At 39.2% G+C, this 288,358-nt stretch overlaps 1 protein-coding gene and 1 pseudogene across 4 annotated transcripts; both read right to left on the bottom strand.

Moving 5' to 3' along the window:
- Positions 1-57,982: 57,982 nt before the first annotated feature.
- LOC149207366 (uncharacterized) lies at positions 57,983-58,609 on the bottom strand (annotated as a pseudogene).
- Positions 58,610-81,616: 23,007 nt separating this feature from the next.
- LOC149207365 (bifunctional protein FolD 2-like) lies at positions 81,617-246,642 on the bottom strand. 4 transcript variants are annotated; one of them, XM_089395697.1, is made up of 7 exons: positions 246,318-246,640; positions 245,906-246,166; positions 138,577-138,896; positions 99,020-99,256; positions 98,698-98,865; positions 98,426-98,603; positions 97,752-97,886 (listed from the first exon to the last, which is right to left on the bottom strand). In XM_089395697.1, exons 1-6 carry the CDS (start codon positions 246,343-246,345, stop codon positions 98,433-98,435), a joined length of 1,185 nt encoding a protein of 394 aa, XP_089251823.1. In that variant the 5' UTR covers positions 246,346-246,640; the 3' UTR covers positions 97,752-97,886; positions 98,426-98,432. The 4 variants fall into 4 exon arrangements, with proteins under 4 accessions (XP_089251825.1, XP_089251824.1, XP_089251823.1 ...); XM_089395699.1 differs by lacking the exons at positions 97,752-97,886; positions 98,426-98,603 and adding an exon at positions 81,617-81,729; XM_089395698.1 differs by lacking the exon at positions 98,426-98,603 and having other exon boundaries at positions 97,449-97,886; positions 246,318-246,642.
- Between the last annotated feature and the right edge of the window lie 41,716 nt (positions 246,643-288,358).

Raw genomic sequence — 288,358 nt, 5'->3', positions numbered from 1 at the left:
CATCTTCTTGAACTAACACCATGCCAATGGTGGCATCAGACACAACTAGGTATAGAAAGTAATCCCGATGATAATCAGGTGGATGCAACAATGGTGCATTAGTCAACACGTGTTTTAATGCATCAAAATATTTTTGAGCAAGCTCATCCCAAATAAATGGAATGCCTTTTTTCAATAGTCAGGTAAAACCCTGGGTCAGTTCAGCATAGTTATGGATGAATCTACACAAAAGTTTGCTTTCCCTTGCAAACTCTGGAGTTGGCAAAGACTAGAAGGAGTAGGCAAGTTTAGAATTGCCTCTACCTTAAGGGGATCGACATGAATGCCTTCTTTCGAGACTATGAATCCTAGAAGTCGATCGGATTGTACGCAAAAAACGCATTTGTGCGGATTCAAACGAATATTGTAGTGCCTGCATCTAATGAAAATTGCTTTCAAATGCAATGAGTGATCCTTCCTTTTCATTGAATGAGCTGGTAGGTCATCTAAATAGGGATGAACAATATGTTTGATATCATGAAATGCGTAAGACATTTCTCGTTGAAAAGTTGCGCCAACATTTTTCAAGCCAAATGGGAGTTTGCGATAAGAAAAGGTTCCCCATGGACAAATAAATGCAGTTTTATGCTGATCAGTAGGGAGTATGTTTATTTGATTGTAACTGGAAAAACCATCCATGAAAGAGAAAATTTCATTTCCAGCACAATCATCAACAATTTGATCGATATATGGGGTTGGATAGTTGTCTTTGGGACATGATTTATTAATGTCCTTGTAATCGACACATACTCAAATAGTTCCTTGCTTTTTATTAACATGTACAATATTTGATACCCAATCAGTTAAAGGAATGAGGTAAATGAATCCTTCCTTTAATAGTTTCTCAACCTCAGTTTTTATAGCGACAACTTTTCATGGATGCACTGGACGCAGTCTTTGCCTGACAGGCTTGGTATCCGGGTAAGTCTTGATTTCATGTATTACAATACTAGGGTTGATCCCTAACATTTCTTCATAAGGCTAGGCAAAAATGTCGCGAAATTCCTGAAATAGGGCTTTATATGTCTGAATCTCTTCTAAAGAACAAGAAGCTCCTATATGAATATTTTCAGTAATTCCTGGTTTCACCGAGATGTCTATTGGTACCGTTGCCGATATGTTTCCTAAATTCTTCTCAGAATCAGAAGAAAGGATAGCTATGGGACATTGAGGATCAGTAATAATCTCTGATGAAAACATAGATGAGAAATTATTCTCAATTTTTTCAAGACAGGGTAAGAAAGATGAGCGATGATGATGATCGTCCCATGGCATTTCATCCAAAGTCATTACTTCCATAATACCTTCATCAGTTAAAAATTCTTTATCAAAAGGATCAGGCATTGAAATTGGTTCCAGACGTGACAAATGAGAATATTCATCGATGATCGTATTCATTCGATCATTTTCAGATGTTGATGGTGTTATGTTCCTATACCAATAGGTGTCATAATTTATGATCGACTTTGTTTATCTCTGTAATATGTACATACCTTTGCTTTCTGCAAATGTTTTCCATATTCAAAAACTCAAAAAAATTAAAAATGTAAAGAGGGTATGTCCCAAAAGAAAAATCAAGGGACAAAAAGATTAAAAAAGGTCAAAAAAAAGATAAAAAAATGAACCCCAAGAAAGAAAAAGACCATGAAAGTGTGCAAGCCCAAATGCCACTGCTATTTATTTTTCTGCATAATAATGATTGTGTGCAACTTGTTATTTATGCCACAATCCATGGTAACCAAACAGTTTAATCTTGGTTAGTCCATGTTTTGAATTTCATGCTTAGAGATAGAGAATAAAATCTGACCAAACTATTTAATCTTGGCAGATAAGTAGATAGGTAGAGTTAATAAAAGGAGCTCAACAGTTTAATCTGAGCCCTTGGATGTAATAAGGATAGACTTAGATAGATTTCCATTGTAAAAGAAAAGAAAAGTTTGATAAGGGTTTGCCAGTTCAAGTGCACCCTAATAAAAAGTAGAAAAAATGGTAGGATGTGTAGGTGGGTAAGTAGATGAATGGTTGCAGAATTATGTATGATGAATGTTTAGTTAAAACTTATATCATTTACTTTCATCATCATATTGATTTAAAAATATGGATAACAAGGAGACATTTACAAAGTTAGCTGATTAATTTCCTCATTCATTTTACCCTTATTTCACTAATTTCCCACAAATAACAATCAAAGTACCTAAAACCTTAAGTTAAAGGGGCTCAGAGCATTTCTCTGACTTCTGGAGGGACCGGACCCTCGGCCCAATAACTTATAAGGTCTAAGTGCTAAAGCCCCTTATCAACATTCACCCCCTCCATAATTCATTCATTTTCCCAAAAAACCCCCTTTTTCTAAGGTAAAATCATTATTGCCTAGGAAAAGTAATTACCCCCATATAAAAACCCACAAATGCACTTAAGCCTAAGTTATGATGTTCAAATGCGGAAATGTCAATATATTTCAAAATCATTTTACTTAGCGTGTTTTCCATTTCCATTTTCATATTAACATCTAATTTTATTTATGTATTTAAATCCCGAAAATACACCCCTTTCCCATATATATTATTAAAATTCCTTATGTTAATATCCCGCCCCGATGGTTTGAAATATAAACCATAATAAAATAATTAGATGGATTAATTAATCGATCTGCGATTAATTAAGAGCCATAACCCTCTGCCGTGTTAAAAGGGATTAATTAATCAAATTGTGATTAATTAATAACCGTCCTCCAATCAAATCATCCCTGACGTCATTAAATATCCCTAATCCATAATTATTATCCCGTCGGGCCCCTCCATTAACTCCCGATCAAATCATTTCCCTGACCACTGTACGATCTGACCCCTTCAGATCTAACGGCTGACGCTCATATCGGGCGGCCCCCGATGCCGACCTTTACCCACCCGATGTGAGCGGTTTTACTATTCATCCCGCCGCTACGTGTCGCCCGATGAATGGCATCGAGCGGACCTCTCCCAATACCGCCAAGCTCTCAAAAGTGGTGCGATGGATTCCACTTACCGCCTCCATTTATCACCTCCACTAAACGACAAAACGTCACCTCCACTAGTTGGCGCCAAATGTTGCTTGTCATTATACCTGCCAAAAACATTGATTTTGCAAATAAAACCAAAAATACTCATTATTTTTGTTTTTACTAAGAAAAGAGCCTTCTGTTCTCCATGCACACGCAGAGTACATTCAAACTGTCACCCTGCTTCCAACCGTCAACCTCCAGAAGCCACTGAACTCCAGGTTACCATTGCAGACCTGTGCGCTCCCTGCGAATAGTGCACCAGTGCCATTTGTCCCTTCATACAACCAAAACCAGGTATTTACCCCATTTTCAACTAAAAACCCTGTTTTCATATTGAACCTGAGCTAAATTGCTTTAAAAATTAAGTAATTTAGTGAAATTAAGCTGTTTGACAGTCTTGACACTCTCTGAGATGACCCAGTTTTCCATAGTTCCCTGAAATTCTCTGCCCTCGTCCTTGAATCCACAAGAACCAAGGATGGACACCCCAGTCTCCTTAAATGTCATGCCAGTTACCACTCCCCACAGAGATATAGACCATCTTCCCCTGGCTGACAAATATTTTCAGATAAAAGACCTCACCTTCGACGAAACCCCTCTGAAATTGTATTGCAGATACCGAGACAATTATTTGAACCATGCAGATAAGATAGGCCTCTGGGAATCAAACCTACCCAAATATCAATTCCCCAGTGTTCATGTCTTTCCTGAACTTATTCACTACTGTCATGCAAACTATGACCCTATCATGAGAGCTGTAATGTCCCCAGACCAGAAAGTCCTGTTCACTATCACTCCTGAATCCATAAATGAAATGTTACAATTACAACCTGGTCAGGATCTCACCCCCCTTACCATTACTGATTTGCTTGAAAGATTCTCTAAACTATCTAGTTCTATAAGTACCCAAATCCTCCAGACTTTCATTATTGAAGAAAAGTACATGCCAAAAGACCCCCCTCCTTATGTGTCAGTTGTCTTTTCTGAGCTGGGCAAAGATATCACAACAATGATATCATGCATTTTAGGTTTTACCACTAATGAGTATGTAGATGAGATTATTCTTGCCTACATGTCTATTTTTACTCCTGGTCAACCTGCTGCAGTCAAGTTTGATTATGCAAAATTCATCGCAGATAAAATGCATGATCAGTTTATGAGATTAGAAAATGAAAGAGTGTTCAAATATTCATCAGTCCTGTATCATTTGTTTCTCTACTACCAAACTGATAAGTTTCCCTTCTCTTTCCAAAAACTTGATACTAGAGTGAATCCTAGATCTGTCATTCTCTGGACCTCTCTATTCCACACGTCAAGTTCTTCTCCCTATCCATACATAGATTTTATTGACCTATTTGTACATCCAATGACTAAAATGTTATTGGGGAGTCCCCCTCCCAGAATCAGTGCAAACATTAAGAGGGTTCTCCAGCTGTCCAAACAATACAAAGTAGGGGATTGGTACTTGTACCAAAACCATACTGAAATCGAAATTTATGGGTGTGAGTTGCCTCCTTACAAATTACCTAGATATCCCCCCCTATGATTATTTGCTCTGGAGTACTACAGGCAAATGATCAATTCTGATGAGATTCACTTTGTCAAAACCAAGAAGGCGGCCCAGCTAAGAATAAAATATCATCTAGGCCCATTTATTTGCAATAATAGAGAAGCAGGAAAGGAGGCAAATGAAATCCTCCAAAGATTGAGATTAAAAAAGAGTTTCATATAGGCCTATGACCCCCACGGCTTCATTTGTAACAGAAGGCAGAAACATAAGCTATCTCCTTATATCCACCATAGGATCCCAGAAATTGAACAATATGCCAATCAATCTGAATGGGTGGAAGGCACTATGGTAGATCAAGATAGCACACAAGTTGCAGTTGACAATGTATTGGTGGATTTAGAAAGAAGGCTTGATGAAGATTTGGTTGTACAGGTGTATGGAGAAACTTCATCACAAAAGTAGTCACAGTAACATAACACTCAGCCATCAGAGCAACAAAAGTCATCAAAACAGGCAGAAGATTCAGAGCAACTAGAAATTTCGGAGGAGCTAGATCAAACAGAACCAAACATGAGCAATCCTCCCATTTTGCAGACTCCTCTAAATGAGGAGAAAAATCCAAAGAGAAGCCAAGAGAAGGCCACTCCTTCTACTATTCCCATTGACCAAACCTATGCAAAAAGGCAAAGGTTGAATCCCCTGTTTGAACAAGAATTTCTTGGAGAAACGAAAAGTGACACAGCAACCGAAAGAAGTGATAGTATGCAGACTATCCCAACAGGAGGGACACCATCTACTTCACAGATACAAGCATTGGAAAGACAACAGAGCACAAAGGTGTCTTCATTCAGAGCTCCTTCAGAACAAAGCCAGGACATAAAAGGAAAATATAAAGAAATTAAAGCAAGGAATGAGAAACTGAAAGCTCAAACCTATGCTCACTATCTCAGAATGGCTCCAACCAACCAGACAAGGCTGATGTCAGCCTTTGATATAAAGGAAGGAAAGATGCAGATGAGCTTCCTAAAACCAACTGTGCAACAGCCAAGATCCATGGCTGATTATTTAAAGACTGATTTTGAAGTTTTGGCAAAGGATATTCATCCTATTGACCAAATAGAACTGCACAAACAAACTGGTGAGATGGTATATTCTACATTGACTAATAAGGCCATCACAACACATCAATTGCAAAACTCATTAAACAATACCTCTGCACAGCTTCAACTGGAAAAGGCCTCCTCTCAGGCTAAAGACACCAGAATAAAAACTTTAGAAGACTTGGTGATAGAGTTGGGACATGATCCCAAGGATGTCAAAGCAGCGGAGCAGTTGATTAAAAATAAAAATGATGATATAGCTGCACTGAAGAAGTAACTCAAGATCCCTCCTCTCCACCATCCTCAAACTGCAGAAGTTATAGAGAAGCAAAAGGAGGAAGAACTTATGGACTTAGTCCTTAAGTTAAATGATCAGTTAAAAGAAACTGAGAAGGAATTGGAGAAAGCAATACAGTCTAAGCAGAGTGAGCTGGCCACCACTCCTCAGACTATCATACCTACAGTTTCTACAGCAGTACCCTCCACTCTGGCAACTTCCTTGGCACCAACACTTCCACCAGTGACAACATTGCCAGTAGCAGGGACTATTTCAACCACAGGTACATCAACCAGTGCAGGGACATCAATAGAAAAAACAAATGAATTGATTAAAGCCATGGAACAAATGAGTATCTAGGCCACAAAATTGAAAAAGCTCAGAGAACAAATGACAAGTTTGGAAACAAACTACGAGCTTGCACAAATTCAGAATAAAGAAGAAGAACAAAAAAACAAAAGGATGGAGGAAAGAATCAGAGTCCTGGAGAAGGATTTGACATTAGAAAAACCATTGGGAGACATGAAAAATATATTGTGGGCCAATATCATTGATTCCATCAATGATATTTGGCCTTCTATCTAGGTAATTTTTGAACAGACTGAATTGATTAAAGTAGCTATGGAAGCTATACAGAAGACTAAAGAAGAACTGGGAGATAAACCTGAAGAGGCAAATCAGTTGATTGATTTTTTGAACAGTAGGAACAGGCACCAGCTAGAGGAGTTAGAGATTGAGGATAGAACAACTACTATTATTGAAATAAAGAAAGTTCTTACTAAAAGGAACTTAATGCTTAATCTAGAGAAAAGGTGTCAGAGTATTTAGGCAAACATAGATAGCTTCATGTTGAAATATGGCATTTTGAAAGAGAAAGGCTTTCCTACCTCACTGGTTATACATGACAGGTTAATGACACAGGAAGACTATATCGAGAGATTAAATAAACAGGCCAATAGTTGAGCAAGTTCTTCAGGAGTAAAAGCATTACCTACAGGAAAGGTACTTTATGATGGTCTGGAGAATCTATTCTACATAGAGCATGAAGTAAAACATCTATTCACCAACAAACCCAATTTTGCTAAGTATACAGAAGCTGATGAAGTTTACAGGAAGATGATCAGGATGAAATTACCAGATAACAAATGGTGGACCAGTTTGACTAACTTACTATGAAGTTAATATGGTAAATCTATGGAGTAAAAAATGTTTATTATGGTAAAGTTTGGTAATACAGGATGAAAGGATGAAACAACACAGGTAAAGAGTACCAGCATAGGTAAAAGAGTATCAGTAGGTGAAGATAAGAGTGAAATCCAACACATAAATATCGAGGGAACTGTAAGAGCCAAATCCAAGTTCTAGTATCCAACACATTCATAAATAAAGGGACAACAAACAATCTGTTTTCCATCTGTCTCTATCTTCGTGTGGAAGATATTTTCCATCTGTCTCTATCTTCGTGTGGAAGATAATTTTTTTTGCCTATAATATATCTCATATAGTTATGAGATATTTTGCATTAATTTTTGTATAAATACTTCGCAAATTGAAGTAATTAGGGTGGATTAAAAGAGAATTTCTATAGACTTTTTGTTTTGAGCTAAAGGAGCGATTATAGTCAAGGTTGGATTGGTTTACTGGATTAAATAAAGCTGAGGACATTTCACTCGCTTCATGTGCACTGTGGGAAACAAATAAGTATCATTTCTTTGAGTTTGATTATTGTTTTCCTTTATGTCATGAAATATCATATGTGTTTCTTATAATTCTTAAAAGAAAACAAGGAGTAATATTATGAGAATTAGCTTAAGTGCTCTCTGTTTTAACTGTTTGCTTCTTTAATGTTTTCTACTAAATTGCTTAAGTCTGGGAATTCTTAATTGCTCCCTTACTTATGTAATTCATCCCCTCTATTGGCCCCTAGAATAGGATTCTTAATTGCCCTTACTATTTGCCAAACCTCCCTTCTTCATCTTAATCCCTGTCAAGGATTCTTCATTGCCCTTGGCCCTGGTTAAGATTTTCATCCATTGAGACCTTCAGATTTGTCTTTGCTATGCTATCTTGCCTTGTGAACTCTTACCTCGGTGATTAATCAAATCCTGTTAAACCTTTCCTACTTGACTCCATAGCCCAATGGCCTGAATACCTGCTCTGCCCATCTGTTTCCTTAATTCAACCAAACAAATCAAAACCAACATTGAACATTAAGAACTAGCCTGAAATCTTATTTAAACAAAGTTAAATCTTAAAGAGAGAGCCCTCTCTAGACTTAAGTAGGCTAGAACCTGAGTCTAAAATATTGGTTTGTGGTTACCTCGGGCCATTCCTTCTTTAATAACTTCTAAGGAAAAAACCTGAATGATAACAGATGGGTTGGAAAATGATTGAACTGCCTGATAAGCCAACTCAAAAGGACTAAGAGGCATCTCACAACTGTATAAGGTTAATTCTACTCTAAAGGCACTTTCCAAGGATCTGAAGATTCAAAAGTACTTGATGTAATCATATTAACCTGGGCAACATTATGAGGAGGATTTGGTGGAGGGAATGCAAAAGTTCCCATTAAATATGATTCTTTGAGAAGACCAACACCAACTTATTCATATAGAGTAGTCAATTTTCCAACAAAAGGAATATTACCAGTAGAATTAATGTCCGAAGTGTAACAGGAAAATTGGTCTACTTTCATAATTTTTCCTTTGTGAGGAAACATTATCATTCAAAAAAATGATGAGACCACTACTGACATGGCATAAGTCCAACTTTGGCCAAGTAAAAGGTTATAGTCAAGCTGAGCATCAACAACCTCAACTTCAACTGCAACTATTTTACCTTCTATTTCTATAAGTAAATCGTTTAAAATTCCAAAAGGGTGAAAACCTCTTCCATCAAAGGCTTTCAAAGTCGTGGGAGATTGATTGATTGTTGGAGAGCCTAAAGATTTCCAACAAGCAATAGACATAATACATGTAGACACTCCTTCGTCAATTACTGTTTGGAAAACCCATCTAGTTTTGACATGGACTGGTATCTGAAAGGCCAGTTGATGTGGGAGTCGTGGTACATGATTTTCGAGATAAAAAACAATTAAATTAGATTCCTACGGATCTATTGCTCCAATAGATGATAAAAGTAATTTCCTTTGTGCTGGACAAGTTTGCAGCACTTCAAGAGTCGACATTGCCGAAGGTGACATAGCCAAATATTTAACAATGTTGTAATTCTGAGCAACCCTAGCATGAGGGTTAAAGGTTGACTTTCGAAGAACACCCTTAGGGGGCGGTCGAATTACCATATAAGGGTTAGGTTTCTCAATGTGTAATGGTTCAAAAGTAGGAGGAGTAGATGTGGAAGTTTAACCAGGTGAACTGGAATCATCTCCACCTTCGATAGGATAGTTTGATCCATAGTCTTTAGATCTTATTGCTACCATAACTTGCGAAGACATCATCATGATATCTGTCGATGTGGAGGAGGAAGATTGGTTATGAGAAACCATTTTACTGTCTTGAGGAGGGAAAGGGTCCTTCAAAACAGTTGGGGTGGGTGAACCTTTAATGAATTTAGAAACTTCGGCACGATGAGGGCACTCCTTAGTGTAATGTTCTTCATAAAAAATGAGACAAGGATAACAAGTTTTCTTTTTTGCATCAGATGATTCTTTCTTGTTTGATTTCTATTTAGGAGAAGTGTCTTGTTTAGCTTTTCCTTTTCCACTTGAGGAGAAGAATCTTCTTCGGGTGAATCAGATAAAGTCAAAATCTGAGTTTTCTTAGAGTTCTTCTTTTTATTCTTAGATTTTTGGCTCACATAACCAATCATACCATCAACGACATGTGATCCTGTAAGGGCTGGGTTGGTTTGACCAGGACGAGGCAAATCTGGGATCTTCTCATACAAAGTTCCAAACTGAGTATAAACAAGATCCAAGTATTGGGCATGAGCAATAACTTTCTCCTTAGTTACAACGCCCCCTTTGGCAACATCTTCAGTAATTACCGGCAAAAGAGATTTTATGAACCATTCGGCCAAAATCTAGTCTAGGATATAAACTTTAACCAAACGACGTCTTCATCTCCATTCATGAATGTGATCTAAGATATAGGTGGACGTTGATTTTTTAAAGAGGTTAAAATTTCAATTCCATTATCGTATCGAATGGGTAACTGAAAATGTGTCAAAAAAGCAGTAGTAAGGGTGTTGAATGTACTGAAGGAAAATCATGACCATTTGACATACCATTTGGCTGCCGAACCAATTAAGGTTTGTTGAAAAATTCATAATCTAATAGAATCATCGATTAATGAGTTTGATGCGCACCAAAGATGATAAGTCATAACATGATTTGATGGGTCTTCTCCTGATTTACCTTCAAATTTAGGAATATCACTGGGCAACTTTGTAGGGATTGTCGGCCAATACGGTAAATAGTAAATAAGATCATTTGTTAACCGAGATAGGTCTGGTAAATCCAAAGTTGCAATAAATGGTAACTGACGGTTAGGATCCTGTTGCACGTATTGATAACCCTAAGGGACGAGTCCTGTTCCAGGAGGAGGATATCCAGGATATCCTGGAATAGCCTGAGTAGTTGGAATTTACATACCTCTTAGATATCTAGGATGAGCCATAACAGATTGTGGTTGAATAGGTACTTGAAAAGTATGACCGAGGTATGGTTGATTCTGGAAAAGAGGACCCTGACCCATTTGACCTTGGATAAATTGTCCTTGAAAGGGTTGATTCTGGTACGGTTGACCTTGAAAGAATTGATTTTGAAAAGGTTGGCCTTGAAAAAATTGACTCTGAGGTTGACCTTGCAGAATCTACCCTTGAAATGACGTTTGCACAGACGATATACTAGACTGCACCATAGGTATTTGGGGTATAGACTAAATCGTAGAAGCAGTTTGATAAGAAAATACCTGAGGAATAGTCTGAGTAATTGGTTGTACCGTTACTTGAGATGAAATAGGAACAGTTACTTGTGATACTCTTGGGATGGGAGTTTGTGGTGAACTCGTAATTGGAGTTTGAACTGATATTGGCACAACAGACTGAATCGGGTTTTTGTAGAGTACTCGAGACAGGTTGCTGCAATGGTTGCTGAAGAAAGTGTCGATGGATAACCCTGAAAAGGTTGTTGGAATTTAATAGGAATGCCTTGAACATGAATTGTATGAATAGGCTGTCTGACAAGCTGAACATGTTGATAATTGTGCACTTGAGGAGAAATTGGTGATGACTATTAGTTATATGGCGAATTCCAGATAATGTTCATTCCAGTGAACAAAGTACCAACAATGGGTTGAAATATAATAGGTTGTCCTAAACTGGTTTGAGGGGCCTAACCATAAAGTGGATAATTTCCGGTATGAGGTTGCCCTCGACTGGGAGGATATCTTCCAACAAAAGGTTGTTCTCCTAGAGGAGGATATGATGGTTTCCCCCCAGGTAGGTTATAATTGCATGTCGGGTTTGTTTGAGGATTACCTACATTACCAGAAATCATGTTTATATACTGATCAAATGTCAAACCCTGAAGTGTAGGATCAGTTAACCCAGTTGACATAGTTAAAGGTTGACTTGAGGGAGAAGCTCTTGAATATGTCCCAGAAAGAGATTGATATCCAAGAGGCACTGATGGGCCACCATATAAAGTTGACTCTGGAGAGGCGGAAAACATAGATGTACCTGATGACATACTTCCAGAAGCCATTCTAGACCAATCAAAGCCTGGTATGGTAGAGTAAGGAGTAGTGTATCATGGAATACCTTGACCTAAAAAGTTCAAGGGTGTGAAATACCAAGGGTCAGGGTGAAGAGATCTAAAGAGAAGTTCTGAAATGTTTGTTTGATCACTGGTAAAAACTGGTGTATGAGGTGATTCTTCCTCTTCGTCTGAGGCAAGTTCTTCAATGCTAATAAGACCAAGAGGAAGACTATCAGTAATAAGTAGTTTTACATGCGGTGAATATGGAGGACTCAGAGTAGGGGCTATAACAGCTGAAGGTGATTCGGGCTTAGAAATGTCAGAATCAGGTTCTTCGATATCTGGTTCAATTAATTGTGAATCTAAAACCTCTCCAGTATCTGATTATATTTGAATAAATTCAATAATTATTAAATAAGTTCCTTCTGAGTGTGATTCTAATTTTTGAGGTTGATCAAGTTCATATTTTGTCACTTCAGATCCTAGAATAGTAGATGTTTCTGGTTGATTTAATTCAATTCCTGTTACATCAGATTCTATAATAGTAGAAGTTTCAGGTTCTACTGTAGTCCTGGATCCTGATGATTTCGATTTTTCAGCTTTGATCTTTTCTAACTGACTCGGTGTATACTCAGGGGGTTTCCCTAGCATTCTACGTGATTGTCTCGGTAATTCAGCCATGATGAAATATTTAATTAATGATTTACACAATATTTAAATTACACCTAAAGTCTCTAAAAAGTAAAAACAAAAAACAAAGTAACACACACTAAAAATCTAGGAGTTCAAACCACACAAACTGACTTCTCACAAAGATCAATAATTAGTAGTTGGTGATGAAATCCAACGTCGCAAAGATCAAGGTGAAAAGATTTATAGATATGAGTGTTTGGAACTAGTTACCCTGACAACCTGCTTAATGAAACAGTCTGGGGCAAGTAACTTCACGCATATCACCTCGAGCAAATATTACCCTCTAAAAAGTCCAAGTGAGTCTAGTCAACATCTGTTCCACGAACAACAAGACCTTCCCTCTGTCGTCACCTTAGTTAGAGCCCTAGGATTATGGTCACTAAGTTTACCAAGTACAACAATTTTACCTGGGGGGAGAGTCGTAGATTGGACGTACACATAAGAGTAGAGTAACAAGATCAATCCCCTTGAAGGCTCCTCCACATGATCAATTGGAGGTTTACTTTCAAGTGACCCCAAGTACCTTTCGGTACCATTGTAATACATGCAAATCACTCTATCATAGCTAATGAAGTGGGTATGATCACTTCACCAGATCCGACATGATCTCGTGCTTAACTCATGTACAAGAAGAGCTTCCCAGAGAAAAACTGAAATAATTGGATTTTCTCTCCCTACCACAAGATTCTATTGTTTATCTGTAGCTTTGGAAAGTTTACTCACTTTCCTATTCCAAATCCCTACACTTAAGCTACTATAGGTGGTAAGAGCCCTAAAAATATAAAATTCTAGATAAATTTTAATTAACGCTGTGTTATTAAGCTGTTATTTACTCAGTAGGTGATGAAAGTGAAACTTATGATATTATGACACGACCCAAAATCCTAATGCAATCGAACATGAAATTTGCAATTTTTTAATTCAATGAAGTTCTAATTAAGAGAAGGCAAGAGTTTCTTTGATTTTTTACAATGAAATTCAAAACTCAAAACTTCACCAATCTTTTATAAGACAACCAATTTCATTTCCAATGCAATGAACATGCATAAATAAACTAAGATCCAAATTTTCCTAAAGATCAAACAAACCAAAAATACCCTTTATCATTTATCACTCAAAACTTTTAAACACACAGAAATCAATCAAGAGTTGGAGAAAAATGCATTTTCCCTATGAATGCTTTGATCTAATGATATCAAGAGTGTAATTGCGAAAAATTCCAAGTTTGAAAAGAAACAATTCCTTCAATCATTCAAAAATGACAACAATTCTTCACAAAAACATTAAATCTCGAGAAACCCTTAATTTGTAATTAAATAAGAATTTGATCACAAGCAAGATTAAGAAGTAAACTGGTGTGTTTGACAGAAAAAGACAAGGATACAGTAACCTTAAGGATAACCTATCTCTTTTTGATCAATGAGCAAACCAACCATACAAAACCCTAATCAGTTTTTGCAAAAGGGACTAATTCTCAAGAAAACTTAACAAAACACTCAAACAAGTTCAGAAGAGATGTTAAACAGTCTAAACAAACATAATGACACTTCCAGAAATCAAAATTCAGATCATGGTTGAGAGAAAAGCTAATTTTTCAAAAATTTCAAAGGATTGCACGGGTTAACAATGTAACACAATGCACATGTGCTTGGTTGCTAAGGGAACAATAATGCAGAAATGTGCTCTGTGGGTGAACAAAAACAACGTAGGGATCATAATCCCAAGAAAAAATAAAAATAAGACAATCAACCATACAAATCTGAAAAGGGATTATTTTATGAAGACTCGGGTCAAGCTAACAAAGAAGGATCAGAAAACAAAACTAAGGACAATAAAGAGAACTGTAACATTCCAAAATGGAGTTGCAAATTTGTTAGGCAGATAAATCCCTCTTGCGGACAAAAGTGATCTCCCTAGATCCTAGATAGAAACTAGAAACAAACAGACAATTGAAATGACTCTTTCCCTAAGTTTACCTTCTCTGAGTTCTGACTCCCCCAATCCCTCTACCCTCTAGTTATTTTATAGTCCAAGAGGAGGAAGTTTCAGATCCAAAAGAGGAGGGTGAGATCCTCTAATTGAGGGATTAGGGTTCCTTGAGGAAATGGATTAAGATCCATCATCTGAGGGTTATGGATCGAATAGGCATCACTTGGAAGATTTCAGTTGGGATATATTCAACCAACTATGTTTCTAGAATGTACTTTTTTATTTTTACTTTCTTTGATTCACTTGCACGGTCCACAGTGGTAGACAGAGTGTAGTTCTGTGCTGTTCTTAGGGATAAGTTCAACGAATGCACAAAAACTTCTAGGTAAAAGAGCGCATGACCTACTTAACAAAGTATACAAGCCATTTTCCCCAAAGTTCTCATCTTCTTCAAGGTATTTTTGGTTGTTTGACCTCTAAGGGAGTTCAATGAAACATGTTCACGGATGGCGAAAAATCTGTTTATATCGATCAAGTGTCTTGGTGAGAAAATGACGTGTAACAATATTGTTATTGATCACTACTACATGCCAAACATAATAGTTGGTGTTTTGGAGGGAATATGGGTTGACGACATCCATGGCTATGTTGAGTTGTAGACTTCATACTTCATCCTTGATTTTTTTAGGCCATGTATCCTCTATATGCTTCATGGCTATTGAATCTATTGGGATTCACATAACTCTTGAATCACTTCTGTGTGAGGCATGCCATCCCTACAACATAGCTAATTCTTTGCAACAAAAGAGTCTTTGAATCCTTGGGATTATAAGCATGTGCCTCAATATATTATGAGGAGGACCATGTGATTTACCCATTTTTTTTGAATTACGGTACCTGTCATGCCCACATTTCAGACATATCTCTTTGTCTGCATATTATCCTCTATATAGAATACAATCATTCAGACATGCATGATATGATATGTAATCAACACCCAACATTTTAAACAGCTGCTTTGCCTCTTCGCAACTACCCGACAAGAAATTATCACTCGGAAGAACCTTATCTTTGAATATCCCATAGTTAGTGGGGAATATAATTGTACAATGTCAATATTTAACATTCATAAAATCAACCATTTTAAATTTGATTGTGTGACAAAATATAAAGAACTTGATCGATCGTGCAAGTCAATTACCTTAATATTGACAAGAAACATGCATTGACTTGCCAAACTTTTCTTTCACATTGTACAACAACATCATTTCCCCATTTGAGTAGACTTTGACTTGCCGCCAAGTCCAAAGAGAGGGGTGGTGGAAGTAGATTTCATGCTTTCAAATAAGGTATCAATGATATGAGCATCATGCCCTAGCGCATCATTTTGGAATGCATTTAAAAACATTTCCTCCATGGAAGTCGTATCCGATAAGTAATCATCCATACCAACCTCCATTTGATTGCCTCCATTGCTAATTTGTGATGAAGAAGTACTATTGTTGTAGTCATTCCTGTAACACCCTCCTCCCACATCTACCCAAGTAACCGACCAACTGGGGTAAACATGTGATGAGAAGTTACTATGATATGATTTGACTCCGTATGTGTCAATTAAGGACGTGGAACCAACATAAACATACCATAGACCTTCCACATCAGTAACGAAACTCCCAGGAGCCATCCAAACCACTTAGGTAACCAGTCCCTGAGACCAATTGAGTTTTTAGATCGTTAAACCCCCGGACGTTCCCTTGACATGGACAAGAATGCGTCTAGGGGGCTCCAAAGGCTCCCAGATCATGGGTATGCATGCGTCTAGGTACTTTTCTACCCAATGTCGTGCCCGCGTCTTCGGGATTTGAGCCACTTTTTCAGGCCCAGAGCCTAGGTCACTGCCCAGAACTCCATGAAACTTTTAGGAATGAAATATAATAACATAAAAATGATACAAATGCAATTACTTGAACAAGGAGTTCACTAGACCCCTACTAGCCAAGACAGGCATTTCGTCAAACATGTCACAAATATGTACTCTACAAGTTTAAACAACAGATCTGAGCATAGGGGTCTCATACTCATCCGAAAATCACTAAGAAGCATTGATGCCTCAACACATTAGCTGCAGTTTCATCCATTAGGCCATTGATACATTTTCACTCATTTACAAGTAAAAACCCTGATGAGAGCCATACATAACCGTTGTAATAATACATGTGCTTAACCAACATAATAACAAAAAATTACCAAGGAAACAACAACCATATAATCCACATATAAAATAGTATAATACTCATGAAATAACAAGGATAAATAACCTCATATTAATGATGCAAAGGCCAACCAGTTGTGGGACTTCCATGAACCACCCGACCGTAGACATGGTTGAGCCAATTCTCTCTTCAAATAGTCACCCTCGTGCCATATTCCAAGCATGAATGTGGGATCTCATAAACCACAACAATCAAAACCATTCAAGGCTTTCAGAGGCCAAACCACATCAACCCATCAAATAGTGATTCCACCTCATAGGCATACATCACAAAACCATCACCATATTGGTCTCTACCCAAGCCTTCCAGGGCTCCAGAGCATTTGTCCCAACCAAGGCTTCCGGGACTAGTAACTCAACCCACATCTATCGCTAGGCTTATAGAGTGTTTGTCCAACCAGGGTTCCAGGAATAGTAACTCAACCCAACAAGGGCTTCCAGAGCGTTTGTCCAAGCAGGGTTTGAGGACTAGTAACTCAACCCACCAAGGGCTTCCAGAGCGTTTTTCCAACCAAGGCTTCTAGGACTAGTAACTCAACCCAAGCTATTACATGGCTTCTAGAGCGTTTGTCCAACCAGGGATTCCAGGAACTAGTAACTCAATCCAAGCTAAAGGAAACATGAGAACCAACTAGAAAAACAAAGAAATGAACCCATAACACCATGGCTATCTAGGAAAGGGAAAGGCTAGGAAAATTCACTATCAATCTAGGAAATTCTCCATGCCAATGACATATCATGACCAATAAACCACATGCATATGCCATGCATGCCAAAACTAGCGAGGAAAACATACATGCAACTCGGTACCTGCAAGCAAAACCCATTGTAGCTGCTAATCCTGATGTCCTCTTGCACTTTCCTACTCTTCCTTTTCCTTCTTGATCCAAAACTCCAAGTATGCCACACTCCTCCAAGAGTTCTCCAAGAAACTCTAAGTGTCAAAGAGTATGAGAGAGAGAGAATATAGAGAGAGCTCCAAAACTGAACTGACAAAGTTTGTGTACTATTCCTCATAAGACTTTTTATTAATGAGGCCTCTATTTTCGTCATTTTCCATTATTTTCCTTCATTTTCCTCCACACATGCAACCTATGACTTTTCATCTCCCTTTTCTCCTAATTTCCATTATTTTCATAAATAAATGTGCCAAAATGCCATTTTGCCTTTCCAAAGCCTTTGCCATTTCCTTTTCCAATTTCCTTAGCCATTAATAAATCACCAGTGATCCCCATCACTATGTTTTTTTCAAACATTCAACTTGGAATAAGTGTCCCATCAAACGTGGTTATTATTTTTCCTTTATTAACTTTTATTACATGGAATTTTCACTAGGGTTGTTACAGAACCCTCGCCCTTTGGGGAATACCATCCTTGGTGTTCAACAACACCTACAACCAATAAGACTGCTATAAGCAAAATATACTACCCATGGAGCTTTATAACTTAGCTCGTTGCAGTACTTACAATGATCATCCTGCTGAGAAGAAAACCAACATGACAACATAACAAGTATAACATCATAATGACATGACACTGTTGGGTCCCTATAATACTAGTGATTACCCCATTACTATTGTAATTGTACCCCTTATTAATATTGTTGTGCCCCAATTATCCCCATATTGTTATTACTGTGCCCCATAGAATCCCTCTATTGTTATTTTTGTGGCTTTATAGTATTATTGTTAGGTTCGGCTGGGTTATATTGTGACTTCGTAGACTCCTATATATAGAAAGGAGGTTTTGTCATTTGTATCATCGAAGAATTGTTCATTTATGTAATGTAAAGGAGGTTGCCCCCTCGAAGAGGCTGAATTTTAAGGCGTTGATCTATCCTTTCTATCTTTTTCTTGAGCTGGTTTCATAACATTTGGTATCAAAGCTTTGGATTCTAGGGTTTCGCTGCTCCAAACAAGTCATCGTGGCATTTTCGTTATAACTTTTTTCTGCGACATTTCAAAAGTTGAAAAAAAAATCCATTTGAGAAGAAATCACGCTGAACCTCGGGTCCGAATTTTAGAGCTTTTAGTGCTATATTTGCAGAGATATGATCTGAGGAAGTTGGTCTTTTTGCAGACTCCTGAATTACATTCCAAACAGGTGACCTGGGGAAAATCATCATAACTTTCTCTCTGGGGATCGGATTGAAATTTCGTAAGAAGGTACAGAAAGAGGACAGACTGTAGTTTCTTGTATGCATTTTTTAGATCCAAATGTCGAAACAGTGACTCGTGGCACGTCGTACAAGTTCGCTCTACTGAACTAGTCTATAATCAAGTCACTGTGGGAGATTTCACATAACTCTTCGTTGGAGAATCCAATTTGGGTCAGACTTGTGGCATTGGAAAGAGGACATAGAGGGGTACTGTAGGTCAAAAACTTAGAACTAGATGATCAGAAAGTACAGAGATACATCAGAGGCAATATCGAGCTCCTACAAAGTGAAAAAAGGTGTGTAGATTTTCTTAAATTTTTGCTTAAGCTTGGTTTGAAAATTTATTTTGAAGGAATTCAAAGGGCATAGTAGAGCATTATTATCGGTAACTGATGCCCCGAGGAAAGAAAATGCAAACATATAGTAAGGAACCTAAAAGCTCTAGCATGACTCATGAAGAAGAGGAAGAAATGCAACATGATATATCAAAATTATAAGACCAAGTGCAACAACTGTCCCTTGCACAAAAAGGAACAGAACCTAAGATGGATGGTTTAAAGAAAGATGTAGAAGCTAAGATGGATGGTTTAAAGAAAGGTGTAGAAGCTAAGATGGACTGTTTAAAGAAAGGCGTAGAAGCTAAGATGATTGACGTGGAAGCTAAGATGGATGATTTGAAGACAAACATGGAAGATTTGAAGACAGGTATGGAAGATTTGAAGACAGGTTTAACAAATTTTCTACAAGAAATGTTTACTAATGGTGAAAGGGTAGTAAAGGAAACTCATGATGAGAACAAAAGAAATGTTAATCATGATTTCATAGACTCTAATGTTGGATCAAAGACCCACCATATTCCAAAAATTGATATGAGGAAGTTTGATGGAAAGGATCCTGCAACATGGATATTACAGATGGAGCAATTTTTCGATCTCAATAATGTGCAAAACACACAAAAGGTACGTATTGCAACTTTATATTTGGAACCAAATCAGTTTGTATGGTATCAATGGCTTTGCTCTCGTAAACAATTTATCACTTGGGCAATTTTTACGGAAGAATTGATAGCACATTATGAGGATACAAAAAGCAACACTTTTTTTAGCCAATTGATAAGTCTCAAACAAAAGGGTTCAATAATGGAGCACATTGAGGAGTTCCAAAAATTGAACATAAGGGTAAAAAATATTCTAGAGGAGCATAGGATTGATGTTCGCCTTTGGGAACCTGATTCATTAGAGAAGGCATTCAGGTTAGCAAGAAAAATGGAAAGCAAAATTATGGCAACCAGGAAGCATACCACTCACAACTATAAAGACGAAAGTGTTGTTGCCCCTAGTCTTCCACAACCTATAAGGTTGACACCACAACAATTGGAAGAAAAAAGAGCAAAAGGGCTTTGTTACAGTTGTGATAGCAAATACACTAAAGGTCATAAGTGTGCTGAGAAGAAATTATTCTACATAGATTGTGAAGAGGAAGAAGAAAAGGAGCAAGAAAGGTCAAAAGAAGAGGATATACTCCAGGAACAAAGCCTAGATAAAGAAGAAATGAATCCAACCATATCTTGTAATGCATTGGCGGGAATTACCACTCCTCAAACCATCAAGATAGAAGGACAAATCAAGAAGAAAAGGGTAATAGTGTTGATTGATTCAGGAAGTACCCACAATTTTATTCATTGTAAGGTAGCAAAAGAATTGAATTGCTTCTTATATCCAACACCAGAGTGTCAAGTGATGGTTGCAAATGGAGGAACAATAAATTGCTTTGGAAAGTGCCATAATATCAAGCTATCCATGGGAGAATATGTATTGACTAGCCCAATGCTTTCCATTCCAATGGGAGGTGCTGATGTTGTACTAGGAGTCCAATGGCTACAATCCTTGGGTACAATAGCTTTTAATTTTCAAGAACTTTTCATCAAATTTTCTACGGAAGGAAAGGAAGTTGAATTAAGGGGTATTGCAGGGAAACCAGGAAAGATAATCAGCTCTAATGGTATGACAAAGCTTCTAAAAAAGGAACAAAGAGGTGTAATTGCACAATTATGTTCGCTAGATGTTTCCACATCGGAATCATCTATTTCTCCAGATCTCCAAAAAGTCCTGGACAATCATTCCAAGGTATTTGAGACTCCCAAAGGTCTCCCACCTATGCGTGATCATGATCATGCTATTCATCTGATTCCAGGAAGTGTTCCTCCAAACATCAGGCCGTACAGATATCCCTATGCCCAAAAGAGTGAAATTGAACGTATGGTTGCAGAAATGCTAGAGGCTGGTATAATTCAACCGAGTCAAAGTTCTTTCTCTGCTCCAGTAGTATTGGTGCACAAGAAGGATGGATCATGGCGCATGTGTCCGGATTATAGGGAGCTCAACAAGCTCACTATTAAAGATAAGTTTCCCATTCCTGTCATTGATGAATTACTGGATGAATTGCATGGATCAATTTACTTCACCAAGTTGGATCTTCGTTCAGGATATCATCAAATCAGAATGAAGATTGAAGACATTCCGAAAACAACATTTAGAACTCATGAGGGTCATTATGAATTTTTGGTCATGCCTTTTGGCCTTACCAATGCACCTTCAACATTTCAAGGTTTGATGAATTCAATTTTCAAACCATTCCTTAGAAAATTTGTGTTAGTATTTTTTGATGATATACTAATCTACAACAAGTCTTGGAAGGATCATGTTGAACATGTTGACAAGGTGCTACAACTATTGGAGGAAAAACAATTATATGCAAAAAGATCCAAATGTTTCTTTGGAGTCCAAGAGGTGGAATATCTGGGTCATATTGTATCTCATGAAGGAGTTAAGGTAGACCCTAGCAAAATTAAAGCCATTAAGGAATGGAAAATCCCCACATCCATAAAGCATCTGCGAGGATTTCTCGGGTTGACAGGGTATTATCGCAAGTTTGTTAAGAATTATGGGAGAATAGCAGCACCTCTAACAACATTATTGAAGAAAGATGCATTTTCATGGACTCTGGAAGCAACAAAGGCCTTCGAACATCTTAAAGAGGCAATGTGCCAAGCACCGGTCTTAGCTACACCGGACTTCACAAAAACCTTTATTGTGGAATGTGATGCTTCAGGAAATGGAATTGGTGCTGTTCTAATGCAAGATGAAAGACCCATTGCTTTTGAAAGTCGTCCAATCAAGGGAAAGTTTTTACACAAAGCTATTTATGAGAAGGAAATGTTGGCAATACTCCATGCACTTAAGAAATGGCGACCCTACCTAATGGGAAGACACTTCAAGGTAAAAACGGATCATGATAGCCTTAAATACTTTTTAGAACAAAGATTATCCTCTGAAGAGCAACAAAAGTGGGTCACAAAGATGTTGGGTTATGACTTTGAAATCATCTACAAAAAAGGGAAGCAAAATGTGGTGGCAGATGCACTCTCAAGAAAGGATGAGGATGTGGAAGCATTGTTGTGCGCCATTTCTATTATCCAACCAGATTGGATAAACGAAGCAAGGGAGGAATGGAAGAATGACGAAGAAGTGTGGGCACTTATTCGAAGTTACAACAAGATTCCAGTACGTCTGATACATTTAGCTGGCAAAATGATTCGTTATGGTACAAAGATCGCTTATACCTCTGTAAGAATTCCCAGCTAAAACAAAAGATTCTTATGGAATTGCACACTTCTCCCTTAGGAGGGCACTCAGGATTTTTAAAAACTTACCACAAGGTTAAAAAGGAATTTTTTTGGGATGGCCTTAAATCAGATATTCAAAAGTTTGTGGTGGAATGTTTGGTTTGCCAACAAAATAAAGTTGAAACAATTAAGACACTGGGTCTATTACAACCTTTATCCATTCCAAGCCAACGTTGGGAGGAGGTTTCAATGGATTTTATCACAGGTTTACCCAAGTCTGAGGGAAAGAGTGTCATCATGGTGGTAGTTGACAGACTTACCAAGTATGCACACTTTTGTGCATTATCACATCCATTTAAAGCCAGTACAGTTTCTACTGCATTTATGGAAACAATTCAAAAGCTACATGGAAACCCAAAGATTATTGTAAGTGACAGAGATCCCATTTTCACTGGAAATTTTTGGACATAATTATTTTCTTGTCTTGGTACTCAGTTAGCTCATAGCTCATCTTATCATCCTCAATCTGATGGGCAAACTGAGATAGTAAACAAATGTTTGGAAGGATATCTTCGTTGCTTTGTATCTGATAAACAGACACAATGGGTCAAATGGTTGCCTCTGGCTGAATGGTGGTATAACACTTCCTTCCATACAACAACAAAAATGACCCCATTTATGGCACTTTATGGGTATCAACCACCATCCATCACATCATATTTAAGAGAAAATTCTAAGGTTCAGGCAGTGGAACATCACATCGAACATCAACAACAAGTCCTCCAACTCTTAAAGGATAACCTCGTGTTGGCACATAATAGAATGAAACAACAGGCAGATCAACATCGCAGCGAAAGAAGTTTTGATGTAGGTGATTGGGTATTCCTACGGCTACAACCATATAAGCAAATGTCCCTCAAGCAAGCTAAGAAGGATAAAAAATTATCACCAAAGTATTATGGTCCATACAAGGTGTTGCAAAAGATTGGTACTATGGCATACAAATTGGAGCTTCCTGCAGCTTCTCGATTACACCCAGTTTTCCATGTTTCATGTTTAAAGAAGGTTATAGGCGACAAGCTCCCAGTTCAAACAATATTGCCAGAACTTGACGAGGAAGGAAAAATTATATTGGAACCGGAAGCAGTCACAGAAACAAGAACTCGACAGCTACGAAATCGATCAATTTCGGAGTATCTTATCAAGTGGAAGAACTTAACTGCTGAAGATTCCACATGGGAGGATGAGAATTTTATACAGAAGTATCCAGAACTACTCAAGCGTTGAGGAAAACACTTTTTTGAAGGAGAGGGGCATGTTGGGTCCCTATAATACTAGTGATTACCCCATTACTATTGTAATTGTACCCCTTATTAATATTGTTGTGCCCCTATTATCCCCATATTGTTATTACTATGCCCCATAGAATCCCTCTATTGTTATTTTTGTGGCTTTATAGTATTATTGTTAGGTCGGCTGGGTTATATTGTGACTCCGTAGACTCCTATATATAGAAAGGAGGTTTTGTCATTTGTATCATCGAAGAATTGTTCATTTATGTAATGTAAAGGAGGTTGTCCCCTCAAAGAGGCTGAATTCTAAGGCGTTGATCTATCCTTTCTATCTTTTTCTTGAGCTGGTTTCATAAGAGACACCCACACTATTTATTGGAGCTTTATAACATATATCATGGCGATATTTACAGATTCCATATACATATGTGCATATACCAAATGTCACCAAAACATGTACCAAAACATATACCAAACATCCGCTTAACCACCGAATAAATAAGGATACATAGCCCACATCTAATCTGCCATCTCCCATGTAGCTTCATTGGGCCCAAAGTGCTTCCATTGCACCTTAACCTACTTGATTGCTTGATTCCGGAGCATGAACATCTTTCTATGCAAAATACACTATGGTTCTGGTTGGAATTATCCTTCTGGCTCCACCTGCAATATAGACCAGTCAATCACATGATCAACATATTTAACATACTTCTTAAGCAATGACACATGGAAAACATCATGTACTTTCACTGTCGGAGGCAGTGTAAGTCGATAGGCTATTGGCCCAATCCTCTCAATAATCCTGAAAGGTCCACAAAACCAAGGTGCCATCTTGGCACATGATCCAATCCGTAAGGAGCTCTTCTTTGGTTTGATGCGCAAGTACACCTGTTCCCTAACCTGGAACTCCTTGAACAACCTATTATGATATGCATAGCTCTTATGCCTATCCTATGTTTCTTTCAAATTCTTCTTGATTACTTGCATTTCCTGCTCCATGTCTTCTAATATGTCTAGTCCAATGAATGCCCTATTAACTGGATCACTTTGACTGATGGGATTATTAAAACTCCGCCCATATAATGCCTCAAACGGAATCATCCTCAAGGATCCTTGATACCCATTGTTGTAAGCGAACTCTACCAGTGGAAGATACTCTTCCCACTTTCATTGTTGATGCATCACGTACATCCTCAACATGTCCTCCAATATCCTGTTGACCCTCTCAGTTTGTCCATCTGTCTGCGGATGATAAGTTGTACTGAAGGCCAACTCTGTGCCCAAACCTGCAAATAACTCCTTCCAAAACTTGGAAGTGAACTTTGCATCTCTGTCTGACACAATCTTCTTCGGAACACCATGCAATATGACCACATCCATGATGAAGACCTATGCTACATCACTTGCTGAGAATGTAGACTTCACTGGAATGAAGTGCACTACCTTTGTCAACCTGTCCACCACTACCATGATGGAATCATGCTCTCTCATTATCCTAGGAAAAACTGTCATAAAGTCCATGGTAATGGCCTCCTATTTCCACTTTGGAATCTAAATCGGCTGTAGCAGTCAACCTGGATGCTTACATTGTGCCTTCACCTGCTGATAATCCAAGCACCTAGCCACAAACTCTTCTATGTCTCTCTTCAACTTCGGCCAATAATAAATTTTTTTTCACTGCTGTTAGCATCTTCTGATAACTTGGGTGACCTGAATGTGGTTTCACATGAAGCTCCCTTAAATCATCTTCTTGATCTCACTACTATCTGGCACATATATCCTGTCCCTAAATCTAAGCAATCCATATGCCATGATACGATAGTCCACATCCCGTGCACCTGCATCTTTACCTGTACTTGTACTTGTACCACTACCTTTACCTGTACTTGTACCAATACTTGAAATCTGTTGCACCCTATGCACAATCTCCATATACCTGTCATCCTACTGACCTGCTTGCAAGATCCTATCCTATAAATTTGTCCTGTAGGATTTCATAATTGCTATGTGATTTACCTTTACCTGCTTGCTAAGCACATCTGCCACCTTATTCTCTCTACCTTTGATAGACCTGATCTCAAAGTCGAACTCAGTGATCGTGGACAACCATCGAGCCTGCTTCCCATTTAGATTCGATTGGTAAAATAGATATCGCAAACCACTGTGATCACTCATCAATACAAACCTCCTGCCAAGAAGATAGTCCCTCCACATATTCAATGCATGTATGATCACTGCCAACTCAAGATCATGTGTCAGATAGTTCTACTCATTCTCATTCAGTTTTCGTGACTCATAACATACCACCTATCCATCCTACATAAGGACTCCACCAAGTCCTCTCTTGCAAGCATTTGTACATACTACAAAATATTTGTCTGGATCTGTAGTCTTTAATGCTAGTGCATGTGTCAACAACTTCTTGAATTGCTCAAAACTAGCCGCACACTCCTCTGTCCATTCAAACTTCTTACCTTTCCTCTGCAATGATGTGATAGGATAAGCAATTTGCGAGAAGTTCCTGATGAACATCCTATAATAACCTGCTAACCCCATGAAATATCTCACCTCATCTACATTCCTAGGAGCTACCCACTCCATGACAACTCTTTCCTTTCCTGGATCCACTGCTATGCCCTCCTTGGAGACAACATGTCCCAAGTAATGTACCCAATTCTAAAAGAAACTGCACTTGCTGAGGCTAGCATACAACTGATTCATTTTTAGAATATACCAATATATCATCAATGAATACAATAACGAACTTATCCATATACAAGCGCAACACACTATTCATCAAGCACATAAAGGCAGCTAGAGCATTAATTAAAGCAAATGGAACTACAACAAACTCGTAATGCCCATACCTAGTCCAGAAAGATGTCTTGTAGATGTCCTCTTCTTTAATGCGTACCTAATGATATCCAGATCTCAGATCAATATTCGAGAACATTGTTTCTCCCTTCAACTGATTGAACAAGTAATCAATCATTGGTAGCAGATACATGTTCTTGATGGTCCGTTTGTCCAACTACCTCTAATCAATGCACAACTTGAGAGTACCATCCTTCTTCTTCACAAACAATATCACTGCGGCCCATGTTGATACACTTGGCCTAATGTATCACTTGTCCAACATTTCCTTCAAATGAAACTTCAACTCTACCAACTCCTGTAAGGTGCCTTTGATGCTAGAGCTGTGCCTGACACCAACTCAATAGAAAAGTATACTTCCCTATGAGGTGGAAACTCTGAAATGTCTGCAGGAAATACATCCTGAAATTGTTGTAGAATTGGGTACCTACTCAAAACATTTGCATCCTCAACTTCCTTACCTTTGTCACTAGAAATGTGCAATGCAAATAAAACACACCCTTTAGTGCGACTACGCTTGGCCTACATAGCTGTCACCATTTTAACTGATGATGATTTCTTCTTACCCTGCAAGAATCTTTGTTCTCCATTGTCATCCAAGCACTGAATAGCTTTGTCATAACAATCCACCTTAGTTCTATGAAGGTACAACCAATTCATGATCAACAACATCCTATATGATCCCAATGGTAATACATTTAAATGTGTTGACGTAGACATATCATTCAAATCAAATGTACAAGCTCTTATCCAATGATGAAATCGCTTCTTTGTGCCTGTAGCCAATTGCAGTAACCAAGACTCTGCATGCACTTCTTTATTCAAACCACACTTATTCACCAGGTCAGGATTAACATAACTATAATTAGATCCAAGGTCAATCAAAATAGAGACAACTTGATCACAAAGCTTACCGTCCATCTCAATGATAGATGCCTGATGATCTGCCTGTTCGTTATCTAGCACTACATACATCCTAGGAATACTCTGCCCAACATCTCCCATTGTTTGTGCCTCTTGAGCACTGTAGATCTGCTGTCTACCACCCTGATGATGTGGACAATTTCTCATATGATGATCTTTACCACAAGTCCAACACTCTATAGGCTTCCAACCTGCATCCTTGTTCTGCTCCTTAGATCGATTTTCATGTCCTTGGTCAGATGCATTGAACATATTAGATGGCGATGCATTCTCTGTTGGCATTATGATACATGTATTGTACTTGATGTCAACCCAATTGTAGCAAAACAACTCACTTGTATATGGTAACTAGATGAATCTACAAGAGAGATATCAAATGTGACAGAATGCATGGTAGTTGCATTTATAGATGTGACAAAATGCAGGGCAGTTCAAAGGAATTAGTTCAGAAGTAATGTACAATGGAAAATCACATTATAATAGGGCTATTCAGAGGGAAAAAAGTAATGGTACAAAAGAATAGGATGAAGGAACAAAGGACTACAAAACATAATCAAGAAGTTGAAGAAAAAGGACATTTTCAGGTATGTTAAGTTGTATATACGGGTTCACTGTAAAAAAAGAGCATGTACATGTGTGTTCACTGTACAAAAAGAGTGTATACGTATGCACGCACTTCATAGAATAAAAATCCCGTATCGGATGAAAAATTAAGGAAATTAAGAGGATACAATAACAGGGGTCAATACCATGGTATTAGCCCACAATATTGAGCAGAGTAACGCTATTTCATCCCGTCTAAGAATACCACAGGCTCTAAGTGTTGTTTTGGTCTCAGTTATTGAAAAAGGCTAAAACTATATAAGGAAGAGAAGATCAAAGGGCTAAGTGCACAATTAATGAATATCTGATGAAGTGTTAGATCAAAAGCAAATATGCATGTTATGGGTTTCTGATGCTTTGCTTGATCTGAACTAAGTATGCACCTGAGTGTTTGATGATGGACGAGATCTAATTATGGATCAGGATCATAATGACTTATCATTATGAGATTTGATAATGGATAGGCTAGATCTGATTCCTAACGCATGTTTTATCCTTTATATGTGATGATCTGGGTATGTCTAAAGTCGGGACTTGCAGCGAAGTTCTAAGTAAGCATTTGTAGATCTATACGCTGGTTCTATTTGGTGAAGGTGCATATACACGTTGGTGTGGCTCTTCCAAGTAGCATATGCAAAATAAAAGCTTGATGTTTAGGATGACTAACCTATCATATCAGTGCTGTTGTTTATCAATGATGTTTTCTTAGATCTGGAAGTAGAATTGAATGTATAAGGATATTGAGTCTGATTGATTGATTGATTAAGAAAGAAGGGTGATCCTTGTTGCTATATGTTTAGAACTTTGTAATATGACAATAGATCTTTAGCATGTCAATGATTGGTACAGTTTGTGGTTCGAAGGTTTTATGATTTAGTATCTTTAGAGGTATACGCAGGTTGGGCTAAAGGAATTAGTGTATACACACAGGTTGGCTTCATTGAAGAAGCGTATACATTCTGACACAACTTTTGAGGTTAGAGTTGGTTATGGTAGTTGATGCAGTGTTCTGGTTTCAGATTTGTGTACTGGTTACAATGATCTATCTGTTCTAGTTGATTGGTTGAATTTGATTAAGTTTGAATGATTGGTTGATTTAGTTGTGTCAGAAGTTCAATGATTGTTTGATTCAGTTGTTCAGTGATTGTTTTATGTCAGAGGTTTCAGTGATTGTTTTATGTCAGAGGTTTCAGTGATTGATTGATTCAATTATGGTTGATTTAGAGATTGATGATTTGGATTCAGTGATTGGTTGATGAAGATATATTTGAGGGTTGTATTACAGTGGTGATTGATTTTGAGCTTCAATGTTACTAATGGGTCCAGTGTGAAAATTTGATGAAACGTGGCCTACATATTGTGTTGTTATGTACCAGGAGTATCCAGTCTGAAAATTCATGAAACGTGGTCCCTAGAGGATATTGAGGGTTGGAGCCTTTAGTGAGGAAGTCGAAGCTTCCTGCCAGTAGTGGCTGGTGATTTGATTAAGGGGTTGGAGCTCCCTTCCAGTAGTAGCTGGAGAATGAGTGAAGGTTGTAGCCTTCTATAGGTTGGAGCCTACGTACTAGTAAACATATCATCTAGTACAAGAACTAGGGGGTTGTAGCTCCCTTCCAATAGAAGCTGGAGAACGAGAGAAGGTTGTAGCCTTCTGCAGGTGGGTGCCTGTGTACTAGTATGAGTTTGCACCAGTACAAGATTGTAAATAGATTTTCTTATTATTAAAAGAAGACAGAGACGACAACAGCAGGTGGTTTTCACCCACATTGGGTTTCCACCTTAAATCTTAGTGTTCATGTGTGTTGCTTATGTGTGATGGTTTATTCTGTTATTACTGCACATGGTTACTGCTTAATGTTTAATACAGTACTTATGTACCTATTAAAGATCAACATATGATGAATTAACTGAATTATAAGTTCACTAGATATACACTGGTTGCCTTAAGAATAGTTGCGTGCACATGCGAGTTCCCTTCATTGAAGTAGCATATATAAATCTGATTATGGAAATGAAAAAGTTATTGATTTGTAATACTGATTCACCCCCCCTCTCAGTATTATTCCAAAAAATTGGTATTGGAGCGGGTCCTTTGACAGAAGCTTGATCACTTGAAGGAGATCCGTAGTAACAATGGGAAATAAACTAAAGAAGAAAGCACCTCAAAAGAAGAAGACATGTCAAAGGAACTGTGACAGTGAGAGAGACGATTAGCCTTTATGTGGAAGCAACTCTTCAGATTCAGAATCACCTCAGAATGAAGATGAACAAGCAAAATAACTATCAGGTATGAATTTGTTGCCTTCTGGTGATACATGTCTCTGTTCATTTGAAGATAATGAAAGTGACAAGGAAACAACTGAATTTGATCTTCTGGGTGAAAGAGAAAGAAATCAAATAGAGGCAGAATTTAAAAAGCTCATAGACACAATTAGAGATCAAAAATATCTAATTGATAAAAGGGAATGTAACTACAAAGAAAAAGTTACCAGGTTAAAAGCCCAGTTGGAGGAAGGAAACAAAATAAATAAGCAGTACAGAGAAAAGGAAGATCAAAGTCAAAGGCTATAGGATGAAGTGACATCATTGAGAAATGAAGTGAATGAAAAGGACACAACAAACAAGGAACTTATAGAAAGAACCAGCTACTGTGAAGGTCTTGAAGCTATGGTCATTTCTTTAAAATAAGATCTCAAAATTCAAATAAGCAGAATGAAGAACTACTCCAAGCACTTGAAGAACGAGAAAATGAAGTTCTCGAATTAAGCCAACAAGTGGAAGAAGGAAGAAAAGATGAAGAAATCATGAAGAAGAAGTATCTTGAAAAGGAAGAGCAATATCAGGTTGAGGTAAAAATCCTAAAAGGTAAATTAGAAGAAAAGGATAAACTTTTACGATTTCAAGATAGTACTAAGATTTTGGATGATATTATTAGTAGTCAAAGGTTTCCTACCATCAAATCTGGTCTTGGTTTTCATGAAACTGTTAAAGGTGAATCTAGCTCACAAACTGAAGCAAGGAACTCTAATGCAAAATCTGAAATGCTCAACAAGGAGATAAGAGGTCAACCCCATCAATGACCGAGGGAAGAAATACTTCAAAGAAAATCATTTACTCCTAACTATGGAAGTGATAATCGGTTCTTTCCTCTAATGAACAATGTTGAATGTTTTATATGTCATAATTTTGGACATGTTGCAGCCAGATGCAGAAGTAGAATGATTCAAGCTAATAATTGTCACATAGAAAGATCATCAGCTTCTAGGTACTTTAAGGGATATTGTTTTTCCTACAATATGTTTGGTCACAAAGCCATTAACTGCTATAGAGGGAATATGAAACATATAAGATGTTGTGCTTGTAACAAGTTTGGGCATATAGCAAAAGAATGCAGAAGCAAAATTCGACCAACATGCCAAAAGGAGCAAACATCATCACACTCCAAGGCATGGAAGAAGAAGGAAGTACAACCAGAAATATGTGGCATAGCTCAGTATACAAATAGAACAAACTCAGGCGAAACTGAGAGTATGGAATTTCAGTGTTCTAATTCTCATACGCAATTATCATGAAGAAAAATTGCGTATATATGCGAGTTCGAAGCTGCGCAATTGCGTATATGTTGGTTTGATGAAGAAGCTGCGGGATCGACTCAAGAAAAGGGGTCTGATATGGTTCAATAAATTATCAATTATCTTTTCTGTTCTAATTGATGATGATGATATGTAGAAGTGATTTTTTGTCGGTGACTTGATGTATAACTAGTTGATGATGATGCCTTGATGATCCTTACTGATATATGCAATGATCAGATCTGTCAATAAACAGTTGGCACAGGTTCAGGGGGAGAATATGCTATGCTTCTAATAATGCATTGTTGGCATTATGTTCAGAAGTCTTTGGTACTTATGTTGTTGAAGTGTTTAAATGATACATCATGCTATGCTGCAGTTATGAGTTGCCTATGATAAAGTCTCAGATGATACTTGTATTGCTTGGGGTTACATAGTTGTTATTCAGATCAGATTTATGGACGATAGTGGATGACTTTTTGATGATGCATACAATACATATACATGGTGATCTTCATAAGGACAAGGAGAAGAACAAAGCTTGAGTACACAACTTCATGATGATAAGAGTCACTCATTTCTTTTATGTTGCTGTCATCATGCCTTCAAAGATGTATAAAGTTCATATGGTGCAGTTATGGTGCAAGATTCACATAGTTCTTGGCTCTCACATGATATATTGGTTGAGGATTGTTGATCTTGATGGTATCAAGAAAGTTTGACAAATGACTGTGAGCTCATGGTTTTCTTTTCACATTGATGAGAAGCTAGATACATATTGCTATCTCTTTGATGGATACACATTATGCATATTGATAAATATTGTTGGTTGGCCAAGAGAAGGTGATATTGTAGGTTTCATGAAGACATATCTATTTGGAGACATGGCTTACTTAGTCACATAATGATGATGACTTCTTACTTTATGATGATAGGTTTGATACTCACATATGTTGATTATCGTGGTTGATGCTTATCAGATGTGGGATGTTTCCTAGTGATGATACATGGTTGATATATTGAGGGTTCTTGTGGTTTTTGATGATGATGCTATGATCATAGATGATGACTATGGTGTTTTCACATACATACGATATGATGTGAATGATTGTGTGTTACTGTTTGGAGATATGACATATGCTTAGTTGATTCATGTAAGGTTATGATAAGGCTCTTTCTACTACGGAAATAGAGCAAGTTGATCTTGATGAGATCAAGAGGATGAGTTGATATCTATATGAAACATACTTTGTCACAGGTTGATGATAATTACATTGTCATATCTTGGGAACTAATGATGGACATATACAGGTTGCTGGTTTGGATGTTGTTGACAGATGCTTATGGTGCAGATCATACATGGTGTATGATAGTTGCTGATGACTATCAAGGTCTTGTTTAGATCAATGGTCTTTGTTATAAATTTCATGTATATCATTCAATGTCAAGGTCATATAAAGACCCATGATGTAATAATATGTTTGCATGTCATAATCTTTTAATGAGTCCTTTTTGGTCATATGATGTAATTTGTACCCCCACTATGCATGGGAAAGATGATGTAATAATTGCTATATTTCAGTCATGTACAAACAATTGGTATATCCCCACTTGGTTGGGTAGATGAGTCAAATTTGGCATATCCCCACTTGGTTGGGAGATTGATGTATGTATGAGTCATTGGTGATAGGAAGGTCACACTCACATAGTTGAGTTATAGGGTCATGTTATTCTTTTGAAAAATATTTTTGCAGACTCTGCATATGCTCAGGGGGAGCATGGACGATATATTGCATCTCAACATGCACAAAGGGGGAGTTTAATAAGAGAATTCAGCATGTGCCTAGGGGGAGCATGATCAATGTTCATATTATGTTCAGATATGAAAGCCTTCATTTTGGTCAGTCCTTTGCCCTTGATATCAAAGGGGGAGAATATCTTGGTCCGCCCTTTGCCCTTGATGTCAAAGGGGGAGAGTATTTTGGTGTTGCTTGTTATCTCTAACAGTTTCTACAACTTGTAGTAATCAACACCAACATGGTTGCCATCAAGTCCAAAGGGGGAGATTGTTGGCATTATGATACATGTGTTGTACTTGATGGAAACCCACTTGTAGCAGAACAACTCACTTGTATATGGTAACTAGATGAATCTACAAGAGAGATATCAGATGTGATAGAATGCATGGCAGTTGTGTTTACATATGTGACAAAATGCAGGGCAGTTCAAAGGAATCAGTTTAGAAGTAATGTACAATGGAAAATCACATTATAACAGGTCTATTCAGAGGGAACAAAGTAATGGTACAAAAGAATAGGATGAAGGAACAAAGGACTACAGATCATAATCAGCTAAGTTGTATACGTGGGGTCACTATACAAAAAGAAAGTGTACACGCAAGTTCACTGTACAAAAAGAGCGTATACGTATGCACACACTTTCATAGAAGAAAAAGTGCATACGGGACGAAAAATTAAGGAAATTAAGAGGATACAATACCAAGGGTCAATATCATGGTATTAGCCCATAATATTGAGCGGAGTAACGACTATTTGATCCCGTCTAAGAATACCACAGGCTCTAAGTGTTGTTTTGGTCCGAAGTATTGAGAAAGGCTAAAACTATATAAGGAGGGGAAGATTAAAGGGATAAGTGCACAAGTAATGAATATTTCATGAAGTGTTAGATCAAAAGCAAATATGCATGTTATGGGTTTCTGATGCTTTGCTTGATTTGAACTAAGCATGCACCTGAGTGTTTCATGATGAATGAGATCTAATGATGGATCAAGATCATAATGAATTATCATTATGAGATCTGATAATGGATAGGCTAGATCTGATTGCTAATGCATGTTTTATCCTTTATATGTGATGATATGGGTATGTATGAAGTTGGGAATTGCAACAAATTTATAAGTAAGTATTTGTAGATCTATCGCTGGTTCTCTTTGGTGAAGGTGCGTATTGATCCAGGTGGATGTTGGTGGCCACCCACCTATCCCATTTGGACCCCCACAACTGTCTCTTTCAACTTTTTCAGTTTCCTAAATTGTAGCACAATTTACTATTTTTAGCAGTTTTTTGGGTCCTAAACTTCCAGAGCCGTTTTGAGGCCCTAAACTACGTTTTTTTGGGAAATCTAGGGGCAACATTGGTCCTTCCCAGAGTGATAGTTCTCGAATAGATCTTTCTAACGAGCTATCATACGTGTCAAACAGAGATCGTATGCCAAAGTTACGACCCCGGGAAATTGATGTACCAATTTACCCAAACGGGGCCCATAGTTTGGCGTTTCATCTTCTAGGGTTAGGTTTTGGAATGTTAAGGGTTTTACATTGTTTCTCAACAATAAATAGGCCTTCAAGCCTCATTGTAACAGAGTTCAGAACAGTTCAGAGGCATGTAGCCGCCACATCTCTTCTCACAGATCAGCTACCATCGCCCTAGCTGGTTTATTTCCATTTCTGGTTGTAAGCATATTTCAGTATTTTACATTGATGAAATGAAGTATTATTTCCGCTTCAGGTCTTTGTTTATGGTTATCTCTGTAATTTGTTGCGTTCCTGTTTAAGTCAGGATCAGTGGTATCAGAGCAATCTTATTTTTTCTCTGTTTTTCTTTGCATGCCCCCAACGAGGTCGGGATATAAGGAGTTAGGGCTTGAACTGGTCAAACCTTTGCAAGACCAGCCTCGCAAAACCCGACGGCCTCCCATGGCGGATGGGAAGAAAGACGAGGGGGGCAGGAGATCCTATCAAAATCTTGCTCGAAGAAGCTCTCGAGCGATAAAGGAACGCGATGATGGACAACTTTGCGCAGATCCTTCAACGGCTACCCTAGAAGCGACGCATCGGCTTCCAACAACTGCCTTTTAAGGTACAAGTTAATTTTGAAATCCCCATATTCGAGGGTCAGATAGACGCAGATGTCGTAGATAAACGATTAAATCTGCTAGAAGGGTATTTTTCTGTTCACGAATTTTCGAGTCGGGCATAGATTGTTTTCGCTCTTCTCAAAGCAGCCCCCCACGTCAAGGACTGGTGGGAAACCTACTGTGAGTAGAAGGATGAATGCACAGGCTCAATATTTTCAGCCGCACCCACTTGGGATTCATTTCGGGATGCTATCAAGGAGCAGTACTACCCTATCAAGAGCTACGAGGACAAATACATCAAATGGACCACACTGCGGCAGGGACGAGACCAAGATGTGCTGGAGTTCACAAACATTTTTCATACCCTTCGCACACAGTTGGGTATCAAGGACTCTGAGCTGCATTTGGTACTCAAATATCGTGGCTGCCTACATAGATACATCCAAGAAGAGATGGAGTTCCTGAACATATCCTTGCTCGGCACGACGTACCGATACGCTGTCAAAATTGAGCAAAAGTTCAAACAGAAGAAGCGATACTTTGGATCTACAAATCCGAAGACCAAAGGACAAAGCCAAGGCGGGGTGACCCAAGATAACCCGTCGAAGCTGCAAGAAAAGAACAACACCATGAAGCCGAAGAAGGACATAGGAAAGTGGTGTGAGTTCCACAAGAGTCCCACTCATAACACAAGTGAGTGTCAGACCAAGCAGTCGTTGGTGGTCGAGTTGAAGGCTTTCGAATCAGATGCATGTTCTGACCCCAATCCAGAACCCGACAAGGGGAATGGAAAATGGAAGCAGATCATTGATGCGGATCCCAATGCCACTGTTGCCACCGCCAAGATCCAGAAGAATGAGCCTGAAGACCTAGAGGAGGGGGAGTGCCTTTTCCACTCACAAATGTGGGTGAAGGGTTCACCGCTGCAATTCATTGTTGACACTGGGAGCCTGAAGAACCTCGTTTCAGCAGAGGTTGTGAAGCGATTGGGCCTACCAACTACACCACACCTACAGCCGTACAATATTGGGTGGCTTCATGAAGGACGAGATCTCAAAATTCGCCAGCAGTGCTGCCTTCCCTATAGCATCAAGCCCTTCACAAAAGAGGTATTGTGTGATGTTACACCTTTGGATGTTTGTGATGTACTATTAGGCCAACCATACTTGTGGAGACGACATGCTATGTATGAGTCAAGGCCTCGTGCTATCATTATTTCTTTGGATAATTCATTATACAGGATACCAGAGGTAGCCCCATCTACCGCCACCTCTTTGATCACTGCCAAGAAAGGTAGCAAGCTCATCTCCCAAACTAGGAAATTCATTTTCTATCTGGTTCGCTCCCAAAGTAAGGGGAAGATCGTTGCTACATCCATGACCCCTGCAAAGGGTTCCTTCACGCAGCAGCAGCAGCAAAGGGATACGGTCATGACAGAACATAGGGACAACTTCTCCCCACCCACAGAGGTACCACACAAGTTTCAGGTGGGCGAAAAAGTTTGGTTACATCTGCAGAGAGAACGCCTTACCAGAAACCATCAGAAACTCAGACCACTCTGACATGGTCCTTACACCAGTACCAAGGCTACAAGCAACAATGCTTTGAAGCACAACATTCCTCCATTCCTTGGCTTGCACCGAGTGTTCAATGTGGACTGTCGTCAACCATGCTTCCCACCACTTTTGGACACATCGGAGATTGCAGAACAGCTCACCGGAAAGCCAGCTCAGCAGAAGCTTCCTCATCTCAGGGAGGAACTCAAGGCAATGGGGACCATTGCTTCCTAAGGGGGGAGGAATGATCCAGGTGGATGTTGGTGGCCACCAACCTATCCCATTTGGACCCCCACAACTGTCTCTTTCAACTTTTTCAGTTTCCTAAATTGTAGCACAATTTACTATTTTTAGTAGTTTTTCGGGTCCTAAACTTCCGGAGCCGTTTTGAGGCCCTAAATGACGTTTTTTGGGCAATATGGGGGCAACATGGGTTTATGGATCGATGTTGTCCTTCCCAACATGGTAGTTCTCAGAAGATCTTTCTAACGAGCTATCGTACGCGTCAAACAGAGATCGTATGCCAAAGTTACGACCCCGGGAAATTGATGTACCAATTTACCTAAATGGGGTCCATAGTTTGGCGTTTCATCTTCTAGGGTTAGATTTTGGAACGTTTAGGGTTTTACATTGTTTCTCAACAATAAATAGGCCTTCGAGCCTCATTGTAACACAGTTTAGAACAGTTCAGAGGCATGTAGCCGCCACATCTCTTCTCAGAGATCAGCTACCATCGCCCTAGCTGGTTTATTTCCATTTCTGGTTGTAATCATATTTCAGTATTTTACATTAATGAAATGAAGTATTATTTCTGCTGCATATCTGTGTTTATGGTTATCTCTGTAATTTGTTGCATTCCTGTTTAAGTCCGGATCAGTGGTATCAGAGCGGTCTGCTTTTTTCTCTGTTTTTCTTTGCATGTCCCCAACGAGGTTGGGATATAAGGAGTTAGGGCTTGAACTGGTCAAACCTTTGCAATACCAGCCTCGCAAAACCTGACAGCCTCCCATGGCGGATGAGAAGAAAGACGAGGGGGCAGGAGATCCTATCAAAATCTTGCTTGAAGAAGCCCTCGAGTGACAAAGGAACACAATGATGGACAACTTTGCGCAGATCCTTCAGTGGCTACCCAGAAGCGACGCATCGGCTTCCAGAAGCTACTCTGGAAACGCCACGCGTTTTAAGGTATAAGTTAATTTTGAAATCCCCATATTCGAGGGTCAGATAGACGCAGATGCTGTAGATAAATGGTTAAATCTGTTAGAATGGTATTTTTCTGTTCACGAATTTTCGAGTCGGGAAAATATTGTTTTCGCTCTTCTCAAAGTAGCCCCCCACGTAAAGGACCGGTGGGAAACCTACTACGAGCAGAGGGATGAAAGCACAAGCTCACTATTTTCAGCGACACCCACTTGGGATTCATTTCGGGATGCTATCAAGGAGCAGTACTACCCTGTCAAGAGCTACGAGGAAAAATACATCAAATGGACCACACTGCGGCAGGGACGAGACTAAGATGTGCTGGAGTTCACAAACATTTTTCATACCCTTCGCACACAGTTGGGTATTAAGGACTCTGAGCTGCATTTGGTACTCAAATATCATGGCTGCCTACATAGATACATCCAAGAAGAGATGGAGTTCCTGAACATCTCCTTGCTCGGCACGGCGTACCGATACACTGTCAAAATTGAGCAAAAGTTCAAACAGAAGAAGTGAGACTTTGGATCTACAAATCCGAAGACCAAAGGACAAAGCCAAGGCTGGGTGACCCAAGACAACCCGTCGAAGCTGCAAGAAAAGAATAACACCATGAAGCCGAAGAAGGACACAGGAAAGTGGTGTGAGTTCCATAAGAGTCCCACTCATAACACAAGTGAGTGTTGGACCAAGCAGTCGTTGGTGGCCAAGTTGAAGGCTTCCGAATCAGATGCATGTTCCGACCCTGAGCTAGAACCCGACAAGGGGAATGGCAAATGGAAGCAGATCATTGATGCGAATCCCAGTGCCACTATTGCCACTGCCAAGATTCAGAAGAATGAGCCTGAAGACCCAGAGGAGGGGGAGTGCCTTTTCCACTCACAAATGTGGGTGAAGGGTTCACCGCTGTAATTCTTTGTTGACAGTGGGAGCCAGAAGAACCTCGTTTCAGCAGAGGTTGTGAAGCGGTTGGGCCTACGAACTACACCACACCCACAATCGCACAATATTGGGTGGCTTCATGAAGGATGAGATCTCAAAGTTCGCCAGCAGTGCTGCCTTCCCTACAGCATCAAGCCCTTCACAGAAGAGGTATTGTGTGATGTTACACCTTTGGATGTTTGTGATGTACTATTAGGCCAGCCATACTTGTGGAGGCGACATGCTATGTATGAGTCAAGGCCAGCCATACTTGTGGAGGCGACATGCTATGTATGAGTCAAGGCCAGCCATACTTGTGGAGGCGACATGCTATGTATGAGTCAAGGCCTCGTGCTGTCATTATTTCTTTGGATAATTCATTATATAGGATACCAAAGGTAGCCCCACCTACCACCACCTCTTTGATCACTGCCAAGAAAGGCAGCAAGCTCATCTCCCAGACTAGGAAATCCATTTTCTATCTAGTTTGCTCCTAAAGTAAGGGGAAGATCGTTGCTACATCCATGACCCCTGCAAAGGGTTCCTCCACGCAGCAGCAGCAACAAAGGGATACGGTCATGACAGAACATAGGAAAAACTTCTCCTCACCCACAAAGGTACCACACAAGTTTCAGGTGGGCGACCAAGTTTGGTTACATCTGCAGAGAGAACGCCTTACCAGAAACCATCAGAAACTCAGACCACTCCAACATGGTCCTTACACCAGTACCAAGGCTACAAGCAACAATGCTTTGAAGCACAAAATTCCTCCATTCCTTGGCTTGCACCAAGTGTTCAATGTGGATTGTTGTCAACCATGCTTCCCACCACTTCTGGACACATCAGAGATTGCATAACAGCTCACCGGAAACCTAGCTCAGCAGAAGCTTCCTCATCTTAGGGAGGAACTCAACGCAATGGGGACCATTGCTTCCTAAGGGGGGAGGAATGATCCAGGTGGATGTTGGTGGCCACCCACCTATCCCATTTGGACCCCCACAACTATCTCTTTCAGCTTTTTCAGTTTCCTAAATTGTAGCACAATTTACTATTTTTAGCAGTTTTTCGGGTCCTAAACTTCCGGAGCCGTTTTGAGGCCCTAAACGACGTTTTTTGGGAAATTTGGGGGCAACATGGGTCCATGGACCGATGTTGCTCTTCTCAGAGTGGTAGTTCTCGGATAGATCTATCTAACGAGCTATCATACGCGTCAAACGAAGATCGTATGCGAAAGTTACGACCCCGGGAAATTGATGTACCAATTTACCCAAACGGGGCCCATAGTTTGGCGTTTCATCTTCTAGGGTTAGGTTTTGGAATGTTAAGGGTTTTACATTGTTTTTCAACAATAAATAGGCCTTCGAGCCTCATTGTAACACAGTTCAGAACAATTCAGAGGCATGTAGCCGCCACATCTCTTCTCAGAGATCAGCTACCATCGCCCTAGCTGGTTTATTTCCATTTCTGGTTGTAAGCATATTTCAATATTTTACATTAATGAAATGAAGTATTATTTCCGCTGCATATTTGTGTTTGTGGTTATCTCTGTAATTTGTTGCGTTCCTGTTTAAGTCCGGATCACGTATACACGCTAGTTCGGCTCTTCCAAGTAGCATATGTAAAAGAAAATCTTGATGTTTAGGGATGACTGACCTATCATATTAGTGCTGTTGTTTTACTACTGTTTGTTAATGATGTTTTCTTAGATATGGAAGTAGAACTGAATGTATAAGGAAATTGAGTCTGATTGATTAATTGATTAAGAAAGAAGGGTGATCCTTGTTTCTATCTGTTTAGAACTCTGTAATATGACAATAGATCTTCGGAATGTCACTGATTGGTACAGTTTGTGGTTATGAGGTTTTATGATTCAGTATCTTTAGAGGTATACATAGGTTGGGCTAAAGGAAGTAGTGTATACACTCAGGTTGGCTTCATTGAAGAAGCGTGTACATTCTGACACATGACTTTTGAGATTAGAGATGGTTCTGGTAGTTGATGCAGTGTTCTGGGTTCATATTTGTGTATTGGTTACAATGATCTGTCTGTTCCAGTTGATTGGTTGAATTTGATTAAGTTTGAATGAATGGTTGATTCAGTGGTGTCAGAATTTCAATGATTGTTTGATTCAGTTGTTCAGTGATTGTTTTATGTCAGAGGTTTCAATGATTGGTTGATTCAAAGATTGATGATTGGGTTTCAGGTATATAAGAGATTGATGATTGGATTTCAGTGATTGGTTGATGCAGATGTATTTGATGGTTGTATTACAGTGGTGATTGATTTTGAGCTTCAATGTTACTAATGGGTCCAGTGTGAAAATTTGATGAAACGTAGCCTGCATATAGTGTTGTTATGTACCAGGAGTATCCAGTTTGAAAATTCATGAAACGTGGTCCCTGGAGGATACTGAGGGTTGGAGCCTTCAATGAGGAAGTCAAAGCTTCTTGCCAGTAGTGGCTGGTGATTTGATCAGGGGTTGGAGCTCCCTTCCAGTAGTAGCTAGAGAACGAGTGAACGCTGTAGCCTTCTATAGGTCAAATCCTACGTACTGGTAAACATATCGACTAGTACGAGAACTAGGGGGGTTGTAGCTCCCTTCAAGTAGAAGCTAGAGAACGAGATAAGGTTGTTGCCTTCTGCAGGTGGGTGTCTGCGTACTGTTGGCATTATGATATAGGTGTTGTCCTTGATGGAAACTTACTAAGATGATAGATCACAGTTCAGTCACACAGAATGAAGAAAAAGAGATATACGCAATTTTCCCTTGATAAAGATACATATACACGCGGGTTAGCCGACCAAAAGTGCGTATACGTATACACGCACTTTCATGCAAGGAAAGGCGCGTACATTGGGTTTTGGTCAATGGTATTTAGTCCTTGGTATTTGGACCTATGGTTTTTTACCATGATATCTCGTTGGAAATATTGAACCCAGGTATTGGGTCCATGGTATTGATTCTCTATGGTTTTGGACCATGGTATTGAGTAAGGCCTAAGACTATAAAAGGGGAAAGAGATCATTAGGCAATGGCACTCAGAAAGTCTTGAATATCTGATGAAGTATGAGATCTAATATGTAGGTTATGGGTTCATAATGCTTTGCTTGATCTGAGCTAAGGAGGAATCTCAACGGTTGATGGAGAACAAGATCTAAGGATAGATCGAGATCTAAGGGCTTGGAATGAATCATCTCTATACGGTTTGATCATGCTTATTCTAGATTTGTATACTGACGCTCTGTAAATATTATGATCTGGGTATAACTCAAGTTTGGAATATTTGCAAATCTTGAATGAATATTTACTGATGTATACGCTGGTTGACTATGATAAAAGTGCGTACATATGCAGGTTAGATACATCTAAGTAGCATATACCATATGAATTTATGATGAGTTCTGGTGACTATTTATTGGTGTCAATATTCTGCATATTCAGATTGTTTGATTGTGTTTAGCTTCAGTGTTGGTGGATGAGATCAAACAATGAATCAGGATCATAATGACCTATCTTTATGTGATCTGATGGACTAAGATCTAGTTGCTAACACACATATTATCCTTGTATATGTAATGACTTGGGTATGTCTGAATTCAGGAAGTGCAACGAAGTTATAAGTAAGTAATTAATGACATATATGCTGGTTCACTTTGGTGAAGTTGCATATACACGCTGGTTCGGCTCTGCCAAGTAGCGTATGCACTCTGATGCATGATTTTTGATGATACAGTTAGATCTGAACATTGTTGCAGAGTTCTGTGTTCTGCTCTATGTTCTGGTGACTACAGTTTGTTGACAGGGTTTCGGTGATTCAGTATTGGGTGATTCAGAGATTGATGATGCTAGTGTTGATTGATTGTGTGCTTCAATGATATTGATGGGCCCAATATGAAAATTGGATGAAACGTGGCCTTCAGATTATGATGTTGTGTTCTATGAGTATCCAGTTTGAAAATTTATGAAACGTGGTACTTGGAGGAAGAAAGAGAAGGTTGTAGCCTTCTGTAGGTCGGCACCTACGTACTAGTACATCAGCTAATACAAGAGCTAAGGGGGTTGTAGCTCCCTTCCAGTAGTAGCTGGAAAAAGAGTGAAGATTAGAACCTTCAGTAGGTCGGTGCCTACGTACTAGAAAAAGGATCAGCTAGTACAAGAGCTAAGGGGGTTGTATCTCCCTTCCAGGAGAAGCTGGAGAATGAGAGGAGGTTGTAACCTTCTGTAGGTAGAAGCTTGCGTACTTGTATAAGGCTGCACTAGTACAAAAATATTGTAAAAAGAAGTTTCTTATTAAAAGGAGATAGAAACGAATTGCAGCAGGTGGTTTTCACCCACATTGGTTTTCCACTTTACATCATGGTGTTCATGTGTGCTTCTTGTGTGTGATGATCTGTTCTGTTTTACTGCACCTGTTTACTGTTCATATGGTTAATGAAGTTCTGATGCACTAACTAAAGATCAACATTTAATGGATTAACTGAATCATAAGTTTACTGGATATACGCTAGTTGCATTAGACATAGTTGCGTGTACACGCGGGTTCCTTTAACTGAAGTAGCGTATATGAATCTGAGTATGGAAATGAAAAAGTTATTGATTTAATAATACTAATTCACCCCCCCCTCAGTATTATTTCCAACAATTGGTATCAGAGCAGGTCCTTTGGTAGAAGCTTGATCACTTGAAGGAGATCCGTAGAACAATGGGAAGGAAGCTAAAGAAGAAAGCACCTAAGAAGAAGAAGACATCTCAAAGGAACTATGACAGTGGGAGAATCGATTGGGGAATATGTGGAATAAACACTTTAGATTCAGAATCACTTCATAATGAAGATGAACAAGCAAAAGAATTATCAGGTATGAATTTGTTATCCTCTAGTGATACATTTCTCCATCCATTTGAAGATGATGAAAGTAATAGCGAAACAACTGAATTTTCCCTTATGGGTAAGAAAGAAAGATATCAAATAGAGGTAGAATTTAAAAGGTTTATAGACAAAATTAGAGATCAACAAGATCTATTGCACAAAAGGGAATGTGTCTCCAAAGAAGAAGTTACCAAACTAAAAGCTCAACTAGAGGAAGGAAACAAGGTAAGGAAGCTATTCAAGGAAAAGGAAGATCAATGTCAAAAGTTGTAGGATGAAGTAACATCATTAAGAAATGAAGTAAATGAAGGGAGCACAACAATCAAGAAACTCAGAGAAAGATCCAGTTACTATGAAAGTCTTGAAGCTAAGATCCTCTCATTGAAAGAAGATCTTGAAGAATCAAATAAGCAGAATAAAGAACTACTCCAAGCTCTTGAAAAACAAGAAAATTAAGTTTTTGAATTAAGACATCAGTTGGAAGAAGGAAGAAAAGTTGAAGGAATCATGAAGAAGCAGTATCTTGAAAAGGAAGAGCAACATTAGATTGAGCTAAATATTCTAAATGATAAATTAGAAGAAAAGGATAAGCTCTTACGATTTCAAGATAGTACTAAGATCTTGGATGATATTCTTAGTAGTCAAAGGTCTCCTGCTATCAAAACGGGTCTTGGTTTTTATGAATCTGTTGAATCTATCTCACAAGGTGAGGCAAGGAACTCTAATGAGAAATCTGAAATGCTCAACAAAGAGATGAGAGGACAACCCCATCAACAACCAAGGAAAGAAATTCCTCAAAGACAAACTTTTGCTCCTAACTGTGGAAGTGATAGACGATTATTTCCTTCAATGAGTAATGTTGAACGTTATGTATGTCATAATCTTGGACATGTTGCAGCCAGATGCAGAAGTAGAATGGTTCAAGACCGTCACACAGAAAGATCATCACGTTCCAGGTACTTTAAGGGATATTGTTTTACTTGCAATATGTTTGGTCACAAAGCCATTGAATGCTATAGAAGGAATATGAAAAATATGAGATGTTATGCATGTAACAAGCTTGGACATATAGCAAAGGAATGCAGGAACAAAGTATGGGCACCATACCAAAAGGAGAAAACATCATCACACTTGAAGATATGGAAGAAGAAGGAAGTACAATCAGAAAGATGTGGCACAACACAATATACAGACATAACAGACTCAGAGGGAGCTGAAAGTGTAAAACTTCAGTGTCCTAAAGCTCATACGCAAGTTTCATGAAGGGAAGTCACGTATATATGTGAGTTAGACACTGCACAGTCGTGTATATGTTAGTTTGAGGAAAAACAGTGGGACAGGCTCAGGAAAAAGGGTTTGATATGATTCAGTCCATTATTTTCTCTGTTTGATAATGGTTACAATCTGCTGATGATGTGTGGAAATGTCTTGATACTCATAAGATGTTTAGAAGTGTTTTGATCCTAACTTGATGATGATAATGTCTTGATACTTCTTGCTGATATATGCATGATTAGATCAGACAGTAAACAAGATGGCACAGGTTCAGGGGGAGCATATGCTTTTAATAATGCATTGTTGGCATGATGGTTAATAATCCTTGGTGATGATACTTATATGGCTAAATAATACATCTTGCTATGATATGGTTATGAGTTGTCCATGACAAAATCTCATATGATTCTTGGGGTTACATAGTTGGTGTTCAGATCAAATTTGTGGTTGATTCTCTGATGATGCATATATGGTGCATACATGGTGATCTTCATAAGGATAAGGAGAAGTACAAAGCTTGAATACACAACTTCATTACTTGATGATGAGTCCCTCATATGCTGCTGTCGACATATAATACAATTATGATATAGGATTCCTGGAGCTCACATGGATGAGGATTGTTGCAGTTGATGATATCAAGAAGTCTTGACAAAAGATCTTGAGCTCAAGATACATGGTGCTGTATACAGTATGCTGGATATATGGATGATTACTCAAAGTTGCATTGTTGGAGACATGATGATGATGAGTTCTTACCTATATGATGATAGGTTGGTGCTTACATATGATTGATTGATGCAGATGAGGGATGTTCCCGAGTGATGATACATGGATGGTATATAAGATCATGCAGATCTTGATGATGATGAGATGACTATGGTGTTTTTCACATATGATATAATGTGAATGATTTTGTATATGCATAATTCATTCATGGAAGGCTATGATGAGTTGATATCTATATGCAGACATACCTTGTTACAGGTTGATGACTTCTACACTAATGGACATATACAGGTTGCTGATTTGGATGCTATTGATAAATGCCTATGGAGCAGATCATATAGTGCTGATGATACTTGCTAATAACTATCATAGTCTTGTCTTAGATATTTAGTCTCTATGTCATGTATTTCTTTTATTATCAAGGTCATGTAATGACCTATCTTGTTTCTCCACTATGCCTGATCCAAGTGGATATTGGTGGCCACCTGCCAAGTCCACCTGGACCCCCACCATTGTTTCTCTCAGCATTTTCAGTTTCCTTAATTGTAGCACAACTTACTATTTTTAGCAGTTTTTTGGGTCCTGAACTTCTGGAGCCGTTTTGAGGCCCTAAATGACGTTTTTTGGGAAATCTGGGGGCAACATGGGTCCATGGACCGATGTTACCCTTCTCAAAGTGGTAGTGCTCGGATAGATCTTTCTAACGAGCTATTGTACGCGTCAAACGGAGATCGTATGCCAAAGTTACGACCCCGGGAAGTTGATGTACCAATTTACCCAAACGGGGCCCACAGTTTGGCGTTTCATCTCCTAGGGTTAGGTTTTGGAATGTTAAGGGTTTTCCATTCTTTCTCAACAATAAATAGGCTTTCGAGCCTCATTCTAACACAGTTCAGAGGCATGTAGCCACCACATCTCTTCTCAGAGATAAGCTACCATCGCCCTAGCTAGTTTATTTCCATTTCTGGTTGTAAGCATATTTCAGTATTTTCCATTAATGAAATGAAGTATTATTTCCGCTGCATCTTTGTGTATATGGTTATCTCTGTAGTTTGTTGCGTTCTTGTTTAAATCCGGATCAGTGGTATCAGAGGGGTCTGCTTTTTCTCTGTTTTTCTTTGCATGTCCCCAAAAAGGTCGGGATATAAGGAGTTAGGGCTTGAACTGGTTGAACCTTTGCAAGACCAGCCTCGTAAATCCCGACGGCCTCCCATGGCGGATGAGAAGAAAGACGAGGGGGCAGGAGATCCCATCAAAATCTTGCTCGAAGAAGCTCTCGAGCGACAACGGAACGCGATGATGGACAACTTTGCCCAGATCCTTCAGCGGCTACCCAGAAGCGACGCATCGGCTTCCAGCAGCTACTCTGGAAACGCCACACCCTTTAAGGTACAAGTCAATTTTGAAATCCCCATATTCGAGGGTCAGATAGACGCAGATGCCGTAGATAAATGGTTAAATCTGCTAGAGGGTTATTTTTCTGTTCATGAATTTTCGAGTCGGGAAAAGATTGTTTTCGCTCTTCTCAAAGCAGCCCCCCACGTCAAGGACTGGTGGGAAACCTACTGCGAGCAGAAGGATGAAAGTACTGGCTCACTATTTTCAGCCGCACCCACCTGGAATTCATTCTGGGATGCCATCAAGGAGCAATACTACCCTGTCGGAAGCTATGAGGATGAATACATAAAGTGGACCATGCTGCGGCAGGGAAGGGACCAAGACGTGCCGGAGTTCACCAATCTTTTTCATACCCTTCGCACAAAGTTGGGTATCAAGGATTCGGAGCAACATTTGATACTCAAATACCGTGGCTGCATGCACAAGTACATCCAGGAAGAAATACAATTCTTGAACATCTCCTCGCTCGGCACAACATACCGATATGCCGTCAAGGTCGAGCAGAAGTTTAAACAAAAGAAGCGAGACTTTGGATCTGCGAATCCAAAGCAGGGGAAAGGTGCCCCTAAACCACAGAACAAAGGACAAAGCCAAGGCGGGACATCCCAAGACAAACCGCCGAAGCTGCAAGCAAAGAACAGCACCGCGAAGCCGAAAAAGGACACTGGAAAATGGTGTGAGTTCCATAAGAGCTCCACTCACAACACAAGTGAGTGTCGGGCCAAGCAGTCACTGGTGGTTGAGCTAAAGGTTTCAGAATCAGATGCATGTTCCGACTCTGAGTTAGAACCCGATAAGGGGAATGAAAAAGGAAAGCAAATCATTGATGCGGATCCCAACGCCACTGTTGCTACCGCCAAGATCCAGAAAAATGAACCCGAAGATCCAGAGGAGGAGGAGCGTCTCTTCCACTCCCAGATGTGGGTAAAGGGCTCCCCGATACAGTTCATTGTTGATAGCGGGAGTCAAAAGAACCTCATTTCGGCAGAGGTCGTGAAGCGGTTAGGCTTACCGACCACAGCACATCCACAACCATACACCATTGGGTGGCTTCACCAAGGACGAGATCTTCGCGTGAGCCAGCAGTGTCGCCTTCCATACAACATCAAGCCCTTCATGGATGAGGTATTGTGTGACATTGCTCCCCTTGAAGTTTGTGATGTATTATTAGGACAACCATACTTGTGGAAGCGACATGCTGTGTATGAATCAAGGCCCCGTGATGTTATTATTACATTGGGAAATAAGTTGTACAGGATACCAGAGGTAGCACCACCTACCGCCATCTCTTTGATTACTGCAAAACAATGCAGTAAGATCATTTCCAAAACCAGGAAATTTGTTTTCCTGATGATACGCCCTCAAGGAAAGAAGAAGACGGTGGCTGCGACCTCCAGACGGGGTCCCTCTGCACGACAACTACAGATGGACAAGGTTGTGGAGGAGTACGAGGACATCTTCACCTCCCCTGCAGGGGTTCCTCTGCACTGTCAGGTCAAGCACTCCATCGATCTGACCCCAGGTGCGCCGCTACCCAATGGACCAATTTATCGACGCTCCGTTCTGGAGAACAATGAAATCAAGAGGCAGATTCAGGAGCTCCTGCAGAAAGGTCACATCCGTCCGAGTTCATCGCCTTGTGGGAGCCCGATCGTGTTGGTACAGAAGAAGGATGGGACGTGGAGACTCTGTATTGACTATCGGGCATTGAACAAGATCACTGTCTGTAATAGGTACCCGATCCCGCGGATTGATGACCTCCTGGACCAACTAAAGGGGGCAAAATATTTCAGCAAGATCGATCTGAAGTCAGGATATCACCAGGTACCAATCAAACCCTATGATGTGTGGAAGACTGCCTTCAAATCCAAGGAGGGCCTTTTCGAATGGTTGGTTATGCCTTTCGGATTGACGAATGCTCCTGCAACCTTCATGAGGCTAATGGATGACATCTTGCGGCCATTCACCAACTCCTTTGTAGTAGTATACTTGGATGACATTCTGATCTTCAGCCAGAGTTGGGAAGAGCACCTCCACCACATCCGACAGGTTCTCCAAACACTGCGACAACACAAGCTATGTGCCAATTTGGAGAAACGCACTTTTGGCATGACCTAGGTTCAGTATCTGGGATACATCATTGATGAACAGGGGGTGCATGTCGATCCAGCCAAGATCCAAGTCATTCGGGATTGGCCCTCTCCAACCACTCTAACAGAGCTCCGCAGCTTTCTAGGTCTTGCCAACTTCTACCGCAGGTTCGTGTTGGGGTTTTCTCATATTACTTGGCCCTTGAGTCAAGTCACCAAGGGAGGGGCGAAAGCAAAATTCTTTTGGTCTGAATCTCAACAGAAGGCATTCATGGAGTTGAAGGATCGCCTCTGCACGACACCAGTGCTCGTGTTACCTGATTTACAACAACCATTTGAGGTCGAGACAGATGCCTCTGACTATGCTATTGGGGCAGTCCTTACTCAACATGGACATCCAGTGGCATATCACAGTGAAACACTTTCAGACACAGTCCGGAAGTACCCCACTTATGATAAAGAGATGTATTCCATTGTACAGGCCTGCCGACAATGGAAGCATTACATTTTGGGGAAGGAAACGGTCATCCACACAGACCACCGACCCCTGCAGTTCATACAGACCCAAGGGAAATTGCAGAATGATCGCCATCAGAAGTGGTCTACATACTTGCAACAGTTCCACTTGAATATCAAGTATAAGAAGGGCAACACCAATAATGTTGAAGATTGCCTCAGTCGACCACCGATCATGGCGTTAACCACTGTGCTCAACTCTTGTGGGCACGAGACTTCTGATTGGCCACTTCTCTACAAAAGCGACCCAGAATTCGGCCACACATACCAGACACTCTTGGAGGGTCGGCATGTTCCAGATTTTCACCTCCAGGATGCCCTGTTATGCCACCTGGGTCACCTTTGTGTTCCTTCAAGCGAGCGTGCCAAGATGATTTGGGAAGCACACTACAGTCGGGCTGCTGGGCATTTCGGGGTCGAGAAAACAGTGGCAGTACTGCAAAATTATTTCTATTGGCCGAATCTTCGACAGGATGTTGGGAAGTACATCAGATCATGTACTGCCTGTGCCATTGCCAAACCAACCATTAAGAAGCACGACCTCTATACCCCGTTGCCTACCCCTAGTCGACCTTGGGAATCCATCTCCATGGATTACATGTCAGGGCTTCCTTCCACTAAGCATGGAAATGACTGTGTTTTTGTGGTCGTCGACAGGTTCTCGAAGATGGCCATTATGGTGGCCTGCAAGAAGAATATCACAGCAAAAGCCACTGCTAAACTCTTCTTTGAACGAGTGTGGGTGCACTTTGGGATCCCACAGTCTATCATCTCAGATCGGGACAGTCGGTTTCTCAGCACATTTTGGTCCAGTCTCTGGTCAATGCTGGACACCAAACTCACGAAGTCCACAGCCTTCCATCCTCAAACTGATGGCCAGACAGAGGTTGTCAATAGGATGATTGTGCACATTCTGCGCATGTATAACTCAAAGCATCCACGCACATGGGACGAGAGCCTCCCCTATGTTCAGCACAACTACAATCGAGCTCTTCACAGCTCCACTGGCCATAACCCTTTTCAGGTGGGTTTGGGATTCCAGCCACTATGCCCCATTGATGTGGCCATGCCACTTGCAGCTACTCACATAAATTTAGCTCATGTCCAGTCCGAAACAGATAAGGCCACCAGCTTCATTGAGCGCATCCAACATATTCGCCAGCAGGTCCATGACATTCTTGAGAAATCAAATGCCAAGTACAAGCAGCGACATGATCAACATCGAGTGCCACACAAGTTTCAGGTGGGCGACAAAGTCTGGTTGCATTTGCAAAAGGAACGCCTTACTGGAGCCTATCGGAAATTGAGACCACTCCGATATGGTCCTTACACCATTACTAAGGCTATGGGAGACAATGCATTTGAGCTCAGCATTCCCCCATTCCTTGGCCTGCACCCAGTGTTCAATGTGGACCGCCTTCGGCCATACTTTCCAACATTGCTAGACACATCCGACATTGCAGAACAGCTCAAACCCACAGAATTAAATCCAGATTGCATGGAACAAGCTGCAACTGATCGGATCATGGACACATAGATCAAGAACACTCGCCAACAGAATATCAAACTGTATTGAGTTGTTAAAGCAGGCCAACTCCTTCAGCAGGGCAAGTGGCTCACCAGGGAACAAGTTCAGCAAAAGTTTCCTCATCTCATGGAGGAGCTCAACGCAATGGGGACCATTGCTCCCTAAGGGGGGAGGAATGATCCAGGTGGATATTGGTGGCCACCTGCCAAGTCCATCTGGATCCCCACCATTGTTTCTCTAAGCATTTTCAGTTTCCTTAATTGTAGCACAACTTACTATTTTTAGCAGTTTTTCGGGTCCTGAACTTCTGGAGCCGTTTGAGGCCCTAAACGACATTTTTTGGGAAATCTGGGGGCAACATGGGTCCATGGACCAATGTTGCCCTTCCCAAAGTGGTAGTGCTCGGATATATCTTTCTAACGAGCTATTGTACGCGTCAAACGGAGATCGTATGCCAACGTTATGACCCCGGGAAGTTGATGTACCAATTTACCCAAACGGGGCCCACAGTTTGGCGTTTCATCTCCTAGGGTTAGGTTTTGGAATGTTAAGGGTTTTCCATTCTTTCTCAACAATAAATAGGCCTTCGAGCCTCATTGTAACACAGTTCAGAGGCATGTAGCCACCACATCTCTTCTCAGAGATAGCTACCATTGCCCTAGCTAGTTTATTTCCATTTCTGGTTGTAAGCATATTTCAGTATTTTCCATTAATGAAATGAAGTATTATTTCCGTTGCATCTTTGTGTATATGTTTATCTCTGTAGTTTGTTGCGTTCCTGTTTAAATCCGGATCAATGCCTGGGATGGATGATGTAATGTTCTTGTTTTATCATGTATAAGCTTTTGGTGTATCCCCACTTGGTTGGGTGGATGTGTAAGGACCACATCTAGACTATATACATTTTTTTTTTGTGTTAACAACAAATACAACCAGAAAAGAAACGCATTGAAATTTCAAATTTATTTAGCACACACATTCCTGACACTCATTTCAGGAAACATATCATAACATTTACATACTTTTAACTAAGATCAATAGTAATGAAATACATATGTACCGTTCACCAGAAGGCGAGACTCCGCTTGCTCTGCTGTTACTGGTATTCCCTTGTAGCCGGTCACCTCTGCGAGTGAATGATGACGCACTTGATCCGAATGCGAAGACCCACCGGTTAACCTCCCAGCCTACTCCTTGGGTACTCTTCTTCCCCGCGGACCCCCGAGCTGCAATGGGGTTGTACAATGGAGGAAAGCACTAGCTGGTAGAGGAGAGCACCCTTGGCTCAAGAGTCCCCTCTCTAAAATCCTCTACCTCACCAAACTCACTATAGCTTCGTAATCACTGCTCTGACATCATCTCATCCATCCAACAATAAGGTTCCCAAAAGTCCCTTCTCCCATGGCTTGCCCCTTCTTTTATAAGAGTCCTCATAGATGACACTTGGCATGTCATGCATATATATATATATATATATATATATATATTTAATTCAATATCTTGATTATTCACCTACCCATGTGTCACTCTCTCATCAAGGGTCACCCAAAATTATTTACTTAACTTTTTATTTAAAACTAATATTTTCCTCACCTCACAAGATTCCTATTTCTTCTCCTAGTTGTCTCTTTATCCCCCCCCTTTTATTCCTTAAATTGTGTTCATTACTTGAAGTCAATTAATGAGTCAAGATTTTATCCCCAATCTACTCCCTAATTTAACTCAGGTTATCTCTTAGATGTATATCCTTATGTTGGTTGCTGCCACATGGAGCTTCTCTACATTTCTCTAAATTTAATTTATTATTCTTATTTTAATTCACCTTCCTCTTTTCTTAATTAGGTTTAATTAGTTTAGGATTAATCTTCATACTTACAATTATGTTTGTCTTTCCCCTTTTACCTAATTAAATCACATAATCTACCTAGTATTTTCCAACATGGGAAGGGTAGAGTTTTTAAGGTACTCTATCTTATTTTTTTTCCTGTGATCCTCCTTATTCCAAGTTTTATTTTTGATTTAATTACCTTGGTTTCTAATCATCATTTACCTTTGATGTGAATTTACCTAGTTTTCATTCCTTGCTTATATTTATTTATTATTATTTATTTTTAATGATTTCAAGGGTGCCAAGTTTGGTTGTGCCCTTCAAGAACTTCCCTAGAAGTTCCAAGGGTGCCACACCTAATAGTTTATTTGAGATGCCAAGGGTGCCCAGTTTGGTTGTGCCCTTCAAGAACTTCCCTAGAAGTTCCAAGGGTGCCACACCTAATAGTTTATTTGTGATGCCAAGGGTGCCAAGTTTGGTTGTAACCTTCAAGAACTTCCCTAGAAGTTCCAAGGGTGCCACACCTAATAGTTTATTTGTGATGCCAAGGGTGCCAAGTTTGGTTGTGTCCTTCAAGAACTTCCCTAGAAGTTCCAAGGGTGCCACACCACTTGCCCTTCAAGCATCCAGTGACTACGAGGGGAAATTATAGTGCAACGTCATAGACCACTGTCATCTCTTGTGTTGCCTGCTATAGTGAGACTAATGGTGTCGGGGATCAAGGAATCCGCCTTGATGCGCGCCCCCCGGTAAAATCCTCATGAGCGACCCAACTTTGGGACCTGCCCTCATGGCATCGTGATCTTCAAGGCGAAGGTGTTTTAACCTTTCCAGCCCAAGTCACGGCGGGAGTGCTAGTGGGTGAGATCAGGGACTCTGTCCCACCCCTCCCATGTAGTTCCATCCACTTGTACAACCCCATCACCCATATGTGAGTCATTCGGTCAAGCAACTAATCTGTGCCTGCAACCATTAACATATCATCAGAATATAGTTAAACATATATGGCAGATTTCAAGATCGACTTAGACTTTCAAAGATAAAAATAATATGAATTTTCATCAAACCAGGTGTCGTCAACTCGTCATGTGCGAGTTCCTCTGGTGGTTTCCTGCCACACTCTATAATAATCAGTAACCAGGTTTTTTAGTGTTAGTCATTATCATAATAGCATTATTACCATCACTTGGTCATTCACATCATTGTTCATTGTGCACCAGAACTAATGTAAGTAGCTAATATAGGGGATACCTCCATCATGGCTAGCATCATCATAACCTTAATGGGACCATACATATAGATCAAAGCTATCATCATTTATAACATAAATAGAAACATGTCTATCCTTTACTACTATCACCATCATGATATCAATAGAGTACACATAACCATTAATTATATCGTAATCATAATATTAATAGAGAACATACATAACCATCACATTCACTGATAATAGAGTCACGTTTCTGGATCCTCAGCCTGAGTTCCTCATAGACTAAAGTATGTAAGATATTGTCATATTAGAGTCAGGAAACTAGAGTGGGCACTACATACACCCCCTCTTAACAATGGACTTCGTCCCGAAGTCCTTAGAACATAAAGGAGAAACGAGAACACATAATCTTAGGAACCCTTCCTGAAACTCTTGCCAACCTTTTGGTGGGCAGGTTATAATTTTCCCAAGGTATCTATACCACGAATTCCGTTATAACTAAAGGACTATATCTGTGATCATTGCAACCCATAATTATTTATGTATTTAGCAACAACAAAACAAGAAGCAGGACAATCACAATCAATATTCATCTCATGGTACAAATTAATATATGATGCATTCAACCAAGTAAAGTCATTCACACACTGTACTCCTGTAGCTTCCAATTATAGTAGTTCATTTCAAACTACGTCTATACGACCCTATAAGTGACAATGTCGGGGATAATATGTAACAAAAAGTGATTTGTATGCTCATCATTGCATCTGTCAAAGTTCATTGTCATAAATGTTGCAATAATATTGTCGTATAAGAAAAGAGCATACAATTATTATTATTATTTAATGGTTGCGAATGAATTTCCAATCCTATTTCAAAATTGAAAAGAAAAGTCTCTTTTCAAGCTAAAATATGGTATTGATAATATATAGAGGTATTGCTTGAGTATCAAAACTCACTCGAGCAATGTATGAGACCCTTAAAACAAGCTTTTGCTTGGTTGTATATTTCGCCATTTTTATGCTTTCACCTAAATTTTCCAAAGTGGAGAACTTATGGGACACAGGTCTCAAGTTCAATTCTTACTGATGATAGAAGGTACTCTTACAGCAGTCTAGTCAACTGCGTGGAATAGTTGCTTAATTTAATTTATTTACTGGCGTATGACTTATTGATCACTATCTACTGAATATTTGGCCAAATTATTTTTTGAATACTTCAATAAAAGTAAGGGGAATTTGCAATAAGATATCTCTTCTCAGTAATAATATAATTCTAGAGCATACCGAGGCCTGAATATGAACTGAGCAACAAAACTTAACAATCATAATCTGAAGCTCCTGTACCAAATTATGCCGAGAGAATCCCTTCTTAGATGATTCACTCTTACAAATCCCGATGTCTGAATATTTGACCAAATTTATCCGCCAAAATGATTCTCCACATTTTCACATACACCTCATATTATCAAAGTACACAACCCTTCAGTTGTGAACTTAAAAAAAAATAAAAATTTCACTACTAATACTGTTTCAGAAAACCATGAGAAAAATGCTTTATACAAATCACAAATCATTGTACACATTGTACACTTATGAATAACTCATTCCGTGGAAACTATGTCCATAGTGAAAATATTCACACTGGAGCAAAATATTACATGAATCACACTACGCTTTCAAACTAAATGTCACGTTATTAATTACGGCTAAATGTTACTTCAATAGATATGTTGAAAAACTGTAAATAATATAACATTCCTCCAAAAAAAACAAACGCAAACTATATTTTGAACATGAGTCTACCGTCTTCTACTGCAGGGTTTGCGTTCTCTAGACTCTAGGATTTTAGAGGGGCGATTATACTTTCTCAAATAATAATATTTCTTACTAATCCCGGCATCGTTTTCAAGAAAAATAAAATAGAACAAAAGAAAACCTGCTCCGCCATCACTAAAACAGAGCAAGATGTTCCGGCGAGATACAGACTTGATTGCAGATATGATATGTTTCAGCTGTGTCAGCAAAGGACAACCATCGGTAAAAAGGTACACCACTAGTCACTTTCTTGTTCTTTGCATGCTTTAATTGATTATCTACTTGAAGCTTTTATATTTTTGCAGTGCTTTTCCCTCACTCCGCCTTGAGTTCGAGGCAATCTAGAGAGAGCGCTTGCCTGTCCGCACACAAGTTTTTCTCCATAGCAATGCCCAAAAATACTATTTACTTAATCTATTAATGTTTTGCGTAAGCCAAACAAAATGGAAAACCATGATCGCAATAAATTGACATAATATCTCATTCTACATCGAATATTAGAATATTTGACAAAGCTTTCAGAAATTACAAATACATACTAGAAGAGCGTCACATACAATGCATGAATATTTTTGCATCAAGGGACACATTTAAACTTCAATTATTATTTACAAGTTGTTTATGTGATATGCATTCACAACTATCTTCGGTAGTCAGAAGAAACTATGCTTCGCTGCTTGAAACTAGTATTAAGAAATATACAAGAGATTGATTTTTTTTTTTTTTAACAGTTTCTTCAAAACACACAAATACAAGAAGAGTGTCACATATAATACATTATTTATTTATTTATTTATTTTATTTATTTATTTTTTTCTCTTTTGCCTAAGGACAAACCTAAACTTGAATTATCATCCACAAGGTGTCTTCGTTTGGTATGTACTACACAGACAGTTACTCCCTATCAGCTAGAATAAATATGTTTGTTTATTCGCTATTCGCATTAGTTCTCAATTTTTGTGAAGTCATTTTGAGAAATACACTTCAAGGTTGGGCTGTACTATATGAGATGGATTATTTATTTATTTATTTATTTTTTTTGAACTTTGAGGTATTTATTTAAATTTCACCGAGACTTACATATTACCTGGTATATTTTAGAAAATGCCATTCAGATGAGGCAGACCGTAACAAGAATAGAACCCTTGTATACAGTTTTATATTTTGTCAATCTCACTACTCACAACTGAACAGTTGCCTTATTAGATGGTTCTCGATATTTACAGTTTGGGAAAAATGTGTTTAATTAAAAGGCACAACCATCAAGGTTGAATGTTCCATGTCTATGCCAAGATCGTATTATAGGTTTAGGCAACTTAAACTTGCTCAAATAACAACAGAGATAGCAACATTCAGAAAACAAAATACGAAGTTTAATAGATCTTGGTCCTTTATCAAAGTACTGCTATATGAAGAGAAGGCAAAAGCTTAAAAGATGCAAATCCTAAGAAGAAAAGTTATATGTTGTTTACTTAAAATCCATATTGGTCGCCAATAATACGCACGAACATAAAAGTCGAGGTGTAAATGCACTGAGTCAGCTCACTAGCACCTTTGAAGTCACTTTCCTGTATATTTTTTTCCTTTTTCTTTTTTTCATTTTCGTACATCCTCAATATATGCTTCCTTGCTAGTGTCTCTTTTAAGAAGGTTAACTTCAGCCACCTCCGATGGAAGTTCTTTTGTTGGTACTAGATAGGTGCCATATCCCACTAGGCATAGTATAGGACCAGCAAGTGCAGCAAATGTCAAGTCAGCTGTAAATTTGTTGCCACAAATGAAAGGCCGGCCATCAACAAGCACATTATCTACATCCATACGTTGCTACTGGAGAATTATTATTATTGTTTTTTTTTCTTTTTTTCTAGCACCTCTTGAAATATATGACGAATCTTATCAAGAGAATGATCTTTTGCTGCAGGCCTGCTGCAACCAACAAATCTATATATCGCCGGCTTTAACGATGGCATTAAACACCAAGTTAACAACCTTTCCCCAAAATGCAGCCCTTGACTTAAATCTTGAAACTGTGTCTGTCATAGAGCAGATAACAATATGCAAATCGCCTGACACGAGGACCCAATATCTCATTGAATTTTGTATCCCACTCTTGCACAGGCTGCTCAAGGTTCAACGGATACAACCGATCCGAAATATTTTCAAGAAGATTGAATAATCAATGCGATCCGAAATATGTTCAAGGTTAATTAATCTAGTTAAAAATCAATTTAAATAACACAAATCAAAATTTCCCAAAAACAACTCCGAAAATAACCAATAACCAATGGGCCACAAATACACGGTACACGGTGCTATATAGAATTGGATTTGAACAGACCAGGTTAAATTTGAGCAGACCATTAATCCAACAACCAGACATATACGGCTGGGTGCATTTATGCTCTATAAGCAAACTAGTTATTTGTTACCGTACTCTGGAAAGTGTTTTTAACGTTAATTTGCAGAAGAAGGATAGCAAACTAGTCATTTCGAATCCATACCAAGAATCAAGAAAAATCTTGTTTGCAATTAAATAATTAACTTATTATTTATTAAATAAATAAATAATTATCAATGACTTTAGGTTCATATGCCTCTTCGCAACCTGGAAAAGGTTGAAGTCTACCATATTTGGACGGCCATGCGAAGGTACTGCATATGATGATATCTACAGTTTAGATAAAATGAGATACCCTGGTTCTTATGAATTCTTTGAATTGATTTTTATTTTTATTTTTCTTCTTCACTAGCAAATACCCATCTAAACTTGAGTTTTGATCATTATGTGCACAAGTTCATATCTAACACGGGTTTAATGATGTATTTGTTAGTCCCTCAGTCAGTACATGCTGTAGAATTGTTAGATACTCGCACACACATAGAGTTATCAATAATTTTTACAATAACGGTTCGAAGTACAATTCTCAGCTCGGTTCTAGATCTGAGACGAGATCAAAACTGCTGTTACACAGTTTGTTGCATCCTAATCAAAATCTGCAACCACCGCCCATGCAGTTTAATACAAACTGTCCACGTTGCATTTTTAAAACGTAGAGTTGTGAAATTTATATAAAAGGATATGCCAGTCATTTTATTGTCATCTTGATTACACTTAATCGTACACTGTCCACATACCATTTTTAATCTCGGAACAGTTAGTCAACACGATCTCATCGCGTGGTTTCCGGAACACTTTAAAGCGATTTCGTGCTTTGATTTATCTGGAATTTCTGCATATCTTTTAAGCGGAAGGTTATATTTATTGACAATTTGTTTTTTTTTATACCGTCCTAGGAGTTTCCAGGTGTCTACCTTTGCTGCTTAAAATAGGTTTGATTTTGATTATAATCTTCATAATTACTTCATTTTCTCAAATTTGCGCTGACATCTCGGTAGATCTGTGCATTGAAGGTTGTCCGACAGCTCAGCTTCCATTGTAATAATTAAGATTTGGCTTGGGTTCTTCACCGCCATGGGAGAACGTTGAGGGCCAGGTGTTTAATGCTCAAACAGAACTAAAAGTCTTAGTTTTCATTAGGTGGCGCCGAATTATCCAGGTCAGAGAAATCCATTGAAACCATAACACAGAAGTCCAATTGTATGCCAACCTAAGGAATGGCACAAATGGCAAGGTATGAGTTCAAGTGTTTGATGCCATAAGTGTCAGAGCGTCGATTTCCAAACAAACACGCAGATCACCTTCAGCGAATATCAAAGCGGGGTTTTAAACAAAGAACATATGTTACCGGTTTCGTATCCAGATTTCATAGTAAGTGTTGCAAGATTCGTGTTAATATATGGACTGTGAAAGATATTTTTCAAAACATATGTGCCCAGGTGCCAGTTTACAAGCAATATCGAACGTCAGTTGTGCATTTGAAAGCCAAATGACATGTACGCATCTTTCTAAAGGGGTGTAGATTTACTACAATGCCCAGTGTTTGTAAATAATTATCAAATGCCCAATTATTGTGACCTTTGCAGCGATATCTACAGAGATCTTCCCACAAATGTTCTCTCATATGAGATGGTTCTACATCGGGAAGAAATTGTGACAGAAACGCACAGGATGTCAATTACGTTAAAGGGCATTTATGACAGATAAAGAGATGAAGGAAAACGCATAGTTTGCCAATCCCAACATCTCGACGCAGTGGATCCTGTCGTTATAGGAAAAACTAGGGCAGAGCCGTATTATTCTACCGACAAGGATCGGATAAAGAAATGGGGATTTTGATTCATGGAGACGGAATTTTTGCCGGACAAGGGTTGGTTTACGAGACTTTGCATCTCAGTGCTTTGCCGAACTACACTACTTGCGGGACTGTTCATATTGTGATTAATAATCAGGTTGCTTTCACTACTGATCCTGAATCTGGCAGATCCTCACAGTATTGTACTGATGCCGCAAAGGCTTTGAGTGTGCCCATTTTCCATGTGAATGGCGATGATGCTGAAGTTGTCGTGCTTGCATGTGAACTTGCTGCAGAATGGTGGCAGACCTTCCAGTCTGATGTCGTTGTTGATCTTGTTTGTTGTCGCAGGTTTGGGCATGAGAGATTGATGAACCATCTTTCACTCAACCGAAGATGTATCAAGTTATTAGAAGCCATCCACCATCACTAGATATGTATGAAAAGAAGCTCATAGAATCCGAGGAGTTGTCAAAAGAAGAAATTGACAAAATTCGTGTAAAGGTTTTGTAAATTTGAATGAAGAGTTTGTAAACAACAAAGGTTATGTTCCAAAAACACGCGATTGGCTTGGAGCCTTTCGGTCAGGCTTCAAGTCGCCAGAGCAAATATCTAGATTTCGTAATACAGGAGTCAAACTAGAGATATTCAAGCGTGTTGGAAAAAACCATAACCACTCTTTCAGAGACATTTAAGCCGCATAGAGCCATCAAGAGAATCTATGATCAACGAGCTCAAATGATTGAAACGGGACTGGGGCCAGCCCATGAGAAAATAACCTGAATTGCAATAGACCATCGGAATGAATAGGTTTTTTTTTTTTTAACCAAAAATAAATACTTATTAGAGAGAGCCTTGAAAGGTTACCATACACAATTTCTAGGTAGAGTGTAGTAGATATTTAACAACTAGTCATGCATGCATGGGCCCATAGGTCTCAAGGGTTCAACTGGCTCTGATACCAAGTGTAAGGACCAACATCTAGACTATATACATTTTTTTTTGTGTTAACAACAAATACAACTAGAAAAGAAACACATTGAAATTTCAAATTTATTTAGCACACACATTCCTGACACTCATTTCAGGAAACATATCATAACATTTACATACTTTTAACTAAGATCAATAGTAATGAAATACATATGTACCGTTCACCAGAAGGCGAGACTCCGCTTGCTCTTCTGTTACTGGTATTCCCTTGTAGCCGGTCACCTCTGCGAAATGATGATGCACTTGATCCGAATGCGAAGACCCACCGGTTAACCTCCCAACCTACTCCTTGGGTACTCTTCTTCCCTGCGGACCCCCGAGCTGCAATGGGGTTGTACAATGGAGGAAAAGCACTAGCTGGTAGAGGAGAGCACCCTTGGCTCAAGAGTCCCCTCTCTAAAATCCTCTACCTCACCAAACTCACTATAGCTTCGTAATCACCACTCTGACATCATCTCATCCATCAAACAATAGGGTTCCCAAAAGTCCCTTCTCCCATGGCTTGCCCCTTCTTTTATAAGAGTCCTCATAGATGACACTTGGCATGTCATGCATAATTATATATATATATATATATTTAATTCAATAGCTTGATTATTCACCTACCCATGTGTCACTCTCTCATCAAGGGTCACCCAAAATTATTTACTTAACTTTTTATTTAAAACTAATATTTTCCTCACCTCACAAGATTCCTATTTCTTTTCCTAGTTGTCTCTTTATCCCCCCCCTTTTATTCCTTAAATTTTGTTCATTACTTGAAGTCAATTAATGAGTCAAGATTTTATCCCCAATCTACTCCCTAATTTAACTCAGGTTATCTCTTAGATATATATCCTTATGTTGGTTGCTGCCACATGGAGCTTCCCTACATTTCTCTAAACTTAATTTATTGTTCTTATTTTAATTCACCTTCCTCTTTTCTTAATTAGGTTTAATTAGTTTAGGATTAATCTTCATACTTACAATTATGTTTGTCTTTCCCCTTTTACCTAATTAAACCACATAATCTACCTAGTATTTTCCAACATGGGAAGGGTAGAGTTTTTAAGGTACTCTATCTTATTTTTTTTCCTATGATCCTCCTTATTCCAAGTTTTATTTTTGATTTAATTACCTTGGTTTCTAATCATCATTTACCCTTGATGTGAATTTACCTAGTTTTCATTCCTTGCTTATATTTATTTATTATTATTTATTTTTAATGATTCCAAGGGTGCCAAGTTTGGTTGTGCCCTTCAAGAACTTCCCTAGAAGTTCCAAGGGTGCCACACCTAATAGTTTATTTGTGATGCCAAGGGTGCCAGTTTGGTTGTGCCCTTCAAGAACTTCCCTAGAAGTTCCAAGGGTGCCACACCTAATAGTTTATTTGTGATGCCAAGGGTGCCAAGTTTGGTTGTGCCCTTCAAGAACTTCCCTAGAAGTTCCAAGGGTGCCACACCTAATAGTTTATTTGTGATGCCAAGGGTGCCAAGTTTGGTTGTGCCCTTCAAGAACTTCCCTAGAAGTTCCAAGGGTGCCACACCACTTGCCCTTCAAGCATCCAGTGACTACGAGGGGAAATTATAGTGCAACGTCATAGACCACTATCATCTCTTGTGTTGCCTGCTATAGTGAGACTAATGGTGTCGGGGATCAAGGAATCCGCCTTGATGCGCGCCCCCGGGTAAAATCCTCATGAGCGACCCAACTTTGGGACCTGCCCTCATGGCATCGTGATCTTCAAGGCGAAAGTGTTTTAACCTTTCCAGCCCAAGTCACGACGAGAGTGCTAGTGGGTGAGATTAGGGACTCTGTCCCACCCCTCCCATGTAGTTCCATCCACTTGTACAACCCCATCACCCATATGTGAGTCATTCGGTCAAGCAACTAATCTGTGCTTGCAACCATTAACATATCATCAGAATATAGTTAAACATATATGGCAGATTTCAAGATCGACTTAGACTTTCAAAGATAAAAATAATATGAATTTTCATCAAACCAGGTGTCGTCAACTCGTCATGTGCGAGTGCCTCTGGTGGTTTCCTGCCACATTCAATAATAATCAGTAACCAGGTTTTTCAGTGTTAGTCATTGTCATAATAGCATTATTACCATCACTTGGTCATTCACATCATTGTTCATTATGCACCAGAACTAATGTAAGTAGCTAATATAGGCGATACCTCCATCATGGCTAGCATCATCATAACCTTAATGGGACCATACATATAGATCAAAGCTATCATCATTTATAACATAAATAGAAACATGTCTATCCTTTACTACTATCACCATCATGATATCAATAGAGTACACATAACCATTAATTATATCGTAATCATAATATTAATAAAGAACATACATAACCGTCACATTCACTGATAATAGAGTCACGTTTCTGGATCCTCAGCCTGAGTTCCTCATAGACTAAAGTATGTAAGATATTGTCATATTAGAGTCAGGAAACTAGAGTGGGCACTACAGGATGAGTCAATATTGGTATATCCCCACTTGGTTGGGTGGATGAGTCAATATTGGTATATCTCCACTTGGTTGGGAGATGGATGTATGTATGAGTCTTTGGTGATAGGAAGATCATTTATGATGTATAGAGTCATGTTCTTCTTGTAGAACATCGTTTTGCAAACCTTGCTTACAGTCAGGGGGAGCATGAACAACACACTTCAGCAGAGCAGAGATTTCAACATGTACTCAGAGGGGGCATGGACGGATTGGTACATCTTGGCATATACAAAGGGGGAGCTCAATCAGAGATTTCAACAGGTACTCAGGGGAGTATGGACAACAGAATGTATATCAAGGAAGAGAATGTCTTGGTTTGCCCTTTGCCCATGATGTCAAAGGGGGAGAGTAACTTGGTGTGGTTGTTGCCATCAAGTCCAAAGGAGGAGATTGTTGGCATCATGATGCATATGTTGTACTTGATGGAAACCCACTTGTAGCAGAACAACTCACTTATATATAACTATATGAATCTACAGAAGATATATCAGATGTGACAGAATACATCGCAGTTGATGGGATATATGGCAGTTCAAAGGAATCAATTCAGATGTAATGTACAATGACAACTCATTAAGATGATAGTTCTTAGTATGGCAAGTTAGCTTTGCCATCAAGTCCAAAGGGGGAGATTGTTGGCATTATGATACAGGTGTTGTCCTTGATGGCAACTTACTAAGATGACAGATCACAGTTCAGTCACAGAGAATGAAGAAAAAGAGATATACGTAGGTTGCCCTTGATAAAGATGCGTATACACGCAGGTTAGCCGACCAAAAAGTGCGTATACGTATACACACACTTTCATGCAAGGAAAGGTGCATACATTGGGTTTTGGTCCATGGTATTTAGTCCTTGGTATTTGGACCTATGGTTTTCGACCATGGTATCTCGTCGGAAGTATTGAACCCAGGTATTGGGTCCATGGTATTGATTCTCTATGGTTTTGGACCATGGTATTGAGTAATGCCTAAGACTATAAAAGGGGAAAGAGATCATTAGGCAATGACACTCAGAAAGTCTTGAATATCTGATGAAGTATGAGATCTAAAATGCAGGTTATGGGTTCATAATGCTTTGCTTGATCTAATCTAAGGAGGAATCTCAGTGGTTGATGGAGAACAAGATCTAAGGATAGATCAGGATCTAATGGCGTGGAATGAATCATATCTATATGGTTTGATCATGCTTATTCTAAATCTGTATACTGACGCTCTGTAAATATTATGGTCTGGGTATAACTCAAGTTTGGAATAGCTGCAAATCATGGATGAATATTTACAGATGTATACGCTGGTTGACTATGATAAAAGTGCGTACATACGCAGGTTAGATACATCTAAGTAGTGTATACCATATGAATTATGATGATGAGTTCTGGTGACTGTTTATTGGTGTCAATATTCTGCATATTCAGATTGTTTGATTGTGTTTAGCTTCAATGTTGATGGATGAGATCTAACAATGGATCAGGATCATAATGACCTATCTTTATGTGATCTGATGGACTAATATCTGGTTGCTAACACACGTATTATCCTTGTATATGTAATGATCTGGGTATGTCTAAAGTCAGGAAGTGCAACGAAGTTATAAGTAAGTAATTAATGACATATACGCTGGTTTGCTTTGGTGAAGTTGCGTATACACGCTGGTTCGGCTCTTCCAAGTAGCGTATGCACTCTGATGCATGATTTTTGATGATACAGTTAGATCTGAACATTGTTGCAGAGTTCTGTGTTCTGCTTTGTGTTCTGTTGACTGTAGTTTGTTGACAAGGTTTCGGTGATTCAGTATTGGGTGATTCAGAGATTGATGATGCTAGTGTTGATTGATTGTGTGCTTCAATGATATTGATGGGTCTAGTATGAAAATTGGATGAAACGTGGCCTTCAGATTATGATGTTGTGTTCCATGAGTATCCAGTCTGAAAATTTATGAAACATGGTACCTGGAGGAAGAAAGAGAAGGTTGTAGCCTTCTGTAGGTTGGCACCTACGTACTAGTACATCAACTAGTACAAGAGCTAAGGGGGTTGTAGCTCCTTTTCAGTAGCAACTGGAAAACGAGTGAAGATTGGAACCTTCAGTAGGTCGGTGCTTACGTACTAGAAAAAGGATCAGCTAGTACAAGAGCTAAGGGGGTTGTAGCTCCCTTCCAGGAGAAGCTGGAGAACGAGAGGAGGTTGTAACCTTCTGCAAGTAGAAGCTTGCGTACTGGTATAAGGCTGCACCAGTACAAAAATATTGTAAAAATAAGTTTCTTATTAAAAGGAGATAAAAACGAATTGCAGCAAGTGGTTTTCACCCACATTGGGTTTCCACCTTACATCATGGTGTTCATGTGTGCTTCTTGTGTGTGATGATTTGTTCTGTTTTACTACACTTGTTCACTGTTCATATGGTTAATGAATTTCTAATGCACTAATTAAAGATCAACATTTAATGGATTAATTGAATCATAAGTTTACTGGATATACGCTAGTTGCATTAGACACAATTGCGTGTACATGCGGGTTCCTTTAACTGAAGTAGCGTATATGAATTTGAGTATGGAAATGAAAAAGTTATTGATTTAATAATACTGATTCACCCCCCCCCTCTCAGTATTATTTCCAACGCGTACTGGTATGAGTATGCACCAATACAAGATTGTAAACTGATTTTCTTATTATTAAAAGAAGACAGAGACCACAACAACAAGTGGTTTTCACCCACATTGGGTTTCCACCTTAAATCTTGGTGTTCATGTGTGTTGCTTATGTGTGATGGTTTATTATGTTATTACTGCACATGGTTATTGCATAATGTTTAATAAAGCACTGATGCACTGATTAAAGATCAACATATGATGAATTAACTGAATTATAAGTTCACTGGATATATGCTGGTTGCCTTAAGAATAGTTGCATGCACATGTGAGTTCCCTTCACTGAAATAGCGTATATAAATATGATTATGGAAATGAAAAATTTATTCATTTGTAATACTGATTCACCCCCCCCAGTATTATTCCCAACGTTCTCTTTATTACCTGTACCTTGAGGTATTTCTTTCTTCTTGTCCCATTTTCCTTTGTTCCTTGCATTACCTTTCTAGTCCGGCTTAAACTCAGATATGTGCTTCGATTGTTCATAATAGTGCTTTAGCTTTCAGATGACCTCCTCCAAAGATCTAGGCTCATGGAACTCAATCTCGTCTTTGAATGCAATCAATAATCCACTGATGAATCTCTGAATCTTGGCCTTCTCCTCTTTGAGGTAAGGCACATACCTCAACAACTCCAAGAACCTGCTAGTGTACTCCTCATCTGTCATTGATCCCATCTTTAGCTCATAGAATTATTTTTCCCTGTCGTCAAAGTATCTCTCCGAGAGGTACTTCTTCTTGAATAGTTTCTCAAACTCACTCCAAGTCAAGTCTTCCTCATGAATACCTCTGACATTCTTTTCATCTTCCCACCAAATATCTGCTTTACCTTTAAGACCGAATGTAGCTATTTTGGCTTTCATGTTCTCTTAATAATCATGCAACCTGAAGAACTTCCTCATACCAAGAAACCATGCCTTTGCATCATGTGATTTCTTCAACTCTCCATCAAATTTAGGTGGCTTTTATTTCTTAAATTCATGCGGTAAACATCCCTTGTCACTCCTCTCGTAAGGGTGATCATCATGCCCGTCAGAGCCAAAACTAGAATAGTACCTGCGTCCATCACCTCTCCTATCTGGAGTATCCAAGGACCTTCTATCTATGATCGTGTCATCTCTATCCATCATGTTCTCACCATGAGACCTACTGCCATATGCTCCATTAGTTTTGTCATCCTGCTCATGGCTGATCCAAAGTGGTCCAGGTCGTGCAATTCTAATAAAATCTGAAGTATCACTACATTTACCTTTTCTTGTTTCTCCTGTGCCTGTATGACTCTCCTGTGCCTGTATGACTTTATCATTGTTTGCCTTACAACTCCTTATTTCTGCCTTTAAGCTTCTCAATGTGTCTGCCAAATCAGAAGAGTGCCCAACAACACGTTGCTCATCTGATCCATAAGGAGAGTCTCGGGAGCTGTAGTCTACCATATTGCTAGTCATTTTTGATATTATTCCTGCAAGGTATATCATGTTAGCTAAACCAAATCACAATAAACCAATGTACCTTAGCATAATTCAAGGAGGATACCTCATCTGCAAGATCAACAAATCATCGTAATACATGTATAACATAATCATGATAACATGTAGAAATATAACACATAAGCATATAACCATCATTCTAGCTAGAGTCCAGTGATCAATGCATGACCATATCAACTACAAGTACCGTGACCTCATGCATGACCATATCAACTACACATACCGTAACCTCATGCATGACAACAACCACCACATCACTTTACACTTGACCACATGTGAATACTAGCATGCATAAATAATGCATAATCAACCATACACTCATGACGACACACCCGACAACAACACCATCAACTTCCCATGGTGACCTCACTACAACCATGATCAACACCATGAAAATAAAACAAGCACATGTCCTTACAACACAAGAAACACACATGCAACCGACATTAATGCATGACCAACACACAACCCATCCAGTCCAAGGGGTGAACTATGCTCTGATACCACTTTGTAACACCCTCCTCCCACTTCTACCTAAGTAACTAGCCAATCGGGGTAAGCATGTGACGAGAAGTTACTATGATATGATTCAACTCCCTATGTGTCAGTTAAGGAATTGGAACCAACGGAAGCACACCATACAAACCTTCCACATCAACAACAGAACTCCCAGGAGCCATTCCAACCACTTAGGTAACCAACTCCTAAGACCAACTGAGTTTTTAGACCATTAAACCCCCATACTCTCCCTTGACATGGACATGCATGCGTCTAGGAGGCTATAAACTCTCCCACATCATGGGTATGCATGCGTCTAGGGACTTTTTCTGCCTAGTGTTGTGCCCACGTTTCTGGGATTTGAGCCACTTTTTCAGGCCTAGAGCCCAGATCACTGCCTAGAACTCCATGGCACCTTTAGGAATAAAACATAGCAACAGAACAATGATACAAATACAACTACTTGAATAAGGACTTGATTGGACCCTTACTAGCCATGACAATAATTTTGTCAAACATGTCACAAATATGTACTCTACAAGTTTAAACAACATATCTGAGCATAAGGGTCTCATACTCATCTGAGAATCGCTAAGAAGCATTGATGCCTCAACACATTAGCTGCAATTTCATCCATTAGGTCATTCATACATTGTTCATTCATTTACAAGTAAAAACATGATGAGAGCCATGCATAACAACTGTCATAATACATATGCATAACCAACATAATAACAACAAAAATACCAAGGAAACAACAACCATATAATCCACATATAAACCAATATAATACTCATGAATTAACAAGGAGAAATAACCTCATATCAATGATGCAAAGTCCAACTATTTATGGGACTTCAATGAACCACCCAATTGTAGACATGGTTGAGCCAATTCTCTCTTCAGACAGTCACCCCCGTGCCATATTCCAAGCATGAATGTGGGATCTCATAAAACACAACAATCAAAACCATTTAGGGCTTCCAGAGGCCAAACCACCTCAACACATCAAACAATGATTCCACCTCACAGTCAGACATCAAAAAACCATCACCAAATTGGTCTCTACCCAAGCCTTCCAGGGCTCCAGAGCATTTTCTCCAACCAAGTCTTCCAGGACTAGTAACTCAACCCACAACTATTATCAGGCTTCCAAAGTGTTTGTCCAACCAGGGCTTCCAGGACTAGTAACTCAACCTACCAAGGGATTCTAAAGCATTTGTCCAACCAAGGCTTCGAAGACTAGTAACTCAACCCAAGCTGTTACAGGGCTTCTAGAGCGTTTGTCCAACTAGGGCTTCCAGGGACTAGTAACTCAACCCAAGCTAAATGAAACATGAGAACAAACTAGAAAAAACAAAGAAATGAACCCACAACACCATGGCTATCCAGGAAATGGAAAGGCTAGACAAATCCACTATCAATCCAGGAAATCCTCCATGCCAATGACATATCATGACCAATAAACCACATGCATATGCAATTCATGCCAAAACTAGTGAGGAAAACATACATGCAAGTCAGTACCTGCAAGCAAAACCAATTGTAGTTGTTGATCCTGCTGTCCTATTGTGCTTTCTTTCTCTTCCTTTGCCTTCTTTCTCCAAAATTCCACACTCCTCTAAGAGTGCTCCAAGAAAATCTAAGTGTCCAAGAGTATGAGAGAGAGAGCTCCAAAACTGAACTGACAAAAATTTCTGTACTAATCTTCATCAACTTTTGTATTAATGAGGCCTCTATTTTCTTCATTTTCCATTATTTTCTTTCATTTTTCTCCTCACATGCAACCTGTGACCTTTCACCTCCCTTTTCTCATAATTTTCATTATTTTCATAATTAAATGTGCCAAAATGCCATTTTTCCTTTCCAAAGACTTTGTCATGGCCCTTGCCAATTTCCTTAGCCATTAATCAATCACCAATGATATTCATTGCTATGCTTTTTCCCAACATTTAACTTGGAATAAGTGTCCCATCAACTGTGGTTATTATTTCCCCTTTATTAACTTTTATTAAATGGAATTTTCACTAGTGCTGTTACAATTCCTAGTTGGTGAATCTGAATGTAGTGGGAATTAAATAGGTGGTTGATTCAACCATTCTTTGTATGCTTCCTCTCCGAGTCTTGCTAAACCTTCTCTTGATTTGATGTTATAGTGGGGTACACTGGAAGATAGTAGGTGGGTCACTAATCATCACTAGAATCCTAATTTCAAAAAATATTGAACGCCATTAGTAAAATATCAATGGTATTAGTAAGCACGTCAATGAATTGGTTTGTTGAAATTTCAGTATACCAAGTAATTATTACCATTGTTGATTCAGGATTGCGGCCATAAGATGCCATGTTCCAATTGACAGGGTGAAGAGGTTTCCCATTTTCATCTACTAATTGCTTGCGATATGTTGCTCCTAATAAGAGCTTCTGACGTTTTTGAAAATAATATGGAGTAATATTTTCTGCATCTGAACTTGATTTTGAATCTGGATCTTGCAATTAATTTGCATACATTTTTATTCAAATTGACATGGATTAAAAAAAATCAATTAGATAATCGAAATATAAATAAAATCTATACTTACTCGAGATGGAAAGGGAGAACTCCACAAAGGACTTTAATCAACAATATGGAATGAGCCGGAATTTGAAGAATTGGCCATTTCATATAATTGAGATTTTGTCCTCATATTTGAGAAAAAATAGAAATAAAATTTTGTGTGAATATCTAAAATTAATCTCGAGAACCATATAACCATAATATGAATTTCAATATAGTTTTGAAACTATTTTTCAATAACAAGGTGGATTTAATCAGAAAATGTATACTATGAACTATTGTAATTCATGTGGATGCATCCTAAAAGATAATTTGATATTAATATGCCATTTTATGTGAAAACAAAATTTTGGATAACTTTTAAACCCCACCGGTGCGCTAATCAGAATAAACCACACCGGTCTGTTTAAATAATAAGAGCATCAAGGCATTTAAATAATACCCGCACCAGTTTCCGACATTTTGAATAATTTATTTTATCATATTAGTGCTATTTTACATAAAAATGCATCGGTATATTTAAATAAAAAACAACACCGGTACGCAATTGTTTCCCGAATTTCGAAAATAAAAATGAATTCAACTGTCTTGGTGCTATTTTAAATATATATCGCACCGTTGGGTTAAAAATAATAATCACACCGTTTCATGATTTTGAAAATTAAAAGGAATTGAATCATGTTGGTTCATTGAAAAAATATGGCGCCCCAGAAATGTCAGTGCACTTTTTATATAAACACATCGATGTACTTGATTATCGAACGCACAGATGTGCAGAGAAATTGAATTAAAAAAGAAACTGCAATTTTGTTTCTTTGTTTAAATTTAAAAAATGAGCGGCAATTGATTTTACGAAATCTAATTTCATAAAGTCTTAAATAGTAAAAAATCTATTCACCGTTTCATATTTTTACCCAAAATTTGAAGGGAGTGATTTGTAAGAGAGATATACCAGGAGCACTGTGCATCAACAAATGATATTTTGGAGCAACAAAACTATTCAGAAGATCATAAACTAAAATGTATGGTGATTCACTCAAAAACCTGCATATTAGTAAGTTTTGAATTTTATTGTTGATTTTATTAATAAAAAATTTACAATTTCTATTAGGGTTTAATTAAAAGAGAGATCATTTGCAAGAGAATATCAAATCAGAGTTGCAAAATATTTTGGATCTGCTAAAAGATAAGAAGTTGAAATGTATGGTGATTCACTCAAAACTTTGGATAGAAAGAATCTTAAATTTTACTGTTACAATATTTTACAATTTCTGTCACATATAAAGTCACAATTCTAAAAAATAATAATTTAAAAACCCTATATAATAAAAAAATTATTATAGATTTTACTAGTAAATGTTTTTACAATCTTTGTTCCTAATTGTACGCATGGAGCGTCTTAACATCAAGGAGTGCCTTAACATAACACCCGATCACCATCTATCCAAAACCCCGTGGACATCTTTGTTCCTATTTAAATTTAATTAAAATTCAGAATTAGAATTTTGTAGGGACCTTTGTTACCTTTAATTAAATTTCAATACAAAACTATGAGGGATCTAGTGGAAAAAACGTATAGACATACTTTCCACCTACAATACAAAAATTAATCCAATGATTATAAGAACCAAATTATATCTAAATTACAAGAAATGTTTCCAGAGCAATGATTAATGAGACATGTCAGACTTGCAATAGCAAAAACAAACAACAACAACAACAAAAATTCATTCAAAAGGTAATATTCCTAGTTAAAATGTTTTTCTAGAATTATATGTATTAGATTACTACAAACCATTAATTTATTAATATTGATTTTGTTATATTTAGTTTTCATATATCATTATAGAAATAGTTTATTACATTTTTTTAGGAAGATTATGAACATACCAAATGATCAACCCACTTATATGCGAAAAATCCTAGTAGGAATGTCCAAAAAAGTGTATAAGGAGATGGTCAAAGAAATGGACAGAATTGCATCACAGGAGGAACCATCTCAATAACAACATGCTTCAAATGCAAGTAATCATGATTGACTTTGTACATATAAAAAATATTTAGCATTAAATATTAATTTTCAAGTATTTTCTTGCAGAAAAGAAAACAAGATGGAATTCATTCAACACATAAAATAGGACGACAAGGAAGAAAAGGGTTGATTTTAAAGTTTGTGAGTAATTGTTAATATTTCCTTATAACAACTCAAGGTTTCATTTTTGTATATTTTAAGTTTTTTACAACAACCAGCCTTGAATGTCTTCAAATAGGTGCTAACATACAAAGAAGAGCCATAGAAAGAATTGATTGACATTTGGTTAAATAAGGGTTGTGAGTATATGTTGGCATATGAAAAAGTAATTTTGGAATTTGTATGTATCTATGTTGTTTTACTTCTCTGAGTTTATAATTAATAGAACAAAAAAATCAGTTATATTAAATCTATGATTTCTAATGGGGTTTAAAACACACAAGAAACAAAGTATGGAACTATGCCAGCATAAGGCTTGTTGCAACAAGGCATGAGACTTGATTTTGACGACATGTGCACAATTTATGAGTCACTCCTTGATTTGGTACATTTCTATTCAATTTATATTGATGTATATTATTTATTTCAATTTTCATTATTCTCACCAATGTAGATACACTAATTACACTTTATTTTTATGTTTGTAGATGGAACAAGATCAAGAAGATGAAAATATTCGATGCAATCAACGAAAACCCCTCCAAATAACCCAAGTCATGGAAGTAGTTCGAGCACTAACAACCATTCCGGTGAAGAATAATGATCTATTTGGATATTAATGCAACATGTTGTATTTTTTGAAATAATTATCTGTGAAAACCATACATTTTGTTTTATGAAATCACGGACATAGTGTCCCAATTGAAAGACAAGGGTTACCAATAACAATCCCATTTTGTATGACAAAGAGCCTCTTATTGGTATATAATAAAATACATTTTAATTTATTCTATTGTGTTATCCAATGTCATTGTGAATGTTACACCACTAATTAAATATATGGATGATTAAATATTATAATGAAGAGGTGTGAAATCTGATAAAATAAAAAATTAATCCAAACATCATATACAAATACACTAATCAAATATTAATTTATATGAATATTATTATAAGAGATATGTCAATTTTTCAATTAATAACGAATTGAAAAAATTACAATAGTTGCACTGTCATAGGTTGATCTTTCCAAAAAAGAGAAAATCTCATATAAAAACACCGGTGCATCCATAACATAAAAACGCACCAATGCTTTACTTTAAATAAAATCACCATGACGTCACCTTTTAGCATAACCGGTGCCTTTTTGGAAAACGACAACACTAGGGCTTTCAGGTCTTCAAGCACCAATATTGTTTTTAATTAATGCCTCGGTGCATTGTAACTCTTAACACACCAGTGATTTCATAGAACTAACACCCCCGGTTCTACAAAATATTATTTCCATTCCCAGTGCACTATTAAAATTAACAACATCGGTACCTCTATATAACAAATGCACCAGTGTGTTTATACAAACAAGACGTGTTGGTGCTACATGTTTAAGAGAAAGAATCGATATTGCAATTATTTTTTGTGTGCCCCAGAGTCGTTCCTTCATCAAAGAACGACTGAGGCTTTTTTTATATAAGCAGCGGGGTGGTATACAGTTCAAGCTCCGGTGCTCTTTGAGTTGAATGCACAAGGGATTTTTTTTATTGTAAGCACTAGGGTGGTATACATTTTAGGTGCCGGTGCTCTTTGAATTAAACACCTTGGTGCTTTTAATTATGTATGAACCCTACTGTGCTTCTATAAGTAGAGCGCTGGGGCTGCTTGTTCCATAAAGTGCACCGAAAAAAAATAAAAATAAATAAATAAATAAATCTGCTAAAACCTTTGACAACCCATATTTTTTCATTTGTGATGAATTTTCGTTATAAGCGCTGCTAAAACATCCATTCCCACAAAGAAATGTTTTAGCGGATGTTTTTTTGACAAATTTTTCCAATTTTATAACATTATAACCTCCACTAGAATGTCTTTTCCTTGTAGTGCAATGGTGTATAGTTCCATGCAAATATCTCAAGGTGTGTTTGGATGCTATCCAATGGTCATGCTTTGGCTCCATCTAAAATTGACTAAAGAAATTTACTGCAAAACAAATGTCAAGTCTTGTATTTAACAAATACATTAAGGAGCCAATCAACTATCTGTAGCAAGTAGGATCTACTAGACTAGAATATGAACTCCTCAACTTCTTTAGATTGGTAATCATAGGAGTCATCATAGGCTTGTTGTTCGTCATGCAAAATTTATGAAGAATCTTGATCTCATATTTTCCTTAACCAAGATATATTTTACTTCAATTCTTTCAATCTTATAGTCCTAAGTAATAATGCATAATCCCAAGATCCTTCATTTCAAACTCGACTGCTAACTACTTCTTGCATTCTTGAATTCGATGTTCTACACCTGTAATAAGTATATCATCCGCATACAATAGTATCATGACTGTTTCACCCTGGACCACCCTGATGTATAGGTTAGGATCTGCAAAACTCTTGGTAAAACCAAGTCTCAATAGGTATGCATCCATTCTTGCATACCAAGCTATAAGTGCTTGATTTGAGTGATATAGAGCTTTCTTTAGTCTGCGGACATGAGTTCCCCTCTGATTTATTTCAAATCCTTGAGGCCGCTCAATGTAAACCTCTTCATCAATAGTCCCATTCAGAAAAGTTGTCTTTGAATCCATTTGATGGATGTTCCATCCCATAGTAGCAACCAAAGAAACAAGTGATCTAATTGTTTTATATCTAGCTGTAGGAACAAAGGTTTCTTCGTAATCAATACCTTCTTTACGTGTGAAGCCTCTTACTACAAACCTATATTTGTATTTATCAATGCTCCCATCTGCAACATGCTTTATCTAGGAATGATTTCCTAGAAATCATTTTCCATAACTGACTGGTATTCTTCTTGCATCACATTACTCCACTCTTGATGTTTAGGTGCATCTTCATAGGAGGAAGGTACAAATTCAATGAGATTCATCATTTATGTTGCATATCCAAAATATTTTTTTTCGGTCTTTTACTTTCTCTAAAGGTCCCCTATGTTGTGTGTCTTTCTCCTTCTTGTAGAGTAGTTCTCAACCAATCAAGTCTCTTTTGATTTTCAAGAACAATTACTTGTTGCACAGGTTCACTAGGACCTTCAATATCTTCTTGAGTTGATGTTGGATCTTGACCATCATTGTCTCCCGAGATATCATCAAAAATAGGCATCTCTTCTTCATCAAAATCAACTGGAACATCTTTTGATTTATTGTAAGCTATACTTTCATCAAAGATGACATCCTTGCTTACTTCGATCTGATGATCGACCTCCTTAATAGAGATGTTGTAAGCTTTTGATGTTGCATTAAACCCAACTGTTATTCCCTTCATATTGGTAGGATCCAACTTCTTCCTTTTGTCCTTTGGTATATGTATATAAACAGGACACCCAAATATTCGAAGATGATCCACACTTGGCTTCTTTCCTGTAAATGCTTCTTTCAGAGTCATGTTGTTGAGAATCTTGTGAGGGATTCAGTTATGAAAGTAGAAAGAAGTTACACATGCTTCTCCCCATAGGAATTAAGGGAGATCTTGATCATGAAGTGTGAATCTTACAAATTCTTCAATTATTCTGTTTTTCCTTTCAGCGACGCCATTTTCTTCAAGATTATAAGGAACAATTAGCTCTATCTTAATCGCTACTTCCTTGAAAAAAAATATAAGTTCTTTGGAGGTGTATTATTCACCATTGTCAGACCTTAGAGTCTTCATATTTACTTCAGTTAGATTCTCCGCTTCATTCCTGAATTCTTGAAACTTCTTGAATACCTCATCTTTGTTCTTGAGGAGGTATAACCAAGTTTTCCTTGAGAAATCATCAATGAAGGTTACATAATATTGATGTCCACCAAGAGATTTTACTGCCATAAGACCACACACATCAGAGTGTATGAGATCTAAAACTTCCCTAGATCTGGTATCACATATTGCAAATGGTTTCTTCATGTTCTTGCCTAGATCACAACCTTTACAAATCCCTTCATGTTTTTCCTTCAATTCAGATATGCCATTGACAATTCGATTTAGAGATGGAAAAATCTTGTAATGAAGGTGTCCATACCTTCTATGCCATATTTCAAAGGGGTTCACATCTAAGTGAACTAGGGCTTGAGTGAGACATGTAAAAAGTCTATATGATGTCCCCTTACTAATCCCAATTACCCTATCATGATCAATACTAGAGTCCTTACCCCAAACCAAACATTGCCATCAACACAAGTAATTATATCACCCTTATCTTCTAGACAAGAAATAGAAAGCAAGTTTTTCTTCAAACCTGGAACGTATAGAATGTTTTTGAGGTGAATACTTTCACCAAAATCGACCTCAAATGAAGTATATCCAATCCCTTTCACTGGATATCTCTTGTCTCCAAGTGCGATCGAATGAGAGGAGGTTCCTTTTGACAAAGTCTGGAGTTGGTTGCATTCTCCTGCCATATGTCTAGATGCACCACAATCAATAACCCATACATTATTTTCCTTGAAAGTGTTAGATAAAATGGAGAATAGACTTCCATATATCACTTATTTTGCTATCTTGGAAATCATATTTAGGATGTAACCCTTGATGAATGTAATAAAGTTTACAACAAACTTGAAAGATTTCTTTATAACCCTTTCCATAATGCCAACTAGGATGTGATATTCAGTCTCCTTTTTGCACCTTAGCTTTAATACCATGTTGGAAAATCAAGAATCTTGTATATTATGTTTGACTTTCCTTACTTGATAATTACTTGTGACGTTAGTTGGATTTTTATTACTTCTTTAATTCTTGTTTATCAAGCACTTACCAAAACAATGAAGATCACAAAGAGACAAAGTACATAGGATATAGGCTCGAATCCAGGGAAAAACCGCTCCAAGGGGAAACCTACAAAGAAATCTTCTCTTCTTATAGAATATTCTTATGAGACTTCCAAGATGCAAAGGCCAAAGCCCAAAATCCTCCCAAGCACCACATTAGCCCCCTAGCAAGATTTCTTCAAGGAAACTTCAAGACTTCGACCTTCTGCAACTTCGCTCTAGAATTTTGGCCCTACAACTTCTCCTTAGAATTTCAACCCTACAATTTTCGGCTCGTGCAACTAGAAGCTACACAAAAACCCTAGCAGCTTCACATGTGGGGACAGAAAAAAGAGATAAACCCAAGAGACTTCGATTTCTTCTTCTTCTCTTCATCCTTCTAGTTGTTTATCTTCCTTTGATATTTCATATCGAACTTTTTATTGATTAGTGCTTCAAATGAGTTTATCACCTTGACAGGGGCCGAATTGGTCTTAGAGGAATAAATGGTTTTTTACTGACAAAATTAAATATTTTTCTTTGTTACAATGAGTCCAAATGGGAACATAATACATGACATATATTCTTCTTTGTCCTATAAATACATAGGAAGACCTATAAGCATGAAGAACATGCTTTTGACCTAGACTTTAGCACGAAACCCATGCTTTTGAATAATTTTTTTTTTTCTTTCTTTTTCTTTTTTAATACAAAATATAGAATGTAATGATTACAAAAGGTCATTATGAATATGAACCTAGTTACAATTTCCAACAACCCCAAAGTTTCAAATAACACAAAATTAAAGGGGAATTAGATCATGAATCTCTCCAAGGAAAAAGCAAGCTTGTAGAAGGGATTTCATTAGTTTGTCCCCAAGGATAGAAAATAATTTTATAGGGCAAGGGCCTACCTAAGAACTTTTAATACTAAAAAGGTCCTTGCTATCCCTAACTATATCCAAAATCATTCACCTCACCACTTTAATCCAGTCCTCCCTTCAAAAAATTTAGCACACTTCCAATAGCTTCATAGTTCTTCAATGATCTCTTTAATACTTTCCATCAAATGTTTTGAGAATACTCTTTCCCTTAAGTCTCCCTTTTTTACAATCAAGACTTGTGTTCTTGTTTCTAAGCATATATCCTCCATAAGGCTCTCTAATCATTTCAACATACCTATATCTTCTACATTCTATCTAATAACAAACCATGGACATTGGCCATAACCAAGAAAACAATCCCATGCTTAAGTGAACCATTAAATTCCTATCCATAATCATGAAAATCACATCATAAAAGAACACTAAATATTGAATAATAACCATATGACTACTATACATCCCTTACACCCATATCCACTGATTCACATCATAAATAGTCATAAGATAGATCATAATGTTCATTCATTAGAAAAGCACATAAATATATGCATTTCATCAATCATGATTTCTTTCTCATTAACATGGTTTTAATTAAAAATATGAAGTGCACAAGGGTGCTTATTTAATCCGTTTAATTGGTTATCTTCAACTAATTAAAAGTGAGCCACATTTCACTCCACCATAGGCTCAACTTCACTGTAGTATTTCTTGCAAATGACCACCTCGAATTGAACCATGAAGCCATGCAGGATGTTATCACTTGGCATTACAGAGTGGAGCCATGAAGGCCATTTTCCTTCATCAAATCAAGCTCGTTAGTTCTCTTAAGATCACAATAATTGCATAGTTTACTCGATTATTTTAGGTTTATTCTTAGCTACTTTGCATAAGCAACACCCAAAAGGGAAAAACTATCCCAGGCTACCATTGGTGTAAAGATGAAGCCCACTCCCCTTCATACAAATAGAAGTCAATATGAGGTCCTTCAACCAATTGAGATAGGACTTGTTCTTATTCACAATGGTCATAATGGGCCTGCATAACAAAAAGATAACTCTTCTCCTTGGTTATTCCATTTTGTGCATTAGTGCATGGTTTTCAAAAATCTTTCTCAATAATTGGCCACATTGAGCATGCACAACATATAGGGAGCCCTTCATTAAGTCAATAGTCCCTTGGTACTTTGATTTTTTGATTTTATGCATCACTCACACAAATTACTTAATAATCCCAGTTGGCCCTTTGGCTTAGGCTAAAGACTCTAACACTAACCTTGCCTACAAAACTAGGAAGAATAAATCATGCACATGGTTTTTCTTTAGTTAACATGAGAGCCTCTTCTCATCTCCCTATATGTATCTCTACTTTGCTCTTCACTCTGCTCCACCCTGCTCTTCTATCATCCCTCACAGGTTCTTCCCCTTCCTTCTTTCTTCTTCCTTAGGTTTCTTTCCTTGATGGGTTACATGGGTAATAATTATCTACAAAGGAGGGTATGTAGCCATACCTCTGAGTAGTTTGGTACCACATCCCCACTCCCCTTATAAGTATGGGAGTTATTACTCACCTCCCCATTAGATATTTTCTCAGGGAAAGTAGACAAATATTAGAATATTTCTTTAGCCAAATAGTTCATTTGTAAGTATTATTCCATAAATCCCTTTTGTTAGCTTCCCTCCTCTCATGGCTCCGCATGGTCCATATCAAGGCTTCACCTCTTCATAAGTTGTTATTACAATATAATTAAGATTGTTCGAGGTTTTTTAACCCATTTACATATACGTGCCCATAAAGGCATCATTAACATAATTAATTACAATTACAATATTAATGGGGGATTAAAGGTTGGGATGTTACACCCACCTTTCAAAATTGGGGGCATGAACAAAATCCTTGTCAAAATTTAAATTGGATGATGCAAACCCTTATTCAAAAGACAAAACTTCTCATTCCATTATGAAGCACTTGCATTGGGTAAATTATTTATTAGACATAATCTTGGTAATGAAGAGCACCCTTGGTGTTATTTCAACTACATACCAAATCCAATTCCTCACATATATTGAAAATATAGTAAGTGACGAGCCTCCAAAATAGGTAAATTATAAGGTCCATCAATACATTCCTAGGCACATAGAATGATACTTGACCCCATATTTTGAGATCAATGGTATATTTTCCTATCTTTATGAGTTTTTTTTCCCTTGGAAAAATCACAATTTTCATTAATAATTGAAAATTACATGCCGAAGGTGTTGATAGCATATGATGTATCAGTGGTCAAAGCCACTATCTGTACTGTACTGTCTCCAAAATAAGTCAATACCATATAAGGGAGACTACTATGATAATTACATATGATAAGTTCAGTAATATATAAACAAAAATATATGCTATAATTCAAATAATTACATCAAAATTGTACAAAAAAACCTTGAAACCAGGGCTTGTAGGCCCTATCAATAATGGTCATCCATGAAAGGCTTGTGGTAGTAATTGTAAATCTCTAGGTCCTATTGTTCTCTGATCAACCAGACCCCCTTGGCTGGTGCATGGCTTCTTTGGAAAGCAAGTCAGAAATATTGTTGCGCTCCCTGTAGATGTGATGACAAGAAATAGTGTCAAATTGTGTTCTCAATCTCAATGCATCATCCAAAATATGACGGAGTGTGTGTGTGACAAACAAATTGTTGATTAAACCATTTAATTATGATCTGTGAGTCACCAAAAATATGCAATCGATGACATCCTTTAACAAGTGCAAAGTATAATAAATGACGAAGGGATATAAGTTCAGCAAAGTTATTCGTCCCTCCCCCAGTCCCATCTGAATCTTGTAGAAATGGGAGTTGGTGATATGAAAAAGTATGCCTCCTCCACAACCATGATGTTGTGTCGAGCCATCAAAATATGCCCATGGGATGTCATGATCTATAATTTCAGCAGATATGTTGTGTGCAGATGGTTCTCGGGCATCCTCCGGTATATTGTGAAATGTTGTGATGAGGTGTGCTGTGGCAAGTGCCCATCGAGGAGCAGTATTTGTAAATATAATTTTATTCCTCTAAAGCTAGATGTACCAACAGATCATTACAGGTAGATTCTGAATACTATGAGAATGAGCATTTGTCCACCATCGGTGCCATGCCTCCCTGACCTCTGAACCATGCCAAAAATTCTAAATATGAAGTTGAGTTGTAACATCCATCCAAATGGAGGTAGAGGTAGGGAAGTTTAGGAATAAGTGATCAAGTGTTTCCATTTCCTGTTTGCATAGTATGCACCAAGATGGGCCATGAAAGGTGTGTTTTTATAGGTTGTCCACTTTAGCGATCTTATTCTGGAGAATGCACCACATGAACAGTTTAGCCCGAGGTGCTGCCTTCAACTTCCATAGGACAGTCCACCACCAGTCCGTTGCAAATGGCTTATGATCTGCATAAATATTTAGGTATCCATATTTAAGGGAGTGTTTCCTATTTAAAGAGAAAGACCAATTTAGTTCATCATCCCCATCAGTTACCCTAACATGAGATTCCATCAATGCACTAATGTAAGATTGCCAATTAGCCTACCAGATGGGGGGAATGCCCAGAGTGTCAGATGCTTTCCATGCCTGCTTGAAGATATCAGTGTGCTCCTGAATTGTGATGTGGGCCAAGGTAGTGTAGCCAGTGGTTGAGAGGTGATGAATTAGCGCTTGAGGCAGTAGATTAGCATTCCCACAACCAATCCATGGGTCCAATCCAATATGAACCAATCTGCCATTGCCAATATTCCAAGTCAGTCCATCCCTAACAAATGCCAGAGTTTTGAGGGCCGCCTGCCATACCATTGATATATTAGTCCTGTCCCATGTAGGGAGCCTAAGCCAGTCAAGAATATGGAGGGGGAAGATATATTTATGATAGACAACTTCGACCCATATATTTCTCGAAGAGAGTACGTTCCATCCCAATTTGGCAGCCAGAGCACAAGAAAATGTTTCTAGTCTTTTCAGTCCCCAGCGCCCCCATTTTTTAGGAAGTGCAATCTTTTCCCAGATTTCCCAAGCAAATATGTGCCCTTCTTTCTTTCCCCTCCAGAGGAATCTACAACACAACTGTTGTATCCTACTGATGATTCCCTTTGGAATCCAAGCAAGTGACATCCAGTATACTGGGGTGGCTTCCAGGACTGATTTTATAAGTATAAGTCACCCTGCCCTGGACAACCATTTATGGTGCCATATATTTAGTCTTCTTTCAATTTTGGCCACCAACCAAACCTAGTCTACAATCCGGTAATTTGCAGGTTTTAACCGAAAACCCAGATATTTAAGGCCCTCATTAAACTGCAGAGTGGTGAATGGGAATTGTTGCATTGCTGAATGTATCTAATTAGGAGTGCAACCAATGGATGATAAAGTGGATTTATGATTGTTGCACTCCATTCCAACGACAAAAAAAAATGATCGAAAGGCAACTGCAAATGCAGTGGAGTCCCCTAGTGATCCATTTAGAAAGATGAGAATATCATCAACAAATAGCAAATGGGTGAGGGTGCAGTTGTTGATAATCTTGATGTCAGCCTGTCTGCCTTGTCTTTGGTCCGCAATAATGAGTCTGCTTAGACCTTCCATGATTAATAAGAAGAGAAGAGGTGAGAGGGGGCATCCTTTTCTAAGGCCCCTTTCCACATGGAAGAAAGTGGATGCCAAACTATTGATCAGTACACTGTATGAAACATTGGATATGCAACACATAATCCATTGAATAAATGATAGTGGAAAGCCAAGATGTGCCAACAACATCCCAATATAGAGCCAGCTGGTACGGTCAAAGGCTTTAGCCAAATCAATATTGAGAATCATCCGTTTGAGTTTCTTGGATTTAATGGAGTGAAGGGCCTCATGTGCAGTGCCCATAGCTTCATGAATGTGACGATGATCAATAAATGCAAATTGCTCCAGAGAAATGTGTTCAGGTAATATGGGCTTGAGGAGATTTGTAGTAATCTTGTAGATACAATTACAGAGCGATATAGGCCCAAAGTCACTGAAAGTTCGAGGGTCACTAGTCTTGGGGATAATGGCAATAAATGTAGAGTTAAATGTGTCATACATTTGCCCACTCGATCAGAACTATTCAATGATCTAAAGGAGCTCGTTCCCAAGTATATCGAAATATGCAAGATAAAATTCTATTGACTAGCCATCGAGACTAGAGCTCTTGTCCTTCTTGAACCACTTAATAGTAGCCTCTAACTCCCCCATGGTAACCAACGCAAGTAATCCCTCTCTTGTTTCATGATCCACAAATCTGGGAAAGTGGCCTGCCACCCTGATGATCTCTGCAAGGTTAGCCACCAAAGGTGCTCTGAATAATCTACCAAAATGGGAAGTACCAAGGGTTGCCAATTGATGGAAAGTCTTTGCTTGTGTGCCATCATCATTCGCCAGATGCCAAATAGTGTTGATAACCCATCACCCATTTGCTACATGATGGTAGAACTTGGTATTTTCATCGCCCTCCAGTAACCAGATGGCCCAACTACGAAGTCACCATGTTTCCTCTCGGTCCTTCAAGATTCTATTCCGGTCCATTTCAAGTTTGACGAGTCTTTCTTTTGCCACAGGGGAAACAAACCCTCGACTTTCCTCATCCCCCAGATGTTCAATCTCCAGTTTTGTGTCCCTCAAGATCTTCTCATCCTTAATCATTTTTCCCTTGCCCATACAATAGTTTTCTATTTCAGGGTTAGCATTTTATTGGAAAATACTTCAGAGGCCGATTGTCCCAGTGGGGGAATGCAAGTCTTCCAATGCTTAGTGACCATCTGGATCAAACTATCATCTTTGAGCCAGGTCGAATTGAATTTATAGGGTGCCTTAGGTTTTTGGTCTCCACAAGAAATTTCAAGATAGATGGGCTTGTGATCCGACAAACCCCCAAAACCCACCCATTGATGATATCCGACAAATCTGGCACATATATTTGCAATATTTCATCAGCACCCATCTTATACCCTTCCGGTGCCATCCCCTTACTCAAGAAGTGAATAATATCAACAAAATGATTATCCGCTATGTGCATCGTAAAGAGCTGCGCATCTGGAAACCCTTCCTCCAGATTATTGGGCTCCTCTCTTGTTTCGATCTGTGAGTGATGATCAGGTCCCGTATTTAACCTCTCTGGCTTCACAATTACTTCAAAGTCATACTCTTGGAATAGTAGCAACCATCTGCAGATCTTCCCCCCCAACACAGGCTTATTGACCAGGTATTTCAAAGCAGAATGATCCGTGTACATCTTAAAATGCCCTTCTAACAGATAATGCCTGAACTTTTGCAATGCGTACACCATGACCAATCCTTCACACTTAATCGTTGAATAATTCTTCTCAGCCTTTGATAATTTCCTACTGCCGAAAGCTATAGGATGGTCCATTTCTCCTTCACCATCTTGTGTTAACACTGCACCCAACGCAATGCAAGAGGCATCCACATGTACGTGAAATTCCTTTTTCCAAACAGGAAATACTAATATTGACGCAATGACCATTTTTCTTTTCTTTTAATACATCTAAGTTTCACTTACATTCTTCATCCCAACAGAATGTTGCGTCCTTCTTCAACAATTTCTCCATGGGTGCGGTAATTTGGGCATATGCTTTGATAAATTTTCTGTAATATCCTGTATGTCCCAGTGTCGTGTGAAACTACTTAACGTTCCATGGGGCCTCAAAATTCACAATTACTGCAATCTTTGTAGGGTCCACCATCAGCCCTTGCTTGCACGCCACATGACCCAGCAAGATTTCAAAGGGAACACAAAGGATGCATTTCTTCAAATTCAACGCGATTTGGTATCTGCGACATGTATTCAACATCAGGCGCAAACTTTCTACATGGCACTTTACTAATCCGAACATTGTCCAGTCATCAAAGTATACTTCCAGGAACTTATGAATGAACTTCTTGAATGCTGTGATGACTACGTGAGAAAATATCGCATGCACATTCTTGAGTCCAAACGACATCACAATGTATTGAAAACAACCCCATTCTATTGCGAAGGTCGTTTTGCTCCTATCCTCAGGTGTGATCTTAATCTGATGATACCCTAAAAACCCATTAGTGAACGAGTAGGCATCCTTCCCTCCAACATTGTCTAATACTTCATCAGTAAACGACGTCAGGAATTGATCATGGACACATGCATCATTAAGCTTCTGCAGATCTATGCAAATCCTTATCTCGCCCTTCTGCTTCTTCTCTTAAACCACCATCGGGCTCACCCAATCATATTCTTCAACCAGTTCTATGATGCTTGCTTCCAACATCTTATCCAGCTCTAGGCGAACCTTTTCCTTGTATTTAGGATTAAGGCAATACGACCTCTGTTTAATAGGCTTCGCGTCTGGCTTCAAAGTGATATTCATAACACCCAAATCACTAATTATGCCCTTCAAATTTGAAAACTTGGTAGGGAATAGATCTTGGTATTTGTGGAGTAACTCAACAACTTTATCCATAGTAGCATCGTCCCAATAATCTTCAATCTTTGCAAACTTCAGTTCTGCTTCAGTACCAATGTTTACTTTCTTTGTCTTCAATGGCGCGGTGATGTCCAGGTTGTCTATTTGTGGGTTCTCAACTTCACGATGCCCTTTTGCCTCTGGAATATTAATTTTTCTCAAATCTTCATCCTTCTCTTCAGTGGTCACATTATAGCATTCCAGCGCATGGGGCAGCTAGGTGCTCCAGTGTGGTTGGATCCATTCCACAGGTTCTTGCGGTGTTCTGAATATAACTACCTTAATCTCCTCTAAAACTTCATCGATGTCGGTGAAGATATCTTCAAAGCTGAAGGTCAATAAAAACCCTTCCCTCAATATATCCCACTCTGTAGTGCCATGGCAGAGCTTTTTTTCCAGATAACAATTCATGGGAATTGTATCCAAAGTATGGCAAAATTTGTGTATCCATTCTGGCTGCGGTTCTATCCCCCATGCTTTAGTCCATTTTGCTAGGTGATCACGTGGATCATCCTTCATGTTATATTTCTCAGTCAATCGAGTGTTAGGACGCCCAAACCGTAATCTCATCATTCTTCTGTAATCTCACCATCCATCAAAAATATCTTTATGCGTACCCCACCATTGTGTAGTCGTAGTGCGCAGGGCCAAGTCTAATGCTTGGAAGCAGTGATCCTAAGGGACTTCACAATAAAATGCATGCAAAAACTTATCTCCGTCAGTTAAACCATCATAATAGGGTAGTTTCCTTACCTCCGACGAGAGGCAACGCAATGACTTTGTCATCATATTGCATCACAGTGTAGATACTTCATGCAAATGATTATGCCAATGCTCCAACTCTTCATCCGAATCAGAGGTGCAGGAACTCTCCTGATCCCATGCAATCACTCCATCTACTATTGGATTGATCCAGTCCTAATCTCGCACTGTTATTTTGTAGATTTGATCTAGTTCATCCTCACTTTCTTCATAATCACAGATTGGTTCAGTATAGCACGCCCCTTCTGCAGGGTCCAACGGTACTACAACCCGAAGCGATTTCCTTTCAAATGACATTGTCCTCTTCTTCAAATTGATGACCCCATTCATATCAATGGCCTAGTCAATTCCCAGGAGCACAGGGTATGGATTACTGTCATCAACGATCTCTATAACCTCAAAGTCAGCCATCGCACTTGCACCTTCTATATCAATGGTTACCCCATATAATCATCCCATAGGGATGATTTTCTGCTAGTTCGCCATTCTGAGTTGAATAGGAGAACACTACAGTGCAAGTCTCCCCATCCTTTCCCATGTTTGTTCCGAAAAAAAGTTCGCATCAGATCCTAGATCTAAGATGACCTGATCCATCTCATAATCACCTATCTGCACGGTTAACCTCATCTTGCGCCCGGTTCTTGCCTTATGTTTGCCAATTTTTCTGACCACTCAGTGTCCATCAGGGATATTCTCTTTACCGACGCATTTGTTTATTAATTCTTGCAGACCTTCCACAACTTTTCTATCGTGCAAAAGATTTATGCAGGTCTCAAAACACGTAGTAAGCACAGAGGGATCAACCTCTACAGGCGCGCTGGTTTCTTGCACCTTGTCCTGAGTTCCTGGGGTGGATGCCCCAATGAAGCTTTTCCTAGCCTCCATAAATGTTTCCTTCATGCAATTCAGATCAAAACTCACTTCCTTCTCTGGGGCCTTGCGGACCCATCCATCCTCTTCAGGTTTTTTTACCTTTATCATCGGCAATCGTTATTCCACTTCTAAGAACTATATTCACATTTTGATCTTCCTCATGGGGCTCAACTCTCATCATTTGTAGGTTCTGCGTAGGTTGCTGAGGCTACATTTTCTTCTCTTGCATTTTAGCTATCATCACCGGGATTCTTCTATGGTATGGTCAAACTGGCTGCAGTATTGACACGATGGGCATGTCTGATTCTAACACTCCCGCACGTAGTGCCGTGGCTGTCCACAGTTGTAGTAGATGACCCGACCACAGCCTCTACCAGGTCCTCCTCCTCCTCGACCTTGTCCTCATCCCTGATAACCTCCGTGCACCCCCCCGACGCCCTAATCTAGAGGCCAAGTTTCTACTTGCATCTGGTATGTAGGTGTTCTTTCCATCATCAGCTCATAGCTCCGATAGTGGTTCTCAACATTTCCCACAGATTTGCAGAAGTTACAGAACAATTGTTGACGTGTCTAGATGAACTTTTGAAGAAAATGGAAATTGTCCATCACATGTTGTCCAATAACCTGAAAAATAGAGCACCATGGCGCAACCCCCATGCTCGGCCCTACTGGGGCTTCCGACTTTAGGAGAATTGGTCCCCCTCCTGTAATGTATTCATGAATATGGGACAATGTTCCTTATCGTGCCCCTGGCTCTTGCACTTTAGACTCTAGACTTCCGTGCGCACCTTTGGTTTAGTCTCCTTGTCTTTCTTCAAGCTCTGCAATTCTAAGCAGAGGCTCTATAACTAAGAGTGGATCTGCTGTACCCCAAGGTCACATCCTGAATAGGCGTTGCATGCAACCTAATCACGATTTCCAAGGCCTTCGCCTATGTCCCTATCTTCTATTGCGACAGAGAAATCCTCAGGTGGGGCAAAAGCGAAGCTATAAACCATTCACGATGCTGACCATTTGTGAGCTGCATGTTAGCTTCTCGAATCTGACACTTCAAACTTTGATCTAATTCCCACGGTGTCTCATCGACCCTCATCATGATTTCTTTAAATCCAACCACTAACTTTGAATCAGACTTCAGCTTACTAAACTCCTTGTTTAGGGCTGCCCTAGTTTTTGTCAGCGATGCTAGAGGATTATCAAAAAGATACTTAATATACCAAGTTAGCACGCGATCCTTTAGAGAAGTAACCAAATGTGCCTTCTTTATATTATCATTAATAATCTATTGCGCTATCCAAACAACATTCACAACAAACCAAAGCTTCTCTGTATCTTCACTCCCGATGCCCTTGAAAATCAATAGCTTCATTGTGTTCACCATGTTGAATGGTGGTGGTGGAGGTGGAAGTGGAGGTGTGGGCAAAGGTGTATGCGGTGGAGGTGTAGGTGGAGTGGATGAATGATGTGTTCACGGAAAACCCTGTGTTATTAGCAAGACAACACTCCGCGGTGAAGTCTGCACCGCTCCTTCGTCGTCGCTTGAAGGAGGTCCAATCAACAGACTATATTCTAGACCTGATCTCTCTTGATCTCTAAAGAGTCTTCCACTTCACGTATCTCCAAACATAAAGGCAATGGCATAATCTGTTTTTCACATAACAACATTTTAATCTAGGTATTCAAAGATATTAAATACTTACCTCACAGTCCTTTAAAAGATCGTCGCTCCTCTTCGTTGTAGCTGACTGATGTATCAACTGTAAATTCTGTGACAAACCCTCCCAGAATCTGATTGAGCCAATGATCAACAACCCACACGATCTTGTTTTCAGAGGCTTCTAATCATCGTACTAATTCAGGAGTCCACACTATAGGATTATCAAGCTTCCACCTTCCTTGGATGTCTGTCAATTTAGCCAACCATTCATACAACTCAATGGGGAAGGTGCAGAAGAATATCTCGTGTATTTATGTATATAGATACTTGTTCAACCATTCTTCTTTTGAAAGGTGCGGGTTCCTGTTTTCTTGCACCACGAATTCGTGAATATTCCTATCCAACCACTTTTAAATTTCTTTCTTGATCTTGTGTTGTTATATGATAGCAAGTTCACCAAATTTCCAGGTAAATTCCAAATGCATTGGTCATGACGTATATTGTCAAGGAAATTACAAAGGGTGGCACAGTTCAACTTGTGACGCTGAATGGTGAACCTTTTCCGGGAAAAGTGAATGGGAGCGGGTTCAAGCTGTATACGGGGGATCCTGCCCCTGCGTAATGACTACATGAATGCATGACAATCTTAGTGCTACAAGAAGTTGTTGGGTCAACAAAAAGGTATATTTTCTCCTCAGTAATTGCTTTATTTCGTATTTATCTTTACACGATTATCTCTGTTTATGACCAGAAATAAAGGAAATTACAATTAAAGTTGGATGAAAGAACTTGGTAACAATTTAGATAAATTTGGCACTAGAAACTGACTTTTTACTATCCTTGTGTGCAGAAGACGCAAATTGGTCAATTGCTGTTCAATTGACAGAGTAGCACCAAGCCGTAAAAGGGAAAGACAACGTTCGACGCAGGCAAGGCAACGAGAGACTAGGTAGACCAATACTATTTCATAACGGAATCAGATTATGTATTGCGAAATCCTCAAGATCTCCTGATCCTGAGGATTCACTTTTATCTAGTTTCCTCTCTTAGTGTTATAGAAGGCCGAAAGACAAATGAAGTTCAGCGAGACTTATGTAATGTATAATCATTTTTTTTGAGACATATTCGACTGTTACTTCAGTGATGTTGTAATCTGGTTACTCATATTAATAAAAGACTGTGTTTGATCTTCACTTATATTATGAGTATCCTTTAAAGGAGGCTTCTAGCGACTTTGGGCCCAGTCAAGAGAAGTTATACTGCTTATTTGTGTTATAATCTTTCCATTTGAATGTTTATTGATTGTTAATATTCAGTTAATATTATTTTGCTTATTGTGAGGATTGACGATTCCCATTTATATTTCTGTTCATCTTGATTTATATTTAGCGGTGTGACGTATCTGAATAATGCTTTGATTCGATTGGTTACATTAGTTTCAGAATAGATTGTTGTTCTTTCTGAATTACAATACCATAGATCTTAAAGGTAGTGTTAATCCATTTCCATGATTGACTGATGGAAGCAATTGGTTCGAAGTCATTTATCGTATTTAATTGATTGTTGTTCAATTGAGAATTTCCATTCAATCGAGATTGCTGTTCAATTGAGAATTGTCGTTCAATTGAGATTGCTATTCACTTAGGATTTGCTGTTCAATTTTGATTTGCGATAGATTACATTGTTGCTTAGTTGTTACAGTTCTCTGTCTTAATCGAAGAAGTTATCTTTAATTCCATTTGAAGATTGCCAAGCGTGATTCTTTGTATTCGCATTGAGATTCATTTAGTTTTGGAATAAGTATACGAGATTATAGAGTGTGTTAAGAGTTCTTTCAAAGCTATTTTCCCCTCAGTTATTTCTTTAAGAGTTGTGTGGCTTAAGTTGAAAAGATAGTTACGAGTGATTGCAACGATTTACCTTTAGCTAACCTCTGAATTCACTGCATAGATTGTGCTGACACTCTTGAGATAAAAAGACATACCTCGGGTAGACAATTAATGTAGGAATTAAGATTGCTTAAAAAAGAGACATCTTAATGAGCCAACATTTTGGCGCCGTTGCCGGGGAGAGTGTTTCAAGTGATTTCCTTTTATTTTGCTATGAAAGAATTGGGTTTTAAAAATGGAAGGTAAGAACCTGCGTACCTAGCAAGTAAAGTGCTTGCTTACCAACCTGCTTTCCAGTGAAGGCTTAGAGGTTAAATAAGAATTGGTTTTTATGAATGACTAGGAATAAAAAAATAGAAAAAGAGCAAAATCCCCCACCAAAACCCACAAAACCCAAAGGATTGGTGAACCTTGGGAGAACGACCTTTATAGACGAAATTGTAAGAAAAGCAGAGTCTCAAGCGTCAATAGGATTCCAGGCAATACCTGGAAAAAGTTCTATTGTTATCCCTCAAGCAGTAAGCTCACCATCTACAGCTTACGTTGAAGATTCAAAGCCAAGTTGGAGGATCATAACAGAGTCTTCAAGCTACAATAAGTTTACATTCTGATCCTCTATAAGAAGGAAAATCTTGTAACTTAAGAGAAGGAAAAGGAGAAACCAGTGGGACTGCTAAGGCAGAACCACAGATGTCTGAACAAGGATCTCCTGAGATCCCAGATCTAAGTAGCGCTGCAAAGCCAGCTCGGGTTGTTGTGATAAATGCCCATCCCGATAACATTTTATTCAGAGCTACTTTAACGTCATCTCCAACTCCCCATGTTTCTTGGAGCATAATAACATCAGAACAGTAATTAAGGAACAAAGTTTTAAGTGTAAATTTTTTAGAGGTACTGGCAAACCTCGGCAATTGAAGGACAACACAATCATTTAGTCACTATGGTTGGGGCTTTCACTTCTCTAAGCGCCCCTTGTAAAGATAATTGTTTCCCATCAGCTATGTTAATTTTTGCTCTTTGTTGATCCTTTGAGAGGTTCGACTTTCTTCCTTTGGTCTTTCATTATACAGTCGAAGTTTGAGGGTTTCCCAACCCACCCACAACTCCTTGGGGAATATCCTTCTTGTCTTGTGGACAAAGGTTATAGAAGGATTTCTCAACAATTTTCTCAATAGATGACACAATCGCATGGTCAACAAGTTGGGTTTGGACCAAATGAATAGTCGGGATTGATGTAATGATACTATCCAGGGCAGCAGAGACATAATCAACAGGCAAATTTTCCAGAGTAATAGGCCTGGAAGGACTAGGCCTCGGGAGCGAATTGAGCAAAGATTGAAAGGATTCCTGAATAGAGGTAAGGGGAGTAGAGACAGTACCCTCCAGCTGCGATGCAGGGACGGTAGCACCCCTCACCTCTAGGTCTTTGCGAATTATCTCCTGAGGTTGATCCTGCTCCTGCACGCAGGGACAGTAGCACCCCTCACCTCCAGGTCTTCGCGAATTATCTCCTGAGGTTGATCCTGCTCCTGCATGACCACATTATCCATCTGCATGTCCTGGTCTTCCTGGATTTCCATCGGCTCTTGTTCACCTTCTTGTTGATTCCCCAGTTCCTCTGCTTGTGCCAATTCCTCCTCTTCAGCCTGAGGATGTTCTACATTTCCTACTCCTCTGTGTCATCTTCTCCTTCTGATCCCTAGAGGGAAGTCCCATGCTAGATGGCCATATTTATGGCACCTGTGACAGCGAAAAGGGAGTTGTTCGTAATCGATGATCTGGGTGTGGGAATAATCTTGGAATTGTAGATGAATTTCCTCAGCCAATCCCTCCCGTGGATCCAACCTTACCAAGATGCGAGCTAAACTCTTGTCCCTTATTTCCATTAAAAGACATGTCTGCCTCTAGGAAAATTCCCAAAGTATTTCCAATAGCTCTAAACACCTCCTCCGTCCAAAAATGCAGAGGGAGTCCCGGAAGACGAACCCAAACCGAAATCTTAGCCACCTTTTCTCTCTGAGCATTGAAGAGAGGATTCCACCTTTTGAACAAGATTGGCGCTCTCCCAAAGCGCCAACTTTGCCTCATTACCCATTCTAGGGTTTCTCCTTTGTTGAATTTGATCATAAACCAGCCCCTGGCCAGTGTGGTCATTTTGACTTGTTGGTCTGAGGCCTCCCTCCATGCTTTTGATATCCACCATGATATGTAGTTTGCAGAGTATTTCTTCCCCTTTGCTCTCCCAACTAGAGTTACTTCTGCAGCTTCCATGACCCTATCGATCTGAATGTCGACTCCAAGAACCAAATTTGGACATACCGCCTTTCTCTTGATTAACTTCCCTTTCTTCCTCTTTGCCCCTAAATTCCTATTTCTCCCTGCTTCCCCTGCCTCCGGCTGATCCTCCCTCTCATTGATTCCTTCTTCGGAGAGCGGCCCTAACCACGTCTACACTACATAGTTCCAATTATTGATACCTCTAACTTCTATGCGCTGCCCCCACTCTCCAGAGTTAAGGGTTTGATCCCTCGCTTCCTGGAGCATTGAACCCTGGAACCCTTCTTCTACAGGCACAAGACTACCTCATTTGTTTTGTCCTTTGAATTCCATCGACACTTCGACTATGTCTTCAAAATATGCCCTGAAACCCTGGAGCGAGACTTCACCTGTCACTTCCTCTGGGATGGAGTTTTCAAGGAAGTTAAAGGACTCTCCAGCCTTCTAGTTTAAAGGGCACTTGCATGCAAGGGTATTGTCTAACCTTTTCCCCTTAACAGCTTCCGATTGTCCCAAGTCCACTACCAAGCATGATTTTAACCCCTCATTTCCCCTAAAGCTACTACTAATGACAATATCTCCCAACCCTCTAGAGAACAGACCCGATGCATGAAAATAACCAGGGTTTTTTAAGCTTACACGGTTTTCTGTCATCGCATCCACTACACATCCCGCCATAAGCGTCGTTGTCTCCCGACTCTCATGGAATTCCTTGTCTGAACCCCAGACCCCCGCCTTTGAATCACTATGCATACCATCTTCCAAAACCCCTAAATTGCCATCCTGGCTCCAATCAACCATTGTGCCTCTCTATTTCCTTGTTGACAACCTACTTGGACGAATGACCTTCGGTAAATTTTGTTGAGTAAGTTCCAACCCCCAAACCGACAAAATATCCTCCGGTTTGGGCTCCAACTCGACACAATCCTGATGGTTGACCATTCCTCCTATCCCTGTCTGTAGGATAAAAACTCCACCGTAAAAAAATTGTTGTTTACCTCCTTCGACAGGAATGTGCAGCTGCGGGAGGAACATGAGAGAAAAAAGTAACAAAAAGTGTAAACCCCTCCCTTGCAACCACCCTACCCTGTAACATTGATCCCTATCTGCATCATTCCCTAGGCCAACTATGTTGACAAGTACAGCCCATGCGTTGGCTGGGTACTGCCGCCTACCGCAAAGTGTACAACCCTCCCTGCAGCACATCTTCCTTCCCGCTGACACCCTCCCGGTTTGGTTTTTCCACCATCGCTCTCCATAATCTCCACCTAATACTTCAGATTGATAAGGCCATTAAATTTCTCTATAAATTTCAAAGTTTGATAAGGCCATTCAATTCCTCTCTAAATTTAAAGTTTGATAAGAACACAAAATTCCTCCCTCTCTAAATTTCAAAGTTTGTCATTTGTTTTATGATTCAATATAAATATGAAATTATATTGCAGAAACCTTAGTCCTTATAGGTGTTTATTCTTACACCATTACATATACCTAGGTTAAAGCAATCCTCAAGATTCTATTTTATACATCTCTAATGAAATGAATGAATTGAAAGACCCCCCTTTTACAACATGAACCAATGCATAGACTGCATTTTGTATTATTACATTATTGTCTTTTGGAATTGGATTTTGCCTTCACGGCAATGCATATTTTGGCATTCTAATCGTAGGTTGCATGTGAACACCCTTCTAAGAAATTTCTTTAGGACCACTTTGGTGATTTTTCCAGTTATGCATATTTAAATTTTTCCCCTTTATGTATATTTACTTAGTTCAAACATAAGTTGACATACTTTGAATTCTCACATAAAATAAAACAACGAGTATAAAGATGGCATACCGTATTGGAAAATAGTAAGAGGAATGGTGGAACATTACATAACCTATAACATAGGTATTATTATTTTCAGTTTAACATGGAAGTGTGCTAGAAAACAACCAAAGGAAAGAGAGGAAATTACAACCTAGACAAGTCATGCTCTTCTAACTCACGCATAGCGAGTGAACTAGAACATAGTGAACAGGTGAACAGAACATTATAAAACTAAACTACAGGACAAGGTGTCATCTCCTTAAAATATTCTCACATAGAGGGTTCAAACTATTGTTCCTTCCAATGGAATCTGAACATCTAAAAAGTCAATAAATAATATCAATTATGGGTTTGAAATTTCACAAAATAAAAAGTCCAAAAAACAAGCACATAATATTGATGTAAGTATTCTGCAAAAAAAAAATCTGAGAAGTAAGAAGGAAATAAGTAGATTGACACCTTCACAATTTCTATTAAGTATGCAAATAATAATCCCCTATTGTTACCCAAAAAAAACTCGTTATAATTACCAAAAGCCCTATCACATTGTTAGAATCAATGTGAATATAGTAAGTTTATTGATTTCTTATACTTCAACAATTTTAATAAAACATTTCATATAATATTGAAGTTGCTTGCGATTATATTATTACTTAGAAATCAAATAATTAGATAATATTTTACAAAACTGAAATTATGATCCCACCCTCTTCTAAAAATAGTTAGAACATGGTATCCAAACATTAATAAAACATAGACTGGCTCCCAAAAAAAAATCCCAAAAAGATGTTCTAACGTGGAATAATCAACATTTCATATTTCATAGGCCACTGTTTCATTATGTGTGGCACATTCCACGTTAGGTTGACAACTATAAACGGAGGTTTTGCATCAAAGACACAACACAAACATCAATTAGACAGCGAACGAACATGGATTTAATTTTTTTCTACCATGGAAGAGTGGTTAATTTTTTTCTACCATGGAATTCCACACTTCGTCGATGTTGTTAACATCAACTTGGTGTCAATTGTATGTCAGTAATCGACCATTAATGAGTGTATAATGGAAATTTGTCCATGTACTCACAGTGGGGTTTTCAACATTTAAGCCATGTTTAAATGTCAAATATCCGAAATAACTACTTTGACATACAAACGACGTTAAAGAGATTCATAAACAACATTTATCAGCCATTTTTATGTTGATTTTGCGTCTGGTTTTAAGTTTTAACCCCAAATTGGTAGTATCTAGCTCCTGAGCATAATATTAAACTCCAATCATCTGTTACAAATTACAACATATTAATTACAAACGTTGGCAACCTCGATCAAACTGGTACAAATTACAACAAATTAATCGGAAATGTTGGGAACCTTGGGCAGACCAAAACTGGTACATAACTTATGTATAGAGACAGACGGCTAACTCTTGTGTCTGCCATCAATATTAAATCTGCTACCATCAAGTCGTACTGATAACACTGATAACACAAATTGTTGTGAATAAATTAAAACTAGAGTAAGGAGTATGGGAACGTTGGCCTGATGAAAAATGGCATATAACTTATAAATAGACAGCTCAGTGATAATAGAGACAGATGGCTATTCCTAGTGCCCCATCCATTTGTATGTACCAACATGAAGATCTGCTACAACCATGTCATACTGATAACATATTGTTGGTGCGAATAAGTTATACAACTATAGTAAGTAGTATAGCTGTATAAACCACCAGATTAATTAACAAATTGCAGATAGACTGTTTTCCTCACTTGTCAATTGGGTTATCTTGGGTGGTCGGGCAGAATGGCTGTTATTTTCTCCACCCAGGTTCAAATCTTCGCTAGTGACATGATGAGCTTTAATGCCTTGATAGATATTGTTGTAATGGCTTCGTGTCTATTAATATTGTTGTATTGGCTCCATGCCTGCACTCTTGAGTATACCTGTGGGCTGACCTGGTACGAGCAAACTGACTTTAGCCTTAGGGCTGAGGGAGAGGCTGATTTCTTTCCTCAGAAAAAAACAAAACAAACAAATTGTTTTCCTCACACTTAATCAGATACAGATTAACAAACCGTTGTCTTAATATTGACTGCCTGTTAACTCCATTAAGTACAATATAATAATGCAACGGTTCTAGTAAACATCACTAACTATAACACGTCCGTTCAACCATATTGATGACGGAAAGTCACATCTTCACCAAATTCCCCATGAGCACCCATAGAAAATAGCAAGACAAAATGCGATTTAACTTTTTTTCCATTGAAATCAGAGGAGCAGTAACATAATACACGCACTTCCACTACATAGACAAAGGTATGTAAGCTTAAGTGACCCTATGGGAAAGTTGACCTCAAACTGCAAAAATATATCTCCCGAAAAATATTTACCCTGTAATTCTACTGAACCACAGCTCAACATCATTCCTGAAACTTTAAAAATTTTGAATTAATTTAAATTGTAACTCCCTTATTAAAGGATTAGATCGAACCTAAAACTTAAGGGAGGCCATACGCTCGTTTTGCTGAATCTAGAGTATTGGACAGAAGCATTGCAATTGTCATTGGACCAACTCCACCAGGTACAGGAGTTATTGCTGAGACTATTCTTGAGGCCTCCTCATAGCAAACATCACCAACTAATCGGTAACCTCTTTTGCTATTGTGATCCTACAAAGAAACAGCTAACTCTAATTTGAGCTCTTCACTGAAAACCATCTTATAAAGTCACGGTTAAGAAGAGATTAGAAAAAATTTGCCATACCTCCACTGAATTTATGCCAACATCAATCACCACAGCTCCAGGCTTCAGCCAGTCACCACGAACCAAATTTGCCACGCCTGCGGCAGAAACAACAATATCTGCCTCCCGAGTAATATCTGCAGCATTTTTGGTGTAAGAATGCACAATAGTAACAGTTGCATTGTGTCTCTGCCAAACCAAAGATGATTAGAATAAGAAACCTGAAAGTAGGATTATTCAGAAGAAAGAGAAGATTCATAGAAACAGTAACCGTGTCTATAAAAATACCATAGCTATTGTGATGAAAAATATGACTATCACTGTCGCACGAAAAAGGACTTACCTGCAAAAGCATAGCAACTGGTCTTCCAACAATATTGCTACGGCCTATCACAACTGCTCTCTTTCCCATCATATCTATATCAGATCGAAGCAACAGCTCTATACATCCCTTCGGTGTACAAGGGACAAATAGAGGCTCTCTCCCTCGCATAGCAAGACGTCCTATGTTCAAAGGATGGAAGCCATCAACATCCTTCTCTATGCTTACAGCATTTAAAATCTTCTCCTCAGAAATATGCTGTCCAATAGGCATAAGTGTCAGAACTCCAGAAAAATAAAGTAAATTAAAAGACTAAAGTTAGCAATTGAACATTATATTAAGATATGGTAAAGTAGTGTCCATCACAAAAATTACAGCATCCAAGAGTAGAAGACAATCTAAGTCACATGACACGAGGACACGAGACACGGAGGACACGTAAATACGAGTATTCAATACGAAACGCAGCGACCTGGAAACAGGACACGGCAGACACGTTTTATATATATTTAATAAAATATATATATATATATATATATATATATATATATATATACTGAAATATAGTTTTTAATCCATATTAAATTGCAAGTTGCAGCTTATCTAATCAAATTAAAATATAATTACTTCTCAAAGTTCATAGTTCACTTTAAAAAAAAAAAAATAGAATCAAAATTTACTATTTAGAAATTAGAATGTGATATGCTTGGTCCTAATTCTTGAATATTCAATGTTCATTGTTCATGTACAACTTACAAGCACATAAGAAAATAACTAAAGTCTAATCCTATTGATTTCCTCTGCCCTTCTTGCGAGAAAATGCCACAACTTTCCCTTTCCCTCTAGATGTAGATGCTGGTGCTGGTGGAGTTGGCAGTGGAGTTTTCTATGCTCTAGAGGCTGAAGAACTAGAAGTAGGAGCTATAGGAGGTAGACCACGTCCTCTACTGGTGGCAGGGGTAGCTCATGCAGGTGGTGTCACCTGGAAACATTACAATCTCCCAACCCTGAAATCCTGAAACACTGATGAGTCTGCTGCATTTTGAATGAAATCTAAAATTCTACTTTCTCCATATGAAATCCAATGAGGCCGGAACCACTCTCAAACATCCTGAGTCATTTCATGGTAATGTTAAAAATTTAAGTAAAAAGATGAAAATGAAGATTAAGGAGAATGTCACTTTTACTTTAAGAATTTAACATTACCATGAATAGCATATCAATACTAGGGCCTAGACTTGATCATTAAGCTGCCCCACTCAAAAATTATTTGTTTCTTTCAAAAAAAATTGCAGCTTATGTAGGCAATGTTTTCTATCAACGGAATACGCGTTTTCCAGATGTAGGACACAACGAAAAACGGCGAATACGTTTTACATTTTACAGGACACGATGAAAAACGTTTTCGACACGTTTTAGGGCCATTTTCGTGTCCGACACGTAAAATACGGGACACGGCACCTTGGAGGACATGTCCTGTGACTTAGAAGACAATGTTGCACGGGGACACATCCCTCAGTGTGGCGGGTGCGCTTCCCACATTTTCCATGATCTTGGGATGGGGGACACCCGGGGAAATGTTTCCCCACATCGGGAAAACTTGGGGAAATGCAAGGGAAAATGTGTCCCCAGTGTGGGGGATATGTTTCCCCAAAAGGCATGCTTGTGGGCATCCCCCTCAAAAAGAGTTGGGCACCCCCCTCTAAAGGGGGATGTCTGGGCATCCACCCTGAATTTTGCCTAAAACCAATAATTTATGATTGGGGAAGCCTAATATTCAACCTATTGAGAAACCAATAGGCTAGCAATTAGGATTGATTTCTCTTACTTTATTATTGTTTGTGAATGTTTGTTGGCTTCTTATTTCTTTTATTATGTTCTCTTCATCAAACAATTACCAAAACATAAAACATGAAGATCACAAAAGACAATGAACACAAGATATAGGCTCAATCCAGGGCAAAACCCCACAAGGGGAAAAACCCAACCAACTTCTCTTCTTATAGAATCAAATCAAAGTGAGAAATCCAAGACCCAAAAACCAAGACCAAGACCTCCCACAAGACCCAAGTTAGCCCTCCTTCAAACCTTCCTCAACCAAGTCAACAATGGTCAATGCTCTTCAAATCTGGTCAAACTTTGATTTTCAGCCCCTGCAACTGATCTGAAATTTTCGGCCCCTGTCACTGTCTGAAATTTCACAGATGTGGCAGAAATAGGGCACAAGATCACAAAAAATTTCCTCCTTGGACCTTTGCTCTCTCTCCTTTGACTTTTGCTCTTCCTTCCTTGCTTTTTTTTCACTAGTTTTTCTTTCTTCCTTGGCACAGAAATTGATGAGATGAATTGGTGTTACAATGAGTTCAAACTTCTCTCTATATATAACATCTAGGAGGTCAAATTTGTCCCTTCGAGGGCCAATTTGTCTTGTGGGTGACAAAATGACTCTTTTGACTCAAATAAAATTCTTTATCCTTTTTCTTTCAAAAGTCCAAATGGGACTTGACTCAAGTACAGTAGATTGACTCGTGACAAATTTTCATTTGACTAAATAAATCCTAGAGGCATGAAGAACATGCTTAACTAGTGAAATAATAATAATAACAAAATTTATTTTTCTTCTTTTGTTTTTTACATGAGATACATATTGTTACAAGTACAATGATAATTATGAAGACCAAACCTAGTTACATTTTTCAACACAACCCTAGGCCCTTACTAATGCTAATAATTAATGGTAATATTAAATTCTTAAAGTCATTTTTATTTAAATTTTTAACATTTCCATTAATTGTTTCAGGATGTTTGAGAGTGGTTCCAGCCTCATTGGATTTCATATGGAGAAAAGTAAAATTTTAGATCCCACTCAAAATCCAACAAACTTAACAGTTTTCATCATTTCAATATTGGAGGGACTGCAACATTTCCATTGGATTCTATCATGTATGAGGGTATGGAACTCGCATTTAATCAAAAGCACCAAACCCTCTATATACCTCGATGTTGGTGGCTTTTATTACTGAACTCCTTTGTCATGACCCTAATAAAAATGTACCCATCGCTCAAACAAAATCTTAATTTGACATGTTAAGCTTTTTAATCTTATTTTAATGCTTAGAGGGTGATACTGATGATGATTCCAATATAGGCAATGATTTTGATGATAAGTAGGTATTTCTTGTAGCATGATTTCTTTTGGACTATAGAGGCCATCTGAAGTCTCTTTGCTGATGTAATTTTTATACAAAGGTGAATTGCACTAAGTGTTATTTTGTTTATATGGACCCTTGCGATATATATGAGAAACTTTGCATATTTGTGCATAATGGTTTTGATTCATATGGATGCACATAAATATTTATGTATTTTTTTCAAAATTTGAATATTTATGTATTTTTTGGTCGATTGGTTTTTTGGTCCGGTTTTATCTCGATTCACAGTTTTGAGATCGACTGGTTCAATGACTGGTCTACTTCTAATAACATTGGTTAATTGTCCATTGTCATTTCAGTTTTAACTTTTTAGTGTTGACTCTAGATACTGATGACCTCAAACTGAGTCTTTGACTTGTCACTCTTTACTACTTTTGAGTTTGAGTAATTTCAATTTATTATTCCAGTCTTCAAACTTTAGTATCTGCTTTTCTTTTCTTTTTTTTGAGGAAAGAAACCAGCCTCCCTCTTAACCTGAAGGCCAGAGTGAGGTTGTTGGTACAAGGCCCACCCACAAGTATACTCACTTAAGATTTCACAAGGCACGAAGCCATTACAAAAATGTTCATCATGTCACTAGTGGGGATTTGAACCTGGGTGGAGAAGATAATAGCCATTCCGTCCAACCACTCGAGATAACCCCGATTGACTAAAATTTTGGTTATTGGGTATTGCCCGAGGAAGAAATTCAACCTCCCTCTTAGCCCGAAGGCAAGAGAGAGGTTGTTGGTACTAGTTCAGTCCTCGGCATAGACTCACTTAAGAGTGCAACATAGTTACTCTATGCCAGAGTGTAAACATGTCAACCTATGAGACTTGAACCTAGGTGGGAAGGATAACAACTATTCCACCCAACTACCCAGGCTAAACTCAATTGACAGGTCTCACGGTCGTGGCCTAACGGTTAGGTGGGGAGGTTTGGTCCCCACAGGTCTCATGGTCCAATCTCGGAATAGACTATGTACACCTGAGAGTTGCTCCAGGCACGATTTCTTCAATTAAAAAAAAAAAAAATCAATTGATAGACTTTAGTATCTACTATTTTGTTTAGTACTAATCAGATTCTAGAATAATGAATGATAAATTTAAATCAATGCAGATTCTAGAATGATGAATAATGAATTTAAATCGATGTATTTCATTATTGAATTTAAGTTTGAAAATTATATCCACACCCTAACGTACCCCCATCCTCCATAAATTTCCCTAAATTTTGGGGATGCTCCAACACATCCCCCCTATGCGTCTCCCCATTCCCACATTCCCCCCATCCTGGAAACTTGGTAGAACATTGGTAGAAGAATGAACCTACTATTTATGTAATACCCTTAAATATCCTGCAATATCCTAAACTTTCTTGCATCCCCATTGCCTGAAAGTTTAAAACCACTCAAACAAACAGCATTTCCCCATCCCTTTTACAAGTAAAGATGATTTCTAAGACACAAATCAAATATATACCATTCAAAAATAACAGGAGAAAAACACAAAGTAGCAAACATTAGTAAAAATCATTGTTGCAAAATCGCGATTTTTTTGCTAAGCTGATTTAATTGCCCGATTAAATCGGTGATTTTTTCAATTTGAAAAAATCGCGATTATTATGAAAATATCACGATCCGATAAGTAAATATCATCGACCATGGAAACAGAAACTTTTTAAGGGTGAAATTGAGTTTTTTTGTTTCATTTTGCAATTAGAGGGCATGGGTGACAACTAAGGAGGAGGAGAACTAATCTACAAGGGCGAGAAAGGAGAAAGCTGAAGGAATTTAAAGAATTTTGACCAAGTTTCTTCAACAGGGCATGGATTTCAAGTATGGGCATCAAATTTGGCCCTATTTTTTTGTTTTCTCCTTGTTTTTCCTTGGGTTTCAGTCACCCATAAATTTTCCATGATTTTTGCTTGGGTTTGAGTGTTTTTTTTTTTACCATTTTTGTTGCATTTAGTGCAAAGGGTTTTTAGGGTCAAAAATTCAAAAAGTTGATTGTTAATTTTATTTGTTTAAATTCTTTTTGTGCCCTAGTTTTTTCCATGATTTTTGCTTGGGTTTGAATGTGTTCCTTTCGCCATTATTGTTGCATTAAGTGGAGGGTTTTTTGGGTCAAAAATTCAAATTGTTGATTGTTAATTTCATTTATTTAACTTTAAATTCTTCATGCGCCCTAAGTTCAAACTTCAATCTTACATTAAGACTCAAGAGTTCAACAAAGTTACAAACATGCCAAGAAAATTGGACCCTTGGTGAACCCAATGGGCAGTTTGACAGATCAAATTTGACTTGCAAGTTATGTGAGCAGCATATGACAAGGGAAGTATACTGATCGAAATTCCACCTTGTACAAATTCCTAGACATGAAGTAGGGCTTTGCACAAAAAAATATCCAGAAATCATTCGTAGAGCCCTCAAATCATTGGAAGATATAGAGACAACCACATTGGAATCATTGTTTGCAATATTAAAAGTAATTTCTTTTCATTAAAAAAATAATTATTTTATGTATTTTTTTTTCAAATTCGATTTGATCTAGTTCAATCTGCTTCTGGTTCGAAACCTGGTTAGATAGGTGGGTCGGTTCAAAACCCAGTTTCAGGTTTTAAAACTATGGGGATTAGCCCTTCAATTTATGCAACTTCTATTTCAGATTGTTGTACATTCACATTTCACTGCATACATCTGTTGCTGAGCTGTTATTGCATTCATATTTCACTGCATGCATTTGTCGCTGAGCTGTTATTTCATTCGTTTTTCACTGCACACATCTGTTGCATACTTTATTCTAGTGTGTTTCCACACTTCCAGGTTGCTTGGAAGGTACTTCAAATTCGTGTTTTCTGCAAACTTTTATCATTTACAGGTGTTGAAAGTGTAGGATAACACAAAGTTTGTCCTCTTTTTGGTCATACAATCAAAAGGAATTCAAGGATAAAACATTTCACTTGATGTATGAACCCTTACCTCAACTTGTGAATTAAAGATAGTACCTATTTGAGGTATTTTATTCTTTCTCAAGTGTTGGTTTGTATTTTCTGCATTGTTCATTTGTACATCAGATTTAACACTTGTCTTTAATCAACTCCTAACCTTCATCATACATAGGGTTTCTAGGCAATGCTCTACTAACTTGTTGGTGAAGCAATCTAGGTATTGGGATACCCCCTTGTGGCATTGTAGAATTTGACCTAAAGCGAGGAGAGATTGCCGAGGCTGCTAATTCAAACAGTAATGGGGCGCAAACATAACTCCACACTTATTATCTGTTCATGTTGCCTATGAGGCTTTGGAGATCCAAATCAAACATAGATTGTATAAAGCCCCGTCCTAGCAACGGAGGGCATGTTCAAAAACACCTACTCTAAAAGCAAATTGTAAAAGCCAAATAGTTCACCTTTTCATACCCTAAAGATAGGGTAGGCTCTACCCATATGCACAGTAACTTATCTATCAACCATGCTCATATGAGGTTGAGATTAAGGAGCCTTTTATCTTCCTATGGATAGCTTAATGCAAGGTTAGAAGTTGTTATCATTGCCCATTAAAGCAACAAAAGAATTTCACTAAGATTTTGTTTCATTAAGGCCAACAATACATAAGACCACATCCTTCAAGAGATTTCATTCTTACAAAGGAAAGTCGCCAAAAGTGTGGGAAAGGGAACAAATTAGGTGTGGGTTGGCACATTTTCAGATTATAGGATACAGTGATTGAGCAAAAGACAGGTTTTGTTAAATACATAAACCTACATGATCCAAAAGAATTTATAAATTATAAAATATCATTTTTTAATTGGAATTGATAATTTATAAAAATTGCTCTCTAAATCATCTAGAAAGTTTGTTTTGGGTTTATCCCCTATGTTTCCATCTTATTTTTGTTCACTTTTTTTACCTTTAATCATATTTTGTTTTCTGGTTGAATCTATCTCAAATCAACAATATAACCAATATTTCGTAAACCTCAAGAAATCCAGCAATCCGTAGATCCAGAAAGAATCAAGTGCAGGTGAGGCTAGCTTGTCAAGCAGATTTCATTCTTCTAATGGTAAAAACTTGTTGAACATAAAATAAAGACAAAATGCATCATAGAAGACAAACTGTAAAAATTCCCAAAATAGGAAAATTAATGCAGATTCAGAAAATTCACCTCTTTACTAGAGGTTTCCCAGATCTAGTCCCCTGTGAATTATCAGCACTAGGGTTGAACTGGTATATAATTTACAACAGCAAATAGAACAATATTTCAATGTTGCAAACATCAGCATCAGGATGAAGTTGACAAGGGTCGAGAAAACCAGTAAATAGTAAAAGACTAGAAAATATTGGTAAAAATTGGCAAACACCGGAAAAATTAAGATACCACCAAAATATTGGTAAAATTCGGAAAACATCAGCTAGGCCAAAAATCACGATTTCACGATTTTTTTCGTGATAAAATCAAAATGTTTGCAACATTGCAATATTTCAGTTCTTAACAACCCCAATACACTAGGCAACTCAAGAAAGAAATTCCCAGACTTGTGCCTACAAGTTTCAGCGGTAAAAATGGGCAAACATCGGCAAAATTAAGATACCAACAAAATATCAGTAAAATTCGGAAAACATCGACCAGGCCAAAAAATTGTGATTTCATGATTTTTTCGTGATAAAATCGGGATGTTTGCAACATTACAATATTTCACTTCTTAACAACCCCAATAAACTAGGCAACTCAAGAAAGAAATTCCCAGACATGTGCCTACAAGTTTCAGCTCTTAAAAGCAATCTTTTCAAGCATGAACCAAATCTAAAAATCAATTTATGGCAACAGAAATTACAGCACTAAATCTGCCTTATTATCCTCAAGATTAATATCAAAACAATTAACAATTTCAACCTTAACTTGTGTCAAATCAGCAAGAGATACAAGTGCTCAAAATTACCAAATCATGAAGCCAATGATAGTTGAAAATCAAATCTGCAATAAGACAAATTTTGGACAGTTGTAAACTTCATGTATATAAACAAGAAATGACGTCAATGTACATTCTTACAGCTTATCACAAGCTAGTACAATACTCTGAGCTCCCCACAATCCTAGCTAGGGAAAACCAAGAAAATCTCTGGCTCCACCAACGATACTCCAACAAGCTAGAATCACCACTAGCAAGTCCTCCTTTAGGGTCATGCAAGGCATCTCCCCTTCTCTTCTTCCTCAATAAGTACAACCTACAATTAATTCACAAACCTAACTCCAATTCCTCCATATGGAACAAAACACTAACACTAGAATTCAAGAATTCTCCATGAAACCCTCACACCTTAACGGAAAAGAGAAATAAAGTGCAAAGCAAAATGGCTGAGAGATAGAAATAGAGACAGAGCGAGATTAGCACTCCTCTTCTCCCATCTCTAAACATGTGTGATAATGAAGAAGCTCTCCAAGCATGATGATGAGAATGACTTTCTCCTTCCTTTATTTATATGAGAGGATTATAATGATAATGAACTTAGTCCACTACAAGCAACGTACAAGCTATGCACAAAATTCCAAAACATTTCGGAGTTTCAGAAACAGGTTCGTTTAGAAACCTCACTCCCAAAAATGGAAATGTCGGCCGCATATATGTGTGTGTGTGTGTGTGTGTGTGAATAACACATTATTGATGATTTTCTAGTTGCAAGACTCGAACAATTTTCTTCCAAATAACTACTTCCAATAATACAAGTTAACTTCTTAGAGCATTCAAATCATCAAGCAGTTACACTTAAGAAAATTTCAACCATTTAAATTCAGTAGAGCAGCAGAGATCACAATGAAACAATGATATAGGAGACACCAAAATTTTCTTGGGACAAAACCCCACAAGGGGGAAACCCCGGTAATCTTTCCTTATGAGAAATTGTTCAATTCAATCAATTTGTACATCTTATTCTTCTAGTCAAAATGTCAAACCATTGACCACATTCAATGCCCAATCAAATCAAGTCAAAGGAGAGAGAGAGAGAGAGAGTCAACATTTAGATCACTAGTCAATTGGCCAAATTTCGACCTGCAATAGCTAGACAAGGGGCTGAAATTCGGTCCTATAATTCCATATAAGAAACTTGTTCAAACCACAGAGTTTGACCTGTGGTTAAACCTCAATCAACGCCCAGAACAACTTCATAAATTTGGTCAACAGATGGTCAACAATTCCAGAATAATTCGGCTTCCAACCTCGATTAAGAATTCAGTTAAACAGTAGCAAAAAGATCAAGTCAACATTGGTCAACACAAAGAATAGAGAACTCAACTAACTGGGCAAACAAATCTTCTTCTTCGCACATGTGAATAGATATCTTTTGTGGAACAGGTCCGAATTGATGTTGTATTGACGCCTGTTGTCGCTTAAATTGTATAGGTGAATGTGACAACAACTCAGGGCAGGGGTTGTCACTCTGATCCTTGCCCTCTCTATTCTAGTTGTCTCCCAATAGCAGGCTATGGGGGGTAGTCCCTATGAAATGTGTAGATAAAAGACTTGTCGGGATTGACTAGTCTGGGAGACACAACTGAATGGCCTAGCAACCTGGTTAATGATGATTCACAAGTTTAATTATAGCACAATTTAATTAGATTATTTAAGAGAACAATGCCTTGTGGAGTCAAATTACTTGCAAAATACAAATTAGCTACCAAGTTTCCATATGAATAGTTGTTGCTTAGGATGCACGCTATCCTATATGGAGATGTGACACTTGGAAACTTAGTGAAATGCAAACTCTTGGTTAATTTTAAATTAGATGCCTATCTAAATGAATACTTCCTCTCAGTTGTTTAGAAGCTAGTCTCAAGCGTAGGTTGTGGAGAGAAACCCGGGGAGAGATAGAAAAGGCTATATTAACGATACCTCCCCTGGAGTTCTAAGGACCCAATGTCTCCGACGCTGCAGAGACTGGCTTTGACAACTGCAAGGTCACCATGTTAACCACAAGTGAGGGTCTAAACTTCGCAAGCTGGGTGAGAGAGGTGGTCCTATCATCTTTCAACCAAGCTTATGCTCGGAGGTGAATTAATTGATGCAATGCTATTCCTAAAATGTAACTACAAAATGAGTGATTAGCCTTATAGTTGAAATTGTTAAGTGTTTTAAGTACTTAGAAACAAATTATAATGATATTCAATTTAGAACAATGAAAGAAAGTACTTAACAATTTGCAAAGACAATCTTCACCAAAGCAGTGCTCAATGAACAAATCCAATTATCCAATGTTAAGAAGAGAGCAAAGTAATTCAAGATTAACAATATCACAATGGACAATTTCTCATGAAATGACATTAAAGTGCACAAGTCCAATTCCTCTCTTAACAATGTTGACGTACCAATATTTCAACAAGATATCACAATTAGCAATTCTTTAGATCATTTAGATTTTTCAAGATTACCCTTACCACAATGTGCTGATTAGACAAGTGCTTTAAGAGTGAGTTTGATTGCAAGATTATGATCTTAGATGTGAAGCTCACTTGCGAAAAACAAGTTAGTACATTTATTACCAAAGTAGATTCAATGAAAAGCAATGTAACCACTTATCCAATAACCAATTTCTTTAACAATGACAAGCAAGAGTATTCTTTTAGAATCAATGTCACAAAAGATGCTAGCAGTCCTTCTAGGCAACACAATGTATGAATTTTTTCAATGTAAATGAAAGAGATATAGCAAAAAATGATAACCAATAACTAGTAACTACTCAACAATGTTACTCTTTAGATTGATGTTAACAGTTAATGACATTAAAAGAGAGAGCGGACTTATTAGAGGAGCAAGTTAATCTTATGAAAGAATCCAAGTAAACCAATTTTTAGAGCCTTTATCTTCTTATTGAGAATATTGACTTAATCAGAGCACATGTATCTTATCACTTAGTTGAGATTGCTAACAGTGAATGCTTATGCATGAAAGAGTGCAATGAATGAGATGCAACAGTGACATAAGGCATCAAAGAGACCAATGATCACAGCAGTAGGAGAAGCAACCCAATCAACAAGAAAACACTTACCCAATATGCAAAGTGTTAATTTTAGTTAACAATGGTATGTTCTATGCTTAGCACAATTACTTCAATGTTCCTTTAGCAGCCCAATGACAATTTCAATTTAGTTTTCCAATAGCAATAACATTAACCATTAATCACATTGACAGTAAAAGTAGATAGAACATGAAACAAAATGCAGAAGAGAAGCCAAGACAAGAGGACACCAGATTTAAGAGGTGCCAAGTAAAAGCTCCAATGTGGGGAAAACCCTTTGATCAAATCTTCTTATTACTATATCAAATGTTCAGCAGAGAGAGAGAGAGTACATAAGTAAAATTGACTTCCAAATCACAGTCAAAACAGCCCTGTCAATTCTGCAGTCAAACTTAGCCCTAACCAGAAAGTCAAAGGCGGTCAACGCATCCTTGAGCTCGGTCAAACTCAGTGAAATTTAGCCTTCCTTTTTGGTCAAATTCAGCCCAAAATAGTCAACAAAACTGCAGTCAAATTTGTTCAACCTGAAGTCAGCCCTGCAGTCAAACAGGCCCGCAGTCAACATAGGTCAAAGTCCTCCTTCTGCCTCGGTTCTTGTGCCCCAAAATGTGGCCTGCTGAGACAGAAAATCACCCTGAAAATCAAAGTCAAAGGATGCCCAGAAAGTCAAAGTCAACACTGGTCAAACTGCAGAAAAGTCTGAAATTTTCAGCCCTGTAATTATGTCCAGAAATTCGTCCTCCTTGTGCCACATGCGTGAGAGAGAGAGAATGCCCAATGTTGTACTAACCAATGAGAGAAGGAGAGAGAAGAATGCGTGAGTGATGATGATGCCAAATGAGGTGAGAGGGCACTTATATTAGTCGTTGAGGGTGAAGAGTCATGTCCATTGGGCTTCATGAGCCTACATGATGATGTGGCCGACCTGAACAATTTGCATGTGTGGGCATAAATTCAAAAACACACTTTTGCTTGTCCAAATTGGATGATCTTTATATCAATTTTGGTCCTCTCGAAAAGAGGAATTTAATGCAATCATCATCTCCATCAAATGAGCTGTCCCAAGGTGGAATTTGGCCCTCGATGCCAATTTTAACACAAAGAATGAATGCCCAGTGAGATGAGATGACTGTCAACTACTTTTATACCACTGTTATGTTTATGATCAGACCTTAGAGTGCTTATATCAGACCTCTAATTAGTATAACAGTCCTCCAAAAATCACAAGGGATGCCAAGCAATGAATGAGCCCAACAATGCAAATGATTTTCCAATGAAACTAGATGACTGTTAATTAGTTTTTATGCAATTGTGATGAGTGTTATGAGGTTGTTATAAATGCATAGATGGCTGTAGCAAACCAGTGATGAGAATGAGGGATAGAGAGGGAAACCAAATGGCTAAATGGCCTTGTATATGAGTATCTAGGCTTCCAATGAAAGTGCCTTCATGCAAACACAAAGTTAACTCCCCAAAAACACTTGAGACACCAGTAAAACCAAATGTTAGTGCCAACAAACCAATGTAAACTGAAGATATGACAATGATGGTTAGAAGAGGGCTAAATAGGAGAGCAATGAGGGTTAGGAGCTAGGAGAGGGAAAGTGAAGAGGCTAGAAGGCAAACGATAGGGCTAGGAGAGCTAGATAGGGTCACGGTTAGGGCTTCAAGGCCTAAAGAGGCCACGGATTAGAGGAAGGCCTTAAAGGCATGTGGTAGGGTAGATGGAGGCCCAATAAGGGTTGTTGTAAGGGATTAGAGGTCATAAGGGCTTGCGATTCAAGGGTTAAGGCCCTTCTAGGGCTACGTCACCCTTAAAGGAGAAAGGGAAGGGCATGGAAAAAACCCTAATGGCCTGTGGCTCAAGAACAAGAGACCTAACGGCCCGTGTCTCACTTAAATGAGGCAAAAGGAGGCCATGACTAAGAAAAGGATCTCAGCTAGGCCTTAGAGGGCTAAAAAATTATTCGGACCCCTGTAAACACCACGAAAATTAACCAAAACACAAAAGTTTATCACAAATACCTCCAAAAATCACCTTGCGGGGCCAGTGGCTCTCTTTCTTTCTTGAGTGTTGAGGTTAGAGGAGAGCTAGAGGCTAGATCAGTGTTGACAATATCGCCGATATTCGCAAATATCGCAATCTTTTTGGGGAGACGAGATATTGCCGAGGAAATATCGCGATATTTTGTCTATATCGGCAATATCTCGGGAAAATATCGCACTACGATGCAAAATATTGCCCAAACATAGCAAAAAAATTGTCGTCGCGGCTAGAAAAGGCCGATTTGGTTTTTATTCATTCATTTTCATTTTTGATTGTTGGAGAAGGAAGGGGAGAGCTATGTACTTGTTGTCAAGGAGGATTTGAGTGTTGAATAGCCATTATCGCCACCAACAACGAATATTTTGTTGATCTAAGATTGAAGAACAGTGAGACAATTTCATTTCTTCCATTAACAGGTATGTTCAAATAAACCCCTATGTTAATGAATTTTTTGATAGTTTTAGGATTATTCTTGCTTGCCTATTTCCCTACAAACATTTTGCTCAAGGTTGCACGAAACGGGGAAACGGGTACGAGTTTCCGAAACGAGAAGCGATACGAAACGCGACCTCTCCAAATTTTGAAAACGGGGAAACGCGAATATATATATATATATATCTTAGGACATTTAAGAAATATGTGCAATCATAAAGCATATATGATACATTCTAATTTATTACATTATGATAAAACTGTCAATTGTCAATGCTTAAACTATAAGTATCTAAATTTGCATCACATTTACTCATGAATAATCACATAATGAAAATAGAAATATCCAAAATCAGCCATGAGAAATTTCTAATTTCTTGTCTTGTGCTTGATTGGGAGTCTCCTCCTACATAGTCGAACAACCTTAATGCTCTTGATTAAATACAAGTTTCATACCCTAGTACCCTACATTCTCTTGATTATTGGGAGTCTCCCCTGCATAGAGGGCTTGGTTCTCTTGATTAAATACAAGTTCCACACCCTAGTACATGATAAAATCCAATGGAAACATTGCAATCCCCCAATCTTGAAATCCTGAAAAACAGATAAGTCTGCTGGATTTTGAGTGAGATCTAAAATTCTACTTTCTCCATATGAAATCCAATGAGGGCGAAACCACTCTCAAACATCCTGAGTCATTTCATGGTAATGTTAAAAATTTAAGTAAAAGGATGAAAATGAAAAATAAAGGAGAATATCACTTTTACTTTAAGAATTTAACATTACCATGAACTGCATGTCAACACTAGAGCAAAAGTTCACTTTTATAACTTTAGACAGGCATCTGGAAGCAACTAGAAGTCACTAGGCTAATGTAAGAATAGATTAGAAAACAAATAAAATAAAAAATAAATAAATAAAAACAAGTAAATGCTGAAACGTGGGTTGTACGGCCCTGAAACGCGTTTTAGGCCGTACTGGCCACGTTTCAATTTTGTGAAACGTGGCAGTACGACCTGAAACACGTTTCAGGGCCGTACCAAACGCGTTTTAGCGTTTCGTACCCGTTTCCGTACGGAAACGCCCTCCTGCCCCAAGTTTCCTGCAACATAGATTTTGCTTGTTTTTTTTTCCATTTGCTATGATTTTCATGCCCATGAGCAAATGCAAGGGTTTTCTCCATATTTGGACAGCAAACTCCATTTTTTTTTAACTTTTAAATGCACCCTCTTATTGTCATTTATGGTTTTTCATTGAATTCACATTGCAAATAATGTAGCAAAAAAATTATTTTGTAAAATGAGGTGGTTATTACTTATTAATTCCAAATTTTTTTTTTGGTGCCCTAGGTTTGAGTTAGCTCACTACAAAATTCAAATATGCCAAAAGCCTTGGACCCATTTTGGGAGTATGGGGAGCCTAATGGTGGGACAAATCGGGCATATCTTACATGCAAATTATGTGGGACCAGGATGACAGGAGGGGTTACACGATTGAAATACCATTTGGCTAGACTCACTAGACATGATGTTGGGATTTGTACAGTTTCTAGTCCGAAGCTTATACAAAAAGCTCTTGAGGCAATTGATGAAAAAGACAGAAAGAAGGAAGAGACAGAAAGAAACAAGGTTGAACGTGCAGGTAGATCTTTCGGGATATCTTCTCCTGATTTTGATGTTGAGGGTAGTGGGAGGGGCTCCACAGCATCACCTGCTACTACTAGTGCGAGGTCATCATTTTTTGTTCCACGAACAGGACATGGATCACAACCTGGCATAAAATCACTTGTTAAAAAAAAAGGAGAAGCAAGAAGCAGATAGAGTCATGGGGAGGTGTCTTTTCTGGAGCGACTTACCTCTCAGCATCACCAAAACCAATCCATTTTGGCAACCAATGTGTGATGCTATTGTTGTTGTGGGCCCAGGGTACAAAAGTGCTACATATGAGGAGTTGCGGGGGCCAATTCTTCAAGCAAAAAAGCAAGACATCAACTCTAGATTGGCGGAGTTGAAAAAAATATGGGAATTTATTGGATGCACAGTGATGTCTGATTGTTGGACAGATAGGAAGGGTAGGACCCTTCTAAATGTGTTGGTACATTTTCCTAAAGGTACCATGTTTATTAAATCAGTGGATGCATCAAAACATATCAAAGATGCAGCAACGATATGTGAGTTGTTAGATGGGTTCATTCGAGTGATTGGTGTGCAGAATGTGGTGCAAGTCATAACAGACAATGCAGCTAATTATGTGTCTGCCAGCAAGATGCTTATGGAGAGTCATCGCACAATGTTTTGGACTTCGTGTGCAGTACATTGTCTCGATTTGCTGCTTGAGGATATGGGGAAACTCTCCTTCATCAAGGAGGCAGTTGATATGGCTAGGAGCGTCCCCAAGTTTATTTATAACCATGATTTTGTTCTTAGCCTCATGAGGAAGTTCATTAGAAACAAGGAGTTGCGGCGTCCTATGATCACATGTTTTGCCACAAACTTTATTACTCTTCAGTCTTTGCTTCGATGTCAGTTCGAGTTGAAGCAAATGTTTGTGTCCGATGACTGGCATAATTGTAGATATAGCATGAGACAGGACGGGAAAGCCATTGCAAAAATGGTGTACTCTGAGATGTTTTGGCGTGGAGTAGAAGAAGCATGCTCAGTTAGTGAACCTATAGTAAAGGTTCTCAGATTGGTAGATGGGGAGAAGCCTGCAATGGCTTATTTGTATAAGGCCATGGATAGGGCTAAGGAGGCCATTCGTTCTTATTATGCAGACAAGGGTTCTACGAGCCTTGATAGGCATATGATGTTATGGGATGTGATTGATAGTCGGTGGGCAGGGATGCTTCATCGGCCCATTCATGCAGCAGCAGTCTTCCCCAACCTTGCATTTTCATACAAATGCGGCTTTGATTTTGATGGCGAGGTGATGGAAATGATCCATTCTGTATTCATAGGATGGTACCTGATCCTGAGTTTCGTAGCAAAATCAATCGCGAGATACAGTTTTATTGGGATTGTGTTGGCCTATTTGGTTTTGATGATGCTATTAGGGAAAGGACCCTCTTCATGCCACGTAAGTGACAAGTCATCACTCATTAGAAATTAGAATTTTCAATTTAGAATTTCCTTACTTATAATTCTATTTTTTTTAAATTCAATTATATAACTTTTATTTGAAAGTTTAATTATGTTTTGTGTTTTTGAATTTTTTATTTCTTTATTTTGTTGTAGATATTTGGTGGCGAAGCTATGGTGCAAGGACACCAAATTTGCAGAAATTGGCCATAAGAATCTTGAGTCAAACATGTAGCTCTTCAGGGTGTGAGTGCAATTGGAGTGTATTTGAGAAAATACACGCAAAAAAGAGCAATAGGTATAACTTTGAGCTCCAGCCTTCAGTTGAGCAATTACACTTATTGTAATTTTTAATTTTTAATTTATGACCTTCAAGTGTCAAGATTCAAGAGTCAAGACTCATTAGTTTTTTTTACACTCTTACAAGTTGGAGTTCGCACGCCTCAATGATTTAGTGTATGTGCATTACAACATCCGACTTCGAGTGAGGTAAATAGAAGCACCAATGGATCCAGATGCTATTTCTTTAGACAATATGGATGTATTGTCTCAGTGGAGGGTGGAGTCGAGGAGCCCATCTTGGAGGAGTCACCTTCATGGTTAGAGCCAGATGATCCATTAGAACAGGGGCAGCAAGAGGAGGAGGACTCGAAGGAGCAGCAGCACTCGGAGGAGAAGCAGGAGGAGAAGAAGGAGGAGGACACTGTGGGAGCATCAACATCAACACCATCTGCTATAGATATAGGAGAGCACACTCCAATACCTAGCACTCATTATTTGACATTAGGTGCAGAGGCAGGGCCAGGGCCTTCTACTACCAAGGGCAGGCCTGGCAAACATCCCATCATGTTTTCCCGTAAAAGGGGGAGAGGGCAGTGATTTCAGATAGATAGCTGCTAGTTTTATTTGTTTTGCTACATATAACTCATGATGATCAGATACTTTTATATATGTGACGTTATTTTGTATTGGTTCTCCACATTTGAGTCCTTGAATGGACAATTATCAGGGATCAGCAGGATTTGGTATCGCCTTTGATGTATCATTTCTATTTGACATCATATATATCAGTGCTTTCTTCATATTTATCTGCCAATGTGTTTATTTCATGCTGTTATTTCTTTATATGTTTAAAAATCTGAAGAAAAAAATGAATATATTATGCTTTTTTATGCTTGCCGATATTTGCCGATATTGCCAGTAAGATGTTTTCTGGACCCTTGCCGATATTTTGCCGATACCGATACTTTCAACACTAGGCTAGACCTTGCCTTCCAAGGCCTAGATCTACGTCAAAAAATCCAACGATTTTGCTCAATAGGCTAGATGTCTTGCTTGGAAGAAAAAAAACCTTGAAACCCTAGCCCTAGGGCTAGTTCCTCCAAAAAAAAAATTTACTTTGGTAGTTTGAGGATTCACCTACACAAATGAGAAGAAAAATTCCCAAAACCCCAATATATACAAAAAAAAATAAAATAAACAATAAACAAAAAAACCCAAAACCCTTTAGCTATACAAAATCAAAAATTAAAATTTTAAAATGCAAGGGTTTTAAAGAAAAAAAAAACATTTACAAATATCTACAATATTTACAAAATAAAATTATAGCTCTCATTAGCAAATTAAATCTTTGTAGCCCAAGATCAAATAGAAATTTTGAGAATTTTAAAATAGATATTATGGATGAATAATTTCAAAAAATTAACTGGCCAAAACCCTCTTGCAAAATAATTTGTCACAATGAAAGCCTAGAGCTCAAACAAGGTCAGTCCTTCCCCACAGTTTGTGAACTTGGAGCCCAAGGGCTAGAGTACCTGTAAATCTCTATTCAATCTTAAAAATAATTGTTAGATCATATAGTGAATCAAATCACCTAAGATAACTCATACCAATAGAATGTTCTTATCACCGACAAATGAAATAACAACTGCAATATTTAGCACAATATAGAGCATAAACAAATAAACTAGCACATACCACAGATCAGCAGATAAAAGAACACCATGAACTAAAACCCCAAAGTCTTTCTATTATGAGAAAAATAATTCCAACAAAGCAAAAGCTCAATACATCAATAGAAAATTACTTCACCCAAAGATGGGAAATAGAAGCTTGATAGCTTCTTTATATAGAGAAAACCCCTCCAAGTGGAAAATAACGGCTAGTTGGCTTGATCCTCGTCAAAATAATCTTGTTTGTCGAAAATAACTTGATCTTCTTTTAATCTCCACCGCCAATTTTTATTTTTGAGGAAAATTCGAATTTCTCTTGAAAACCATTTTTTATTAATCCAAAAATTAATATTTTGGATTAATTTCCTCAAAATTTTGACTTTGACTTAACCACCAAGGTCCAAGGAGTTGAATTTTCTTAAAATATCCATTTTTCCCTTGGTAGAGGACCTCCAAAATTTTATTTATTTTTGACCCACAAATTTTTATTACTTTTCACTTGGAGAGAATTTAATTTCTCTAAATTAATTTTTGACTCAAAATTAATTAATTTTTTGGCTTAGGATTTTTATTTAATTTTGCCAAAAAAAATTAATTAATTGACTCTGGAGGGGATTCATACTTTTTTTGTTGAAGAATGCAACTAGGTTCAGTCTTCATATTTATATTTGAGTCAAAGAATGAAAAAGAAACTATTATTATTATTATTATTATTATTATTATTATTATGACTTATTAAAGCATGGGTTTCATGCTTGGGTCATCATGTTTTAGGTCAAAGTCCCCATTGAGGACTTCTAGGATTTATTTTGAGTCATTAGAGTCATTGTCCATTTAAAGAGACCCTTCTTGGGCTTTTGAATCATGTAAAAAGGTTTATTATTGAGTCAAATAAGGTATTTGTCACCTCCACACCAAGTCAGCCTCAAATTGGGTAATTCGACCTCACCTAAAGCCTATATATACAAGCAACTCGAATTCATTTGGAGACATCAACTCAAGAAGTCCGATCTACATCAAGGAAGTGCAGAAAAGTGTGAAGTTCAAGGTGAAGAAGTTCAAGGTGAAGAAGGAAGAATTACAAGTCGAAGATTTTGGGCAATCTCTTTCTCTCTCTTATGGGAAGTTACTGGGCTAGTTGTTGGATCGAAGTTCTATTGCTGGGAGGGTCAAAGTTCTAAAAGTGCTGGGTCGAAGATTCTGCTGCTAGAAGGTCGTAATTTTGAATTTGCTAGGTCGAAGTGTTGCTGCTACAAGGTCAAAGATTTAGGTCGAAGTTGCTGGAAGGAGAGGCTGACTTGGTGGTTGGAGGAGGTTTGTGTCTAGGTTGAAGAGTCTTGGATTATCCTTAATTACTAAAGGAAGAAGTTTGACTAGGTTTTCCCCTAGATAAAGGTTTTGCCCTGGCAAAGTGCCTACATCTTGTGTCTCTTGTTCTTGTGATCTTCATACACATAATTTGGTAATTGCTTGATGAAAGATAATATAACAAAGATATAAAAGAAGCCAATACAGTTCACTAGTAATTATCAAGAAAGAGAAATATAACCCTAATTCTACTAGCATTGATTTCTCAACATTTTCCACCCTCAAATATTTTAGCCATGGTATCTAATGATGAGTAAACATATGATCTAGAATGAAACCAAGTGTGTTTATAATAAAATAATTTAGCCATGGTGTCTAACTATGAGGGACCACGTACTATAATTATTCCTAAACACACTTTTACAAAGAATCGATAAACACTAGGACTCACCTAAGACCTTGTCAACAAATTCAACCCTAGCTTTGGGGTTATAGCTAGAAGAAAAACTTTGCCGATTATGAGTGTTTACTAACACACATAGATTGGAGAGGTTAAAAAACTTCCTACGATGAAATCCTTTGCCAAAATCATAGGCTTACCTAGGTGTTGTTACATAATTAAATAGTCATACTAGCATCCTCTACATAAACTTTACAAAAATTGAGTTTACAATGATGAATTTCATGATGACAGATGACTTTGATCTTTAGAAAAAATTTCTCCACTTCTTTGTACTCCGCTTTCTCAGACTGTTGAAAAAGTGTGGTCAACAATGCCCAAAGAGGTGAAACAAAATGCCAATATATAGTATTCCAAAATAGAGGGGTTTTGACCAAGGGTCAAACCCCTTCATGAGGTGGGGCCAACCTAACAAACTGGACCGACTTGGACAGCTAGAAACCAATACAATTCTCCATTGAATTTGATGATGAAAATATCGACCACAGCGACAATTTCTCAACAATTATCTTGCAAGAAAAAAAGGAATAAGACCCATAGATGACAATTTAGAAGGAAATCAGGTTTATATTAACTATCATAAATAATTACATGAGGTCCACGTTTCAGTCATGTTTCGGCATTTTGGGTATCGATACGGCCCAAAACGTTGGGTTCCTAGACATTTTGTGCAATATAGCCTACAAGATACAAGTAGGTCCAAAAGAGAAGCATTCCCTCTACAAGTGGCACATGTCAAGCTACAAGGTGATGATGATCCACAGGAAAGGCTCCAAGGAAAGAGTGCTCCTCATCCAAGGTCCAACGCTCCTCCAAGTGCTCCAAGGCTCCAATACACATACTAGGCCATGTGCCTCCTTCAGGTCCAACCGTCCAACCCACATACATGTCAACTCCCTCAACCCAAGCATTCTCAAGTTAAGTGCAAGCCTTCATGCAAACAACCAAGCATCTCCATGATGTCTAGGATTTGACGCCCTACTCCAAAATGCCCAACACTCCACCAACGCAAGGCATCCTCCAAGCAAGAAACCACCTCTCATGTGTGCACTACATGAAGAATGTCACCAAGCCCCATAGCCTCCAATTCTCCAACGAATAATGTCATCAAAACATCCATACAAGATATAGCACTTAATGTGTAAGCTACTCCAATGTGCATGTCCATCACAGAAAAACCAAGGGTTAACCATACACCATCCACCCCACATCACATAAAGCAACCCCAGACATGGTGTAAACACTTTCAAAGTAGCCATGAAAGCTAACACAAACAAGCCTCCACCATTGCATCATTCTTCTAGCCAACAACTTTATCATTATATCAATAATATCCTTCAATAGCAATTAGTGATTAGACATTCCCAAAACACTTGTAATTGTTAATCAAAGTTGTCATTGATGTCAATATGGCATTTGCCGAGATGGCAAATATTCTTGAGATGCTTGGTACCAGATGATCATGTCATGACTCTTGTTTGACAAGGATGCCATCAATTAATATGTCAAGCCACTAATGAAGAAGTCTTAAGAAGTTCCAAGTGACAAATGCTAATCATGTGCCTTATTTGATGATCTAGACCTTAACCCTTGATGACATATGGAGGACTACACTTGATGATGGCACTTGATGAGGTCTTGATAACATGGTTGGAAGACTAGATGATGACGTGGAAGATCTCATTTGATGGATGGAAGACTACCTTGGAACTTTCCTAATGATGTTGCCTATTATATATCATTGTACCATTATATGATGACACAGGATGATACACTCATTGTTGGATACTATCATGATGACATGGATGTCCTACATGATCTTATGATGATGGAGAAGCCATACTATCCCAAACATTCCTCATGCTGTCCCAAACTTTTTATGCATAAAATTTAAGGATAGTCACAAAGAAAAATTATCTTTTCCACCTTAGAGGCATCTTTTCTCAATGGCACCTAGACCATCTTAAAGAGGATTTTTTCCTCTTTCTATGAGCCCTTACTTGCCTTGAAACTCCCAGTGGTTGATGAGAAAATGAATTTTTAAGTTGAGAAATATATGTTTTAATGCAAGCCGACATGAGTCGACTCATGCAACTTGGCCTCTCATTCAAGTGACGTGTCTCCTCACCTTAACAAAAAGCTAGTATAAATATAAGTTTGTCTCCTCATTCTAGCCATCATATTTCGAAGATCTTTTTTGAGATTGAGCACAAAATTCAGACAAGAATTACAGGAGCAAATAAGAGGCCGAGGAGGACATTGAAGTTTACTGTTTGGGCAACTTTTTAAGGAAGTCATGGTCGAAGTTGTCGTAGTTGTCGTGGTCGAAGCTGCCATATTTGAAGTTGTCGTAGTTGTCGTGGTTGAAGTTGTCGTAGTTGTTGTGGTCGAAGTTGTCACAGTTGTCGTAGTTGTCATGGTTGAGGCTACCGTGGTCGAAGTTGTCATAGTTGTCGTGGTCGAAGTTGTCGTAGTTGTCATGGTCGAAGATGTCGTGGTTGAAGTTGTCGTAGTTTCCATGGTTGAAGTTGTCGTTGTCGAAGTGCCATAGTCGTCGTGGTCAAAGTGTTGATTTATTGCAATTGGACAAATAGAGCTTGTTGAATTCTTCTCTTGAGAACGGAATAGGGCAGAGTTGGAGAAATTTGTGAAGCAGCATATTGAAGATTTGTGGAGATCATTGAAGACCATGATGCATTGAAGCCATCATGAGGTGACCTTGAAGTAGGTTTGTTTGTGTAACATGAAGAGCTGTGGTAACACCTTCATGTGAAGAACAAGGTTGTCATTGATGATGTGACGTGGAGACTAAGTAAAGGCATAGTTGAAGATTGACAAGGCTTGTTGAAGAATACATTGGGAGCTATGAAGTATAACCAAATACATCTTGACGAAGTAAAGTAAGGGTTGGAGCCCAAGAGGTTGGAGCCTCGAAAAGACAAGGTTGGTGCCTTGGAGGATAGGGTTGGAGCCCTAGAGGATTGGAGTCCTCAAGAAACCAGGTCGAAGCCTGAACCAGATATAGGGTTGGAGCCCTTGAAATTGGTGCCTCAAAACTGACAAGGTTGGAGCCTTGGAAGTCCAAGTTAGTGCTTGGCAATTATAGGTTGGAGCCTTGGAAGTCCAAGTCAGTGCTTGGCAATTATAGGTTGGAGCCTGGGAGATTGAAGATTTGTGTCTTCATCTAGGGTTGGAGCCCTACATATATTGTACTTGATTTATTGTAAAGAAAAAAATTAATAAAAGCATTTATTCTTATTATTCATTTTGTGTTTTAAATATAAGTGATCTAACTGGTAAAAATAACAATTGAAAAGAAATATTAATTCACCCCCCCTCCCAATATTTCCAACAATTGGTATCAGAGGCAGTACCTTCACACAAAGCCTAACAGCTTGAAGGTTGATCCTTAGAACACAAATGGCAAAGCCAAGGAAGAAAGCCTCCAATCCTCCTAAAGATGTCTCTTCCTCAATCGTGAGAACTGAAGACAATCAAATCGGGTAAGTTCCATTGTTCAATGGAATTTTGTTGTATGGAAGGTAAGAATGAGAAATTTCTTAATGGCTCAAGGTGTTGGAGTATGGGAATCAGTGATTACTGATAGCACGATGGACGATGAATCCAAGGAGTACAATACAAGAGAAATGAAGACAATTTTGAATGGGCTACCAAATTCTATAAAGGCCAATTTGGAAAAATGTTTGTCAGCAAAAGATATATGGGACAAACTTCATGACCTTCACTCAAAAGGAGCATTGACCATGACCTCTAGTCAAGAAGATGATGGAAAGCAAGAAGGAAATCTAGAACCCATCAAGGAAGTTGAAAATAAGAGTGATGACATCAAGGCCATAGAAGACCTAGAAGAAGAAAGTAAAGAAGACTTTGAAGAAGATCTCCTGACTAAACTTATAGCTGCCATGGAAGAGATTAACAATTTGAAAAAGGAAAATGAGGAACTTAAGAAGAAAGCGCAAGATGGTGACCAGGACAAGACAAGGAAGGAAGTTGATCTTTTCAAGCTTCAAGTACAAGAAAGAGATGAGGATCTCACCAAAATTAAGGAGGAATTTCATCAAAACAAAAGAAAGCATCATGAAGAAGTCATATCCATGACAAATCAATTGGATAAGGCAAAGAAAAGGGAAGAAACTTTGTCAAGCCACCTTGAACAAAGACTCAAGAGCTTGAACAAACTTGAAGCAGAGATTGGTCAATACAAGGAAGAGGTCTCCTCCCTTAGATCTCAACTAGAAGAAGCAAGGAAACAAGCACAAGGAGCTGAGAAGGTGATGGAAGCTTTGGCATTCATAGAAGGACAAGTTGATGAAGCAGAAAAGGAGAGAAACACCATGATATGCCAACTAGAAGAAAAGGATGATGACATCACCAAGTTAAGCAACCAAGATGAAGGAAGAAATGGAGATCATTCTATCAAAGAAGGATGAAGAATGCAAGAAAATGAAGGAAGAAATTGTCTTTCTTAAAAAGGAAGTTGACTTGCTGAATAAGAACTTGAAAAGTTCTCAAACCCTAGATGACATCCTAAGTCATCAAAGGTCTCCCCTCGATAAATCAAGTCTTGGCTATGCAAGTGAATCCTCAAGCAAGAATGATAATGCTTCAAACAACAAGGATGTGAGGAAGCCAGGAAGAAATGTTGATGCTCCCAGTTCCAGCAAAGGCAAGGAGAAGGGTCAAGACAACAATGGAAGAAATCCTATTCCAAGGAGACTTGTAGATGGTGTCAAGAATACAAAAGGTAATGAATATCATCAAAGAATCCCAAGGAAAAAAGACTTCAAAAGTACATCAAGGAAATCTTCATCTCCCAAGTATCAAAGTATATTTCTTGGTTATTGCTATTCTTGTACAAACTTTGGGCACATGGCAAAAGATTGTAGGGCATATCACAAAGACAAATATAATGGTCCCTGTCAATCTCCTAGAAGCAATTTTGCAAGAAGAAGTCATGATTTCTTATTCATGAACAAGATGGAGTGCTTCAATTGCCATAACATTGGACATATGGCACGTGACTGTAACTTGACTTGGGTCCCTCAACAAGCTAAAACTATGTCAACCAAGCCAGAGAAGAAAGTTACACAAGTATGGAGAAGGAAGCAAATTGGATCCAAAAGTCTCTTGATCACTCCAACCAACAATACATGTTGTTGATTTGATGAAGTCATCCTTGATATTCCAAATATTTGATGGTGAGACTCTGCCAAAAAGGAGACCATGCATACAGTTAGGGGGAGTTTGTGATTCTTGAGCATTCTTGGAGAAGTTATCCATAAATGGGCCCTATGAAATCCTTGATGAGTCATACATGGACAATCATCCTTTGATAGATCTTCTCTTGGGAGAAACTCCATTGAAGAATATGATCCCTTTCTCATCCAGTGGACTATTGTTGAGGATCTCTTCTTTTTTATCACTAAGCAAGTAATATTTCTTGAGGTAGAGGAGTTTATGCAGATAGGGGGAGTTGGTTCATCCATGAAGAAATGCAACTTGGACCATATTGCCAGATGAAAGAGCACCATGACAAGGGGAGTAACATACCTATGAAGAACTACTATTGATGAAGAAAATATGATGAAAAGAAGTAGCTTGACAGGGGAGTACTTGGGCACCCCGTTTGCCATTGATTTCAAAGGGGGAGAGAATGTTGGAAGGGCAAGAATATTGCCATCAATGACAAAGGGGGAGATTGTTAATCAAGGTTGTCATTGATGTCAATATGGCATTGGTCAAGATGGCAAATATTCTTGAGATGCTTGGTTCCAGATGATGATGTCATGACTCTTGTTTGACACGGATGCCATCAATTACTATGTCGGTTGGAATTTCTAAGTCTAACTGTTAGAAATCCTTCTTGTACTTTCTCATTTATTTCTTCCTACTTGTTTTGTTAATTAACAAGTTATTTACCATGTAAATACTGAAAATAAATACAAGTACAGCCTCAACTCATACAGATCGTCAACTGAAGAAAAAAAAGCACACAAGTGACACCGTTATTTTTGGACTAATGTCCCCGGAAAAACCCAATGCGGGAAAACTGGTGCAACTATCTGAGGGTTTTATTATTAAACAGTTTCAGAATACAATCTGGGTGCCAGAAATGGCTCACCCAACAGAGAATGCCCTCAGCACTAGTACCTCTCAGTCGAAGACAGATATCACCCCCAATCTGCCCCACGAAATCTCCCAGTGTTAATCTCTAGGGTCTGTGTCAGCCTCTGGAGCCTCTCTGTCTCCCACGCTGGGCCTCCTCAGGCTTTCCGCAGCTCCTCGCTGCCTCGACGTGGCCTCTGGCCGGCTCTCTGTCAACCCTCTCCTGGCTTCTGCGTTGATGCTCCTGGTACTATCTCTACCTCTTTGCTACTGCATTCACTGCCCCTCAGCTGCAACTCTGATCACTCCTTCGATTTCCTCAGCAAGCCCTGCCCCAGAAAATCGAATTCTTGATCAACTCGGTGTGTTCTCCAAGTGACCCTCAAGCCTCCTCTTATACTTTTCTCGTTGACAATTCAACGGCCGAGATTAAGTTCCTAATCAACAGCTAAGATTATATCTAGCTTGATCCATGACTTTTGGACCATTCTAACTCAGTGTTATATTAATTCACATTAATATTTTATTTTCCCTAAGTTTAGACTTAGGGACTTCATTAAAAATATTAATTATTTTAATATCTCCCAAACTGGTTAAATTCTGCCCAAACCATTTATGGGTATTGGAGATCTTATGTGCTTTAGCCTCTCCACCAATTTTCGTGGCTAGAGCACATCCAATGCTACCCCAAATTAACACTCCCTCTTAGCGAGGACTGTGCTCTAGTAATACTCCTTATTGAGCATCACCTTGACCATCTGGCATCGGTCCTTGTGTTGATGCTAGGTCTGCTGCCCAACATCCTCTAAACTGTTGCATCATGTACTGCTACCCATGGCCCTGCCCCTGCCACTGCCACTGCTACATCATGTACTGCTACCCATGGTCTTGCCACTACCACTGCTGCATCTACACTGCAACCTCTCTCATCATGTTGCATCGTGTTGCCCATAGCACTACCATTGTTAACTGTTGCACTGCAACTCAGTTACTGAGAAGTAAGTAACTGATCTCCCAACTCTGACATCTCTATCAGGCTAGAAACACTCCTGATGTTGAAGATCCCTTTGTCACTGACAAGTGCTCCCTCTCTGACCTCTACGTTGTTGCAACAACTCGGTGCATCTCACATTGCTGCCTCACGTTGTCCTGGGACTCCTACACTGTAGCTCCCTCTGTTGCTCCATCTGCATCCGTCTCTAGTGACATCCCCCAGTCCTGTTACTAATCTTCGGGGCTCTCGTAGCAAGGTATAATCCAAGAGGTTGGGTACCTCGAGCATCCTGCTCCTCATCGCCTGTAGTCCGTCCAGCTACAGCTCGATGTCTCCCCACTTCTTCTAAAGTGGCGCATGAGCACTCATGGCACAGTCATCATCTTTCTCCGCCCTTGCTGGCGTAGCCTTGGTCTCAGAAGCCTATCCCTTATTCTTCTTCCTCGAACACTGGCTCGCATAGTGACCCAATTCCCCATAGTGGAAGCATTTGACCTTGGAGAGGTCCTTCTTCTTCCATTTCTCCTGCTTTCCCTCAGATGCTAGGGCAGCATCCTCCTCTTCCTCCTTGATTCTGACCCCCTTGCCGCTGCTTCCCGCCTTGGTTAGCCTTCTGATCTCTTCTTGATGAAGAGTCGCCCACAGTTCCTCCCAATCTGGAAGGGTCGACCTACCCAGTATGCTCTGGAAAAATACCTCCCAATCCTCTAAGACTGCGTTCAATGCGGTCCTCACCATCATCTCCTCATCCAGCGTGGCCCCTATGGAAGTCAGCTGATCCCGGATCTCCTTCAATCGACCAAGGAAGGTGTCTATCTGTTCTCCCTTCTGCATCTGGTATGACCGCAGTTGATTTTCTAGTAGCATCTTCCTCTGCACGGAAGTATGCTGATACAATTTCGTCAAGGCCTCCCACATCGCATTTGTTGTGTCCTTTTCGGCAATATGTGGTACTACATGGTCCTTGACCCTATCAAGGATGATGCTCTTGGCCCTCGCCATTGCCTCCTCGTACTTTTCGTTCTCAGCCAGGTCAACTGGGATCGCTATCGTGTTCAAGGTGAAGTGCTTGAGACGATTCCTGTCTAGAACGAACAAGATCCTGGCCTTCCAGACTACGAAGTTTGAGGCTCCGTCCAGTCTGTCCTGATCTCTTACCCCATTCACTGCCATTTCGTTGCTCCTCTTTCAACTCTTCCGAGTCTCTCTACTTCCCTCCTGGAAGTTCTCGGTGTGACTCCCTCTGAGCCTCGATTTCCCTCCTGGAAACCCCTCTATCAATGTTGAGATGCCCCTACTCTGATTGTTAGTGCAACTGCACCACTGATCCGGATTTCTTGGCTAGAAATCCTCGACAAAAACTCCCTCCTCCTTGGTCTTACCCTGTTAGGTATTGTTCTGACCACAGTACCCCACCTGCTTCACTCTGCAACTTACCCACAGCCTCCTCTGCCCCTGCAAACTGAAGGTTAGAGCCTCTAGGCTCTACGCAATCCTGGCACCAACAAAATCTGCACCTCCTGGCCATGGGCGTCAGTCCTTCCTCACTGAGAAATATGATCGAGCACTGCGTAGGTCAGGTCTGCTCCTCTTCCCGACTCGAGTTGATGATGCCTGCGTCACCCCTTCCTTGTTGCTTTTCCTCTAGGAACAACTTCTGTCACTCGAGACAGCTGTTTCTGCTGCTGCTGCTCTTCTCAGCTGATGCCTTTAGTTATCCTGTGATCTACAACCATGCTCTGATACCATGTTGGAATTTCTAAGTCTAACTGTTAGAAGTCCTTCATGTACTTTCTCATTTATTTCTTCCTACTTGTTCTGTTAATTAACAAGTTATTTACCATGTAAATACTGAAAATCAATACAAGTACAGTCTCAACTCATACAGATCAACAACTTAAGAAAAAAGAGCACACAAGTGACACCGTTATTTTTGGACTAATGTCCCCGGAAAAACCCAATGCGGGAAAACCGGTGCAGCTATCTAAGGGTTTTATTATTAAGCAGTTTCAGAATACAATCTGGGTGCCAGAAATGGCTCACCCAACAGAGAATGTCCTCGACAATAGTACCTCTCAGTCGGAGACAGATATTAGCCCCAATCTGCCCCACGAAATCTCCTAGCGTCAACCTCTAGGGTCTGCATCAGCCTCTCTGGCCCTGCGTCAGCCTCTCTGGGCTCTGTGTCAACGTCTGGAGCCTCTGCGTCTCCCACGTTGGCCCTCCTCAGGCTCTGCGCAACTCCTGGCTGCCTCTACATGACCTATGGCTAGCTCTATGTCAACCCTCTCCCGGATTTTGCGCTAATGCTCCCGGTACTATCTCTACCTCTTTGCTACTGCATTCACTGCCCCTCAGCTGCAACTCTGATCACTCCTTCGATTTCCTCAGCAAGCCCTGCCCCAGAAAATCGAATTCTTGATCAACTCGGTGTGTTCTCCAAGTGACCCTCAAGCCTCCTCTTATACTTTTCTCGTTGACAATTCAACGGTCGAGATTAGGTCCCTAATCAACAGCTAAGATTAGATCTAGCTTGATCCATGACTTTTGGACCATTCTAACTCAGTTTTATATTAATTCACATTAGTATTTTATTTTCCCTAAGTTTAGACTTAGGGACTTCATTAAAAATATTAATTATTTTAACATCTCCCAAACTGGTTAGATTTGCCCAAACCATTTATGGGTATTAGAGATCTCATGTCCTTTAGCCTCTCCACCAATTTTCGTGGCTAGAGCACATCCGATGCTACCCCAAATCAACAATTTCAAGCCACTAATGAAGAAGTCTTAAGAAGTGCCAAGTGCCAAATGCCAATCACGTGCCTTATTTAATGATCTAGACCTTAACCCTTGATGACATATGGAGGACTACACTTGATGAATGACCACACTTGATGATGACACTTGATGAGGTCTTGATAACATGGTTGGAAGACTAGATGACGTCGAAGATCTCATTTGATGGTTGGAAGACTACCTTGGAACTTTCCTAATGATGTTGCCTATGACATATCACTGTGCCATTATATGATGACACAAGATGATGCACTCATCGTTGGATACTATCATGATGACAAGTATGTCCTACATGATCTTATGATGATGAAGAAGCCAAAAAATGGAGAAGTCATACTGTCCCAAACATTATTTATGTTGTCCCAAACTTTTTATGCATAGAATTTAAGACAGTCATAAAAAAACAAATTATTTTTTTCCACCTTAGAGGCATCTTTTCTCAATGGTGCCTAGACCATCTTAAAGATGATTTTTTCCTCTTTCGAATGAGCCCTTAGTTGCCCTGAAACTCCCAGTGGTTGACGAGAAAATGAACTTTTATGTTGAGAAATATATATTTTAATGCAAGCCGACATGAGCCAACTCATGCAACTTGGCCTTTCATTCAAGTGACGTGTCTCCTCACCTTAACAAAAAACCAGTATAAATATAAGTTTGTCTCCTCATTCTAGCCATCAGATTTCGGTGATCTTTTCTAAGATTGAGCACAAAATTCAAACAAGAATTACAGGAGCAAATAAGAGGCCGAGGAGGACATTGAAGTTTACTGTTTGGGCAACTTTTTAAGGAAGTCGTGGTCGAAGTTGTCGTAGTTGTCGTGGTCGAAGTTGTCGTAATTGTTGTGGTCGAAGTTGTCACAACTGCCGTAGTTGAAGTTGTCGTAGTTGTCATGGTCGAAGTTGTCGTGGTCGAAGCTATCGTAGTTGTCATGGTCGAAGCTGTTGTAGTTGTCGTGGTTGAAGTTGTCGTAGTTGCCATGGTTGAAGTTGTCGTTGTCGAAGTGTCATAGTTGTCGTCGTCGAAGTGTTGATTTATTGGGATTGGACAAATAGAGCTTGTTGAAGTCTTCTCTTGAGAACAGAATAGGGCAGAGTTGGAGAACTTTGTGAAGCAGCATATTGAAGATTTGTGGAGATCATTGAAGACCATGATGCATTGAAGCCATCATGAGGTGACCTTGAAGAAGGTTTGTTTAGGTAACATGAAGAGCAGTGGTGACACCTTCATGTGAAGAACAAGGTTTTGATTGATGATGTGACGTGGAGACTAAGTAAAGGCATAGTTGACAATTGACAAGGCTTGTTGAAGAAGACATTGGGAGTCGTGAAGTATAACAAATACATCTTGACAAAGTAAAGTAAGGGTTGGAGCCCAAGACGTTGGAGCCTCGAAAAGACAAGGTTGGTGCCTTGGAGGATAGGGTTGGAACCCTAGAGGATTGGAGTCCTCAAGAAACCAGGTCGGAGCCTGAACCAGATATAGGGTTGGTGCCTCAAAATTGACAAGGTTGCAACCTTGTAAGTCCAAGTCAGTGCTTGGCAATTACAGGATGGAGCCTCGGAGAATGAAGATTGGTGTCTTCATCTAGGGTTGAAGCCCTACATATATTGTACTTGATTTATTGTAAAGAAGAAATTAATAAAAGCATTTATTCTTATTGTTCATTTTTTTTTCTAAATATAATTGATCTAATTGGTAAAAATAACAATTGAAAACAAATATTGATTCACACCCCCTCTCAGTATTTCCAACAGTAACAGGTAGACACTGAATGCACAACCTTCAAGTGTGAAAATTCCAAATATAACTCTAACCTAGACTTATTGCAGTTATTTGGTAATTATTCACCTATCTTTTAATAAAGATTATTTGTCTCGGCAAAATTATTTACTACAAATACTGAAGAAAAAACACTACTGCAATATTCACAAATTAAAAATTCACAGGAACTGAGAAAACCATACACAAAAATGGACACCACTATTTTTGGACAAATGTCTTTGGAAAAGCCCCAATGTGGGGAAAACCAGTTCTGCAGATGAGGGTTTTATTATTTCTTCAGCAAATTTGTAATCGAAAGATTAATAAACTGCTTGTTGTAAAATAGCAAAGCTCCAGCAAAAAATGATCTTCACATCTGCAAGTTAATTCGGCCCTTTGGAAGCAACTCAACTCTCTTATACTACACAAACTTGGCCCACACGTGCAGCCTGGAGGAATTCAGCCTCCATTGGCAACTCGCACTCCTAGAGAAATAATCTTGACCTCCACTGCCAAATCGGCCTCCTTTAGCAATTTGGCCTTCCTACAAATCGACTAGTCTAGCAAATTGGCCTTTGTCTGGTAATTTGCACTTCCCCTGGCAAATCGACCTCCCTCTGGGAATTCGCACAGCTAGAGAAAATCGGTCCTCTGCAAAATAATGCGGCCTTTGCAAAATCTCCCTCTGAAGCTCAAAAGCTAGAAGACTCTTAGATGAAGAATATGCTCCAGAAAATTTCTTCTCGCTCAATCACTGTTGAAACCCTCGCTGGTGTCAAATCCCACACTATCATTGCGCCTCAACTCAATGTACCTCCAAGATGCCCATTCATTTCCTCTTATAATCTCTCGTTGAGAATTCAATGGCCAAGATCTAATCTCAATCGATGACGAAGATCATCTTGACTCTATGAAGTACCTTTTCTAGAAGTCATTAGAGAGAAATCAACTTGTCTCAATTAATATTGATTAATTAACATGTTTTCCTAAGTTAGGAAAATAATTAAAAATTGGTTAATAATCTAATTAAGACATTTTCCCTTAGAAAAAATTGTTAGGCTTGAAGATATTTTGTTCTCTTGTGCTCTTAACCTCATTGACACCTCCTAAGACTATGACACATGTCCGAGCTACAAAATCTAGCACTCCCTCTTAGCGAGGAAGGTGTTCTACATAACACCCAACTTATCTCTAAAAAAGATGAATCTTGCCTTCCCTAAGGCCTTCATCAAGATGTCTGCTACCTGTTGATCTATAGGCACATATCGTAGCTAAATTGCCTTGCACCTTACACAATCCCTAACGAAATGATAGTTGATGTCTATATGTTTCAACCTATCAAGTAACACAGGATTCTCAGAGAGCTTGATGCAACTCTAATTGTCGCAGTGTATCACAGCCGTCTCCACCTTCTTACCAAACAAAGCTACTAACAACTTTCGAATCCAAATGGACTAGCATGTCACCATGCTTGCTTGCTATATACTTTGCTTCTGCAAAACTCAATGCCACAGACTTCTACTTCTTGCTATACCAAGAGACAACACCCGACCCCATGTTGAAGCAACACCCTGAGGTGCTCTTTTTGTCCATTGTACTGCCAGTCCATTCTGCATCAGTATAGTCCATCAACCTGACACCATCCCCTCAAGTATATCTGATCCCATACTTGATTGTACCTCGCAAATAACGTAGCACATGCTTCGTTGTTGTCCAGTGCACCCTCTTCAGTTCAACCATGAACTGACTCAGAGAGTTTACCGCAAAGGATATATTTGGCCTGGTGTTGACCAAATACATAAGAGAGCCAATCAATTGCCTGTATAATGTGGGGTCCACATCCTTCTCCTTAGATGTATCTACCTTCCTCCAATTGGTTATCATGGGTGTAGACATGGCTCTGCAATCTTCCATCTCGAATCTCCTCAAGATCTCGATGCAGTATTTCCCTTGTCCAAGGAAAATCTCCCCATCGGTTTGCACACCACCCTGTCTAGAAAGTAGTGCATTAACCCCAAATATTTCATCTCAAACTCTGTTGCAAGGTCCCTCTTGCATTCTTCTATGAGCCCCAATGAACCTATCAAGAACAAGTCATCCACATATAGAATAAGAATGAGTACCTCACCCCCAACCATCAAATAGTATAGGTTCACATATGTGTCACTCTTCACAAAGCCCACCCCTACAAGTATTTGTCGATGCGCTCATACCACACCCTAGGAGCCTGCTTGAGCTCGTACAAAGCTCTCTTCAATTTGCACACGTGGGTCTCACTGCTGTGTTCTACAAAGCCGTTTGGTTGTTCAATGTACACTTCTTCTTCTAATTCTCCATTAAGGAACGTCATCCTGACATCCATCTGATGGATCCGCCATCCCACCTGTGTTGTTATACTGCATGTATTTGCCCATAAGTATCTTGGCATATCTTGGTCATACAACATGGCCCTCGCTACCTCTAATATGGCATGGTTCTTTCTCTCAGCAACCCCATTATGTTGCGAGTTGTAAGGAACTATCCATTCCTTCTTAATGCCCTCCCTAGTGCAAAACTCCTAGAAGGATTTCCCTGTGTACTCACCTCCATTATCTAACCAAAGAACCTTTATCTTCCTACTTGTCGAATTCTCTACAAGAGCTTTGAACTCATGGAAGCAACTAAAGACCTCATCTTGGTCTTCAAGAAGAAAATCCAGGTATTCCTGGAGTGATCATCAATAAAGGTAACAAATTATTTGTGCTCTCTGAGAGATTAAGTCGATATCAAACCACATATATCAGAATGAATTAAATCAAGTACACCCTTGGATCTGGTGTCACTCCTTGGAAAAGTTTCCTTAGCAAACTTCCCCAACACACATCTCTTACATACATCGTTGTGCTCTATGATCACCTCTGGAACCCCTGTCACTATCTCCCTCAGCAACTTAAGTACCCCACGATGGATATGGCCCATCCTCCTATGCCAAAGCTCTCCCTGATCTCTCGAATCATTGTTGCTTACTAGTGCCTTTGGAGTATCCATCTACACATTGTTAAATTTGCCACTCTTGACTCCACTTACTATGGGTGACTTCCACTCCCCGTGCTTAGTCAACATATTTTGCCCTCTAAAGAGTACATTGTACCCTTTATCCTAGAAAATAGATATGGAAATCAAGTTCATTCACATTCCTGGCACATGCAACACATCGTGGATTGGAATTGGCTTGCCAGACTCCATCTGAAATAAGACTTTCCCCTCCCAACTAGATTACACTTAGACTTATTACCCATCTTGATCTGGAATCTTATTTCCCCCTCGTAGTTGGAGAAGTACTCTCTAACTCTTGTCATATGGAATGACACCCCGCTATCTGTGTACCAAACACCATGTGAGGTTGACTAGACAAGCTATGAGAGTGGACTCATGTTACAACCGGTTGGGAAGCTCATCTGCATTCATTGAAGTTGTCATTTGCTTCTTGCCCTTCATGTCACCTTTCTTCCTTTGTGGGAAATTGTTGACATAGTGGCCAAATTTGTGACATCCATAGCACTTGACCTTCAATAAGTCCTTCTTCTTATCCCCCTTGGAGTTGGACCCTTTGTTGGATCCCTTCTTTGCTTTGTTCTTCCCTGCAAGAGTCACGTTTTCTTGTTCTCCCTCAGCTTTCTAGTGACTATTGTTGGTGCCACTGACGATATTCCTCGTAAGTTTTTCCTGTGTAATATCTGACCATAGTCCTTCCCAATCTGCAAGACCTTTCCTTCCTGAAATAACCTGTACGAAGACATCCCACTCTTTAGTAAATGCATTGAGGGTTGTCCTGACGAGCTCATCGTCCTCAATTTTCTCACCAACACCTGCCAATTCTTCCTTGACACGTTTCACCCTAGTAAGGTAAGATACAATGGTTTCACCCTTGTTTCGTTTCATGCTTTAAAGTTTCTCCCTCAGGATCAACTTCATGTTTACACTAGAATCTTGATAGACTTTACAAACTGCATCCCACATCTTTTTCCCAGTATCTTCTTCTGCTATATGAGGTACGATGTGATCCTTGACCCCATCCAGAATAATGTGCTTGGTTTTGGCATCTTCCTTATTGTAGGCAAGGAGCTGAGTTGCATCTGCCGGTATGGCTACAACACTGGTTGCATACTACTTTAGGCCATTCTCCTCCAAGATTAACTGGATTATGGATTTCCATATGCCAAAGTTAGATGCTCCCTCTAATCTATTGTAATCCCGTAATCCAATTGAATCCATTTTTCTAAAACCATCGGAATAAAATAAGCAAACTTCAAGTAAATCTGGAACAAATCGATTTGGATTTTACAAACCCTCAGTTTCCTCTCTTGTACCCTGCGTTGAGCTTCTTAAATAATCTTCTGCTCTTCAGATCTACCATGAAACCATGTGAAAATTCCAGATCTAACTCTTATCTAGACTTATTGCAGTTATTTGGTAATTATTCACCTATCTTTTAATAAAGATTATTTGTCTCGACAAAGTTATTTACTGCAAATAATGCATAAAAATCACTACTACAATATTCACAAATTAAAAATTCACATGCACTTAGAAAACCAAACACATAAAAATGGACACCAATTTTTTTGGGCAAATGTCCCTGGAAAACCCCCAATGTGGGGAAAACTAGTTCTGCAGATGACGGTTTTATTATTTCTTCAACAAATCTGTAATTGATGGATTACATTGTTGAAGAATCTAGGGCATTGATGTATAGTAGGATTCTTCTAGACTTGATAACAATTTGTGAAGCACTTTTACAATTTATCTTGTTAGCTTAATCTTCTTCTCTTCTTATTAATGCATGTGTGTTTACTTCATCAAACTGCTACCAAAATACAAGAAACAAGAACACAGAATATTGGCTCTCTACCAGGGCAAAACCTCTCTCTTAGAGAGGAAAACCCTTTCGTAAATTTCTCTTATTGAAGCTTCTATTGATCAATGCCAAACCCTAGACCCTTGACAAGAATATCCTCCAAGCACAAGTCAAATCCTTCCTCCTTCCTGCACTTTGTTTTCCGGCACTTTGTTCTCCTTCTTCCAGCACTTCGTCCTCCTCCTTCCTTCTTCGACTGGAGATAGACCTTGTTTATGTGAGCTCTAGAAAAGATACTTCTCTTTTATATCCTTCACCTATGGAGACACCTTCGTTTTCTTGACTAGCCGAGTTTCTTCTTGATGTGTAGTTGTAGGCCTGATGTCACAACACAGCGGTCCTAGTTTCTCGCACATGTGGGTGGTTTCCTTGAATATTTGACTTCTTCTATCTTCGCTTGGTAGAGCCTCTTCTTCGCTCTAGTGGGAGGCCTTATAGGCCTAAGTTACTAGCCCAAACAACGAGAGATATGGGATTGATATGCTGTTGTTGTTATGGCCACAAAGAGGCCTCCTTTTCTCGCACGTGTGACTGTGTTTGACCCTTAGAACAGCCCCTTAAACTTCGGTCTTGTCTTCTCCTTCTTCGCTGCACTAGAGGCTCCTTATACTTGGCTTCTTTCACTCTTTTCTCAAATTCTATTGCTCGCTGATTTCAGAGGTGAGTTGCTTGTCATTGGAGGAGTGGACAACCTCTATATATAGAGGTTTTTCCCTCCTTTAGGCCGACTTGACTTTTCCACTTCAGATTTGCTTCTTTGGTGATGTCGTTGCTAGGAGAGGACTTGTGACTTTGCTTGGAGGAATATCTTTGACTCTAATACATAAATATACATGATGTAACATGCCCTTAAGGTCTTCAACATTTTATTTTGACTCTTTGACTCACCTATAGCACTTTAACATGTGCTAGACCTATTTCAGTGAGTAAGAAATGCATTGATAAACATAACAAAAATAATATTTCTTTTCTTGAATAAAGACAAATATCAGAAGTACATTTATGAAGACCGAACCTAGTTACACTTTCTTCAACATACATAAATTGCTTGTCGTAAAATAGCAAAGCTCCAACAAAACTCAATCTTCACTTTTGCAAGTTAATTCAGCCCTTTAGAAACAACTCATCCCTCTTGTACGGAACAAGCTCGGCCCACATGTCCGACCTGGAGGAATTCGGCTTCCATTGGCAACTCGCACTCTTGGAGAAATAATCTCGGCCTGCTCTAGCAATTTGGCCTTCCTACAAATCAACTTCTCTAGCAAATTGGCCTTTCTTTGGCAATTCACATTTCTCCTAGCAAATCGACCTCCCTTTGGTAATTTACCCAGCTAGAGAAAATCGGCCCTTTACAAAATAATTTGGCCCTTGCGAAATCTCCCTCTGAAACTCTGAAGCTGGAAGACTCTCAAATGAAGAATATGCTCCAAAAAAATTCTTCTCGCTCAATCATTGTTGAAACCGTCACTAGTGTCAAATCCCACGCTATCACTACGCCTCAACTCAATGTATCTCGAAGATGACCATCAACTTCCTCTTATAATCTCTCGTTGAGAATTCAGCAGCCAAGATCTAATCCCGATCGATGGCTAAGATCATCTTGACTCTATCAACTACCTTTTCTAGAAGTCACTAGAGAAAAATAAACTTATCTCAATTAAAATTGATTAAACTATTTTCCTAAGTTAGACTTGGGAAAATAACTAAAAACTGGTTAAGAATCTAATTAAGACATTTGATGGGCTTGGAGATATTTTATCCTCTTGTGCTCTTAGCCTCATTGACACCTTTTGAGACTAGAACACTTGTTCGAGCTACAAAATCTACCATGAACGCATACAAAAAAACCACTTTATTCATTGCACAACCTATCCCATCAAGCAATGGTTCTTACAAAATGTGATCAACCAAAAATTGTTATAAACGATGCTACAAAAACAATAATGGTCATCGCTCAGTTATAAGGCAACCAAGCTCCAATATTCCCTTCTATTAGCCATTCTGCAATGGTAGATGTAATCCACAAAACCCTGGGTGCTTGTAAAGAAGTAGATAACACATATGAGGATTATCCTTCATGTAACTCAAACTTGCAAACCGCTGAATGTTTAGTGAGTAAATATCTCTGCAATCATTGTGGTGCTACTTATCAAGAATTACTATATATTTTGAATTTCCAAATAGTTATAACTTAAACTCTCATTGACGACTTATAGTCATCCCCATATATTGAGAAGATATAATACTTTAGAGGAAACATTTGGGCAATCACAGTCCACATGCAAACATTTTAATTAAAAATGACTATATGTAGGGAAGCAAGAAATACAGCATTCCTTTCCTGCAATATTAGTATCCAAAAAGAACATTAAAATTTTACGAGCCTATAACTGGAACTCTAATGCAAGGCTCAAATTTCAAGGCCAACATTCACACTTAAGTAGTTTTATGCAACAGATGATCGTCTGTCTGTTCATGATCTCAACAGAATATAAATCTGAAACCCATAAAAGATCTCACCTGTGGAAGAGGAAGTTGTACAAGAACACCATTAACAGAGGGATCATCATTAAAAGTCATAACAGCCCTTAAAACGTCATCTTCACTTGCTTCTTCAGGCAAGTCACTCCCAAGGGACATAATTCCCACTTCTTCACAAGCTTTTTTCTTGTTACGAACATAGGTCTCAGAATCCTTTCTTGCTCCAACAAGTACCACAGCTAAACCGGGAACCTTGCCCACAGCATCCCTCATCCTGGATACTTCACCTGCAACTTCACTTCTTATTTCCTTTGCAATTGCTTTTCCATCGATAATTGTTGCTATGGGCTCCACAGCCACTGAAAAATCCACATTTACACATATTAAACCAAGAATAAATGAATAGAAAAATTATAAAATTGTAGCAAATGATGGAAATGAAAATTTCAAGAAAGATCTATTTTCATGCAACAATTGAAAAAACGAAGCAGGTGCAGTAATCAATCAACTTACTAACTCTTAACACAAACACATAATAGAGTTCATTAAGGCAGGTTTTAAGCAGGTACATAAAATAGCACATCAACTCATCATGTAACTTATCAACTTCAAAACAAACCACCAAAAATGTTTATCAAGACATGGCTTTCAGACTAAGAACATAGACTTAAGTACTACATTATTTAATTGAGGGACGCAACCACTGAAAAAGTTCCTCAAGACATGGATGTCAGTCTAAATGGTGAAAACGTTGCTTACTATATTCTATATTAAAGACAATACATAGTGAAAGTCAATGGCTAACTTCCACATGAAAACAATGTATCTTGTCTGCTAAAATATTCTTTATAAATTCTTAGAATTATAATAATCAATTGAATTCTATTTAGGAACCTCCAATGTCCAGATATGTTTTTCTCTAGACTTCTGTATATACCTACGCAAAGGATTCTCCATGAGTAGTTGAAGCACTCATTCTCATCTCCCCAGTCAAGTCCGGTAAATTCCTCTAACAATCGATAATGTTAAGCCATAGTCTAACGAAGCCACAATTTTTCCCAAAAAACCATGGAAATTCCGGTAGGATTTTCAAAATATCCAGCAGAATTTTTTGGAAATCCGGGTTACAGTTGTCAAACTTCAGGATTTTGGGCACCCCAGGGGTTCTTGATGGTGCTGAATCCATTTCCATCATCAAAAAAACAATTCAAACACTCCCAGTATTGGATTTTTTGAAAAAAAATCACTGGATTCTAGCGAGAATTTCACCGTCTGGGCAAAATTGTAGCCTTGGTAGACAATGCCTAACGTTAATTGACAACAAACGTTCCACCATTGACAACAAAAGTTCCACCATTGCTTATATTGGGATCCTCATCATTAGTATCACCCTTTGCCTCTATCTCAACCCTCTAGGGATATCAGTCAACAACACCCAATTTTGATGAAACTTCCTAATCTAAGTTCTAAAATATGGTAGAAAAAACTTAACATGCCTAATCAATAGTTTTGGTTTGGGTGAAGGGTTAATTTTTGCTAAGGGCACTACCAAGGAGTCCAACAATCAATATCACCAACATCAAGGTACATAAAGGGACTGGTGTTCTTGATTAAATGTCAATCCCGTGCCCTCATATGGGATAGAGTATAATTAAAATGCTGCAATCCCACCAATCTCGAAATCCTGAAAATTGTTAAGCTTGTTGAATTTTGAGTAGGACATGAAATTCTACTTTCTCCATAAGATGTAAGATGAGGTTGGAAGTTGGAACCACTCTCAAACATCTTGAAACAATCCATTGTAATGTTAAAAATTTAAGTAAAAGTTGAAACTCAGCATTTTTGGTGCAAATTGAGAGTGAAACCTTCTTTTTCTAGTGTTAAAGACTTCTAGAAGTCTCATTAATTCATAATTAACCTCTAATGAGGCATTAAAACCAAAAAATTGGGCCCCAACAACCAATTAAGGCAAAATCAAATATTTTTTTAGAAACATGTTGTACGAACACCAAAACAAATTTCAGTCCATAGAAAACGTGTTTCCCACATGTGAAACGTGTTTCATATGAAGCGCATTTTAGTCATGTTTCAACGTTTCAATATGGAAACATAGTTGATACGAGGGGGTCGCATTTACCACAACAAAGGATTATATTATTATGAAATCCTCTTCCCATGAGAGGCATAATTATAAAATGCGTTTTCTAGGTGCTTTTGAATACAAGCTTGTAGATAAACAACACATTTATTTTCATCCAATACATTCTATAATGCAAGATAGTTTACCCTCTCAAAATGAGTTGAACCACAATCCAACTTAAAAATTCATGGATTAAGGAACAAGCATAATGAAAAAAGCCAAATTGTGAACTATAATTCAATGCAAGCCATAGAAGTACAACAGAATACAATGGGGGTGACCTGTTGCTGCAACATCTAGCAGGCCTTGGAAAGCAGTACCCTACAAGGCTAATACTAGACCAAGAGACAACAATGGAGTAGTGACCCACTGTCACCACAACCAAAACCCCCTGCTCTTTGTGGATTTTCACCAATGGGAGGAGTCTCGATATGTGAATAGGTCACCTACTAGGTATTATAGGTATATGGTATAGGTTGACCGAGAGGCTTCCAAGGGAAAGGCTCAACTTAAGCACAAGGTCTTAATCAATAGTAAGGGAAATTCACATTCCTTGGAGATGACTAAGAAAGGGAATCTATGACCTAGGGTTTTGTTCAAAATTGGCACCTCAACGATGAATTTCTAAAAAATAGAAAGTCTAAAAATAGAATTTCTAAACAAAAAAATCGAAAGATAAAATTACTTAAAAAAGGCTAAAAATAAAGTCTCAAGTATGACTTTCCAAAAATAGTAAATCACCTTGCATCAATTGGTAATCAAGTATTGTTGATGGAAAATCTCTTTTGATCATCAATCAATCCTAATAGTTCAATTTCAACTTAAGCATCATCATTATTATTATTATTATTATGATATTACTATATTATTATTAAAAAGAAATTCAAGTCTCTCAATCATGAGACTCAATCATGTCATATGTAACTCCCCTTAATTAATGCATATGTTACTCTCTCTCTTAATGGATTCATTCTTCTCTCTTTAATGCTCTTACACACCTCTTACACTCTCTTACACACTTTAATGACTCGTCATAAAAGTTTCCTCTTACACCTCTTTAATGCATAAGTTACACTTCTCTCCTAAATGCATAAGTTACACTCCTCTCCTTTATGGCATAAGTTACACTCATATTTTGGCATATGTAACTCCTCCTCAAGGCATAGGAGTTACTCCCTCATGAATTCGACCTCCTTGCTCTTCTTATATTTGTGCCTCTCATCCTCACTTGATACACACGTGTGCTTGTGAAAGGAGAATTCGAACTTGAGAACGAGAGAGATGAAGAGTCTAGAGGTAGATTGAGAGAGAGAGAGAGAGAGTCTTAAAGAGCAAGGGCAGATCTTGGAGAGCCAAAGTGATTCAGTGTTTGCATCAGCGACTGCTATTAGAGATATTCTTCAGATTTGGGTGAACTTCTTCATTCTCAAATTATACTTTGTATCTCGGCTGAACAATTGATTTCTAATAGAAGAAGAATCTAGTTGGGTTTCCCCTTGTGGGTTTTGCCTTGGTCATTGACCTAACTTTTTTGTGTCTCATTGAGTTCTTGGTTGCCTTCCATTATGCATATGGTTTCTATGGTTTATGTTCTATCTACAATTACTTAACTTATTTGCAGCATAAAGAAGTTTTGGATTTAAGTGATTGTAACAAAATAGAACATCAGTTGTTGCGCGTTCATGGTTGTTTGCTTCACACTCTTGGCCTCTTGTTGAGGGCCCTCTCTCCTCCCCTTCCCCCCCTTTTCTTGTTTTCCCTTTTGTTCCTGCTCCCCTACAAGCTTGATGTTTTAGTTGTTGTTGGCCGGACAGCGATGATGGCTGCGCCGGCCCAGGATGGCTCTCTGGCAGTTGAAATCAATGCCTTCAACTCCATGGTCGCTGCGGCGCCTAAGTTTCAGAAGCAAGGCCCGACTCGCTTTGTTAAAGAGGCGGACGAGATTCTAAAGATCAAGATTAGTGCCCCTGAAGCTCGCTCTCGTGCTTTGCAGCTTGTGGACCGGGGCCTTATTGGGCAGTTCATGGGCCTCTGGCCCTCTTCGCGCAGAGTTGAGTCTTGGATAGAGAAGAACCGGAAGCCTGTCATGTCCCTTCCTAAATTAATTTGGAACAAGATTAATTACTATATTTTGGGGCCAATTTTGGAGATAGTGGGGCCCATTCGATTTTATTAGGAGATTAAACTTAGGAAAAGTTATTTTGTTGAGGTTAAGTTCCACGTGGGGGCCACCCACACTAGGGAAATACGCACTCCCTAGTTCGAATTGTATGGAGGGGAAAATTCAATGGTGAAGCAAGGGCCCACAATGGAGGGAAAATTGGAGGGAAAAAGTGCTCCACGAAATCTATATAAAAAAGGCAGCGCTCCTCATTTCATCATCTTTTGGCATATCGATTTATCTTTGGTTGCTCGAACTGCTTAGCCGAGTCACTTGATGTTCAGCACGAGTTCTTAAAGCAAAAAACTCACCCTTTTTTCGGGGGACTTCGAGTGTTATGAAACCAGCTCAAGAAAAGATAGATCAACGCCTTAGAATTCAGCCTCTTCGAGGGGCAACCTCCTTTACATTACATAAATGAACAATTCTTGGATGATACAAATGACAAAACCTCCTTTCTATATATAGGAGTCTAAGGAGTCACAATATAATCCAGCCGACCTAACAATAATAATATAAAGCCACAAAAATAACAATAGAGGGATTCTATGGGGCACAGAAATAACAATATGGGGGTAATAGGGGCACAACAATATAAATAAGGGGTATAACTACAATAGTAATGGGGTAATCACTAGTATTATAGGGACCCAACATGCCCCTCTCCTTCAAAAAAGTGTTGTCCTCAACGCTTGAGTAGTTCTGGATACTTCTGCATAAAATTCTCATCCTCCCATGTGGAATCTTCAGCGGATAAGTTCTTCCACTTGATAAGATACTCTGAAATTGATCGATTTCGTAGCTGTCGAGTTCTTGTTTCTGTGACTGCTTCCGGTTCCAATATAATTTTTCCTTCCTCGTCAAGTTCTGGCAATATTGTTTGAATTGGGAGCTTGTCACCTATAACCTTCTTTAAACATGAAACATGGAAAACTGGGTGCAATCGAGAAGCTGCAGGAAGCTCCAATTTGTATGCCATAGTACCAATCTTTTGCAACACCTTGTACGGACCATAATACTTTGGTGATAATTTATTATCCTTCTTAGCTTGCTTTAGGGACATTTGCTTATATGGTTGTAGCCGTAGGAATACCCAATCACCTACATCAAAACTTCTTTCACTGCGATGTTGATCTGCCTGTTGTTTCATTCTATTTTGTGCCAACACGAGGTTATCCTTTAAGAGTTGGAGGACTTGTTGTTGATGTTCGATGTGATGTTCCACTGCCTGAACCTTAGAATTTTCTCTTAAATATGATGTGATGGATGGTGGTTGATACCCATAAAGTGCCATAAATGGGGTCATTTTTGTTGCTGTATGGAAGGAAGTGTTATACCACCATTCAGCCAGAGGCAACCATTTGACCCATTGTGTCTGTTTATCAGATACAAAGCAACGAAGATATCCTTCCAAACATTTGTTTACTATCTCAGTTTGCCCATCAGATTGAGGATGATAAGATGAGCTATGAGCTAACTGAGTACCAAGACAAGAAAATAATTCTGTCCAAAAATTTCCAGTGAAAATGGGATCTCTGTCACTTACAATAATCTTTGGGTTTCCATGTAGCTTTTGAATTGTTTCCATAAATGCAGTAGAAACTGTACTGGCTTTAAATGGATGTGATAATGCACAAAAGTGTGCATACTTGGTAAGTCTGTCAACTACCACCATGATGACACTCTTTCCCTCAGACTTGGGTAAACCTGTGATAAAATCCATTGAAACCTCCTCCCAACGTTGGCTTGGAATGGATAAAGGTTGTAATAGACCCGGTGTCTTAATTGTTTCAACTTTATTTTGTTGGCAAACCAAACATTCCGCCACAAACTTTTGAATATCTGATTTAAGGCCATCCCAAAAAAATTCCTTCTTAACCCTGTGGTAAGTTTTTAAAAATCCTGAGTGCCCTCCTAAGGGAGAAGTGTGCAATTCCATAAGAATCTTTTGTTTTAGCTGGGAATTCTTACAGAGGTATAAGCGATCTTTGTACCATAACGAATCATTTTGCCAGCTAAATGTATCAGAAGTACTGGAATCTTGTTGTAGCTTTCGAATAAGTGCCCACACTTCTTCGTCATTCTTCCATTCCTCCCTTGCTTCGTTTATCCAATCTGGTTGGATAATAGAAATGGCACACAACAATGCTTCCACATCCTCATCCTTTCTTGAGAGTGCATCTGCCACCACATTTTGCTTCCCTTTTTTGTAGATGATTTCAAAGTCATAACCCAACATCTTTGTGACCCACTTTTGTTGCTCTTCAGAGGATAATCTTTGTTCTAAAAAGTATTTAAGGCTATCATGATCCGTTTTTACCTTGAAGTGTCTTCCCATTAGGTAGGGTCGCCATTTCTTAAGTGCATGGAGTATTGCCAACATTTCCTTCTCATAAATAGCTTTGCTTAAAAACTTTCCCTTGATTGGACGACTTTCAAAAGCAATGGGTCTTTCATCTTGCATTAGAACAACACCAATTCCATTTCCTGAAGCATCACATTCCACAATAAAGGTTTTTGTGAAGTCCGGTGTAGCTAAGACCGGTGCTTGGCACATTGCCTCTTTAAGATGTTCAAAGGCCTTTGTTGCTTCCGGAGTCCATGAAAATGAATCTTTCTTCAATAATGTTGTTAGAGGTGCTGCTATTCTCCCATAATTCTTAACAAACTTGCGATAATACCCTGTCAACCCAAGAAATCCTCGCAGATGCTTTATGGATGTGGGGATTTTCCATTCCTTAATGGCTTTAATTTTGCTAGGGTCTACCTTAACTCCTTCATGAGATACAATATGACCCAAATATTCCACCTCCTGGACTCCAAAGAAACATTTGGATCTTTTTGCATATAATTGTTTCTCCTCCAATAGTTGTAGCACCCTGTCAACATGTTCAACATGATCCTTCCAAGACTTGCTGTAGATTAGTATATCATCAAAAAATACTAACACAAATTTTCTAAGGAATGGTTTGAAAATTGAATTCATCAAACCTTGAAATGTTGAAGGTGCATTGGTAAGGCCAAAAGGCATGACCAAAAATTCATAATGACCCTCATGAGTTCTAAATGCCGTTTTCGGAATGTCTTCAATCTTCATTCTGATTTGATGATATCCCGAACGAAGATCCAACTTGGTGAAGTAAATTGATCCATGCAATTCATCCAGTAATTCATCAATGACAGGAATGGGGAACTTATCTTTAATAGTGAGCTTGTTGAGCTCCCTATAATCCGGACACATGCGCCATGATCCATCCTTCTTGTGCACCAATACTACTGGAGCTGAGAAAGAACTTTGACTCGGTTGAATTATACCAGCCTCTAGCATTTCTGCAACCATACGTTCAATTTCACTTTTTTGGACATAGGGATATCTGTACGGCCTGATGTTTGGAGGAACACTTCCTGGAATCAGATGAATAGCATGATCATGATCACGCATAGGTGGGAGACCTTTGGGAGTCTCAAATACCTTGGAATGATTGTCCAGGACTTTTTGGAGATCTGGAGAAATAGATGATTCCAATGTGGAAACATCTAGCGAACATAATTGTGCAATTACACCTCTTTGCTCCTTTTTTAGAAGCTTTGTCATGCCATTAGAGCTGATTATCTTTCCTGGTTTCCCTGCAATACCCCTTAATTCAACTTCCTTTCCTTCCGTAGAAAATTTGATGAAAAGTTCTTGAAAATTAAAAGCTATTGTACCCAAGGATTGTAGCCATTGGACTCCTAGTACAACATCAGCACCTCCCATTGGAATGGAAAGCATTGGGCTAGTCAATACATATTCTCCCATGGATAGCTTGATATTATGGCACTTTCCAGAGCAATTTATTGTTCCTCCATTTGCAATCATCACTTGACACTCTGGTGCTGGATATAGGAAGCAATTCAATTCTTTTGCTACCCTACAATGAATAAAATTGTGGGTGCTTCCTGAATCAATCAACACTATTACCTTTTTCTTCTTGATTTGTCCTTCTATCTTGATGGTTTGAGGAGTGGTAATTCCCGCCAATGCATTACAAGATATGGTCGGATTTATTTGTTCTTCATCTAGGCTTTGTTCCTGGAGTATATCTTCTTCTTTTGACCTTTCTTGCTCCTTTTCTTCTTCCTCTTCACAATCTATGTAGAATAATTTCTTCTCAGCACACTTATGACCTTTAGTGTATTTGCTATCACAACTGTAACAAAGCCCTTTTGCTCTTTTTTCTTCCAATTGTTGTGGTGTCAACCTTATAGGTTGTGGAAGACTAGGGGCAACAACACTTCCGTCTTTATAGTTGTGAGTGGTATGCTTCCTGGTTGCCATAATTTTGCTTTCCATTTTTCTTGCTAACCTGAATGCCTTCTCTAATGAATCAGGTTCCCAAAGGCGAACATCATGTTGGATATTATCCTTTAAAGACCCTATGAACACATCAATCCTATGCTCCTCTGGAATATCTTTTACCCTTATGTTCAATTTTTGGAACTCCTCAATGTGCTCCATTATTGAACCCTTTTGTTTGAGACTTATCAATTGGCTAAAAAAAGTGTTGCTTTTTGTATCCTCATAATGTGCTATCAATTCTTCCGTAAAAATTGCCCAAGTGATAAATTGTTTACGAGAGCAAAGCCATTGATACCATACAAACTGATTTGGTTCCAAATATACAGTTGCCATACGTACCTTTTGTGTGTTTTGCACATTATTGAGATCGAAGAATTGCTCCATCTGTAATATCCATGTGGCGGGATCCTTGCCATCAAACTTCCTCATATCGATTTTTGGAATATGGTGATTCTTCGATCCAACATTAGATCTATGGAATCATGATTAACATTTCTTTTGTTCTCATCATGAGTTTCCTTTACTACCTTTTCACCATTAGTGACCCTTTCTTGTAGCAACTTCTTCAATTCTTCCATGTCTGTCTTCAAATCTATCTTCAAATCTACCATCGAATCCTCCATCTTAGCTTCCATGCCCTTTATCTTAGATTCCACGCCATTTATCTTAGATTCCACGCCACTTATCTTAGCTTCTGTTAGCTTTTGTGAGCGTGACATTTGTTGCACTTGTTCTTGTAATTTTGATATATCATGTAGCATTTCTTCCTCTTCTTCATGAGTCATGCTAGAGCTTTCAGGTTCCTTACTAGGTGTTTGCATTTTCTTTCCTCGGGGCATCAGTTACCGATAATAATGCTTTACTATGCCCTTTGAATTCCGTTAAACCAAGCTTACACAAAAATTAAAAAAAAACTACACACCTTTTTTCACTTTATAGAAGCCTGATATTGAATCTGATGTATCTCTGTAATTTCGGATCATCCAGTTCTGAAATTGCTACCTGTAGTAGCCTTCTGTGTCCTCTTTCCAATGCCACAAGTCTGAGCCAAATTGGATTCTCCAAGGAAGAGTTATGTGAAATCTCCCACAGTGACTTGCTTTTAGACTGGTTCAGTAGAGCGAACTTGTACGACGTGCCACGAGTCACTGTTTCAACCTTTGAATCTGAAACACACACCAAAGAAACTACAGTCCGTCCTCTTTCTGTACCTTCTTACGAAATTTCAATCCGATCCCCAGAGAGAAAGTTATGACGATTTTCCCCAGGTCACCTGTTTTGAATGTAATTCAGGAGTCTGCAAAAAGACCAACTTCCTCAGATCATATCTCCGCAAATATCGCGCGAAAAGCTCTGAAATTCGGACCCAAGGTTCAGCGCGATTTCTTCTCAAATGGGTTTTTTTTGCGACTTCTGAAACGTCACAGAAAAAAAGTTATAGCGAAAATGCCACGATGACCTGTTTGGAGCAGCGAAACCCTAGAATCCAAAGCTCTGATACCAAATGTTATGAAACCAGCTCAAGAAAAGATAGAAAAGATAGATCAACGCCTTAGAATTCAGCCTCTTCGAGGGGCAACCTCCTTTACATTACATAAATGAACAATTCTTGGATGATACAAATGACAAAACCTCCTTTCTATATATAGGAGTCTAAGGAGACAATATAATCCAGCCGACCTAACAATAATAATATAAAGCCACAAAAATAACAATAGAGGGATTCTATGGGGCACAGAAATAACAATATGGGGGTAATAGGGGCACAACAATATAAATAAGGGGTATAACTACAATAGTAATGGGGTAATCACTAGTATTATAGGGACCCAACATCGAGTGCCACCCTAGGAAGGTTTTTCTTCATTCTTCCTGAGGAGGATTTCGTTGTGGTTTCCAGCAATTGCATTCATCTCCAGGTGGTGTGTATTACTGGAGGACGCAGTGAAGAGGAGGTCGAGTTTTCTTGTGGTGTCCTGCAATGGAGTTTGGTTGGGAGATTTTCCGAAGAGGAGGCATAGGAGGTTTGTTGTCATTTAAGAGTTTGAAAGCTGAAGGAGAGTGTTTCTTTGCAGTGTGACTTTCGCACTCCCTGGGCCAGCGCAAAGGCAACACTTGGTGCACATGTGGGAGGTAGAGTATCAGTCTTTGAGTCTAAACTTTGCCGAGGAAGCTAAGGGAAGCATTTGTGGAGCAGATTGCTTCATTTTTAGAGCTTAGGAGGAGGGTTTCACTGGTGTTTCTTGCAGGTCGGCTTCTTGAGTAGTTTGGAGGGTGTAGGGCATATTGGAGGCCGAATTTGGGACGTTGGATTCAAACCAAACCCTTTCTGGGTTTGGATCAAGAAGCTTAGGACTAAAGTTTCAGCATTTTTTGAGCACCAAAGACGGGCAGCGCAGAACATTAGAGGAGCAGTCATTTCCAACATTTGAGATTATTGTTTTATCACCTAGGTTCTGTCACGCTTGCCCTTGAGGCAAGCCTAGGTGCATTTCTCCATACTATTGTACTTGCTCCATTCATTAATAAAATGGCTCAGCTAGTTCTCACTTCCGAAGTTTTATGAGCATTTGCTAATTGTTTTAATTTTATGTGTTACAAATCAATTTTGCTTTGCATATCACTGTTTATTTAAGTTTGGAACATTACAAAGTTGCTCATGAAAGGAGAGGTTATTTCGTTGTTCTGTGGTAAGGACTTCTACACCTTCTACTTTGAAAATGGACTGGACAGAGATTTAGTTTTCAAGAGGGGCCCATACTTCATGGGAGCACAGGGGCTCTATTTGGATAGGTGGAGTCCTAACTTCAACCTAGAAAGTCATGTTCCTTCTTCAATCCCGGTCTCGGTGAAGTTACCCTACCTCCCCCTCCACTCCTAGAATGATGCAACCTTTAGATTGATTGGTAACTCTCTAGGAAAGTACATAGACTATTCGGAGCCAAAGGATGGTCTATTTTCCTATGCAAGGATCTGTGAGGAAGTCGACCTAGAAAAACATCTCCCAGCGGCAGTCAAACTCTGTATGGATAGTTGGGCACATGTTTAGGAAGACTATGACTAGCTTCCATTCAAATGTAAACTTTGTCATGAATACGAGCACTTTGCCAAAAGTTGCCCAAAGCAACAGGACATACCGAAAAAGCAACAAGGAGAAGCAAACGAGCAATGGAAGCAAGTAAAAGAAAAAAAGGGAACTCAAAACAGAATAATGGGCCAGTAACAAATTCAAAGCCTACCCCCCAAAAAGTGGGTCCAAGCCAAAGCACGCCCACCCCTCCCATGGGGGCCCCCATTTTGGAGGGTGGAGACGGCAAAGAAGAAAATAGGTATGCAGCTTTGGCTTCTGTTCACGAGGATGGAGGCTCTTCGCCTCCTGCCCCCCTAAATGATGCAGCCCTCAATGGCCTTGAGGTTGTCATTCTCTCCAAGGCCTCAAAAAAGCAAAAAGAAATTCCTTCAAGTCCATAAACATCCAGTAACACAGAAGACAACATGGATGAAGAGGAAGAAGAAGAAGGGTTCTTATCCTCCAAGGAAATAACAGGAATAGCAATACCAGCGAGCTCAACGGATGAGAAATTAGAAGGCGCAAGAGTCAAGAATATGGAGGGAAAAAATGAAAAAAGACAAAGAGTTGGGCTTCCAACACACCATCCCACGCCAGTTAACTAACTTGGGGGGCAAAGGAGGAAAAAAAGGAAGTATAGCAGTGATGCAGGTGCATCTTACCTAGGGTTGAATGTTTACTAAAGGAGTTAGTTTCCTAAGTTAGGATTTAATTAATTATTGTATTTTTCCTATAGTTTTAGAAGAGAGTGAGAATTATTGTAAATAGGAGAGAGTTCGAGAATATTTGGGAAGAGTAGAGAGATTTGAGGGTTAGTTAGATCTCATCTAGAGATAAGGGATTAGGTGAGAGTTTTTATGGATCACGAGAGATATTGTGGAAGTTTGTTTAGAGAATCTAGAACCTACTTTGGGTTTAGATCCACTTGTATAAATCTACGTAAGCCTATGAGACATGTAAGTGAAGGAGAGTGAAGAATGAGAGGCCAATAGTTCTTATTGTAAATATTTTGATTTTTAATAAATTGTTTTGAGTTTGGATTGTATTTGTTGTGTGAATCTTATGTATGTGCTGATATTTTACTCAGACTTCATCGTTTGGCATCAAGCAGGCCCTACGAAAGGGATGACATCCATAAAGAATAAATAATGAATATTATCTCTTGGAATTGTAGGTGTCCAGGATCTAGGAAAAGAATAATGGAAGTGAAATCACTAATACAAAAGGAAATATCAGTAATCACTCTCCTCCAGGAGACGAAGTTGGGAGAGACAAAAATCTCCTCATTCCACTCCAAATTTTGGGGTTGTAGCAATATGGTAGCGGAAAGCTCGAGAGGTGCGTCAGGAAGCCTCTGCATGATGTGGAATCTAGCAAAATTGCAACTGGTAAGCTCTATAAAAACCACCGACTGGACTACAACTACCTTTAAAATTTTAGAGTTGTATCAAAACTTCGTTGTGATAAATGTATATATGCTTGTTCACTTTAGAGAGAAACAAGAATGCTGAAAGTCCTTGATAGAGTTGAAAAACATTGATTATGGATGTAACTGTCTACTAGGAGGTAATTTGAATACCTTTATGGGTAAAAATGAGAAAAGGGGAGGCTAAATCATCAGGCATACCTCTCAAGAGAATATGGAGGCTTAATTCTCAACCTCAACCTATTCGATGTCAAACCTCCTACATTCCTTTATACTTGGAATAATAAACCCACTGACCTGGCCCATATTGCTACAAGGCTTGATTGTTTCCTTGCTTCTAATAGCCTCCTTATCTTAAACCTTTTCCTGAAATCCTTTATTCTTTTGTGGACTGGTTCGGACCATCGCCCCATTAGCCTCCTTATCTTGCCTTCCCTCAATCTTAGGCCTATGCCCTTTTGGTTCTCGCTTATATGGTTAGACTCTTTAGGGTTCTCCAATTTGGTCCTCTATCTTGGTCAATGTGGGTAGAGGGCAACCCAATCTTTATCTAGGAATCCAAAACCAAAAGGCTAAAATGTGATATTAAGAAGCGGCTAAAAAAAAAAACCTAAAAGGCAATATGCAATAAGGGACACAGAGGAACACCTAGCTTCGATACAGGGACAAATTGAGACTACGCCGGTGAATCTGACCGACTTCCAAAAAGAAGTTGAAACCTTCAAGGCTCTTCATGCCACCTTAGAAGAGAAGAAGAGTATTGGAGATTAAAATCTAGAAACAACTAGCTCTTGGTTGGGGATAGAAACACAAATTTCTTTCATAAGCAGGAAAAATTTAGGGAAAGCAAAAACAACATATCTTAGATCCAACATGGGGGGCAGACAATAACTAATTTTGAGGAAATTAAGAAAGTTGTCGTGGATCATTTCAAGAACCTTTATCAGGAAGACCCCCAGAGAGATCACGAAAGTGAGGAATTCTTACTAGAGAATGTCCCTGCTCTGGTCACTGCAGAGATGAATATTGCCTTGACCTCCCCTCCGACGTTAGATGAGATTAAATCAATATTATTTTCTTTATCGCCTGATAAAGCACCTGGTCCGGATGGTTTCTCAGCCAACGTCTATCAAAATTTCTAGGAGGTGATAAGGAAAGACTTGTGTCATATGGTAGGATACTCTTTCAAGAGATTTATCATGGGGGGAGGAATCAACACTTCCTTCTTAGCTTTAATCCCTAAGGAGTCCAACACCCCCTCTCTAGATTCCGCCTAATCTCTCTCTACAATGTCTCGTATAAGATCATCTCGAAGTTGCTTGCCTCCAAGCTCAAAACTCTTCTGCCTCTTTTGATCTCGGCCAACCAAGGGGGATTTGTGCTGGGGAGGCAAATTTTTTATAATATAATTTTGCTTCAAGAGGCTATAGATTCGAGTTGGAAAAGAGGGGATCAAGGAATGATAATAAAACTGGATATGGCAAATGCCTTTGACAGGGTCAGACATAGTTTCCTGATGAAAGTGCTGCAAAAGTTGGGGTTTGATGAAACCTTTATAAAGTGGATTGCTCTTTGCATCTCTTCTCCTTGGATCGCCCCTCTGGTCAATGGTCGGGTGGCGGGTTTCTTTAAAGCCTCTAGGGGGTTGCGTCAAGGTTGCCCTCTCTCCCATTTTCTCTACATAATTATGGCCGACTCGCTGAGTAGAAGATTGGAGAATATCGTGACTCCACCTCCTTCCTAGGATCAGATATAAAGAGGAGAACAGAAGTATCAATCACATGCAGTTTGTTGATGACACCATTTTGTTAGGTGGTGCCTCAGCTATGATCACCAGGCACTTCAAAGGGAATCTAGATAAGTTCTTCAGAGCCTTGGGAGGAGCCACAAACGACAGCAAAAGTCATATATATACTTGGAATATCTCCCCCAAAAGGCAAAAAAGATAGAAGAACTTATGGGATTCAAAACTGTCCGGGATTGGAAAGATTTCAACTACTTAGGAGTCCCAATCTTCCTAAGAAGAGCGGCTCCCTATGCTTGGCAAAGGGTCCTTGACAAAATCAAATCCAAAATTGTGAATTGGGGAGGAATTTGGCTAAATAATGCAGGGAGGACTATCCTTGTGAAATTGGTGCTATCAACCATCCCTCTGTACCAATTCTCAACTCTTCAGGCTCCTAAGTATGTTTTGCATCAGCTTGGAATTTATATTAGGAAATTTCTATGGGAGGGAGGAAAGCAAGATAATAATAAATTTCACCTGGTTAACTGGAAAACTATCAGAGCACCAAAACAGCATGGGGGGCTTTGTTGAGAAATCAATGCAAGTGGATTAGGGTTTGATTCCTCTTACTTGATAACTACTTGTGATTTATGTTGGCTTCTTTTACTTCTTTATTATCTTATCTTTCATCAGGCAATTACCATATTATGTGTGTATGAAGACCACAAAACAAGAGACACAAGATGTAGGCACTATGCCAGGCCAAAACCCCCCTCGAGGGCAAAATCCAGTCAAAAATTCTCTTCCTTTCAATAGTATTCTTTGAGACTCTTCACCCTAGAAAAAGACCAAACCTTCCCTCCACACCAAGTCAACCTCCCAGAACTTCGACCCCTTTCCAATAACACTTCCTTCCCAACAACTTCGACTATGCAGCAGCTTTCGCATCAGGCAGCAACAAAACTTGGAAGACTTCGATCTCCCAAACTAGGGCACGAAACAAAGAGAGAGAGGCTCCAAAATTTCAATTTTCTTCTTCTCCTTAGACTTGACCCAACTCGCACTTCCTTTTGCTTCCTTTTACCCACTTCGCACTTCTCCAACTTCCTTAGAGATATCGAACTAGCTTGAGATGAGATGCTCCAAATGAATTCGACTTCCTTCTATTTATAGGCTCCAAGTGAGGTTGAATTGGTGTCCTTAGGCCGACTTGATCTCTTCTAGGCTGACTTGGTGTGGAGGTTACATAAATTATATTTGACTCAATAGTAAACCTTTTACATGATTCAAAAGCCCAAGAAGGGTCTCTTTGAATGTACAATGACTCTATAAACTCAATATTAATCCTAGGAGTCCACAATGGGGACTTTGACTAATATAATGATGACCCAAGCATGAAACCCATGCTTTAATAAGTCATTGATACAATAATAAAAATTATTTTCTTTATTTTTTTGACAAGTACATTTCATGATGACTCAAATACATTAATGAAGACCGAAACTACTTACATTTTCCAATAGGCTTGGCATCAGAGACCCCACTATGGTCAATATGGTCATGGGGGCAAAGTTCTATTGGATCCTGAAGATGAAGCTTGATTTATGATGGGTGCAAGTAATGAGAGAAAAGTATTTACATCAGCACAACAATAGGGAAGAGCACATGGAAGCAACTTAGGGTTCTCCTATCTGGAAACTAATGTGATCATCTTCAGATCTCATTTTGAATAATCTTTGTAAAATTCTAAGTAAGGGTGCTTCGATTAATATTTGGTCGGACTCGATCCTGAGGCTCCCTCCTTTGGGTTTGGATCCCTCTCTCTTCTCCCTCAGGGATCATATGATGCAGAGCGGGGTGGTCCATTTAGACCAAATTTCCAATTGGGACCGACAAGGTCTTTGGAGGGGGTGGAAAATGGAAAATATCCCGGCAAACTTGATCCCATCAAGAGATAATCTAATTAAGAAACTAATTGGATGTGCCCCCCTTGCGCAATCAATGGAGGACAGGTGGGGGTGGAAGAATTCCTCATTCTCAGTCAAGGAAGGCTACTCCCATCTGCTTTTCAATGCCCAAATTCCCCCCAAGTCCTCAATTTGGAATAAAATTTGGAAAACCAATGTTATCCCCAAAGTAAATTTCTTTTGTTGGTTGTTAGCTCATAAAAGAATCCTCATTGCGGAGAATCTCCAGAAAAGAGGTTTCATTGGTCCCTCCTGATGTCCTCTCTATGAGAACTCAGAGGAAAGCATCCCTCATCTCTTCCTTCGTTGCCATTTTTCAAGATCGGTTTGGTCGGTGACCCTTGGCCCGCTTTTCCTCAGAACAAGGTGGCATGTTGATCTCCTTCATTTCTTTGACTCCTGGCCCAAATTTTATGTGGGCTCCCTTCAAGCCAAAAGCACCTTCAAAGAGCTCTAGATCGCTCTCCCCAAGTACGTATGCTGGCACATATGGTTATCAAGAAATAAGGCGATCTTCAGCTCTGCTTGCCCTCCAGCCAGGATCACCGCACTTAAAGCTCTCTCGTCTTGTTTTGAATTTCACAGACCTACTATAGAACCCTCTCTTGATCCTGATGAATCGGCATGGCTCTCTCCTTGGGCTTGGCCCCCTCCCTCCTTGTCCCCAATGAAATTACCTCCTTCTCAACCCCCTTGGATCCTTAGATTGACCCATGAAGGGCTTGTTGAATGGATGCAAAATTCAAATTCATGGACTCTACAATTTGATGGTGCCTCAAAAGAAATCCTGGGGTGGCAGGAGGGGGAGGGATTCTCATTAATCCCGAAGGAATAATTGAAGATAGGTATGCCTGGGGTTTGGGCAAGAAGACAAATAACCAAGTGGAGGCCTATGGATTGTATCTTGGTCTTACCTTAGCTCAACAAAAAGGAATCAAGGAAATGAATATCCTAGGGGATTCTCTCTTGGTCATAAAACACATGAATTGTAACTCTGCAACACAGAACAACAAATTGAATCAGATACTCAAGAGAGCCCTTGGCATGCTCCCTCTCTTTGGGAATCTAAATTTTTTTCACATCCTAAGAGGCCTAAACAAGGATGTGGATATGCAAGCCAACATGGCCTGCCAAATGAAAGAAGGGTGCAACAAGGTCAATGAAATAGACAGTTATTTTCCCATTCCCTAATTCTTTTCATGAAAGTCCTAAAGTTGATGATAATTCTCTCCTCCTACACCAAAAATCGGGCACAAAAGTCAAAAATCATGGATTTAAGGATTCTACTAATCTTTATTGTCCCTCCCCTCCCCTTGTGGGAATTCATCCTTCCTTCCATGGTTCGCTCCTCCCGTCTCCCTCTCCCCCGCCTCATCCTCTACATCAGCCCCTCTCCAACCCCCCTCTCTCCAACCACCTCTCCCTCCACCGCATGTTCCCCTCCCTCACCCCTCCTCTCAATCTCCCTGCCCCCATCACATCCTTCCCCTCTATATGTGCCCCCTCTCCCTTCCCATTTGGCGTCACCTGAGCATATTTGTTCTTTCTCACTCGACCCGTGGTTGCAAACCTCAGCACGTCAATAACTTGGCGTTGAGGAGAGGATAAGTGTGGGAACTCTACAACTCGCACCTCATATCCAGATCCGTAGCAGGAACAATCAAGCCATCACCATGTGAAATCCCTCAGAGCGAGAGCTACATTTACTCCCCCTAGTTTGGAACAGATTTCGCGCACGTGAAGGGAATTTGCTCAAGGCTAAAGTCGTTTTAGACATCAGGGAAATCATGGTGGAGCATTGGGATCCCAGAGGTAAGTCTGCAGTCTTTCAATTCCACATGAGGTTTCGGCTCGGAAAATTCTATAAATTGTGTCATAACAGTCTTAACCTCTGCAATAGGAAAGTGTCTGACTCTGCCCAGAAGGTCGTTGGAGCATGGACTCTTTGGTAGAGCAAGGGTAGTCAGGGGATAATTCTGGTTGTGGAAGGTAGGCCCTTCACACAGTCTGGAGAGTGTCAATTACTGGTGAGAGTGTCAATTACTTGTGAGGGTGTCAATTTCAGTTTAGTTGAGCAAGGAGAGAAAATTGTTGGCGAGTGGGATCAATTTTGCTATTGTGTGATCATTCTGGATGTTGTTGGGTTCTTTGTTCCTCCTAGTCAATTGGGTCACTGTGATAGATCCCAAAGAATCTTTGTGAACCGTCCCTCTAAGTTAATTCCCACAATGAATCATATTCTCCTAGACAATTCGGACACTGGCTCTTGGGGTCGCCGACGCCCGCGCTCGGGTAGGATGGCAGGCCATTCTGAAAGGAAGTGGGAGAAGTGCCCACCTTTGGCCGCATACTCCCCACCTTCCTGTGGGTCTTGTGATAGAGAGCACTCTGAACTGCAGGTGGGCTTGGCTAATCTTCAGAGGTGTCTTAAGCAGCAGCGTGAGGAAGCGTATGAAATGCAAGAGAGGCAAATTGAGAAGAACCAAAAGATTTAATCGTTGGAAGATGAGATAGAGGCTTTGCGTAATCAAATTGAGGATCTCCAAATTAAATTGGTAATGCAGAACTCTCCTACTATTAAAGAAACAACTGGAATCAACCTCAACCAACCAGCTGCCCTGGATGACTAGTCTGCTTATTATCCCTGTTTTTTTATGATGAATTTTAAATGGATTTTGCTACTATGGAAATTCTGTAAGGTCTATCCCAATAATCATGTAATAGCTCAGCCATATTTTGTAATTCTGAAAGGAAATTGGGCTTGGACAGTCAATCTGCAAACAATGATGCCCATGGATGGCAATGTACATGCAATGTAAATCTCCTGTTATTTTTGCTGCGAACGGGCACAGATTAATACCAATATAATACTCTTTACTGTTAAAAAAAACAACATAGAACATCAAAATTTCAACATGGCATCAGAGCATTTGTGAAGACAAGCTCAAGACAAACTCCATTTCCAACTCTCTTTCTGCTGAAATATCTTTTGTTGTCTGTTCCATTTGCAGGTCTCTTTTTGCTGAAATATCTCTTGTTATCTGCTCCATTTGCAACTCTCTTTCTGCTGGAATATCTCTTGTTGTCCACTCCACTTCCAGCTCTCTTTCTGCTGAAAGATATCTTGTTGTCCACTCCATTTGCTACTCTCTTTCTGATGAAATATCTCTTGTTGTTCATTTTCTGTTGGAAAATCCCTTCTCATTTGCTATTGAAATATCACTTGTTGCCCCTTATTTCTTACTGCTGAAATCTTATTTGTTGCTCCTTCTTTGTTGCTGAAATCTTATTTGTTTCTCCTTACTTGTTGCTGAAATAAGATCTTATTTGTTGTCCTATTTGCTACTGAAAGCAAAACCAAAATCAGAGTACTTTCTTATTTCTGCTCTTTCTAGTACCAGACCTGCAGATTCTTGTGACAACTGGGTGGTTGATAGTGGGAACTTTACTAGTTATAAAGAAGTTCTCTCAAATCTGGTTGAGAGGGAGACAAATCTGAAAATTATACTACATATCCTATAAAGGGATCTGGTTTTGTTTCTTTTTATTTGGATCAAGAAGTTTTGTATGTACCTGGTTTAAAATTAAGGTGTTGCATGTGTTTGATAATTATGGTTTTGGTATTTGTTGATACATGTAAAAGTAAAGAATAGTTTTACTTTTGTTTATGCATGTGCAAGAAAGTGTTGCCTTGAAAAGAAGTATAATGCATAGAAGGTTATGAAAAAATAATTGATAGAAATTGAATGTTTAAGATAGATTGATTCTCTCACATTATATGAGAAAGGACATAATCTTATGGGTTTTGGTAATTTTGATATTAGAGTTTACTGACAATAGTGGTTGCAAGTAAGGATCATGACTTTTGCAAAAGATAGAATGATAGTTTTTTTAAACTAATCTCTTTTGCAGCGATCAAAGATGGATTATATCTAATATCATTGCAGACAATGAAGTCAATATGTATAATTATTATTACATGTCTTCACTATGGGATCAAGATTTGAAGATCTTTATAAAATTAATGGAAGACCTATCCATGCATTGATTCATGATAAGTAATCATCAATATAAATTGTGGCACCAAAAGTTTACTCATCTTCAATATAAAACATTACCTCATATGAAAAACATGGTTTATGAAATGCTTGAGATTAGAGTGGATTATGATGGAGTTTTCCAAACGATTTTCAAGAAGATACATTACTACTACCAATGACAAATGACTGATGGATAGTGATAACTTATAGAGGTTGAATCATGAGGGAGCTAACATTAAAAAATAAGTATTTTCAAGTCTTATATTGTTTTTGTGTCACTAGGTTCTGATATCTATTCTACTCTTTACTGACGACGTGGTCCTCCTCTCCTCATCCCCAAAAGGATTACAGAGGCAACTGGATGCCTTAGCTCTGTTTTGTGACCATCAACAGTTGACGGTCAACCTGGGTAAAACCAAGGTTATGATCTTCAATGGGGTGAAGAAAACCTTAGACCTTCACTTTCTATTCAGAAGGGAGGAGATTGAGATCATCAGCATGTATACTTACTTGGGGGTGCAATTTTCAAGTCCCCGCTTCAGTTTGCGACCAGCGCTTCAGCCTCGGATCAACAAAGGATATGGATCCTTAGCCCTTCTCGAGAGACAGTGCTTTCGACATCACTTCCAGGACATCTCGTCCAAGATGAGCCTCATGGACACCTTGATTCGTCCCACTGTTCTATATGGCTCAGAGATTTGGGGACCGTCTTTACTTGAGTTAGACTAGGCTTCAGCTGAGAGAGTCTAGATTCTTCTTCTCCGCCGCATCATTAGGTGCAAACTGACAGTGCCACAGCACATCATCCTTGCAGAGTTTGGAGCTCAACCCTTTCGGCTTGAGACGGTCTTCAAATTGGTTTCATTCTTGCATCATGTCCAGGGCTTGGCAGACTCGATAAAGAGTAGGGACCGTTATCCTTACTTGGCATATTGCTCTTCTGAGACTATTGCCCGTTCTACTCCCTCAGGCCGAGCCAGATGTTGGTTTACATGAGTTTCAAACCTCTTAGAGTCAATGGGAATTCAGTTGGATCGTCTCCCTCCTTTTCGATATTCCTTAGATGCTCCTGGTCACTTTTTACCTACTAGACAGGAGCTAAACAAGATCATCAGGGAGGACATCTACAGGCAGTTCGTCTAGGTCACCTGGGTCAATCCTCCAGGAGGGTTGCGCCAAAGATGGCCTTCTATGTTGAGCACTTCTTGGAGTTGAGAGACGGGCTCATTGTTCGACCCCAGTATACGTTTCACCACTGGATGCATGCTCTTCGTATTCCTCTAGGCCAGTTCAGAGTAGGTTCTCATAGACTTCGGGTAGAGACAGACCACCAAGTGGATAGACTAGACAGACTCTGCCAGGTATGTCATTTACAGGAAGTGGAGACTGAGGTGCACTTCATCCTTGGATGCCCTGTCTACTACGAGATCAGAGGAAGGTTTCATTGCTTGTTCAGAGATTCTCGGACCCTCGCCGACTTTTTCAAGTACCCTAATCAGAGATGTTTGGCCCTATATATGCAGGAGGCTCTTAGGTTCCGAGCACATATTCTTCAACCTCCCATCAGACCAAACCCCACACAGAGAATCATGACATTTTTCAGAGTACTATCTTCAGACAGAGGCACCAAGAGATCGATTGATACCAGTACGTATCCAGACTCCAGATCAGTGAGGATCTGTGGGACCTCACCCTGCCACACGAGATCTCAGCAGCAATTCCGTCTCAGATCCGTTCCTGGGAGACAGACTAGGTCCTCCAACATTCAGCAGCGTGTGAACCCCCCCAGGACACGATTTAGTGGACAGTCTGCACTTGCCATCGGCTCTTCATCGGGCCAACAGAGATTGTTGAGTTTCTTCAACGTTATTCATTCAACCTCAAATGTTAGGAGAGATGGGTCTGATCCTCAGACCTATTAGGTCCTGGATCTTCTCCGCTAGGGCCAGATGTTGATTTACTTCATGCATTGTATTTTTTATAGGAGACCATTTGGTTCTCTTGCTTTGTATATACATCAGTGTACTCAACAGTCCCTTTGACCTACTTTGTGGTCATTAGTTGGACATAAATATAATTATCTTATCTTATCTTGTTTATATTTATCTTTATCGATCATTGATTATTCTTCCTACATGAGTATTTGAATGATTCTTTCACTAACTTCTTGATGAGTATGCGATCAAGAAAAACATATCCTGAAGATCATCAGGGTGCAGAATAGTGCAGGAAGAGTAAACTCCAAGAGGAAGTTGGTGCAAGGATATGAAAGAGCCACTCTCACATTTCGAACACAAAAAAAAAAATTACCTACCTCATCAACAGGTATGATTTCATTATGTTTATTTACTTTGTCACTATTGTTCTTGCTCTTGTTCTGGGATCAACAGATACATTTGATGAATGTGAGAACCAAGTCCTTTGTATCGAGATTGAGCAAGGTGTTGAGCCATCCCATGACTTGAGTGGACATGAAGTGGACAAGAGCTCAAGATTTCTACAAAGGAGTTGGAATTAGAAAAGGTACCACCGTACGATATAACCCAAAACAAAATGGGTACTTAAGGATCTTTGACTGCCCTGTCTACTTTCATGTGCAAAAGGAAAAGAGTACCACGCTGGAAGGCTCAAGTAAGAAAGGTATGATTGTTGGTTATTGTGAAAATTCTAAAGCTTAAGAATATATGTACCCGGACAAAGAAATATAGTGTTTAGAAAAGATATAAAATTTGATGAAGATGCATCTCTTTGAAAAGCCATAGACACTCCTCCTCCTGCTAATGTTGAAAGACAGGATGATGCCTTGGATGCACAAGAAGATCTCAAGCGTGAGTCTGATCTTGTTGATGAACACATGGATCCCATGGACTCCTTAGATCCTTCTCCATGTGTCAGAAAAAGATGATTATGGTTTCGTGACACCTTACAAGATGTGGATAGACATGTTGCTCCCCGAGGAACCTTCAGAGAAAGCAAGAAACCATGTCGGTTCCAAGAATGCGTGGTAGCCATGAGCAACAATAATCAAATTTCAGGCTAAACCATGCACTTTTGAAGAAGCAGTGAAAGATCAAGTGTGAAAAGATGCAGTGGCTGAATAATACGAGTCCATCATTCATAATGATGTATGGGAAGTGGTTCCAAGACCACAAGGTAAATTTGTTGTGTCTTCTAAATGGTTGTATAAAATTAAACATGGTGTTGATGGCAATATTGAAAAATATAAAGCTATATTTGTGGCCAAAGGTTTCTCTCAGAAAGAGGGAGTAGACTATGATGAAATCTTTGCACCCGTTGTCCATTATACAACCATCTGATCTATTGTGGCTCTAGTTGCTAGCCAAGGATGGTCCCTTCACCAAATGAATGAGAATATTGCTTTTTTGCATGGCTTCCTCAAGGAAGAATTATTTGTGGAGCAACCACAAGGCTTTGCAGTACATGACTGGAAAACATATGGGTGCAAACTGAAGAAAGCCCTCTATGGTTTGAAGCAAGCTCCAAGAGCTTGGTATGCTTGCATTGGTAGCTTCTTGATGAAGCTTGGTTTTACTAGAAGTAATGTTGATCCAAATATTTACTTCAAAACAATGCAAATTATGCCTTTTGATTTTGATATTATACGTTTATGATTTATTTTTGACCGGTGGTGAACCTCTTATTCTCCAATGTAAGAGGGAGTTAGCTTATGAATTTGAAATGAAAGATCTTCATTTGATGCACTACTTTCTGGGTCTTGAAGTATGGCAGTGACTTGGTGAGATTTTTTGTTCTCAAGGAAAACATGTTGTCAAGCTACTGGAAAGATTTAGTATGACATAATGCAAGTTCATGAATTCTCCAATGGAAATGAAGCTATGTGGTGAAGTTGTAGGTCCTAATTTGGCAAATTTTTCTGAGTATCGTCAACTGATTGGGGCACTGATGTTCTTAGTGAACACTAGACCGGACATATGTTTTGTGATCAATACTTTGAGCCAATATATGATTAAGCCATCACGTGCACACTGGATTGCTACAAAGCATGTGATGATATACTTGCATGGGACCATCAATCTTGGATTGAGATATACGACTAAAAATGTAAGACTTCATGGATATACTGATGTTGATTGGGTTGGTAACTTTCTTAATAGAAAGAGCACTTCTAGGTGTTGCTTTAGCTTGGGATCTACCATGATCTCTTGGAAGAGCACAAAGCAGAAGTCTGTTGCATTGAGTACATTGTTGCTAGCATGGCTAGCTGCGAGGTGATGTGGCTGAAGAAGCTCTTTGGAGAGCTATTTGAGCAAGTTCCAAACACAACAATTATATATTGTGACAATAAGAGTGGGATTCGTCTTGCAAAAAATCCTATGTTCCATGACAAGTCCAAGCACATTGAGATCAAATATCACTATATTTGGGATATGGTGCAAAGAGGAGTAGTGAGGCTCCATCATATTGTGACTGATGATCAGATAGCTGACATTCTTACCAAGCCTTTACCAAAAGGAAAGTTCTTGGTTTTTAGAGAGCAGCTTGGACTTATGGATGTGACCCTTCCGGGAAGCGGTCACAGCTGATCAAGAACACATAGTTGCATTTCCCCCCTGTCAAAGCTCACAGGATTGGGAATGATGCCAAAAATCTCTTGAGGCCGAGAGACCTCTTGTGTAGTGTGTGCCACAAGAGTAGGCCTCAGTATGCATCTGACCCACAGTCTGGGACATGGGAAGAGCCACCTATCTGGCCAATAGGTGTAGTGAGACTTGTCTGTGTGACTTGTCTAGGATGCAGGTGTTCCACCACTTGACATTTAATGAGACTTGGATGTGCGAGATCCTTGTCATGTGTTGACAAGTGGATCCCCCCAAGCAGTGATGAGCCTTGGATGTGTGAGATCCTTGTCATGTGTTGACAAGTGGACCCCCCCAAGCAGTGATGAGCCTTGGATGTGCGATATCCTTGTCATGTGTTGACAAGTGGATCCCCCCAAGCAGAGATGAGACTTGGATGTGCGAGATCCTTGTCATGTGTTGACAAGTGGATCCCCCCAAGCAGTGATGTGACTTGGATGTGCGAGATCCTTGTCATGTGTTGACAAGTGGATACCCCTAAGCAGTGATGAGCCTTAGATGTGTGAAATCATTGTCATGCGTTGACAAGTGGATCTCCCCAAGTAGTGATGAGCCTTGGATGTGCGAGATACTTGTCATGTGTTGACAAGTGGACCCCTCCAAGCAGTGATGAGACTTGGTTGTGCGAGATCCCTGTCATATGATGGCAAGTGGCATTCCCCCTAAGTGAATATAGGGTGATGGATAAATCTCCCCTATGATGATTCTTCCTCATTAGAGTGAGACATCATTGTTCCAAATGATACAGAGCAGAGATGAACAAAGATGAGCAAAGAAAGTAGAGATCTTTATTACAGAAAGAAATTCCTCCCTAACTGAAAGAGAGTGTTTAAAATTGGCAGCTCAGTGAAGAATTTCTAAAAATAGAAAGTCTAAAAATAGAATTTCTAAAAATAAAGTTTAAAAAATAGAATTACTAAAAATAGAAAGTCTAAAAATAAAGTCTCAGGTATGACTTTCCAAAAATAGTAAATCACCTTGCATCAATTGGTAATGAAGTATTGTTGATGGAAAATCTTATGTGATCATCAATCAATCCTAATAGTTCAATTTCGACTTAATCATCATCATCATTATTATTATTATTATTATATTACTATATTATTATTAGAAAGAAATTCAAGTCTCTCAATCATGTCATATGTAACTCCCCTTAATTAATGCATATGTTATTCTCTCTCTCTTATTGGATTCATTCCTCTCTCTCTTTAATGCTCTTACGCACCTCTTACACTCTCTTACACACTTCAATGACTCATCATAAAAGTTTCCTCTTACACCTCTTTAATGCATAAGTTACACTTCTCTCCTAAATGCATAAGTTACACTCCTCTCCTTTATGGCATAAGTTACACTCCTATTTTCGCATATGTAACTCCTTGTCAAGGCATAGGAGTTACTCCCTCATGAATTCAACCTCCTTGCTCTTCCTATATATTTGTGCCTTTCATCCTCACTTGATACACACTTGTGCTTGTGAAAGTAGAATTTGAACTTGAGAAAGAGAGAGTTGGAGAGTCTAGAGGAAGATTGAGAGAGAGACTCTTGAAGAGCAAGAGCAGATCTTGGAGAGCCAAAGTGATTCAGTGTTTGCATCAGCTACTACTATTAGAGATATTCTTCAGATTTGGGTGAACTTCTTCATTCTCTCATTGTACTTTGTATCTTTGTTGAACAATTGATTTCTAATAGAAGAAGAATCTAGTTGGGTTTTCCCCTTGTGGGTTTTTCCCAGTGAAACAGGAATCGCCGATTCCTGCGATTAATCGCGACTTTGGATCGGCTCGGTGGCAGAAAGACTCGATTCGAAACTTTACGTGTCAACTCGCGTTGACCGAGTTTCACTCGTGGTCAACGCGAGTTTGACTTGCGATTCCTCCAATTTTCCCGACTCTGCGATTTGTTAGCGAGTCCCGCCAATTTCAAATAGGGTTTTCGCCCCTCGGTTCCAGTTTTGCGTTTATAAAATCCGTCGATTGTTTAACGGTGACCGTGATACATTGGTTGATAGCGCGTTGGTGATACATTGGTTTGGATAGCGCAGACTCCAGAGGCAGAGCCGCAGAGTGAGCACAATAAGCACAGCATTCGACCGCAGCACGGGCACCACAGAGCAGCATCCACCGCAGCACGGGCACCACAGAGCAGGCTGCAGCATTCGAACTTGGAAGCCGCAGAGCCTGCGTCACGCGTGAGCCTTCAGCGGCCAGGCTTGACGGTCACGTAACAAAGACTCAAGAGGTAGCTCGGGTTCCCGGTTTTCTGAGTTCTCAAATGATAAATCATATTGATATTTGATATTCGACGTAAATTTTAAAGGCAGAGGCAAGATATGTGAAAGATTAATGTTCACGCCGCACGGTATCACTCGAGCTATGGCTTCCCTCCATGCACTGACAACACTACATAGCACTTAGATCATCTCTTGTTGACATGAAACATCTGTTTGAAATAGGAGTCTTGTAAGTTTCAGGTCTTTACAATTGGAGTTTTCCAGTCAAAAAGGTAAATAGAGCACTTATATATGGTATCACAGTCATATTTTGCTGCTCAAGAGTCAAGATCATCGTATGCTTTAAAAACTGATACATGGAACTCCAGAGTCCAGACTTAAGCTTGCATGGCATAACCAATGTGGTTACGATTTCTAACCACTTGATTAAATTGTGAAATTGAACTTTATCATGCCTTGCTCAGTTTTGAAACTGATGAACACCCAATCTTATCAATTCCATGTGTATTAAATTTTAATTGGGGCCAAGCCATGAAGTCATGTCTAAAAGCAAAATCCACTTCTTTGAAATGGCTAAAGCCTCAAACTCCCGAAACATCTTTGAGATGGAGTTTTTATAAATTGCAGGTCTTTGCAATTGGAGTTGTTCAGTCAAAGGGGTAGTTAAAAGTTGTTGTTCACTCATTTTATATATAAATTTGCAGATAATAGATATATCTGTTTATTTGTAACAGCACTCAAAGTGCTTCTAAGTTCTTATAGATTTGCTTATTAAGTTATTTCCACAATCTTGATTCTTGACAGACTTTGTTCAGTTTGTTGCTGTTGATGTCTTGACTCTTGAGTCTTGACAGCATTGATGTCTTGAATCTTGATGTCTTGATCTGCTTAAGCCTTCTTTAGCTAATCAAAACAGTTCATATCCTCTTCATGAATGTGCCCTGTGTATAAGGTTTAAGCAACTTTTCGCTGCTTGTTTCAATGGTCTCCCTAGTTCCTGCAAGACAACATGTTAATGGGCCTCCCTAACACCAGATCCATACACTGCTGATTCAACAGAGACCATATTTCTACCAGCAAAACCTGAAATTTGAATACTGTACAAGCCTACAAGGCTTCTTTCATGACTTTCTTTGGACGTTACCTGATGGCAGGAACTGGCAGCATAAATCCCTGTGTTTTCTTTTGGGGGCAGACCAAATTGATGGCATTGGTCCAGCAGAAAGGAAAAAGAGGGGTTCTGTCTTCATTTAATTTTTTAAATTTCTAGCATATTTTAAATTTTTGGATAATTTTTAAATTTGATTTTTTGTTGTCTTTCACAGGAGCCACAAATAAAATAGAAGCCAGACTCCAGAGTCCAAATCTTAACAGAAGCCACAAATTAAACACAAGTTCAAAGCAACAACAATGCCGAGAGAGAAGGACTTTGCTTGGGCTTATTGTGACAGGATTCCCGGAGACCCCAGGCTCCTTTGTAAATTTTGCAAAACAAAATGTAGTGGAGGCATTTATAGATTCAAGTTCCACCTTGCACAAATACCTGGCCATGATATAGGTATTTGCGGCAAGGTTGACGACAATGTCAAACACCAAGCAGCCTTGGCCCTTGAGATGTTAGAGCAGCATAATGCCAAGAAAGCAAAGCAAAATGCTGAAATAGGAACTGTTGGAGTTGATACTTTTTCTGCCACTAGCCCCATGTCACCTCAATCTGTTGAATCCTCAATGCCATTTCCAAGTTTTCCACACATGCCAAGTCAAACTCAAAGCCATGCGAGTCCTTCAACTCCTTCCTTCAACACTGGAGGTGGAAACATAAACACCTTTTTTGCTCCCCGCACAAAACCCGGTTCCCAACCTACCTTGGATGGCACTGGTTGGAAAAAAAATATCTATAGTCAGGCAAGGAAGGCCATTGCTAACTTTTGGTACTATTCTGACATACCTTTCCATTGTGCCAGAAGTCCTTATTGGCAAGCTATGATTGATGCAATTGCTGCTGCAGGTCCAGGGTTCAAAGCCCCCACATCAGAGAGCCTTAGGACAGATATGTTGTTAGAGAGTGTTGAAGATGTCATGCTTGTGCTAGCTGAGTTTCGTTCATCATGGGTAGAAACAGGGTGCACGATCATGAGTGATGGATGGACAGATCAGAGGAATAGAACTTTAATAAATTTCCTTGTATCTTGTCCCGCAGGCACAATGTTTCTCAAATCAGTGGATGCTTCAGACAAGGTTAAAACTGCCCAACTTATCTGTGAAATGATGGAGGAAGTCGTTCAAGAAGTGGGAGAAGAACATGTTGTACAAATTGTCACCGATAATGCAGCGAATTATATGGCTGCTGGTAGACTTTTTGAGATGAGGCACCCCACTATTTTTTGGACCTCTTGTGCTGCCCATTGCATAGATTTAATGCTTGAGGACATTGGTAAGCTTCATTGGATACATGAGGTTGTGGAGAAGGCAAAATCCATAACCAAATACCTATACAACCACACTATTGTCCTAAACGCTATGAGAATATACACTGAAGGTAAAGAAATTGTTCGTCCTGCAGTGACTAGATTTGCAACAAATTTCATATCTTTGCAATCTGTGGTTGAGCAAAAGATAAATCTGAAGAGGATGTTCTTGGGACCTGAGTGGATGGGATCTAAACATTCCAAGACCACTGAAGGCATCGAAATTGCTGCACTTGTGTTTAATGATGGCTTCTGGAAAGATGCTGAAGAGATTATTGTTGTGACGGAGTCCCTTGTTAGAGTTCTCAGGTACTTTTAGTCTTTTAAATTTTTCATTTTTTAAATTTCATTTCAAGCTTCTTTTTATTTACAATGTTTCATATTTCTTTAAATTTGAATGCTTGAACTTTCAGGATGGTTGATGGTGACAAACCCGCTATGGGTTACATTTATGAGGCGATGGATCTCGCAAAGGAGGCCATCAAAAGAAGATATGGGGATGATGAGACAAAGTATATGCCTCTTTGGGACATTATAGATGCACGTTGGGATAGGCAATTGCATTCCCCCTTACATGCTGCTGGGTACTTCTTAAACCCACAATATTTTTATGATAAGAGCAAAATTAATGAGGATGGGGAGGTTGGCAGAGGACTTATGACATGCTTGGAAAGGTGCTTCCCTGATCCAGAACAACAAAGTCGTGTCTTTTCCCACCTACAAGATTATAGGACACCATCTAAATTGTTTGCCTATACCAGTGCTATAAGACAAAGGTCAAAGATGTTGCCAGGTACCCAGCTTGAAGGCTTCAGCAATTCATTAAATTTGTTTAAACTTTATTTTGTATGTTAAATGTTTTATTAAATTTTCTTTTCTTTTTAAGTTTTTACTATTTACTAATTTGGTACTTCTAGTCTTCTACTCACAAACCCTTACCACTTGCTAGGTCTTTGGTGGCAAAACTTTGGTAGTGATACGCCAGATTTGAAGAGATTTGCCATTCGAATCTTAAACCAAGCATGCAGTGCTTCAGGTTGTGAACGCAACTGGAGCATGTTTGAGAAAATACATTCTAAGAAGCGCAACCGATTGACACAAAAGCGCTTGAATGACCTTGTATTTGTCCATTACAATCTACGACTTCGCAACAAACAAATACAAGGTGAGATTCGAGAGCTTGAATTTGAAGGTTTCATAATCTAGTTCGTACTTTAAAAGTTTAAAGTTCAAACTTCAAAGTGAAATTTTAATTCACATTTCAATGTCTCATGATAATGACAGGTATTGATCATTCACCAATCGACCTTGAAGAGTTAGATTTGCAAGCTACAAATGCGGCAGAATGGGTTCAATTAGATGAGCCTCCTCTTTTCAGCCTTCATGACTTGGAGAACTTTGAGAGTCAAGCAAGCGAAGGAGTGGGAGGAATCGCTTCTAGTTCTCACTCTTAAGAGTCTTAGACTCTTAGTTGCTGATTTTTTTCTGATTAGTATGCAGTTTTTAACTTTTAGTTTTTTGTAAACTTTTAGAAGCATATGCTTCTAAGGACTCAAGACTCAGTGCTTTGGATCATGTGTGGACTCATAACATATATGAGATACTTATTTATTCATGATATTTTGGACATCTATTGATATTATGCATTGTTTGGACATACCTTTACCCAATATTAATGAAAAATGGTTTTTTTAATTCAATATATGTGTATATTTTTATTTAATGAATTTGCCGATTTTTTCCCGATTTTTTCCCGATCCGATTAAAACTCTTCGCTCTTTTGCCTCGCCGATTTATTGCCGATTCCGAGTCTGGTAACATTGGTTTTTCCTTAGTCATTGACCTAACTTCTCTGTGTCTCATTGAGTTCTTGGTTGTTTTCCATTGTGCATATGATTTATATGGTTTATGTTCTATCTACAATTAATTAACTTATTTTGCAGCATAAAGAAGTTATGGATTTAAGTCATTGTAACAACATAGAACATCATAATTTCAACAGGTTTGATTGATTAGTTAAGAGTTGGGAAGTCTCAAATTCAAGACGATAAGAAAAGGTTTCCCACAATACCTTTCAACAAGACAACATGAAACCCTTAAACAAGCCCCTAAGTTGAAGCAACACCAAGCTAGGGTTTACCCTAGGGCAAACAACTATGGCAAGAAAGTTTGTGGCCAAAATTGAAATGAATGCCTACCAAGAGGGTTGATTTTGAGGAAACCATTTATACCCTTGGCATTTAGACTCTCCAATCCCAGAATCCTCCCTTTCCTAGAGATTATCACTAAGCCCTAGTTTGAGAGCTTGGCCTTAAAGGGCCCGAATTAGGTTAAGGGAGAGGAAGGAAAAATTTTATGGATGAAAAGTAAGTTTGATCACCAACAAAATAGGCCAATGCCTTGTTCCTTGGGAGTATGGAGTCTATGAGTTGATAGGATAGCCAAAAGTCACTGAGGAGGAAGGATAATTGATGCCCTAGAATCAACAACCCTTGCAATTACCTATGCAATGAATCAAGGAATTTTATGGGAGAGCTAATCAAAGTTCACCACTAGGATATCATTCACATGTTATTCATGAGTAAAGTATGCAACCATGAGATCTAGATTTCATTAGACAAATTTTCAATAATTTAGGGCACAATAGAAAACCTAGATTCAAAACATTCCATACATTAGACATAAAGAAAACATGTATCCAACAAAATGTTCACTTACAAGATAACGTGCATCAAAAATCCATCCATTGGTCTAAGACAATAGCTCCAATGACAAACGAATCAATTCCAAATGTCAAAATGCATTCATGAATCCGAATTCTCCACCAAATAAGTGTTGAAAAATGTGTAACTAGGTTTGGTCTTCATAAATATGAAATGTGATTTGGTTCTTGTATATTGTAAAATGTAAGAAAAATTATTATTATTGTTTTTGGAGCATGGGTTTCATGCTCAAGGTCTTTTAGTTTAGAGATCAAGCACCCATTGAGTGCTTCTAGGATTTGTCCTAGGTTAAGATGTCAAAAGAGTCATTGTCATTGGCTGAAGACCCCATCGGGCACATTGTAACTGTAAAGAAAATTATTTTTGCCATTAAAATTGTCAAAATACCCTTCAAGACCAAGTCGACCTAGCAGCTGGAAAGTTGGCCTATTTTGAGGAGCCATGTCCACCTTTAGAAGCCTATATAAAGGAGGGAACTTGACCTCCCTGGAAGACATTCACTCACTCACTCATACAAGTGAAGAAGAAGAGCAAGAAGGCAGCGAAGAAGGAAGAGGATGAAGAAGACTTGTTTTTGTGTTATTTCTCTCTCACACGTGCGAAGGGACGCTAGGGTTTCTGTTGTTGGACCGGGGTTTTTCTACTGTTGGTTCGATCTTGAAGAAAGAAGAGAAAGAAGGTCAGTGAAGGTCACATAGGGCATCCTCAAGCACCAGAAGAAGGAGAAAGCCAAGCAAAGGTCTGAAGAAGCCTTGGGAGGCCAGAATAAGCTCACATGTGTGGCAGCAGTTGCTGTTGGGAGGGCCAAAAATTTCAGACTTGCAGTAGAGCCCGAAATTTTGACGTCGGGGGTCGAAGTTGTGCTGCTGGAAGAGATTTGACTGGGTTTGACTTGGACAAAGGAAGCACATCATCCGGAAACGTTGGACTTGGTCATGAAGGGTATTGGTCTTGGTCTAGAGTTCTTGGAATTCATCAATTGAAGAATCTATAAGAAGAGAAGAGATTTGCAGTTTTCCTCTCAAGTGCATGTTAAAATTTTCTTAACTCAAGATGACTGTTGTCCTATGTTTCTTTATCAAATAACCCAAATCTTGAATTACTTCAATAATAGAATTAAAATTCTGAATTTGTAGCAGTTACATATATAGCTGAAAATATAAACAACAGAAACTACTTCTCAAGTACACTTGAAATTATGTTCTTCAAATCAGCTTATTGTAAATGATCAAAAACTTATAAGGACACCTCAAAACTGAGGTTTCCAACCTTCTAGACACTCAGATTTGCTAGATCTGCGTGTTGTTCACTTAGATCTACACTCAGATTTGCTAGATCTGCACTCAAATTTGCAAGATCTGCTTGCTATTCACTTTGATCTGCACTCAAATTTGCTAGATTTGTTTGTTGTTCACTTAGATCTGCTAGATCTAACTGCTGGATATGAATGTGAGTACTTTAAATTCTTTAGATCTGAATATCAACATGCATAAGTAATTGAAATAAACTGTTAAAATACTCAAACACATCAATAACATTACATTATAAAATCTCAACTAGTCACTAGAACTAGGAGTTTACATGACAAACACTTTTACATGACTCAAGGATTTTACATAGACATTTTATATAGACATTTTGTCACTCTCTCAACCAACATGGTCCATTCACCTGCAATTACATTTAAGTACTTATGTTCAAGATAACAATAAGAAGGTGGTATTTTCCATGTGATCATTTAGTACTACAACTTGGACACTTGTTGGAGTAAGCCTAGGAGGGGCCAGGTCCTAGGTAGTCACATCACAACAAACCAAGGAATCCATCATACCAGTTCTAGCTCACAAAACTTTTCCATTTGTCCTTACTCTTGCTAGAGTGAGTCTTGACAGTTGCTCAAAGAGCTCACAAGACATTGCCTTGGATTTTGCACATGGCTCACCAGACATCCACTAGCAGCTCCTTCATCCTGACTCTTGTCAAAGCTCACAAGGCTTCTACCTTCGCCTTGACTTTTGCAGTGACTCACAGGATTTATTCATTCTCCAAATCTTCCCTAGCTAGCCTCAGGGTGGCCATTTAAGGTCTCTCATTGGAGAATGATTTCCGGTGTTACTATTTTCAACAGTGGAGAGGTTTTTGCCTTGGCTTGCAACCTACATCCTATGTTCTACTGTACTATTGTTCTTCTTGTTTTGGTAGTTGTTTGTTGATACACAAACATAATAATAAGTGAAGAAGCTAATAAGTAAGAAAAAGTAAAAATACATCACAAGCAGTTATCAAGAAAAGAGAAATCATCCTAACTATTGCCATATAGATTTCTCAACATGGTATCATAGCTAAGGTTGGCTAAGGCATAATGAAGATCTCTACTACACTAAAGAAGTTCCCGAAAGAAGTGCTCAAAGGTGGCAAGCCAACTCAAGAAGGGCATCAAAGAAGTATGGGGTCTTCTATTTTTCTCTAAGAAAAAATTGACCAAGACATCTATAAAGGATGTAGGATTATTCTCAGCACTCACTGGCACATTTCAAGAAGAAATTATTTGGGTGATCAACAGTGGACTGAGTGGAGCATCAAGCAATATGACTGGTCAACATAAGCAATTGAAGACATTATCAAAAGGGAAGTCCTCTTACTCTGTAGAACTTGGTGATAGTAAAAGATACCCTATGAGAGGAATTGGATCAACTTCGATTGAGCTAGAAAATGGAGGAAACATTCATCTCAACAATATCTTATTTGTTCCAGGTTTGCACAAAATTTTACTTTCCATTTCATGCTTAGAAGACAAGGGTGATCGAGTTGCATTCATTGGAAAGGTTGTAGTATGGGGTAAAAACTCAAGCATAGAAGATGCTACAATGATTGGGATTTGTGAAGGAAGACTCTATAGATTGATAACTCCCCTTGCTCAAGCTTTGGTTCACATTGAAGTTAGCCCATGTGAACTTTGGCATAGAAGATTTGGTCATCTCCACTACAAAATCTTACCAACCCTAAATACCATAGTAAATGGCATCCCCGAATTGAAAGAAGATCATGAAGGAGTTTGCAAGGGATGTGCATTGGGTAAGAACACCAAGAGACCATTTAGAAGCAGTGCTTCAAAGTCAAAAGAAATATGGATCTTATCAATTCCGATGTTTGTGGTCCTATGACTCCAAAACCACTTGGAGGCCATCTATACTATGTCACATTCATAGATGACCATTCAAGGAAAACTTGGGTTTACTTAATGAAATCCAAGGATGAAGTCTTTACCAAATTTCAAGAATTCAAAGTTGAAGTAAAGAAACTTCCAAAAAGGAGAATCAAGATATCAAGATCTGATAATGGAGGATAAGATACTTTGAAATAACTTATAGCCTTCTGTAAGGAGTCTGGGATTAAGAGGGAGTTGATAGTCCCAAATAATCCCGAGCAAAATGGAGTTGTAGAATGAAAGAATCGGTCCATTGAAAAAAGTATGAAAGCAATGCTACATGATCAAGATTTGGTGAAATTTATGTGGGGTGAAGCAACAAAAACAGCGGTATACATACAAAATCGAAGTCCCCGCAGGTCACTAGATAACTTGACTCCTGAAGAAGTATTCACTGGGAAGAAACCAAGCATAGATCATCTCTGAATTTTTGGTTGTCCTGTTTATATTCATATACCAAAGGATAAGAGAAAGAAGTTGGATCCATCAGGCATGAAGGGAACTTTCGTTGGCTATAATAATTCTTCTAAGGCCTATAGGATCTACATAAAAGAAGGACACTAAATAGAAGTCAGTCGAGATGTAATATTTGATGAAAGTATTGCATTCAAGAAATCAAAGGATCTCCCTATGGACTCTGATGATGAAGAACTTCTGATATTTGAAGAAGAAGTCACTAGGGAGGAAGAAGAATCAAACCATGAAGATGAAGGTCCCAGTGAACCTATACAACCTATGGTAATCCCCGAGACTAGAAAGAGACCTAACTAGTTAAAATCTACTCTATTAGATGCAAAGGGACATGGAGCTGCTAAGGGCACATTCAGGAAAGCAAGAAACCAAAAAGGTATTCAGGGTATGTAGCATATATGTCAAAGTTAATAGAAGCAAAGCCATCCACTTTTGAAGAAGCTATCAATCATCAAGAATGGAAAGATGCTATGAACGAAGAATACCAATCAATAATGAAGAATGGGGTATGGGAGATCATACCTAGGCCTGAAGACAAGTTTGTGGTAACTTCCAAGTGGTTGTACACGATTAAACATGCGGCAGATGGAAGTATTGACATGTATAAGGCAAGATTTGTGGCTAGTGGATTCTCTCAACAAGAAGGCATCAATTATGAAGAGATATTTTCTCCAACAACAAGGTATACAATTGTTCGATCATTGGTCTCTTTGGCAGTTGTTAGGGTCCTACAAATATAGTAGTCAAGGTATGGTTATCTAGCCATTTATCCCACTGGGCTATTGTAAATTATTTTTCATTTTTAGTTTGTCTAGCCTATAAAAAGAAAAATAGAAAAGGAAAAAAAAAAATAGAAAGGAAAGAAAAAAATAGAAAAGAAAGAAAAAATGGATAAAAATAAATAAATAAATAGAAAAGAAAAGAATAAAGATTAGAGGGGAATAGAAAAATAAATAAACAAAAAATAATAAAACCCTAAAGGGCGCGCTAGTACAAATGCTGCCAAATTGGCCAAAATTATATTAAAGTTTGGAAATTATATTAAAGTTTGGAAATTATATTAAAGTTTGGAAATTATATTAAAATTATATTTTTCAAAGGCCAAGATCATCCTCGCCCAGATCAACAGCTAGGGGCTATGTTCGGGCCCCCCTCAACTTTTCGGGACTTAACGGGGGGGAGGTCTGAAATATGGTTTACGATAAAACTACCAAGATAACATGGCAGCTCCTAGTCCATTTCGAGGGGTCCCTTCCCTTTACCGCCTACCACTCCTAACCCCCTCCAAACACCACCTTTCGACACTCCTTCCAACCATTTGCTCCTGCTTCATCCTCGACACCTGCCAACCGTCGTTCCCTCCACATCACCCATTCGTCCACGTCACCATCCATCCACGTCACCCATTCGTCCATGTCACCCATTGTAACCGTTAACATTTAAATTTCCCACCAACAAAGATATAGTCGTTGGCCATTAAATAATCTACTGCCAACGTCTAAAAAATCCATAAATGTTATGCTCCAAAAAGGTAATAATCTTGTTGATCTCCCTTAATTCCCTTTATAAAACCCTGTATCGACCTGTATTATTCCCTTTTGCTTGTTTTTTCATCCACGCAAGTTCAGATTGAAAGATTTCCAAGCTCGCCAGCGCCTTCTGCAACCAATCCAATTTTGACCTGGTAAAATTGTTCTTTGAATTTCCTATTAAATTTAAGATGTCTTCACACAAAGGAAAGGGAAAGATGCCTGATGAGGATCCTACGGTACCTCCTATCCCTAATTTAGATAGGTCCCCTTTAATTGATACCCAGTACAAGATAGAAGAAATTCAATGCGAGTTTGCTCAGTATGAGCTCCATAATTGGGCAAAACAGAAGTATTTAGACCAGAGTGATGATTTAAATATACGAGAATCACTTCTACCTCAATTTACCTTTCCCCAGACTCATATTTTCCCAAAATTCGCTACCTAGTGTCATCTCAGGTACCTCCCCAGTCAGAAAGCAGTAATTGCTCAAAACAATGAAGTCCTGTTTTCAATTACCCCAGAAAGTATTTTTCAAGCTCTTCAGATAAAACCTCAGGCCTCTCTGCACCCATTTTCCACTGATGCACTCATGGAAATATATAAAAAGCTTACTTTCCCCCAACGAGCCCATATTTTTGAATGTTTTCTGCCTTAGAACTCTGAATTTCCTAGAACAAATCCCCATACTCGGCTTTTATTTTCCTTGAGATGCCAAGACAAGCCATTTCCGTGGTTACTTGCTTATTAGGTTATCATACAGACTTGTGGGTAGATGAGTTAGTGTTAGGGTTTCTATCAGTATTTTCAGTTGGTCAGAAGCCTTCAATTCTTTTCAATTACAATCAGTTCTTATCAGATGTTATACATGAGCAGTTTCTCAAGTTTAAAGTTGAAGGTGTGTTCAAACTTCAAACAACAATCAGTTTTAGTATATCTGATGCTATTCTATCAAGCAGAGAGGTTCAAGTTCCAGTTACAGAAGATGGATGATCAGGGAAGTCCATTATCAGTCATTCACTGGACTTCTTTAGTCAGAAGATTATTCATTCACCGATTTTGTGGATCAGTTTTTACACACATCCTTGTGTCTACTTAGCAATGATGCTATACCAAGGATTTCACCAGAGATCAAGAAAGTTTTGCATCTTTCAGAACAGTCAAAAGTTGGAGACTGGTACCTCTACCAGAACTATACAGAGATTCGGATCTATGGGTGTGAGCTTCCTCCCTATAGATTACTAGTTTTTGTACCAGTAAGGATTTTTGCTTTGGAATATGCTAGACAGATGTTAAACATGGATGAATTACATTTTGTATCAAATAAAAAGAAAGCACAGTTTAAATTGAAGGCACATGTTGGGCCTTATATTGTAAATACCAGAGCTGCAGCAAAGGAAGTGGAGGAAATATTAAAGCAGATGAAATTTAAACTAAGCTTCACATGGTCTGATGATCCATTAGGGATAATTTCAAAGCTGAGAGTTGAGCAGAAGACCACTCCATATGCACATCAATGTTTTAAAACTCCGACTCCGACTCCGACTCCGACTCGGTATCGACTCGGCCGGCTCGATTTCAATGACTCGATCCTTGTAAAAAATACATTAAATATTTATTTTTTATAAAAACACATAATTTTAAAGATTTTCATTCATGTTTCCAAACACACAGCATTAGAATATAGATAGAAGGCCACATATGATCAAAGTAGGCTCATGAATATATCCATTATATCAAAATGGCACCCAGTACATTGTCCAATACATACACGATGATGATATAGAGATCAAAACAAAAACACATAACCAAGGAGGCTATAAATGGCCTCTACAACAAAACTCTGTGACCAGTACTACTGGCTACTGCTAGAGTTGCCAACATCCTCTGGCTCAGTTTTACTTGGGAGCAGGAGCGAAAGTGGGGAGCGAGAACGAAAACGGGAGCGAGAGCGACATTTTGAGAAGCTCTTGGTTTGGGAGCGAATCCCCGAGGAGTTCGACAACCAATGTCACAAACTTCAAGGTACATAGAGGGATTGGTGCTCTTGATTAAATACGAGTTCCAGAATCCATACCTTAATACATGACAAAATTCAATGGAAACATTGCAATCCTCCAATCCTGAAACCCTGAAAAACTGATAAGTCTGCTGGATTTTGAATGAAATCTAAAATTCTACTTTCTCCATATGAAATCCAATGAGGCCGAAACCACTCTCAAACATCCTGAGTCATTTCATGGTAATGTTAAAAATTTAAGTAAAAGGATGAAAATGAAGATTAAGGAGAATGTCACTTTTACTTTAAGAATTTAACATTACCATGAAAATTTATAACTGCTTGGAGTCCAAACCAACCAAAAAAAAAAATTAAAAATCCATTAAAATTTTATTAAATCGTAGTTTGAAATGATGTTGGGCGTTTTTTTGTGACTCGGCCGAGTCATAACGGAAACGGCCGAGTTGGCCGAGTCAGCCATGACTCGGCCGAGTCATGGCTGACTCGGCCAGTCGAACCGTTCCAAAGGCCGGGTCATAGAAAAAGGTATTGGCTCGGATCAACCCGGCCGTTTCGGTTTCGAAACGGCCGTTTCTTAAAACAATGATGCACATACACCAAGGCCAGAGATACAGCAATATGCTAATCAGGAGCAGTGGACAAAGAACACATTACAGGAGGCTAAAGAACAGATAGTCAATCAATCATCTCTGCAAACTCCTATTCCAAAAGACAAAGAAATCAAGAGGCCGAGGGAAAGTATGTCCCCTACAGATTCAGAAGCACAAGCTGCAGACTTTCGTGTCTTCAAGAGGAGAAAGAAGGATCCAAAGACTAATACTAAGAGTGATCCTCAGGTAATAAATATTCAAGAAGAATCCTCAGAAGAAAAGGATTCACAAGAGAAAAGTACAATGGTTTTGACAGGTATTCCCACCACTTCATTCCCATATGTTGAGGAGACAACTGAGTCTCCTATCTCTTCTACATCTCAGATTCCAGCACAACAGAGTATTTTTGCAAGATACAGGGAGATCAAGTTGAAGAATAAATCTTTGAAGGCTTCAACATATTCAGAGTTTTGGAAGCAAACTGTCACCACTCAACATATGTTGTTGTCTACATTTGACACAAAAAAGGGGCAATTCTAAATGGCCTTTTTGGAACCTACAGTTCCAGCCCCCAGAAGTGCAAAAGAATACAAGACTTCAATATTTTTTGTTGATACTAAAAAGGCTCATGCAATCGATCAAATTGATTTGCATAAGCAGGCAAATATTCAAGCCCTCACGAAACAACTCAAGCTTCCAACTACAGAGCACCCTCAAGCCAAAGAAGTAACCAATCTAGAAATGGAGAAAGAAAAACTGTTCAAAATAATAGTTGAACAGAATGTTCAAATCCAAAAGATGGAACAAGACATGGAAGCACTATTGAAGGAAAAGGAACAATTGGAAGCAGCAGGTACATCAACACAATAGGAAGTACAACAAACAGCACAAGCATCAACTTCAACTTCTTCTGAGAAGCTAGTTCAAGCTTTAGGAGAATTGTCATTAACAAATAAGGAAAATGAGAAGCTAACATGTTGTGGGGAAAAATACCTATGCAGGACGATCCTATCCACCTAAGGTGTGACAGTGCCTTAGCAACAAACAGAGACAGCTATTCTAGTATTCTTCCTTTATGAATTAAGAATGAAGAGAGAGATGGATGGACTAACCGGTGTCTTCCGTTTGTCCCTCGATCCAGCTTCTCTTCTCTTGGAGAGTTCCTAGCTACTTGCCTTCTCGTTCGCCCAGCTTCAAGAGGTTTCTGCAAGATCACAAGAAGAGAACACTACACAAGACATGGATTCATATTCATAACTAGTTCAGGATTAGAAATAACCTAAACATACTAATGCAATCATACATCAAAAATACATCAGTATATAGGAGAAACCAAGATAGTTTTATTGATGAATAACAAGGTTCAAGAAGAGATACAACCCAGAGGGCTCCAATCCAGCATCTCCTTCCCAGCAAATGGAATTCCTATCTTCACCCCCTTCAAAGCATTAAGCACCCAATGATTCCAATCTCAAACCAACAGCAATTCTTTGCAATAACAAAATTCCAGCCTCTAGATCTCATGGAGGAGAGATCCATATATAGATGATTGGAGAGAGGATGAGTCAGCTTGAGATCTGACTAGTGTCCTCTCCCTCTGTCAGTTCTTGATTCCACTTGGAGGTTCTTGCTTCCACTTGGAGATTTGGAACCTCTTACTCATCACCAGTCGAATTCCCTGAGGCAAGTGTCATTTTGGAAGCTTCCTGGGTTTTGACACTTTGAGAAATGAACTTGCCACATGTCCACTCTTGCTCAGCGCAGGTAGCCAGTGTTGGCTTTGACATTCAGCGCAAGCAGCTAGTGTTGGCTTTGACATTCAGCGCAAACAGCGAGTGGAGCCACTGAATTGATCCTGAATTGACTTGTTTTTGAGCAGTTTCTGGTGGAGAACTTTTGTGAATTGCTGTGGTTTGTTAGCCTTGTTCCTCTAGGGGTAGGAAAAACATGTTTAGGGACTTTGGATCCCTTAGATTATGGACATTTCATGCTCAATGCTGTAAGGCACAAAAATGTCTATAACAGTTGCCCCCTAAAGTATGAGGTCGTTTATCGGGTGAAATGCTTTATCAGGGGGATCCGAAGTTCATCCAATGCTGGGAGGAGACCTGTAATAAGATACAATACAATACATTATATTTCAGACTGCTTTCACGATCTAGCTGAGGCGGGCATTCCCATGCTCAGCTTTATAAATTCATTTTTCTGTACATAGAACAGACAATCGTCTGATGGTAGACTGATAATTTTGATGAAATTATCATCCTTTGAGTAGGATGATTATCTACTGCAATGATGTACATGTCAATGTCTTTATCTTTCCTGAATATATATCGCAGCCCGGATGGATGAAACTAGATCCGGGGTCTTCAAACTCGTTCGATCTTCACTCTAAGTACAAGTCGATCCATGTGAGAAATGTTCTGAAGTCGAACACGGAAAGACATCGCTTGATTACTGGTCAATGATGTAAACCGTTAACAAGCGCGAGAGGAATCACCGATAATGATAATGACCCTCAAGGTACTGCAGTACAATTCACGTGGTGTGAATAAAGGACTTGGCGTCGAACACCACGCAAAATCTTTCGGTCGAAGGTCATTGATGTATACCTGTCACCGGAAGTGAGAAACTTGCCATTGAGGCATGCAAGCTTCAAAGTACTGAAGGGGTTGTTCCTAGATCAACTTCTTGGATAATGAGCTGATGTCGACAAGAAGCGATCCGTCAAAGGAGGGCCTTAATGAATCCCACATCAATGACACGGAACGGAGCTAATGATTTTGATGGAGGTGAAAACGATCTGTGACATATGATTCAGGGTGACGGTCATGAAAGGATGAAGGATAATGTATGGCAGTGGATGGGACACGGTTGACTTTTCTGAACGACTTCTCTTGAACATATGGTGACACTGATGCGATGGATCGGTAGCATTACCCCAAATATGGATGGTATGGCGAGACCATGGTGATGTGACCGGTGAATGAAACAACCCAACCCGATTGTGGTACGGAGGAAAAGTGTCATGTTCAAGAGCGACTTGCTACCATCAAAGTTTTCTTGAGTTTCTCCCAATTTTTCCCCAGTCATTGCTGACCAGTACCTCTTTATTTTTGTCAAGCTTGAGGAGGATAACATATGCTTGTTCTATAACCTGCCCTTTGGGCAAGCCCATCGCTATGTTTTAACGAGCCTAGCGATAGTGAAACTCGTTCTCGTCTAAAGACAAGTTTGTCGCTATTTAATGATTTTAACGAGTCTAACGACAAAGATAACTCGGTCCTTTTCATTTTTGGAGAGTCTGAAAAGGTACATAAAGTTAACTCCAAAAGTCATTTTTCGTCATCTAATCCCTTAGGTCCGAAAAAGTATAAAACAATACAGAAGGGATGAGTTTTCGATAGTTTTAACGAGCCGAATAAAACAAGCGCTCGATCTTTTTGTGCAATAATCCCTTAGGTCCAAAAAGATTAAAATCTAGAGGAGGGATAGCACTTCCTGTCCCTTTAACGAGCTGGAAGGCCAAGGACTCGGCAATCTTTTCATATTTTACGAGTCAGTTGAAAAGAGCTTAAAGAAGACTCGTCTTTTGAGGAACGAGTGATAAACAAGGTTAGCAGCTGATTCCAGGTACAGGTTGGAATTTTCCAATCACGGCAGTGTCACAAGGATGGCTAGGTGAAATCACTCTTCGCAGCTGTTCTTCAAAATGGGTAAACAATCATATGGAGGTGAACGATCGGCCAAATGAAAAGTGGAGGTGACGGTGCAAACACGACCAAGGCTTTAATGGCTGATAAGGTTACATTCACAGTGGTTATTTACCGGGTAGGTTCATTTTTTATTTTAAAATGAGCTTAAACGCTGGTGGAAACACTTGCTCATTGCTTATGTTTATTTTTTAACGAGCATGAAGTCCGCGTTAAAACTGCTCGGATCTTGCGTTTATTTTTTAACGAGCATGAACTGTGTGCTAAAACTACTCGATTACCCAGTCATATGATAAGAGTGTCTCATTGAGATTCTATTTTTTATGGAGCTTCATCTCACAAAGCTATGCCCCGCATCCTTTCTTTATGCAAGTTAGGAAACGGCTAACCCAAAAAACAGATAAATAACCGCTCTTTGCTTGCACTCCAAAAGGTTTGCATGCCCCCAGGTATAAAGTACGATTTCAAGGTTACCTCTACTTCTTTTCCGTCAAAACAATTGTTTTAACGAGAGAGGCTTACCTCTTTCAGGTTACCCAAAGATTGTCTCGTTAATCTTTCAAACAAAACACTTCCTCGGCAATGTCTACCGAAATAGACAAAGGTGAGCGACGATGCCCGCCAACTCACATAACTTTGACAAAAGAATCTTATTCCAGAACAACCCCACTTCCAACCACGGACGGGGTACGGACTAGTCATATTCTCCCGCAGAAACCTACCTTATACCCAAAGTTTTCCTGCCGAAGCAGACCAGGACGCATGCCCCCTGGGTTCCAGTCATATCCTCCCCGATTACTCGCGCTCATCAGGAGGACGGACCGTGGGTTGAGACACTTCTTGCGTGAATAGACCATTTAGGGATGGTATATGACTATTTGCGATGCGTGATCCAGGAAATGAAAGCTGGTCCACGAGCTTGACCACTCTTCCTTCGTGCGGAAAATACATTACTCTAAAGAGTGAGGAGACGATGGCTCCCATGCAATATATATAGTCTCGTCCAAGGAGTAGGTTATAATCCAAGGGTCCTTGAACGACCATCACGTTCATTTGAACGGTCTTCCCTTTCAATGTTATGGGCACATTGGGGAGGATCCCTAAAGGTCGACTGGTTCCTTTTATCAAAGCCTGATAGATTTCTCATTTCAGGCAAAAACGCTAGCGAACCAAGCGCTTTCCAAGCAATAGAGGAAAGGATACTCACAGATGCCCCCTCATCAATGATAGTGCCAGCCATTACCATTATGTATATTTGAACGATAATTCTGAATGGTATGCTTGCTGGCAACCGGGGTCTGCCTAGTTGGTTCCAGTCGAACGAGACAACTAGGTTGCTTGGTGGTGGGACCGAATAGACGGTCGGGTATGACTCTGACGAAGTTCCTTCCTGCGATAAAGGAATGGGCAAATTGCCCCCTTGTTCGTCGGAGTCTGTGTTGATGAAGAGAATTTGGACGGTGTTGTCTTTATTCTCCTCTGTGATGGTATCATTCGAAGATAGAGCCTCTGAAGGCAAAACCGGGTCAACTGCCGCCTCAACCTTTTGACTTTCGTCAGGTATGGATTCAGACGGTTCATCTTCAATGATAGGTGCTTCGGCTGACCACCTGGGCGGGCCAGCCAGGTTCTCAACTAGTGAAGGACTTGGCAGGAGTTTTTGATATCCAGGAGGAAGTTGCGCTCGTAAGATCGGGCGGTCTTCCAAAACTCTTTTAGCCTCGTCTAAGAAGGGACAACGGTGGATGGCGTGGTCGCCTTCACATAGTTTGCAAGGAAATCTAGCTTTCCCTCTCTGTCCTGGGACTTCACTTTCACTAGTCGACGGTGAGCTGTCAACATGGCTATCAGAGGTCGACGCTACCGAATTGTGCAAACGGGGAGACCAATCTCTTAGTATCCGAGGGATGCAGGGACAATCTCTGTGGAAATGGTCTCCCTTGCATATGACACATGGCGATTTAGGCCTGGTCAGTGCTGTGTGTGGATTTTTGTCAGACGACACTTGTTTGCCCCCAGTCGCTTTTGGCTCCTTCTTCTTCTTCTCTTTCTTCTTCTTTTCCTTCTTCTCCTTAGGAACTTGGTTTTTTGTTTTACCAGTTCCGTCAAGCGAAGAGAAAGGAGGAGAGGAAGAATTAGATGAAGTAGAAGGCTGGTGGGCAACTCTGGTCTGGTCTAACTGTTGACTCGACTGTTCAGGAATAGTGGTGGTTTGAACGACATTGGTTGAAAAGAGCCAGACCGGCAGGCCAATTGTCAGTCTTGGAAGCGACAATGTGGCCATATGGGGCGCACCAACATCTCCCCAAGAGGAGAAGGGACTAGGATTTCCACCAAGGGGAATTCCTTGGTTGGTGTGCTCCATTTTTTCAACCTAAAGATCAACGCAGGAATAAAGGGTGATTGTTCCGTTTAAAATAAATTTTAACGACGCTTTAGACACAACTTGCTTTTTCACTTTTAAAGAGTCGAGAAAAAGCTAAAGATGACTCTAGTCTCCTTCGATGTTTTAACGAGCCCAAAGTGACAAATGCTCGGATGGACTTTTTTCGTTATAGAGTCTGATAAAGACCAAAAGGAACTGCTCTGGAGTTCTAGGCAGAGGGTGTGCCAAACTTTTCGCAAAACCGCAGAATACTTTTTAGGGTACGGGCGGTCGATCTTCCCGAATGTTGTGTTCAGTGCATTGCGATCAGTAGGGCGGCCGACATGGCTTCCTAAGGATAAAGGTTTTATGCCTATAGGGGTCTCCCAATATATACGCGACGGTACGTGAGAGCACAATCCGTACTGGCGCTATCGTCCCTCAGGAGGAATCACCCACCATCCACGAGATCGACAGTCACCAGGCTTTACGACGTCGGAACACGTCTCTAGCCTAGACCTCTATGTTGTGCGTTATGTTGCAAAGCGTTTTTAAGTTCATTCAATTTATTTTAAGTTGATCTTTTTAGAAGTTTGCCTTTCAAGGTTCACCACGAGATGTATGATACAATTCCTAAATGCAGTCTAAAGATGATAAGCAAACTTTATATCTTTTCAACTTTGAAAATCCTAGCTACTAAGGGAAAAGAAAGACACCATCTTTTCTCAAAGAGCAATCAGCACACTCTAATGCACTTTTCAGACATGCAAACTATCAAGATGCAAATGCACAATGCAGGTGTTTGTTTTCCGCTTTCTTAGTATTGATGCCTACATAGAAATCTTTTGTACAACTTTGAATTTGCTTTTAAATGACAAATACAAACAAGTTTACTTTTTCGAAATCAGAGAGGGTAGAAGAGATTACAACACTTAACGATTTTCGAAATGAATACTTGTTTCGACACTTAAAAGAGACAAACTCAAACCAATAAGCAAAAGCAAATGTATAATCAAATGTAAACAGCCAATGAACTCTCTCCTAAGATCACAATCAACAGATCTGAATCAAGGGCTACAGGATTATTTCACTCTTGCAAAGGAAAACTGTAAATGACGCCACAAACACAAAAAAACACTCACAGTCTTTTTGTACAAAAGGAGGCGGAATTTAAGCAGAGAAAAGGAGTTATTAGACTGGTACCTATGCTGGTTACAGGCTGCAAAAATCAGAGATCAAAACAAGGTAAAACAGAGCAGAGAACCCCAGCTGCACAAGGGCAAACTGGTTCAGCGCAACCTCAACACAGGGGTTTTGATATTCAGCGCAGGTAGCCTTCACGGAACCTGCGTTGAAATGCAGAATCCCTTCACTGGGTCTGCGCTGAAGGAGAAACTCTCGTTTCTCACTGGGTTCTGGGTCACAGATTGCTATTTAATCCACTGTTTCAGGCCAAATCAAAGCAACAAGCAAGGTGCAATCAAAGGGGGTACTAAGATCTATCACAAAGGATTATCAAATCATTTGTGAGTTCATTGTTCAGATCATAGACAAGTCCAGTGATTGGATCAAAGCAGCAACTGTCTACTTTGCATCCGGGAATAGCAGATGCAGTTCGATTGTTGCTGTCGAGTCTATGAAACAAACAATGATGGAAACACAAATAAAATGACTAAACAGATTTCCCCAGCGGAGTCGCCAATTTGTTGTGGGGAAAAATGCCTATGCAGGACGATCCTATCCACCTAAGGTGTGACAGTGCCTTAGCAACAAACAGAGACAGCTATTCTAGTATTCTTCCTTTATGAATTAAGAATGAAGAGAGAGATGGATGGACTAACCGGTGTCTTTCGTTTGTCCCTCGATCCGACTTCTCTTCTCTTGGAGAGTTCCCAGCTACGTGCCTTCTCGCTCGCCCAGCTTCAAGAGGTTTCTGCAAGATCACAAGAAGAGAACACTACACAAGACATGGATTCATATTCATAACTAGTTCAGGATTAGAAATAAACTAAACATACTAATGCAATCATACATCAAAAATACATCAGTATATAGGAGAAACCAAGATAGCTTTATTGATGAATAACAAGGTTCAGGAAGAGATACAACCCAGAGGGCTCCAATCCAGCATCTCCTTCCCAGCAAATGGAATTCCTATCTTCACCCCCTTCAAAGCATTAAGCACCCAATGATTCCAATCTCAAACCAACAGCAATTCTTTGCAATAACAAAATTCCAGCCTCTAGATCTCATGGAGGAGAGATCCATATATAGATGATTGGAGAGAGGATGAGTCAACTTGAGATCTGACTAGTGTCCTCTCCCTCTGTCAGTTCTTGATTCCACTTGGAGGTTCTTGCTTCCACTTGGAGATTTGGAACCTCTTACTCATCACCAGTCGAATTCCCTGAGGCAAGTGTCATTTTGGAACCTTCCTGGGTTTTGACACCTTGAGAAATGAACTTGCCACATGTCCACTCTCGCTTAGCGCAGGTAGCCAGTGTTGGCTTTGACATTCAGCGCAGGTAGCCAGTGTTGGCTTTGACGTTCAGCGCAAACAGCTAGTGGAGCCACTGAATTGATCCTGAATTGACTTGTTTTTGAGCAGTTTCTGGTGGAGAACTTTTGTGAATTGTTGTGGTTTGTTAGCCTTGTTCCTCTAAGGGTAGGAACAACATGTTTAGGGACTTTGGATCCCTTAGATTATGGACATTTCATGCTCAATGCTGTAAGGCACAAAAATGTCTATAACATAACAGCAACACTCACAAAGATGGAGGAAAGCAAGATAAAGGTAGATAATGCATACCTAGCAGAGGTGCAAAAGAACTACAAATTGATACAGCAAATTCAAAAGTATGAGAATCAGTCTCTAACAGCTCAAATGTTGGCAGAGGCCAAAAAGAGTATATGGCATAACATAAATGCAAACATCACAGAATTATGGTCATCCATTCAAATCATATTTGAGCAGGAAGAGTTAGTGCAGAGTGTTAAGGCAGCAATTGAACAAACAAAGGTTGAAATAGAGCACAGGCCAGCAGAATCAAATAGAATTATTAAAATGTTGAATTCTAAAACTAAGGAAGAGCTTGAAGAACTCCAGATTCAAGACAGAACAGGCACAGTGATGGAAGTAAAAAGGGTATTAACAAAGAGGAATCTCATGATACAGTTGGAGAATAAGTGCAAAGAATTGGAGTTACAGGTAAAAAGATTTAACAGAAAATTTAATGTATTGCAAGAGAAAGGGCTCCTAGCCTTAAGAGCTTCTAATGGCAAATTGATTCCATTCTAAGTCACCTGACACGAGGATTCGGGACACGTAGGATTCGAGATTCGAGGTGTCGGATTCGGACACGCTGACCCCCCAGAACAAGACACGTTAGGACACATTATATATTATTTTATTAAATATATATATATATTTTTAAATATATATATATATTAAAAATTAGATATTATCATATTTCTTACACAAATTTTAATTAATGATACAAATTTATTGATTTCAAACATAGATCTTCATTTATAGCTATTAGCATGCATAGTACATACAAAATTCAAATACATGTCAATCTATTATCTATTTCTTATGCTTGGCCCCCTTGCCACCACGAGAAATGTCTAATTTTTTAGTCTTGTTGGAAAATTAGGATCTTTGTCATTAATACCACCCTCTAAGCATTAACATCCAGAGGTATCTTTGTCATTACCTTTGTATCTGTATAGGGATCTTTGTCATTAATATCACCCTTTAAGCATTAACATAAGATAGAACAAGCATAACACGTCAAGTCAAGATTTTGTTTGAGTGATGCGTACATTTTTAGGAGGGTCATGATACAGGAGTTCGACAACCAATGTCACTAACATCAAGGTACATAGAGGGATTGGTGCTCTTGATTAAATACGAGTTCCATACCCTAATACATGACAAAATTCAATGGAAACATTGCAATCCCCCAATCCTAAAATCCTGAAAAACTGATAAGTCTGCTGGATTGAATGAAATCTAAAATTCTACTTTCTCCATATGAAATCCAATGAGGCGGAACCACTCTCAAACATCCTGAGTCATTTCATGGTAATGTTAAAAATTTAAGTAAAAGCATCCTTTTACTTTAAGAATTTAACATTACCATGAACAGGACACGTTTCCCAAAGTCACGACACGCTTTTGAAAATCGTGACACGACCTTGGATTCGACGTGTCAGAAAAGGACACGACGTGTCATATGATTTGGACACGAATCCAGACCGAATCGTGTCGGATTCGCTGGATTCGAGATTCGTAGGGGGTTTAGGATGAATCCAGTGACTTAGATTCCATTAGAAAATTATCAAGATCGATTATGTAATATTGCTGCAGATGCATCTAATTTTGATAAAGTCAGAGGAACTATAAGTGGAGAAGCTTTCATGGAAGGCCTACAACATGATCTCTTCATTCAACATCAAATCCATCATTTATTTTTAAACAAACCAACTTTCCAGACATACACAAAATTAGATGAGAGATTTCGGAGCATGGTAAATTTTTCAATTCCTAGTGAAGAGTGATGGGATAAGTTGTTGGAGCTAGTTGAATAAAGACAAACATAAATCCTATAGTTTTGGGGAGCAAGCAAACAGAAGAAGCACAAAAGTAGCTACAGTCACCAACAGTTCACCTCAAAGTCTGAACAGAAAATCATAAATAGTCTAGATTTCCTATTACTTAGTTCTATTTTGGAAATATCTACATGTTTTTAGTAGATATTATTTTGTAATAAATTTTATTTGAAGTCCAATTCGAGACCAACTCTATAAATATTTTGTAAAAAGACTTAGTAAGGGTTGGATTATGCAAGAAGAAAAGATTTTTCTGTGATTGTAAGCAATGAAATATATTTTTGAAGTAATCAATTCAATAATACAGAGGCAATTTGGTTTTAGGATTCTTGTGTCAAGCAAATGGTGATGTTTCCCTCTTTGTAAATATGTTTTCCTTTCAAGTTTCACAGGAATGTTTTCCTTCTTAAATTGTTTACAAGAAGATTAAAAGCCGAATTTACTTTCAGTACTCTTCTCTGGCTTGTTAAGTAGTCTCAATATTTTCTTTCTGATATTAAGTATAGAATTCATTTGTGTATGCTCTATATTTAATTGATCTTAATTCTTATTCATCTCATCCACACCACAACAGCTCTACGAGATCCAGGAGTTTGCCTACCTCGCCCTGTTTTTTTCTCCTCTGTTTATTTTAATTGATTACTAAAGACCTTATGATTGCATGCCCAATGGACTTCTCTTCCATTTTACAACCAACTTTAAAAAAATCTATCTTGTCCTTTCATACCTAGCCTAAATCTAAACACTAAAATTAAAAATCATACAGAGAGAGCCCTCTATGAAGCTGGAAGGGCTAGATCCCAACTTTAAAATTGGTTTATGGTTACCTTTGCAGTTTCCTTTTCAGCCTAGGAAAACTACGAAGTGATAACAGCAGCATCATTAAGATGGAATATACATCAAATGAATGTTAAAACTGCATTTTGAATGGCGCAATTGATGAAGAAGTCTATATAGAGCAACCCTTGGGATTTGAAGTCAAAGATAGAGAAGCATATGTTTGCAGATTGAAGAAGGCATTATATGGCCTTAAGCATGCACCAAGGGCATGGTATGCAAGGATGGAAGCATACCTTCAAAGGTTAGGCTTCACAAAACGTTTTTTTGATCCAAATGTTTACTTCAAGGTTGTAAAGGTTGAGCCTACTATCATTCTTTTGTATGTGGATCAATGTTGCACGAAGCGGGGACGCGGAAGCGTCATTTTCCAAAAATCTAGGAAGCGAAGCATCTGCGGAAGCGTCTACTATATATATATATATATTATATTTTTTTGCATTTATACTCAAAACAAACATCCCAAATACCAAATTAGTTGTAGAAGACATGAAAACATGCATATTTTTGCATAAATCAAGATAGATATAACATCCATTGTACATTAATGATTAATTATTCGAGCATCAACCATTTAGATGCATCAACCATCTAGAATCTAGATTCTTCTCCTCTTGTCTAGCCTTTGCCTCTACCTCGATTGTCTAGGGATATTAGTCAACATTGCCCAATTTTGATCAAACTACCTAATTCAAGACTTAAAATATGGTAGAAAAAGCTTAACATGCTTGATCGATGATTTTGACTTGATTGAAAGGTAATTTTTTGCTAAGGGCGTGCCGCGTGACAAAGGAGTTCAACAATTAACACCACCAACACTGGGGTACATATAGGGATTGGTGCTCTTGATTAAATGCTAATCGCATACCTTCATACTTGATATAATCTAATGAAATGCCACAATCCCATTGACCCTGAATTCCTGAAAACTGTTAAGTCTGCTAAATTTTGAATAGGATATGAAATTATATTTTCTCCATATGAAGTCTAATGAGGCTGGAACCACTCTCAAACATCCCGAGTCATTTCATGGTAATGTTAAAAATTTAAGTAAAATGATGAAAATGAAAAATAAAGGAGAATGTCACTTTTACTTTAAGAATTTAACATTACCATGAGAGAGCATCTGCTATATTTATATTTTTTTGCCTTCATTCCTCACCCTAACCCAAGGTGGACCCACCCCCAACAAGCAAACTCACCTAAAAAAAACGATTTTCTAAACAGCACGAAGCTTTTCCGGAATCGTACGGAAGCGCCACGCTTCCGACTCCCAAAGCGTCGTACGAAGCGCACTTCGGAGGCCTGGAAGCGGCGCTTCCTTACCACGCTTCCGAATTTCTAGGAAGCGACAAAAATTTTGGAAGCGGCGCTTCCGAATTTTGGAAGCGCGCTTCCAGCGAAGCTTCCTAGGCGTTTCCGTACGGGATGCGCTTCGAGGCTTGGAACCGGGGGGGGCGCTTCGTGCAACATTGATGTGGATGATCTTCTCTTAACAGGTGTGGAAGGTGGAATTGAAGAATGCAAGAAGCAACTAGCAGCAGAATTCGATATGAAGGATCTTGGGCTAATGCACTATTATTTGCGACTAGAAGTCTGACAGATCTACCTAGGTCAAGGGAAGTATGTGATCGAGATGTTGAAGAGGTTTGACATGATGGATTGCAAACCAATGACAACCCCAATGATCACAAACTTGAAGAGACTAAGGAGTTCTGAATCTAGCCCAGTGGATCCTACCAGGTATAGACAATTGATTGGCTCACTAATGTACTTGGTGAATACTCGACCAAACATATGTTTTGCAGTGAATGTTCTCAGTTAGTTCCAAGTGGAGCCGAAGCATGATCATTGGATAGCAGCCAAGCACATACTAAGATATTTGCAAGGAACAATCCACTACTGCCTAAAATATGATAGGAGGAATGATGTCCACTTGATTGGATATACAAATTCCGACTGGGGAGGCAGTGAGCAGGATGGAAGGAGCACTATAGGAGGATGTTTTAGTTTGGGATCCTCCATGATCTCATGGATGAGCAGAAAGCAAGATACGGTTGCTTTGAGTAGTGTTGAGGCTGAATATATTGTAGCCTGTGAAGTAAGCAGAGAAGTTGTCTGGTTGAGGAAGTTGTTATCCAACTTATTTGAAGGACCAATGGACCCTACAGTGATACATTGTGATAACACCAGTTGTATAAGATTGTCTGAAGACCCAATGTTTCATGGAAAGACAAAGCATATAAACAACAAGTATCACTACATTCGGAAGCTAGTACAGGATGGTGTGTTGCAGCTACAGTATATCTCCACCAATGAGCAGGTAGCTGACATATTGACAAAATATCTTCCTAATAAGTAGCTTGTATATTTGAGAGACAAGCTTGCTTTGGTTGATATATCCTCCCTAGTTGAGAGGGAGAGATAGGCACATCATTCTTGTCTTCACTTGGGAAGACATAATGGAGGATTGTGTAAGCATCTGGTATCCGATACTCTTTGAGGATGAGGCAGGTCATCCAAGATAAGAGTAGTCGAGGACCAATATTCTTTGAGGACTAGCTATCCAAGATAAGAATAGTCCAAGGAATGACATACTCTATGAACACCCGGGTGGGGTATGTGCCTTGAGCGACAATGATGATGGTGTTTATAAATCATTGGTCTTGCCAGCATTGTGTTGTGATCTTGTGCAAAGATAGAGTAGTTAGTTAAGGCCTTGCTATATGACAATGTTGGTCATTATGACGCTTAACAGATGGGCTACCAATCCGACTCTTCTTACGAGATCTCTTCAGATTGAGAATGTCGATGTACCATTTATGAATACCTCCCTATTTAAGAGGGAGCGTTGAAAAATGTGTAACTAGGTTCGATCTTCATAAATATGAAATGTACTTTTAATTATTGTATATTGTAAAATGAAAGAAAAATTATTATTATTATTATTTTTGGAGCATGAGTTTCATGCTCAAGGTCTTTTATTTTAGAGGTCAAGCACCCATTAAATGCTTATAGGATTTGTCCTAGGTCAAGAAGTCAAAAGAGTCATTGTCATAACTTGAAGACCCCATCGAGCACATTGTAACTTGTAAAGAAAACTATTTTTGCCATTAAAAGTGTCAAAATACCCTTTGAGACCAAGTCAACCTATTTTGAGGAGCCACGTCCACCTTTAGAAGCCAATATAAAGGAGGGAACTCGACCTCCTTGGAAGACATTCACTCACTCACTCATACAAGTGAAGAAGAAGAGCAAGAAGGCAGGGAAGAAGAAAGGGGGCAAAGAAGACTTGTTTTTGGGCTATTTCTCTCTCACACATGGGAAGGAATGCTAGGATTTTTGTTGTTGGACTAGGGTTTTTTTGTTGTTGGTTCGATCTTGAAGAAACAAGAGAAAGGTCAACGAAGGTCACATTAGGTCATCCTCAAGCACCAGAAGAAGAAGAAAGTCAAGCGAAGGTCAGAAGAAGCCTTGGGAGGCCAAAATAAGCTCACACGTGTGGCAACAACTGCTGCTAGGAGCGTAGAAAATTTCGGACCTGCAGTAGAGGCCGAAATTCTGAAGTTGGGGGTCAAAGTTGTGTTGTTGGAAGAGATTTGACTAGGTTTGACTTGGACAAAGGAAGCACATCATCTAGAAGGGTTGGACTTGGCCTTGAAGGGTATTGGACTTGGCCTTGAAAGGTATTGGGCTTGGTCTAGAGGTCTTGGAATTCATCAATTGAAGAAACTATAAGAAGAGAAGAGATTTTCAAGTTTTCCTCTCAAGTAGAGAGGTTTTGGCCCTGGTTTGCTGCCTACATCATGTGTTCTTGTGTACTATTGGTCTTCTTGTTTTGATCGTCGTTCGATGATACACAAACATAATAATAAGTGAAGAAGCTAATAAGTAAGAAAAAGTAAAAAGACATCACAAGAAGTTATCAAGAAAAGAGAAATCATCCTAACTATTGTCGTATAGATTTCTCAACAATAAGGCCGAAATCACAAGAGGTTGAAATACTCAAGTGTGTGTGATGATGAATTACAAATAAATACTCTCCTCTACTTATATGAGGAGAACGAATGTTAATTTTAGCCTAAAGCCCCTAAAAAAATAAAATATGTCATGATGACAAGTTAGGTCACAAGTCGACCTACTAACTTGGACAAAACATAATAATTTACCCACAAGTGTGAGTCGTTGGGCAAAGTATGTTGACGTCATCCATGTGTAGGCCCTTCTCGGGCGTGCATTGAGGCTTCCTGGTGCCAAGTTGAGTATAGAAGCCTTCCAAAATCACCTTTTAAGGGTTGGCCCTTAGGTCTCTATCAATACTCCTCTGTGGACCCCAATTTTCATCTTTGGGCACAAAAGGTGGTCTCATGGGTCTCCAAATAGCCAAAATTCTTGTCTCTGCTCCAACATTGAGTGCTTCCAAGGTGGTGCAAGCCCTCCCATGTCTCACGGGGTGAGACAATCCTCATCCAAGCTCTGCATCAATCACCTTCCCTCAAAAAATGTCAAGGTCGGTTGGGGGCATGCTAGGTCTAAGTGCATCATCCTGAAAATCATCAAATGCAGGGCAAAGTGCCAAAACATTGTCGGTGTTGGAAGTGCCCAAGGTTGTATATGATGTTCTGTTACTACTTGGAGTCCCATGGCCCTGAACAGCTCACCTATGGGTGTCAATATGACTCTGGAATCCTAGTACTAGCTAAGGTGGCTACGTCCCCGTTGTGAAACCACCTAACGATCACATCACAAAGTCTAGTGAAAGCAACAAACCATTAGGTACAATAATCATTTTCGCATGTAAGTGGACCAAGCTTGAAAGTAATGGGCTATTTGATACTTCACACAAGGCTTCCCTTCCAAATTTGGGGCTTTGAACTCGCAATTGTGTTAGCTCTCTAGGTAGGAGTGGCTAAAGGAGAACCCAATTAGGTGTTTCCAGCCCACAAGAGAAAGTGACATTTCCTCAATCCACCCTTCAATCAATAGGTGTCGTGAACAATGATGGTAACGAAGGGGAGAAGACTTCATGGCCAAGTGCCATGGGGAAAGGGAACAACATGATGGGGGTCCACATCCTGAGTGTGGAGAGAGCAATCGTGGATGCATGAGTTACCAACCTAACTTTTGTTTTCCACTCCTCTTGTGCGCCTTTTACTTTTTCTTGATTTTTCTTTGTATTACTGCTTGTAGCTCAAAGGGTTAGAGCTTGCTTTGTATGATGTATAGCAGTTGTAACTTGTATTACCCCTTAATGATGAGGCAAATCATGGTCAGGACATGTAAGGGTTTATTTGATGATGTATAAGAGCAATATGGTGCTCAGGAACCGAGGGATGGCCACAAGGGGTGAGGTAGAGCTCATGCTAATCTTTTGCCCACATGCTAATGTGTATGTCCTGGCTATCTTTTGCATTTTGATATTCTTTCTTTTATTTTTCTTGTGGCCAATATATGTTTTTCCTTTTCTTTTAGCTACATTAATTTCCCAAGGCCAAGTTTCAGGCCCTACCCAAGTATGAAGATGTATGATGCCAAATCCCAAAGAACCAGTGGTCAGTTGAACCCGAAGAATGGAGGTGAAACATAGGGCTTGTAATGTAAAATGGAAAGCGATAAGTATGGAATAGGGATAGATGAAACATGCTATGACAATCAGGGCTTCCCAAGTAGTGTCCCTCCTATACCCATTGGGCTATTAGGAGAGGTCCCATTGAAATAGGATCGAAGATAACCCCCCATTTAAGGTGAGGGAACAAGATCATGGTCAAAGCCCCTCCTTCCAGGTCATCCCATAATCCATGCCCAAAGCCCAAATACAAACAAGCAGAAGCACCCGATTGCAAAATGAATAAAGTAACTTTTGATCAGAATCCCACCTTCGTTCATGTGCTCCTATGAGATGGGTGAGAAGTCATATGACTGATGCAGGTGGCAGAGATATGAATGGCACATCGTCTTCAGCCAGAGGTGGTTGCAGGGGTTGTTGGTTGGCCGACTGGAAGAGATGATGGGAGAAAAAATTTCTCCTATGGGTTCACCCACTTTTGGTGGGTAACATGACCCAAAACCTATAATGAGAATGGGATCAAAGTAAAACTCCCAAGATATAGTTGGAAGTATTCCCCAAGCAGCAAAACCACCTTCTATGAAGACACAGATATGAAGTCATTAGCAAAGAATCTAAAGCTCCACGTGAAAAGGAATTTGGTATAAAAAGATGATGAAACTACTTTGGTTAGACTTACATTGTTTATATCGATGTAATGGTGGTTAAGCTCAACTTGATGGCTCATTTAATGTTCATTGATATCCTTTATGTAAATCCCTAACATCCTATCAGTAATGTGGTGGTTAGACACTATCCTTAGTGGTCCCAAGTAACCACTAAAATGTGGGTAACCATAGGAGAAAATTTTTGTCCTCCTTGGACAGCCAGCTAACCAGCAGCCCTATATGAGCAATAGATAACATGCCAAAATCCCCTGCCCTCCACTTCTTGCTCTAGACATATTTCTCTCCCATTCAACATTCATTCTTGAAGGAAGATGGGTCTTCAATCAATAGGTAATTTAACCATTTTTGCAATCATGTGCTTTCAGTTAATGTTATGGACATACTATCATGGATTAAAGGGAAAACTAGATAATTGGCCAATCTCAACTATATTCTTGTTCCCTCACTTCACCTAGGAGGTTGGTCTTTGAATCCAGTTCAATAGGACCTCCTCTAAGGCCTTAGGGTTTTAGGGAGGGCAATATTGGGTAGGTACTAATTGAAGTAGCATGTCCAAGGTGATCCATACTTACCACTTCCCATCTTTCCCCATATCTACCTCCTCCATTCATTGGGCTGGCAGTCATTGGTCATTGGGATCAACACCCTTTATCCTCATCCTTCAGTCTAGACCTAGAAAACTTGGCCCCGGAGGTTGATGCAACTAAAAGAAAGGTAAAAGCATAAGAAAGCCACAATGAAAGAAAAATGAAAAAATCAAAAGATGGTTGGGACATTTATTTAGTGCATTGGAAAAAGCCTAGCAAAAGCTCTATCCCCCTTATTAGCCATCACCCAATTCCTCGATCATTTCATGCTTCACCCATAAAAAGGAACTCTTATATGTACCAACTCTAATGAGCGATAAATTGCTTCATCTTAAAAGGGGTAATGGAAAATCTTAAAAGCGAGCTTGGGCTCCTATACTATGCACCCAAATAAAGATAAATCATATAAAGTAAAAGGCACCCCAGAGTGGTGAAAAAGAAAGCCGAGGAAAGGGGTAACTCATGCCTTCACGATTGCTCCCTCCTTACATCTACACACTCAGGATGTTGGACCTCCATCAACGAGTCACTTGGTCATGGCACCTTGCCCTGAAGGCTTTCCCACTCCGCAATGATAATTTTTCACACACACCTACAGATTGATGGGCTAATGAAGCATAAAAACTATGGCTGAAGCAAGAAAACTGATAGCTTGGAAACTTGAATGTAAAAATACACACAGGTATTTAATAATAATAATAATTTATTAATATATAATAAGATGTATATGCAATGATTGTTTTACAATGACGACCCGCATTTATATACCTAAGCAGGTGTCCTTTCGTGAATAGGCATGTCTTTTAGACATGCCTTTTAACTTAATCTAATGACTATTTAACCTAATTAATATTTAGTTATTTAATATTTATATTTATTTTATTTCATTACTTGTTATGAATTATATACATAACATAGCCCCTTCCTTCAGAAGCTTTGTCTTCAAAGGTATATTGCTAGCAATTGTCTTTGCGATTGTCGTCTCGGCATATGGAAGGCGGAAAGTTGGCTCAGCGTCTATAATTCGTTAATAACTCTATTTTGAGTCCAAGGTTGTCATCTTCTTTTTTCTTTCTCTTTTTTTTTTAATAAAATGTTTAATAAGTCTAATTTTTTTTATTAATTATAAATCAATTAAACTAATTTTTATAAATTAATTAAATTAACTTATTTGTATTTATAAGTTTAATTAATTGATTCACCACCAAATGATTATGTTCCAACTAAGGGGACGGGATTTTTCGAGCGGTCACGATTTATGCTACGGAAATGGTCACATTGTTTGACCGAGGTCATACTGTTTGGGGGTGGAGGTGTTTACGTCGATATGTGCAGCGAGAGGGACAATCGACCATCAACCAGCGACAGACAGACAACGTACGAAGGAAAAAGCGGACAATCGAGAATCGACAGCAAATAGAACAAGTGATGACAGTGGACCGAACAGAATCGACGGCAGACAAACAGGTGATGACAGCAGATGGCTCAATGGGAGCAGCATCGATGGCGGATTAGATAGGTGACAATCTTGTTGAGTTTGCTATATTACTGGTTTGTGCAGGTATTGTTGAATTCGCTAAGTTTTCAGTCGTTGAAGGATCTCTTATGCACTTGTAAATTATTTCACACTCCCTCATCCCTACTAACCTCGGAGCATTCTGAGAGCGATCGGTGAAATCCTCCACATTCATACAGTTATTATTGAACATTTTGGAAATCCAAGATCCTTCATAAGTACTTGCACATAGCCCTTCTTTCCAAAGAGACTCGACAACTAATAGCTTGCACATGAGAGAGATGAACAGCTCAGGAACAGTTTCTCGATTACTATTACCAAACTGCTTGTAGCGCAACACTCTTTTCTCCACCTCTAGAAGGCCACATCCAGCTTCCAAAAATACAGAAAATGGTGGAAGAATTGGAGTAGCCCGAGTCTGCAAGTGAAAAGCAACTAAGAGAATTATTGGCAAAGAATTTAGTGTTCCATCCTTTGAGGTATTGATGTTATGTGCCTTTGCCCAAGCTTCCATCAGATAGCAAAGCTTTTGAATTCTCTTGTCAATTGAAGAAAAAAAGTGGATTAGCTCCGATTTATAGACTCCCTCTTTATTTTCAATAGAAATATCACATTCAATTCCACTTCTGCAATCCAAAAATTTCATAATAGGCCCTCAGTACTGGCTGAACAGCACGGATCTTGCCTCCACCTTGAAGACCATAAAGTCCCTTTACCAACTTCTTGAGAACTTGAATTTTATTTTCTCTCGGGAAGCATTCCCAATATGACCAAGACTTACAGATAAGTCCAAGTCACTTTCTACTATAAATAAATCCATTGTAAACGAACCAAATGCCCTTATAGAAGGTCCAGAACTACTAACACCGCTACCATGAATCTTTAGCTTTACAATTTTGTCAACAAAAGTAATCAATGCTTGTCGTGCTTCATAATCTTGTATACTTGGTTGAAGCATGGTATAGACTTCATCAAATAGATCCCCAAGAAAACTTAAAGACGATGGAACAAGCTGTAATTTTTTAGTTTCATCCATCTCTAGTTGTTCAGCGCTATGCCGAATAACATGAGGAGGAGAAAATGTGAACCCTTTCTGGGCACCAGTCATTGCCTGCATTGCATGAAACCTGTATGATTGTTGATAACAACAGCTCCAATAGAAGCTTTGAACAGCCCTGCAAAACTGTGTTCTTACACCTTCTCCTCCTGCTTCGTCGCAAGCCTTGTGTTGCGCACTTCGTTTTTTCCTCCTTTTTTATTGGTCTATCTGTGATCTCAGGGGACTCTGTAAGTTCATTCTAATTTGAATGAGAAACAAGATGAACTACTTCTTTTTTTCATATTCCCAATTGGATTCAGATTTTGAGTGGTCTTCTTCTCTAGTTTTCATATACCCACTTTGACTATCCTTCTCATCACGATCATTGTTGAGTTCATTTTCATCTTCATGTGGATCTTCTTCATCATCTTCCTCATTGTTATGATATTGTTCATCTTCTTGTTTGTCAATTCCCTTTCGACATGCTTTAATTTCTGCATATGATTTTTCTAAACGCTGAAATGCTTCTTGAATTTTACTAAACTTCTCAACACATTCAGGATTTGAACGTAATGGCACATTGTGCGGCGAACAATGTTCAAAGGTCCGCATGATTATATCGTGTGCCATGGCTCTGATACCACTGAAGCATAAAAACTATGGCTGAAGCAAGAAAACTGATAGCTTGGAAACTTGAATGTAAAAATACACACATGTATTTAATAATAATAATTTATTAATATATATAAGATGTATATGTGATGATTGTTTACAATGAGGACCCGCATTTATATACCTAAGCAGGTGTCCTTTCGTGAATGGGCATGTCTTTTAGACATGCCTTTTCACTTAACTTAATGACTATTTAACCTAATTAATATTTAATTATTTAATATTTATATTTATTTTATTTCATTACTTGTTATGAATTATATTCATAACAGCTAACCAAGGACATATCGCTTCCCCTTGGGGACTAAAAACACCTAATAGGGTTGTTGACCTAAATATCCCTAATATAAGGAAGTAACTTGCTTACATGATCTGATCTAGTTAGACATTTGAAAGTGAGTTGTGTGAAGTATTACTAGGCCCCAAACATTAGGTATGGTCCACTATGATGCATTTATGGTTATATTGTCCCTAATGATTGTTGATTTCACTTGATCTTAAGGGGGTTTTGGTCAAGTGGTGTTGTCACAGCAGCAAAGGCCTCTTGAGAGATGATTTTCATCCCATTCAACAGCATTCTAGAGGTTGTCTTACCCAGTCCAAAGAGCTTTTCTGACCTTGATGTTGCAACATTTCCCACCTAAAGGAGAGCGTTGGGCTATGAGATGGTTCCACATGGTACTTGACTCACTTGAGTACTCCTAGATGTTGAAACGCTGAGCCACTAAGGCTTGGTGTTCGATTTATTGATGATAATATCCCTCTTCTTGATCTTTGAGACTTTTGCCTAAATAGCATCTTTGTCAATCGCTTTCAATGTCAGCGTGTTGTTTTCCATCTATTATGTCATGTTTTAGAGATTATTCTTTGACAGCACTAAGGGATTTGATACTTTTCTTTGACCATTCATGCATATGCTCCATTAAATTTGTGTTTTCTTCATTGTTTCCCAAAATGATCAAATGGTGTTTAGGAGGGCCCACAATTTTGTAAACAGACTCTCAATTGACAGCTTGTTTGCACTTCGACATGATTGGGTGTTTGTTATCAACAATGGTCATTATTATATTCCTTGCCCAATTAAATATCAACAAGGCATACTGGGATATAATCTTTCCTTGATCAAAAACATCTTTGGTCCACCTTTGCATTCTTCATCCTGAGTCAAACTTGAGGGGGATGTTGGTGCAGTGATGGTTAAGCTCAACTTAGAGGCTCCTTAAGCCCCTAATGTTCTATCATTAATGTGGTGGTTAGGAGATGACCTTCAAGATCCCTTATTAATATGATGGTTAGAAGGTGACCAATGGTCCATAATTAATGTGACAACTGGCCTAAAGCTAATCAATACATAAAGGGGTTTTGTACCACATTGTAACTCATTGTGGAATCACGTAATGAATGTTGAAAATTGGCAGCTACGAAATGAATTTTCTTGAATACAATCTCATTTATGACTATTCGACAGTGACTTTCTAAAAATAGAAAGGCATGTCTATCATTTCAAGCATAACTTTTCAAAAATAGTAAATCACCTTGCTTCAATTGGTAATCAAGTATATATAATGGAAAATCACTTAACTTATTATTAATCAATCTTAATTGCTCAATTTTTACTTAATCATCAATATTATTATTATTATTATGATACTATAATATTATTATCAAAATAGAAATTCATGTCACCTTTCCTACTTGGCACTCAATCATGCCACTTCGCATGTCTCTCTCTTCCCTTCATGGCACTCGTACTCCTCTCTCTCTTTATGGATTCATTGCACTCCTCTTACACTCTCTTACACACATTAAAGACTCGTCATAGCACTCCTCTTACACGCATTAAAGACTCATCATAAAAGATTCCTCTTATGGACTCTTCAATGCATATGTTACACTCTCTCCTTCAAGGCATGCATGCTCCTTTATCGCATGAGTTACAAAGGCAAGCATACCTCCATAATGGCACGGGTTACAAAGGCATTCGTTCCTCCTTAAATGGCATATGTAGCTCTCCCTTAAGGCATGTGAGTTACTCGTCCTTCATGACTTGAACTCCTTGCTCTTATATATGTGTGTCTCTCATCTTCACTCTTACTCACTTATGCATTATGAAAGGAGACTTCGAACTTGTGAAAGAGAGAGTTGGAAAGACTAGAGAAAGATTGAGAGAGTGAGAGAGAGACTTGGAGAGTAAGAGCAAAACTTGGTGAGCCAAAGTGATTCAGTGTTTGCATCAACTGCTGCTATTAGAGACCACCTTCAGATTTGGGTGAACTTCTTCATTCTCTCACTGTATTATGTTTCTTTATTAAACAATTGATTTCTAATAAAAGAAGAATATGGTTTGGTTTGGTTTTCCCAGTTTGGGTTTTGCCCTAGTCATTGGACCTAAATTCTTTGTGTCTCATTGTGTCCTTGGTTCTCTTCTATTTTGCATATGGTTTATATGGTGTATGTTTTATCTACAATTGCTTAACTGATATTGCAGCTTGAAGGAGTTTCATTTTTTTCAAGTAATTGTTACATCATAGAACATCAAGTTTCAACACGGTATTAGAGCTTTGGTGAAGACAAGTCCAAGAAGTCAAGAGCTTCTTGTTGTAAAGTGTAACTAGGTTCGGTCTTCATAATGACATGTAATTATGATCTTTGGAAACGATAAAAAGAATAATAAAATTATTTTTGTAATGCCTTGCTTCATGGGTTTCATGAGCAAGAGTTTTAACGAGATGGCTCCCATTGTGAGCCTTAGGATTTATCATTAGAGTCAAAGAGTCAAATCATGCATGAAGAACCCTAACTTGGGGATATGTCAAATGTATTCTAGTCTATAGGACTGTAAAATAGCCCTCCAAAGACGATCACAGTTCTCCTCTTCATGTCGGCTTCAAGAAGGAATAACAAACTCGTGTCGGCTCACAATTAAGAGACACATCCCTTCGATAAGGTCATGTTGGCCTATATATATGGGCAACCCACTATATATTGGCGTGAAAGGTATCCACATTTCTACAGTTCAAAATTCGATTCCTCTGAAATTTTCAGATGGGTATTACAATCAAAATTTTGCATCTCTCTGTGGCTTCGGAAGGATCGCTACAAAATGAAGTTCCGATACATATCTCTAAGATTTTGGGTATCAGGTACGGTAAAGGCTACAATTTGGATCTCTGTCAAGAGGAGTTCAAACCTATCTGAATTCAGTGACAAAATTGCAAAGATCAGTTCGGATAGGTAATGAAGGAATAACGAAGAGGTTTAAGGGCCAATCAAAGGGACAGTAATTCGAAAGGAGAGTCTCGGTGCCACAATAGAAGATCACAGTTTGATCAAGGGTATAGATACCACAGTGATGATCTTGGTATAATCTTTGTCCTACAACGAAGAGGATTCGGTGCTAACTCAGGAAGATGATCACTAGTATGTGACAAGGTCTTCGTACTATCACATGTGGAAGGTCTAGATACGAAGAAGAAGGTTGACTGTGAAGAGAACTTGTGCCTTGGAGAAGCTACTAGGTCAAGGGTCTTGGTCTTGGTATTCGTCAATTGGAATCTCTATACGAAGAATTTGTGTGGGTTTCCCTCTAAAAAAGTGAGAGTTTTTGGCCCTGGCTCATAGCCTAAATTTTGTGTCTCTTGTCTATCTATGTTCATGCATTGGTAGTTGTTTGATGAAGAAGAACACTAATAACTTAAGCAAAGAGAAGATCCTAATCTAATGAAATAAAAGATACTCATAAGCAGTTATTAACCTAAGAGAAATCACCTAATGCTAATGCCCTAGATTTCTCAACATGCTATCAGAGCTAAGGTGTCAAAGTCAAGGAAGGGCATCTTATAAAGAGACACTCAAGGATCAAGTTTCAAGGAAGACATCAAAGCAAAGTTGAAGGATATCAAAGTGAAGTCGAGATCTACTTTGAAGAAGAAAGTCTACTTCAAAAAGGTCTTGGGATCATCAATCAAATAATCAAGGCCAAAGCCTTATTACTACTCAAGGCAAATAGATCTATAAATCAAGGCAACTAGAATTCTACACCAGCAAAAGTGTTGGATCTTCTAATCACCATCAAAAGACCACAAAGACCCTTATCAAGTTGAAGAGATCTACTAAGCAAGGTAGCGAAAAGCATAGACATTCAAGAGAAGCACTTCGAGGAAAAAGATGACATCACCTTGGAGTAAGTTGAAACTTTAGAAGAAGTTCTGATCTGCACTCATTCACCACCCAAGAAGTCGAAGTATCTTAAAGGCTAGACCAAAGGCATTGTCATCCTAAAAAGAACAATCTCCTTTCATGAAGAAGGGATTTCATTTGGAAGAAGATCATCCAAAAGGGCACTAATACATCTTCATCAACCACCATAATCAAAGGGATCAAGTTGAAGATTTGATCTTCACTTGTCATGTAAGTATCTTTGATTCTATAATCTAATATAGTAAAATGGCTTCGTTTTTGCAAGGAGATCTATAAGTTGGTTGGGTCATCGAATATCCTTGCATGAAAAAGGAGGATAGACATAGTCCTCGAAGAAAGTGAAGTCATTGATCATATTTATGAAAAGGTCTCCAAACCACCTGAAGGTCAAGTATGATCTGAATACATGGAAATGGATCAAGGGGCTCAAAGGATTCTTATGAAATCAATCAAAGGTCCTCTCATTCCCTATATAGCATGATTGGAGACATCAAAGAGATATATGATAAGTTGGTAAAACTATTCTCTGAAGATGCGATAAAGAAGGTCATATCACTTAGATCTGATCTACACAAATTGAAGGTATCAAAGGATAAAAGATTATCTTCATAAAATCTAAATTGCAAGATCTGGGATGAGATAATCTTCATTGTTCTAAATATACTAACTAATGAACAAGGTAACAAATATCTGTGAGGATAATAAAGTTATTGCACTCAACAACTTGTGATTTCTATGCAATATTGAAGAAGATAGGTTGAGGGCAAAAAGTATTCAAAGATTTGTCAAAAGGATAGAATATCATAGATGCTATGTGCATTACAGGAAAGATTGTCCTATGTTCAAAAGGGGCAATAACAAGGAAAATAGAAACGAAGTCCATTTCACCAAAGAAGTGGAGGAAGTTGTAAGAGGAAAAGCATTAGAAGCAAGAGCTTGTGATAGGACAATTGGAACAAAATCGTATGGATGTCAACTATGAAGAACATAGTTGTTGCTGACCTCACTTAAAGCTCAAGTAGAAAGGGAAGAAGTCATTCAGGACAAGGCTCATCATACCTCTGTTGGATAGGGATATGCAAGATCCTCAGGATTCTCTAATGGAATCCTCATCGAAGGGTTCACCAATCTAGAAAGGAAGCAAGTGCTTCATCAGGAACTCCAACTTGTGGAATTCATGGGATGATGGTATGTTACATGCAAGAAGCCTAGATGACCTAAAGGTAAATGAGGTATGTATGCTTGTATTCAATATTATAAAGTCATGTTGTATGGTTGCACGTAACATGGATCACTACTCGATTTGAGAAGCATGATCAAAGGAAAGGAATCTCCTCCTATGAAAGGTTGTTGGGAGGCATGGGTCGCACTAGATGAAATCAACATAGTATGTCATCATATGAAGTATGAGATGGCGAACTACAATTGAGGAACTCTGATTGAAAGCTCCTAGGAATGAAATGTGTGAAAGAAAGGAAGTGCTCGTGAATAGAAACATGGTAAAGGCAATCAACATCTAAAAGACCAAGAAGATTTGAATAGGAAATTTCCCGGAAATATATGAATACTGATGGAAGTCTAAAAAAGATGGAGACCCTTGACAATGGATATCTTTGGGAGATATGTCAACTTGTATGCAGGTTGTTGTTGCGCACTGGAAGATGTCATGATGAAAGACCATCACAAAGATAATTTTGATTTAAGTGTTCATTTTTTATTGAACAAATATTTGGATGGGTTTATGCAGGTCTGCCAAAGGAAGCAGCATGGCTTGAAGCAAGGCCATATGAAGACTAATGGATCACTTTTTGATGACATGACTGAACCATGGATGAAAGCGATAGATGGTCTATGCCCTATGAAAAAGTCCCCAAAGCAAGAAGACTCCTTGAACAAAGAAAAATACATGACATTTAAGGAAGGAGTTCTTCTAACAGTTGGTTGTCCCACCAGCTCCACCTGAGGAGTTGTTGTAGGTCCCTAATTAAGAGGGAGCCTGGAAATGAGTTTCTTACTTGAAAAAAACTTAGGTATGAGTAAATTTTTCCTCCCTAATTGAGAGGGAGAGAGATAGACACATTATTCTTGTCTTCACTTGGGAAGACAGAACAGAGGATTGGGTAATCATTTGGCATCCGATACTCTTTGATGATGTGATATGGCATCTAAAATAAGAGGAGTCATGGAGGATCGATATTCTTTGAGGGTTGGGGAGCCCAAGATAAGAATAGTCCTCATGGAACACACCCTGAGAACCCGGGTGGGGTATGTTCCGAGAGAGATAATGATGATGACGGTGTCTATAAATCATGGGTATCGCCAACATTGAGCTCAGATCTTGTGGAGAGATAGAGTTGTTAGTCAAGGCCTTGTTATATAACAATACTGGTTAATATGATGCTAAACAAATGGGTTACCAATCCGATTCTTCTTATGAGAAATTATTCAGATTAAGAATGACCAAGTACCATTATGAATACCTCCCTAGTTAAGAGGGAACGTTGTAAAGTGTAACTACGTTCGGTCTTCATAATGACATGTAATTATGATCTTTGTAAATGATGAAAAGAAGAGAATAAAATTATTTTTGTAATGCCTTGCTTCATGTGTTTCATGAGCAAGAGTTTTATCTAGATGGCTCCCATTGTGAGCCTTAGGATTTATCATTAGAGTCAAAGAGTCAATGTCATGTATGCACAACCCTAACTTGGGGATATGTCAAATATATTCTAGTCTATAGGACTGTAAAATAGCACTCCAAAGACAAGCACAGTTCTCCTCTTCATGTTGGCTTCTAGAAGGAATAACAAACTCATGTCGACTTACAGTTAAGAGACACATCCCTTCGATAAGGTCATGTCGGACTATATATATGGGCAGACCACTATATATAGGCGTGAAAGTTATTTGCATTTCGACAGTTCAGAATTCGATTCCTTCGAGATTTTCAGATGGGTATTACAGTCAAAATTTCGCATCTCTCTGTGGTTTCGAAAGGATAGCAACAGAATGAAGTTTGGATACATATCTCTGAGATTTCAGGTATCAAGTACAGTAAAGGCTACAATTCAGATCTCTATCAAGAGGAGTTCGGACCTATCTGAATTCAGTGACAAATGCAGAGATCAATTCAGATAGGTAATTAAGGAATAGCGAAGAGGTTTAAGGGCCAATCACAGGGACAGTAATTCGAAAGGAGAGTCTCCGTGCCACAATAGAAGATCACAGGTTGATCAAGGGTATAGATACCACAGTGATGATCTCGGTATAATCTCTGTCCTACAGCGAAGAGGATTCAGTGCTAATTCAAGGAGATGATCATTAGTATGTGGCAAGGTCTCGGTACTATCACGTGGAAGGTCTAGATACGAAGAAGATTGAAGAAGAAGAGAATCGAAGAAGAAGGTTGACTGTGAAGAGAACTTGTGTCTTGAAGAAGCTACTAGGTCAAGGGTCTTGGTCTTGGTATTCGTCAATTGGAATCTCTATAAGAAGAATTGGTGTGGGTTTTCCTCCCAAAGAGTGAGAAGTTTTGGCACTAGCTCATAGCCTACATTTTGTGTCTCTTGTCTATTTATGTTCATGCATTGGTAGTTGTCTGATGAAGAAGAACACTAATAACTTAAACAAAGAGAAGATCCTAATCTAATGAAGTAAAAGATAATCACAAGCAGTTACTAACCTAAGAGAAATCACCTAATGATAATGTCGTAGATTTCTCAACACTTCTCCCTTCTCATTTTTCTACTAAAATATCTCTTACTGCCCCAACTTATTTTCTGCTGAAATTTTTCTTATTGCCTATTCTATTTGCAGCTCACTTTTTGTTGAAATATCACTTATTGTCTCTTCTATTTGCAACTCATTTCCTACTAAAATATCACTTGTTGTCCCTTCTATTTGTAGCTCGTTTTCTGCGGAAATATCATTTGTTGTCCCCTCTATTTGTTACTGAAATATTAACTACTACTCCTTGCTGCTGAAATTTGTTTGAGTGAATCAAGATGTCTTCGTCTTACTTTAAGAATAAAGAGAATTCGGTTGATGCTTCGAATTTTTTCCCTTGGAAGGCCAAATTGGATATTACTCTTGAGGAACATGATGTATTGGAGTATGTTGAAGAAGAGGTAGTTGACCCAGCAGAAAACTCTAATGCTACCATCCAGATCAGATACAAGAAAGGAGAATTCAAGGCTAAAAATATTATCCTTAATTCTCTTGGAGACCATCTCATCACCTATGTCTCCAACTAGAAGAAATCCAAAGAAATGTATGATAAGTTGATTGGAACGTATCAAGTGAATAACTTAAGCCAAATTCTTGTTTTGAAGAATCGGCTCAAGAATATTAAGATGAACAGAGGAGAGACCATTCAAGCATACTTCATGAGGATCTCTAAAATTAAAGATCAACTGTCTACAGTTGGAGAAATTGTATCTGATAAGGAGATTGTGTTAATTACACTTGGAGGTCTTTCTCCATCTTGGGAAACTTTTATTACCACCATCAGCAACAATGACAAGTTTCCTACATTTGATGAGCTCTTGGGAAAGTGTAGTCAAAAAGAGGCCCAAATAATTTCTAGAGGAAGAATTCCCAAGCATGAGGGAGAACCTATTGCCTTTGTTGTCCAAGGCAAGAAGCAAAAAGGAAGAAGATGCCATCATTGTTCGAGAAAGCTTGCTCCCAAATCCAACAGTTCCTTCAAATGGAACAGAGACTTATCAAAAGTCCAACGTTACAATTGTCATAAGCATGGTCACTATGCTCATGATTGTCCAGAAAGCATAAGAGCACCGAAATCCAACTACAACAATCGTACCAACAAATCTGATTATAGAAGAAGGGAAGCTCCTTCTGCTCGTAAAGAAAACTATTGTTCTTCAAGGAACCCAAGGTATGACAACAATGCAGCTAAAACACAATCAAAATACTTTCTTGTTTCTGCTCTTTCTAGTTCCTCTCCTGCAAATTCTTGTGACAGTTGGTTGGTTGATAGTGGTGCCTCAAGGCACTTTACTGGTTATAAAGAAGTGCTCTCAAATCTAGTTGAGAGGGAGACAGATTTGAAAATCATTCTTGGAGACAACTCTACATATCCTATAAAGGGATCTGGTTCTGTTTCTTTCCATCTGGATCAAGGTAAAACTATTTCACTTCAAGAAGTTTTGTATGTACTTAGTTTGAAAAAGAATCTTGTATCCATATCTGCTTTAGAAGATAAGGGAATGAAAGTTGTTTTCATAAATGGTAAAGTTCTCACTTGGTCGATGAGATCTAGCATGAGAGATGCCTTCACTCTGGGATCAAGATGTGAAGGCCTATACAAAGTCAATGGAAGACCAATTCATGCATTATCCATGACAACAATCATCAAAGTGAACTTTGGCACCAAAGGTTCGTTCATCTGCACTATAAAGCATTACCTCATGTGAGAAAGATGGTTTCCAGAATGCTAGAGATTAGAGCAGATCATGATGGAGTTTGCCAAGGATGCGCTAGTGGAAAGCAAGTCAAAGGACCATTTCCTCTGAGCAAAAGCAAAACCAGTCAGGTACTTCATCTTGTACATTATGATTTATGTGGACCTATGCCTGTAACTTCTCTTGGTGGCTACTTGTATTATATAATCTTTGTGGATAATTTTTCTTGCAAGACATGGATTTATTTTTTGAAAAATAAAAGTCAAGCATTTAACATGTTTAAGGACTACAAAACTCTAGTAGAAAATCAAACTGGAAAGCTGATCAAAATCTTCAGACCTGACAATGGAGGAGAGTTCACTTCCAATGATTTCATTGACTTCTGCAAAGAAGTCGAAATCAGGAAAGAGACCATTGTACCATATAACCCAGAACAAAATGGTGTGGCCGAAAGAAAGAATAGAACTATCATGGAAGCAGTATGTTGCATGATCAGAAATTACCAAAGTTCCTTTGGGGAGAAGCTGCTAACACAGTCATATATGTCCAAAATAGATCCCCTCACCGTGCCCTAAACAACAAAAATTCTGAAGAAGTCTTCATTGGTGAAAAACTCGAGGTGGGGCACTTGAGGATCTTTGATTGTCCTATCTACTTCCATGTGCCAAAAGAAAAGAGGAACAAGCTGGAAGATTCATGTAAGAAAAGTACTTTTGTTGGTTATTGTGAGAATTCTAAAGGTCATAGAATATGCGTACATGGTCAAAGAAGTAGAAAGTTTAACAAGCATGTAACATTTGATGAAGATGCAGCTCTTGGAAAGGCAAGAGACAAGAAGATTGTAAGGCTAAAACTGATCTTGTTGATGAACCCAAGGAGCTCATGGACCCCTTGGATCCTCCTCCTTGTGAACCTCCTGCTAAAAAAAGACCATTATGGCTTCGTGACACTCTTGAAGGTGCTAATACACATTTTTCCCCAAGGAACCTTCAAAGAAAGCAAGAAACCATGTCGGTTCCAAGGATATGTTGTAGCCAAAAGCAACAATATTCAAGTTGAACCATGCACTTTTGAAGAAATTGTGAAAGATCAAGCATGGAAAGATACAATGGTTGAAGAATATGATTCCATCATTCATAATGATGTATGGGAAGTAGTTCCAAGACCCTAAGGTAAGTTTGTTGTGTCTTCTAAATGGTTGTATAAAATTAAGCATGGCGTTGATGGCTGTGTTGAAAAAATATAAAGCTAGATTTGTGGCCAGAGGTTTCTCTCAGAAAGAGGGAATAGACTCTGATGAGATTTTTGCACCTATTGCCCAATACACCACCATCTGATCTATTGTGGCTCTAGATGTTAGGCGGGGATGGACTCTTCACCAAATGGATGTGAAGACTGTTTTTTTGCATGGCTTCCCCAAGGAAGAAATATTTGTGGAGTAACCACAAGGTTTTGAAGTACATGACCGGAAAACTCATGTATGCAGACTAAAGAAATCCCTCTATGGTTTGAAGCAAGCTCCAAGAGCTTGATATGCTCACATTGATAGCTTCTTGATGAAGCTTGACTTTATTAAAAACAATGTTAATCCAAATCTTTACTTCAAAACAATCCAACGTATGTGTTTGATTTTGGTATTATATGTTGATGATTTATTTTTGACCGGCGGTGAGCCTCTTATCCTCCAGTGTAAGAGGGAGTTAGCTTCTGAATTTGAAATGAAAGATCTTCATTTGAAGTACTACTTTTTGGGTCTAGAAGTATGGCAGAGACCTGGTGATATTTTCCTTTATCAAGGAAAATATGTTGTCAAACTACTAGAAATATTTGCCATGACAGAATGTAAGTCCATGGATAATCCAAATTTCTAATGGAAATGAACTTCAAGAAGTTATGTGGTGACGTTGTAGGACCTTGTTGTCGCACAGAATGTCTAGGCACCGCGACAATGGCTCAGATCGGGGGCTGTCACCCTGATCCCCAATCTCTCCGTTTAAATTGTCTCCCTACAGCAGGCTAAGGGGGGTAGACCCTACGGAAATGGAATGAAGGAGAACTAATTGCGAACCAACCATTTCAGGAGACATAGTGAAGCGACCAAGTACTTGATTTAGATTTAGAAAGACTTATAAGATTCGATTAGATTTAAACGATTGATACCAGTGCCTTATGGAATCAACAATCTTGCTGGGAAATTTAATACCAAGTAATTGATTAGCAACTGCTACTTGTATGAATAACTATCTTATATGAAATGCAAATCCTAAAACTAATGTGAGATGCAGAAAACTTGGTTAATTTTAGTTAAATACCTATCTAAGTTTTAACCCTAGATCTTTTATATATTGAGCCTGATTTCGTAGTAATTGGCAGAGAGAAGATAGGTTAAGCACACTAAGGTGTGATTAACGATACCTCTCCTGAAAATCTAACATACCCAGTGCCTCCAATGCTGCAGAGAGTTGTGGCTCTGATGACTGCAAGGTCACTGTTTTAAGTACTATTAAAAGCAAGTTCTCAAGCAAATATGGATGGGTACCTATCTCTCTATCGACCAAGCTTATGCTTGGAAGTAAATTTTAATTATGCAGAACTAACTTAATATGCAAATGCATGAGATGATTAGAATATGAGATGAAGATAGATTTAAGGACTAGAAGCGCTTATGCTACGATCTGCTTCAGAGTTATATATCAAAGCTCTTAGTCGTCAAAATGAATGTTCACTTCACTAGACAAAGATTGAAAGATAAACTTCTAGCAATATCACAACTAAACCACAAGCTTACTTCAAATCTTTTTAATACAATTATAGCTCAAAAAGAACAAAAGCTTCTTCACAATTTAATATTAATGCCAATAGATGCTCAAAAAACTCAGTTCAGGAAACAAAAGATGTGCAATTTACCACAGTTCTATGAAAGAGTACTTTAATAATTACTCGAAATATTCGCAAACTATTTAACATGCAAAAAACATCAAATAATTTAAGTAATTAAATCACGCTTAGAGATATTTTAACGACGAGCAATCTCAATAGGTGTCAAGCATAAAAAATGCTCAAAAACTAAGCATGCAAAATACTCTATCAATTAAATTTCGAAAATTTAAATACCATGAAGAACCATGAAATTCAAATAATTCCAAAATAAAAATTATTTTTCTTAAGTGACCCAATCCAAAAAACCAACAAAAAAAAAAATCTTGCTTTCCTATCGTCAATCTTTAGAGACGAAAAAAAAATTATTTAAACGTGTTTGACTATAGAGAAATTCAAAATTTTAATACCACAAAATTTTCCCTTTAAATTTTAAAGTTCCAAAACCACTAACACAAAAAATACTTCAAGAAGGAACTTTAGATTAAAATTTTAATTATTCCTTAGGCAAAATTTAGTGTGCTAAGTTTGATGAAACAAATTTAATGTGGCAAATGATTAATTAAGTTTTTTAATGTGACAAATGTAAAAAACTCAAAAGACTTAATGATTTAAATTTTTAATGGGCCAAAAGCCACATAAAAATTTAAAGTTTTAATGTGAGAGCACAAAGTTCTCTTTTGATTTAATTCTTTAGAAATATCAGAAAGTCACATTAAAAAATGGAAATGGAAATGGAAATTTTTTAATTTTTATTTTTTGTTTCAAACAAAATCAAAATATCATAAAAAAAATCAAAACCAAAACCAAAAAGAAAAGCAAGCAAAAAAATTAAAATCAATGTCACAAAAAATTAAAATCAAAAGATTTTTTTAAGTTTTCAAAAATCAAAAGATTCTTTTAAGTTTTCAAAAATCAAAAATTAAAAAAGTGAAACAAGCAAACCCAAAAGAAAATATCGAATTATTGTTTAATAAAAAGTCTAACCCTAAACGAAACACCACAAAAGTATTAAAATAAAAAATAAAAAATAAAAAAAGAGGATCGAATGCTTTGCAGGTTTGATGGCGGCAGCAAGGGAAAGAGCTCGAAGGAGCTTGAGGAACGCAGGGACATCAGTGAGGATGAGGAGGAGAAAGTGCGATGGTATGTAGGTACGCAAGAGATGGCAGCAACGAGGAGGAGATGAAGCTCAAGGGATCCGTGGAATGAGAGATGCAATTGCAGAGAGGAGTATGGCAACAAGGGAATGATGGAGGATCAAAAGCGATGGCAGTGATGGAGGCAGTTGGACTCACAAGACTTAGCGGGCTTCGACGGAGATAGCATTTGCAGGTCTACGAGGAGGAAGAGGAGCGTTTTTATATGCCGATTGAGGAAAAAAAACAACAAAAACAACAAGCAGCAGAAAGGAAAGCGGAGGAGACACAAAATGAAAGAAGGAAAGCTTGGGGAGCAAAGGAAATGAAGGGTGCAGCAAGGGGAGGCTTCTGCGAGTAGAAGAAAGGAGAGTTGAGGTTGATGAAGGACAAAGCAACCAGCAGCGAAAAAGAAAAAATGCAGACAAAACAAAATAGGAAATTTGTTGAGGAGAGAAATCACAGCAGAAAAGAGGAGCGATTTCAGAGAAAATAAAGGAAAACGTAGACAGAGGGAGCAGCGAAATTTTAGAGGGCTTTAAGGCAACAGGCGATAGCCCAACAACCTTTAAAAATCTTTCCAAAAATTTAAATTTTAAAATGATATATTCCTACTTCAAATTTCCTCTCAGGAAAACTCATGAATTCCTCAGATCTAAATTTTGAAACCCTCGGACAGTAAATAACTTTAAATAATGTCCCTGTAAAAATGGTATTGAGTCCAGATCTTACCCTCAAAGGTCTAGATCTGACTTCAAATAAAAAATTCCCTTCAAATCTGCACCTACAAAACGAAAACAAAAATGCCCAAAACCTAGATAAATAAAACCCCAGAAGCCCAAATTAGAAAATTTCAAATTTACAGATCTATGCACAAAGTTTGTAGATCTATCAGATATGAGGGGTATGAGTCCAACTCCACTCCCAGATCCGATAGTCTAAGGCTCTCAATAGCTAGATCTATCAATTTTTCCACAAATATTTTAAAAAAATATGAAATTTTAAAAAAGTATTAGCCCAAAAACACCCTGCAGAAAAAGAATTTATCTTGAGATCTATGAGGTGGGTTCTTCAAAAAATATACATTGAGAGTTGGCTGGTCCAACCGAGGATTATCCCCAAACGCTCAACAGAAAACCTAAGAGATCTCCTACAAACACTAGATCAACCATCAAACCAAGTAGAGAAATAAAACAACAACGAAATTCTGAAGAAATAGAGATATCTGCTATTTCGATCAAAATTAAAAGTGTTACCCTAGATCCAACAAACTGAATAAGATACATGTATTCATATTATTCTAAGAGAGTTATTGATTGATAGTTTTCACATAATATTAAGCAAGAACTAAAACAATGTTACCATAAATTCATGAAGAGGAACACCACCACACATTGAAACCCCAAAGGCTTTTGCATTAATTCAAAAAAGTATACAAAAGAGCTTGAGAGCTTAGTACACGATTCAAAGATCAGATCAAAAGACAGACTCACACCGACCTCTAATTTATAGGTAAAATCTCCAACGGCTAGTTGGCTTGATCTCTGTCAAATTAATATCAATCGTTCATAAAGATTTAATTAATCTTTAATCATCATCGTCGAATTATTTAATTTTTGAGGAAAAATCGAATTTATCATTTAATTGATTTTTAATTAACTCAAAATTAATTATTTTGAGTTAATTTCAACAAAAATTTGACTTTGACTTAACCACCAAGGCCCAAGGGTCCAAAATTTCTTGATTTCCTCAATATTCCCTTGGTCGAGGACCTCCAAAAATTAACTTCTTTAAAACCCACGAATTTCACCATTGGAGAATTTAATTTTACCTAGAACACAAAATTAATTAAATTTCTGGCTTCAGATTTTAATTTAATTTTGCCAGAAAATTTAATTAATTGACTTATGAGGGGATTAATTATTTTTCCAAAACTCTAATACTTATCATGGTGTCTAATTATGAAGGACCATGCACTAAATATTTTTTACATGAAGATTTTACACTTTAATACATGAAAGGGGAACACCCATTCGTCATAGACCCTCAACATTTACCCATTTCTGCCACACAAAATATGATCTAGTAGACCAAGTAATCTATAATAAAATAATCTAGCCAATTAGCTAGGATTATTTCCAAATTACTTTTACAAATACTCGATAAAAAACACTAGGACTCACTTAATATCTTGATGACAAAATCCACCCTAGCTTTGGCGTGAGGTTGGAGAGAAAAACTTTGTCGATCATTTGTGTCTAGAGGCACAGATGAGTCAGTGAGACAAAGAACCTCCTAAGGTAGAAATTGTCATCAAAATACTATACTTACCTAGGTTGTTACATACATGATGGTCTTACTAAGATCATTTACATTATAACCATGCAGAATGGGTTTACATCTTTAACAAAATTGTCGGTTGATGATGAAATTTGAAAGGCGCAAACACTCGAACATGATAAACCACTTTTATGGGGTCATTGACATAGAGTGGTCAACAGACCTGATTTGGCTAATCCTTTAAGTATCAAGAACTGATTGGAGCACTGATGTTCTTAGTGAACATTAGACCGGACATTTGTTTTACGGTCAATACTTTAAGCCAATATATGATATCCATCACATGCACAGTGGATTGTTGCAAAGCATGTGTTGAGATATCTGCATGGGACCATTAATCATGGATTGAAATATATTGTCAAAGATGTAAGACTACATGAGTAATCTAATGTTGATTGGGTTGGTAACTCTATTGACGAAAAGATCACATCTGGATGTTGCTTTAGCCTAGGATCTGCCATGATATCTTGGATGAGCAGAAAACAAAATTTTGTAGCCCTTAGCATGGCTGAAGCTGGATACATTGCTGCTAGCATGGCTAGCCATGAGGCAGTATGGCTAAAGAAGCTATTTGGAGAGTTGTTTGAGCATGTATTGGATACAATAGTAATTTACTGTGACAATAAGAGTGGGACTCGACTTGCTGAAAATCTTGTGTTCCATGACAATTCCAAGCACTTTGAGATCAAGTATCACTATATCCAGGATATGGTGCAAAGCGGAGCAGTGAGACTCCATTATATTGCGGCTTATGATCAAATAGTTGACATACTTACCAAGCCTTTGTCGAAAGAGAATTTCTTGATTTTCAAAGAGCAACTTGGACTGACGAATGTGACCCTTCCTAGAGGGGGCGCTCATGGATGACAGAGATGAGACTTCGTTGTGTGTGATCCTTGTCAAGTGGTAATCCCCCCAAGCAAAGACTTGGTTGTGCATGATCCTTAATGTTAAAATTGGCAACTAGGGCCAAACTCCACGTGGGTCATCTTATTTATGGCAGCTGATATTTTTCTTGGATCCCTCTCATCGAGATGTGTAGGATTGATCTAAAGATCATCCGATTCCGATAAGTATTCATGGAGTTATGAATTTATTTGTGTTATAAAACAATTCGTCAAGGTCGGCCAGCAACCAAATAAACCCCTCATGTGCTCAACGTTTAGTATAAAAGGAGGTGACTTGAGAGTCATTTTACACACAACTTCTCTCTTGATTTCTCTCCACTTGTCTTGGGTTTTAATGTGAGAGAAATCTAGGAGGAAGTAGCCCTAAAGCAGTCCTAAGGAGGATGATCTAGCTCTCAACGCAGTTATGGAGGAGAGATCTAAACGCTGCCCTATGGAGAAGCCCTAACGTTGCCCTATGGAGAGGTATACGCAGTCAAGAAGGGCAGCAATGTAAGCCCTCAACGCAGATTAGAAAAAGGTCTCTACCCTAGATGGATGCCCTAGAACCTTAACGCAGTCTATGGAAGAATGAAAGCTCTAACCGCAGCAAGAGAGGAAGGATCTTAGACAGCGTGGAGGAGGCCCAAGTTCCTCAATGGAGGCCGAGTTAATTACTAGAGCAGTAGCCTGTTTTTGGGTCACTTTGGTGGAGGCCTAGAGGCGGTCTTGGATGCCACGGACTGCTCTTGAGGGCCGAAGGCATGAGGAACTGTTTCGTGGGGATAGAACCCTTGGAAAGGGCTACCACAACAAGGGATGGGCTTGTTGTAGCAAGCCGCAGTCCCTTATACACCTACAGGTCTATGTTAAGGCTAACAAGGAGGGCGTAAGGGCTAGTTGTGACTACTGGGGTATAACAAGCCAATGTGTGGTTTAGGAATGCTGGAGAAGGGTGATCATAACCTTGGAACAAATGTTGTGAAGGCTATCCAAATAGCTGTTAGGATACCCTTACCAGTTCAACAATGTGGCAATCAGAGAATCCCCTAACAGTGAACTGATGTAAGTGCAGTAGCATGATATAATAAGGTGTGTCAGCATTGTAATAAGGGTGCAGCACAGTGATGATGAATGCTGCAATAAAGGTGCAACACGTGGGACAACAACCATGCAAGGGACAGCAACCATGCAAGGTACAGCAAGCATGCAAGGGACAACAAGCAAGCAAGGGACAGCAACCATGCAAGGTACAACAAGCATGCAAGGGACAACAAGCAAGGTACAGCAAGCATGCAAGGTACAGCAAGCATGCAAGGGACAACAAGCAAGGTACAGCAAGCATGCAAGGTACAGCAAGCATGGACAACATGGTTCAACCATGGCACATGGGACAACACTACAGCATTAGGTGCAACAGTCATGAGGTCCAACGTTGTGATGATGGGTGCAACATGGTGCAGCACGGTGAGGCGCAGCATGATGACGAGATGCAGCACGATGATAGGTGAAGGAGTCACCTTGGAGAATCAGTTGAAGCAGCGTGTCTTCAACTGATCTCATGTATCATCTTCTTAGAGATGATCAATGCTCTTATCTAGATAAGTGAAAGTGTTGACTTCTGTTGAAAATGTACTATCTCTCTCTCTCTCTGTTGAACATTGAAGAACATATAAGAAGAATTAATCAAGGGTTTCCCCACATTGGGGTTTGTCCCTGGCTAGCGCCACATCTTGTGTCCTCTTGTCTTGGCTTGTCTTCTGCGATTTATGTTTATGTTCTATCTGCAATTTACTTTAATGCGGATGCGATTGCTAATCTGAAAAAGATATTGAGCTAACTGTGAAATTTGAAATAAATTGCTCTAAGCATAGAACATACCTAAAATTAACATGGTATCAGAGCCGAAGTGAAGACAAAGCCCAAGCAAGAGTGAAAGAGCAATCACCGAAGACAGTTGGGAAAGGACAAAAAGATCAATGGATTACTCATCCCTCTTCAAATTCACCGAGGGTGAAGTCAGAGCAGAGAATATTATCAAAGTGGCGCAGCAAAAGCTTCTGATGGCCTACCTAAATATCACTTCAATGGGAAGCTCGGATCTAAGGGTGAAAGTAAAGGCAGATGCCTTGGTTGCAATAAGTCTGGCCATTATGCGAAGGAGTGTCTAAATCGTAGGGACACATCACTTGATGATGATAACAATCATTCCAGGGACATCTTCAATGATCAGAGGAATGACAGGTAATGCAGGTCATCAAGGTAACGATCGAATCTTCAAAAAAAGCAAGGAACCCTAGGTATGAAGAATCAAATGTTGTTTCTAATAAGATAAAGAAGCGTTATCTTGTATTGGCTCTCTCCTTCAGATTCTTTGGGAATCTAGCTTATTGATTGTAGTGCTCCAAAGCACTTCAACAGATAGAATGGTGCTCTCTCTAATTTGGTAGAGATGGAAACAATCGTGGGATTATACTTGGAGCCGATGCCACCTATCCCGGGAAGGGAGTAGGAAATGTTACCCCTCAATTGAACGAGGGTAACTCAATTCATTTATAGAATCTCTTTTATGTCCCTGATCGCAAGAAGAACCTGGTGTCCATTTCGGCAATGGAAGTCAAAGGCTACAGGGTGACATTCATCGATGGAAAGGTATGTGTTTGAAAATGAAATTTTCAAAGATGCTTTTTCTCATGGGTTCAGGGTTGGCAATTTGTATCAAGTTGCAGGATGGTCCACTGGGGGTCATGTCAATTGACATATCTCATCTATATGACCGGAGGTCTACTTATTATGGGACCCTACCCGATGTGAGTCAAATGGTGACAGGGATGTCTGAATTCAAGAAGAGCATGAAGGTACATGTCCGAGATGTATCGAAGGAAAATCTTACAAGGGGACCATTCCCCTCATGTAGCAGGTCCATAGGTTTGGAACAACCCGAGGGGTTTGAGATTCATGATCGGGAATCTCATGTGTGCAGGTGGAAGAAAGCCCTCTATGGCTTGAAGCAAAACACCCCGGGCTTAGTATGAGAGGATTGATAGCTGTCTAATGAAGTTGAGATTCACTAGGAGTGAAGCCGATCCAAACCATTGCTTGAAGGTTGTGGATGATAGACCTCTCATAACGGCACCTTCTAAGGACGACCTCTTTCTGACAGGTGCAGACCCTCTCATTTGCAAAAGTAAGAGGGAGTTGGATTCCGGATTGGGAATGGTGAAATGCAAGCCCGCGACTACCTCGAGGATCTTAACTTTCAGAAGTTATATGGTAGTGATGCCAGACCAAATTTGGGAAATGCCTTTGAGTTTCATAACTCATTCGCTTTGATGTTCTTGATGAACTTCCGTCCAGACATATGTTTTGTAGTTAGTATGATGAGCTCATATATGGTTGAGCCTCACTGGATTGGTGCCAAGAATCTTCTGAGATATCTTCAGGGTACAATCTTTCATGAATTGAGATACCCTGCCGAAAATGTGAAGCTACGTGATTATTCGAATGCTGACTAGGCAGGCAGCGTGGAGGATCGCAAGAGCACTTCCGAGTGTTGATTCTTTTCGGGTTTTGTTCGATATCCTGGCTGAGTAGGAAGCAGAAGTCGATTGCTATAAGCACCGCTGAGACCAAATACATAGCTATGAGTATGATCTCATGTGAAGCTACCTGGTTGTGGAAGCTCTTCGGTGCGCTGTTTGTACACATGATGGATACCACCATGATCCTCTGTATCAACCAAGGGGGGATTCGATTGTTGAGGAATCTCGTATTCTATGATTGCTACAGTATATAGACATCAGATACTACCTTATCTGGGATATGGTACGTCGATGAGCAAGGAGGCTCTATCGCATTGAGATTGATGTACAGGTCGCAGACATTCTGTCAAAGCCCCGGGGAAAGGTCAAATTTCTGACTTTCCCGAACGACTTGGAGTCGTTGAGAGACCTTCTTATGAGGGTCCTGCATGTTGCATGCATTGAGCTTTGGGAGCTCCGGGGGGCTTGGGGTACTACTGGAGCAACACACAACCATAGGGCGACTCACCCTCCCCTAATGGTGCGTTGTGTACAGGATGAATGGCTCAACCTTCCCTTGTGATACCTCGAGGCGACTTAGGGACGGGATGAATGGTTCTCCTGTCGAGGCATCCTGCCCATACAGTCTGGGACTCATGGGAAGTACCTCTCATCTGGCCAATGAGCAGGGAAATGGGGTTAGGGACCATAGTAGTACTATCAATGGATGCATCGTTGTATCTACCATACTCCCTATGCTAGGATGACCTCCATTGATGTGGGATCAATGAAACTAATCTGGGATCAGTATGAGTGGTTTGAGACACTCTCTTGTGATACTGATCTGGGATCAATAAAACTGACGTCGGGTCAGTAAAGAATGGTATGAGACATTCTCGATCAATTCTTCTTTTTCAAGGTTCAGCAGAGCAGGGCACTAATGGCAAAGATAGTACAGTCGGACATATGGATCAACGGATGGAGTTCTCCCTAGTTGAGAGGGAGTGTTAAAATTGGAAACTAGGGCCAAACTCCATGTGGGTCATCTTATTTAAGGCAATTGATATTTTTCTTGGATCCCTCTCATCGAGAAGTGTAGGATTGATCTAAAGATCATCCGATTCCGATAAGTATTCATGGAGTTATGAAATTATTTGTGTTATAAGACAATTCGTCAAGGTCGGCCAGCAACCAAATAAACCCCTCATGTGCTCAACGTTTTAGTATAAAAGGAGATGACTTGAGAGTTATTTTACACAAGACTTCTCTCTTGACTTCTCTCCACTTGTCTTGGGTTTTAGTGTGAGAGAAATTGGTGGCCTATGTGCAGGCAATATGGACAAACGTTCAAACCCTGATACAATTTCCTCTAATTCTGGCTTAATCCCTTCTTCAATCCCAACTCGAGTATCAGTCATCTATTCTTAGACTAACTGTTTTATAAATTTTCCCCTTTTTAGCCACTATTACCAATCCTTTTCCCTTAATTGGCCCAACCTTTGTTATCAGGTGCAATTTCATAACAGAGGCCCTTTTTAGCACTATCGGCACTGTAATTCCATAGGAATTACTTAATACACTATCGGCGCCGTTGGAAATGGCAACAATGCAATTATGCGTAAAATACACTATCGGCGCTGTTTTCCCAATGGAAATGCGTTAACACGCAAAAAACACTACCGACGAGGTTTATTCCATAAGAAATGGAATAACACTATCGGCACTTCACTATCGGCGATTCCCTGATGATCCGAATCGGATCCATGGAACATTGTCAAAGAACTATGACTGTATCAAGTCGAAACAAATCTCTAAAGAATCCAAAACAGCGATCAAAAACACCCTAAACCAGTGGCAATGGCAGCCAGCGTGGAACGACGAGGACCTCGGTCAAAGCGTGCTGACCGAAGCCCATGGAGACTGTGCAAGAGGTCAAAGTAGCCCCTGGGAGCCCCGGATCGGGAAAAGGAGATCGTTGGGCGAACGGGGCCGTGAAGGAGGAAGCCCAAGCACACGGACGCATGGGAAGCCGGAGAACCACGGGCAGAGAGGAAAAAGCGTTGAAAGTACAAAGGCGGGACCCGCTCTTTGGAAACCGGCGGTTTTGATCGGGGTGCCCTCAAACGGTAAGAGGTTTTGGTTTTAGCGGAGCGATTGCATTCATCCATCGACGCGTGGCAAGCGGAGGTGAGAGAAAACTACCATTGATCGCGCGTTATCGGTCAAGCAAGTCAACCGCGCGAAACGTGCGTATGGTGTCGGATCTGGAGGCCCCAGATCGAACAACTGAGATCACGCCCGATGGAGGAAGCGGAATCGACGAAGGAATACGCCGCGTTTTAGAAGGATTTGGAATCCGTTTGACCGCCATGGTGGAGGAAAGATTCATCCACGACGTAACTGAAGAGATGAACCAACGAAGCAGGTTGGCGCCATTTAGAGGAGGACATGTGGCCACTCCCTGAGCACTGATGATGACGCCGAACGGGGAACTCCAAGCGCAGCGGTAGAAGGGGGATCGACGGAGGCGGAAGAGGAACCGAACGGTCTTGGAGACGAACGGCTAAAAGCCATGAACAGAGAGACAAAATACACAAGTCAGTCAGTCAGTCAGAGTACCCAGAGAGGAGGACTGAACACAGAGAGACAGAAACCAAAGAGAACAGTGAAGCAAAGAAGAAAGAGACAGAGGGCCGAGCTGACCAAAGGCAGCGTCGAGCACCAGAGAGCTTGAAGATTCAAGCCATCCCATAGAGGAATCTGTCCAGACTGAGCACCACATTTGGCTCTTTCCACTGTAGACCAAAAGGTCACAGAGCTGGTAGGAAGAAGAAGTCTGTGTACTCAAGTGGCTTGGGGAATCCAAGAACCACCCTGCCAAGCAAATCTGCTTCAGGAGAACTCATATTGAGTCCCTGTATTGTAATTCTCTGCTTAAAGGCACAATAAAACAAGGCCACCACTGAAAGCTGGACCGGAGATGTAGCCTTGGAGACTAGGGTGAACTCCTTATTAATTTCTTGTGTCTTTGTGTTTGCTTACTGTATTTCTCTGTTGTCTTTCCATTTGAATGTCTGTGTATTGGCAATCTGATCGATCCGTTGCTTAAATAACACAGAATACACACCAGCACATGAGTCTGTAATACCTTTATTCATAAATCTTTAACTGATGTCACTCATAGGGTGAATATCAGATCAAGTGGTATCAGAGCTTTAGGCTGTAAGGTTAGACAAGCTTGTGTTGGTTTAGCTGTTGAATGCTCACTAGATCAAAGCTCAAATTAGGAGAAGGAGAGTTGGTCGAAACTAATCCTGAAATTGGAAGAGTCTATCCTCGGAAGACAATGTCACAGGAAGGTTCTGTGGGGCCAGACCCTCAATTCATAGAGAGTTTCCTAGCTATAAAATCTATGGTAGAAGAAATGTATAGGGACTTTAGAAAGCATAAGGATGAAGATTCATCAGGTTCCAAACAAGATAAAGAAGAAGATGAGTCTCATTCCCATGACCACTCAAAAGGAAAAGGGAAAGAGGAAAACTTTCTCACCCCTCCTAATAGCCCTGTGCATAATAAGAAAGCATCTTTGATCAAGCTAGATGTTAAATTCGATTTGCCTATATACGATGAAGAGCTAAATGCTGAAAAGTTGGACAATTGGATTAGACAAATTGATGTGTATTGCAGAGTGCAGAACATCGACTCAGACAAGAGCAAAATTCAGCTGGCAAGCCTACGCCTAGGAGGCACTACCTTGGTTTGGTGGGAAGGAAGAACCCAAGCTGACATGAAAAGACATGGCAAGACTATCTTTGTCTAGAGTGAATTTGTTTCTGCTATCAAGAAGCAATTCTATCCATTGGCCTACATGCAACATGCCATGATGAGTTGGCAAACTCTTCGGCAATTGAAAGGGAAAAGTGTGCAAGGGTACACTCAAGAATTTAGAAAGAGAGCATTGATTCTAGGGATCTCATTAGATTCACCAGAGACTCTTTTGAAATACATTGGTGGTCTACACAGCTACATGAGGCATACCATCCTCATGTTCAATCCCACTAGTATAGATGAGGTATCTGTACAAGCTACTCATCTAGAGGCTAGAGGAAAGAATGGAAATCTAGAAGTTGGGGGACCATCCCAACCCACTGCAAGCAAGAGCAAGGAGAAAAGAAAGCAGAAGTGGAAAGCAAGGAAGGCTAACACTGCACAGAAAAGCAAAGTTTCATGCACTCACTATAAAAAGGATGGGCATGATGATAAGCATTGTTGGATTCTGCATCCAAAGCTGAGACCTAAGAAGTCCGAGGGCAAGAAGAAGAAGACTGCAGCAGCGATTCAGAAAGATTTGGGATCAGACTCGGGAGATGAAACAATCATTGCAGCCACAGGTATAAAAGGTAAGAATTCTGAAGCAGCTACTAGTAGTTCTGCTCAATTTGTTATTGATGAAGAACATGAGAGAAAAAGACATGAGCTTTTCCATATTCGAGTTGTTTCCAAATATCAAAAGATTGATACTTTATTTGATAGTGGCTCACAAGTAAATTTGATTTCTGAAGCAATTGTAAAGAAATTGGGATTAGCAACTACACCTCACAAGAAACCATACCCATTAGAATGGTTGAATGATAAAGCACAGCTACAAGTGACTAGACAGTGCAAACTCAAGTTTTCTTTTGGGTCAGCATTTGTAGATGAGGTTGAGTTAGACATAATTCCTTTGGATATATGAATTGTTTTAGGAAGTCCTTACTTGTATGATAGAAAAGTCATTTTCTATAGAGCTGAGAACAAGTATCTACTTGTTAAAGATGGAATCGAATACTTTGTAAGAGCTCATAAGCTCAAGAATAAGTATACTCTCATAAACTCAAGGCAGATGAAAAGAATGATAAATTCGTGCAAACAATTCTTACTAATGGTTGTAAAGGAAAAGAAACCTGATAAAACCAATGTATTTGAGGGCTGTAATGTTAAGCAGCACGCTGATATAGAAAAGATTGTTTCAAAGTATGATGTTCTGTTTCAAGAACCTAAAGGTCTGCCACCCAAAAAGGAAATAGTACATGATATTATTTTGCAACAAGATGTTCCATTGCCTAACATTGAAATGTACAAGTTGTCTGCTTTAAAGAATGTTGAAATCAAGAAGCAGGTGCAGGAGTTGCTCGAGAAGGGGTTCATCAAGCCTAGCACATCACTATGTGGGTCACCAATCATTTTGGTGAGAAAGAAAGATGGCTCGTGCAGAATGTGCATTGACTACCGAGCGCTGAATAAGATAACAATCAAAAATCGTTATCCCCTTCCTCGCATAGATGATCTTTTAGATCAGTTAAAGGAAGCTGTTTATTTCACCAAGCTGGATTTGCACAATGGATACCATCAGGTCAGGGTTGCAAAGCAAGATGCATGGAAGACTGCTTTCAAAACAAAGCAGAGATTGTATGAATGGTTGGTTATGCCTTTTGGCTTAACTAATGCTCCTGCTACTTTCATGAGATTAATGAATGATGTACTCACACCTTTTCTTGATGATTTTGTTATTGTGTATCTGGATGACATTCTGATTTTTAGTAAAACGTGGGAGGAACACTTAAAGCATGTTAAGCAGACATTAGATGTTTTGAAAAGCGAAAAACTTTATGTTAAACTCTCCAAATGTGAATTTGGCAAAACCTTTCTAAATTATTTGGGACATATAGTAGGGGGTGGTGAATTGAAAATAGATCCCTCTAAAGTGGCAGTCATTGTAAATTGGCCTAAACCCAAGTCTGCTACAGAAGTGAGAAGCTTCTTAGGAGCAGCACAATATTGGAGGAAATTCATCTCTAACTTTTCCTCAATTGCAGCTCCCTTACATGCTTTGACAAGATTGAACAAGGTGTTTCAGTGGGGAGGCAAACATCAAAAAGCCTTCGACACCTTAAAAAAAAGATTAGTACAGCACCTGTACTAGCACTGCCTAATCTACAAAGACCATTTGAAATCCAAACAGAGGCCAGTGACTATGCCATGGGAGCAGTGTTGACACAGCACGGTAAACCCATATGTTATTATTCTGAGACTTTTAATCCTGCAGTAGTTAACTATCCTACATATGATAAAGAATTGTATGCATTAGTTCAGAGTGTGAAAAACTGGAAACATTATTTAATGGCAAAGAGACAGTAATACATACTGATCATCAACCACTTCAATATCTACACTCCCAAATTAAGTTGCAGCAATCAAAACATTACAGATGGATGGGTTTTCTACAACAGTTTCATTTAGTCACCAGATATAAAAAGGGCATACATAACAAAGTTGCAAACATGTTATCTAGACCCATTATAAATGCATCTACTATACTTAAGCATAATTTTGTACTACATGAAAGCTACATTGAACAATACGCTCAAGATATAGACTTTAAAGATGTATATGCAACTTTGAGTCAAGGCAAAAAAGTAGAAGAATTGGATTATCATGTGAAGGACCGACTCTTGTATCATTGTGGGAAACTCTGCATTCCACAAACAGAGAGAGTAAAGATAATTACAGAGGCACACACTTCTCTAATATCATGTCACTTTGGGGTAAGTAAAACAGTTGCACAGCTGCAAAGATTTTGTTATTGGCCGAAAATGAATGAGACAATTTCTAGATATGTAAGAGGGTGTACTATGTGTGCTAAAAGCAAGCCCAGCAATAGAAAATTAGCCCTGTACACTCCATTACCAGTTCCTTCTCACCCTTGGGAAAGTGTTTCCATGGATTTTGTTGGAAGACTGCCTAAATCTAGGAAAGGTCATGATTATCTATATGTTGTTGTGGATAGGTTCAGCAAAATGTGTATTTTGATACCTTGTAATAAGCAGATTACAGCTAAACAAACTGCAACACTGTTCTTTGAGCATGTATGGGTTCATTTTGGATTACCCACTTCCATTGTATATGATCGAGACACCCGATTTGTGGGGAAGTTTTGGTCGAGTCTGTGGGAACTGATGGACACCAAACTGAAGAAAAGCACAGCTTTTCATCCTCAAACAGATGGCCAGGCAGAAGTAGTAAACAGGACAGTGATCCGGTTATTGAGAGGATATTGCAGCAAACATCCTAAACTTTGGGATGAACACTTGTGTTATGTGCAGCATGCTTACAACAGAGCAAAACACTCTTCTAGACAGATATCTCCTTTTGAAACCTGTTTTGGTTTCACACCAAGGTCTCTTTTGGATTTTGTCTTTGGTAAAGATACCACGGTTGATGGACACAGTGATGTGGACAAGGCAATTAGGTTCATTAAACAAATCCAGGAGATCCACCAGGCAGTACAGGAACAGCTGGAAAAGAGCCAAGCCAAATACAATGCTAGGCATGACAAGCATCGGATGGAACATAGTTTTCAAGTTGGAGACCAAGTCTGGTTGTATATCAGCAAGGACAGGAAGCAAAGTGAAGGTAAAAAGCTAAAGCCTATCAGATATGGACCTTTTAGGATACTTGAGAAGATTGGTGAAAATGTTTTTCGCCTTGATCTACCAGCTTACATGCACATCTACTCAATCGTAAATGCAGATTGCTTGAGATTGTTTGAACCTTCAATGATTGAGGACCCTAAAGAGCAGAGTCAATTGCCTTCTATTGACGACCTGCTACCTGAATATCTTAATGAGTTGCAAGAAGACACAGTGTTGGACAGGAAGGTGAGGACGACGCGCAGGGGAGATGTTGAGTACCTCAGGATTGGGCTCAAAGGTTCAAAGCCGAGCAGCGCAAAGTGGATTGAGATCGGACAAATGAGAAAGCAATACCCTCACTTAGTCGATGCTTGAAAACCAACTTTGGTGGTCCAAAAGCTTTTTCAATGGGAAGGCCGTGATCCAAATCGGATCCATGGAAGACTGTCAAAGAACCATGACTGTATCAGGTCGAAACAAATCTCTAAAGAATCCAAAACAGCGATCAAAAACACCTTGAACCAGTGGCAATGGCAGCCAGCGTGGAACGACGAGGACCTCGGTCAAAGCGCGCTGACCGAGGCCCATGGAGATTGCGCAGGAGGTCAAAGTAGCCCCTGGGAGCCCCGGATCGGGAAAAGGAGGTGGTTTTTGATCGCGCATCGCTGGGCGAACAGGGTCATGAAGGAGGAAGCCCGAGCACACGAACGCATGGGAAGCCGGAGAACCGCGGGCGGAAAGGAAAAAGCGCTGAAAGTACAAAGGCGGGACTCGCGCTCTGGAAACTGGCGGTTTTGATTGGGGTGCCCTCAAACGATAAGAGGTTTTGGACGAGAGCGGAGCGATTCCATTCATCAATGGACGCATGGCAAGCGGAGGTGAGAGAAAATCGTCGTTGATCGCGCGTTATCGGTCGAGCAAGTCAACCGCGCGAAACGTGCATATGGCGTCGAATCTGAAGGCCCCAGATCGGACGGCTGAGATCGCGCCCAATGGAGGAAGCGGAATCGACATAGGAATACGCCGCATTTTAGAGGGATTTGGAATCCGTTTGACCGCCACAGTGGAGGAAAGATTCATCCACGACGTAACTGAAGAGATGAACCGACGAAGTAGGCTAGCACCATTTAGAGGAGGACGTGTGGCCACTCCCTGAGCACTGATGATGACGCCGAACAGGGAACTCCAAGCGCCACTGCAGAAGGGGGATCGACGGAGGCAGAAGAGGAACCGAACGGTCTTGGAGACGAATGGCTAAAATCCATGAACAAAGAGACAAAATACACAAGGAAGTCAAACAGTCAGAGTACCCGGAGAGAAGGACTGAGCACAGAGAGACAGAAACCAGAGAGAACAGTGAAGCAAAGCAGAAAGAGACAGAGGACCGACCTGACCAAAGGCAGCGTCGAGCACCAAAGAGCTTGAAGATTCAAGCCATCCCATAGAGGAATCTGTCCGGATTGAGCACCACATTTTGGCTCTTTCCACTGTAGACCGGAAGGTCAAAAAGCTGGTAGGAAGAAGAAGTCTGTGTACTCAAGTGGCTTGGGGAATCCAAGGACCACCCTGCCAAGCATATCTGCTTCATGAGAACTCATATTGAGTCCCTGTATTGTAATTCTCTGCTTAAAGGCACAATAAAACAAGACCACCACCGAAAGCTGGACCGGAGATGTAGCCTTGGAGACTAGGGTGAACTCCTTATCAATTTCTTGTGTCTTTGTGTTTGCTTACTATGTTTCTCTGCTGTCTTTCCATTTGAATGTCTGTGTATTGGCAATCTGATCGATCTGTTGCTTAAATAACACAGAATACACACTAGCACGAGTCTGTAATACCTTTATTCATAAATCTTTAACTGATGTCACTCATAGGGTGAATATCAGATCACCTGATGCGATAATACTGTAGCATTATCGACAATCGCAATCAGCAGTTTCAACGCTCCCTTTACACATAACAATGCGATGCAATAACGCTTCGTGGACCCGATAGACTATAAGTTCTCCTCTATAACATTTCGGATCCGGTTGTATCGCAATATCAAATTTCGGCGGTTCAAAAGGCCAGTTCCTCTCCACTGAAGCGCTGCGATGCGATAGTGCTTACGGACCCGATATGGATATTAGCCACACTTAACAAGATTTCAATTCCGAATTCCAAATTCGGACTAAGTTTTTCGTTGTTTCTTAGTGTAAACCAAAATTTAGCTTGCGAGACTAAAACGACGCGTAAATTGGAAACAGAACATGCCGATATGAAGGAAACACACTCAAATAGACTTCAATTAAAGTATTAACTGGAAAACCCAATGTTGCAGTAATCGTTATCGGGATATTATTAGTGAGGGGAAAAGATCGGAAAAAATCGTATTAAAAAATAATAATAATAATCGGTAAAAATAGGGAAAAAATTGTAGCATACAAAAATATTCATTTTTTTTCAATTTTTTTAATATCTAAAGCATCTACAACATAAAATAAATACATTGACACATAAATATGATAAAAGAACTAATATATAAGATGTGTAATATCATTTCTACTGCTACATCACACATAATAGTGAATCATGTCCTGAATAGTCCTGACTCCCAAGTCCCAACTCAGCCTCAAAATATCAACAAAAAATATAATAATGTATCTCATATCATGAGTCATAATGTCATATACAATGAAATGAACCAAATAACTAAAGTCTAATACAACTGATTTCCTCTGCCCCTCTAGATGTAGATGACGGTGGAGTTGGCAGTGGACTCTGCTGTGCTCTAGAAGCTGAAGAACTAGGAGCTATAGGTGGTAGACCACGTCCTCTACTGGTGACAGGGGTAGTCTGGGTAGGTTGTGTCACCTCCTCCTCCTCATCAAAAACATCGTCGAAAAAAAAAAAAATAAATAAATAAATATATATATATATATAAGTAACCGGATTCGTCCATATAGCCTGGCGAACCGGAATCCTACATGTCCGGTTTGATTCGCCCAAAAATCGAATCCTAAACGAATCCCGATTTTTGCTAGTGTGTCACGATTCGAGGATTCATATCCCAAAAAAGCGACTGCCGCGGGTTAAAAAAGGCCACATTTCATTCACACTGTTTATCATTTGGGTCTGCATTGTTTGAGCTGTTTGCAAGGAGAGAAGGGTTTGGAGCAAGGAGCTAAGGGAGTAGAGCGTTCGGCAAGAAAATTCAAGCACCAGGTAAATGCATTTCAGCTCCATTTGTTTGCATTTCTTATTCTATTACAGCAGTTTGTATATGATTTTTTGTTTACAAATTTGTGCGTGTTTTGTTCATTTCTTTTATAGTATTCATGGCTCAATCAAAGGCAGCAGTTAGGGGGCAAAGGAAGGGCAAGAATGTCTCCATTGGAGATGCCCCTCCTCCCCCAATATCATCAGAGTCTGCTGCAAGTAATGTTGATGGAAGAGGAGGACCTAGAGACAACATTGATAAATATCCATTGTGGAAATATGTCACAAGAGAGGATGGGACAAGCACCAAGGGGAAGGGAGGAGGCAATGTGCAATGGAGATGCACCTTTTGTCACATTGCTTTCAAAAGCACATATTTCTGTGTGAAAGCACATTTGTTGGCTTTACCGGGTTGTGGGATTGGAGCTTGTAAAGCTGTTTCTTTACAAAAGAGAAAAGAATTGGAAAAGGAGTCCACTGTTGGTATGGAAAATGTGGCTTCAAAATCAAGAAAACCCAAGAATGAAGACCCCCTTCCATTTTTGAGGAAAGCCACCACCAAATTTCCATTTGAGAGTTCTACTTCTATTGGGGGACAAGCAGCAAAAAGAAGAGCAATTGCACTTGGTCCAATGGACAAGATTTTCCAAAAAGAGAGACGGGAAGAGCTTGATCTCACCATTGCCTTCTTCTTCTATCAAAACTTCATATCATTTAATGTTGCACACTCACCTCTATTTATTGAGATGTGCCGAGCTCTAACTCAAGGGGCTCTAGCAGGGTATGTACCTCCTGGGTCAGAGAAGCTGAGAACCACATTGTTGACGAAAGCAAAAAAAGAGGTGGCAAAAATGTTTGAGCCTATTGTAGCATCATGGCCAACATCTGGGGTTAGCATTGTTTCTGATGGATGGATAGATCCAGCACGACAACCAATCATCAACTTCATGGTGCCTTCCTTGACTGGTCCAGTTTTCATGAAAGCAGTGGATACACTTGGAGAATACAAAGATGCACAATTTATTGGTGAGTTATTTATTAAAGTTATTGAAGATGTAGGTGTTGATTCTTGTGTGCAAATCATTACAGATAATGCACCTGTTTGCAAGGCTGCTGGCATGATTGTGGAAGCTAAATATCCACAAGTGTTTTGGACACCTGGCATTGTCCATTCATTGAACTTAGCACTGAAATCCATTGCTTCTAATGTGCTTTGGATTGGAAGCATTATTGAGGATGCAAGACATATCCGTAACTTTGTGCAAAATCATACAAATGCCCTCACTATCTACAAGGAGTACGCCAATCTATCATTGTTGAATATTGCTGATACACGGTTTGCCTCTTCATTCATGATGTTGAAGAGGTTGAAGGAGGTCAAGACCGCTCTTGGGTCCATGGTTATTTCTGAGTTTTGGTCTTTTGGACAAAGACAGATCAGGTAGCCTCTAAAAGAGTGAAGGACACAGTGCTAGATGATGCTTGGTGGGAGAGGGTGGATCTAATTATTCGGATCATGGACCCTATCATTTCTTTGCTTCGATTTGCAGATACAGACAAACCCATCCTAGGAGAGGTTTATGAGGGATGGGATTCCATGATTGAGTTTGTGAGGAGCATTATTCGACAGAGTGAATGCCCCGAGTATGAGACATCACCAGAGGCCTTCTGTGATACTATACAGAATATTCTTGTCAGCAGATGGGACAAGAATTGTACACCTTTACATTGTTTGGCTCACTCATTGAACCCCAAATACTACAGCCATGAGTGGCTGAATGGTGGACCTTCCCGCAGATTCCCTCCTCACATGGATGGTGAAATCTCACAAGGGAGGAAAGAGGCATTCAGGCGGATTTTTCATGATAGTGCATTGCTTGATGAGGTGGAGGATGCCTTTGCAGAGTTTTCCATTGGCATTGGTCGATTTGGAGGTTATGATGTGATTAGAGATAGGGGGCTAAGAAGCCCTATTCTTGGTGGGCAAATCATGGGGCAACAAGCCCTCCTCTTCAGCAGTTAGCCATGAGGCTCCTCTCTCAGGCAACTTCATCCTCTTGTTGCGAGAGGAATTGGAGCACATATGGGAATTTGTATAGTGTGAAGAACAGTAGGCTTGAGCAGTCCAGGGCAGAGACAATGGTGTATGTGCACACCAACCTTCATCTTATTTACAGGCAGAGGGAAGAGTGGTTGAGGGGAAAGACAAAGATGTGGGATGTCTTTCTTGATGATATGGGTCTGGACACCAGTGTTGAGTTGGCATTGGCCAACATGGATCTCAATGATCTAGTGCTAGAGCTTGTTAGATGTGACGACTTAGAGGGGTCATCCTCCACAGCAGCAGATGCACAGGCGACTATGGATACAAGGGAGGAGGAGGATGTAGAGGAGAGCAGTGGGGACCATGACAATGAGGACATTGATGCTGATTCTGATGCTAATGATGAGGATTGATGCCTTGAGGCTTGTATACCTGTAGTTGTTTTATGTTTTCTATTTCTATTTGCCATTGGCATTGCACCAGCACTACCTATGTAACACATTTTGATTTGATGACTTAATGAGAAAACTACAGTTGTCAGTGTGTTTATCTTACTATTTTGTAGTTGTAAGTTGTCTTTCAGTTATGAATTATGAATCATGATTTATGTGACCAGTGACCACTAACATGTAATTGAATTTTGTATGTACTATGCATGCTATAGATGAAAATCTATGTTTGAAATCAATAAATTTGTATCATTAATTAAAATTTGTGTAAGAAATATCTAATTTTTAATATATATATATATTTTTAAATATATATCTATATATATATTTTTAAATATATATATATATATATATATATATATATATAACGAATCTTACGTGACCTGTTCAGGGGGGTCAACGTGTCCGAATCTGCTACTATGAATCCCGAATCCCCGTGTCAGGTGACTATATATATATATATATATTTCCAAAGAATTTTTCCCAAAAAATCGCGATTTTTTGTGAAAAAAATTAATGTAAAAATCGGGCGATAATATCGCCAAACTCAAAAAATCGCGATTTTCGCAACACTGGGAAAACCAGGCCGAACCACTGTTGTAAAGACTTAAAAGAAAGCGCTGCGTGAAAGCCAAAGATACACATAAATACTAGATTTAACAAACAAACAGGTGTTCAAATGCATAAAAGGGTTCAGAGGTCACAACGCCTCCAGGATCGACCAATACACAAAGATGTCCAGCTCTTTTCAGCTATACGAGATAAACACACTCGGTCAAAATCCCTTTACAATAGCATGAAAGTTACATAAATACTAGTTCGTTTTAACAACCAGATCCTAAAACAGAGGCTAAAATTTATTTGTCCTATCTGTTCTGTGAGGCATTCTCCTCGAGAATCTCCACTACGCTAACTAATCCTATCTGTTCTGCGAGGTATTCTCCTCGAGAATCTCCACTACAGCTAACTAATTTAACACTTATTACATCATGATTTAATCCTATATTCTAGTTCTATGCTTAACTAGAAAAACATGGAAATTGATGGCTAAAGGATCCCACTCCTTTGCTTGTAGATTTTTTTGTATTTTTGGAATAAGTTTGAAGTCTTTTCCCTCCAAGTCTCATGCTCCTGCATCAGACTCCTGAGGACAAAATTCTTCATGGGCTCTTGTCCATGAGCTCTTTTACAGAACTGCGCAATTTCCGTAGTATGCTTTCTGTTACCCAAGTAGCTTCATCGATTGGCTGATCCTTCCATTTGACCAAATACTGAAAGTACTCCTGTCCTCTGGTTTTCTTGAACACTTTCTTGTCCAGAATCCTTTATGGCTGTAATTCTTTTGTTGTAGGTAACTGTTTTACCCAGTCAATTTCCTGTGTCTCTTGGTCTTCTTCTGTATCATCTGCAATTTCACCTTCATACTTGTACAGATCAGCAACATTGAAAATTGGAGATATTCCAACATCAAGGGTAATTCAATTTCATATGCATTTGCAGAAAATTTGCTTAATACTTTGCATGGTCCAATTTTCTTGAACTTCAATTTGTTATACTCCTTCTTTGGAAATCTTTCCTTCCTTAAGTGTGCTAAAACCAAATTTTCAACTTCAAAGTTCACCTCTCTTTTTTTCATGTCTGCTCTGGTTTTGTACTTGATGTTGCTATCCTGTAGCTGTTCTTTCACTTGTTCATGCACTGCTTGCATTTCTGAAGCAAAATCTTCTCCCTCTGCACTTCTCATCTCATCTTTTCCCAAGTTTCTTAACTCAGATACTCCTTTTGGATGCATTCCATAAACTATATGGAATAGACTCTGTCCTGTACTCCTGTTAGGTGAGTCATTATATGCATATTCAGCCTGTGCCAACACTTGATCCCATTGCTTTGGATTTTCTGCAGTAAGACTCCTTAAAAGATTACCCAAACTCTTGTTCACAACTTCAGTCTGTGGATGATAGACAGAACTGAAACTCAGTTTAGTTCCCAACTTCTTCCATAATGTCCTCCAGAAATGTCGAACAAATTTGGAATCCCTGTCTGAAACAATACCCTTAGGCAACCCATGCAATCTTACAATCTCCTTGAAAAACAAATTAGCAATGTGAGTAGCATCACTAGTTTTATAACATAGAATAAAATGTGCCATTTTTGAAAATCTGTCCACTACAACAAAAATTGAATCATTTCCTCTTTGAATCTTTGGTAAGCCCAAAACAAAATCCATACTTACCATATCCCAAGGCCTATCTGGAATTGGTAATGGAACATACAAACCTGTGTTTTGGCTTCTTCCTTTTGCATATTGACAGACTTTGCAAGTTTTCACATACTTTTCCACTTCAGGTCTCATTTTCGGCCAAAAATAAAATCTACTCAACTATTCATAAGTCTTCTCTATACCAAAATGTCTTGCAAGTCCACCACTATGTTTCTCTTTGATTAAGTTCTCCCTCATAGAACAGTTTGGTATGCACAGCTGATTTCTTTTAAACAACAGTCCATCTTGTAAGAAATAATCCAACCATTTATTCCTATCCATTAAAACAGGATTCTTACAAGCTTCAAATGCCTCTTTAAAATCTGAATCTGTCTCATACAATTCTTTAAGAAAATCAAAACCCAACACTTGAATTTGACTCTCTTGAAGTAATACATTTCTCCTACTTAAGGCATCTGCAACTTTGTTTGATTGGCCATTTATGTGCTTCAAGACAAAATGGAAACCTTGAAGATACTCTACCCATTTAGCATGTTTCTGGTTAAGCTTTGGCTACTGCATAATATATTGCAATGCATGGTTATCTGAATAAAGTATGAACTCTTTTGACATTAGATAATGTCTCCACTTCTTCAATGACTACACAACTGCATAGAACTCTTTATCATAAGAAGAATACTTCTTCTTTGAATCATTCAGCTTTTCACTAAAATAAGCTATAGGTCTGTCTTCCTAACTTAAAACACCCCCAATAGCTTCTCCACTGGCATCACATTTCACTTGGAAAGGTTGACTAAAATCAGGGAGAACCAAAATAGGTTTTTCAATGATCTTCTTCTTCAACAGCTGAAAATTCTTTTCTGCTTCAGTAGTCCATCTAAATGGTTGCTTATCCTTCTTTATAGTCTCAACAATAGGGGCATTGATCTTACTAAAATTCCTTATGGATTTCCTATAAAAACTAGCAAGACCATGAAAACTTCTTACCTCAAAGACACTGTTAGGTGAAGGCCACTCCATGATTGCCTTGATCTTCTCTGGATCCATCTTCAATCCTTCAGCAGAAACAACAAAACCCAAATACACTAATTCCTCTTTCATGAATGAACATTTCTTCAAATTCAGCAATAATTTCTCTTGTTGTAACCTTTGTAAGACATAATTCAGATGTCTCATGTGCTCCTCCTTAGACCTGTTGTAAACTAATATATCATCCAGATATACTATTACAAATTTACCAATAAACTCTTTAAGAACTTCATTCATGAGTCTCATAAACGTACTTGGTGCATTTGACAACCCAAAAGGCATTACTCTCCACTCATACAATCCTTCATTTGTCTTAAAAGCAGTTTTCCACTCATCCCCTTCTCTTATCCTTATCTGATGATACCCACTCTTAAGATCTAGTTTTGTAAAATACTTTGCTCCACTCAAACAATCCATCAAATCTTCAATTCTAGGTAAAGGAAATTTGTACCTAATTGTGATTTTATTGATGGCTCTTGAATCAATACACATTCTCCAGCCTCCATCTTTCTTTGGACTCAACACTGTTGGTACTGCACAAGGACTCAAGCTTTCTCTGATCAGTCCTTTGTCAAGCAGTTCCTGAACTTGCTTCCTAACCTCTTCATTTTTTGTGGGAGTCATTCTGTAAGCTGCTTTGTTTGGTAGATTTGCTCCAGGAATCAAATCTATATGATGGCTAATTCTTCTAATGGGTGGTAACTCATTAGGCAAATCATCAACAATGATATCACAATAGTTGTCCAACATTTCTTGGATTTCAATGGGTAAATCAAAAACTTTAGTAGAAGTCATTATTACCTTGGGCTTGCAAATTACAGCAAAATTTACCTCATTCTCTTCAATCTGCTGTAAGTATTCCTTTCCTCCTAGTAATAGAGTTTTTGGATCAGTCTTCTTTCCTGATGCATCTTCTTCTCCCATAGGCAGCAATGTATGATTGACACCATCCTTACCAAACTTGTAGGTGTTTCTTTTCCCATCATGCATAGCTCCTCTGTCATATTGCCAAGGTCTTCCAAGCAATATGTGACACACATCCATGGGCATCACATCACATACAATTTTATCCTTATACTTGCCCAACTGCAACTCCATTTCACATTGTTCATTCACTAACAACTGATGTCCCTTTTGTAACCATGACACCATGTAAGGTGTTGGATGTCTCATTGTCTTCAGCTTCAATTTCTCCACCACTTCTGTAGAGACCAAATTATCAGTGTTGCCACTATCAATGATCATCTGACAACATTTCCCTTGAACCTTACACACTGTTCTGAACAAAGTCTTTCTTTGTGATGGTTCAACTATCTCCTTTGTTGGCTTGAGCAAAACTTTATTGACTACCAAAGATTCTCCTCTCTTTGGTACATTTTCTTCTTCTGTCACTATTGCTGCTTCTTCCTCAACTTGAGCAACAATTGCATTCCTCTGACTTGTTTCTGCGTTCTCTGGGCACTCAAAAGCTCTGTGTCTCAGTTTGTTACATCTATAACATCTTACTTCTCTTCCTCTTCCTCTGCCTCCTCTTCCTCTAGAAAAACTCCCTCTTCCATTTGCATCACCTCCTGTGGGTGCATGCTAGTTTGAGCTGTTGCTAGCTCCATATTTAGGTGTTGTAGATCTTCCTCTACCACCTTGACTTCCTTTTCCTCGGAAAGTACCTCTTCCTCTGGCAGACTGCTTCCTCATGAGTTTTTCTTCAGCTTTCAGTACCATCTGATAAGCTTCTTCTACTGTTTTAGGAGACAGTATACTTATCTCATCTTGAAGGTCCATCCTAAGACCATTCACATATCTAGCCACCTTCTCATCTGTATCCTGAGTTTGTCCAGCTCTTATGCTTACCTTATAGAATTCCTCTGTATATTCTCTCACTGTCATAGACCTTTGTCTAAGATTCTGCATCTGTCTGAACAAGGTTTGTTGATAATTACTTGGTAGAAACTTACCTCTTAGCTTTGCTACCATCCTATTCCAATTTCTGATTGGTTGCTTGCCAAGGCTCTTTCTTTCTACCTGCACTCCATCCCACCAAAGTGTTGCATGTCCTTTTAGCTTGGTGACAACAAACTTTACTTTCTTCTCATCTTCTGTTTCTTCATAATCAAAGAATTTCTCCATGCCATTAATCCAGTCTATCAATTCTTCTGGATTCAATCCTCCTTCATATATTGAAACCTCAATCTTTGGCCTAGCTGTGGATCTCAACACTGACTAGAAGAATCTCATCTCAAGAGTAACTGCTATAGCTTCCTCCTCTCCTTCAACTTCAACCTCAGGCTCACTAACATCCCCATCATCTATATTTCTCCTTGTTGTTAATGCTTCCAATCTAGCCTGCATATGTTGCATAGCTTCCATCACCTCAGCATTTGTAACTGGTCGTCCTCTTCTACCACGTCCTCGTCCTCTTCCAACTCTAAAAGCCATATTAAATTTCCTTCTCTTGCTTCTGATATTCAATTCAGTGTCAACAGGTTGCTCTGATACCACTAATGGTGGCCTGGGTGCAGGCAATATGGACAAACGTTCAAACCCTGATACAATTTCCTCTAATTCTAGCTTAATCCCTTCTTCAATCCCAACTGGAGTATCAGTCATCTATTCCTAGACTGACTGTTTTATAAATTTTCCCCTTTTAGCCACTATTACCAATCCTTTTCCCTTAATTGGCCCAACCCTTGTTATCGGGTGCAATTTCATAACAGAGGCCCTTTTTAGCACTATCGGCGTTATAATTACATAGAAATTACTTAATACACTATCGGCGCCGTTGGAAATGGCAACAACGCAATTATGCGTAAAATACACTATCGACGTTGTTTTCCCAACGGAAATGCGTTAACACACAAAATACACTATCGACGGGGTTTATTCCAATAAGAAGTGGAATAACACTATCGGCACTTCCTATCAGCGATTCCCTGATGCGATAATACTATAGCATTATCGGCGATCACAATCGGCAGTTTCAACGCTCCCTTTACACATAACAATGCGATGCGATAGGGCTTCACAGACCCGATAGAATATAAGTTCTCCTCTATAACATTTCAGATCCGGTTGTATCGCAATATTGGATTTTGGCTGTTCAAAAGGCCAGTTCCTCTCCACTGAAGCGCTGTGATGCGATAGTGCTTACAGACCCGATATGGATATCAGCCACACTTAACAAGATTTCAAGTCCGAATTCCAAATTCGGACTAAGTTTTTCGTTGTTTCTTAGTGTAAACCAGAATTTAGCTTACGGGACTAAAACGACGCGTAAATTGGAAACAGAGCACGCCGATATGAAGGAAGCACACTCAAATAGACTTCAATCAAAGTATTAACTGGAAAACCAGGCCGAACCACTGTTGTAAAGACTTAAAAGAAAGCGCTGCATGAAAGCCAAAGATACGCATAAATACCAGATTCAACAGACAAACAAGTGTTCAGATGCATAGAAAGGGTTTGGAGGTCACAACGCCTCCGGGATCGACCAATACACAAAGATGTCCAGCTCTTTTCAGCGATACGAGATAAACCCACTCGGTCAAAATCCCTTTACAATAGCATGAAAGTTACATAAATACTAGTTCGTTTTAACAACCAGATCCTAAAACAGAGGCTAAAATTTATTTGTCCTATCTGTTCTGTGAGGCATTCTCCTTGAGAATCTCCACTAGGCTAACTAATCCTATCTGTTCTGCGAGGTATTCTCCTCGAGAATCTCCACTACAGCTAACTAATTTAACACTTATTACATCATGATTTAATCCTATATTCTAATTCTATGCTTAACTAGAAAAACATGGAAATTGATGGCTAAAGGATCCCACTACTTTGCTTGTAGATTTTTTTGTATTTTTGGAATAAATTTGAAGTCTTTTCCCTCCAAGTCTCATGCTCTTGCATCAGAAATCTAGGAGGAAGTAGCCCTAACGCAGTCCCAAGGAGGATGCCCTAACGCGGTCCTAAGGAGGATGATCTAGCTCTCAACGCAGTTATGGAGGAGAGATCTAAACACTGCCCTATGGAGAAACCCTAACGCTGCCCTATGGAGAAGCCCTAACGCTGCCCTTTGGAGAAGCCCTAACATAACCTATGAAGAGGTATACGCAGTCAAGAAGGGCAACAATGTAAGCCCTCAACGCAGATTAGAAAAGGGTCTCTACCCTAGATGGATGCCCTAGAACCTTAACGCAGTCTATGGAAGAATGAAAGCTCTAACCGCAACAAGAGAGGAAGGATCTTAGACAGCGTGGAGGAGGCCCGAGTTCCTCAATGGAGGCCGAGTTAATTACTGGAGCAGTAGCTTGTTTTTGGGTCACTTTGGTGGAGGCCTAGAGGCTGTCTTGGATGCCACGGACTGCTCTTGAGGGCCGAAGGCATGAGGAACTGTTTCGTGGGGATAGAACCCCTGGAAAGGGCTACCACAACAAGGGTTGGGCTTGTCGTAGCAAGCCGCAATCCCTTATACACCTACAGGTCTATGTTAAGGCTAATAAGGAGGGCGTAAGGGCTAGTTGTGACTGTTGGGGTATAACAAGCCAACGTGTGGTTTAGGAAAGTTAGAGAAGAGTGATCATAGCCTTAGGACAAATGTTGTGAAGGTTGTCCAAACAGCTGTTAGAATACGCTTACCAGTTCAGCAATGTGACAATCAGAGAATCCCCTAACAGTGAACTAATGCAAGTGCAGCAGCATGATATAATAAGGTGTGTCAGCATTGTAATAAGGGTGCAGCACAGTGATGATGAATGTTGCAATAAAGGTGCACCATGTGGGACAGCGAGCATGTAAGGGACAGCAAGCAAGGGACAGCAAGCATGCAAGGGACAGCAAGCAAGTAAGGTACAGCAAGCATGCAAGGTACAGCAAGCAAACAATGGGATAGCAAGCATGGACAACATGGTTCAACCATGGCACATGGGACAACAGTGCAGCATTAGGTGCAACAGTCATGAGGTCCAGCATTGTGATGATGGGTGCAGCATGGTGCAACACAGTGAGGTGCAGCATGATGACGAGATGCAGCACGATGATAGGTGAAGGAGTCACCTTGGAGAATCAGTTGAAGCAGCATGTCTTCCACTGATCTCATGTATCATCTTCTTAGAGATGATCTATGCTCTTATCTAGATAAGTCAAAGTGTTGACTTCTGTTGTAAATGTACTATCTCTCTCTCTCTCTCTGCTGAACTATTGAAGAACATATAAGAACAATTGATCAATGGTTTCCCCACATTGGGGTTTGTCCCTGGCTAGCACCACATCTTGTGTCCTCTTGTCTTGGCTTGTCTTCTGCGATTTATGTTTATGTTCTATCTGCAGTTTACTTTAATGCTGATGTGATTGCTTATCTGAAAAAGATATTGAGCTAACTGTGAAAATTGAAATAAATTGCTCTAAGCATAGAACATACCTAAAATTAACACTTAACAAGTGTTAATCCCCCCAAGCAGAGATGAGACTTGGTTGTGCATGATCCTTGTCAAGTGGTAATCCCCCCAAGTGAATATAGGGTGATGGATGAATCTCTTCTATGGTGATTCTTCTTCGTTAGATTGTAACATCATTGTTCCAAAGTAGAGATCCTTGTTTCATAAAGAAATTCCTCCCTAGCTGAGAGGGAGTGCTGAAAATTGGCAGCTAAGGGATGAATTTTCTTGAATACAGTCTCATTTCTAACTATTCTAGAGTGACTTTTTGAAAATAGAAAGACATGTCTATCATTTCAAGCATGACTTTCCAAAAATGGTAAATCACCTTGCTTGTACTTAATCATCAATATTATCATTAATATTATTATTATTATCCATATGATACTATATTATTATTATTATCAAAATAGAAATTCATGTCACCTTTCCTACTTGGCACTCAATCATGCCACTTCGCATTTCTCTCTCCCCTTGATGGCACTCGTACCCCTCTCTCTCTCTTAATGGATTCATTGCACTCCTCTTACACTCTCTTATGCACATTAAAGACTTATCATAGCACTCCTCTTACACGCATTAAAGACTCGTCATAAAAGATTCCTCTTATGCACTCTTCAATGCATATGTTACACTCTCTCCTTCAAGGCATGTGTACTCCTTTATGGCATGAGTTACAAAGGCAAGCATACATCCTTAATGGCATGAGTTACAAAGGCATGCATACCTCCCTAAATGGCATATGTAACTCTCCCTCAAGGCATGCGAGTTACTCCTTCATGACTCGAACTCCTTGCTCTTATATATGTGTGTCTCTTATCTTCACTTTTACTCACTTGTGCATTGTGAAAGGAGACTTCGAACTTGTGAAAGAGAGAGTTGGAGAGACTAGAGAAGGATTGAGAGAGTGAGAGAGAGACTTGGAGAGTAAGAGCATAATTTGGTGAGCCAAAGTGATTCAGTGTTTGCATCAGTTGCTGCTATCAGAGACCTTCAGATTTTGGTGAACTTTTTCATTCTCTCATTGTATTATATTTCTTTGCGAAACAATTGATTTCTAATACAAGAAGAATCTGGTTGGGTTTTCCCCTTGTGGGTTTTGCCTTGGTCATTGGACCTAAATTCTCTGTGTCTCATTGTGTTCTTGGCTGTCTTCTATCTTGCATATGGTTTATATGGTGTATGTTCTATCTACAATTGCTTAACTGATATTGCAGCTTGGAGTTTCGTTTTTTTTAAGCAATTGTTACAGCATAGAACATCAAGTTTCAACAATGAAAGCAAATGTTCAAACTGGAGTTTTTTGGGTGATGGTTTTCTCAACTCTAGTTCTGATGTGGTGATTTTTTGTGATTGTGTGCAATAGGTGATGGGCATTTGCCCCTTGTTTCTAACAGTTTATAACTTTCATATGCTTGTACTACCTTGCTCATGTAATGGGTAAGTATATTGTGTTGCCAATAGGAATTAGAGGTTTACCTTTTGTACTAAAATCATGTCTATGTATCCATTGCCTAAGAAAAGCTATCAATTTCTAGGTTGAAAACTGAGTGCAGGTTCATTCCAGCCATACATAAGCCTTCCATTACAGGAATTTTATGTGCCTAAGCCAATCGGTTTGAAAGATCAATAGGCAAAACATGACACAGAGTCAAGGACAATGCGGATGTGGTGATGAGGTGGAGGCTTGTGCAGAGAGACCAAGCTAATGCCGAAATGACAGACAGCAAGAGATAAAGCATAAGCAGTGAAAAACAAGTGATAAAACTGAAGTCAGAGTAAACATGGTCATTCACACTTGCCATTATAGGAGCAACCAGGAATTCCGCTATCACCAGCTGACCACCTTAAGATCTTCAAGACGCTTTCGTCATAAACATTACAGGAACCCAAAAGAGCAAAAAAAGAAGAAGAAGATGATAAAGTCCAATCAGGTCTGTGAATACATTGTATAGTTTTTAATAAATTCTAGCAATGAAGATCAGTAAATGTGAAATTGCAATCATCTAGGTATTGCTGAGAATACAGGGGACGGAACTATGTTCCATAAATCTGTAATGGCAACGCCACAAGTTCCCCAATCCATCATACCATTGAGAAAGGTTATGAAAATGCCAACACAACAGCAAAACAAAAGCTCACCAAAACTGTCCAGATCTTTTGTACAGTGGTGTTCCCATGTATATTCTACAGAACTACTAGAGACTAGATGTTTGTAGGCCAATACCACTTGCTGGCATTGAACATAGAAGAATGCCTTACATAAATACACAAACATACACGTCCACCCATGCTTACAGTTAACTGTGAGAATGAAAATCCTAGAAAACATTGCACATAGGTATACTTTGATAGTTGGCCAAGAAGCTAGCTCCACTAATTCTTAATGTTGTTAGGGGAATTTGACTAGTTCCACGCCAGAAACTACCCAGTTCGAATCCCAGGTGAGACACACTAGCCTGCAATGGATTTACTAGGGATCTCATCCATGAATATGAATGTGAGGATGCATGGATTTACTAGAAATCTTATCCATAAATATGAACGTGGGAAGCACCCCTAGAGTTTCTCCACAGATTTTCCCTTGCAAAAGTATACTATGGTTTCCTGACTCAACGAAGGGGCCTGCTGAATCTCTGACTTGATTGTCAACCAGCTATTATAGAGTCCATATTGGTAGTTCACTCGGAGATATTATCAAATACTTCATATGCATCCAGAAGTCCATCGAATTTTATGCATAAATTTCAAAATAGTTCACGTGTATCACAGAAGCCCGTCAAATTGAACCCAGGTGTTCTGATACCAAACTGTAACAGCTGGAATTCAAAGAGGGTAAACAAAACACGTACAGTTTCCATCCGAGAGGGCTGGACTTGGCGGCAGATTAGGCGGCAGCTTCCAAACGTCCGGTAAATTCCATCCAAGAAGGGGTGGCCGCAACATTTTCTCGGCAGCGACTACTCTCGTTGAGTGGCTCCCTCTGCTACTCCCACATGTAACCGCGTTGTAACCAGAAACCGACTCAGATGGCCGGGGTGGAGCCCATCTGAGGGTTTTAACAGAAATCAAGCTAGTGGCTATGGCAGCATTCCATGACAGCGATTCCATTTCTGCCCACAGTTTCGACCGCATTTAAACCATTATCCAAAACTTTCGCAAACTATTCACCGATTTCTAACTACAAGCTCTTCGTATGCAAATTAAAAATGTAGACTGAACATATACTGTAAAACCTCTTTTATACATAGCATGGTGTTTTACCTTTTCTTGCAATTTTGAAAAGTTGCATGGAGCTGGCGCCAAGATGGTCTGTGTTTCACGCTGTGCTGTGAAGGAGATCTGTGGGTAGAATACAGCCCTGTAAGTGTGCATGACGAGTACTTCAGCAATTCATACATTTTGGCGATAATTCCTCGGCATCATACTTCGAAACTGGAATCTCACGGTACAATTCCTGCATTCAGTGTGCAAAGTTGCGATTAAAGTTGACCGACCAAACATTACTTGGTCGGTATTGAGGAAGAGTTGGATATTCATTTCCAGGGGAAGTGAATGAGTACATAAATTTGATTTTTGTTTTTGCTCTTTTAAATTTGATAGGGGTTGTAGAGATTATCAATGAGTAGTGATTCAACAAATTAAAAATAAAAATATTGAATTTATTTTCTTATATATTTATATAGATTTACATTAATTTTAGATTTATTAAATGTTAGGAGAAATTAAAATTTTTTAAGGGTAAATCTTCTTAAATTTTTGAGATGTATTAAGATTTTGAAATTTGATAAATATGGGTTAATATTGATCTATGTTGATTCTTAATTTTTATATATAGGTAGATAAAATGGTTTTTTTCATGACATTTTTTTAAGTTAATTTTAATCAAAATTTAGTAGAGATTTTTAAAAATTTGAGTTTACGTTATGGTGTTGAATCTATTTATGCATTTAAAAAAAAAAAACACATTCTTTCTTGAAATTATTTTGCTCGATTCGGATGAAAAAGTCTATTTGATCTATAAGTTAAACTATGCCTCCATATAAAATTTATATCCATGGATAGCAAATATCTCTTTATATATATAATTTTCATATTGGAAAGTAGAAAAATTATATCCATGGGATAGCGCATATATATATATATATATATATATATATATTGATTTTTTTGTTTCTGTTAGTAATGTTTTTTAGTAAGTGTCACATACCAATTATGTTGAAGGATCTTAGCTCGAGTGGTTTGGTGAACAATTTGTGTCCACATTTGTTTGGATTCAAGTCTCCCAAGATGCTTGAGTGGTTTGGTGAATAATGTGTCCCCGTCTTCTAAATATTACAACTTCTAAATGGTTTGACTATGCAAGACAACTCTATGAGCACGTTCCCAAGGTTGACCCTCCCCCCTTGGTCAACACTGATACTGAACTCTTCACTGCACAATAGGTAGAGATGGGTATCAAGAAGTTGGGTGTTGGAAAAGCAAAAGACTTAGCTGAACTCCATGCAGAATATCTAAAGTGGAGCTCAAAGATTCTTGCACCTCACATTACAAAAATCTTCAACAACATCATACCACAAGGGCTCCCCACAGATTGGACAACTAGTCTTGCAATATCTCTTTTCAAGAGTAGTGACGTCAATAATCCCTCCAATTATATGACCATCATGATAAACCCTTTGTTTGCAAAGCTATTTGGAAGCATGCTAGAAAACAAAATTAGCAAGTGGGCAGAAGAAAGAGATAAGCACACTAAAGGGCAAGCAGGTTTTAGACCTAAACATTCCACAATTGATCATTGTATAACTTTAAGGCACATCATTGAAAAAGTTTGGGAGAAAAAGGAAGAAATCTTTTGTTGCTTTGTTGATTTCATAAAAGCGTTTGACTCGGTTCCTAGGGATAAACTTTGGCACAGAATGAAGGAACTTGGGGTTCCTAAACATTTGAGAGCAGTTGTGCATAGGCTGTATGAAGAGGTGAAAGTCAAAATTAGAACTTCAACAGGCTTTTCTGAAAGTTTTAAAAGCGATATCGGGGTCAAGCAAGGTTGCCCACTATCTTCTACCCTTTTTGGTTTATATATCGACAAGCTTGAGGAGTGGTTAAATTCGCAAGGGGGTGATGGTATCTATTTGGGCAAGTTTGTTATAAGACTTTTTTTGTATGCAGATGACCTTATTCTGATTGCTAAATCGGCTCTTGGTTTGCAAGAGAACTTACTATCCCTTGAGCATTTTTGTAGAAGTGTGGGGATGCAAGTCAATATCAGCAAAATGAAAGTAGTGGTCTTTTCTAAGAAAATAAAACATAACCAGCATAAGTTCTACTTTGAAGGCAACATTCTGGAAGAAGTTGCGGATTACAAATACGTCAGAATTGACTTCAACAAAAATCTAAGTTGGAATGGTTGTAGAAAGGAAAGAACTTTGGGGGGTTGGAAAGCATTTTATGCTTTTCAAAATAGGTGTAGAGAGGCAAAGTTATGGGACTGGAAAACCACTCAAACTCTTTTTGGGCTTCTATTGATTCTAGTGATTCTCTATGGTTGTGAACTATGGGCCAGTAGTACATCCAACATGTAGTGGAGACAAATTGAGAAAATTTAGAAGCGTTTGATTACAAACAAATTTAAGATTAAAAGTGCAGTTCCTTATGATATCTTGTTAAGTGAAATAGGGACTGCTCCTATTGAAGTAATTGCTATGGTGCGAGTCATAAGGCATTTAAAAAAAATTGAGCAAATGGAAGAGGGTAGATGGCCTAAGGTTGTCTTTAATAATAGATTGTGCAAGAGCAAAAAAACTTGGATGTGTTAAAATTGGCAACCAGGGCAAAACTTCATGTGGGTCATCTTATTCATGGCTAATAATATTTTTATTAGATTCCTCTCGTCGAGAGGTGTAGGATTGATATAAAGATCATCCAATTCCGATAAGTATTCATGGAGATATGAATTTATTTTGATTATGGAATTATTATCAAGCCGACCTACAACTCATGTAGGCTCAGAAGCCCAACAGTCGCATCTATTCACCCACCAACGTTGTGTATAAATATAAGAGGACTTTTCCTCATTTGGACTCACTCATCTCATCACATCTCTCTCTCTCTACTGTGCAGATATGAGTCTCTTCTCTACTGCGCTGAAATGGGTCTCTCTCTCTCACACATGTGAAGCCGGAAGCTGTTGAATTTGAAGCTGCAACTGCAGAAGTAAAGATTGACTTGCATGGCCTAGAAGATCTCCTCATCTGAACTGTGTTGTAGGTTCATCTAAACCTCCTTTGAAAGCCACAACTTTTGGTGGTGGAATGAAGTCAATCCGACGAACGGTTTGTAAGATATCGACTGCCCTAGTTTGAAGCCGGAAACTGCTGAAACTGAAGCTGCAACTGCAGAAGTAAAGATTGACTTGCGTGGCCTAGAATATCTCCTCATCTGAACTACGCTGTAGGTCCATCTGAACCTCCTCTGGAAGCAGAAACTTTTGGTGGTGGAATGAAGTCAATCCGACTGTCGGTTTGTGAGATATGGTCTGCCCTAGTTTGATAATGAAGCCGCTAATGCTGATGCTACTGATCTAGGGTTTGCTACTGCTGATATGAATCAGATTTATTGTACTATTTCTCTCTGTTGAATTATTGAAGATAAAAGAAGATTTGATCAAAGGGTTTCCTCACACATTGTGGGGTTTGTCCCTGGCTAACCGCCACATCTTGTGTCTCTTGTCTTGGCTTGTTTTCTGTCGATCGTTTAATGTTCTATCTGCACTTTACTTTATGTACATGTGATTGCTAATCGGTGGAATATAATAAGAAAAAGAAGTAAACTGTTATAAGCATAGAACATACCATAACTTAACAGGATGCAGCAAAATAACAAATGGTTTACTAAATGGGGTATTTGCTTGAATGCATGTCCCATAAACAACAAAGAGATAAAAGCTTTTGTTATGGAAAAGTTCCACAAGCGTACTTGGGATAAGGAGCTAGGAAGAAAGAAAAATTACTATATTGAAGTGTTTAATCCCACTCATAGTCATCAACCAAAAACATACATAGAGGCCAATATCTCTTGGAGAGCCAAAATTCTTATTGCTCAGTTAAGGACTAATTCTCATCAACTTCGTTGTGAAATAGGGCGCTGGAAAAGGCCAAAGGAAGTGTGGGAGAAAAGAATATGCATTTTTTGTTCTTCCAGAAAAGTGGAAACAGAAAAACATTTCATTTTAGAATGTGAGGCTTTCAAAGACTTCAGGGAAAGTAGATATGCTGGCAGCTAGATCTTGGGATAATCTATTTAGTAGCGAGGGGTTTGTCGAGAAGTTGGGAGCATTTATTTTGAAGCTTCACAGAAAAAGGGCCAAATACATCAAGAAGATGAAGAAGCAATCTGTCCCATAGGCTATCTTTACCCTCATGGACGTTAAAATAATTTCTTTCTTTCTTTCTTTCTTTCTTTCTTTCAATTCTCCCAAAACATGTTGTAACTGGCCCAATAATTGCATTTGTAAATAGTTGTATTGTGGCAGCCAATTTATGGAAGTTAACAATTCTCTAGAGATTATCATTACTATTTAAAAACAATTATTAATATAAGAATGATATTGAAATATTTTATTTATAATCCACATTGAAATATTTAATAAATGTTTTCATTATGGAAAGTGAAAATATATAAAAAATAAATAAATTCTATATAAAGTTGATATAAAATTCTAGACATTGGTTTGCTTGTTGACTATTATTAGTTTGGTATTGATCAATGTAATGCAACTTATAATTTTAACTTTGAAAAATAAATATTTATTTTTTAATATTATTTAAAAAAAAAATCAAACATTGAATTGGACCATAATTTGAAGGTCTTATTGCAACTTTGCACAAGATAATGCCATGTGGATAACTTCCTCACATAATTTATGCTATAATTTATGGATACTGTTGCAATATTCATGCATTATTTTTATTTATTTGTGTAGTAATTTATTTATTTATTCTTAATCTTTGAAGGAAGTAAATAACATATTTATTGTATGTCCCACCATAATTTAAGCATGTCCCATAAATGTGTAGACCTACTAGTGGTTACTACCCACCAAAATTTATCAAGTCCATGTGCATGAGCAAGCAACTAATTTATCCACTTCACATCTCAAGTTATTAATTCCTCCCAAAGCAAGACTATAGGATTGCATTTGCCTATTAATCAATATTAATTCAGGTAACATTAACCAATGTAGGTTATAATTTTTTATGCAATTTTTCCCATAACATAATTTTTAACATGAGTTGCAGGGAATAATATATATGTGTGTGTGTGTGCGTGTGTGTGTGTGTGTGTGTGTGTGTGTGTGTTGGCTTCGTGGGGCCTGACCTAGGTTTAGCGTTACTTAGCCAAACAAATCCCTACACTACTGCCCATTTTGGCATTAACCCGTGGAGCGCGAACCAAAGTCTCACCTGAAGCAGTATGGGGGGATGCTGGAACCAAGTTTTTGCACCCTGAGATGGTCATGATGTCGGTTTATACCCTCTGTTCCTACTTTCGTGTAGGTCACTAAGCTTTAGGGCTCTGTCAGTCTACCCTTTATTCCGCCCTTCAGTACCTCCGCGAAGGTGTACGATTGACCTTCGCGCAGCCTTAACCTGCGATCTAGGTACTTTTGCGCTGCTATGATAGCGTATTGTATAGGTTCCCAAGTTATCTTAAGTGTTTTACTTATCTTACTAATCAACCACAGTTAGCGCCGCGTAAACTGATATCTTACTTGTGTTTAATTAACTAATACAGTCACATACATTCGTGCATCACATGAACATTGTAAATTGAACCCAAAACGCAATATAACCAGATGCATTAACAAGAAATAAATACACAGAATTTGCAGAATACTTCTCTTTATTGATATCTTCAGATTAATACAGATTCTATCCGTCATGCGCACACAACTGCAGGGGTCCGCACACTCAGTTGCGGACTTCCACCCTAGGCCTCTGCGCACTCAGCTGCAGAGCCTCTACCTACGCTAAGACCTGAGAACACTTAGACTCAATGCTTAACTCCTCACTTCATTCTTTGCTACTTCAAAACTACTTAGAGCTTACTTACTTAGCTCCTTTTTATACAATCCCATGGTTCGCAAACCATGGGTGGATCTTTATAGCCGACTTTACATTTTACAAAATAAGGGCGGACAACCCTTTATGACTCTTGACACCTTCGCTCCGCGACCACAAAATGCGGAGACTTTACAACTTTATTACAAAATTGTCCCAAAACATGGGCTTTTAGCCCCAAAACTGTCCTTGGGGGAACCCGTTCCCAACAGGCCCCCAACACAAACATGGTGACTCGCCCTCGAGTCACTTTGTGGGTGCGAAGATCTTGGCACAAAGACCTCCCAGCTCGACCTGTATGACGACAACCTTGGCAGTGCACTGTGCGGTCGCTTGCTTCACTTCTTCAACCAACTGCTCGGTCGCTGGTCCTGAACTGTCAGCTTGAAGCTTCTGCTGAGTTTCTTGCAGATGAGCAAGCTTGCCTTCAATAGAGGTCGTGACCGAATAAGCCTCATCCAACCAGGGCTTCAAGCGCGCCTTCAACACTGCCTCCTTGTGCTGCGCTGCATCTACCTGTTCTTTCAATTGTTTGGCCTCCTGCAACTTCGCCAGTCTTTGCGTGAGAGCGACGGTTCGCGTTGTACCTTTTACTTTGTCATAGCGCTGTTATAGTTCTCACGCTTTTGTCTCTAGCCGCTGTACATTAGGGTCCTCCTACAGGCTTGTCAGGACCTCGAACGACTGTTCAAAAAGTTGTGTGCAGCCTGCTACTGCACTGTCTACCATTCTTATCGTCTCTGCGACAACGGTTGCACGCCGCTCCTTTACTTCTAGCGGAGTTGAAGGCTGGGCCTTCAACTATAAATCTGCAATCTGTAGGTTCATCTCTAGTTGAACCTTAGCCAACTCTGTGCGAGCATCGCGTACCCCTGTAGCAAGCTTGTGAACACGCACCTCGAACGGTTCTTCCTTAGGAATGGCCAACTCTAGGACCATTCGGCATGCCTCCTCCACGACCTAAACTATGTGCTTGTTTTGGTCGGTTACCTCGGTCACGACAATGATGTTAGAGTCTCGTTGTAGGGCCATTTGTTCATTATTAATCTTCTACTCACTAATCAACTGCAAAGTGCGGTGTTCGCAGGCCCTCAGCTCCGCGATCACTCCATCCTGCAATAGGTGGAGCGCCTCGCCAAGGAGTGCTACCAAGTTCAACCCCACTCCCTTGAGGGCATTGACAGTGGTCCTGTTAGCTTCCTTTTATGCGGTCAGTGCTCCATCCGGCAACACTATCACGTGGGAGACCTTTGCACACAGCATCTCGGTAGCTTCTGAAGTACCAATAGCGAGGCTAGTGGACACCATGCCAGCGTATGATGCGCGGGTCTACAGCTCCTGCAAACCCGTCTGGATGGCCCCCAATAGTAGATGTTGTTGTTTCTTGAATTGTTGTAGTGCCTCTGCGGTGACATCCCGCACCGTGTCTCCAATGTCATGCAAATCTCCCTTTGTGAGGGTGATTGGGTCCAGCGACGCCTTACTGGCCTTGGATTTCTTCCTTGACCCCACTTTTTCTTGTTCCCTTGGACGCTCAATGCGGTCCAATTTCGTCTACGAGTCCGCGCCATGCTACTTTGTTTGCTCGTTCGTTTCTTCCTCAGTTTCGGGCGAAGGCAACCTCGCGTCTTTGTTAGAGCCACGCTCTGTTTCCCCTGTCTGTTTTTCCGTCTGATGGGTGACATCACACTCTGCATGGGCCTTGTTAGTGGCCTCCTTCTTCCTCTTCTCGTCCAAATGCACCATCTTGAGCTTGGCCTCCTCCTTTTTGCGCTGCGCGGTGGACTTGCTCGACCCCACCGCCAAGTCTGAGGTAGTGCGCCACTCTGACGACCAGCGATCAAGTACTGCATGAATTACTTCGCTGCTTCTGGTAGGTCCAGTGCGACCGAGGGGAATTGACTATCTTTCGGTAGCTCCCAGACTACTAGCATAATAAACAACAAGAGCCACACCAAGGGGAATTAACTGTTTTCCGGTTCTCCCAAGCTACTAGCACAATAGACAACAAGGGCCACGCATAGTGGAAGGTCTTGCTGAGCTCCTGTGCCTCGCGGTAGTTCGCAAGGAACTCACCATACTCGAGATAGCATAGCCTCGCAGCGCCTTCACGAGCTTGAATTTCTCCTTCATGGACTCTGCGAGGGCCTGCTTGCCACCTTTTCCGCCAAACATCATGGCTGGATTTTCCCCTGTGTAGGGCAGCCGCATGATCCTATAGATCAATATGTCAGTGATGGGTATTGGCTCTTCCAGCCACAGACACCCATTGTGCACAAAGCATAGCAGCTACTTGATGACCAATACTGTAATGGGATGCGATTGTAGTGCGGAACCCATAGCAGGTTGAGCAGACTTGCCTCGTCTACTCCCCTAAGCCACTTCTGTGGTTCTAATGCAGTCATCCTAGTGGTTGTGTCAACAACGCGGTGCATTAGCTGCTCTATCGCCAAGTGTGAGAACTTCTCATGGTCAGCTAAGTCCCAATCTTCTAGTTTTAATAAAGGAACCTGCCCCAAGCACGGTCCTTCAAAGACAATCTCGTCCGACAGCAGCGGGTTGTGCAAGGCGACCTTGCTCTCGTTAATGTCCTTTGGCACCTTGGTCTTGCCCTTGCACGGAGGGACGTACTCGGGCAACTTAGTGATAGGGTCAGAACCCTAGACTTCAACTTCCTCCACTTCTATCCCCAAATCCTCATCATCCATCAGGATGTCCTCAATTTCTTCCTCCTCCGGCTCCAGGTTAATGGTTTTGCCCTTTTCCTGTGCAGTGGGCTTGTCCTTTTGTGGGTTTCTTCTGGGCGACACGTGCATCGGTATCACAGCCTGCTTGCCCTTCTTATCCTTCACACTCTCCTTGGTTGGGGTCAGCTTCGGTCTAGGTGTCCGTGGTGATTTGGGAACTTCAGCTAATACCTCTACAACCTCTGGAGCAGCTCCCTCTGCCTCCCTAACAACCTCCAGCACAGCCCCCTCGGCTGTCACTGCTTCAGTGCTCATAGCTTCTGCGGGCGTCGACATGATGCTATGCAACAACTCCTGTGTCTCCTTTGGCAACATCTCAAATACTGAACTTGCTAGCAAAACTTCGTAGTTTTCACGGTTCATGTGCGCCTGAGAGCTCAACAACTCAATTCTCAAAATGCCAAGTGTTTTTCGCTGGGCAGCCACCTGTAATTTATAGGCACTTTCAAGTTCAAATCCGACTGTTCCCCCCAAAATCGATTCATTAATGCCGGATTGGCAGCAGATTTCCAAGGATCTTACCCATAAATTTTTTCTTAAATGTCGGTCGCCCGCTCCATTTAGCTGCATTCTTACCGTCAAATCATGAACAGTGACTTTAACGATCACTTTCCGGCTGACCTGCGTGATTTCTCCCTGGGTAGCGCAGCTCTCTTCGCGTTGTCGCGAACCCTATGACATTTCCTCATCCTGCACAATCCTCCAATCGTGTAGTTCCCCAACCCGGGCAGTGTAGTTTATAGTCACGTGCCTCCTTTCAGCTGCCTGGAGCACTAAGACTATGCTACCCTCATATAGTCACTTGGTTGGATCATCGGTGTATGGCTTCAATCGGCTGCCATTCACCTTTCCTGGGAAGGGATCTCCATTCAATTTAACCAACTAAACTGCTCCACCGTCGGTATTCTCCTTAATGAAATAGGGCCTGTTGGTGAAATCTAGCTAGAAATCTCTCTTCCTCAAGCTCAGCCAGTTGCGCGAGCCTCTCTTCCAGGGCTCCGCGATCCGTCATACCTGTGAGTGCCATTATGCGCAGACTAGGCACAATGTATTCCATGGGAATCATTGCTTCAACACCATATACAAGCCTAAAGGGTGTCTGCCCAGTCAACTTTTTGCATGTCGTCCGATAGGCCCATAGTACTACGGGTATGCGTAGGTCCCAATCACTTCGTTGAGCATTTCAAACCTTGGTCAGCATGTTTTCCAACACCTTATTCAATGCTTCCACCGTCCCATCAACCTATGGGTGATAAGGTGTGCTTTTCTAGTGATAAACCTGAAATTCCTCCATTAGCGCGCTGATCGTTTTGTTCAGAAAGTGTGTACCACGATCACTCATCAAAATCTTTGGACACCCAAATTGCGTCAGTACATACTCAAAGAGAAACTTTGCAGCGGTCATGCCTGTGCAGTCCTTTACAGGTTATGCCTCCGCCAATCGAGTTAAATAGTCAGTCGCAGTGATAATGTACCACGCTCCTGTCTTCTTCCCTTGGGGCTAAATGGGTCCCACAAAATCTATCGCCCATTTCTCGAAAGGTTGTAACGTTATATGTGGGTTCAGAGGTAGCTCATCTCTCCACGATGGCCTGCTAGTCCTTTGACACACATCACACACCTTGCAGTAAGATTCTGAATCTTGATGGAGGGTTGGCCACCATAACCTTGCGCGTAGAATCTTGTATGCAGTTGCTCTCTCTGCATAATGGCCTCCCGCGGCGCCCCCATGAGCGTTCGCGAGGATACTGCTCCTTTCAAACTCTGGTACATATCGTCGTAATACTTCATCAAACCCCATTTTGTACAGATGTTCGACAATGACAGAAAAGTCTGTTGCGTGTACCACTAACTCCTTTTTCTGTTGTATGGTGCAACCTTCCGGGGCAGTTCCTATTTTTAGGAGGTGTATGATGTCTTCAAAGTGACCATCTGCGATGTGCACTGTAAATAGTTGCGCATTAGGCAATCCCTCCTCCAAATTAGTGGGCTCTTCCCCTATTTCGATGCGTGACAGATGGTCTGGTCCCGCGTTCAGTCGTCCAGGCTTCACAATAACTTCAAAATCATATTCCTAGAACAATAACAACCACCTACAGATTCTCCCCCCCAACACAGGCTTATTGACCAGGTATTTCAACGCAGAATGATCTGTATACATCTTAAAATGTCCACCCAGCAAATAGTGTCTAAACTTTTGGAGCACATATACCATGGCTAACCCTTCGCGCTCGGTGGTGGAATAGTTCTTCTCAGCCTTGGATAACCTCCTGCTTGCGAATGCTATAGGATGGTCCAATTCTCCTCCGCCAGCCTGTGTCAGTACTGCTCCCAATGCTATACATGACGCATCTACATGTACATGAAACTCCTTCTTCCAATCCGGGAAGACTAAAATCGGTGCGGTGACCATTTTTCCTTTCAATACATCTAATCTCTTCTGACAATCCTCGTTCCAACAGAACATGACATCCTTTTTCAACAACTTCTCCATAGGCGCGGTGATCTGGGCATAGCCCTTGATAAACTTCTTGTAATACCCAGTATGTCCTAAGGTTGCACGCAGCTGTTTTACACTCCTCGACGCCTCCAAGTTAAGTATCACTGCGATCTTCGCGGGATCTACCATCAGTCCCTGTCTACAAACCACATGACCCAACAGAGTCCCAAAAGGCACACAAAACAGACATTTCTTCAAATTGAGTGCAATCTGGTACCTTCAACAAGTATCTAGCATTAGGCACAAACTTGCCACATGGCGTTTTATCAACCCAAACACAGTCCAGTCATCAAAGTACACCTCTAGAAACTTATGAATGAATTCTTTGAATGCAGCAATGACTACGCGTGAAAAAATCGTAGGTGCATTCTTCAATCCAAAAGGCATTACAGTGTATTGAAAACATCCCCACTCAGTCGCGAAGGTCGTCTTGCTTCTATCTTCAGGCGCGATTTTAATCTGATGGTACCCAGAGAACCCATCAGTGAAGGAGTACGCTTCCTGGCCACCTACATTATCCAATACCTCATCAATGAATGGAGTCGGGAAAGGATCATGTACACAAGCATCATTCAACTTCCTGAGATCTACGCATATCCTTATTTCATCCTTCTACTTATTTTCATGTACCACCATTGGGCTCACCCAATCAGATTCTTCTACAGGCTCAATGATGCCTGCCGCGAGCATCTTGTCTAGCTCTAAGCGGACCTTCTCCTTATACTTTGGATTGAGGTAGTAAGGTCTTTGCTTAACTGGCTTCGTGTCAGGTTTTAACGTGATCTTCATAACGCCCAAGTCTCCTATTATCCCCTTTAGCTCCATAAACTTGGTAGGGAACAAATCTTGGTATTCACAAAGTAATTCGGCGACCTTATCTACCGTTGCATCATCCTAGTAATCTCCAATCTTCGCAAATTTGGGCTCTTTCTCTGTGCCAATATTTACTTGTTTCGTTTTCAATGGCACGGTTATATCAGGATTCTCAATCTATGGTCCCTCGACCTCGCGGTGACCCTCGATTTCAAGGATATTAATCTTTCGTGGATCCTCGTCTTCTTCTTCAGCAGTCACGTTATAGCATTCCAGCGCATGGCTCAGCTGAGTAGTCCAATTAGGTTGAATCAGATCCAAAGGATCCTGCGGTATCCTAAAGATTGATGCTTTAACTTCTTGTAGTGCCTCGTCAATACAGTCAAACCCGTCTTCGAAACTAAATGTCATTATGAATCCTTCACGCAGAATATCCCATTCATCTATACCATGGCGAAGCTATGTTTCCAAGTCCCAGTTCATCGAAATGACATCCAAGGTGTGACAGAACAAGTGCACCCATTTAGTTTGGGGCTTCGCTCCTTAAGCCTTAGCCCATTTGGCCAAGTGTGCATGCGGATCATCCTTCCCGTCATATTTGTCTGTCATTCGTACCTTCAACTTCCCAAAGCGTGTTCGCATCATCCTTCTACACTCGCGCCAATCGTCAAAACTACCCTTGTGCGTACCCCACCATCTCGTAGGCGTAGCGCGCAGTGCCCAGTCCAAAGCCTGGAAGCGCTGCTTCTCTGGTACTTCCCTCTCAAATGCATCCAAAAATACATCTACATCATTCAAGCCATCGTAAGTGGGCAAATTCCTTACCTCTGCCGATAAACAACGCAACAACTGGGTCATCATGTTATAGCTTAGCGTGGTTACTTCATGTAGATGATTTTGCAAGCGCTCTAATTCTTCATCAGAGTTTGAGGTGCAGGAACTCTCACGATCCCATGTAATTCATCCATTCGTTGTTGGATTCACCCAATCTTGGTCTCGCGCTGTTATCTTATATATGCAGTCCAAATGGTCATCGCTCTCATAATCGTAGACTAGTTCAGTATAGTGAGATCCTTCAGCAGGATCAAGGGGGACTATTACATGAAACGATTTCTTTTCGAATATCATCTTTCACTTCTTTAGGTTGATTGCCCCATTCATGTCAGTAGCCCAATCAATGCCAAGGAGCGTAGGGTAGGGGTTGTTGTCATCCACAATTTCTATCACTTCAAAGTTAGCCAGTGTGCTCGCGCCTTCAATATCTACAGTTACTCCTTGCAGTCGTCCCATGGGGATGATCTTCTATTGATTTGCCATCCTTAACTGAATCAGAGAACACTGTAATGTGGGTCTCCCCATCCGCTCCCAAGTCTGATTTGCTAAAACGTTAGTGTCTGACCCCAGATCCAAAATAACCTGATCCATTTCATATTCTCCTATCTGCGCAGTCAGTTTCATCTCACACCCTGTCCTTGCTTTATGCTTACCAATCTTCCATACCACACGTGGTTCACCCGGAGTGTTTCCAACACATCTATTTATAAGTTCTTGTAACCCTTTCACAGCCTTGCTATCGTGCAACAGCTTCATGCAGGTCTCTAGAAAGGTCATAAGCATAGAAGGGTCCATTTCCTGATCAGGCCTATCCCTGCTCCCTGAGGTAGAGGCCTCAGCGAAGCTCTTCTTTTCTTCCATGAACGTTTCGCGTGTGTGCTCCAAATCAAATTCAGCCTCCTTCGTCGAAGCTTTGCGAACCCATGCGTTATCTTCAGGTTGTTTCCCATTATCGTTGCCCGTTGCAATTCCACTTCGGAGCACTATATTCACATTCAGATCCTCCTCGCGAGGCTCAGACCTCATCATCTGTAGGTTCTGAGTCAGTTGCGGTGGAAGCACCCCTTTGTCACGTATTCTTGCTATCAGTGTAGGACAGTCCTCCGTCTCATGGTCAAACTGAGTACAATATTTGCACGACAGACGTGTCGGGTTAGTGCATTCACGGGCATAGTGTCCTGGTCCTCCACAGTTGTAGCATATTAGCTGTCCCCGACCTCTGTCAGGTCCTCCTCCGCCTCGGCCTCATCTGCGCCGCTGAAATCCTGTTTGTGCCATCCCAATGCTCTGGTCAGGGGGCCGCGTTTCTACCTGAACTCTATAGGCGGGTGTTCTGTCCATCATCAATTTGTAACTTCGGCAGTTGCGCTCATCATGCCCTACCAACCTACAGAAGTTGCAGAACAGTTGTTGCGGTGTTTGTACAAACTTATGCAGCAAATGGCAATTATCAGTTGTATGTTTCCCTGCTCCTTGACATACAATGCACCACAATGCATGTCTCGTGCTCGGTCCTGGTTAGGCTTCTGGCCTCAAAGGCATCGGTCCTCCTCCTACAATATAGTTTGAAAAGACCGAGCAGTGGTCTTTGTCATGCCCTTGACCTTTACATTTCAGGCACCATATTTCTTGACGCGCCTCCGGTCGAACTGTTCTGTCCTACTTCAAACTTTGCATTTCAAGGCAAAGATTTTGCAACTGCACATGGATCTATTGAACCCCCAAATTTGGATCTTGCATCAACATTTCATGTAGTCTTATGGCAATCTCCAAGGCCTTTGCTTGAGTCGTAATCTTTTGTTGTGATAATGCAACCCTTAGGTGAGGCAGGAGCGAAGCCACGCACCACTCGCGGTGTTGTCCATCTATTAAGTTCATATTAGCTTTGCGGATTTTACACTTCAATCTCTGATCCAATTCTCAAGGTGTCTCACCTGGTTTCATCACGATTTCCTTGAACCCCACAATCGACTGTGCCTCAGATTTAGGCCTACTGAACTCTTTATTCAACGCAGTCTGGATTTCTGCCAATCCAGCGTTTGGGTTATCATTAGAGTACTTGATGTACCAAGTTAGCGCGCGATTCTGCAAAGCACTAACCAATGTTTCCTTCTTCATGTGATCATCTATGATGCCCTGAGCTTCCCATATAGCTTTCACGATGAATCAAAACTAGTCTAGGTCCTCATTTCCCAAGCCTTTAAACAAAGGCAACTTCACTAAATTCGCCATATCGAACTGTGGTGGAGGTGGTGGTGGTGTGGGCGAAGTTGCAGGCAATGGTGGTGAAGTTGGAGGTGATGTAGGTGGAGGTGGCAGTCGCGGGAATCCCTGTTTTATTAAATGAACTGCACTTCGCGGAGAAGCCTGCACTACTCCCTCTTTGTCACCCAACGGGGGTGAAATTAGTGGACTATATCCAGGACCCTTTATTCCTTCGTTCCTGTAAGTATTTCCACTTCGCATGGCTCCGAACATCATGGTAGCTGCATAACCCGTTTTTCACACAATAACATCTTAATCCAGGAATTTAAAGACTTTAAGTACTTACCTCGCGGACCTTTGAAAAAGCGCTGCTCCGCCTCGCTGTAACTAACTGAGGTATTAACTGCGAATTCAGTCACGAATCCTCTTATGATGCGATCAAGCCAATGATTGACAGCGCGGGCGATCTTATTCTCAAAGGCTTTCAGTGTTTATACTAGCTATAGGGTCTAGACAATAGGGTCGTCAAGTCTCCACCTTCCTAAGCTATCCGCTAGCTTCGCGATCCACTTGTATAACTCAACTGGAAAGGAACAGAAAAATATCTTGTGGATTTCCGTATATAGGTACCTGTCCAACCACTGTTCCTTTATCAGCCGTGGATTTCTGTTCTCATGCGCCACGATTTCGTGGATCTTTCTATCCAAATAGTCTTTGACCTCTTTCTTAGTTGGATTCCAGTGATACGACATCACACATCTCTCATGTAGATTCCAATCCTGGAAACGAAACCATTTGTTGGCTTCGTGGGGCCTAACCCAGGTTTAACGTTAGTTAGCCAAACAAATCCCTACACTACTGGCCCTTTCGAAATCAGCCCGCGGAGCGCGGACCGAAGTCTCACCCAAAGCAGTATGGGGGATGATGGAACCAAGTTTCCGCACCCTGAGATGGTCATGATGTCGGTTTATACCTTCTGTTCCTACTTTCACACAGGTCACTAAGCTTTAGGGCTCTGTCAGTCTACCCTTTATTCTGCCCTTCAATACCTTCGCAAAGGTGTACGATTGACCTTCGCGCAGCCTTAACTTGCGATCCAAGTATTTCCGCGTTGCTATGACAGCGTATTGTATAGGTTCCCAAGTTATCTTAGGTATTTTACTTATCTTACTAATCAATCACAGTTAGCGCCGCGTAAACTGATATCTTACTTGTGTCTAATTAACCAATACAGTCACATACATTCGCGCATCACATGAACATTGTAAATTGAACCCAAAATGCAATATAACCAGATGCATTAACAATAAATAAATACACAGAATTTGCAAAATACTTCTCTTTATTGATATCTTCAGATTAATACAGACTCTATCCGCTCTGCACACACAGCTGCAGGGGTTCGTGCACTCAACTGCAGACTTCCACCCTAGGCCTCTCCGCACTCAGCTACAGAACCTCTACCTACGCTAAGACCTGAGAACACTTGGACTCAATGCTTAACTCCTCACTTCATTCTTCGCTACTTCAAAACTACTTAGAGCTTACTTACTTAGCTCCTTTTTATAAAATCCCATGGTTTGCAGACCATGGGTTGATCTTTACAGCCAACTTTACATTTTACAAAATAAGGGTGGACAACCCTTTATGACTCTTGACACCTTCGTGCTCCGCAACCACAAAATGTGGAGACTTTACAACTTTATTACAGAATTGTCCCAAAACATGGGCTTTTAGCCCCAAAACTGTCGTTGGGGGAACCCGTTCCCAACAATATATATATATATATATATATATATATATATAGAGAGAGAGAGAGAGAGAGAGAGAGAGAGAGGTCCAATGAATTTTAATAAATGGATTGAATTATATCAAAACATTTACATTAATTCATTTGAAATCAATAAAAATTTAGTGCCTGAATTTATCAATAATAAACACGAAACAATCATCAACTCCAATAACGCACAAAGTAGAGAAACTCCATTTTCAATACTTACATTCTTTTGGGCAAACATATTCAACTTATCTCCCACGTATGGACTTAGCATGGGAAAATATGCATCAACTATGATATTGCTTGCAAAGACCCCATCTCAACGTCCAATCAGCGTAGGTATCAAAGACCCTCCAGACCATACATATTTATATGGGCCTAATGGTTAAGAGCATGTGTTTTCTCCTAAGAGGTCACAGGTTCAAAACCAAAGGGGGGTAGAGTATGTATGCCTTCGTAGACTTAGCAGTCAAATCGTTGCGCGGAGGTGGGTCCCTTGTCCCACAAACAAAGGGGTCTCATACACCAATTTGGTGTCTGGCTTGGTCGTGACCTTAAAATTGGATAATAATAATATCATGCATATAGTTTTTTACAAATGTAGTGGCACTTGTCTTGAATATGAAATAATGTGCATATAATATGTATTTTTGTACCTTAGATGTAATTTTACCTTGGTACTAAGTAAAGAGTGTCATCACTATGTCAATGATGTAAAAATTGTACCTTTGTATTTAATTTTTAAAAAGAGTTTAAGGCCAAAGTTTTTGCAACAATTATGTAAATAGTAGTGATATTGTCAATGTAATTTTGCTTTAATTATCACTTAGAGAAAATGATGTATATGCATGTTTCTACACACATAACCCTAAATTTCAAAATTCTAAATGGACAATGGGGCAAGGAAAGGGGCTATGAGCTAATATGAGTTAAAGATGTGAAAATGAACATGAGATTATGGGGCATACCTTGTGTTAGTGAATTGATATAATTTGGAGACAACTTGAGACATATGTTATTATAATGTCATGTAGCGAAAACACATAATTCTATAAAAAGGGGGAAATATCTTTTTGAAGGGAATATGCATTATTCACTCTTATGATGGCATCTCTCCCCCATTAACCTAAGCACACTCTTTGACACCCATGAGCATGTGTTTCAACTATTGCGATAAATCCTAGAGAGATAAATTATTTTATGGAGGGAACTTGGGACAAAACCTAGTGGAGAGAAAATGGTTGTGTGGCACTATCATATGATTTTTTTCTTAAAAGAGGGTTGTTGTACCTCTCTCTTCTAGAATGGGAAAGTTATTCTAGTTATGTAAATTTTTTGCTTTTGTTTTTCTACAATTGTGATGTTATTTTCGAGAGAGGGGAACCTTATGGAGAAAAGGGTTATATAGGATCATATTGTGTGTTTTTTTATTTCCCTATTAAGAAGGTGACTTATACAACATGATTTTCTTTACGATCTTCTTCCCATAGTAGTGAGTAGCTAGCAAGTATTTTAGGGTATTTTTGCGATGAGGGTTGAGTTTTCCCTAAGTGTGAGAATTTTGAAAAGCCCCTTTTCCTTGTTTCAATCATAAAAGGAATGTGATGGTGGAAATGTGAAGAAGGAAATCACTCTGTAGTGGTTATTTGGTGCAATGTAGAAATTATCAAGCTAAGTGTAAGCATTTGATTACCATTGTGGTTGTGTCTGTAAAAGATAAAATCCATATGATATATGCAATGTGTTCAATGAAGTGCATGTGATTGTGTAATAAGAATGTTCCCTAGAATTTATGTTGCAAAAGAATGGCATAATTATCATGTAAATTGTCGTTGAAGGCTCACTTCAGATATTGATACTAATAAGAATCGATTCAAATAGTACACACTAAATTGTTTATAGTTATTTGCACAATGAATATGCAGTGTTCATTGTTGTGTTTTATAAATATTTATTCCAATTTGAGCATATTATGTGCATTTTAATTTTGTAATCATTGGTGGTTGGGGTGAATAATTAAATGTGTAAGCACCCCATTCCTTTATGTATATAATGTTTTCCCTTGCAAGCTAATTGTAACACACCCAATCCCCACCATGCCTCACTAAGAGTATGGGATATTCCGACCCAACCCCCTAGGTCACCTTAAGGATCTTATTTTAATCATTTCAAACCTCTTTTTGAGGTCACCATTGTATTATCCACTTCAATATCTTTCCAACGATACAAATTTCATCTAATCCTAATCTTTGGGCACAAAATTATGATCCTTAGAAGATTCATTTTTTTATACCACATTAACATACCATACAACTGACATGTCGTATTCCTACACCCATGATTCAATATTGTATAACACTATATTTGCAAGTCGAACACGTCAATTTTTAGGTTACATATGGATTCAAGTCATTTCCTTGAGACCATTTCAAATTCTTCAATATTCCAATATGTCCAACTCTTTTAGATTCTTGGATCCAATCAAGGGCATTGTTGTCAATAGGTTAGGCACTTGGATATCCAGGTTACTATATATATAGTCAGTCAAGCAAAGGATAGAAAATATAGGTGCAGGTTGAGCTCAAGCTTGAGCAGAGCATATTGTATTCATCTAGATTCTTTGATTAATGCAATACAGATAGTAAGGGGTTTTGAGCAGTTGCTTTCCCCTAGATAAATCTTTGTGTATGTGTGTTAAATCTTGATGCATGTTAATGATTTGTGTTCTCGATCATGAATTTTCTTCCGCAGATGAGTAGAGTAGCTTCTAGTCTTGTGATTTAGTAAATTTCATGAGCAGTTTAGAATCTACACATTAATTTCTACATGGTATCAGAGCTAGATTCACAGTAGAGAAGAGAATTTGAAGTTGTCATTGCAGGAGGTTCGAATTTGAAGATCAGTGTTACAGGTTTTCTCCAGGACTGAGAAGATGGCTTTCAATGGACTCAGGCTCGAGTATGATTTGGAAGGAACCACAAATTTTATGGCATGGAAGATCTGAATGGAGGTAGTATTGGATGATAATGGATTGCTAGAATACATCAAGACTGATGTAGCAAAACCCCCAGCATTTGATGCCTAGGATCTTGCTTAGTGGAAGAAAGATGTGTCTAAAGCAAGGAGGATCATATTAGAGGGAGTTCGAGATTATATCATCTCGAATATCCATGGGAAAGAGACTCCATTTGTGATGTGGAAAGCACTGACCGAGTTGTTTGAGAACAATAGTGACCACATGAAGTTGGCACTCAAGGACAAGCTTTGAAGTATTAAGATGCAAAATAATGAAACAATTATGAAGTACCTGAGTAGGTTTACACAGTGTCGTGATGAACTTGGCAAGGTCATTGTTATTGTTACTGAAGAAGATCTGTTAGCTCTAGCCCTCTTGGGCCTTCCCAAGAGCTGGCATTGTTATCAAGATTCGGTAAATGGTAGAGAAAAACTACCAATCTCGGAGCGGTTATGGTCCGATCTAGTGCAGGAAAAAATAAGGCGGAACAACAGAGACAAGACTCCATCCAAGGTCAAGGATGAGGATAATTGTGCCTTGGCTGGAAAGGAACATAAAGGGAAAGGGAATAAATCCAAAGCTAAAGCATAATCTGGTCAAGGGGGCAAGAAGAAATACTTTTCCAAAATCAAGTGCTTTCACTATCATGAACTGGGACACTATGCCATGAAATGTCCACACAAGAAAGCAAGCAAGAAGAACGCAGGAGGAGTAGCGGGTGAAGCCTTGGCTTCACAGTTCGAACTTGATTTTACCCTCATTTCATGCATGGCAAGCATAGTGATGGGTAGTGTGTGGTATCTCGACTACGGTGCCTCATTAAACATGACGGGCAACAAAGAATTTTTCAGTGACTTGGAGGAGAAGGATTTCCATATGCACATCGAGATGGGAGATGATGGAAGGTATAGTGCAACCGACATTGGTACCATTACTTTTCAGAGGGAGTCTAGCTCCCCTCTTAGGCTCAAGAATTTGATGTATATACCTGTTCTGAAGAAGAATCTAGTTTATGTCACGCTGTTGGAAGATCATGGCTACAATATGATATTCAAAAAAAGGAAGGATTTCTTGAGACACATAGCCATGGGACAAGTGAAGAAAATTGAGGTTCGAATGAAGAACTTCTAAAAATTATATGTGGAAGATTGTGCAACATTGAGCACAAAAGCAGAGAAGGTGCAAAGCCAAGATGTCGACAAATTATGGCATAGAAGACTTGGCCATTTGCATCATGGCACTTTGAAAATCATGCAACATATTTCTATAGGCCTTCCCAATCGAGCACCAGAGCAACGAGATATATGAAAAGGGTGTACCTTGGGGAAGTACACAAAATCCACTTTCAATGATCAGGATAGCAGGGCGCATGTAATCCTTGAATGGTCCACTCTAATGTATGTGGACCTTTCTCAACAAACTCCATTGCCAAGCACATGTATTATGTTATATTTGTAAATGATTTCTCACGGAAGTGTTGGATCTACTTCATGTAGAAGAAAGACCAAACATTCTCCAAATTTGTTGAGTTTAAAGCACTTGTTGAGAAAGAGACTGGCAAGAAAGTGAAGGCTCTCAGGAGCGATAATGGTGGTGAGTACATGTCGAATGAGTTTAAAAATTTATGTGCAAAGGAAGGCATTCGATGGGAGTTGACAACACCTCATAACCCATAACAAAATGCGGTGGCTGAGAGGAAGAATAAAAGTATTATGGGAGCAACATGGGCGATGTTGCATGACCAACGCCTACCTCTACATTTTTGGGCTGAAGCATGTAACACAACGATCTACTTTCATAATAGGAGTCCTCACAGGATTCTTGGCATGAGTACACCAGAGGAAGCTTTTTTAGGGAAGAAACCAGATGTGTCACACTTTAGGATCTTTGGATCATCAATTTACTGTCATGTTTCCAAGGAAGCAAGGAAAAAGCTAGAGCCGACAATAGAGTTGGGCATATTTGTGGGGTACAATGATACACCTCACAACTATCAGGTGTACTTTCCATCCCTCAGGATGACACTGGTCAGAAGGGATATGAAATTTTATGAAGAGAAGGAAATTGCGTGTTCTCTTGAGAGGGAGCTTTAGTTGCATCATGATCAGGAGCTTTTGGCTCCAAAGGAAGAACCTCAGGAAGTTGTGGAGCAACCACAAGTAGAGGAGGAGAGAGTGGAGACATCCACTCAAGCAAAGACATATAGATAAGGAAGGAAATGGACCAGGGAAGCTGATAGATTATTGCAAGATGCTAAAGAGAATGTGGGAGCACCCACATCATAGCGCAAGCAGAGGAGGTCATCGGATCAGTACACTAGGTACATGGCTCTGATGAGTGAGCTAGTTGAGACAGAACCATCCTCATTCGAGGAAGTAGTGCAACAACCAGTGTGGGTTGATGCTATGGTAGAGGAATATGATTCCATTGTTAGAAACGGTGTTTGGGAAGTGGTCCCAAGACCAACAGACAACTTAGTGGTTGGTTCGAGATGGATTTTCAACATACAGGATCACAGAGAAACACAAGGCCAAATTTGTGGCCAAGGGGTACTCTCTTAGGTGGAGGGAATTGACTATGAGGAGACCTTTTCTCCTATAGCAAGGTACTCATCCATCAGGTCAATTCTAGCATCATCAGCGTAGATGGGGTGGAAGATCCATCAGATGGATGTAAAGACAACATTCCTAAATGGAGTTATTCAGTAAGAGTTGTATATTGAGTAGTTGGAGGGATTTTAGACTTTCGACAGAGAGTCACATGTGTGAAGACTCTAGTGAGCATTGTATGGACTCAAGAAATCACCTTGTGCTTGGTATACCAGGATTGATAGTTATCTCGCTAGTTCAGACTTCACCAAAAGTGAAGCAGATAACAAACCTTTATTACATTGTGGTAGAAGGTAAATTATTGATTATTGTGTTATATGTCGATGACTTGATCCTTATTAGTGATGAGAAGTTGATCAAATCTTGCAAGGAGGACCTTGCAAGAGAGTTCGAGATGAAGGGCATGGGCCTCATGCATTATTTCCTCGATTTGGAAGTATGGTAAGAAGATGGGGAACTGTTTGTCTCTCAAGAAAAGTATGCCAACGAGATACTAAAGAAGTTCCGCATGGAGAGCAACAAACCCATGGACACTCCTCTAGCAGGAAACTAGAGCAAAATAGGATGCTACTTCATGTGAGGGAGTGAAGCCTACCATTTATAGGAAGCTTGTGGGTTCACTTATGTATTTGGTGAACACATGACCAGGCATGTGTTATGTAGTTAACCAGCTTAGTCAAGCCATGGTTAAGCCAACCAAACTGTATTGGAAGGTAACAAAGCATGTGTTGAGATACCTCAGAGGCACTACTCAGTTTTGTCTTTGGAACAGATGGACATAGGGAGTGAAGTTGCAATGCTTCATAGATGCAGATTGGGCAGGGAGTCCATCAGATAGGGAGAGCACTTCAGGAGGAATTTTCAGTGTTGAGTCAGCAACAGTTACTTGGTACAATAGGAAGCAAAGATATGTGGCACTCAGCTAGTAGAAGCAGAGTACATGGCTACAAGTCAAACAACATCTGAGGCTATCTGGATGAGAAAGATTATTGTTGGGTTATATGGTCAGAAGATGGATCCTACAGTGATTTACTGTGACAATCATATTTATATCAAACTCTTTGAGAATCCAATATTTCATGATCGATCCAAGCATATTGACATCTGATATCACCATCTATGAGATTGTGTGCAGAGGAATATTATGTTGTTGTAGTACATTCCGACAGAGGAACAAGATGCAAATATTTTGACAAAGGCTTTGTCAAGAGGCAAATTCAAGTTCCATAGAAGCGGGATTGGGGTATTTGATAATCCCTTTATTGCTAAGAGGGACTGTTTAAAAAGCAACAAGAAATTCCTAATTTAATTTTGCCTTGATTAAATTAGGAGAAATTCGAATTTCAATTTCAGTAGAATACTTGAAGGTAGTTAATTGAGGTTTCATGGTTCTTGTCACTCAGTTAACTCAGTAAATTCGAGTTGGTGACACTTGAGTTTAGTTCTACATGATTTATTGCTAATTTGTAGCAATCTATTTCAGTTAATTTGAGTTATTGTCAATGTAACTAGTTTTCACTGTTATTAGAACTAGTGGAGGTTCAGTCAAGGGTGTGTAACTTTTTTCACATTGAGTGATAAGGGTGTGTAACTTTTTTCACACTAAGTAATCATCCAGTTAACTGATCAATCAGTCTAAATTAACTCATGCATGCAGAGAATTCGAGTTACCCACTTGAGATTGGAGTTCAAGGTCAGTGTACTATCAGTGGTAAACTATTCCAAGTTGTACAAGTCATGCATGCAGTCAAAGAAAGACCTATAGGAATTGCACAATCCAAATTGAGGAAATTCCTAATTAATAGGAGCCTAATTCCCAAGGGAACAACTCAAGGAAATAGGGGCTTGGAGGCTCGAAATTTTGGTTAAGTATTGGCCAAGGTCATTCAGTCAGGGAGAGGATAGAAGATACATGTGCATTGTGAGCTCAAGCTTGAGCAGGGCATATTGTATTCATCTGGATTCTTTGATTAATGCAATACAGATAGTAATGGGTTTTGAGCAGTTGCTTTCCCCTAGATAAATATTTGTGTATGTGTGTTAAATCTTGGTGCATGTTAATGATTTGTATTCTCAGTCATGAATTTGCTTCCGCAAATGAGTAGAATAGCTTCTAGTCTTGAGATTTAGTAAATTTCATGAGCAGTTTAGAATCTACACATTAATTTCTACACATGGCACATGGTAGGTAAACATAAAATATTTAAATTGTATGGAATAATTGGTTAGATAGTTTTTCTTTGATATAAATAATATAACAAATAATATTTTGGAGCAAATGCTTAATAGGCTTTTCGAATGGGAGATAGGTGGTAATCATATGGGGCACGAGTAATTAGAGAAAAGAAAAGGATTATCGAATTAATGAGGCTTAACAAGTGAGGCCCCTATTATGAACCGTGAGCCTTAAAAGCGATAAGAATCGAATGAATACAATACACTTTGAGGGTGGAACCTCCTTTTATAATGAGTACAATAGAAGACAAGATATGATGATCCTAAGACTAGGTCTCCTAGGTGTATATATAGGAGACAAAGGGTACACTTACAATGAAAGGTTGAAATGAAAGGTTATGGACTACATAATAATATAACAATACAAATGTAATAAATCAATATCTAGGGATTTAAAAAGGGTTTTAGGGTTAACATGGGGCTTGTCTAGGGCTTAACATGCCCCTTCCTTTCAAACAAGTGGTGTCCTCAAAATTTAACTAACTACGAGTGATTTTAAATGAATGACTCATCTTCCCATGTTGCCTCATCTATCGGTAGGTAGTTCCATTTTATGAAGCATTTAGTAATTGCTTGTTTGCTCAGTTACTTAATCCTTGTTTTGAGGATTTTTTATAGTTCTAGTATGATTTTCCATCCTTTATTAATCTCTAATAAAATAGTTTGGACTATGATCTTATCACCAATTACCTTCTTTAAGAAAGAAACATGGAAGACTAGATGTAAATGTGAAGATGGAGGGAACTCCAATTTGAAAGCCATACTTTTAGTCCTTTACAACATCTTATGGGGGACATAATACTTTATGCTACTTAATATAGACACATACACCATGCAACGTCTTTTTTTGTAACCATCATCATTAATAAAGGGAAAGCACTTTAGTTAGTTTGAATTATGCCAACCTCTAAAATTTCTTGAATCAGATGCACAATCTCACACCTCTATCCATATAGATACCTATAAGACCTAATGTTAGATGGTACACTTCCAGGTTAAACATGAATAACATGGTCATGATCTTTAGTAGGTGGAAGACCCTCAAGTATCTATCTAAATGCCTTGAGATGATTGTTGATAACCTTTTAGAGATCCATTTGAGGAGAGCATATAGATGTCTGAACATTTGATGAGCATAATTATGCAATTACACCATTTTGTCTCTTTTTGAGTAATTTTGTCATTAACGCTTATCATTTTAGAGAGTTTCCCTTGGATACCTCTAAGCTCAATTTCCTTTCCTTCTAAGGAAACTCTTATGAAAGATATTGAAAATTAAGGGCCACTATTCCCAACAATTGTAACCATTAGACCCATAATAAAACATTAACACTCCACATTTGAATTGTAGACATGGGACTATCTGATAAACACTCCCCCATAGTTAGTTTTATACTATGGAACTTTCATAAATAGTTTATGGTACCTCCATATAAAATCATTACTTTAAATCCAAGTGCTAGAAATATGAAGCAATCGAGAACTTTTGTCAATTTGTAGTTGATGAAGCTATGGGTACTACCACAATCAATCACCAATTTTACTTTTTGTTTTTGATATATCCTTATATCTTGAGGGTTTTTGGAGTATTAATGTGAACCAATGCATGACAAGATATCTTAGTAGTCTCTTCTAGCTCTAGAACTTATGATGGTTTCATATCTTGATCTTCTTCCTCTTCATGGTCTATGTATAATAATTTCTTCTCACTGCATTTATTCCTCTTACTACGCTTGTTGTCACAATTTAAAGACAACCCTTTTTCTCTTCTTTCATCCATTTTCTTCGGTGTCAACCTTGTTGGTTGAGTGAGGTTAGGAGACGACGCATGCTGTTCTCTATAGTTGTTAGTGATCACTCTTGTAGTAACCATATTTTTACTTTCATATTTCCTTCTGAGAAGGAAAGCATGTTTTGGGGATTTAGACTCAAAGAGACATGGCTCATGTTGGATTTTTTCCTATAGTGTTCCCATAAAGGGGTCTAACAAATTATCCTCTAAAAATGTTCTTTACTCCAAGACTCAACTTTTAAAATTGTTGATTGTGCTTTGTAATTGGACATGTATGTCGAAGATTTTCCAATTGATTAATCAATGCACTGATCTTTATATCCCCATAGTGTGCAATTAATCCCATATAAAAATAGACCAAGATACACTAATTTTTTTTTTCCTTTCATAAATCCATTGATGCCATACAAATTGATCTTTTTTTAAATACATAAACGTAATATTTATCTCTTGTAAGTATATCACTTGGTGTAGTTCAAAGTATTGCTCCATTTAGAATATCCATATTATAGGATTATTACCATCAAACTTCCTCATACCAATATTTGTAATGAAGTAGTCCCTTGTTGTCATAATGAATCCTTCATAACATGGATCTTGAGGTGATGAAAAACCATGATTTTGGGATTCAATCTTTATTTACTCCACATTTTAGAGCTTTCACTATGCCTTGATATCTCCTTTAGATAGTTTCTCCCCTTGGGTATGTGCGAGGAGGGTGGACATGGATTTCTTCAAACCTTCCATAATCTTTTCCATCTTATCCTTTTTGTTTGTAGTTTCTTTACCTCTCCAATATATTGAGAAATTTCCTCTTTCTTCTTGAGCCATTGTAGAGCTCTTTAGGGGTTTATTTGGTGAAGTATATTGTGAAGAACCCTTGGGATCCATGTGAGAAAATAATAATACTCCCCTTTTTTCTCTTTATCACAAATTTTGAATCACCAAAAATAGATCTTGCAATCAAAAGTTATGCCGCTATAAGTTATATATCTTTCAAACCCTAGTTTGGAGATTGTCTGGATGGCTAATCTTTCTCCTAATATAAATATCAAATTTGAGCCACTCTAAATCTACAAACTATTCATGTATTACTCTGACATGTCTTCTCTACAATTGCATAGGTTTGATCAAAATTTGATGTGCCAAGTGAAAGTTATGGTGACTTTCCCAAAACTTGCTAAGTTTTTGGTCTCTTCCAAAGAGCATAATTGTATATCATGCCATGTGTCCAATTTTTCAAAAATAATTTTGAATATATTACCCAAGGTTTTTTAGTATGTATTCTAAAATCCCTAAAAATTTCATTGTTTGAAACTCATTTTGAACAAATTTATAATGATCCTACCAACATGATTATTTTTAAAATTATTATTAAAACTAGTTACACATCCTAAATTCCAAAAGGGTATATCCCCAAATTTATAGAAAACAAAAATATGAAATTTTTAACACATATAACCTAATAAAAATAATTAATACCCTCAAAATTTCATAGTTTGAAGCTTCCTAGAAACAAAGTTACAATGAAAATTCCAAGATGACTCATTTGAAACTAAATTTAGGAACAATCACAAACCCTAACTTCCACAGGGTAGATTTTTGAAAGTATAGTGAATCAAAAACTTGATTTTTTTTACCAAAAATAATTTGATATTTCTCCTCAATATCTTAAAAAATTTACCATATGAATCTTCCTAAAAAAAATTATAGTGAAAAGTCCAAGATGGTTCATTTGAAACTGAATTCGTGAACAATCACAAAACCAAACTTCCATAGGATATATCTCCAAAAGTATAATGAATCAAAACTTGATAATTTTACCATAGGTACTATGATATTTCTCTTTAGTCTCTTCAAAATTTTGCTATATGAAGCTCCCAAGAAAAAAAATTGTAGAAAAAAATATGGGAAGTCTTGATTGAAGGAGAAAAACCTTAGGGTCATAGCTTTGATGCCAAATGTTATGAACCATGTGCCTAAAAAATGACGAGAAAGCAATGAATACATCCCACTTCGAGGGTGGAACCTCCTTTGACAATGAATGCAATACAAGACATGATATACTAATCATAAGACTTGGTCTCCTTGGTATATATATAGGAGACAAAGGGTACAATTATAATGAAAGGGCATAATGAAAGGTTCTAACCTACATAATAATATAACATTGGAAATGTAATACCTCAACATCTATGGCTTAATAAGGGGTTTTAGGGTTAACATGGGGCTTATCTAGGACTTCATAGTCTTGACTAGATGGCATGTTGCACAACCAATGAGGCATGTTGTGAGATAGTGCAATAGAGCTATTAAGGGAAAAAAAAATATTATCAAACAATTTAGAAAATTAGTACACTTGAAAACCTTGTAAAAAAGGGCTTGAGACATGATTAGATTCCCAAATTTTCATGCCCACATGAAATTAGTCACAATAAGAGTATATGAATGCTAAAATAAATACATGAACTAGAAGAGATGCCAATGACATCGGAATTACTTTTCTTACAAATTGCAACATTACAAATTTGTTTTACAAGGTAGTTTGTATCATTCTTAAACAAGTGCTAAATTATGTTTTGACAAGGATAAAAATATTACAGGTGAAGGGAAGAAAGTTGTTGCAAAGGATGTTAAGTAAAAAAAAAAGTTGGATCACACTCTAAAATTAGACATTGGTAACATGGATCTAGGAATAATTCATATATCACCAGATTACTCTCCAAGTATACCAAAGAAATTGTTCATAAATTGTAATAAACATAAAACTTGCATAATTTAATTTGGTTGAATGGGCCACTTTGTGGCCAAACCTTTATATAGTTTCATCGGTAGAATTGCTAACCTCATATCCTAAAAGAATTTTTGTGAATTATTAGGGAAAGTTTCATCTGAGTACTACTTATACAATTTATAGACAATGTATTAGAACTCAATTGCATTTGTATTGCAACTTCTGAGCTTCAAGCAACAATTGCCTAAAATGGATAAAATAATCTAATATAAACCTTTCCATTTTCATTAAGAAAACAAAAAAACAAAATCTCTTACCTTTGATTCTTTGTAGGATATTCCAACTAATATATAGAACTCATATCATCACCTTTGTCCTATACATAAGTCTAGCGATGAGAACCATCTTTATCCTACAAAAACTTGAGCACCAAGCACTAACTAAATCAACATAAACTTCACTATATTTTTAGCATTTTCAATTTTACTACATTTTAACTGAAACAATATGTCATTACAACTCCATTTCCAACATCTCTCACTTCTTAGTGTTTAATAAAACTTCCAAACCATGCATAAACCTCAAATGACCACCTTTTCCTTTCTCAAGTAGGAAATATGACCTACGGTGACTAGCTTTGTCTTACAAAAAAATATGTGTTTATTACTTGTATTGGAAATTGCATTTATTTATACCTTGTCGTACTCAATAAATGAAAAATAATGTGGTTAGTGGCAAATGATTTGAAGTGGATCATTATATTATTTGTCATCCACCTTGTTGACGATGATGGAACCATGCTAGCCAAGGGGGTCTCCCCGATGTGAAGTCCCAATTAGACCTCACACCGTTTGGAGTAAGAACCCCATCAAGAGTATCGTCCCAAACACCATAACTAAAAGGTTTGCCTTAGCTGAAATGGATAACATAAGAGAGTATACACATAACCTTTGAAATAAATAAGTAAGTTGACACTGTGAATTACTGATTGCAATGTGTAAAATGAGACTTTCATAAGAGGGAAGTAAAGAGTGACTCTCTAGAAGGAAAGTGATAATACTATCCTAAGAGAGGCACATGATAGAAAAGAAAGATTCGTTAGTTATATAGCGAAATAGTTCACATAGACATAACGATAATTAAAGCAAATGCAACACACATTCAACAAGATAAGCACCAAATCCAATGAAGTATTTCAATTTCTTTAGTGCATATGAACATAACATTTACCACAAACATCCAAAGAATAGTCTTACAATATTCATGATACATGCATGAAAATGTGTTGGCTCAATGAGCTTCTGATTATTAAGTGAAATATCTAAGTACACAGTTACAATGGTGAGCCACTAACTCCAGTTGTGGAACATTAAGTCACTTCTTACTTCTCCAAAGAATGATCTTGTCTCCTATGCCAAGCTAGAGAAGCCAAGGCTAGCTCTCCAAAAGATTAAGCCTCCAAAAGCCCTTTGATTGAGTTATGAGGGTGTATTTATAACAAGAGGAATGACCTTTCATATCCTCATGACTCTTGAGCTTCCATCATGACTACTGGACTTCGAAGTGACTCTTGAAATTTCTACAAGACTCTTGGACTTTTCCTAGTAACTCTTTAGTCTACATGTGACTCTTGGACTTCCACACATTTACATTTTGTCTTTTTTTTTTTAAATACATAATTACACTCCACATCATGTGGCAAGACTCATTGACACATATGACATTGTGATGACCCTTGTATAAGCCATGACTTGGAAAAAGATAACTAGAATCTTCATGATGATATGTCTAAGCCAAGCTTCTCTTCTTGTTGCTTCCTTCATGTCTTCATGGAAGGTCTTGCATGTGCTTCATATTCATCCTCCAAGGGGCTTAATGATATGTAGTCTTCATCTGATCTTGCTCTTTTGATCTTTTGTTGTAAGCTAGTGTCCCTTCATCTTCTTGCTTGATGACTTCTTCATGATTCTAGCTTCACAAGTGTCTTCTCGTATGATCTCCATTGCATCCTCGAACATCATCTTGTCATGTCAAGATACAATACTTGCAGATAAAATTCATTCATGATAAGACAACATCAATCTGGAAATCTCCTAGTCTAACTATCTTCATGCAATGCACTGACTGATCTAGAACAAGGTATTAGGTCGAGGAGGAGGGTCAGGAATTGCGCAATGCGCAATTCCAGGAGGAAAGAGTGAGGGATTGATGATTATGACTGTGTAATGCACAATCTTTGGGGTTAGAGAAGGAATATTATGTAGTTGAGGGAGTCAAGGGGACAACAGTGAGGGCTTGCTCACTGAAACATTGCAATGCGTAGTTTTGGGAGATAGGGACTAGACTACGTAGTTGGGAAAGTAAGTGAGATAGTGATGAAGGCTTGCTCACTGTGATTGTGAAATATGTAGTTCTGGGAGGCTAGTGACTGAAGATTGCCCAATTGAGAAATTCAAAGAGGCAGACAAGAAGGGATTGCTCATTGTGATTGCGCAATGCGCAATTCAAGGGAGAGACTAAGTCACTTGATTGCATAGTGCACAGTGGGAGGTTGAATGGGAGGCAATACTACACAATTATGAGGGGCAAGAGGTAGTAGTTGAGCACTGTTAAAATGAAATGCACAGTCCTTGGAGGCAGTGACTACGCATTGTGTAGTTCCAAGAGGTAGGACAGTCTGACCGAGGCTTGAGACTGCGCAATGCACAGTTCATAGAGGCAAACTGGATGGAGGTTTACTGAGGAAAGATCATCTTCAGAAAAAAGACTAAGTGTGGGACCAAAGAGGCAAGAGATGGAATTGGAACATGAATTGAACATGATCACACACATATATATGATCAACCACTCAACAATGAAGCATTCACCACCCAAAATCAACATGTCCTCGGCGAAATGACAACAGGACAAAACTTACCTCCAAGTGCGAGACTTAAGATACACTTTATGACATAAGTGATGACACTAACGAAACTATGCTTAAGACTTGGGGAATGAGTCTAATGCATGTCTCTATGATGGATAGAACACAATAGTGTAGGAGAATGCATCAGAATTTCCCTTCAAGAATATACAAATGACTCCCTTTGACTAGATGCGACACTTCCCTAACCATAAGACAACACTTGCGAAAGTAAGAAAAAAGTGCAAACAACACTTGCAAAGGCTAAAGAAAGTGAAAATGACACATGCCAGAGTGAAGATAACATGAAAACAACACTTGTTAAAGTGAAAGCAAGCAAAAATGAAAGTCACAAACATGAAAGCGACAATTGTGAAAACAAAGGTGCGCCAAAGCGACAGTTGAGAAAACTCACCAAAATAGAAGTACAATTGTGATCAAAGTGAGGAAGATTGCCAATGGAGAGTGCACACTGACTGTCAGCATGTGTTGTGCAGTACACTGTTATTATGGATTACACAGTCATTGTCACTAGTGATTGCGCAAGCCTTACCTTTAAGAGTTGTGTGATGCCTATGTAAGCTTGCATAAAAAGATGTGTGTTTGTGAATTCATTGAAAATAGATGTGTGATAAAGTGACTTTGATGCTTACAATTTGAGAAGAAGACTCAAACACTAACAAACCATCAATCGACCATGAAGTGACTATGGAACAACAAATCCTAAGATTCTCAGTAGGCTCAAAATTCAAGTGTAGGAAACTTTTTGGAGGGTGTTTGTTGTAGTGACAACACACCTTTATGCTTTTAGAGTGGAAAAATTGGAGGAATCAATTTGCAAGGTTATTTTTACCAGTGGTCCTAGTCTGTAAATTTTAGGGTGAAAAGTTTTATTATCTATTTTAAGGCCCTAAATGATCACTTTTCATGGTATTTAACTTGTATGGACATAGATTCCACAATATACACATCGATACATTTTCAACGATACAAGAATAACCTCAATCAGAGCTTGTATAAGAAAGTTATGCCTCCCAGAAGTTGACCTATTGTGATTGACAATCGTAATTCGAGAGGATGTTATGTTAGCTCCCATTACTCATGGAAAAGGGGTTAGCCATGTGGGGAATATGAATAAGACTCTAGAAGGGTCAACTGTAAGTCATGTTGAGGATTCAATGGGTCAAATTTAACCCTTGGTTGGCTATCATATTTTGTTATAACTAGGCCACTAGGAGGAAATGGGGGTTGATTCTATTCTAGTGAATTTTGTTCCATATTTGAACCAAGTAGGTGAGAGTGGAAAGAGAAAGGGCATAATAGAGATGGTTTGTGTTTTGTAAAATCTGGTGGGCCATAGATCTCACTCCTTTGTAATTGAATGAATTCCATTTAGAGAAATAGATAGCATAACAACCTCACCTTCTAGTTGAGTTTTCTCCCAAAAGGGTTTCTCAAGTCATATATTGGTGTTATTGTGGTTTTTGAGAGATTGTTTTATCTATTCTCTATTTTTCACATTTTATATATTCATAGGAGATTGATTTAGTGAGCTTGTGTCATAGCACGTTCGTTCGTGGGATATTAAAGTATAACCCTAATTTTAGTAGGCATTGTAAAATAACCCTAAATTCCTTTTGTTGACCCCCCATTCCAATGCATACTTACAAGTTTTAAAATCCTTATTTTTACGAGATATCCTAGGTATTTGTTTTTTCTATGGCATTTTAATACCCCTTTTTATTTCTTCCCCTTGTATGGAAACATGATGGAACTCTTATATACCTACAAATCACAAAAAAGATCCAAAAATAAGTAACAAGTGCATTAATATCTCAACATAGGGATATGCCATTGTAATATTATAACCTTGAGTTAAGGCTTGGTTTTATACTACTTTCACCACTATATTTAGTTTAATACATGGTCATGCATTTTTTGAGGAAGGGGGTTTATTTAACTACAAAGAATCAAATTAGACAATTTGTGTAAAAAAACTTGCTTTGTATCTCTATATGAAAAAGCACATCAAATCATAGCACATCGATGTCTTTAACTTCTTGCAAAAGAACCTTATAGTTGAAATTTAGAAAATGCACCATGAAATTGAAGTCATTCCTTATGATTAGATTTAATCAGAGTTGTTTTTACAAAGTACCCAAAAGAATAATCACTAATCGTAGCAACCAAAAACATTTTGGGTTCATGGATGAAATAATACAAAAAATAGGGAGTGGAGGAGATCCTTGTTTATAACCTATATCATGTAACTAATAAGGAAAAACCATTAAGATACAACCAACTTCATATGTCCAAAGAATGGAAAATGAAGAAGAGTATTCTCCTTTTTGGAAAAAAGATCAAATGACAAAACATTTCCAACAAATTCTACTTGATAGATTAAGGCTATTCGTTTTAGGTGAAGGGAATTTTCCCAGAAAAATGGACATCAAAATAGAGCTAACATAACAAAAATGTTGTTGTATCCAAGTCTCTATTTTCTCGACAAATTTCCATCTGAGTATTGTCCTTCTTGTGCTAACAAATCACCTATAGATTCTCATCATAAGAAATAATGCAATGCCAGGTAATCCTGCTCTGATCAGTATCCTAGTGTGGGTCCCAAGACCAATCCACCGCACCACAATCGCATGATTAGATACTTTACGCATTCTTTGATCCACGACCATTTTGTCCCCCCTGCCTAAATGTTAAGAGTTTGGGTGAAATGATCAAACCACCCTCCACTGCAATGGGCCAATCAGGCGTGTTTCTCCCTTATTGTCGAAGGCATGAAACCACTCAAGGTTATGGGTGAAATTGCTAATTCTAGGAAATCCCACTTTGACACATATCCTAGTATGTATCCCAAGACCAATCTGTTGAGTCACAATCGTATGATCAAATACTCTACACATCTGATGATCCATGACCATTTCATCCCCCCTACCTTCTTGATGTTTAAAGCTAAGATTTGGGGAGAAATGGTCAAACCACCCTCTACCACGATGGGCCAATCATGTGCATTTCACCCTGATTATCAATGGCTTGAAACCATTTGAGGTTGTGGACGAAACCGCTAATGGTATTACTTGTGAGATTCAACTAGATACACATTAATGGTGCATGTATCATTCAATTAAATGCCTATGTAGTCCATGTGTGCTACCTTTAATGCCTTAAATAAGCTAGATTAAAGTGGATTGTGTAAGTCATTTCATCCATTATCATTAGAAAGGAGAGCAGGCGAAAGGGTTAAAACTCAAGTTTATAGGTGCAAACAGAAAGACGTTAATTACATGTATTTAATCCCCCCATGTGCCAAAAAATTCCCCTCCTAAAAAAATAATACATATATTGCTATGTATAATAAAAAACCTTTCTACCGAAAATACAGTGCAATATATTGTTTTGCACTTTAGCTCTTTATATAACCCCCTATATGAAGAGACGTGTTAGTATATTTTCCATCTAATGAAATCCCCATGTATATATAAGCATGTAACAGTAATTTAATAAATTCAGAAAATCTAAAGAAAATTAATCTTCATAGTATAGATTTCATATTTGAATTATTAGATCTACTGTGATAAACTACCTAGTGCAATATCCACGAAAACTTACAAATCATATTGTTAGAAAAACAAGTTTCTTTGTGTATATTGTAGGGAGTTGCAGGGGATCATATCAATTTAAGTAGAAAGTCATAAAACCCTAGCCATAGCCGGTAAATCTAGTTTTAATAACCCTCTAGATCTGATAGAGGAGAGATCTACAAAATTGGAAGAGCAGGTTGCATATATAAGTCTAATATTAATATACTTATGGTACCTATGGAAACAAATCTTGGAATTGGAGAAGAAAAAGGTTCTAAATTAGAAGTAAAATTAGAGGGAAACAAGGGATTGGGAAGTGTTGAGCATGTTGTCATTGATGTCAAAGTAGGAGCAGTTGCAGGATGTTGAGTAGGTGCGCATCACGTCATTGATTTCAAAGAAAGAGAAAGAGAAACAAGTGTTAGAAGAGAAATTGCAGGTGTAGGATGATGGTGCAGATGATGATGAAGCCCTTGTGCCAATTATGTGGCATAAACCCTAGTTGTAGGATGAAAACCCTAACCCTAGGGTGTCGATTCCTTGGAACCCATGATGATGATGCATATTGATGTAATGATATTATTATCATCATTGATGTCCACAAGATGTTGCAACTAGATGATGCAAGTTGTTGAAACCCTGGCACTAGGGTTTGGGTTCCTTAGACGATGGACATACCCCACACTTTGTTGGATATTTTGATGATGCATATATATGATATTTTCTTGGATACCCTCGCCATCAAATTATACTCATCGAGCCGATTTTGGTGATATGTGGAGCGTCTCGTGTGCCTTCACAGTTTGTGAGATATGCCCAGTTGAAGTTGAGACCCTAAGCTATGGGTCTAAAACCCCAAGGGATGACAATGTGGTAGATTCTCCTTGGCTCTAATAATCAAGTGATGATGTGACAATATTGTTTATTGAAGAGGCAAAATTATCATTGGATAAATGCCTCTTAAATTTAATTGTCCAAGGCATAAAGGACCTTTTGGCACCACAAAATTGAAATTCAAAATTGAATTTTCCTCCCTCCAAACCCTAAGTCAAATTTAATTTAAATTTCAAAATAAATATTTTTCCATCCATTTGTCTAGTCAAAAAACCTATTCAACATGCCTCCTAATTTATTTTAAGGCACCTCATCACTTCTCTAAGTAAGTAATTTTGAGACTTCACTTTGATTTTTCTCAGTTTTGTGGAGGAATTCTTAAATTAGCCCATGATCAAGAAGAGTGAAGGATTTGGTTCATTGATGTTTATGGGATTTGATGGGACTTATTTTGTTTGCAGTTGATGACCAAGTTTATGGCCAAAGCTATATTTAAAAGGCCAAAATTTGAGGAGTGCTCTGAGGCCCTTCACCAAGGCAAGTGGCTATGAGTGCGTTCAGGGTTTCACTTGGCTATGAGAATCATGTTTGATTACAGGAAGGATTTCATTATCATGCAAATGGATATATAATATATGAAACACCTAGTGTGGTCTCACATACTATATCTTTGTGACCTCGGGAACCAATCCCTAGTATTTGTGGCCTTAATACCTTTGCAAACCAGTCCTTTGTCTTGCGTCCTCAATATACCTATGGACTATAGGAGAATCCCTGAAACTTAAAACAAAAGGCTCACATACATACTCATATCTCTATGGCCTGGGAAACTCTGTTTGGGATTTTTGATTTGTTATCTTTCTTTGGATAAGGGATTGGTGTAATTTCTTTAGTATTTTTGTAGGTGAATCAACAACCTTTTCACGATGATTACATAGCTTCTACAACCTAATTTAGATGCCTAAATCTCTAAGGAAATATCTTTGCATTAGAATGAGCTCGTTGGATATTCGTAGACTTGTGGAAGCATTGCTAAAGAGGTAGATGGAAGATGGTTTGGTTTAATACATGGGTTTTGTTGTTTGGGTTGTAAGCATTGTAATAATAATGGAGTAATCCCGAGTAACACACACTTTAGGCCTGCAATGGGATTAATTGGTATATCTGTTGGCATTATGATTCAGGTGTTGTCCTTGATGGCAACCCATTCAGGTGATAGATCACTATTCTTGATGATCAGCTCTCTATTTTTAAGAAGGACGCAGGCAATCTGTTCAGAAAGTGCGTCCCCGCAGGTATACCATGCAGAACCCGCGTCCAGGGACGCAGGCCAGCCGTTCAGGGGGTGCGTCCACCCAGTGCACACATTTCAAGACAGAGAAAAGCACGTGGGGGTTTCTTGTGTGGTTTCTAGCCGACGGTTTTGTGTTTCTATGGTGTCGGCTCGTGGTATTGTTCCATGTTTTGGGGAGGAGCTTGCCTATATAAAGCAAAGGAGTTCATTTGGATTAATCATGTTTTTGGTTGAACATCTTATGAGGGTAAGATTTGGTCTAGATCTAAACAAGGCGAATCTGATGGACCGAGATCTCTTCGACTCTTGCTCGGATCTGTGATCTGACTGTCTGGGTTATTTCTAAAGTCTTGAAATTCTCTTTGCCCAGAAGGACGCAGGTGCAGTAAGGGTTCAGGTGCGTCCGAGACGCAGGAGCGAAGCGTTTCAGGTGCGTCTGACGCAGGTGCAGTAAGGGTTTAGGTGCGCCGGGACGCAGGCAGTTCAATAGACTCAGTGCGAGGGACGCAGGCTAGCAGTTGAGCAGAGTGCGTCCGGGACGCAGGCTAGCAGTTGAACAGGGTGCGTCCAGGGACTCAGGTCAGCAGTTGAGCAGGGTGAGTCCGGACTCAGGTTGGCAGTTGAGCAGGGTGCTTCCTTCTCTTAAAATCTTTGTTTATCATTGTTCTGGTTACTACAGTTGATTGGGTGATACTCTTACACTTGATGATCAATTGATGCTTATGGATTTATGAAAAATGGTCCTTGTATGAAAAGAAGTAGGGGGTTGTAGCTCCCTTCCAGGAGAGACTGGAAAACGAGAGAGAGTTGTAGCTCTCTGCAGGTTGCAGCCTGCGTACTGGTAAAGGACTGCACCAGTACAAAATCATTGTAAAAGAATTTCTAAATTGAAAGAAGATAGAGACATATTGCAGCAGGTGGTTTTCTCCCACATTGGGTTTCCACCTTACATCTTGTGTTCTTTGGTGTGACTGTCTATTTTCTTTGTTCATGCTCATTATTTTATGGTACTGATATGCAAGAATAATTCAAAAGATCAAATAAGGAAGATTTGTTAAATTGCTAGATAATACTGATTCACCCCCCCTCTCAGTATTATTTCCAACAATTGGTATCAGAGCAGGTCCTTCAGAAAAGCTTGACCGCTTGAAGGTAGATCGTTCATCATGAGCAACTACGAGAGAGAAGCATCAATCAGGCCACCGGTTTTTGATGGGACAAACTTCAATTATTGGAAGGTAAGAGTTACTGCATATCTTCAATCTCTTGGTACAGAAGTTTGGGACATTGTAGAAACAGGCTATGCTTTTCCTTCAGCTACTCCTACAGATCCAGCTGAGAAAAAGAAGTATGAAACAAATGCAAAAGCAGTCAGTACTCTATTAGGAAGTATATCCCAAACAGAATTCATGAAGGTAATGCACTTCAAATCAGCAAAAGAAATATGGGACAAAATGATCACGAGCTATGAAGGAGATGAACAGGTAAAACAAGCTAAACTTCAAACTCTCAGGATTCAATATGAGACTCTCAAGATGTATAATGATGAAAGTGTGGCTAATTATTTTCTTCGGGTAGATGAGATTGTTAATTGTATGAAAAATTTGGATGAAGAAATAAAAGAGTCTATAGTAGTTCAAAAGATTCTAAGATCATTATCCCCCAAGTTTGAATCTAAAGTATCTGCAATAGAAGAAAAAGAAAATCTCCGTGTTCTCACTATGTCTCAGCTACATGGAATTCTAACTGCTTATGAAATGAGAAAGGGAGGTCCATCAGACAGAAGGGAGGCTGCTTTTAAGGCATCAGGCAAAGAAGATCACTATGAAGCAATCTATGTTCCAGAAGAAGAGGAAGAAGAATCAAATTTTGTCAGAAATCTTCAAAGGGGTTCTGGAAGGTTCAGAGGTAAGCTACCTTTCAAATGCTTTGCTTGTGGAAGAGTAGGTCATTATGCTGCAAAATGTCCTTATAAGGATAAAGGAAAGGAACCAGCTAGATGGAACAAGAAACAAAGTACAAATAAGAAAAGCTACTACACCCATGAAGATAGTGATGGCTTATCAAACAGTGATGAAGATGAACAAGGTAATAAATATAGGTTGTTAATGGCATTTGAAGATGATGATTATGAGGATGCTGTAGATGTGGATAACCTTTATGATGAAATTACTAGACTCAAGAGATGTGTAGAAGAAAAGAACATGATCATTGATACTCTACAATTTCAAATTGATGAAAAGGAAAAACATCTTGAAAAATTAGAAGGTGAAATTGTTGGTCTTAGAAAAGAAATTGAGAAAACAAAAGCTATTAATCTCAAGTTTGTCAAAGGATCTGAAACTTTGGATGAGATTATCAGTGTGCAGCGGTCTCCACTAAATAAGACAGGTCTGGGCTATAATGGAGAAACTTCTCAAGCATCCACTTCAAAAAGTTATCTTGATGCAGCAAGAAGAAATGAGCAAAAGCACAATGAAGATCATCAGGTAAAGCAGGGACAAACTTCAAACAGAAACTATCAGGGGCAATCCAGCTTAAGGGTGAACAAAAGCCACAACCAGCCACAAGTAAAATCTTCCCAGTTTGGTTCAAAAATAGATGAAAATAGAAATTACAATCAGTTGGCTGGTAGATTCAATAACCACAGAAGCTTCTTCAATGGACAATGCTTTTCTTGTCATAACTTTGGTCACAAAGCAGCTCAATGTGTTGCGTATAAAACAATCATGACTAGGGAAGCTCAAAAACAAAGAAGTATGACAGGGATTACAAAAAAGACCTATAACAGCTTTTCGGCTCTTGAAAATGAAGTTGAATGTTCTATTTGCAATAATTTTGGTCATGAAGACTTTGAATGCAGAAGCAGGTTTCAGGAAAGAAAGGAACAAGAACGGAAAAAGGAACAAGCCTCAGGAACCAAAACATGGAGAATAAAGGAACCTCAAACAGAAAGATGTGGGATAGCATTTTATGCAGAAGGACAGGAAAATCTATGGTACATTGACAGTGGATGTTCGAAGCATATGACAGGTGATAAAGAAAAACTTGAGTCTTATTCTATTTTAGAAAAGGGAAAGAAAGTCTCTTTTGGAAATGATACTCCTGCAACTATAAAAGGAAAAGGTATTGCTCCTTTAAAAGAAGATGTTAAGGCTGGAAATGTTTTGTTTGTTGATGGATTGAAGCATAATCTACTAAGTGTCAGCCAGATGTGTGATCAAAGAACCGAGGTTATATTCAGATCAAATGGATGTCTTGTTCGTGATCTTGATACAGGTAAAACAGTTCTCAAAGGGAAAAGAACTCCAAATAATCTATACATATTTGAAGAAGGACAACAACAATGCTATCTAAGCAAGGATGAAGAGCACTGGTTATGGCATCGAAGGTTGGGACATCTAAGCTTCTCACAAATAAGGAAAGCATGCAAATATCAGGCAGTTCGCGATCTTCCAGATATCAAAATTCCTGACAACACCATATGCAGATCATGTCAGTTTGGAAAACAAACCAGGACTAACTTTCCAGAGAAAGAAGGATCAGCTAGCATGCCTCTTGAGCTAGTACATACAGATGTATGTGGACCATTCAGGAAAAGAACACCTAGAGGAGAGGAATACTTGATATTATTTATTGACGATTTCTCCAGGTTTGTTTGGTTAGGACTTATGAAGCACAAAGATGAAGCATTCGAAAAATTCAAATCCTTCAAAGCCTTGGTTGAAAATGAATCAGGTCACAAAATTAAGTGCCTCAGATCCGACAGAGGTGGGGAATTTACTTCAAATGAATTTTTCGATTTCTGTGATGAACATGGAATAAGGAGAGAATTCTCTACAGCTAGAACTCCTCAGCAAAATGGAGTTGTTGAAAGAATGAACAGAACAATCCAACAAATGGCTCGTGCTATGCTTGATGAATCAGGAACTCCCGCAACTTTCTGGGGTGAAGCTGCACATGCTGCGGTTATTATTCTCAACAAGACAAATGTTCGGGTGAACAGCACTCAAACCCCTCATGAGCTCTGGAGTGGTAAAACTCCTTCGGTAAAGCATTTCAAAATCTTTGGGAGCAAATGCTATATCAAGAATACTGAGGAGCAGCTTGGCAAACTTGATCCTAGAGCAGATGAAGGCATTCTTCTTGGCTATTCTCCACATAGCAAAGCATACAAATGTTACAATAAAAGACTTGGCAGAATTGTTGACAGCATTGATGTAGTGGTTGATGAGAAGGGATACATTCCTAGGCAAATACATCGTGAAGACATCGAAGAAGATGAAAGCTACCCT

The sequence above is a fragment of the Pinus tabuliformis genome, chromosome 1_2, assembly GCF_031772625.1.
Source record: "Pinus tabuliformis cultivar Carrire ecotype Pingquan chromosome 1_2, CPIR1, whole genome shotgun sequence".
Taxonomy (NCBI): domain Eukaryota; kingdom Viridiplantae; phylum Streptophyta; class Pinopsida; order Pinales; family Pinaceae; genus Pinus; species Pinus tabuliformis.
Note: the sequence above shows the minus strand (reverse complement) of the source record. Positions and strands in the feature narration are given on the sequence as shown.

What these genes read in the sequence shown, in the direction of transcription:
- LOC149207365 (XM_089395697.1), bottom strand. Translation starts at nt 246,345, where the DNA reads ATGCAACTTTTCAAAATTGCAAGAAAAG. An exon ending in AGCCCTCTCGGATGGAAACT is followed by an intron (nt 138,897 to 245,905) that starts GTACGTGTTTTG and finishes TGGATTTTTCAG; the next exon opens with TGGCTGTGGAGCCCATAGCA. An exon ending in CAGTTGCTATGCTTTTGCAG is followed by an intron (nt 98,866 to 99,019) that starts GTAAGTCCTTTT and finishes TTGGTTTGGCAG; the next exon opens with AGACACAATGCAACTGTTAC.